This window comes from Castor canadensis, chromosome 14 (assembly GCF_047511655.1).
Source record: "Castor canadensis chromosome 14, mCasCan1.hap1v2, whole genome shotgun sequence".
Lineage (NCBI taxonomy): Eukaryota > Metazoa > Chordata > Mammalia > Rodentia > Castoridae > Castor > Castor canadensis.
In genome coordinates, this window is record NC_133399.1 from 88,611,947 (window position 1) to 88,900,304 (window position 288,358).

General features: G+C 37.1%; 3 protein-coding genes, 1 long non-coding RNA gene and 2 other non-coding genes across 11 annotated transcripts in view; 3 read left to right on the plus strand and 3 right to left on the minus strand.

Moving 5' to 3' along the window:
* The first annotated feature begins 392 nt into the window (after positions 1 to 392).
* Positions 393 to 2,670, plus strand: Hmgb2 (high mobility group box 2). The gene is made up of 5 exons (XM_020186903.2): positions 393 to 531; positions 923 to 1,081; positions 1,193 to 1,338; positions 1,422 to 1,596; positions 2,127 to 2,670. The coding sequence occupies exons 2-5, from the start codon at positions 932 to 934 to the stop codon at positions 2,286 to 2,288; spliced, it is 633 nt and encodes a 210-aa protein (XP_020042492.1). The 5' UTR covers positions 393 to 531; positions 923 to 931; the 3' UTR covers positions 2,289 to 2,670.
* A 7,647-nt stretch (positions 2,671 to 10,317) lies between these two features.
* Positions 10,318 to 137,661, minus strand: Galnt7 (polypeptide N-acetylgalactosaminyltransferase 7). 5 transcript variants are annotated; one of them, XM_074054978.1, is made up of 12 exons: positions 137,444 to 137,661; positions 69,405 to 69,865; positions 35,807 to 35,973; positions 31,220 to 31,350; positions 30,931 to 31,010; positions 28,651 to 28,833; positions 25,168 to 25,285; positions 23,532 to 23,654; positions 20,390 to 20,608; positions 16,676 to 16,774; positions 15,829 to 15,957; positions 10,318 to 10,819 (listed from the first exon to the last, which is right to left on the minus strand). In XM_074054978.1, the coding sequence occupies exons 2-12, from the start codon at positions 69,839 to 69,841 to the stop codon at positions 10,682 to 10,684; spliced, it is 1,824 nt and encodes a 607-aa protein (XP_073911079.1). In that variant the 5' UTR covers positions 69,842 to 69,865; positions 137,444 to 137,661; the 3' UTR covers positions 10,318 to 10,681. The 5 variants fall into 5 exon arrangements, with proteins under 5 accessions (XP_073911079.1, XP_020042493.1, XP_020042494.1 ...); XM_020186904.2 differs by lacking the exons at positions 28,651 to 28,833; positions 137,444 to 137,661 and adding exons at positions 28,338 to 28,520; positions 136,967 to 137,160; XM_020186905.2 differs by lacking the exon at positions 137,444 to 137,661 and adding an exon at positions 136,967 to 137,160.
* Positions 137,662 to 187,943: 50,282 nt separating this feature from the next.
* LOC141416913 (uncharacterized) lies at positions 187,944 to 262,982 on the plus strand. Its single transcript, XR_012441536.1, has 7 exons — positions 187,944 to 193,002; positions 196,697 to 196,755; positions 228,795 to 228,907; positions 250,177 to 250,231; positions 251,080 to 251,149; positions 252,965 to 253,011; positions 261,508 to 262,982. It is a non-coding gene; the product is annotated as an uncharacterized lncRNA (long non-coding RNA).
* On the plus strand, positions 197,402 to 197,565 carry LOC141416959 (U1 spliceosomal RNA). Its single transcript, XR_012441607.1, has one exon. It is a non-coding gene; the product is annotated as a U1 spliceosomal RNA (small nuclear RNA).
* The window catches only part of Galntl6 (polypeptide N-acetylgalactosaminyltransferase like 6), a 1,137,834-nt gene continuing 1,083,464 nt past the window's right edge, over positions 233,989 to 288,358 (minus strand). For both annotated transcript variants that reach the window (XM_074054979.1, XM_074054980.1), the window contains 3 exons: positions 264,815 to 264,931; positions 255,099 to 255,248; positions 233,989 to 239,051 (listed from right to left, as the gene is read on the minus strand). In XM_074054979.1, the coding sequence (XP_073911080.1) occupies positions 238,884 to 239,051; positions 255,099 to 255,248; positions 264,815 to 264,931 (435 nt within the window). In that variant the 3' untranslated portion in view covers positions 233,989 to 238,883. The remainder of the gene's footprint in view (positions 239,052 to 255,098; positions 255,249 to 264,814; positions 264,932 to 288,358) is intronic.
* Trnaa-agc (transfer RNA alanine (anticodon AGC)) lies at positions 257,753 to 257,825 on the minus strand. The gene has a single exon. It is a non-coding gene; the product is annotated as a tRNA-Ala (tRNA).

A 288,358-nucleotide genomic window follows, 5' to 3' on the forward strand; every position in this document is an offset into this window, starting at 1 on the left:
AACCGAGCCGCCACCACCAGCCTGTAGAAAACAAACCCCAGTATGCTCACTTCCTATTTTTAAATCCGGCGGGGCATTTTCTTCTGGGCCAACCGCTCCCCCCGTTTACTGCCTTAGCCAATGAGCGTGAGGCCCGCCATTTTTCAAACCCTTTTCCTGCCGCCAATCAGGATCGAGCAGTACATTCCTTTCCTGACCGGTTCTAACGGGTCTGGGAGTTAACGACCTGGGAGACCCACCGAACATGCTAGGCTGAGGCTGGGGGGACGGGCCTAGCAAGATATCCACCAATGGGAATTCGTTATGGAGAGGGGGCGGGGACTCTGCGGGTTTGAATAATCGTCAGAGCCAATCAGAGAGGTGGAGGTGTGGCCTGTGGCCGGACTCTTCAAGTTGCCGTGGCGCGGAGAACTCTGCAAAACAAGAGACTGAGGATTGCGTTAGCGATAAACCAGTTCACGCCGGATCCCTGGGAAGCAGCGTCTCCGTCGTTTCCGACCGGTTTGCGGTACTTTAAGAAGCTCGCAGCAGGTAGGAATTCTCTCGGGTTCTTAAGCCTGTTTTTCCCGTTTCCCTGAGCGCTTTTTCTCAGGACGGGGCTCCGGGGCTCTTGGGGCTCCAGCTGGCGAGCGGGGTTTGTGGTGCGGGCCGGTGAGGGCCTGGGCTGTGGAAGCAGGGCGGGCGGGCGGGCGGGGGGCCCTCGGCCCCGGTTCCCGCAGGTTTTTGAAGGCAGCTCGCGACGTGGAAGGCGGGGGTCCTTCTGACAGACGGGGCTGGGGCTTCGAGGGCCCGGCGGCGGCGGCGGGCCGGGCTCGGGGCAGTGGGGTCCCGCGTCAGGAGCGCGGGCCCGGCAGGCGGGAGGAGGGGCGTGGGTTTGGCGGGAACCGCGGGCGCCGCGTCCACCCACCGCCCTGTCCCCCAGGCCGCCGCCATGGGCAAAGGAGACCCCAACAAGCCGCGGGGCAAGATGTCGTCGTACGCCTTCTTCGTGCAGACGTGCCGCGAGGAGCACAAGAAGAAGCACCCCGACTCCTCCGTCAACTTCGCCGAGTTCTCCAAGAAGTGCTCGGAGAGATGGAAGGTGAGGGGGGCCGGGACCCCGAGTTCCGGGGCGTCGGGGTCCCCACGGAGCACACGTGCGCCCCGCCGCTGCTCACAACGTCTGTTTTTGCTCCTGGTTTTGCGCCCGTAGACCATGTCTGCAAAGGAAAAGTCCAAGTTCGAAGATATGGCAAAAAATGACAAAGCCCGCTACGACAGGGAGATGAAAAACTATGTTCCTCCCAAGGGCGATAAGAAGGGGAAGAAGAAAGACCCCAACGCTCCGAAAAGGCCTCCGTGAGTGCATCGTAGAGTTGAGCGAGCTGCCGCCTGGATTCTTTCTCCCCCTTTGGTTGGTTAACTCTGTTGCTTCCTTTCAGATCTGCCTTCTTCCTGTTTTGCTCTGAACATCGCCCAAAGATCAAAAGTGAACATCCAGGCCTCTCCATTGGGGATACGGCAAAGAAGTTGGGGGAAATGTGGTCTGAACAGTCAGCCAAAGATAAACAACCATATGAGCAGAAAGCAGCTAAACTAAAAGAGAAATACGAAAAGGTATATTCTTGCCAGCTTCCCTTTCTTAAAGACACGTAGGTACTTTCTAAAGACATGTAGATCCAGATAGCAAGTGTATGTAAATAGTTGGAATGCTATGTAACTTTGTATTAATGGATGTGAGTTGTATACAACCTAATTGAGACTTTTGAACAAAACCAGTGTTTGTAGTTCTGGCAAATATATATGATGTGTATGTTTACACACTCTTGTAATTAGGTGAATCTTTTTTAAGAATTACGGCCCAGATACACTATGCCTATGTGTCTAAAATGTGAAAGTAGAGGGAATGTGTGCGAGGTAAAAGGATTTGCTAGTGAAAGTACTCATTGATCTAATGAAACTCCCATCTTTAGCTTTCTAAAACCTGTAGAAGGAATAAATGCTTTCAAACCTGAGGTATATTCTGAATACCTTTTTAGACATCTACCAGCATTATTGGTCAGTAATCTTAGGTTTATAACTAAGTGGTTTCTTACAGTTGAGTAATGACACCGGATGCTGATTTAATTATTTTGACAATATTTCAGGATATTGCTGCATACCGTGCCAAGGGCAAAAGTGAAGCAGGAAAGAAGGGCCCTGGCAGGCCAACAGGCTCAAAGAAGAAGAATGAACCAGAAGATGAGGAAGAGGAGGAAGAAGAGGAAGAGGATGAGGATGAGGAGGAAGAAGATGAAGATGAAGAATAAATGGCTGTCATATAATGTGTGTGGAATGTGCGTGTGTGCTCAGGCAATTGTTTTGCTAAGAATGTGAATCCAAGTGCAGCTCAACATTAGCTTCAATATAAAAACTGTACAGATTTTTGTATAGCTGGTAAAATTCTTTGTAGAGAAAATACTTTTTTTAAATGCAGGTTGTAGCTTTTTGGGGGGCTACTACATACATACAGTTAGATTTTAAAGCTTTTGATGTTAAATGTTCCTAAATATTTAATGGTTTCTTTAATTTCTTGTATGGTAGTACAGCAGACTTCATAAGAATTAGTACTAGTTAATTTTTTTTTTTTTAGGATGTTGCATTTTGTTTTTATTTTTTAAAAAAAAATTTGTAATAAAATTATGTATATTACTTGCATTGTGTTTGTCTTTATGCTAAATTAACATTCCCATAAAACACTTGATTGGGACAAAGTCAGCTTTTTGTTATTACTGCCTCATAAGTTTTTGTTAATCTACACAATGATTTTTGTCCATTTTTAGTTGTACATCTGATTTTTTTTAAGACATTTTTTGGGAGAAAAATGGAAAAAACAGGAACTTCAACTTAAAAGTCACTAGAAGCAAGGTTAAATTTCTGTTCATAAGCAGAACTGGGCCAGATTAAGGTAAAATACTAGTGTAGTTTTTGGTCTTGTGTTTTAGAATTCTGGGTAGCTATTCTAATGAGATGGATGAAACATCCCATGACTAACTTCAGTTTCACTAGGATTTGTGTTTATAGGAAAAGGCATTTTAAGAATGCTCATTTGAGGAAGCAGTCATTTGTAAATTAAGTTTGCTAATGAAGTTGACCATCTATAGACTAAATGCTTACAGAATGTATTTGTTGACAATTTTATAATTAAATGGCAATCTTGGTTACTTAAGTTTTAAAATGGAAGACAAGATTCAGATTGTTTAGAAAACCCAGGGGAACCTGGGTTTTCTTGTAATTTGTAATAAAACACCCTGTGAGAATTTCATTTCTGTTAAATTAGTGAGCTAGTAGTACAATTAATTGCCAGAGCAAACAGGCTTCAAACATTTGACTGTACTAGTTATATCCTAATGGTTATATATTCAAATTTGGGGCTTTCATAAGATTGAAAAGTGTTAGGTAGTTTAATATGCTAAAAACATTAAGGGTAATTTAGGTACATACCTAGGAGAATCTCACTTCCCTGGCTCCACCAAATGTAAGCAGTAATGAACTCTGAGCTTATTTTACCCCATTTGTAATATGGGATAAAAAATACCTAATGCATCAAAGAGCGTTTAAGTTGAAGTTGCTAAAAATAGTCTGTTTCCTTAAGGATTTTTAAATCTAATTTGGACACAAGGTTCCTGTTGGGTTCCCTTGTCATCTATCTGGGAGCCTGACTTGTCTGTCCTAATAGTTTCTAAGCTAAGAATACCCATTCTTTTAATCAAGAGCTGCTTCTCAGGATTTGAGATGGGCCTTGCCTGTTTAGTAGCAAAATTTCAAATTCCTCTGGAAGACTGCAAGTTACCAATAATCAGGACTAGGTTTCTTCAGTGAGTGAATATGTTGGGAAGCACTGACATAAAGATAAAAATTAGGTTTCTATCTCAGACCAGACACTACTTGGAGGTATGTTTATGAAAACATTGAAAATAGGTTCTATCTCACAGTACAGAATAAAAAGGTATGGAATGGATGGTTTATATTGTCCCTTGATTCCCAGCAACCCTGTTGCAGATTATTACTCTGAGAACCCCAGTAATAATTTATCCCAAGAAGGACGTAAACATAGTTACATATGTAGATTTTTCACAAATGAAGCTTAACTACACACCTGTAGTTAAAAACCTCATCATTTTAAAGATTCTTAGAACAGCTGCTGTATTTTTTAAACAGTTCTTTGGCAGTATCTGCTGAAAAGATAATTTAATCAGTTCCCTAAAGACAATTACTTTTAAGACAATGTTGTTGTGGCTGGCCTTGTTTGTGATTTCAGTTGTGAAGGGCGTCTTCTGAGGAATAGCTGGTTAAAAGGGTATGCATATTCTAAAATTTGCTAGTTATAATAGCCCAAACCTGTATTTAACACTATATGCTAAAAGTGCTCTTAACTGCTTTATTAACTTAATGAAGCCTACTAAAACTGCTTTCAAGAGAAACTGTACTATAGATACCATATAGCAATGTCTCACAGTGCTTGTTTCCTCAACAGAATTGTTTTCAAATATCTTAGTCTTTGTTACATCAGAATAACATGAGTTTAAAATTTTTTACATTTAAGTCATTTGTTTTCTTGTCTTTGGTCTTTTATTAATAGTTTGTGGAGCACTGTATATTAAGAAAAGTGACACTGAAAGGTAAATGTTTTTGTCATTTTTCTTGTGAATTTATTACACTTTTTTCATGCAAGATTTCTTTTTATGCAGTTAAATCTATTAGTTCTTTAATGGCTTTGGGAGGCCTTTCCCAGTCATAAAAACAATTGTATTTTGGTTTCTTTCTTTAAGGAACATTATTTGGTCCTCACAGAATACCGTCCAAGGGACTGAGGTAAAGGCTCAAATTTCTTTCTTTTCTTTCAATGTCAGCCATTACTTTTGGTCTTTTACTCTAAAAGAGTACTGGCTTGGAAGTTCCTAAAATGTCTTATGAATCAAAGCATTCACAAGTAGCAAGAATAAAGTTAAAGAAACTGTTATACCACTGCATAAGATCAGGTCCTTTTAAAAACCAAATTAGAAATAAGTCACTTTTGGTTAGTTCATTAGATTCCTGGTGGAGATGATGGCATTTCTAGAGAAAGGATATTTATTGACATGAAATGCAAAGACCTACAGAGGCTAGAGGGAAAGTGCTGAATATAGTGAAATGAGTACTGAAGAAAGCTCTGAGGGCAGTGAGATTTTTAAAATTTTTGTATACTGTTGTACCCTAGTGACAAAACCTGTTCTATACATATTTGTAAACATAAATGTTCAGGATAAAGGGGACAGGCACTATGAACTTAGTCCTGCTGGGTAGAAATGTGGGTGTGAGAATTCCTGATCTCCCAAATTCTCAAGTAGAACCACAAAGAGATTTTAAAAAATATAAAATTGAATTTTAAGTATCAGCAATGAATTAAAATTTTAGGGTCAGCAAAAACACATTTATAGGTGAGATTGTGCCCAAGAGTCACTTCTGTATAATTTGCCAATTCTGTATAATTAGTGCTCTTATGCTGCAATAAGGGTAAATATAGACATTGTTTCTGAGATTTCAATGGACCTTCATTGTGTTGCTGGTATTATCTTGTCCAGTCTTCTTCACTAGGACACGGCAATCACTTTGGACAGTGTCCTACATCAGGTAAAAGATAATAAAACACTATCATTCACTCATTTATGTATTTGATTTTCCACATCTTTCCAAAATAGGATAAAAGCAATAAAATACAAACATACAAAGGGATAAAAAGCAAGATTGTGAGAGAAATCAAGAGTGAGGTAGCAAGGACTTTAGATCTGGGAATCAGTTTGAAAAGGACTGCTTTTTACTGGGTCATTTCAGATGAATTATGTAATCTTATTTTCCTCATCAGAACTTGTTCTGGTGGTAAGAAACAGTAGATACTCAGTAAATATTAGCTGAAAGTATACATGCTGATATGTATGTGTGTGTGACTATAGATGCCATAATGAGTTATCAGATTCAGCTTGGAAAGTATTGGTAGTCAAGGTGGATAGAAAAAAAGTAAAACAAATGTTCTTTAGGATTTTCCCAGCATCAAATAGAAATAACTTTCACAGAGTTCTGGGGATATGAAGTACAGGAGTTTTTTCCTTAACCCCAATTATGAAATTTGTGAATTTGGGCAAGTTATTTAACCTCTGTTGCTTAATTTTAGTCCCTTGGTATTTATAAAAGTGTTGAATGAAGTCTTAGGAATTGCAACTTCATTCAACACCATCCCTAAAACTTGTTTATCACTAGTTCATTTATATTCATCACTTGTACAACAATCAATTGTGTGATTATGCCACAATTCATCCACTCTGTTAATGAGCATTTAGGATTTTTTTCTCTTTTTTTACTATTGCAAATGACAGTGCTATAAAAATTCCCAACCAGGTCCCTAGATACTCAAGTAAACTCACCTCTACTAATCTGCCTCAGAACTGAATTCTAGCTGTAGCAGCAGCCCCCAAGCTCCCATTTGCCTCCTCAGCCCAGCTATATCAATACTCGAGTTCCATTTGTTGCACCATGGTTGAAAGTTCTCCCAGGTAGACAGATATGGTGAACCTTATATATTTCCCTTCTTTTAAATACAGTCTGCTTTGCCTGCTGCTCAGTTCCTGAAAACAGTTGCCCCATATGTTTTGTTGTTTTATAGTTATTTAGGACAGCAGGATAAGTCTAATACCAACTACTATGTCAATAGAACTTTTCTACTAAAAGTTTTAGTTTTGTGCTTTTAATACTTAATGTAGTTGGAGTTTACCAATATCAAAAGCTCAAGGCATTTACTTCTATCCACATGTTAAATTAGACCATTGAAAACTACATTGTATACAGGTTGTGTGAATGGCATAGGCAGAGGTAACAGTTTCTTCCCTTAGGGTACCTATTTCACTTCCTGTTTCTTTAACTTCTGAACTTCATTTCTTCACTTGTAAAATAGGGGTAATGCTATCTGATATATGAAACACATGTAAACTCACACACACACCCTTTATAGAGGTCTACAGTATAGCCTTTTTATTTTTCTGATTAAAGACAGATTTTAAGACCAGAATAATAGTTAACATTTATATTACCTTGACTGTATGCCAAGCACTTTGTGTATGTAAAGTATGTAAGTACTTTATGTATGTTAACTCACTTAATCCTAATAACAACCCTATAAAATAGGCACTGTTATTTCCCCCATTTTACAAATGAGCAAACTGTGGTACAGAGGTTGAATAACTCATCCAAGGTCACAGGGTTAATTCATAGTTTAAAAGGGATTCAAACACAAATAGTAAGAGTTTAGAATCTACATATTAGCCTACCATTTAGTTGAGCAGATTGTAACATCATTCTCTATAAAAATTAAGGAGCCCTGTGTTGCCACTTTGCTCAAATGTAGGACCCAGGCCTGATTCACCCAAAAAAGTGCCAGGTACCATCCTCAATTATTGGAATTTCAAAATCTTAAACATGAAAATTGCAAAATATTTATTGAAATACTCCTTCCTTTCATCTCCATTTTCATTTTTCAAACTTCTGTCCATTTTCTTATACCAGGTTGAATTTAATGAATATTTTCATAGTGCTCAGTTCTTTGTTTTTTAAAGTGCTTTCACACGGAATAATTTTCAAATACCTAAACATTTGGCCTTTTCTGTACCTGATTCTGGTCATTTTTTCCATCAAATTATATGTGGGTTTTTTCAATTGCATTCTGTCTATAAATGAAATATATTCAGGATCCCCTGAGAGAGACTATCTTAATACATAAGCAAGTCCCTATTTATTCCTCTCTGGTGCTGTCACTTTTCTGGTGCGGTCACTATAATAGCTAAGACATGACAACAGACAAATAAGTTGAATGGTTGCCAATTCAACAGAGTCACTTACTTGAATTTGTTAGTAGGCGTATCTTCTGAGATAGTGTGTTTTGCATCAGGAGGTCATCCTGTGGACTATTCCTAATTTCATTTTAGTAGACTTCCCTTCTCTTTCCTTCTCTTGATCTGTTGGGTTGTAAAGAATTTTAATTTAAAGATATCTTTGCTTTTAATGGGCAATTATACACTGCCAATAAACATATCTGTTGTTGAGATATTTTACAATTGCATAGGTAACTTAAAAATTGCTATACATAGGCAACCAGAAATGCTATAAGAAGAAAGCTGTTTCCTTCCTACAGACAGGTAAGCTCTGAGAATTCTAAGCACATGTAGTAAGAACTCTAACCAACACTCAAGCAATTACACAACTAATAACTACTAAAATGTGCAATTAGGCTGGCAGAGTGGCTCAAGCGGTAGAGCACCTGTCTAGCAAGCATGAGGCCCTGAGTTCAAACCCCAGTGCCACCAAATAAATAAATAAAATGTGCAATTAAATTTAGAAATGATTACAAGTACTGAAAAAAACTATGGATTAAAATACAGTATTTTATTTTTTCTCACCTAAAAAACAAGCAACCCATAATTAAGGTCTTACATAAGCTTCTCAAAATTACCTTAATAAAATCTTGAATATTTATACAATTTCTACAGAAACATACAGTGTATCAAAATCTGCATAAATCAAATTTATAAAATGTGTAGAAATGCATAGTGATATCAACTTACAAAGCAAGGATATGGGAATTATTTCCAAAGCAGCCTACAGTAAAAATAGTTATTATGGCAGCAGCTTCTGATGCTTTTCATGTTTGGTAAGATTTCGATTTTACTATATAGAATCATGTAAATAGAGTATCTTCTTTTAATGAATTGCACAAAAAACCCATTTAATTTACCCATAAAATTACATGCACAGTTCATGTGTCACCTTTCTTAGGCCTATGCATAGATAACAAGGTTATAATCTATTCAACACGGAAAATGATGTCTATTTGCAAATATACAAGTAATTACCAATTCTCCTTGTTTCTTTTCATAGTTGATTTATTTTGTAATTGTATAAGCATATAAATGTATTTCTTTTTAAATATCCCTAGAGATGAATGAAAGTTAAAATGATTGATCACAAATCAGTAGCAAAATACAAACTGACAATTCAAAGTTATAAATAAAACTGTTTAGAATGTGTAACTTTTTAACTCTCCAAATTGAAGAAATAAACTTGGAAGAAATAAATTCATAGGCTTCTCTTTTAAACAAATATAAGTTTTTCTTTTCTTTTTTAAGTTTTAATTAAAAATACTTCCCTCTGGCAGTACTTTTTGAATTCCTTTCATTGTAACGATACCATGATTACAAGATTAAAAATGCTTAATTACTTGCCATTTGCCATCTTACCACATTTTATTTTTAGCACTCAACTTAGGCATTTTAATCTTTGGGATAATTAAAAACTATTTAGAAATTAAAATTGAAATGGCCATTTGCACTGTTTTGTCTCCTATAGTAGGTACTATCTTAATAAATGTTCAAATTCAAACAAACCTTCTTTTCACTGGAAAAATACTAATAAAAATATGCTTCCTAGAAAGAAATTAATACTAGAGAACTAACATCCAATTTTACAGAAAGTAGTTTACATTTGTGAATGAACTGTGTTCTTAAGTAGTCATTTTTAACATTTTAAAAATGTACAGGGAATTTCACTTGGATGAAGATAAAAATGAAACACCAATTCATTCTTGGTTTCACAGGTTGCACAGGTTAGGATGTAATGCACAGGAAATCTCTAACAAGGACTTTGAAAGTCTAACCTCAGTCAGAATCAATCTTTGATGTATTTATACTGGTGTTTTGTTGTTTTTGTTACCTCCCTTTCAAGTTTCAAAACTAAGAATTATTTATCGTTTTCTACAGTGACAGGTATGGGGGAAAAGTAGTTCCAAAATGCAGATAAATATTTTTCTCTAACTGGAAGACCCCTTAGGAGTTAGTATGGACTGATGGCACTGAGAATGCCAGCAGGTAAGGGAGTTTATGCCACTCAGTCTTCAAACCCTGTGGAATAGCCTTGAGAAGTTGCATATTGTCATGTCTTCTTCAAGCCATACAACATTCAACTTCATAACAAATAAATTTTGTAGAAATTTTTGAGTAGAAAACTATTCCCCATACAGGTGACAGTTCATCTAATCATTACCATCTTATAAATTTCATCAAAAGCTCTTGAAAAATATACTGAAAAATGAAAGAGGCACTAAATGTGTTGAAATTCACCTTTCAAAAAAGCAGCATGACTATGACGGAAGGCCACCTTGGCTAATAACCTGTGGCAGTGCTTCAAAAAAGATGTAAAATTAAATAAAGACACAACAGGTTGATAATTACCAAGTTATATATGAAAGTCTGGTTACTCCAACCTTTTTCAAGTGTGTTAAAAAAAAAAAAATCAAACTGCCTTTCAGAACCCTGAGTGTAATCCCAAAGAAGACAATGTGCTTTTAACTCTGTTGTAACAAAACAGAGTTAAAGGCACAAATTACCAACATCATCTTAAAAGAAAAAAAAAGATGTAAACATCTACAAAGTTTAAGGTAAAAGCAGTTTTGTAAACAGTAACTGCAGATGATAATGTTATTGTAAAATCACAGTTTATCAATGTCCTTCAAACTGATCAGAGGTTCCAGGTTTGGAGCTGTACAGCATTAATAATAATTGTTGCAGCAGGTTCCAGGAGGTTTTCAGTCCTGTATAAATCTTCTTGTCAGTAGGTAGATTATTGGTTTCTTTTATTCTTTCTAAATACTGTGGATGTTATTCATTTCCCACTTTTGAGTCGTTTTACTGGAGTCACAATTGGAGATGAATACTTGATGGAGGACCTCTGAGCGATCTAAGCACTTCCCTGAAGGAATGTGAGTAAACCGGTGCAGAGTCTGGAAAACACAGTAAAGAAATATAAGCTTTAAATTTGGACTCTTTGATACTGTTGGCACTGGAAGTCATTAACTGGCTTTCATAAGGAGATAATCCTAGCTAACTAGACAAGCTTATACCAACCATATATCCAACTATGGATTTCTGTGGATTGTTGGTCTCCCAGGTCTTTTTATTGTTAAATCACAGAATACTGCTGGTACATATCAGATTCAATGTATATAAACCTAATTATCCTCCCTCACATCTCTGATTCCTATCCTGATTAATGGCAACACTAACTTTCGTTGAGTCTTCAAGAAATATTGTGCTTTCCATCATTCATTCATATTGCATCAGTTCTTGAGGGCTGATATTTGCAATATTTCTGGCTTATACTCCTTCTCATCTACATTCAAGATGCCCTGGTTTGCATCATATGTTGTAGGATTCTTCAATATAGCTCAGGGCTTCACCAAGTGTGGTTCTCAAACTATGCAAGATTATTACTCCAATTATTTTTGGAATATAGGATCTCATTTACTACCTTTTCCTCTGTATTGACATTTGTACTGATGCAACAAAAGCAATGGTGGGTTAAAATCACTACAGTCAGCATGAATCAAGCAGTGACAGCAAAATGTATTATTAGTCAGACTATTCATTGCCACATACTCCCAATTAAAAAAGTAAATATTGGTTTAATTTAAGGATGTCTATGATGAAGCAGTTAAAGCTTATTAAATCTTGACCTTCAAACATACTTTGTGAAAACACTGAGATGAAATGGTAAGTACAAACTGAGTATTTCCACAAAACAAAGTTAAAATGCAATCTTGAGGAACAGCACTTGTGCAGCTGACCTGAAGAGAGATGGAGTAGCTGCTTTTTTTCATAAAATGTCATTATTACTCAAAAGAACAGCTCATAAACTATGATTAGTCAAACCTGGGTAAAGACAGAAACTTTCTCAAAAATAAAATGAGCTTGTCACTCCAACTAAAACAAATAAAAACCTGACAGTTTCAATTTTTTAGTAAAAGTTTTAATTTTTTAGTAAAAACTGTAATTGTTGAAAACTTGTGCCCACCACCATGAAAACTTGACAGGGTCACAATATTTAGACTTTTCTGATGAAACCAGTAGTTCTCTGTGATTTTTTTTTGGGGGGGGAGGCTAGGGTTTGAACTCAGGACTTTATACTTGCTAGGCAAGGGCCCTTTGCACTTTAGTTTATTTTTCAAATGGGGTCTCATGCTTTTGCCCAGGTTGACCTTGGACTGATTCTCCTACCTCTATCTCCCTGTGGTAGCAGGGATTACAAGTGTATACCACTATGCCCAGCTTTTTTTTTTTTTTGATAGGGTCTTCCTAACTTTTTTTTGAGGGGCTGGCCTCAAACTGCAATCCTCCTATCTCTTCCTCCCATATTTGTGATATTTTTGATATTGTACAACAAAATGTGTCCACATTTGGAAGATCCACATAACACAGAACAACCATATTTTTTAAATGAGCAAAGCATGATGCTACAACAGCTCTTATGGATAAAAGGTCCAATCAACAAGTGTAAAAGAAGCTGGGTGCCAGTGGCTGATGCCTGTAATCTTAGCTACTCGGGAGGCAGAGAACAGGTGGATTGTGGTTTGAGGCCAGCCTGGGCAAAAAGCAAGACCCCATCTCAAAACTACTCAACACATACATACATACATACATACATACATACATACATACATACACACACACACACACACACACACACACACACACACACACACAAAAGGCTGGCAGAGTGGTTCAAGTGGTAAGAGTGCCTCCCTACAAGTGTGAGGCCCTGAGTTCAAACCCCATACCACCAAAAAAAAGTGTAAAAGAGACTGATCAATTTTAATGCTTAAAATATGACAAAATGTTCACCACAGATACTTTAAATGAAGCTACCATTTTGAGTTATAGTGTAAGGTCAAAGCAGAACAGTCAAAATTTTCTAAAAAGGCTATTAAATTACTCCTCTCTTTTCTAACCACATGTTTGTATGAGGCTGGATTTTCCTCATCTATATCAACTCAAGCAATAAATTGCATCAGAATGAATGCAAATAGTGTGAATCCAGTTGTCTTCTATAAACCAGACATTAAAGGGACTTCTAAAACTATAGAATAATGCTATTCTCCTATTTTTATGGGAAAAGTTATTTTTCATTAAAAATGTTACTTATATTAACATGCAATAAGGTGATTACTGTTACTTCTACATGGCTTAAAACATAAACACTTGCCAGACTCTGGTGACTCATGTCCGTAATACTAGCTACTCAAGAAGCAGAGATCAGGAGGATGGTGGTTTGAAGCCAGCCTGCGCAAACAGTCAGTGAAACCCTATCTTTTTTTTTTTTTTAATTTCTCTTATTCATATGTGCATACAATGTTTGGGTCATTTCTCCTCCCTTCCCCTGCCCTTTCCCTCCACCCGCTCCCTCCCCCTCCCTACCCCCTCGCTACCAGGCAGAAACTATTTTGCCCTTATTTCTAATTTTGTTGTAGAGAGAGTATAAGCAATAATAGGAAAGACCAAGGGTTTTTGCTAGTTGAGATAAGGATAGCAATACAGGGAGTTTACTCGCATTACTTTCCTGTACATGTGTGTTACATTCTAAATTAATTCTTCTTGAACTAGCCTTTTCTCTAGTTCCTGGTCCCCTTCTCCTATCGGCCTCTGTCACTTTAAAGTTTCTGCATTAGTTCCTTTGCCTCGAGGACATCAAATGCTATCTTGTTTGTTTGGTTTTTTTTTTGGGGGGGAAACCCTATCTTGAAAAACCCTTCATAAAAAACTGCTGGTGAAATGGTACAAGGAGTAAACCCTGAGTTCAAACTCCAGGACCACAAAAACTAAATACTTTACAAATTTCTCTGATTTAATTTGCAATTCCAGAAATATTATTAGTGATAACCTCCATAAGCAAAAGCTCTTTGAGGGAGTTTTGATAACTTTTTGTTGTTTTTTGAAACAGGGTCTTACTATGTAGCCCATGCTAGAGACTTGGTAGGTAGTCTGGCCTGGCCTTGAACTCACATCCTCTTGCCTAAGCCTCCCAAGTGCTGGGATTACAGAAGTGTACTACCATACTCAGTGAGTTTTAATCATTTTTAAGAGTGTAAAGAGAATCTAGAGATCAGAAAGTTTGTGAACTGCTGCTTGAGCTGATTTTCTTGCTTCATCAGTTCATACTTCACAATGTTTTTAGAATTATTTTGCAAGAAGTACCCATTGTTTCCTATTACCACTTTTCTCAAATGCCAGTCACTCCCTAAAACTTAGAAAATGAAGTTTAAGATTCATTCCTATAAAGTATAGTTTAGGCATAATGAAAAGCCTTTTTTCTTTTTTTTTTTTTTTTGGTGGCAACAGGGGTTGAACTCCAAGTTCAACTGCAAGACAGGAGGTCTACCACTTGAGCCACTCCACCAGCTCTTTTTGTGTTAGTTATTTTTGAGAAAGCATCTCGCTTTATTCCCTGGGCTGGACTGGACCGAGATCCTTTTATTCCCTGCATAGCTGGGAGTGAATGGTGTGCGCCATCATGTACAGCTATTAGTTGAGATGAGGTCTGTGAACTTTTTGCACAGGCTGGCCTCAAACTGCAATCCTCTGGATCTATGCCTCCAGAGTAGCTAGGATTACAGGTATCACTGTACCAGGCTCCATGAAAAGCCTTTTTATACCTCAGACCTGGTACAATCATACTTCCTCTACAAAACTTATCAGAAATAACTACTTCTATTAATCACTCATTTGCTTTTTAATGGCATTTTATGTTTATTTCTGCATTTTTCTTCTCTACCAGTATAGTACAGCGTTCTTTAGCTATTTTTTCAAACTCCCATACAGTCCATGGCATCATCAGGCCCCAGTAAATACTTAGTAACAAATATATATTCAGTGTGGTGTCTTTAAAATCTCTAAAACATGTACATTCTTTGTACCTATTACATTTTTTGTGGGGAGGTGCTGGGGATTGAATTCGTTGTCATATTGTAGCATTAAGCATTCCTCCAGCCCCTTCCATTACTTCTTGATGGTAGTTTCTGGTCAGCTGGACTTCTTTCATTCTCTTACTACTATTCTCACTGACTGCTACCATTTACTGCTATTATTCATTTTTCCTTATGAAAATAAATGTCGATTCTTCAGGGTTTGTTAATCTCCAAACTTCTTATACACGTATCAGCCATTGTCCACGTTTACCACCTGATAATTATCCACGAAAGACAGTAACAAGGAATGTTAAGCTGGGCCATGATATCATTACTGCATAGTAAACAAGTGCGTAGGGGACAGATGGGGTATGGTAATATTAGGAAGATAAAGTTGAGGGCTGCCAGGCTCCTTCTGTTTGAGAAGCTTTCACAATGTTTTATATAAATTGATTTATTTTGGTCAAATCTAGACTTTGAAAATTATACATAAATCCATTACTATGTTTGAGTTTAAACTTGTCACTGAGCTTTAAATATGCACAGTTAAATCTGACCTTTTAAAGCAAGATACTGCCTATGTTAATAGTTAGCAACATGATAAGGAAGTGGTGAAGGCCTAGGGTTCCAAGCTTTATTTGTTTGTCTCTGTCTCCACCTGCAGGGCAACATGAAATATTAACCACATTTTTCAATGGTATAAATGTATTGTTCTTTAATGAAGGACTCATTTTGATCCTAGCACAATGGTGACAATTGCCTCACAGAACACTGATTTTTTTGAGTTTCTGAAATTAGTAATGGTTCTTCACAGACATCACCATGACCTCATTACATGATAATATTACACAAGAGAACAAAATCAGCGCCTCTTTATAAAGCAATGATTCACCCGATGCTCAGGAAAACCTGTACGGATGACTAGGTGAGAGCAAAATGCAAGTTAATTTGCATGCAAGTTTTAAGACTTATTCATCTAAATTCCACATGCTAAGTGCTACTAAAACCGAAAAACCATTTAATATTGTTTCAGGAGTTAAAACACAGAATACCTTGAAGTATTGCCATTCCTTAAATTCATTTAGATTACAGTGTGTAATCATAACTTTTGATCCATCAGCCCCTTTTGTCAAACACTGGTCATATTGCATGAGCTGATTTGCTTCATTGATTCGGAAAAGCTATTAAGAAAAAAAAATAACAGGTGACTTCCCTGCCGATACACATTTTACAAAAGAAAGAAATTTAACTTCTATAATTAAACCAAATGATTTGTTATTCTGTAATTTTTCTGTGTGTTTATAGTCCCCAGGCAGGAATGTATTTTGTTTTGAAGTTAGTGAATACCCTTATTAACATTTAAATAATTATTTTCTTTAGCCTCTAATATACAGAATGGGTAATTAATACATATTTATTATGTACCAACAATGTGAAAAAGTGAAAAACTGGAAATGGATCTCATAGTGTTTTCCAATCTATATTAGGCACAAGAAAAATACCCACACAAAGAAGAAAATGTATTAGTAAAATATACACAACTGGCAGAAATACCTCAGTTTATTGGGAAAAATATGTATTACTAAATGATATTTACAAAAACTTATTAAAGAGTTAACCTTACGTAATAGTGACAAATACATATTCCTATAAGAAAATATTTTAATCTCTTATATATAGACATCAACTCTAGATTCTGGTTGCTTATGTGAAAACCAATACTACTATTATTCCCTGTTTATTTAAGTAAATGTTTTAGCACTGTGAGTTCTTTACAGAATGTTTTACTTTATCAAAACAAAATTAACAAATTAAAAACCAAACAAAACCCTGCCTGAAGCCAATAAGCCTGGCTCCTCTCAGCACTGACCAATTTGAACAGGAAAAAAGGTGACTTACCTGATTCCCTCCCATCCTGTGGCAGGGTCCTAGTTCAACAAAGCCTCCATTTGTTTTTCCCATGCTATCAATGCAGTACACAGTTTCAAAGCCTCTGATCTAAAAGTGTAAGTAAAAAGCTTAATTCTTCAAAAGTTCTAGCATCAGAGTAAAAGAGTCATGTTCAGTACTGCCAGGTCATAAGAGTGTATAGCACTAGGCTATTACTGCATTGTCAGTCTCCACTTTTGAGCACACTTCATCTTCAAAGTCATATTCTTTTGTCCTTTTTTTTGGTGTTATTGGGGTTTGAATTCAGGGCTTTGTACTTGCTAGGAAAGCACTCTACCACTTGAGTTATAGCCCCAGTCCTCGAAGTCATACAGTCTTGAAGCCAACGTTGTATGGAGTTCATTCCAACTAAAGGCATTAGCTAATATACTGCCATAAAATACCACAGAATTAAAAACAGAAAGATATGCAAGTAAATGCAATTTTAGAATCATGATAATTCATGTGAATGAGAAGCAAATAGAGGGAAGTTACTTAGCCACAGTGGTAACAGACACTAGCCCTCAATATCTAGAACAGAATCAGGTTTGTATGTATTTCTCCCAAATGGCTAGGTAGCATTTTTCAGTAGCTGCCTCCAGTGCTCTCAGGGGCGAAGGTCATGGCACATGGCCAGGCAGAGAGGCTTTTCTCTAACTATGGATAACATAGGTGAAAAGCAAACACAGGTTTCCATTTTGGAATAGAATTTTGAATCAAAATAACTATTTTTAGAAATATTGTATGTATATTCATCTCTATTATAAATCACTATAGCATTTGGATAAAATGTTTATTCATTCAGCAAATACTGACTCTGCATTATGATGATAAGAGCTTTTGAAGACACCAAGATGAGCAAGTCATGGTCCTTAGGACCTTCAGTCTGTAGGAGGACAGAGTAAAGGTGTTGATTAGGTGGGCAGAGAGTATGCCTGGAGAAGCTCTGAAGACTTCCCAGGAGACATCTTTTAAACAGACAGGAGTTTACCCTGGAATGTGTAAGGAATGCTGAGGAATGAAGTGTGGGAGGCTGGTGCCAGAATGGAAACAGGTTAAACCGAAGATGTATTCAGAAGTGAGAGTAAACAGAGGACAGAAAATTTTATTCCTTTACTTACGCATGTGTATATCCACATTTACTTTATCAAATACTAAGTGAGTACCCATGTGTGTCAGCCATGTTGTAGGCTATGATACATGAAAGAAATATGGTGAACTCATATTTCTGGGAAGCAAAGATAGCAAAAATATAATAGATAAGGAATCTATTATGTCAAAGAGTGAAAAAGTGCCATGGCAAAAAGAAAAAAGAAGAGCAAATTAAGAGGGAAAGGGGATAGGGATCTGAGGAGGGTGTTGCAAGGTACTTTTGCAGAGAAAGTGATGGGAACACTTGAAGGAGGTGCAGGAGTTGGCCATGCTTGCAGGTATCTGAAGAGAAGCATTCTGGGCCAAGGGAAATGTGAAGGCAGGGGCATGCCTAGGGTAATTCTGAGAATAAGCAAGGACAGTAGCTGGAGTGGAGTTGGGAGAGTAGGGGCAGGAGAGGTCAGAAAGAATCAGGACCAGATAATGTAGAGCTGGGAGGCCAGCAGAAAGTACTTCACCTTCACCTGAGCAAACAGACTGTCACTGCAGGTTTTCTAACAAAGGGGTAATATGACTTGACTTGCATTTCAAAAAAAGTCACTGTCACAGCCTCTTATGTTTACATGAGGCTATAGGAGGGCCAGAGTTATCTTGGTGAGAGATGATGGTAGCTTAGACCAGGTAAGGAAGGGTCAGACTCTGGAACTGAATGTGAAGGTTGAGAGACAGAAGAGTCAAAGAAGACTTTGAGCAGTGCACAAAGATGGGTTGGGGAGAGAAGACAGGGAGTACAATTTTAGGATGCATAAAGTTTGAAATGTCATTAGATATATCAGTAAGCAGCTGGAAGTATTTGTCTGGGCCCTGGGAGAAAGATTTGGGTTGAAGATGGAAATCTGAGAGTCATTTACACAAAGATGGTTTTAAAGTCACGAGACCACATATCAAGAGAATTCATTCCTCTCCAATAGGAGGTGTTATGGGAGTTTCCAAGATAACCAAAATCTGGTCTGGACTCCCACAAGCTTATATTGTAGCTGAGAGTGAAACACAATTTGCTATAAAAGGACAGATGAAATGAGTACTGAAAGTTACTGAAACAAGAAGTACAAAGAGAATAGTTTAAGGGTCCTTTCTAAGTTTCTCCTTTTATTCCTAAACTCTAAATGGTGGAGTTTCTTAAGGATGGATCCTGATGTCTCTTCTCTGTCTAGATTTTCTAATTAGATGACCTCTTATGAAAAACCTACATGCTTATAGTTCCCTAATGCACATCTCCAGAGTGGCATTTTTTCTGGTCTTCAGTACTGTGTAGTTTATGATCTATAATCAAAAGAAGTTGAGAGTTGTACTTGGGTCTCTAATAGGCACTTTATTTGTGCAGACCATCAACAGACTACTTGCTGTTTCTCAACAGCTCTCCATTTACCCTCTACTGTATTCTCCATGTCAGCCCTCACCTAATCAGCTACTCAAAGAAAAAAAAAAAAATCAAACCTAGATGTCAGTCAGGTTTATCCCTTATCCTTTACGTACCAATCCACCAGTGACCTACCTCCAGATGAATTTGTTTGGTAAATTTGTCTGCTTTTCTCCATCTTCACTGTTCCCACCTTCATCCAAGCCACCACCATTTTTCACTAGAACTGTTCTCCTCTGTTCCTATTTGGCACCCTTATTTCTACTCTAAATCCTCATGTCAGGGTGATGAAAAATGAAATACACATTATATTATTTTCTGTTTAAAATCCTCCCATAGGGCTGAGGGTGTAGCTCAAGTGGCAGAGCACCTGCCCAGCAAGTGTGAGCTACTGAGTTCAAAACCCTAGTGCTGTCAAGTAAGAATAAAAACCCTCTCACAGCTTCTCATGACTCTTAGGATAAAGAGCTTCTTCCTCACACGCCTGCCACTCTGCCTCATTTAATCTCTTTTTTGCTTATCAAACCTGCAAAGCATTTCCTGAAACCGAGCTTTTGATCTCATCATTTTCCTTGGTTCAAACACTCTTTCCTGGCTCTCTGACTGACTTTTTATCATTCACGATTTCAAATGAAATGTCACCTCCTCAGAGAAGCCTCCCCTCTTTGTTTTTGAGCCACTCCACCAGCCCTTTTTTGTGATGGGTTTTTCAAGGTAGGGTCTCATGAACTATTTCCCCAGGCTGGCTTTGAACTGGGATCCTCCTGATCTCTGCCTCCTGAGTAGCTAGGACTACAGGAGTGAGCCACTAGCACATAGCAATTTTCAGTATTCATGATTTCCAGGTTGACAGCAGGAGGATAAGTTGGAATTAGTCAAGAAAAGGAGTCAGAGTGAGGAAAGGAAGTGCTGGGAGTGTAAGAAAGAGAGCAGACAGTGTTCACGGCTGGACAGCCACAGGTAAATAGACCAAGATGGGGACAGCATGGTGGTTCAGTGGTCAGGGCAGGTGCAGTGGTTTAGTGGAAGAACAGTGGATGTTTTTGCCCAAACTTTCCTTCAAGAATTCTTTCACTCACACATTTCTATCTCTCTCACTCTCTCTCTGCCTTTTCACCAATACAGACTCCAACACAACTCGTTTTGAGATAAGAATATTGGCAGATACTTACTTCTCCCCAGTCGACATTTTTGGGGGGCAGCGGGTAGTGCGCAGTGATATCGTAAGCTATTTCTTCCATGAACCACTTGAAGCTTTTGCAGTTGTGATCTTCTCGAAATTTTTTCAGTTCAGATATATCGCCATACGGTAATGCCTTTGATTCAGGACGGCTAGCATAGAAGTAGTCTTTATATTCATCCCACCAAACCTCAACAACTCTAACATAATTCTGAAAAGGAAAATTAATATCACTCTGAGAAACAGAAATAACTCTAATAGCATAAACAGCCTATCTTAGACACAGAAAATATGACCAACATGTGACAAACTCATTTCTACAGGCCCTGGTATTTAATTAACAACAAATACAAGTGGGCTAATGACCCTACTATGTCATGAGCCAATTATAAAAATGTCATATATGTATGTTCAATCAAAAAGTGATATACACAGAATATAGAAGATCATAATTCTAAGATAATATATTCTATCCTGCTAATGGAGGAAGAAACTGATCAGAGAAGGCTTGTGAGAGTGTGCCTGGATAGTGATGTTGCTTCTCCCAGAACAACTTCTTTCTACTACTCTGTGCAGGAAAAAGTTTCACTTTAGAAACCATCATGAAAAACAATAGCTCTGCTTAACAAAACAGATTTTTTTTTGGCAGTAGTGGGGTTTGAACTTAATGTCTGGGACTTGCCAGACAAGTGCTTTACCACTTGAGCCAGATGGCCAGCCCTTCCTTACTTTAGTCATTTTTTGGATAGGAGCTTGTGTTTTTGCCTGGCACCAGCCTTGGACTGCAATCCTCCTATCTGCCCCCTCCTGCATATCTGGGATTACAGATGTGTGCCACCATTTTTGCAGGTGATTTTATTTTTTTCCACTTATAATAGAACCATTTTGCTATAACCCCCAAATTAACTGGATATTTTCTCCAGCTGGTTCACTTTAAGGAAAAGAAACAACAGAGCAATCAAATAAATTGGCACTGTGATAACTCACAAAATGTTACTTCTAAGGTTTTATAGAATGAATGCCTAATTGCACAAATATGTGATTGAATTAGCATCTACTCAATCCAGCCCCTGGATCTTCTACATCGTGTATCAGCATATTTTCCCCACAATGGATCAGATGGTGAGCATCTCTGGCTTTGTGGGCCATACAGTTTCTGCAGCAACTCAACTCTGCTTTGGTAGTGAGAAAGCAGCCATAGATAATATGCAAACAAACGAGGGAGGCTTTGCTCCAGTATAACTTCATTTACTAAAAAGGGCTGAATTTGGTTTGTGGGCCATAGTTTCTGACCTTTGTTTCACATCCAGAGTAGGAGAGTTTACTGTTCAGATTAAATTTTTTTCTAGGCTACAAGATAACTATTAAAGCATGAGCAAGTTCTCAGACCAAGCAAACCAATGAATAAACAAACACCATTAGGAATAAAGTTAACCAAGGTAAAAGATCTGCACACTGAGAACATTACATAATTGATGAAAGTAATAAAAAATGATACAAATAAATGAAAATATACCCATTGTTCATGAATGGGAAGAACTAATATTGTTAGTACTGACAGTAGGAAGGTTCCTCAAGAATATTAATTCTTGGATAGCATCTATATTACACAAAATGGTCTATAGGTTCAGTGTAATCCCTAGCAAAATACCAATGAATTTTTCACAGAAATAGAAAAGTCAATCCAAAAATTTGTATGATGCCACAAAAGAGCCCAAATAGTTAATGTAATGTTGAGGAAAGAGAACAAACAAAAGGGCATTACATTACCCAATTTTAAAATCTACTACAAAGTTCTAGCAATCACACAATATGGTACTGGCAATAAAAAGAGACACAGAGACCAAAGGAACAGAAGAGTAAGCCCAGAAATAAATGAATGCACGTACAACCCATTTTCAAGAAAGATACCAAGAACACAGAATGGGAAAAGGATAATTTCTTTAATAAATGGGGCCAGGAAAACTGGCTTATCCACATGCAAAAGAATGAAAACAGACCTTCTTCTCACACTGTATTAAAAAAAAAAATCAACTCAAAAAGGATTAAAGTCTTAAGCATAAGATCTGAAGTCATAAAACTCCCAGAAGAAAACATAAGAAAAGTTCCATGACAATGGTCTATGAAGACTTTTTTTAGGTATGACCCCCCCCCAAACACAGACAATAAAAGGAAAAATAGACAAATGAGATTATAGCAAACTAAAAAGCTTTTGCATCACAAAGAAGACAATTAAAAGAAGACACACACACACTGTGGAATGGGAGAATATAGCTATAAATCATACATCCAATAAGGAGTTAGTATCCAATATATATAAGAAACTCCAAGTAACTCGATAGTAAGGGAACAAATAACCTGATTTTAAAAGAAATATGTAAAGGACATGAACAGACATTTCTCAAAAGAAGACATACAGGTATATGAAAAAAATATTCTACATCACTAATAATCATCAGGGAAATGCACATGAAAACCAAAATGAGATATCACCTCAAATCTGTTTGAATAGTTATGATTGGAAAGACAAAAGAGAACAAGTGTTGGTAAGGATGCAGAGAAACTGGAGCCTCTGTGGATTGTTGGTGGGAATGTAAATTAGCACAGCCATTATGGAGTATGGTGGATCCTCAAGAAATTAAAAAGAGAACTACCACACGATGTAGCACCCCACTACTGGCTATATTCCTTAAGTGTATAAGGAATACACTCCCATATTCATTGCTGCATTACTCATGACAGCTAATCTATAGAAATCAACCTGTGTCCATCAACTGATGAGCTGATAAAACTGTGATGTAGGCCAGGCGTGAATGGTTTGTGCTAAGGGAGTGGATGAGTCATTCCACAATGTATACACATATCAAAATATTGTGTTGTACACCATAAGTACATGCAATTTTTACTTGACAATTAAAAATATTAAAAAAAAGAATGAGAGTAAAATGAATAATCTTAAAGGAAAATAAGATATTTCATAAATAAGTAAAAGTGAGAGCCAATATGATCCCTTAAGAGAGTTACTCCATTGAAACAGCTGATATTTATTAAGTGACAATTACAGCGAGTGGTACATAAATGTTAGTTCTCTGTCCTTCTCTAATAGCAAAAAAAATCAAAAAACAAAAACTCACCTTCAGCGTTGGAGAAGACCCAACATAAAGGGGTGGAGGATTTCCTTGCCAACCCTCCAGGCGGTAGATGTGTCCAACACGAGAACAAGGGACAAACAATAATTTGCCACCACACTGCCATATCTGTTAAGGAAAAACACATGCTGTGGAAGTTGTTTCAGATATAAATGGATTGTAACTGAAAATATGTCTTATAAATGCAAATCTTCAATCTAATAGACATATAATGCCACACAGAATTCGTAAGCTAAACAAATCCTAAAATAATTATTTTTAAATAATTTAGAATATTAGATGCATTTGTGGATATAGTTATTTAGATTTCATTTAGGTTAAATTTTTAAATTATTTTTAAAAACTCACATAATAAGGGAGGCAATGGAACAGAATAATAAGCTGCAAATAAGGGGCCTCTTCCTGTATAAAAATAACCCCTAGTAGCCCTTTCTCAATATAACCTTGCAAAGCAGTGCCAATTCTTCACTCCTAACATCATTTGTCATTTCCAATGCTAATATATTTCCTTCCTGGGTCATTATTAAAATGACCTCCTAACTGGCTTCTTCACCTTCAGCTTTTCTGAACTTAACTCTATTCTTATTTATAGCAAGAGATTATTATTATTGAAGGACAGCTTGGGGTCATGCGGTTCCCTAGCTTAGTATCTTTAATGGTTCTCTACTCCTTATCAAATTAGGTAAAGATCTCTTAGCTAAGTATTAAAGATTCTTCAATGTGGTCCTGATGCACCTGTTCACATTATCTTCTTAGATGTTTTTGTTATTCATGCTGCCTGACTCTACTTGTTTCACACTTTTGTACCTTCCCCCATTCTACTTGTTTAGTAGTCCCCCCTGACCTCCCTTTATCTATGCCTACTGATATCATACACCTTTATAGTTCTTCAAATTCTACCTCCCAGCATATTGCTATTTCTTAATCACACCAACTGGATGACATTCTGACTTATTATATTATGAACTTAAGTATAATTCTAATCTTCTCTTATCAACTATAAGTTCCTCATAGGCAAGGACTGGGTTACATCACTAAGTATATGACATTTAAGACAAGAGGGAATAAATACCTATTTAACTCAAGTTGTTACAATGCTTTCTGTTTCTTTCTCTTTGAAAATGGGGATAGGAGTGGGATGGGGCAGTTGGATCATGGAAGACTTTATTGCTCAAGGACCACTTCAGCAACAGAGAGGTGGTCTAGGAAGACAGCTCTAGTGTCAGTCACTGTGGGGACCTACTTCTGTCTGGCATTGCAATGTCCTACAGTGATATAGGATGACTATGTCAGTGGCTGGTCAACTGTGGCCCTAACATATGCAGATTCTCCAAGGCTACCATAATAGGAAGCTTCAGCACACTGAAAGCCAGGAGTATGGGAAGGAGAACTTCTGTTTCTGATGTTTGTTGGCCACAGTTTGAACTAAGCCCTGAAAACACTAAAGTTTAGAGTTTGTATTTTGCTTTTTCCCCCCCCAAAGATACATATTTTAAGCCATTCCTTAAAATGCATGGAGAAATGCATGCTATAAATTTTTTTCAAAAGAAACTAGCCTTACCTAAAAGTCACAAAAGGCATAACTACTTGAAAAACTGCATTTGTTTAAATGACATGTTACCTTATATGAGATCTCAAAGTTTTCACCACCCCAGATCTGAAGACCTGGATCGTAGAGACCCAGTTCAAAGAAGAACTCTCGTTCAATGGCAAATAGTCCACCAGCCATAGCTGGAGACCTAAGAAAAAGAAACACTGCAATAACTGTTCAAGAAAACCCCTTCTCCCACCCCTTCCCCCAAAAGCCCTGTACCAACACACAGCAGGCCTTTTGGTATACAGCCTAAATATGCATAGAAAAGACATAACTGATGGCCAAACATTAAGAAACTATAACTCCTTCCAAAACAATGTGTTCATAATCCCTTTGCCAATTTACTAAGTTTTCTGAAACCAAATTATAGTTTATTATAAATTAGAATATTGTGTCATTTTCACCACTAGAGGGCGTCTTGGTTCCTTTGTTGATTTAAATATTAAGACTTTTCCTTCACATAAAATATTTGATATATTTTAAAAATCTTTGTAAATGTCACAATGTACACTTACCCAGCACAACAATGAAAAATAAAAATAAATGAATTCTATATAGATTCAAAAAAATTCTCTTTCACTCCTAAAATACTGGAGCCATATAGTGTGGTCTGCTAACTTCTCCTGCAAGGATTTATGAATAATTCTAGGATGAGCAACACCATATACCGTGGAAGTAGTCTGTCACTTTTAAATTTTATAGCTCAGGGGCTTGCCAAATAAGGATGTAAATCACTTTAAATTGGCCACAGTTCCCTCAGAGTTTGCAAATGCAGGAATGACGCAGGACATTGCTGTTTACCCAGGAAGTAGGAATGCAAAAGGTTGACCAGTGGGCCTTCTTGAATGGAGCTTAAGTGGGGTACTTTTTAAGGGCAAAAGAAAAAAAGATTTGGTAGTTTTTTAGGGATAAGTTACTCCCACTATTGGTAAAATAGTGGAATAATTTTATTGTGCTCTGTGTGCCCCTCCAGTACTGTAAACAATCCTTTTTTTAAATTATTTTTTGGTGTACTGGAGTTTGAACTCAGGGCTTCGTGCTTAGCAAAATAGATGCTCTTTTGCTTGAGCCACACCTCCAGTCCATTTTGCTCTGGTTATTTTGGAGATGGGGGTTTCATGAACTATTTGCTCTGGCTGGCCTTAAGTAGATAGGATTACAGATGTGAGCTACCCCAGCACTTGGCTAACAATTTTCTAATGCATCATGATTTTTAAGTTTTAGGGAACTTACTATTGTTAGAGTAACATTTCATTATTCACACCCAATATTCAATCTATCACTGAGTCATATTGATTCTATCTTGAATCAGTCTCCTTTATAACTTCACTGCTACCCCCTAGACCAAGCCAACACTGCTTGGACTTGGTCTCTCCAACTTGTGTCCTTTATTCTGTCCCCATCCAAATCTAATCACACCATGGTCAGATAAGAGACATTACTATGGGGCCTATAAGAAGCCAGTCTCTCCCCACTGTCTAGGCTCAATGGCTCCTTTTCCCATAAGTTCTTCACAGCTCTGCTCTTGCCTAGAATATGTCAAGCTCCTGTCTCAGGGCCTTCACTAAATGTTCTTCCTCCATTTTCCTCATCCTCAGGTCTCAGCCTCAGTGACACTTGTCAGAGAGGCCTTTCCTGCTCCTCCAGACTGAATTACAGTCTCCTTTCCATAAACTCCATGTATTTGTAATTTTTCTTCATACTACCTATCTTAGTTTGCTATTCCAGAGGTTTTATGTTTGGGTAGTTACTCCTCCATGAGGGTCCTCCCCCCTCCCCCCAAAAAATAGTAGCTGACTTACAGTAAGTACTCAATAAATATTTGTTAAGTAGATAATGAGTTAAATAATATTTTCAATACTAAAGGAAAATCACTTCAAGAATAAGTCATTTCTCTTATGTTCTTCTTAAAATATGACGCCCAATGCACTAAACAGCAATAGTATATTTTTGGTTATACTTTCACATCCCATTTATTTAACTGTCACTTAAAATTATTTTATTATAGCTGTGCCTTTTTGATCTTTATATACATAGCCATTCATCTTAGTATATATTTGAAAATATATCTTAACATACAAACTAATAAGTTAATTCCCCTAAAATTTCCTAGCTGACTTAAAAAATTATCTTTACTAGTGGTGCATGGAATTATCAAAAACTATAAATGTAGTCAGAACCTTTTATTCTTTTCTCCTAGAATTATGTGTTAAGTTAAGCAGGTAAAGCAGCCTGTTCTTGAACTATTTTGAATGTTCAATAAAGCTTAAAGTTTCATAATTTCTTTATGTTTGCCATTCAGTATCTTGATATCATGACATTCCCAAATCACAACAGCATTTCCATGACATTGAAGCACCTTCCTAAAACACAGTTTTAACATTGTCAGCAGTGTCACAGGAAGAAAGAGGTCAAAAGCAGAGTCACTGAATCAGAACACAAACACTTTATGGAAAAGGCTACTCTAATGTTTGAGCAAGCATTTCATTTGGGGCCACTTTTTTGAAAGACAGTAAAATATTCCAATTAAAAGATCAAAAGAAGAGAGTAGAAGCAATTGTTTTATTTGAGGAACCATGAGTTGGGTCAAAAGCTGATTTGGGGATGGAGTTTTCTTTTAGTCAGACATTCTTCTGAGAATAAGACAATAAAGGATTCTCTATCACATTTTCTACAGCTGAGTATATTTATTCATCAGACTTAACTGACACAAAATTAGTATTTAAGCATTAGCATCTGAGACAAAAGGGAAAAAACCAAAAATCTCTTGCTAGTGTCTTTCATTGTTACAACCCAAGACACCAAAATGGAAATTGTCTTGTATTATAAGCAATTTGTATGTTTTGAATTTATAGGGTGACATTACCATCAAAGAATAAAATCTGTTATTTAGTCTACTAGGATGGGAAAGATTTTTCTTTTCTTTTTTTTTTTTTATTATACTTGGAACTAATAATGCTTTTTGCATTATTTTTTCCTAGTGTAAGCGTGAAATTGTCAACAGTGGAATTTGCATTTAGGATAAAAGCAATTACAAAGGAGCAAACGTGAACTTGAAGCTCTGAAACAGTTTAAGAAGCTCTTTCAGAATCTACGACAGCATCTACAGTATTAACAAGTTTTTAGCTTGGCAAGAAGTTAATAGGTTAGCAACAACTGGAGAAAAAGGAAAAATAGGTAAGTGATTTAGTGATTACCGATACGGCTCAGTTTTTGTCTTTCTCAGTCTCTTCTCTTGAGAAGTCAGAGGCACCCGTTTCCAGAGCATACTCCAATCCCATGCTCCTCGGGCATACCCATCTTCATCACCACCCCCTTGGGGTACAATTTCATATGTGTTGCCATTTATGACATCTATAAGCGGCACAGTGCAAATGGTTCTGTATTGTATTGATGATGGCAGCAAATGGAAACATGTGTATGGACCCACGTATTTACAGGAGTTCATGAGGAAGGAAAAAAGAGTACTTAGGTAAACATTCAACATGAAAATAAAGTAATAATCTTTACCGATAAGGCTCAGTTTTATGTTTTCTTTTGGCCTTTTCCTTGTGGCTTAGAGGAATACGTTTCCATAGTAAACTCCAGTCCCAGGCCCCTCTGGCAAAACCATCTTCATCCCCACCTTGCTGTGGTTCAATGGAATAATCATTCCCATCTATGTAATCTATTAGAGGCACAGTACATGTAGTTCTGAAACATTTACAGAAAATGAAAAAGCATTTAAGAACCCACAACTGACTAGTTTAGCATGCCTCCTAACTACATTGTCTCTTCTTGTAGTTGGTTTGTTTATGCATTAGGGAACTTGAATATCTAATGGGGAAAGAGAGTAAATCAGTGTCCCACAAAGGCCAAGGAGCCTGTTGAAAGAAGGGCAGGATAGAGAAGACTTTTCCCTTGGCTTATAAACAACCATCAGGGACAAAAAGCCATGCCCATGAGCTTAACAGTGTCTTCTCCTTTTCACTTTGGTCTTGCTAGCAACTTCTTCTTGGTAATTTTTGCATTATTCATAAGATTTTTCTGACTATCACTTTCCTTCCCTATTCCCCATTAAAAAACTGTATGTGTATGTGAGCATGCATGTGTCTGGGGGTGGGAGGGGCGTATGCGCTGACAGCTCTTGCCACATTCTTAGCAGTTCTCTCAAGTCTTTGCTGCTATCTCTTGCTTTGGAAGTAGTCATTTTGCAAATATGTTTCTGTGCTTTTACTTAATCTCCTTCCTTCCTTTCATTGCAAAAAAAAAAAAGGAAATGCACTATATTGTTGCATTTAAAAAAAAGTCCCTCAAAATCTGTTGAAAACTTAAGAAATGTTCAGAGAATTTGGAGCAAAAAAGAAAAAAAAAATCTCTTGCATATGGGCTTTATAAAAATGCTAGGACTGTATAACCAGTTAGGTGTACAAATTGGCATTACAAAGATAATCTATATTTGATACACTGCAAGAACCTTTGTAAATACTCCAATGTAACCCCACCCAGCACAACAATAATAAAATAAACAAAAAAATTAAGATAATCTAGAACCTTGCTTGTTTCAATGTTCATCTCATTAGAAAGGATTTAAGATGCGTTTTCTAAAATGAAGATCTCAGCTTTTCATAACTAGGCTACACTGCTTAGATGCTTAGAAACCAAGGGAAAGAGAAAAGTTTATGGGGCTTAGAGCCTTCCTGTGGAGAAAGTAGATGGGAGCTTCACTGGAACGTGAACTCATGCGGGTGGGATAGGTAGGGTTGCCACAGCAGCCTTTGGGAAGTCACTTCCTTACTGGAAGAAGGACGGCCAGCAGTTTCCTTTTCACATTTCTAAACAAACAGTGCAATGTGAAGTGACCCTCGGACCTCAGTTTGACAATTTATTAGTTATCAGATTTGAAGCAAATTACTTAATTTTTCTAAGCCTCAGTATCCTCTTCTGAGAGGTAGAGCTAATCATTTCTACCTTGCAGGGCTGCTGTGAGGATTAAGCCAGATAGCATGTGCAATTATGATGGGCCTTCCCATTCCATCTTCTAATGATAATATCTCACATTCTTTCTTTACCTCATGCCACAGGGATGTATTCCATTCCCCCAGATTCTAAAAGAGTCAGAATTCTGGACAGAATGGAACAAAGGCTTTTAGAACCAGGAGAGTGATACTCCCTTCTGGTATTTCAGACATTTCCGTAGAATAGTTGTCTGTTTCAAAGTTTTGTAGGAATCCAATGACTTGACAAAAGTAACAGCTGGTTCTTACTATCTAATGTAGAAAACTCAGTTTCATAGTTATGCAGCTGGAAAAAGGAGTATTTTAACACATTGCAAATTACAGTCTGTTAAAATACTCCAAGTTGAAAATGATTATTTTTTAAAAGTTAATTTGCTATATGTGAGAACTGAAACTCAGTAATTTTTTTCATTTTGTACATCAAAAAAAGTAATAATTTACAAGAGCATAAAAAAACAGTAAGTATAATTTTAAAGTATGTGTCTTCAAGTCTTTAAGAGCTTTTACTCCAGCTTAGAGGGAGCAAATTAATATTACTGTTAGAGAAAGCCCTTGGACTTAGACGAAGTCTCAATAACAGAATCACAAAATGATTCTCCAGGGTGACACCTATGCTTCTTACAAATGCCAGACTGTCTAGCTCCACCCAAGGACACAACTAGCTCACGGATCACACTTAAAATGTAACACTTCACTAAATGGAACTGGACTCAAATGAGACTATTAATTTTCCTTCTAGGACAAGGTATACTTTTCAACTAGGAAAGAAAAAAAAAAAGCAAGGTAATGTTACCTGTCCTTAGATATGGGAGCTACAAGTGGTGCATACCAGTTAACTGCCACCTCACAGTGGGCATCAAGGTATATCAAAACCTTAAAAAAAAGAGGCAGGGTGAAAGAATACTCACACATGGCACATCGTATATCACACACAATTTAAAATTCTGACATACAAGTTTATCTGTTCAAGCCAGCATTCTCATTTCATTTTTTTAAAACGACAAAGGATAGCTAAAAGTATATATGATCTTTCAGCTACCAAATCAAAAATGTTGACATTGTACAGAGCAAATGCTTCCTACCTGTCCAAGTTTAGCTTTCTGAGCACCAATACTTCGTGCTTGAATTAAGCCTTCTCTTCTCTCATTTCGAAATACCTTCACTAGGCCATTCCACAGTTTAATGTAGTCATCCAGTTGTTCTTTTAAGTGTTCTATGCATCAAAAAAAAATCCAATCAACATTATAAATTAGACCTTTGTATGTAAACTTTTTTCCCCTAAGGAAATAAGGTTAAGAAACAAATGTGTTGAGCAGTCAATAATTTTACATAGGCCATATCAAATGTTTTAATCTACAGACATGAGGCTCAGGAGTAGCTCAGTGGTAGAACGTATATTTAGCATTTGTGAGGATCTAGGTTCAATTCCCAGCCAAAAAATAAAATGATGAAAAGTATTACTTATGTTAAATTTTAAGCTTAATATTTCTATACAGAGGACTGGTTAACATGAGAATTATCAAACATCCTATAAACATCAAGTAAATGGTATTATGCCAATTGACAGTTGAAGCTTTAAGACAGGTTTAAACTTTCTTAAGTTTATATGTTAATGTCATATCTAAAAGCTTTCAGGCACATATTTGTTTGCAGTTGTCAGAAGCAATGGTTCAGGATTTCTGAAGATACACTGTCTACTAATAACACTGTGTAACTTCACTGGAATCTGTACAGGTTGTTTACTATTTTGTTTTTGGGGCATCTTTCTCCAGTCACAACTGGTATTAAAGTTGTATCCTTGCTGGGATACAAAACTTGCCACCAAGTTGGCAAAGGACAATCAAAGATCCCAGTTTCTTAGCATCATAAGTGTGTGTGTAATTATATTAGATTACAATTATCCTAATTATATACATATATATGTTTGTAATTTAGTAGGTGAAATTTCATGTTATAAAAACCAGACACATTTGGTAAAGTTTCCATCTTGGCTTCCCATTGTAAGAGAACAGCTTTTGTTTATCAGTATGAGCCCATGAAACTGGCTCACCACAACCAGAACAAGCTTCTGGATTCTTTAAAAATGCTTCTTGAGGACACAAAAATTGCCTTAAAACTGCTTTAAAAAATTGGCCCATTAGCACAAAAATCACACACACAAAAAAATGTTGTGTTGGAGATGGCTGGTGGCACATCAGACCATCCACTCAATATTTTAGGAAGCTTATTATTAGCAAGACACCTACACACATGGGTATTTAGAATTGAAAAATTTTTTCCTTCTATTTTGGCACCCAGTTTTAATGAGTATTATAAATAAAATTCTCATGCTTAGTTATATTTCCCTCCCCCCCAAAAAAAAATCTGGGTAATTTTCAAGGTTTTTTGTTTGCTTGTTTTTTAAGAATAGTCCTAAGGATTTTTTTTTTAAGCCTTTCTGAATTCCCTAAGGTGTTTTTTTGGGGATCATCCTAAATACATTTTTATGGGCAGAAATGAGTTGGTGGCCTGCTCTTCAAATTCAGATTTCAAGTTGAGATGGCCCAAAAAAGGAAACAGTGAGTCCAATGACATCTGGCTTCTTTGGTCTCACACAGAGGTAGACTGGATCAGGGATCAAGATATTCACTGCCACTCCCAGGGGTAATTTTGCCATCCCCTAACCCACTGATGTCAGGCAGGGCATGTGGCTGGCTGTGGCCAACAAGAGGTAGGAGGAAATGCCATGGTCACCTGTGGTCGGAAGCATTGCAAAGCCACTTGTATTTCACTATGTGTATTCTTTTCCTCACCACATAGGCAGTGAAGAGCTGAGGCTGCTCTGCAAATACAGGTTCTGTAGAGAGGAAAATGGAGCACAGAGACAGGGCTGACCTGCAGGAACTGTTATATGACCAACAGAGAAAACCTTTCACTGTTGTAAGCCACTAAAGAGGTCAGCGTGGTGCCTTACCTGAGCACCATGTGGCCTCAGTTGGCTCATGTGCATGGGAAGAGCATCTTTACTTACAGGCTCCAAATCTTGGTTAGAGAGGACATTGTAATTTCTAAAAACCTAAATGTTATTAGCTCCTCTGTGAGGTTTTATATTAGCATTTTGTCTCTAAAAGAAAAATTATAACTTCAAATTTTCAAGCCAGATTAACCAAATACTATATAATTTTCCTGAAGTTAGGAACAACAGATTTTTCAGTTGTTTTGAAACTGGGAAAACTAATTAAAGATCTCTGTACTTGTGTTCAAGGGGAACCCGCAGGTCTCTGCACACTCTGAGGTGAGCAGACCCTGCATGATTGCCTTTAAAATGTAGACTAAGAGACTGATTAGTAGAAATTTGTAACAACAGCAGCACTGGTCACAAGATCAAAATAAAATGGACAAAATCTTATGCCTAAGATTCCGTTCTCCTTTTCTTGGACCAAGAAGTTATTTTAGGATGGTAAAAACTTTTTAGTGTGTCTTTGGTTTGTTTCAGAATATGCTAAAATTTACTTAGTAATACAGGAGTTCTTAAAATCAGTACAAAGACAGGAGATTTTTCAAAGTTGCTTTGTAGACCTAGACTTTTTTCTAAGACTAAAATATTATTGGTAGTATCAACATATTAAAAAATTTCAAATATCTGTCTTGGAACAAGAATAATATTTTTGATGAAGACATTCCTGTCATAGAAAATTATACCCAAGATAAGATGTTTAAGCTAAATGTATTCAATACAACTAAAAATTTTAAAGTTACACATTCTCTAGTGCAATGAAAATGATTAGCTGGAAAAAAGTGATCAGCCGTATAAAGATGGGGGAAAAGGAAGTAAGTCGTATTTCTATTTTACTAATAGAAACATGTGCATACAGATCAAGACTCTAGTCATGTGCTTGCAGAATCAGCAAGCTCATCCAGACTCAAAGAATTCTAATTAAGTTTGGAGGAAGGAAGCTTTTCTAGAGCTATTTTAAAAGGTGTTTTCAATCTACCACTATTCTATCTTTAATTCTTTTTTTTTTTTTTTGTGGTACTGAGGTTTGAACTCAGGGCCTCAAGCTTGCTAGGCAGGTGTTCTACCCTTGAGCCATGCCATCAGCTCTTTTTCCTCAGGTTATTTTATTTTATTTTATTTGGTGGTGTAGGGGTTTGAACTCAGGACTTCATGCTTGCCAGGCAGGTACTCTAATGCTGGTCACACCTTTAATCCATTTTGCTCTGGTTATTTTGCAGATGGAGTTTCAGGAACTCTTTGCCTGGGTTGGCCTTGAACTGTGATCTTCCTGACCTCAGCTCCCAAGTAGTTAGGATTACAGGTAGGTGCCACTAGCATCTGACTGCTCTGTTGTTTCTGAGATAGGGTCTTCCTTTATGTCTGGGCCATCTTGCTCTGCAATCCTATTTATGCTTCCTCCTGCAGCTGGGATGACAAGTGCATGCCATGTTGACCAGTCACTGGTTGTGATTGGCTCTCGCTAGTTTTTTGCCAGCTTTAGTCATTTTTGCGTTAATTATTTTCCAGACAAGGTTTCTTTTTGCATGGGCAGGCCTCAGATTATCACCCGCCTATCTATGCTTCCTGCATAGCAGTGATTACAGATGTGAACCACCATGCCTGGCCTCTGTCTTCAATTCTAACATTATATTCTATAGTCTCACTACTTTATACAAAAATGTTTCTTCAAAACTTATTTGTCAAAGTGCATATCCTGTTATTATTGAGTAGTCTGGGTTCTTTGGTGAGTTTTCAAAAGCTTCAATTCTGTTTGTGACAAGCAAAGAGGAAGGAATAAATAAATATCTAGACCTGGGTTGCAAAAGCAAAATTCCATTTTTATTTACATGCTGACTTAGGATCTGAGCTACAGCACTATTTATATTTTCATGTATTCTTATATATGTCACTAAGAACATATATTCAACTTACAATGGTTGATTTAGAGAAATTATTTAAAGTTAACTTTTATTATGGAAAATCACTGCTCAATCACTGTTCTGCCAAGTTGAACTGAGATCACCCAATGTGTTTGTTCCTAAATACTATAATAGCTGCCTTCTTAAAACGAGTAAAAAATATAACCATTTTATTCAGCATTCAAAATCAAATGTAAAGCAAAATAAGATGTAAAAGGTACTTTCTATTATAAATAAAAGTAATCCATGTATTCTGGCCAAATTCAATATTTGCATCATCATTCAAATGCAAAATATAGGCTATGAAATAGTTACATAGACTTCAGTTTGAAATCTATGGATGGAGCTTCAGGTGACATTGCAATATACGTTCAGTTGCATTTTTCCACCTTTATGTAAATATTAATTCCATGGTTAAGTGTTTACAAAATCCAAGCTCTTGAAGAATTGGTATAATATAAAATAGGAGTTGAAGACACAGACTTATGAGCCTCTGGATTTGGGTCTGGCAGTAAGTTACTACCTCTGTGACTGGTGGCAAGTCACTTGACTCTCTGAGCTGCCTGTGTGAAACAGAGATAATAACATTTATTCTAACGATTATCCTTTGGATTAAAAGAAATTATTTACACAGAAGGCTTGGAATACCATCAACTTGTTGATAATAGATCTTATCAGTAGATACCAGCAATTTTTAAAAATTGTTTGAAATAATATTTTTATAATTACTCACAATTAACGTGTACACAAAATGTCAATTCTAGAGCCATTACCTTTATTGCTGAAATCATCAATTAACACAATTTCTGCTAAATATTTCCTTGGAGTCCTTTTGATTACACTGTGGACTGTTCTCATGAGGGTTGACCATCCTTCATTATGGAAGACAATGACAACACTTGAAGTGAGTAGGTTTTCATCATAATGCCAATACTTGCATCTGCAAAAAAGGAAATTTCATTGCACTTACTTAGAGGTAATCTACAATGCTTGGCTCCAAAATTACTGTAATGCATTTCCTGATTGGATTGTAAGTATTATTTCTTAACTAAGGCAATGGAATGAAATATAGCCTTTTATATTTTAGCAGAAACACAAGATAGGAGAGAGAGGCTGTCATGACATAAGGTACTCCATAACCAGTACATCCATAGTGTGGTAAAAAGAACTAATTTATGAATTTATGCTGAGGGGGGCTTATGTTATTTATTTTTTTTTTTTAAATAATGTGGATATCCTTTTTTCCTTTTTGAAGCCTGAGCTTTTGGTACAAGAGATTTATTTCACTGTCCTGTTCTAATGACTGAAATATTTAGAACAAAAATTGAACAGGCTGACCTATAACATGCAGGAGGCGCTGAAAAATGTACTGTTGAATGAAAACACAAAGTTCAAGTATTGTTTAGAGTTACCAGATTGGCTAAGGCAGGATTTTAGCTACTCTGCACAAAACTACTTGAAATACCTGTAGCAGGAGTACTTGTTGAAAGACTTTCCCTAACTGGAGGAAACCCCAAAACAGGGCCTGCCCTGATGAGGCCTCAGCTTGGTGAGCACGATTCTGAAAGAGGGCCTTCCAAAGTTACAAGGAGCTTAATATTCTTTCAGACTAACAAGTTCAAAAATACAGTCGTGGAGAGAAGCAAATCTGGTAAGAAGATGTGTAAGTGTTTCTGGAGAACAACACAGGCATAGCAAGACATTTCTATTTTTAAATAGGTAGGGATAATTCCCCAAACATGCTGCAACTCAGATGCAGCACCAGGCATTAGTTTTCTTCCCCTGACTCTAAACAGCTGGGCTTAAAGCAGCAGAACTGGCTTTGATATAGCAATTTTTATTTATAACAGACATCGGAATTGGTGGAAGTATTGAAGGGGGAAGGAAAGAGGGAGATCAATGTGGGGAATCCTTACTTAGATATACTGTAAGCACATACGTAACTATCACAATGTATCCTCCTGTAAACTATTATATGCTAATAAAATTTTTAACAAATACGGAAGGAGCTTTGGGACTTACTGATTTCTAAGGCAGGAGATGGCACTTGAATTAAAAGGCGAGATACACATGAAGGCCCTGCACTCTCACAGATGACCAAGGGGCAAGAGAGCTAAAGTACAGCATGCTGTTCGCTGTCCATCTCTTGTCACCTATTATAATTTGAAATAATAACTCTAAAAGTGCAAACCAGATTGTGCACCAATAATTTTGGATATATGTTTCCCTTACTTTTCTTAATATTCTGTCTTAAAAATTACAAAACTAATGCACAGATTGTTATGAAAATTCAAGCAATATATAAATTTATAAAGCAAAGGTGAGCTGGATGCTGGTGGCTCATACTTATAATCCTAATTAGAAGGCAGAAATCAGGAGGACTGTGGCTGGAGGCCAGCCCAGGCAAATAGTTCAAGAGACCCTATCTCAAAAATACACAAAAAAGTGCTGGCGGAATGGCTGAAGTGGTAGAGCACCTCCTAGCAAGGATGAGACTCTGAGTTCAAACCCCAGTATTGCACCCCCCCAAAAAGAGCAAAGTGAAAATCCCCTTTCTCTCTCCAGCTGCAGAAAATCCTCTTTCTCCTCTCCAGCAGAGGAAACTGCTGCCAATATATTTACATATATACAACATGTATTCAAATGAGCAAGTATGGCTTTTTCTATGTGAGTCTGTATACTTTTTAATTCTTTTAAACTATTGTGTAATATTCCAGGATACAGCTATCCCATAATCTATTTAATAATTTCCAATGATCACCCTTACACATATATCTCTGTGCCCTTGTATAGGAATCTCTCCTACAAAATGCTGGAGACTATAAACTCATTAAGAACTCATCTAGTTTGCTCAGCACCATGTTACCCACATCTAACACACAATAGCTAGTCCATACCCCAATAGCAATGCCCATACCCCAACCCATAATCCTTCTATTCAGAGGTGCCTTGAGAACAAGTAAGTCCATACAGTTTCATACTCTACAGAAAAGGGAAGTAAAAGCTCTTCCAGTTAGGAAAGGTGGAAGAATATGGAAAGAACAAGAGGACAAAATATATAACATAAGCAGATGAAGGAAGTGACTTGTGCCCAGCCTCTACTTCTAAGCTTTAGGAGATCACCCAGTGTGCAGTGGCTGCAGTGCAGATAAGTAATCATGTTTAAGTGTACTCTAAGTTCTAAAAAGCAGGAAGGCAACTGTATAATAAGGTACAGAGAGAGAACATTCTCATAACTTTGATTATTGGACTTGTTATAATTATTCTATTTTATGACAAGCTATTGCTACTAATATCTTACTGTATCTTACCAGAGCCAGACCAGGGAAGCAGAGATGGGAGGTAAGCAGGCAAGTAGCACCCATAACACTTCAAGGAAGAATGATCCTTTTGTCACCTGGATGCTAGAGAGGAAAGGAAGAGAAGAAAGGAGCCCACCAGAAGCACAGAAACACTCTAAAGAAGGAGTGTGAACTTCAAACTTATTACGCACTTGGTCCAAATGAGAGCATTAGGGCAAAACAGATTGGGTTACCATTAATTACAAGCTTTCACTTGCCACCATGAGCCTGAATGAAAGCTTAGCTCTTTGTTAGCTTTTCTGATTTGCTATTGAGAGAAGAAGCTATTGCATAGCACACAGGGTAGTGCCTGTAATACACAAAGCCTTTGTTATCACTGCTTGGTAATGAAAGAAGGTTTATGGTACTGAGATTAAGCCTATTTTTGTACCATCTCTCACTTTACTGGTGTAGAATTTGTAATTAGGTCTCCCCTTGTCTGCGGTTTTCCTTTCTGAGGTTCCATTTACCAGCAGTCAGACATGGTCCAAAAATATAGTACTGTACAATAAGATACAAACAGGGCGAGAGAATACACTTCCAACAATTATTCTATTATGTTATTATAATTATCCTATTTTTATCATTAGTTATTGATGCTAATCTCTTCCTGTGCCTGATTTATAAACTAAACTTTATCATAGGAGTATATGCCTAGTGAAAAGTGTACGTATGTATTTTGTATTATCTATGATTTCAAGTATCCACTGGGGGGAGGAGTTTGGAACATATCCTCTGTGGAAAAAGGGAGGCTACTGCAAGTTTTAATCAAAAGGAAAGGTAACTGAAACAAGAATGCCATGTTTAAATGAATAAGTCTTGTTACACATTTCTGACTAATTTCTGCTCTCCTGCATTTCATTTTCCTAAGCGAGCTCTTAACTCTTCTAACATCAAGGACAATAGTGGTTCAGCTATACTGTAGAACTCTTCTGATCCAATTATTCCCATTCAGATTAGAGACTTGCAATGATTAAAGCTACAGAGTTATTCTTAGCATGGTTTTACAAAGTATTTTCATGGTAGCTCTGTGGGCCAAGTTCTTGGTATCAAAGGAAAAGATGAGAAAGAATTTTCACAGTTATTCTTCTGTAACTAACAAGAGTACATTTCAAAACCAAAAATGAAATACCTAAGAATAATTTACTTGCATTTTCTCTGTATCAGCTATGTTTTTCGTATCTGTAGTTTGATACAGAGACTTATTGTATTTAGATTTTATTAATAAATACTATTTAATAAGAATATTACAAAGTTAACATTTTTAGGCTGTAAATCCCTGTAATCCATGTATAGTACCACTATCTACAGTAATGTGTGCACTTGTGTGTACAAGTTACTTATCTTGACCCCTATAAGGACTAACTTACTTCTACATTGTTCACTGACAGTCTTAATAAAAAGAGTACTTTTGGATTATCTTCCCTTAATTCTGCAAACAGTCTAAATCTAAAAGGGAAAATTATTTAGGCATAGAAAACAAATCTTGCCAGGTGCCAATGGCTCCTGCCTGTAATCCTAGCTACTCAGCAGGCAGAGATCAGGAGTTGTGGTTTGAAGCCAGCCTGAGCAAACAGTTCGAGAGACCCTGTCTGGAAAAAACCCATCATAAAAAAATAGGGCTGGTAGAGTGGTTGAAGGAATAGGCCCTGAGTTCACACCCCAGCACCGCAAAAAAAAAAAAGAAAAAGAAAACAAATCTTTATTTTTGGGAAATGCAGATTTTTTTTTTTTAACTAGCTGCTTGTATTTTTAAATAAACTGAGAAACTTTCTTGTCTTTAACTAAAACCTCTTTTGTGCATTTACATGATAAAAGGAAGTGAAAACAATTTATCTGAAACAATGCCAATGGTTAAATAAAGTTATTATGGTAGCTGTAAAATTTAACTCAGCATCCAGAAATTATATATGCTTTCAACAAAAGGAGAATTATCATTATTAAACCCAAGTGCTCCAACTCAACAGACTCAAATGTTCAGGTTCTGTTCACTTTGGTTGGAATGATTCAAAGTTAGTTCCTCCAGACCATGCTATGGCAGATGTCATTCCTTACCGTGCATTATGCATGGCAAAATAATCTAAGGATCAAAAAGTAACAAATCACAATTTATCACCACTCTCTGCATTTGCTCCATTTTATCAATGTATTTCTCAGAAATGATTGTTAGAATAGTTCAGATTGTGGACTAGCTGACATAGGGGGAATATTACAATACTACCTGAGTTTGGATATAATTCCTTTGTAAGCATAATATACAACTGCATTGACACTGCAGCTCTTGCAACTGTATCATATTTTAGCTCACAAATCCTTAGAACTTTTTTCTCAAATTACTGTGAAGCTCAATATTTCCAGGTCTGTATTTTTATAATTGAATTCAGTATAAAATACCATGTTTGTAAGAACTTTTGTAAATGCCACAATGTACCCTTACCCAGCACAACAATAATAATAAAAAAAAAACCTATAGCGTTAAAGAAAAAAATACCATGTTTATGCTTACCACATCCTATATTGTTGGTTTAGATGCCTGGTCTAGTAGGCATCTGTCATTGTTGTATATAATCATCCTGCCCAGTTTTCTATGTTGGAAGTTGGATTAATATGATTTCTGTCTCTTCATCTACTGTTAACAGGATCAAATACTGTACTTTAAAGCTACATGTTAGCTGTGAGAGGATGATATCTGTTTCACCTGATTGCACTACCATTCAAACTACATTTCCGTATCTTGCCCACAGGGGCTCTGAAGACTTTACTAAAATGCCCTGCTAAAATCAAGATGCAGTAGGTATCAAAAGTCTACTGATCCATTAGGGTAAGCTCATGTTTTCCTTCAGATACAGGTATGAGTTTGGTCTGACTTCTTTCCATAGACCCATGCTGGCACCTAGTGATGGCTCCTTTTTAAGTATGCCTAAGTGATCTTCCCTAGACTCTTACTGTGTATCAATGTCAAGTCTCCAGAATCAAACTTTCCCTCTCTTTCCTTTGGAAAATATAAGACAATATTTTCCCATCTCCTGTTTCCTCAAATCTCTTCTCTTCTCTCCAACATCAGTAATCCCTAGTTTACTGACATGACTTCTACTCGAACTCATCCAGCAAGTCCCTCAATATATGGTGCTGTAAGATGCTGCTAAGGCCTCAATAAATCTAATGTACCCTTAACATGTTAAGATGTCAGTTATTGGACTGGGGGCAGTAGAGTGCCTGCCTTGTAAACTGAGGCCCTGTGTTCAAACTCCAGTACTACCACCAAAAAAAAAAAAAAAAAAAAACAAATCTCAGTTACAAAACTTTCAATATAGAGATAACTTTACATGTCTTTTTCTCATATGTTAAAAACCATATACTATGCCCTAACTGTTTGCCTGTTCTTTGCTTTTTTATTCTTTTACTCCAAACAGAATAATTTTTTTTGGAGGGGGGGAGTATGTTGGTTCACAAGCCTGGAATATCACCACTCTTCTGAAAGCTGCCCAATTACACAGCACTGCTGAGGGCCCCTTCTCTAAGACTCTTCTTAAATAGCACTTCCTGAGTAGAAGAGACATATTCTACCATTCCTGGGCTAACAGAATGAACTAGCAGGGAGTGCTTGTCCCAGTTGGGCCAATCAGAGTCCCTCTGCCTGGATTCTGAGCTTCTGAGACTTTAGTTTGTTTCTGCTTAGGCCTGTGTATGGTGAGACAGGGGCTGGACAGAGAGAGAAGCTTTACATGGACAGGTAAAGTCAGTGAAGTGGAGATGAGAGTCCATGAACTCTAAGGGAAGGCTTGTGACTTTGCTTCTTAACTTTTCACCTGCTGCATTGAAGTCTTCCATAGCCATTTCCTGACCTTGGGTTCTATGAGATGCTCCTACACCCTTTCAATTACTACATTTCTCCACCAACTTCTTTTAGATTAAGCTACTTAAATAGATTTGTTTCTAGGCAAATAATCCACATCTAATATGCTACTTGAAATTTTTGTAAATTTCCACTCACTATGTATTCTATGAATTAAACTTAAGAGAGTTTCACTAACATTTAATCAATCAACCAATCTATTTTCTCTTAAAATTGGAGACTACTAGAGATCTCCTCTTTTGTCATTGTTGAAGTTATAGAAATATGAACTAGAGATGGCCTCTGTAGATATTATTTGGTAGGTCCTAAAAATATTTTTTATAGATTGAATAACACTGGTTAAAGTTTAAGAGAATTACATATGCTAACCAAATAGGAAACTGACATATAAAATTTAATTTGCCTAGCAAACACAAGACCCTGGGTTCAAGCCCCATTACCAGAAAAAAAAATTAATTTGAAATGAGGAAAAATAAAAACACTCAAGTTTTCATATACTAGTCATCGCTGGAAACTCTGCCTCCCAACACTGGTTACATTCACAAGGTTTCTTGGCCAGCATAAAATCTGTTTTAATGGTTGGTGCCATCCGGATATGAAAGCTCCAGGCATCCTTCATAATAGAGTTTGCTGATCGAACTAAATTTAGATTAGCTGACTCAGGCTCCCTCTCTGATAAAGTTAGAAAATCAAAAAAATTTTTGTACCTGTATTGTTTTACTTTTTCAATTATTCCCTTCTTAATAATTTATTCTTTGACTAGGCACAATGAAATTGAGGCTACAGTTTGCTTTTTATTTAATCATTTCCCCAAACTCTACTTCCATTCTTTGAAGAACTTGTGTTCTTTTCCTTGACTATTAGAAACTCTAAGATAACCTAATTACTTTTCACTAATGTTCTATCAGTTAATCCTCTCTTGAAGTTCAAAATCAAGTCTGTAATAACAGAATTCATTCTTCTGTATTATCTGCAAGATGAAAACGTCAGCAAAGCTAATCATCAGAAGTTCTGCTCTTAGCCAAAATAGTCCCTTCATGTATTATGTCAATTCTCACTAAATATTTATTGATTTGATTTCAAAATATTTTGTGCGACTACTCCTTTCTCAATGCTGCCAGCTCATCATGGCCATAATTTCTATCAGGTCTACCTCTCCCAATCAGCTTCATCTAAATAAAACACAGGTGTGTGTCATGTGTGCAAGGTTTTAAAGCAAGTGCCCCCAGTTCCATCCAGGCTGCATTTAAGAGTTTCCTAAGACCAATCTCATGTTCTGGGAAAGAGAGTTGAGATGCATAGGTTTATTTCATGTTCAAACAATTAATAGATTGGAGGAGAGGGGGCCCTGTCAGCACAGCAGCTGGACTAGAACCAAAAATGCTCCAGCTTACCATAGCTCAATACTAAGAGAGAGAATTACAAAAAGATCTAATAAAGCCATTGCCTCTATAGCTTATGTAACAAAGAGCAGCACCATCATCTGCCTAGACTACTTGTGACCTCCTTTAATCAACTAAAGACTTGTATTTATATTTATTTCCAATTTCTCTAGCTTTCTCTGAGGTACCCAGTTTTCAGTCACCTCCAATGTGAGATAGCTGCTCTGCTGTTAGACATGATGTCACCTTCCCATTCTCTCAGTTCTCCATCCAGAATCTGGCTGCCAATGATCCTCAAAAACAGTCACAGTATGGTTAGAATTCACAGCTCCAAAACAGCCAAAGTAATTGGAGCTAAATGTTACAGCATCTTTGGGCCACTCAGCTTGTGGTCTCTGCAGCAACCTTACATAATATACACAAACTCTGGGGCAGAGATCTTTGAGCTTTGGAGAATATCTCTATCTTAGCCAATCTGCTGATGCTCCACGGTTATTGTCCCAGGAGCCCAACCAGGAAAGAAGGGTATTGTCCTCCACTTTGAAGCACTGTGACAGAAGACAGAGGCGAAAACTCATAGTTGATTGGTGGGTGTCAAGGGTGGTTACACAGGGTTGATTATAAATGTCCTTTTGTGAGGACATCTGTGGTACTAGGGACTCATGCTGAGCAATCAGTGAGCACTGGCTGCATATGCCACAAGGGACAGACCAGTACAGTAAGCAGAGGGGAAAGTGAGTACCAGTAAAGGAATCTGAGAGCACTCATTCACAAACAAACATATGTTCAGTATCCCCAGTGGACTCCCAGAACTAGTTGTGAAGAATTTGAAGGAACTAAAATTCTTGCAGAGTGTATGTCTGAGCTAACAAATGGTGTTTTTGCTATTAAGTATGGTGATCTCATTTGACCCCAGACAGAAGAAATGCAGTTCTAATAGCACTTAACAGTTTCCAAAGTTCCTTCAAATATATTATCTCATCAAAGTTTCCAGTAATTCTATGAGGTAGGGAGGAGGTATTATCATTTGTTTTTCCATAGGGAAACTGAGACTCTGTTAGGCTACATTACTTACCCAAAGTCAAAAACTACTAACAGAGATGAGATGTAAAATAAATTCTTTGACTTCTTAAGGTTCTTTCTTCACCACATATTTACCAAGAATTACTTAGAAATACACGCCAAAAGGCAAACAGGAAAATGAATTCCTTATTTTCACCCATATCCAAGAAATGCATGGCCACTAACAAAAATGATGACACATAGCATAGAAGAGTTCTTTTTGAATTTAAGGATTGAGGATACTTAATATATTAAGGAAAACTAAGAAGGCTGAGCTATAATTTTGGGTAGCTGTCCTCAAAGTTTCTTTTTGAAAAGGAAAACATACTCAGACAGATGTGACCAGTTAATGATCTGAAATCTCAAACCACAATTTAGGAAAAAAATCTGGCAGTGAATCTAAGGACAGGACATATGTTCTTGTATATTTCTTCAAAACTCCCTGAGAAAGAAAAAAAGAACGTTTCTCAGTGTGAGCCATATGTTCATAGCTATATCGGACTTCCATTTCATGAGTTCACATACCATATTCTAATTTTATAGCAGTGCCAGCTTATCAAACACCAATATATTTGAGCTAAAACAACAACCACTAACAGAAGTAAGGATCAACACTGGCACCATGCATGGATGCAAAAACACTAACAGCATGAACAAATCAAGGTTTGCATCTTTGATTTCAGTTAATTAATTTATGCTTCACTTATGCGATGGAGGACTTAAGGAAGCGTATAAAGACACAAAGAATGAAACATTATAAAAATTAAAAATAAAAGGGGGAAATGGATAAAGAAAGAATGGGGGAGTGGAACCAGGAGTCAAGAATGAAGTTTCAAAAGTGCATATCAAAGGGTAAAGGCCTCCTGTGTGCACGATTCTGGGGAATCGTACACAAATAATACACTGTGAGTAGCACCACTCTGAGTTCTGATACATGGTGGCCTTGGGTACGTACTCTAGATATTTCTTATGAGTGAACCACAGTTTGGCTTGAATTTTCTAGCAGGAAAACCTGGTTACATTTTTGTTTAACAAACCAGTTGTTCAGAAAAAGTACAATATTCTTATTGTGAAGTTCAGATGAATCTTTTTTAACATAGGGTCTCCTTATAGTAAATACAGTAATGAGTTTCACTGAGCCATTTTTCGTGAAGGCTTCAATAGAGACCCATGGCATCACACCAAAATGCAAGTCATTAAAAACAGTTGTGCAGAGAACAAGCTGGGAATTTAAGTTAACACAGATTTGAGAATCACACTTTGCAAACATTCCTTAAAATGTTTATTGAGTCATCTTCTATTCCACATTTCATCACTCAGTGAGTGATTACATGCCTTCTCAATATACTCTAATTACAATAAGGAAATCACATCAACCATATGGAGGAGGAGTACTTCCAAAAGAAAATTTCAACACTGTTAATAAATGAAGAGGAGGTAGAAGCTTACAGAAGTAGCGTGCTAACTTTTGGTTGGAGTTAAAGGATAATTTCCCAATAGAAAACTGTTAAGACTCTGCAGAAGTTATCAAGACAGGCTGTAAATTGTCAAGACTTACTTATGTAAATATTAAACATCAATTAATACTAATGTCCCTATAGTCAAATAAGAAGATGCAGTACACACTATTTTTTGAAGACTTTCTCAACTGCAAAATTCTGATACAAATGTGGAAAAGAGTACATGATATATAACAATTAGCATTTTTTAATTCAGTCAATTTCTGGGGATAATAATATATCAACTATGTTTAATTATTCATCTTGCTAAGGGTATTAGAAACAGAAGACCAGGTAGTTCATTTAACATATAATATAATTGATACACATGAGATATTTAATAAGTATCATGGAGAAAATTTAGTAAGATTATTTCAAGAAGAAATCATTAAAGTAGTTTACTTCTTGTCCAGCATTAGTTATCTTACTCTTCTCTTACATTTTTGCTTCCTTTTAATTTTCTAGGAAATCAAATCATTCTGAGGCTAGTAAACACCAAAACTGAGTTACCAAGAAGTTTATTCCATCCATAGTTATAAGACAGAACTGAGACAGTATGTTAAGTCTCACCCTGAAAAAGGTAGATACCCAGAAAACTCAAACCAAAATTTTAGAAAACATTCTAGTTTACTGAAAATCTGGTATGAATCCAAGGACTTAACACATGTGAACACTACAAGTGAGCTACTGTCAATGTTCATCTTGGAATAGTATGCCATCAGTTTGTTGCATTTTATCTTCACAGTCCTTTAATTTCTAATAGGTCTATAGATAACGCTTACATACAGGGAGAGACTACTACCAGAGAAGGAAAAAAAGGAATAAAGGAAAAGGCAAAATAAATCTATTGTGTGTAGGTGGAAGCAACATAGAAGTAGGATATGATGGACAATAGGGGAGAGGCTCCAGAGTTGAAAAAATACTACCAAGTAAAAGAAAAGTTTATTAATCCTTTGAACTAGAGAGTCTACTAGGAATTTGTCATGTTGAAATAATTAACCATGGGCACAAAGGTTGAGCCACACACTTTTTATTACCGCATTCTCTACAATAGGGAGAAACTGGAAATAGTTATAAATGTCATAGAAAAAGGACTGGCAAAATAAATTGTGGTCATTCGTGCAGCAGAATACCCACATACAGCTAGTTATGGGAAAAACATTTAAAGGCATATAAAAAAGTGTAAAAAAATTTAAATGTTATTTTGTAAAATAATATGTACCATCTAACTTCATCTTTAAAAAAATACTACCTGGGTGGTAGGATTACAGGTGATTTTTATTGAATGAGATTGCTTCTTAGGACTTCAAGTGGTGGCTCATAACCAGCAAGCCCCTAGGAAAAAGATGTATCCTGATATTCTTTTCATTTTTATTACCATATATTTATTGTACAGAGGGGACTCATTGTGACCATTCCAAATAGCCTTACATTGTACATTAACTAGATCACCCCCACCATTTTCCTCCCTTGACCTCCTCCCTACCCTACTTAGAGCAATTACAAGAGGTTTCACTGTTCTATTTCATATAATGTGTATGAGGTCCATCAACCATATTCCCTTACCTTCCTGATACACCTTTTCTTGTAAAAATTATTAAGGCTTTTCCCAATATGAGAGTTCCACTTTGCAAATAGAATTAGACCAAATTAACTTTGTATACCTATTCTCTTCTTTATGTAATAGTAGGATATCTGAAAGATTTACAAATTCTGTTTGTGGTAACTCTGAACATCATTTCCACCAGCTTTTTCCTTCATGATACTAGCTGATTGTTCCCTCTAACTCCACCTAATTATATGACCCTCCAATAGTTGTACTGATAGAGCAGGAGCCTATAAGGAACAGAGCTGCCAAGAAGACAGAAGGCTGCAGCAGCTTAGAAGAGAGATAAATGTGCTTAAGAGGGAAAGGGAAACACAAACAAAGACATAAGAGCTCTGTTAGAAGAAATCTTTTCCAAGGGCCAGTGCCAACTTTTGCTGGCTTATAAACTCAAATAGGAAAATCAGTTCTGAGTACCAGGGTAATGTTCCAAGTATTACCGAGTAAATATATTTAATTACCACCATTGTAGAAATAAAGCACTTCATGTGGTTAAAAAAAAAAAAAACTATACCTTTTGGAAAAGCCTCAGAAATCCTGGATATCCTGAAGTCACTGAGATGGACTCAATTATGTATCTCAAGAGTAAAAAAAAGCTTGATTTTTGCAATTCCTTTAAATAGCTGCAAGTAGATACCCTTCGTGGTATTCTAAGAAAACTGTATTTATTTAAATGTATTTAACTAACATGCTCTGCTGTCTAAGTGCTCCTCTGACATGTCATGCCACCACTTGACAGCTTGCTTGTGGCAGTGTTTGCTGCCCCTTCCCCATTAGCATCCAGCACAGACCTCCCTGATGATCACTTACACTAAAGTCTTCAAGAAAGAAAGGAAGCTGTTTCTGAGGCTTCCTCAATTACTTAACACATTTTAATTCAGGACACCAGTTCTTCCCCTAAAATACTAGTCCTCAAAACACTGTCACATTAAAAAATAAAAAAAGGTTTTTATCCCACCCCCCATCCTCCAAACTCAAGACCTCACGGAAGTACCTCATCTGATTGATATCTAATGTATTACTTCCTGAAATTTAATTCCTATCTGTTAAACCTTTATTCTGGAACATGAATGACCCTGGAACTCATAAGTGCTGTTGTCCCAGTATAAAGAAAAACAAAGTTTACCCTGTATTTACCTCCAAATGATTTCCACCTTATCCATGAAATTATCTGCATTACAAAAGCACAGAACTTTTGTAAACAACTTCCCCAAAATCAGCAGGGAGGGGGAGTGGTGAGGTATCTCTAGCCTAGTTTCACTGGATCCCCACAGTATATGATGTACCCAGTATTGTCTCTGTAATTTTTTTTATTTTTGTTTTTGCAGTGATAGGGATGTCTACAACTTTTGATAATTAAAAGCTACTCTTCCTGCATTCCTCCAACTAGACCTCATGGCATGGTCTAGTGGCCTTTTTTTGGACATTTCTTTGAGACTAAAATTGAAGTAAGAAACAGATGGAATGGTTTTTGTTTATGTACTTCTTGAAAAGAATTTAAATTACTCCTCTTTAAGAGGAAGGGAGATAAAATCTGAAATTTATAACTGGCCAGATAAAAGTTAAGGCCAGTTACCAGAAAACTAAACAGATTCAATACAGCACCTACCTGGTTAGGAAGGGTGGTACACTTGGGGCCTAAGACATGGTGTTATCACATTTACATGGTGATCAGTGCCTTTAAATTTCAGATTAGGTCTGCTTGACTATTTCTGGACTAAATCTAATAATTATTCCAAACAGTGCAAAAAAACCTCCTGTGCTCCCCTGCTCTTCTCCCTGACTACAGCAGTCTATGCGGAACACATCTTGGCATAACTCCAACTTCCTTCCCAAGCCCATTTTAGCAGTAAGACATCTGTAAAAGGTGTAAAAGGTGGGGAATAAAGGACGGAAAGAAGGGTGGGATGGAGAAAAGAAAGATAAATTATGGGGGTACATATAAAAATAACTAGGCCCATTTATTTCTATTCCTTGGGTGAAAAAAACTTTAGTATTGTCTACTTTTTGTTCTTGACATTTCTAAAAGCTATCATCAGATTTTACTTTCGGCATAAATTAACAGGTAAAAATTATTTGTTCAATTAGTGCATCTTTATTATTAATGGCCTCTGTTCCACAAATGTGGATTGAAACTGGAGCCACCTCATGGGCCTGCACAAGATGAGGCTGTTTTTGTTTCTTCTCTCTTACAGAAAATGTGAGTCCCTTTTGTAGACTATTTTTTTCATGCTCTTTGTTGATGATTTTGTTGTTTAAAATGGTGCAAGTGTAATGTCAAAGTGCTATGTAGCATTTCTAAGCACAAGGAGGCTGTGCTGTGCCTTACGGAGAAAATCCATGTTACGTAAGCATTGTTCAAGTATGCATTATAGTGCTATTGGCTCGGAATTCCACATTAAATGATCAACAGTATACATAAAATAAGGTGCTTTAAACCACAAAACAAGGTTATATATTGATCAGTTGATGAAAATGTGACCAAAGGCTTATAGGACCCTTACCCTATATATTCCCTAGGAATAATAGTTCAGTATTATTCATACAGTGTTCTGTTACTTTATAGACCCTGTCAAGAACAGTGAAGGCTGACTATATATTAAAATGCAGATGCACAGAAATTACAGCTCACCAATGAAGATAGTTTTAACAAAATCAGTTACAAAGTTTTTCACTCTTGGACTGTTCTCTATATAAAGGGTAAGGTTGCTAGGCGGATGGATTTCCATTCTTTAGGCAAATGCTTCTGCCTACCAGAAAAAAACTGCAAGATGTGATAGAGAAAGAATCATATTCTCTTAATTAAAAATGAATGTATGGCTTGAAAAAAATAATGCCAGGGAACAGGAATCAATAGAATCATAAAAAATGTCAGAGTAAGTCAAGAATGTTCTGTAAAATATTCAAGAATGCCATGTATAAAAATGTGCTCTGAAATTGGCAGGAAGCTGCCAAAAGAATGGTAAAGGAGGGAGGTTCGCCACTTAGCAACAGTAGTAACCAAGAGAAATGAGCCTATTTTATGACAACCCTATCCTTGAAAGGACAATGTGCTCTTTGCTTAGATGACAGTATGGGCTACAAACATGCTTAGTAGAATCAAAAGAATTACAGGGTTACACTGCATAACAGATTTATTATGTTTTCAGAAATGACAAAGGTGTTCATTATTATCAAGTATTTATTTAAATACTGAATCCTATATTATGATATATTTTTCTTCTCTTGATGCAAATTAGAGACTCAATCTCCCACTGCAAAAAAGCAAGTATTTCTTATGTTGATATGAAGGACTTTGTGTCTTTCACTTTCTTTAGGATTCCTCCTCATCTTCCACAGAAGGATGGCAGGTAAAAGATGATGATGTGGGTAATACACTGTAAAGAAAAGGCTGAATACCACATACCTATCATGACAAGAGACCTTATGTAGCAGCAAGAGCTTCTTAAGTTTTTCTGTCCAATGTAGGGACGAAGATGGCCTCCAACTATGGTGACCTCTAACCAGGAGGGCTCCTGTAACCTATGGTATGAGATGCCTTCTATGGTCTTCATCACATTTGTCACAATAACTTTAAGAGCCAAGTCTTATTATCCACATTTGCCAAAAGAAAAAGCCAACAGTCTCTAAATGCTAGTTGTCATGCTTGCAATCCTCTTCAACTCTGTATGGACCTCCTCAAGGTATGCCTCCTTTGGACTCATGAACTCAGTATCCTCAGGTGGCACACAACACCCCCTTCTCTCTCCTCCAGCTCAGGTTTTGAGGCAGTACTCTGCTGCTGAGGGATTTCTGCTCCTGTGAAGCAGTGAACCTGTTTTACCTATTCTAGAGCAAGACCACTGACGAGGAGAATTGCCACTCTGTGCTGAGGACCTGGTTTCCTATTGTAGAACTCACTGGCTAGAGAGCTGCCTACAAGCTCTGACTTGCCATCCTAGAGTTTTATATCCATTGTAATGAAAAGTTCTTTCATAGAATCTCCCTTGCTATGAGGTATTAGTTTCAGGGAGCAGGATGGAGGTGACAGTCATGGCGCTTCTTGAGCCACACCCTCACCTTTTAATTATTTTTTGAAAATGGTCTCACGTTTATGCCTGGGTTGGCTTGAACTGTGATCCTCCTATTTACACTTTCTGTGTAGCTGGGATGACAGGTACATGCATCCGTTCCCAGCTTTTATTGGTTGAGAGGGGATCTCACAAACTTTTTGCCTTGGCTAGCCTCAAGCTGTGATCCTCCTCATCTCTGCCTACCAAGTAGCTAGAATTATAGGCATGAGCCACTGCACCTGGTCCAACTTAGATTTAACAGAAGCTGTTGTACATATAGTTGGGATTGTATATGCCTACATTTAAAGAAAGTCACTTTGGGATTGATAGTACACCTTTTGTTTTGTTTTGTTTTCTGTGGTGCTGGGGTCAAACCCTGGACCTGGGGATGAGCTATATCCCCCAGCCCAGACAGCATAATTCTGGTGAAAGATCCTACAAGACTTGGATTTACTCTGAGCAGCTACTTCAACCTTGATGGTCAGTTACTGTTTGGATTGGGGATTCTCTGTCCTCAGATGAAGGAAGAGTACCAAAGGATCTCTCTCACCACCTTCAGCTGTGAAATTCTGTGAGTCTATGATGTAGTTAATGTATCATGGGCAAGGTTCTTGAAGTGCCCAAGCCATTCCTTTTGAAAGTGACCATGTGACACCAAAAAGTGCAATCTTATACACAAGGCTCCTATCCATTCCAGTCAGCATTATCTGGGCTGTTTGAGGAGTGGGATGAGGGCAAAGATCTGGACTCATAAGAATAAGATGGAAAATGCAAAAAAAATTGTAAGAATAGGGATGTCAAAGGACTTCAAGACAATCCCATGTTACTTGAGAAAATGGGGAGAAAGTGAGAGATGAAGAGACACAAGTATTTACACTACCATCACTACTATGAATAGCTAGCATATATCTGCTGCTTATAATGTGTAAGGTAGTTTGCTAACTATGTCACAGCCTAACACCATGTAGATACTCATCAGCTGGTAAGGCTGAAACCTAAGAAAGCATAGGGAGGCCAAGTATGGTAGTACACGCTTGTGTTCTCAGCTATATAGGAGGCAGAAGTAAGAGGATCATGGTCTGAAGTAGGCCCTGGGCAAAAAGTGCAAGACCTATTTGAAAGTAAACCAAAGTAAAAAGGGATGGGGTGTGTTTCAAATGGTAGAACACTTACCTAGTAAACACAAGATCCTGAGTTTAATCCATCGTATTGCAAAAACAAACTAATGAAATAACCCCACAACAACAACAAAAATGCATAGGGAATGATAAGCTTTTAAGAACATAGAATAAGCTGTTATGCTCTCAAAATCATTAATGTTTTTAGATGCACTAGACAAGAGCATGAAAAATACCCAAAATGCCCCTAAAAAGGGAGAAAGGGGACATTCATTTCTTGGTCTACAGAGCAAATGGGTTTTCTTCTACCTGAGTAGCTGGCATATACAAAGGTTAACAGGAGATATTCTCGTAACAGAATTATATCGTGGAAATGCTAGTAGGGTTGAGCTTGGCAATATAAAATGGCTGGTTGTCTTCATAGCTAATCCAACCTGGTCCCCTGCCTAATTCTGTGGAAACCAAAGCAGGGTGAGCCTGGTATACTGGCTGCCAGACTGGTGCTCCCTCTGCCAGGTTTAGTGGCTGGACACCAAGTGTAAATTTTGCCAAACAAGTGCAAATTACCCAAGTGCTGGAACCAACACAGTGCTTGCTTCTGCACAAATACTGCACAGCTGAGTTAATAGATGCTGCATCTATTACTACTTTCCAAAAAGAGCTGTCACACCTGGCGGTGGCCCAGATCCATCAGAACTTTGAGGATACAGGAAGAGGCAATACCAAAACAGAAAGCAATTCCGCTAAACTCAAGTGATTATACCCACATACCAGCTGCTTGCTGGCTGATTCTATTCAGCTTTGAATCTGGAGAAACATGGGAGAAAACCTAGGGGAGAATGTGAACACAAGAAAAAACATTAATTATAATACAGGAGAAATCTTGGAAGACATCTAGGCCCATAGTTTCCAGACTAGTTTGAGGAGCAGGGGTTGCAGGAAGGTGCCAAGAATAAAAGTACAGGGCTACTTACGAAGACATTTACAGAAAGGATTTGGAGGATTCTTTGGTATAAGTTAAAAACACAGCTTCCTCTTTTTTGCAAATATGGAATTTGAGATTCTGTGAAGAGTAGAAGAGCATAATACTTAACGTTATCCCATCTGATCCCATTGTGCACTCAAACAGAAACACAAGACTCACTATCACAATATGAGTACACCCACACATTTAACTTTATGATGGACACTGACAGGGAACATAAGACGTACTTCATCATCCTCAGGGATAACTTCATCATGTAACATTTTGTCAGGTATTCTTCTGGTTCCATTACATTTCCGCTTAAAGTTTCATAAGCAATAGAACAGAAATAATAAGTTCCTTCTTAACTACTCAGGCATTATATGGTAGATATTTTTCTTTTGAAAATGAGATGGTTGGGGTGGAAAAATCAAATTATGCCAAGCTGCTATATTTTCCTATTGAAATTTTGGTCCTAAGATTAACTTTTAATCCTAAGAACTTTGTGTATATAAACACTGTCTAGGATAAAATGTCTCCCTTTCCTCCAGTAATTTATTAAAGGGGAAGGCCTTGCATGGAAGAGTTTTGCATTGTCCCAAACCAATGCGTTAGCAGTTTAAAACTTGGGTCATCAGAATAATGTCTGACAAATGTTTTCATCATGTAAATACCGTCAACCTTATCTCATGATGTGTTTACATTATGTTTTGATATTTATCAAGTTTACCTTTAGACTTTAAGTAATTTGTATTCCCTATGAATTCCTGAAATTCTAAAAGCAATTACAACAAAACACTGACTACTGTAATAAAGTATCCTACTAATAAACTGTTTGAACTTTGAATCCTTGTGTTTGAATTCTGTTTGTTCCACAAATTTCTTTAATTTTCATTATTAAGACAATGGTAACCTAACTCTAACTTGGCAACTGGCCACATTATACCATTTGAAACCACTGCTGTCCTAAGAACATTAAAGCTGGCCATTTTTTCCTATTACTTTATTCATTGATCCTGTGTGGAAAAAGGACTTCATAGTATCAGATCATCTCCCTTTTGCAGATGTCTAGCAGTTTTGCAATATAAAATCAGGTTCTTTTGTATCAGTTAGTTAAAATAGGGATCAATGCTTTTAGATTAAGTAAGCATCTCAATTATCTAAATCATTGCTAAACATGGAATCTGGTGAAATTATCAGTGAATCATATCTAACTTAACTTTATAAAATTACATTGTATTTGTCAGTTATAAAACTGGAAGACTGAAGATGAGAATTTTGTTCCTGAAGTGTTTCGTTATTTTTATTTACTTCTTATTGAAAAATCTGAAGTGGTGTTTCTCAAACACTATGTATGGCCTTGCAATTCCCAAGACCTTTTTAGGAACTGGGTAAGGTCAAAATTACTTTCGTGATACTAGAACTTAGACCTTGCTAACTTTTTCACTGAGGTGATATATTTACTCTAATTTTACAAAAGCAAAGGTAGGAAGAATTGCTGGTGCTTTAGCACAATGGAACTCATGTTTCTAGTATTCTTCATTGCCACACAATTAAAGACAAACAACACTTAAATTGCATGTTCTTGATGAAGCAGTTTGTCTTCTTTCATGAAGATTTATTAATTTTATTGAACCTTGCCCTTTAGTATACCTTTTTAATATTCTGTGAGGCAAAATGGGAAGTATGCATAAAGGACTCCTGTTACATAGTAAAATACAGTATGATGTTTGTCTCAAGGAAAAGCACCTAAGAGACTGAGATGCTATTTTCACTTGAAAGAGCAAATGAGCAAACTGTAGTTATCTTGGATATCTGGTGTTTTCTTGAACATGAATGAAGAGAGCCTTGTCACTTCAAGAAAAACAACTGACATCATTTGTTGCCTAAGGAAAACTTGAGCTTTCAGGCAAAACCAGAATTTTGTAAGTATACAGCTTCCCAGAGGTTAAAGACTTTCTGATAACTTTCTAGTGATACTAACAAATGTGCTATTGCTATTAAATAATGAAATATTTGGAAGACTCTGCTACACAGGAAAAAATATTCTACAGAAAGCCAGATACCCCATGTTCTCATTTATATGTGGACACTAAAAAATGATTCCCATAAGTAGACAGTATAATAGTGGTTAGCAGAGCCTGAGACATATTGGGGGAAGGGGAAATGGAGAGAAGGGGATACAGAAATGCAGTTAGACAAAAGGTATAACTTTCAACATTAGTATAGTAGGATAACTATGGCTGACAACAATCAAATGTATATTCCCATATAGTAAAGAGGATTCTGAATGTTCCTAACACAAATCAATAATAAATATTTGAAGCAATGGCTATGCCACTTATCCAGATCTAACATTTCATACTACAAACATGTACTGAAGTACCTGTCTATCCCATAAATATTTAGGATTATATGCCAATCAAAAATTAAAATAAAAAAGGTTTGGATAAACAGGTACCCAAAACTAAAAATGTCATCAGTTACCACAACTGAAAGATGGAATTAGATAAAAGAAAGGATTTGATTTTTGAGTCTTTATAATAGAAAAAAAAGTGGCTCCTTCCACTTTACCCCTAGTATCTGTTATCAAGAAAAAAAGGAAAGAGAAAAAGAGATATTCACATATCCATGAATGATTACTGTGTTATCAAGGTCTTCTGCCATAATGTAGCCTTCATGAAACGATTTGTTTATTTATTTATTTATTTTCAGCAGTACTGGGGTTTTGAACTCAGGGCTTCACACTTGCAATGCAGGCACTCTAAGCCTCCAGCCCTTTTTGCTCTGGTCAGTTTGGAGATAAAGTCCTGCTTTTTTTCGCCCAAGCAGGCCTGGACCTAGATCCTCCTATTTTAAGCTTCCCACCATCACAGGGATGACAGGCAGTTACCACCATGCCCAGCTTTTTGCCACTGAGGTGAGGTCTCAGGAACTTTTCTCCTGACCTCAGCCTCCCAAGTCACTAGAATTACAGGTGAGCCACTGGCACCCAGCTGATCCTCTCACTTTTAGTAACAAAATTCATTTTACCTAGGACCCAGCCTTCCTATTTATTTGCTTCATCTGTATTTTCCCCCTTAATGTTATATATCTCACCTCTGTTCTTTCCATTGTGTCAGTCTCACCTCCACCCCACACAACATACCTTGAAATAGGGATCGTAATCAGGTCGACTCTACCCTCCAGAGCTTATGTGACAGTGTCTGGAGATTTGTTTGTCACAAAGGGATGTGGGAGGGGTGAGAGCTGTGTGTGCTCCTGGCTTCAGTGGGTAGATGCCAGCGATGCTGCTAGACCTCCTACAATGTACACAACAGCCCTACAATAAAGAATTACTGGGCTCAGATGTCAACAGTATTGGGTTTGCGAAAACCCCATCTCTGAGGCAGGAAGAAACTCTGCATTAATGAGATACAAAACCTTTGCCTTTTATCTTTTTCCTAACTTCCTGTTCTTCTCTTTAAAGAGTCATTGTTCAGTAGGACACTGTCATGTACCCTCTTGGCTGTTAGTTTAGTATCACTAGCCAGGCAATGTAGTGTTTAAGGCAGAATTTGAACCCTAGTACCTCCATCTTCTAGTTATGCAACCTTCAAGTTATATACTCTGAGACTCACTTCCATCGTTTAAAAACAGTGAAAATAAAAACATACCGATTCAGTCTGGTAATAAGGATTAGTATCAAAAAAAGCTAGAGCCCTGCCAGACATATAGTAGATGACCGGTAAATGGACAATAATGCTGTTGATTCTCCTGTCATTTAGCAAGGGCCCGCTGTCTTCATTAGCTGCTGCAATGGAGCAACAAGGGAAAGAAACACAGTCCTGTCAACCTCACTGCAAGTGGAAGTAGAAGATGCAGCTCATACCACATTTAAAGCAACTGAGAAACAGTCCCAAAAAACAAATAAAATATAAACAAATACCTGGAAGCTAGGACCTACCTTTCTGTGGTGTCTTCTCACCAGACCATGTCTACCACATGACTGTAGAAATAAGCACCACAAAGACACAAGATACAAAGTCCAGGAGCACCTGACCTGAATCTAGGCTGTTTCATGGTCTGATTAGAAAACAGATTCTTTTCTGTATTTGATTTAAGTAAGAACTCCCAAGCCTGGCCCAGTTACGTGCACCTATTAACACTGGCTACTTGGGAGACTGAGGCAAGAGGTTTACATGACTGAAGGCAGCCTGGGCAACATAGAGAGACCCCCCCATCTCAAAAATAAAGAAAATAAGTAAGAACATGCAGTGCTGCCTTCCCAACTAGTTGTGGTTTACAGATTTCCCCTGCCCCATCTTCCTTCAATACTCCTAACTCCCTCTCCTTCAGAGAAAGGAAAAACACAAAATCAGCATTAAAAATCTTCCTCCAGCTCTGGTGTGGATCTAAGCCGGCCAGCCTGTAGCTCAGAGTGGTTGGGCTCTGGAGGGAGCTCCTGCTTCACAAAAAGATTTTGCAGTACTTCCTATTGTCATTTTACTGAAAACTTTACAACTCTTTCCTTTAAAGTGACAGTTGCACATCTCCAGGGTCTTCAGTATGTGTAGTTTAGATTCTCAAATCTTTCTCCAGGGCTCTGTATCCTAGTTTTTGATTTGCTCACTGGGACTTTCTATTCTGGAGAATGCACAGATATTTTTCCTTTGATTAAAATGGCAGTGCTCATTCTAAAATAAGTTACTAGGTTATTAAAAATGTGATTTTTTTCCCCCACCCATTAGCTACATTTTGAAGAATAAAATCTCCCCCAGGATTCAGTGAAGAGGAAAGCAAAGCTATGGCACATTTCCAATGATACACTAAAATGCTTTACTGAATGTAAATTAAAGTATGTTATTGATATACTTTTAACTTATGTAATTAGCTTGATTTTGGTGCTAAGCTCTTTTTTACTTTTAAGCACATTCACTTTATAGTGCAAGAATGATGAAACAGTAATTCTACCGATGATGTACCAAGTGCATCTTTTAGATATTCAGCTTATAATAAGCAAAGATAATTAAGTTATCGGTGCATTCAAAATATTGTGCACACTCCTTGCCGAAAAAAAATGGAGCTGATGACCCTGCATTCCAGCTCTCCAATGATTTACTTTCCCATCGGAAGAACTGTCACAAGTTAATCCTACGGACTCAGTAGATGTCAGCTTGAAATTCAGTGTGAAAGCAAGGAAATGTTCCCCCAATTGGCCCTGACTAGATTCAACTATTTTTAAAAATTGCCTACTCTCCAACATTGGTCTTTTTTCCAGATATATGAGAAGTAAAGACCAATACATGCATATGTGAAAGGTGTGAGGATGTTATCTTGTGGTTTGACAGCCTACCGTGGCAATATGAATCCTGGCTCTAAACCGGTCCAAGCTTCTCCCAAGTGTGTGAGTCAATAACAGTCTTTGTTCATTGAGAGCTGTTTATTTTTCAGAATAGTTGTTGTGCTTTTAGAATAAATGGAAAGGTAGATAGCATATCCTCCTTTTCCCTGAATACTTGTTTATGCTTATTATTATTTTAAACATGGAAATGATCTCCCCCATCCCATTATTTTGGTGGTGGTACTAGGATTTGAACTCAGGGCCTCACACTTGATAGGCAGGAACTCTACTACTTGAGCCACACCTCCATTCCTTTTTTGCTTTTGTTATATTTCAGGCAGGGTCTCGTTTTTTTGGCCTGGAGCTGGCCTTACACTGCCACCCCCCTACTTATGCCTCCCTTGCAGCTTGGATTATAGGTATATACCACCACGTCCAGTTTGTTAGTTGAGGGGGGAGTCTTGCTAACTTTTTTCCCTGGGCTGGCCTCGAACCACAATCCTCCCAATTTCTGCCTCCCAAGTAGCTGGGATTATAAGTATAAGCCACCACACCCAGCTCCTTCTTTTTATATTATGGTCATGTAGGCATATCATGGCCCAATACTCAGTGGTTTGCCTTTAGCTGATTTTTGGGTGAATCACAAGTGCCTCTGCTAGTCATGTGAACAATCCTGACAAGTTTTGCAGTTTGCAAAAATCATACAATAAAAAGAAAAAGGATAAGAAAAGAAGACTTAAGGGAAAACAGGTAAATTCAGATGACTCAAAACTTAGGACTTAAGAGAATAAGAGAGAAAGGACCAGAACCCTTAAAACTAAGGGTACTTTGGGACAAGAGCCCTAAGGAAAACAAAAACCAATCAAAACAGTTAAAATCCTTGCAGACATCTGTACTGTGTATCCTAGTCCATCCTTTGTTGCCTTAAAACCCAGGGGTTTATATTGTCCTTTCTATAGAAATTTGCAGACACTGACTTCTAGTATACAGCAGTTTAACAAAAATTAAAAGCACAAACGCAGGCCAGATTTTCTTATCAATCTATTACCTTTTTGGATGCACTTGTAGCTTCCCCAGACAGCTTAACACAGCAGCAAGTACAGTTTGAAGCCATAAAGTCAGCGCTGACACTGTTTTCCTTAAGGTCTTCATAAATACACTGTTATGGCTGTCTCTTTAACTATGAGAAGCCTTGCCCCTAATCACTTTCAAACATTAACATGAGGGAGAAAATTGAGGAACCCTTAGGAATTCCACAATGAATTGATACTATTTCCCTATTTATGAAACACACATGAGCCAACATGCATTAAAGAATCACACACTAGAGACAAAAAAACAAGCAAACAAACAAAAAGAACCCAACTTTAGTAAGTAGGTTGGGTCTAATTGTTCTAGCTGTATCTCACAGATTGAACTGCTAAATTCTGACAGGGGCCTGTGCTCTGTCACCCATTCTGTGCTTGGCCTGTCCGGAGCTATTGGCAGAGGCTCTCTTTTGTGAGGAATTGATGATCTTTTAGCAGAAGACAACAGTTAAACACTTTAAAAGGATAAACAGTCTCGAAAACTGAGATGTTCTAGATGGAAAAGTTACCAAAAAACCCTTAATGTCCATGTCAGTGTTCCTAATAGGTAGAGAAATTCTGTCACTGGGGTGGGGTGGTATGAGATACCTAGTGAAGCCATCATGAATCTTTCTAAGGGAACTTATCCTAAAGTCCTGGCTATGGGGAGAGGCTATGAAAAACTTTTTAGTAGGCACCTTGATTTGCAACACTGGTGACAGAAAGATGGGTGGGGAAATGACACTACGTCCCTGTAACAAAGCAACTTGGATAACAAAAGGGAGTAGGACCTCACTAACCAAATGAGGTCTAGGCAGGTCAGCTATCCCATAATGGTGTCAAAGGAAGAGCTTCAGAACCTGGTAGCATTAAAAATTGCTACCACTCTTCCAATGACGATTTAGAGCAACAAATTACCACAAATTCCAGTCTTTGCAGCCTCATGCTATGAACATAGCTATTTCTAAACTACGGAGGGGAAATAGAGGTGACATAAGTTAATCTCCATAGTAATTTCAGTTTGTCTAAATATACCTCATGTTGTTAGCCAGGACCTTTAACAAAAATCAACTCTGCTGTCACCACTGAGAAAATCCCAAAGTGCAACGTGTACATGCCTTTGTCTTTGTATGTTTATAAGAGAAAGAAGAAAAGAAACTGGGCATCAGAACATAAGCTCACAAAAAGTTCCCAAGAGTAGAAATGTTCAGGCCAGTTAGAAAGTACCTTTTGGAACTAAAGAAGTAACATGGCCATCATGGATCATCTGAAACCATTTTCAAATGTATTATTACATGTTAGATTTAAGGTTCCCAAACTATAATATACAAATTAGACATATTTTGAGAATCTCTTAGAAAAAAGGAATATGGGTTAAAAAATTGTTCTCAGTGTAGTCTAGATGCTTATAAAGACCCATCATATGTTACGATAATAGAAATTGGGGCAAAGTGCTGAAATATATATGTAAATATGCAATCCATATGTGTGTGTGTGTGTGTGTGTGTGTGTGTGTGTGTGTATGACATATATTATTCTACTTATTTGTTTTAATTTCTCATACATCACTCTCAGGTTTTAGCTTGCCCTAATTGAAACTGTTAGGTCATGATACATACAAACAGAAATAAATAAAATAATCACCGTTTTAAAAATAGCAATCATTTCATAAATCATAATACAAATCATAATACTATGTCCTAAATAACCCAGAAATTATCAAAGAGCTCTAGTATGGATAGAGAATGAGAAAAGCTCACAACTACAATTTACTTTAAATAAAATTAGGACATAAAAATCAATATTTGGCTAGGAATTGTGGCATGCCTATAGTCTCAGCTATTTGGGAGGCAGAGGCAGGAAGATCAAGAGTTTGAGGGCTGCCTGAGCAAACTTAGCAAGACCCTCCCTCCAAAAACAAAATACAAACAAAAGGGCTGAGGTGTGGCAAGTGGCTGAATACTTGCCTAGCAAGTGAGGCCTTGGGTTCAATTATCAGTACTTAAAAAAAAAAAAAATCAGTATTTATTTTAGGATCAGATAAGAAGAGAATTGTCCTATGTAAAGTGCAAGTATAAATGTAAATGTTTAAAAATCACCTCTATTTCCTATAGATAAGCTTAAGAAAGTAACAGTTAATCATATTAATATTTGCATAGCTCTTAGAATTTTCAAGGCACTTTCCCTTTGCAAATGCAACTAAGATAGCTTTCTATAAAACCAACTTGCAAAAGGGGTATAAGTAGGAGGCAAGGTTAAGTACTAGAAGTAGATGAATTTGTTCAACAAGTCACAATATTTAATACATTTGTTTGAAACAACAGTTTGGATTATATACGTTTGACTGTCTTCGTGGGCAGAAGAAGGATAAGAATAATTCCCATTTGCTTGCATTAGCAGTTCAAAGTGAAGGAATTAAATTGGAAACCTTAATAGAAGAATATTTAGCATATTCACAAACAGAACAGGTTCCTCACTCTGGCTCTATGTGAATTCACCTAAAGCCAGGGAATGAACTGGTTTAGGTGAACGAGCTTTGGGCAGAGTGGCTTGTTCTATCCCAACAGCTCTATTTCTATAAATGGAACCATTCTTTGTGTTACTGGGCTTCAAAGTCTTGAATTTATCTTTGATTCCTCCATCCATTCCATCACCTGCCAAGGCCTACTGAGTCTCTTTCATTCTCTTGCATTGAGTCTCCTTTTTCTGGTACTGTAAACCTCCATGGAAGTTTCTACTCTAATACTATTAACTCTCTTACAGGTCTCCACCCTCTGATCCAATCCAGATACCTCTACCAGTCTGATAGTATAAAGTTTTCTTTATCAACCTTCAGAAGATCTGACTACCAAATTCAGTACAGATTTTGTGAATGGAATTGTGGCTTTTTGATGTCCTACCTAGGATACTGCCAGCTTTGTTTCTTTGTCCATACTTTCTTATTCAAGTAAGTCACACCACTTTTTCATGTCTTCTGCTCTTGTACCCTCTTCCTAGGTACACTGTACTCTAGGAGTCTTCCTTAGTATCACCTCCAGAAGTCCTTCTCTGACTCCCCTGATGTGACCTCTCACTTTTCTGAACCACAATCATTTTACTCACACCTTTCCTATGGCTCTTCTATTCTGCCTTACATTACAACACCCTTTCCTTTCTCTCTGGGGGTAAATGGTGAGCCTCTGGAGGCAAGGGCTTTATTATTCTTGTTATTTCCCCTGATAGACTAGCAAAGTGCCTTGTACACACGAGACATACTCAGTTAATACCCATTCAACTGTAAAAAAAAAAATACAAATTTTTATGAAAAATAAGTACAAAGTCAGATAAAGTCATTCTTTGCTCAAGTCTTTTTAAAAGGAGTAAATCTTTTAACCCTTTTAACAAGCAATCAACAACTAGTAAACTACTCAGGCAGTAAATGTTATTCAAAACAAACACATACATGAATCATGCTGGCAGCTGGGCAATTCTCTCCTGCTTCTAGGGTACACAACATTCATTCAAAAAGACTCTGGAACAGCCACAAGAATGAACAAGTAAACCACAGCATCAGATGTCACAGCTGGACCAACAGTCTAAGTTTGGTTGCCCAGCTTTGCAGGTGGCTCATTTATGTAACTGACAGAGGCAGGAGACCTGTATTCTAAAGCTGTAAAAAGCCAGCAACATGGTGTCCATCTCTGATGGCCCCACAGCACACTCTCTGTAAGGGATGAAGGAGGGTGTATGTTTTCAGGAAAAGCAGAAAAGTGCTAATATGCCTATTAGTTATATGCAGAATTTGTGGTTTGTACATTTTTCTTATGTTAGAGAAAATTCTTAAAATTGTTCCATTCTAACTTATGGATAGCTCTACTTCAAAATTATTTGTTTTACTCTCATTGAATTTTAATTGATCAAAGAGGAACAAAAAAAAGTCTCATTTAAAAAAAAAGTAATATTAACTCAAAATGGATCAAGGATCTTAATATCAGACCTCAAACTCTAAAGTTGATACAGGAAAGAGAGGAAATACTCTGGAGTTAGTAGGTATAGGTAAGAACATTCTCAACGAAACCCCAGCAGCACAGAAACTAAGAGATAGCATAGATAAATGGGACCTCATAAAACTAAAAAGCTTCTGTTCAACAAAAGAAATGGTCTCTAAACTGAAGAGAACACCCACAGAGTGGGAGAAAATATTTGCAACCTCCACATCAGACAAAGGACTGATAACCAGAATATATAGGGAACTTAAAAAACTAAATTCTCCCAAAACTAATGAACCAATAAAGAAATAGCAAGTGAACTAAACAGAACTTTCTCAAAAGAAGAAATTCAAATGGCCAAAAAACACATGAAAAAATGCTCACCATCTCTAGCAATAAAGGAAATGCAAATTAAAACCACACTAAGATTCCACCTCACCCCTGTTAGAATAGCCATCATTAGAAACACCACCAACAATAGGTGTTGGCGAGGATGCGGGGAAAAAGGAACCCTCTTACACTGTTGGTGGGAATGTAAACTAGTACAACCACTCTGGATTGTACTACCATTTGATCCAGCAATACCACTCTTGGGGATATACTCAAAAGACTGTGACACAGGTGACTCCAGAGGCACCTGCACACCCACGTTTATTGCAGCACTATTCACAATAGCCAAGTTATGGAAGCAGTCAAGATGCCCCACCACTGACGAATGGATTAAGAAAATGTGGTATCTAAACACAGTGGAATTTTATGCAGCCATGAAGAAGAACGAAATGTTATCATTCGCTGGTAAATGGATGGAATTGGAGAACATCATTCTGAGTGAGGTTAGCCTGGCCCAAAAGACCAAAAATCGTATGTTCTCCCTCATATGTGGACATTAGATCAAGGGCAAACACAACAATGGGAATGAACTTTGAGCACATGATAAAAGCGAGAGCACACAAGGGAGGGGTGAGGATAGATAAGACACCTAAAAAATTAGCTAGCATTTGTTGCCCTTAACACAGAGAAACTAAAACAGATACCTTAAAAGCAACTGAGGCCAATAGGAAAAGGGGACCAGGAACTAGAGAAAAGGTTAGATCAAAAAGAATTAACCTAGAAGGTAACACACATGCACAGGAAATTAATGTGAGTCAACTCCCTGTATAGCTATCCTTATCTCAACCAGCAAAAACCCTTGTTCCTTCCTATTATTGCTTATACTCTCTACAACAAAATTAGAAATAAGGGCAAAACAGTTTCTTCTGGGTATTGAGGGGGTGGGGGGGAGAGGGAGGGGGCAGCGTGGGTGGTAAGGGAGGGGGTGGGGGCAGGGGGGAGAAATAACCCAAGCCTTGTATGCACATATGAATAATAAAATAAAATAAATAAATAAATAAAAGTATGTGAAAAAATCCAGCTTAAAAAATAATTTAAGCTGGGCATGGTGGTACATACCTATAATCCTACACTTGAGAGGTTGAGGCAGGAAGATCGTGAGTTCGAAGCCTGCCTGGCTTGCATAACAAGTTCAAGACAAGACTGAGCTACATAGTAAGACCCTGTCTCAAAACAAACAAATAAATAAAACGAAAATAATTTTGATTCAGTCAAAATGCTTCTGGGTTATTATATGTGAGTAAGTTTAAGTTTTTTAAAAATAGAGAATATCATTTGTATAGAACCTCAAAGAAAGGACAACAGGACAATTTGCTAAAATAGTCCTGGGTCCTTTTATTTGCTTGGAGATACAATTCTTGACACAATTCTTAACAGGAGTGATAAAAAGAAACAAATAACATGATATTTTTAGGTTCTGGTCCAGTTGTGCAAGAGAAAATGACAAGGAAGGAAGGGAAGGAAGAAGGTAGAAAGGGAGGAAGGGGGAAGGAAATAAAGAGGAGGGTGGGAAGGAATGAGAAAAGAAAGAGTAGAAAAAGGAAGTAAGAAAGGAAAGGAGGGATGGAGGGAGGGAAGAAAAGAAAGGAAGGGAAAGGAGATGGGAAAAGAGAGGAGGAGAGAAAAGAAACTTGAGGAGAGCTAAGAGTACTCGAGAGATGGGAGGTTTGGATGGCAATTGGTGTGTCTAAAATTTTCAAAGGCGAGATAAAGACTTTGTTGTCACAGAAACTACAAGTAGAAACAAGATGATGTAGATAAGGCAAAGGGTGACATTTATGTCTCTCAAAAAGCAATAAAGAATATCAAAGTTAAACACAAACCAAAACATTCAAATGTTGATAAGAAAGTACTGAGAACTTAAAGTACCATAGCTGTGAAAAGAACCATTAACACTGAAGCTTCTAACCTACAGGTCTATAATAAAGAACTTTTGCTTTTTGCTATTTAATTCCAATTCCAATCCTGAGAGACTGGTATTGTTAGACCCATTTTAAGGATTAGGTAACTGAATTTAGAAAAGATAAGTAATGGATCAAGGATCGCACATATGAAAATGGAGCTGGGGTTGAACACTAGTAGGCTCCATTCATTCATTCATTTTCTCAGGAGAAAATTTACCAGATTGGTGTTACTGAACTACTGTGTATTTGATACTGGGTATAATTATTGAAGAAAATAGACATAGTCCTTGATCTCAGTTTATAGCATAATGAGAAAGTCAGCTAACAGACTAAATCAGCATCTAATTAGAAAATTTAAGAAATACTGTAAGTGAAATGGCCAAGGAGAATTAACAGAATAAAAACAGGCATTACAAATTAGATGCCAAGGTTAGAGAGGTCCAACTGAGATGTAAATGGGAAAGATTCAGCTGCAAGAAAGGAAAAAACATCTACAGAAGAGGGAAGAGACTGTGCAAAGACAGGCCACTATTTCTGGGGCACTATGGACAAGGAACACAGAAGCAAGGGAAGGTTCACAAGGCAGACCTTGCCTTGCAGGGTCACAACACAAGGCAATGTGAAGGCACAAAATAACTTCATTTGGGTTTCCAAAAGACCACACTGGTTTCTGTGTTAATAATAGGCAGTAAGAGGCAAGAACAGAAATGGAGAGGCCAGTTAGGAGGCTTTTGCAGGATTCCAGGAGAAGCAATGGTCTCATTGACACAGTGGGGACAGTGGATCTGAAAGAAGTGGTCTTCAGAAGTGATCGGAGCAGTGTTAGGTGATAGAAACCAGAGGCCCTGATGATAGACTACATGTGAGGGGCAATGGAGACGGAGGCCCAGAGGATGACTCTCACGCCAGGACACAGCTCTAAGTCCTATACACCATGTGGTTTCCTTAGTATGTATCTTGTATCGAAAGTTAGCTAATTTATGCTGGTATTTTAAGTGATATATTTTTAAATAAACAGTGCATGTGCTAAAATCTTTAATTGCACACTGCTAAGCTCACTTGCTTGTAGCGCCTGCTCTGAGGTACACTAGCTAGACAGAGACACACCCTAAAGTGTGATGTGGTAGAAAAATAAGGGGCTATCACAACAAACTGCCAAGAGGCGAATCACCATTTGCCCCACTCCTGAGTTTATTCAAGAAGGCACGACTCTGAGCCTCAGACTTTATGTACACAGTTAAGAACTCTTCTCATAGCTCAGATGTGAGAATTTCATGACTTCTAATAACCTCTGCTATGTAGAAAGAGAGTAAGTGGTAGACTTTTCCTCTCCTCCTTCTAACAAAATGATGAGAATGCCTCCAGTTCTCCAAGTACCTCCCAACACAGTATGACAGAGTGCACGACTGAATGCTGTGCTTAGATAACCGAGACGCACATGGGAATTCCACATTCTGTTCCAGGTCCTAAAGAGCGCTCACACGGCAGACTTAACTCTGTAACACCCATCCTCACCTCCTGACTAGAAGGGTTGCCAGATAAAATATAGGACAGTAAGCAAAATCTAAATTTCAGATAAGAAAAAAAAATTATGTCCCATGCAATATTGGGGAATACTTCTAAATTTTTTCATTGTTTATCTGAAACTCGAACTCAAATTTAACTGAGTGTCTTATAAGTTTTTTTTTTTTTTTTTTGCTAAGTTTGACAACCCTGTAACGATTCAAGTCTGTATTAGGAATAAATTGCTTACAGATTCTTCCCTCATTGCCCTGTGAGATATGAATTCTTTTCTGTGTAAGACATATGACTCTCATCATGCTGCTCTTCTTCTACTCCTACTTTCTTTGCATGTTTCATTCATCACTTCTCACTCTAACGAGTAACTGTACGAATGCCCAACATCGAGTGAGCAGCATTATATTAGGCACAGAATTTTACTGGTCATAAATTATGCTTGTGCGTGCCACTGTGTGTTTGTTGGTGGGTACGGTGTGTGTGCACCTGCTTTAACCTTTTAAAATGAAGATTGTGTTAACAATACATCATCAGGAATACAATTTGAGTTTTCCAGTAGTGAATAAAATGTGCATCCACATTAATGAAAGCTACTAAGATCTCATAGTAGTAGAACCAATTCCTGAAGAGATTGGAAGAGAAAAGCTTGACTTCACTCAATAATCACTCTCTATGAAAAGTTAAGGCCACAAATCATTTACAATCACAACACGTGAAAAGAATTTGAAAGTTTAGGCCACAATCTTTTTTTCTGTCTGAGCACTCCTTTCGCATATACTCAAGTGTATGAATTTTTGGTTTCAGTACAAAGGAAAAAAAATAAGTAAAGGAAACACAAATCTAGTTAATTACATCAGCACTCAGAGCAGAAAGTATTACTATGTGCAATTGTTCTACAACAAGATGAGGTGCTTCCTTACTCCAGAATGAAAATCAACCCCTTGAGGAAGTTCTGCTATTAAAAAAAATTGCTAGTTGAACTAAAAAATGTATTTAAGAGTACAGTTCATTTTCATCCTGTTGTAAGCTCATTTTTTCACCATGTAGTAGAAATGAAGAACCCATAGACTGGTACCAGTCTGGGGAGTACATTTTGAGTAGCACTGAAGTAGAAGACCCCAGAATTTTATACATTGTACCTTCAATACAATGGCAAAAATGAAGAGACCTCTTCCTTCGGGCCATTTTGCTGACCACAGGCCTCTTGTTTCATTGAAATAAAGGCATAAGTATTTTCTCCATTCTTAACAATCTAACCAAATCTAGGTATCTATCAAAACAACAGTTGCCCAATTTTAGAAAGAAGAGGATATGTGCTTACTCTTCTTGCCGTAAGTCATTGACGCTGCGGTCCAGTGAGATCATGTCACTTGCCACCATGTTAAATCCAAACTCTTTAATGCTGGCTTGAACTGCTTGTTTGAATTCTGGTCCCAAAACCAATGGCTTGGCTTTCTCTCCAGGGCCACCAACCACTCCGTGAGGCTCAGGTTCTTTGGGTTCAAAGTTACCAAGGATTCCTGGGCGTAGCACAGGATCACGGTAGGTGAATGTCTGAGGCTTAAATGTGAGATACTGCCTCTGCATTATGTCTCTTTGGGCATTTCCTCCAGCACGGTGCTCCTGTTCATTTTTGGCCTTGTTTTTTCTTCTAATAGACTCTAAGTCCACTTCTACTCCTTCAACATGAGGCCATGGTACCACAGGTTTGAATCTGTCATCCCCAGGAGCTAATCCATTGCCACCTCGGTTAGGCATGGGATTATTGACATCTCTGTCTTCCTATACAAAAGGGAGGGGGATATACAATGAATACATGAAGGCAAACTACCAACAGTAGAATTTATGACACATATTTTCATGTTTAAAAAACACGAATGACAGGCAACAAAAAAACAGTGTAAAATACAAGCAGATCATCACTTATCAGAACTTCCCACTAGATGTTATCTTTCAGGGTGGAAAGGAAATAACAAGAAATAAGCTATTTCCTCACCTTATTACTCCAAAATAAAGGAGTGGACACATTTTACTTATCTCTTTATTACCTTCACTCTCTATCAAAGACCTCTTGATAATACATATGATTAAAGGTTGGACCAATGTGTTTCTACAATTTTTGATTAAAGCAGAACCTCAATAGGTCTTATTGTATGGTAATAGTTACCTGGTATATGATAAATATAACCCATTGTCAGTAGTCCAGCCTTATAGTGGAAGTGATTAGATGGATGCCCCACCAGTCACTCAGTGGTTTTGTGCCCCAAATGGCAGAGGGACAAGGTGTAGTTGTGCACTCAATAGGACAAATTCAGTGTTTTCTACTCAGTGAGAGTTTAGCTGAATTCAAAAATAAATAAATAAACGGACCTCTAATCACTGTAAGTCCGCCTGGACTTTTAAATCACATGCTATAGCTAGCCCCATTCCAGAGGCCACATAGGTAAAAACAGATTCTCCACGTGAAGATATTCAGTGAGGGATGTTCTCCTTTCTGTTCGGACCCTCTTCATTACGTATGCAGACCTTTCAGTAAGAAATCCTGAGTGCTGTTGCTTCTGAAGAACAGTATGCTAAGCCAGCACCATGCTTTTCACAAAGCAGTGTTTCTTAACATTAAGAGTGTCCCACTCCTGGACAATGATTTAATTAGTCTGGGCACCTTGATTTTTAGAAACACTCCTGCTTATAATGTGCATCTAAGTCTGAGCACCACTAGCTTAAAAAGAGAGCTATTAACTATAATTAGACATGGGTGGTATAGAGCGCACACAGCTGGGCTAGCAAGATGCAAGGCAAACTGAGAAGAGCTGTGAAATAGGCTAACTGGACTGACACTTCACTCCACATTAAGATTATATGATTCTGTAACAGGTTAATAATAGAATTAACACAATCTGATCAACATTTTTGTACTGTGTTAGAACTACCTGGAAAAATAAAGTTTAAAATTTTATACAGAAGTAAAACTCTAGATATGGTATGATGTGTTGTTGTTACCAACTGGTAGTTTAGATATAAAAATCTCTATAAAGTTACTTCAGATGTGAATTTAGTAGATAAGAGATAGCTAAGGATTGATTTTAGAATTAAAAAAGGAATTTTTTAAAGTATCATTTTATTTAGGTAATATATAAGCACATGATACAAAGGCAATGCAATGGAAAGCAGGTTTTTCTGCCTTCCCTTCTGTAAAGGCAATCATAGCTATCAATTTCTTAATCAATTTTTCTAGAGATGTTATACACATATACAAATAGACATGTATATATAACAAGAAAGTTATTTTAACATGGGACATAGTCACTCATTAAAAATAGAACTCATAACATGTTATGACGATAACAAAGATAAATCCAAAGAACAAATACATAAATGTCAAGAATACTGATTGACAAACATTAAAATTGGTCAAGATGCACAGGACAATAATCAATTACATTCTCCAAAACACAATTTTCATTTCAAAAAACATGGAGAAGAATCTTTTACATTACTGTTTTCTGTAATTTACAGGACTGCTGAGTAGCCCAAGGAGAATGAAAGTGTATGATAACCTAGAAAGCTAGGTCAGATAATATAAATTTGGGCTATTTCAAAGTTTTTCACAAAAACTATTATGTTATAGTTTTCCTTATAACATAATGCTAAATATAAAGTGTGACACAGTCTGATTACATAAATGTGATACCTTTCTTTAATACAGGAAGAATATAATCAAACAAATGAATATGAAAAACATATTCAGATATATGAAGAAAATAAGGCTTCTGGATCAGGCTTCTGATTGTCCCACACCTAGCAGCAGAGATTTAGTGTGAACCTAATATGTTAGCCTCTACCTAAGGGTCAGAGGTAAATAGGCAGAAGGCCATCTTGCTAGAAATTTTATCAAGAAGGACTCAGGATTCTCTTGGGAACTAAGTAATCCTAAGAAAAATGTACAGTAAGCACAACTCTAACAGAGAGGGAATTAATGAAGCTGAGGAGTGAGTCTGATGATTCAAAGTGTCTGTTTCCTGGTTCTTTCCAAACTTAAACTTATTTATGGTAGTGTTGTAAGTTATCTAAAATAGAGAAACCATTATAAAATGCTGTAAGCTACTGGACCCAAGTTGTTAATAATGAACCAAGTATAACACAAAAAAGAAGGTATTTTCTCATTTCAATTTTTCACATTAAGAATAGTTTGAACAGGTCATCAGATGTCAGTATCCATTAAATTACCTAATGTTTCATAGGAGGAATTATGTGTATTAAAGAATATGGAATATAATAGTACATGAAATTAAGCTGCCCAAATTGTGAAATACATGTTAAAGTTTAGAAAATTTGCAAATTTAAATATTTCTCAAATTCACACCCACTTCAACAGGAGACATTTTAATAGATTCAAGCTTATCTTCCTTTAAAAGTTGTTTTGAGAGTAGGGGATAAAGACAATGATGGCGAGGGTAAATTCAACTATGATATATTGTAAGAACTTTTGTAAATGTCACAATGCACCCCAGTATGCCAATAATATAATAAAAGGAAAGCTGTTTTGATCTCTTCTTTGACCTAATGGTCCTTTCCCCAGCCTGAAACTGTTAGTGTTCTTTAAGGTTTTGTTCCATCTTCATTCTGGGTTACCTCATTTTCTTCTAAGCTTGGTGACCAGTTTTATACTGATGATTCCTACATCCATTTCCCCAACCCACATCATAGTTCTGATCTCCCAAACATTTCCATTTATCTCTCGCTGTCTAAATTTAACATATCCAAACTGAACCTTTCATTCACCTCACACTACAAAAACTGCTTTGTTTTATTGTCCTCCCTCAGAAATTGGAGCATCACCCACTCAACTTACAAAGCGAAAACCTGCATTTCATTCCCAACTTCTTGCTCTATTTTACCTATCCTAATGACACCCAATTAATCATGAATTCCTGTCAATTCTGTCACCTGTGTAGCTCCTGAATTTGACCACTTCCATTATCCTTATTGCCAATGCCTTAATTTGAGCTACCCTCACCTCTAAACAGGATTACTACAATAGCAGCAATAGTGATGACTGTGCTAAATGCTTCACATATATCAACTTATTTAATCCAATGACTTAGGTACTATAACTTTCATACAAATAGAAAATATGACAGAGAAGTTACACAAGATCAAAATCTGTGGTAGAGTCAAAACCTCAATGCAGACAGGTTGGTTCAAGAGTCTGTGCACTTAGCCACTGTACCACTTTTGTGCTTCTCATCCTGACACACTATTGTCTCCATTCTTTTTCCTATACAGCAGCCATAGGAATTTCCTAAAATTCAAATATGAACATGCTAACTTTCCCTGCTTATAACATTCTACTAGTGGACCACTGCCCCAGCAGAGTTTATCTTTTTTAGTAGGGTTAAGACTTTCTATGCTCTAACTTGCATTTGTGTAATGTCCCATCACTACCCAAGAGAGTAGGGGTCAGCTAACTTTTTCCAAAAAGGGTCAAGTAGTAAAGATTTTTGGCTTTGCAGATCACAAAGTCTCTGTTGCAATTATTCAAGCTGCCATTGTAGTGTGAAAGCAGCCACAGACAATATAAAAATGAATGAGTATGTCTGTGCTCAAACAAAACTTTATATACAGAGACAGATGGTAGGCTGGATTTGGGTCCCCAACCCCTGTACCATACTGTAAGTTCTGTGAAACAGTTTGAGCTATCATACGCATCACTTCATTCCCAATGCTTATCCTGACATTCCTCAATAAATATTTACTAGATAAATGAATGACTCCTAAACTGTTTTGCTAGTAAAAGAGACTCCTCTGAGAAGAAAAGGAAAGAAACAGAATGGAGGAAATGAAATGGAACAGCCAGGCTTGGATCAGATAGATATATAAGGTATTGACATTATAAGCTTAATGTCAATACCTTGTAAATTCACCAAGGACAAAACTACGTTTTCTACATGATACTGTACTCAATAGTGATATATAACAGTAACAGAAAAATTGAATTTGCTCACTTTTTTCAAAGCCTGAATGTCATTAAATCTGAAGGCAGAACCAAATACATGAATTGTCTGTCTAACCTCAAATCAATTAAGAATAATCATGTCAAATCTTAACGTTATATGATTCAAAGCAGTGTAATACTTAACTCCCCTGAAAAGGAAAGCTATACACTCTACCTTCCTGAGAGTGAATGAGAATCAATAGATGCCTCTGTGACTCACTGGTTCTATGATACTTTCATAAGCAACAGCTGATTTATTGTACAGCCAAAATCAATGAATCACTGCTCACTAGAAATGGAAAAGAGAATCCATAGATAATTTCCCAAGACTGTTATGTTCATAAAGGTGGAAATGGACTAAAAAGATAATCACTTATAGTCAGATGAAATAGAAATAGGGTCAGACTAGTTAATACCTTACAACTTAAAAAGTCTCCCCCCCCAACACATTCACACACACACACACACACACACACACACACACACACACACACCCTGTACCTTCTTGATAGAACTAATATGAATCCAAAAGAATTTTTTAAATGGTTTTTAGAGCAAATGACAGTATTGTAGCTTGTGTGGGTTTAAAATCATAGATAGAACCTACACTTACAAGGGTGAGTTTATGTACTCCCATGAATCCTTGATAAATTACAACTTTTGTAGAAATGGCCACTGCTGAACAATATAAACATTATTTGGTTATCATTCTTCATGAATCAAAGAATGTAAAAAGTACAGAGACAAATTTTATTTTGTGATTAAAAACTCTCTTGACAAAATACAACTTTAATTAGAAAACAATCACAACAGCACCCTTCCTCTGGCTGTACTTACTTACCTAGGTACAGGAGAAATGGGCAAAGAGCAGGAAGGCTGTCAAACAAGCATCAGAAGTTCAGAGGAAACAGGGAATGTCAGTAAGCAGGAGCTCCTCAGATTCTTATCAACATGTGTCAGAATGTGGGAATACTGGGTGCTCAGGTCTCAGCACCTTTGTTTGTCTCTCCTTAGCTACAGCTGGGTTTTAAACTAACCCACTGACATTTTATGCTGACCAAAGACCTTCAAGTCTTGCTCTTTTCAGAGCACTGAGAGTTGATTCCACTGGGAGTTGCAGTCCCGCTGGGCATGGGGATGGGAGTGGGGTGAGCAACAGAGGTCAAATAATCTATCTATGTTTAATCAGGGCTTAAAATGGATAAACTGAAGATTAAACAGAGACCTTTCCAGTCTTTGAAGATCTACGATGTTACTTCTTATAGGTAAGGACCCTATTTCCATATGTATTTTAAGACTCTTAAACTAGGAAGAGATTTAAGGCTTCTTTCCAGTAGCCAACGCCTCTGTTAGCAACTAGTATAGAACTGAAAAAATGGAGAAAGTGTGTGTTTATGTAAGTAAACTTATGTAACTACAAAAAATCTATATGAGCTCTGGGCATGGCTTAGTAAGATAAAGTATGACATTCTGAAAAGAAGAATTATCTATTGACAGAAAGTGACTCACTTAGGAGGAGTTCCTGTTGTGCCTGTGCTTGTTTGTTTGTTTGTTTAAAGTACCAGGCCAAGATGTAAACCATGAGTTAACAGACTGAAGAAAAAACCATGGTAGACATCATAGTAACTGCTCCACTCAAAGAAATCAAGGCCAGCAACTCTAACATTTTAGGTTAGACTTTGGCATGGTAACCAGACTGAGTACTATACTATAAACCACTAGGACCCTAACTCAACCCCTGGAGCTTCAAGTGGTAATAAATATTACTTTTATTGTACCAGAGAACCCAATCCTAATGGGCTAGTACGGACTTCTTTAAAATGTTTCAGAGAAAAGAGGTTATATTAGGAAAAACAACAAAAAAGAAAAACTTTGGAAATATAAAAATATTCCAATTTTTAAGTTTGATCTTTTGGAACTGTAGATTATTCCAGTGATTAGATATCATTTAAAAGTCATTTTGGAAGTGATGTTAGCAAGTATGGGTAATAAATACATTACATTTACTCAGAAGCATATAATAAAATTCTGAACAAAATTTAGTCCATCCAAATGAAATTTAGTTCATCCAATTTAGTGATTGAATTGATTAAAATTATGATAAATTTGCTTTTTAAAAACCATGCTAATACATTACATTGTTCAAATGTCAGATTATAGATTTCTTAGTAATAAATACTTTCAATTTTCAACATACAAATTAAAATTATATCTAGGAAGGGAAAATTTCATATAAAATTCTTCTTTATATTAACTGTAATTTCTAATGTTCTACTATATAAATGTGAAATTCCCAATAAACAGACAGTAATACAAACCAGCAACCTAAATTCAGGGGTCAGTTCCCAGAACCTCCCCTTCCTCCCACAGTTCTATGACTATTTCTATTATTTTCTTCCTGCATTGTCTTCATATCTGTTCACATGTTTCTCCCCAGTCAGGAGTGGGCTCTTTGAGAACACTGTGTATTATTTATCTGCATGCCCCAATCACCTAGTCAGACAGTAGGTACTCAGCAGACGTTTGATCATGGACTGAAAAATTGGAGCTCTAGCTGTGGATCTTCTATTATTGCCTTATTAGGGTATAAATTGACACTGATCTGTCAAAGTCAGTTTATCTTACACTTGGCTTAATTTAAGCTAGTATTTCGGGCAACAAAACAAGACCACTGAAAATATTACTTCTCTACACATTTAAAATGTGGAAGTCCTTTTTGTAAGTTTCTTCTCTTCTTCAGATTTGGATGTCATGTCTGCAAGTGATATTTGGTATTTCGTGGAAAATGAGTACTTTTATTTAAACATGAGAAAGTAAATCTGCTGATGTTAGTCTTAGTTCTCTAGGCAATTTATCTTGCAAATGCCTTCCTGTTAAATTTGGTGCTTGTTGTAAACAGTAATAGAATAGATTCTAAATCAGATCACAAAATACCAGGTAAATACTCAAGGGGGACTTAATTAAAAGAAGAAATAGGCAATTAAAGGACCAAAATATAGGTTAATTTTTACAATAGGAAAATAACAAACAACAAATTGATTATCCTTTCACAAGGAACTTTTATTCATAAAACTGTTTAATTGGCCCAGATCAAAGTTATTATCATAGACAACTAAGAAACACATGAAATTTAAAAATAGTTATGAAATCTAAATTATTTTTATCTCCCAGAGACCTTATGAAAATTCATGACTTAGCTCATGAACTGAATCATGAACACAAGTATAAGTTTAAAAATCTTTCTTATTGCTCAGAAATTATTACAGTCATATTGCAACAACAACAAAAAAGCAATCATGACCACAATACTCAAGAACTCTGTGAAACAATTTAAAAATCAAACCTATAGATCTGTGTCTTAGAAAAGGGAACAAAGATACAGACTAAAGGCATAGTAAGCTGCTTCCATGAAATTATAGCAGCGAATTATCCAATTCCAGGAAAAGAACTGGGTATCCAAGTATGGGAGGTATTCAAACACCATAGACATGACCAGAAAACAACCTTTCCATGTCATACTTCAGTAAAATACCGAGAGCACAGAACAAGGAAAGAATATCGAAAGCTTCAATAGTGAAGTGCCAAGTTATGTACAAAGCCAGTTCATCATAGTAACAGATAATCTGAGTCACTAAGAAAGTTGCGAAGAGCAACAAAGACAGGGAAAGTGAAAGGTGACAGGATGATGAACAAGTGGAAGTAGCTGACAGACAACTCTGAATAGTAACATGATCAGAAGACTTGAACAAACATTATGTTGGGTTGACTGGGAAAGTTAAGCTCTGAACTTTCTGAAAATTCCACCATTAAAATTTGCTTTTTGTAAAGACAGGGTTAGATTCTCACCTCTTGTTCATATGCTGATGACAAATGGGCATTTCCTGCCTCAACATTCCTTTTATTGCCATATTTAATGGCACCTTTTTAAGTTTCAAGATCTTCTACTCCAGCAGTTTAGAATAACCCCCTTTCTCCAGTCACTACAATCTGAACATGAAAACTTTGTTCATTACCTCTTCCTAAAATATGTATGATTTACAAGTTTGCCATCTTCCTCTTGTAGAAGGCCCCTTAAAAAAGTATCTTTTACTTAAAAAATCTTTCTGATTCTGAATATTTAATATTAAATCTTTAGCTGGTTTAAACTAAGTTTTAAGAATCAAACATGAATACTAAACAAATGATCAATAAATCATTTTTGTAGCACATTTCAAAAGATGATATAAAGTTGTATTTGTCAACATCCATGCTGTCATTTCAGTGCTAAAAGCATATATTGTCAGAGCTGGGCTATAAATACAAGACACACCAATAGCATTTAAAAGCCCCATCTCCCACACGTAGTAAAAGGCAGATTATAATACTTCTTAGAAATCATAAAAGGCTATAGTAGGTAGATTTTAGTTTTCATGTTTGGGAGCTAAGAAATTTCTGAGTTTTAAAAAGAGTTCCTAAGCAAATTTTCCATTTTATACATAACATAAAATAAGATATATGAAATATTTTAATAAAGCTGTAAATATTTTACAATAAATCTTACCAAATTGTTCCTACAAAATGAACTGTCTAAAAATAAGAAAGGTATTAGCAAAGAATGAGGAGGGGAAAAAAATGAAAGCATAGCATTGAGAGTGTGATGTAAAATCTGTGAAGACTTTTAAACACATGAATAATTTATATATGAATACATATTATGTATGCACTTGGGGAGAGGAAATACACATTTAAAAACCAAATGGTTTAGAAGGATAAAAAATAAGAAATTAACCCCGCTGAATAAACTCTTTGAAAGAACAATCACAGCATTTCATCAGGTAGAGAAAAGAGTAAACACTTAAAGTTGAACTGATTGAAAATGAGGTCACATCTGCTCCTCTTCTGCCAACTCATATGTTTCAGAACTTTGAGCTTGTGCTAATCAGCTCTGTTTTCTTACCTGCTAAGAATCTGTCTTTACTCCCTTTTCCACATCATCTTTAAATTATTTTAAGCGTATTCCCAACACCAATGCTTGGGGACCACACAGTTAAAACTTGAATTTTTTTTTTAATTAGGGGAAGTGCTTATTTAGTCCTTTCCTTTGATTCCTGTTTCTAGTATAACAATGCATTTTATAATTTAGTATCAACCAAGGGCAAGCAGATAGTTTAATTCTTAATCCTCCTTTACATTTGGCAAGTCCAGTGAAACCACGTAAGATTTCCAATCTTCCTGAAAGTCTTATAGGAAATTATGTCACCAATAGAATCATCAATAATTCTTATGACATTAAGGAAAACATTTTACCGAATAAGAGCAGAATGAAGTAAATTTGACATTTGTGTTAGGAGGAGAATGTTTAATACCCTCTTGAAAGTCAAAAGAACAATGTCCTATTATCCCTCTAGGGTAGAAATTCAAGAATGCATACAGCACTCCCACATGAATTGTTACTATATTCTGCAGCTGGAAATGCATAAAACAGTTCTGCCCTGAAGCCTGGATTTCATAACAGCTCATAAAAAGTATCAGTAATGTGGGATTTTACAACAAACACACATTTTGATTGGTACAAAATAATCTTCTCCTGCAAATCTTAAAAAAAAAAAACCCAGAAATACTTCAAATTTTTCAGGACAGATATTTGTCTTTAAAGCACAGACCAACATTTTAATACCACTTCATGACTGGAAATCCATCTTTGAAGGGTGTGACAAAGTAACATAATTATGTAAGATAGAAAAATATCTGAATGTAGGTCAAGGTTATTTATACAACTAACTTCTTGACATTTTATTTCTCAACTATCAAAAAGTCTGTCTCAAAAGGGGATCCTTTTCCAGTGATACTCTAATTTTATCATGTGTGTTAGTTTGCATTCAGACTAGTATTTATATATATCATTGAAAGATAAAAGAAATGTCCTTTTAGTTATCCAAATTATTTATTACAGGTCTACTGTATGGAGTCACAGTCTGGGGAAAGAGGAGGCCTGAAAAGGCTGCAAGTCGCTTGACCCATGTTTGAAAACAGTAGGGGCTCAGGAGCACACAGATGGTCAGGAGAACTGGTAGGTAAGGAGGCAGGGATGGAAGGTGGCAAAAGGTTGCTTCTAGGCTGAGACAAAAGCATAAGCACATGGAGTGGTCTGGGAACTACAAATGGGTTGGTACAACAAGTGAGGACATCTGGGGAGGTGGCAAGAGATGAGATTCAAACTGGTAGTTCCTCAGAAGACCTCTTAAGAACTGCCAAAAGGTTCAGATTTCATCCTCTTAGATACTGAGCCCATGACAGATCAAAGCTGAATTTTGTAATGAGTACTCTGATGGATCAAATGAGAAGAGCGATGGTGATTTCAGAGAGAAAAGAAAAATTTTAGAAATACTAGAGAAGAAAATATGGATGAGAATTTCAAAAAAAAGTAGTCAACAGAGCTAAAAAAAAAATAGCAGACATAGTGTTAAACTAATGAGAATTACAAAGCCTGCAGGTACACGCAAGGAAAGTAAGCAGCTTATCTGAGTCCTGCAGCATAGTTCACTCACCAGTTCTGTGACAGACAGCACTGGTAGAGGCTCCAGAAGCATGGAGCTCGAGAAGCCTTAGGACTCCTCACAATTATTTCCTACCCAGTTACAGATGGAACTATCATATTGTTTTCTATCATCTAGAATACTAGAGAAATTTTTGTGATACTCTTGTTCTTCATTAGCTATTCCTTTGAAATAAAGTGTTTAGCTGGTGGATTGATAAATATGTATTGAGCATCTGCTATATACTAGGGTACAGGGATGCAAAGATAAAAACAAATACATTCCTGCTTTTGTGGAACATTCTGTCCAGTGGGGGAGACAGATAAAAAATGAAAACATGGTGCTATGATATCCTTCAAGGAGAACTGATATAATTTAGGAAGTTTGCAAAGGCTTTCTTGAGAAAAAGTCCATCAGCAAGCAGAAAGCTGAAGGATGAGAAGCTAACTGGGCAAAGAGAGGAGGGAAGAGAATCCCAAGTTGAGTACATGTTGAGCATAGTGTGTGCAGCAGGAGGGACTATGGCAGGCAAATAGGATGAACACAAAGAGTGAGGGACCAGGGAGGCTGAAGATAGGAAGTAGCCAGACCAAACAGGGTATGGTGTCCACAGTAACAAGTTTGGTCTTAGATTCTGAGAGCAAAAAAAGCATGCTAATAGTTTTAGTGCACCATAGAAAGATAAGAGCATTCTGAAAGAACTCTCTAGCTGATGAATACAACAACAAACTGGAAGGAAGCCAGTGTGTATGAGGATGCATCAGAGTGGTAGTAGTCAAAATGTGCATTTTGGTTGTGTAGAAAGAAAAGTGGTCAGATTCATAGGTTCATTAGGAAGCAAAATGGACAAGTTTGATGATAGGTCGTGAAAAGAGAGGAAGTAGTCAAGGATGATTTTAAGATTTCTAACTTGCACAAACAGATGCTTTTTGTTGCAAGAGGAAACACTGAAAAAGACAAGCATTGAAGATAATGCATTCTTTTAGGATATGCTGAGTTTGAACTGCTTCCAAAAAATTCAAAAGAAAGAAATGGAATCTACAGCTTAGAGAAGAGGTCTGGATTGGAGAATATAATTCTGGTGAACATCTTTATGTGGATAAAAACTGACATAAGGACATGAATAAAACAAATCATGGAGAGATTATAAAGTGAGAAAAGGAGGGGGCATTGGGCCCCATCTTAAGGAGGAGTCCCTTAAAAGATGTACCAAGGAAATAGAGGACAAATGCAAAGAAGACAGGATGTTCAAGACAGAGAAAATAGTCAACAGTGTTAAATGCTGCTTAGAAGCCAAGTGAGATGAGTAATGCATTTGGTAATGTGCAGTTGAATGACAACTTTAGTGAGGGCTGTTTCAGTGGTTAATGGTGTCAAGAGTCCAAGTGGACTGGGTGGAGGTAGAGTTGGAAGGTATGGAAATGGTGCAAGCAAGAGTAAACAACATGTGTGAAAAGTCTGCTCCTCAAGGGAAGAATAGAGATGCAGTGACTGTGGGAGAAAATATGCGGTAGAATGGGAAGTTTTGGTTTGGTTTGGTTTTAGTGGAAAAAACTTGAGCATTTTTAAAAGTGAAGGAAATGATAAGACATTAAGTGCACATGAGAAAAGGGTAATCAAGAATAGAAGTTTCTTGAAAATGTGGAAGAGATGGGAGACACAGCAAAGATGGGAACTGGCTTGGTGAGGATGTCAGTCTCTGCCATGATAGGAAAGATGAAATAGGTGTAAACATCTGCATTTTTTTTCTTCTTTGGGATTCAAGCCCTCTGAATCTACTTGAATTATTCTATAAGCCTCCCTCACTTAATCTATCCTACATTCTGTACTCAAACTGTCTGTCCACTTGCACATCAGTTAGTTTTACACCATCAGGGGGACATTTTAAAACATGATCCAGTCCTTGCCTCCAGGGATTGGCCCATGTTATAAACTGGCTCACAGCACTATCCTGGTTTATTTCCAATTCCATTTTTACAAATTCAGACCCTACCATCTGCCATAGAGCCAGTAATATTTTCCCTCTCATGAATTTCTACTTAACACTTTAACAATTCCCTAATTTCTATATGTTAGTTTTTCTTTCCCCAACCATACTAAAAACTCTAGTTGAGAAGACTTATAGTCTTTTCCTCCTTTTGCACAGAATAAATTTCTAGTACATATATTCTCCTACCTAACTTTTCTGCCATTTCTTTTTTCCTTATCCCTCCTCCCACATATATATATATATATATATAAAGTAATAATATCTATTCATTGTTTCCTGGCCTCCATATTTCTAAAGGAGGGATTGAGTTTGTGCTTTTAGACAGACTGGGAAGTAGGGGGAAAGTAGTGCAAAGTTTGCTTTAAAAAAATAAAATACCCATATACAGTTAAGTATGTTACATGCTCCAATCCTCACAACTATCCAATGAGGTCAGTGAGATAGCTCTTCTAGTTTTATTCTCAGATTTTACAGTTGTGAAGTTTTATACATTATACAGACTTAATATCGTTCTAATCACACACAGTAAGTGATGGGGCTAGGATTTGAACTCTGGTCTGTGTGCATACTAAATCCTGAGCATCTATTAACAATGTTAAGTTATTCCAAAAAAAACTAATGACAACTTCTACTTTCTAGGAAATGAGAAATCTATAAAAACAATTAATTTTGGAGCCTTTAAAATGTCCAATTAATATAACTTTTAATGTATCTTTGTTCTGTTTTTTAACCATCTTACAAAGTCTGACTTTAGCAATGACTTACACTAAAGAAGGCCAAATCTGACACTCTGCACAACAAGATCTGCCTTGTCAAAGGCTTTTTTGCTCTTCTGATGTGTTAGGTTATAATTTCTCTGACAGCATATGAAATAAGGGGGGAAAGCATTTTGAATAATTTTATACAAAGAATCAAATCAGTCTCTCTCAACAGCAAGGGCTGAAGTGGTTTTTATCTTATGTGAAGCTGACTGTTCTGACATACTGCTTGTGAATTTTGAGCAGTTCAAACTACCAATAAAGAATACCCTTGCCTTTTTAATGATCAAAAGTATTGCTGTGGCTACTTGCCAGATGCAGTTGGCTCATGCCTGTAGTCCTACCTACTTAGGAGGCAGAAATCAGGAGGATCGTGGTTCAAAGCCCACCCAGGCAAATAGTTCATGAAACCCTATCTCAAAATACCAATACCAAAAAGAGCTAGTGGAATGGCTTAAGTGGTAAAGTGCCTGCCTGGCAAGTATGAGGCTCTGAGTTCAAAACCCAGTACTATGAAAAAAAAAAAGTATTGCTCAAGCTGTGGTTATGGAATAAAACCAAATTATTTATGATCAAGCCAATGCCTGTGGCTTCACTGATATGTACTCTAACCAAAAACTTATCAAATACTTGGTTTTACAAAGACGGATAGTATCATTACATCATCACAAAGGAACTTACTGTGTTTCTCGGGACATGCTAAATGTACACAACACCAGGGTTTCCTTTATTTTTCCTCCTGTATGTAAAATGTATAATCAGAAAAGGAGGGGCTCACAGAGTGCTTATCTACAAAAACAACCAACAGTATGTTGTTTAAGACACATAAGGATACTCACTGTGAATGTAAGGGAACTGCAACTAGACCTGAACCATTTAGGAGTAGCATATGAAGACACTATTTCTACAGAAAGTAACTCAGGATGTTCTGAATTTAATCTCTGCTATGTCATGTAGTGAACAGGTTAGTTATATTATATTAAAACATTAAAAATATGCTTCAGTTAAGTTTAAATTAATTTTTCATTTCTATTTCCATTTCTTAATCTTGCTAACCACCACCTTTTAGATTTAGAAAGCGAGAGCACACAAGGGAGGGGTGAGGATAGGTAAGACACCTAAAAAACTAGCTAGTATTTTTGCCCTTAACGCAGAAAAACTAAAGCAGATACCTTAAAAGCAACTGAGGCCAATAGGAAAAGGGGACCGGGAACTAGAGAAAAGGTGAGATCAAAAAGAATTAACCTAGAAGGTAACAAACACGCACAGGAAATCAATGTGTGTCAACGCCCTGTATAGCTATCCTTACCTCAACCAGCAAAAACCCTTGTTCCTTCCTATTATTGCTTATACTCTTCTACAACAAAATTAGAAATAAGGGCAAAATAGTTTCTGCTGGGTATCGAGGGGGTGGGGGGGACAGGGAGGGGGCAGAGTGGGTGGTAAGGGAGGGGGTGGGGGCGGGGGCAGGGGGGAGAAATGACCCAAGCCTTGTATGCACATGTGAATAATAAAAGAAAAAAAAAAAAGCACATATTACATACAAAAAAAAGAAAGCAATAATCCAATTTTATCATAACAATGTTCATAATACTTACACTTCATTTTAGAATATCTTACAATTAGAGCGGTCATTTCAATAAATTTTTTGGCACTTTAGGAGAAGGAAACAGCAATTTCTGAGTGATAGGAAGCAACTTTACCAATTAACTGAGAGAAGCCAGTTAATCACAAATGCATAAATTCAGCTGTCTGACACATTCCAACCAACCTGGCTTGTCTCACGTAAGATGCCAAAGTGGTACAACAGAAATCTGATAACCTCTGGCAACCAAAGGTGAAATTCTGGAAAATAACACATAATGACTGGGATGGCCAAGTTTAAGCAAATATCTCAGATTTATTTTTCCATAATCGTCTGATAACTTTTAGTCATCCAGGTGTTCTATTAAAAAGATTTGTTTCCTTTACCTGGTACAGTGAAGGCAAGTAGCACATTTATCCTGATGTCTATGAATGAACGGAAAAGCAAACATTCTGTTACTGTAGCACAGGCTGAAGACAGCCTGCCAATGTGTCAGTCAAAGCACTGCCAAAGTTAGAACAGAATCTTCAATGGCTTAACAGGAAAAAACAGAAGAGACAAAAAAAGTGGTAAATCAACTTGCCAGTGAAATCGTCTTATACAATACTGATTTCCATCATCATGACTGCTACAGAGACAATGATAGAAGAAGAGGCAGAAGAACCCTCGCGATATAACAAGCAGTATTTTAAGTGCACCACACCTATTTCTTTGACCATGCGGTAACCCTTTGAACCTAGGTACAATTATTCTCCGATTTCACAGATGGGAAATGTGAGGCAAAGTTTGAGTAACTTGTTGAAAACAACACACTGAGGAGGTTGTAAAGGTAGGATGTGAGCAAACATATCTGGCTCCAGAGTTTAACTGTTTTGTTCCATGGAAGAAGATATCCACAATTTTTTCTAGTTTTTCAAACTAGACTTTCTAGAGAATGGTTTTGTGGGTGTGGGGGGGCTTTCTGGGTTTTTTTTTTGTTCTGTTTTTTGTTTTTAATTTAGGGTCTTGTATTTGCTAGGTAAGGGCTATACCACTTGAGCCAGGCCTCCAAGCCCCTCTAGGACCCTTAAGATTTTTAAATGCCAAAACATTACAATTACTGCTTATCTTAACAGGTCATTTTAGTAAAAATTTCCTTTACATTCAAATTAATACAATGCTATTAATTAGAAATAGTAATAAAATAGTTCAGAAAGGCTATTTTTAAAAAAGAGAATCAATTAATATTTCAAAAGTAGGAATAACACAGTATGATGTCCACTTAGCTGAGGTGAATAATTTCAAGATGTAGAACAGTGCAGTACACTTAAGGAAATACACTCATCTCATGTGTTTATTTCTGAAATAAATTATTTTCAGTTAGTCATACAATACCATTAAACTGAGCTGGTATGCTTGCTTATTCTGATTTCACAGAAACAGAATGGTTTTCAAAAATCTACTGTTTGTTTGCCACTGACACATATAAAGTAAATAAAATAAGGGTTTTCACAGTGACACCAAGGAAGAGTTGCCACCATTTCAACTCCCTCGAGGCATCTTCAACATTGGTCCCTGCAGGTCTCACTAAGATTATAGTTTTAACAAATTTTCTGCATCCACTTTAGGCTATGTTTGTTGCTAAGCTTCTACAAATTTTTAAAAGGCAGTGATAGCCTCAAGAATCATAAAATCTCTTTATAAGCATATACTGGTGATTTTTAACTTTTTAGGATCACAAATATCTTGGATCATCTCCTAGAGAGGGGGAAGGGAAAAAAAAAAGCGCAAACAGTATTATGTTGGTAGAGTTCTTTGAAGAGCCATCTGACTCTATGTACCAAAATTCTCAAAGCCTTCATTCCTCCTGGCTACAATATTTGAGACCTGGGAATATATTCTAGAGTGATAATTCTAATTACAGGAAAGACATTAGGCATAAATGTGCACTGCAGCATATAACCACAAATATACCAGAAACTGACAGAATGTCAATAATGATAGTCAAGAAAATTATGTTACACTTAGCACAACTGAACAGTATATAACTATAAATAGTTTAAGGAAAGTAATTTTGTGGAAAATCTTTACATGAGTTTTTAAAGAGTGTGATACATACATATGCTATTCATAATACTTATACTATATGACCTCAAATATGCCAACAACAACAAATGTCAAGGACAAAGGATAATTTCAAGTTTTTTTCTGGTGGTGAGATTTCAGGTGATTATTTTCTTATATCTTTGTTTTCCTTATTTCATATACTGAGCACATCTGTATAAATTTTAAATTGTTATACTTCCTATTAAATTTGTTTTTAAAAAATTTATTCGGAAGAAGAACTGACCTGTCAGAAAACAGCTTACATAATAACAGGAGAGATAATTTTTCTACCAGGAATTTCCCTATAACAGTAAGCTATCAATCTGTTGATTGCCAAAAAGATCACTTTACATAATTTAAGGATCAAGCAGAAAACACTATTAGGAGCAGTTGAGAGAGGGCTCAGAGAAACAATATGTAGGAGCATAAAAGGATTTGGCTGGAAGTTCACACACAGGGCATAGCTATGAATATGTTTTATTGAAGAACACAGTGACACATAGGTAGCACCTTAAGTTAAAAAAAAACAGCTTAAGCAAAAATTTTAAAAAGGTATAAAAAAAGAGGATATAGTGAAATAAGTTATTAATTATTTGAACATAAATTACCAATCACTTAAAAGCAAAGAGAATTGAATTATGTTGTATGATATCTTCTAACATGAGGCATTCATGAAATGGAAAACTAAGTCCTACACAGCACAGCACATACTTTTTTAAAAAAAGAAAATAAATTCTTCACATTACACTTTGATCTTTACTCATTTCTCCTACTTACATCTGCTCTTGGATCAGTCTTCCTCAACATACTTCTTTAAAGGGAGTTAAATTTTAAATTTTTTAAATAAAATTTAGAAATTAAGGAAATTAATATACTTATCTTGATTTCTTTCCAATGTGGTAAGTAGATGGAAAATTAGAAAAGAGGGAAGAAAATAGTGGTTGGACTTTAGCATTATTCTTTAGGTTATTTTTTCTTACATTGGCTTTTAACTATACACTAAAGCATTTTTTGACATACATGTAATTTTAAAGCATTTTATTTCTAGTCAAAAAATATTGTAAAGCAAAGAAATTACATTGCTGGGTACTGAACTACAATGAACTCAGAGATGATTTATTTAAAAAAACTACAGAACAGACATTGAAAGTATTACAAGATTCCAATAAAAATGAAGACCAGATAAATCCCTAAAGCAAGAAGATATCAAATAGCACATTTATACATACAGCCTGACTAATGCAAATGAAAACAGCAGGCATTTGTTTTCTGAGAGTACATAATGCCACACATAAGGGAGGAGGTACACCAGCAGGAGGTATGTGGTACCCAGGGACACCAGGCTTCAGCCTTCACAGCCACTGGTCCAGTGAACAGGTGGAAGGGTTTTCTCTACACGGGGGAACACAGCATGCAGCAGTGCTTCTGCATCCAAGTTCATACAGAGGACAGACTGTTAGGACAGATGGGGAGCAGGCTAAGAGACCAAATGAGACTTTCCTCATCAGAAAAACCATGGGATGAAGGATGAATGATGTCAAAGACGGTGTTTTAAAACAGAAAAGGAGCTGAACCTGAGCAGGTCCTAAGCATGGGATACCATGAAGACTTTCTTTTACACTGACCTCTTTGATAACCTTCTCAGGCATGGTTATGAAAGAAAAGCAGAGTAAAATTTTGAGGACTAGATTAGAGACCCTAAACAACAATATTCTAAAACAGAAAAAAAAAAAAAAAAACCTGCATGTAAACTTTGGCCCAATCAAAATAACATATAGCAAAGAGTTAAAAGCTGATAAACTGGGTAAAAGGGAGGTTTTAGACAATACCACTTTAAAAAAAAAAAAGAGCTGTAGCTTTAGGATTATAATAAACTATAGCAAATTTATTAGAGATACAATTGACACTGTGATGATCAATCTAGAAGCCTTTTTAAAATTTTTCTATTAATTTATTTAATTTATTTTTGTGGCACTGGGGTTTAAACTCAGGGCCTCACACTAGCTAGGCAGGCGCTCTTACTGCTGGAGTCACTCTGCCAACCCTTTCAAGAAGCCCTTTAAAGACTTCCTTTCAGGCTTATTCCTCCTTTGCTAAGAATACTGACAGAAGAGGGTTACAATTGTCAGCTAATTTCAGATATTGCCTCTACTAAGAAACTGCCTCTCCCAGGGCCCAACCTCCCTCCCTCCAGGGGCAGTCTGTACCCAAGGGGTCAATGCAGAGGTTAAAAGGCCCAGTTCTCCTGCCCCAAATTGGAGTGACTTTGAGAGAGAATCCTAGCTCCAGAGCTTTCTGTGTGGCTTGCTAAATTGCTTCACAGCTCAACTCTTCCAGCCTACTTCCTTCCCAAGAATCCCTCGAGGACTCTAAGAGAATCACATACCTACACTCCATCTCACAGTCTGATTCCTAGGGACCCAACCTGCGGCAGAAGATTAAACCTGTATTTTCCCTGAGAGCTATATCAGTAAACAAAGAATACAAATATTTAAGTCAATTTCTTCACCTACAAAATTGAAATTAATATGTGAGCACAGCAAAGTTACTGAAAGGATCAAATGAGATAACATAGTTTAAAAATCTGAGTGCCTAACATTAAATATGCAATAAATGTTATTAAATAAATCCTAAAATGATTCAAAACAAGACTACTATTTAGAATCCTCTAAATAACTGTAAGGAACATGTTGTTGATAATGGAATTCTGAAAGTATAAAAACTTGTTCATGGCAGTGCTTTCCTAGAGTATATAGGTACATACAATAGTGTGTAGATATACTTGCTCCCTATACTGCCTCCCTGAAAATTCTTGATTTTTTTTTCACAGTTAACTATTTTCCCATTTTCTTATAGTTTTTTCCCTGTGCCAGTTACTCAACAATTGTACTACAAGAAAAGTATAAAAATGTTTTAGGAGATAAGAAGGGACAGAGCCATATAACCCAAGGCAAAACATCCCCACACATTCCAGCAATTCTGAGAATGACAAGAGCAGGATATCATGGATTTGTTCTTTTAAATACACAAACAAACAAGCTCGTCCTACTCTCCCATCATGATTCTGATTCAAAAGTTCTGGGATAAGAAGGCACAAATATTTCTATTTTTAAAAACTCCCCAAGTACAAAAAACAAAACTTCAAAGAAATCTTAAACTTCATTCAGAATTTTATACTTATAGTAACAATGTTAATATTGTAGTTTTAAACTCTATATGAAGCATAACAAGTACATTAATAAGAAGAAAAATGTTATTATGCAATATAAATATGATTAAAAATGGTTACATTTAAATTAGAAACACCAACATGAATTCATATAAAAAGAAATAAACATATTTGTTCTGTACACTGAAAGGGCCTATGAGCAATTGATACAAGTAAAATAGGCATATGCCTAACACTTAGATCTTGATTTCTAAGAACCATCTCCCATCAAATAGAACTGAAACTCCCTGAAGACATTTTAAGCCTGGGGCAGAAAATTATAAGGCAAGAAAATGTGGTTGTGTCAGAAAAAAAAAAAAAAAGTCGCACTAAAAAACTGGGAAAAAGACACCTCCAAAAAGGAGAACTATAGGCCAATCTCCTTAATGAACATTGATGCAAAAATCCTCAACAAAATAATGGCAAACCGAATTCAGCAACACATCAAAAAGATTATTCACCACGACTAAGTAGGCTTCATCCCAGGGATGCAGGGGTAGTTCAACATACGAAAATCAATAAATGTAATAAACCACATTAACAGAAGCAAAGACAAAAACCACTTGATCATCTCAATAGATGCAGAAAAAGCCTTTGATAAGATCCAACATCATTTCATGATAAAAGCTCTAAGAAAACTAGGAATAGAAGGAAATTTCCTCAACATTATAAAAGCTATATATGACAAACCTACAGCCAGCATTATACTTAACAGAGAAAAACTGAAACCATTCCCTCTAAAATCAGGAACCAGACTAGGATGCCCACTATCTCCACTCCTATTCAACATAGTACTGGAATTCCTAGCCAGAGCAATTAGGCAAGAAGAAGGAATAAAAGGAATACAAATAGGTAAAGAAACTGTCAAAATATCCCTATTTGCAGACGACATGATCCTATACCTTAAAGACCCAAAAAACTCTACTCAGAAGCTTCTAGACATCATCAATAGCTATAGCAAGGTAGCAGGATATAAAATCAACATAGAAAAATCATTAGCATTTCTATACACTAACAATGAGCAAACGGAAAAAGAATGTATGAAAACAATTCCATTTACAATAGCCTCAAACAAAATCAAATACCTAGGTGTAAACCTAACAAAAGATGTGAAAGACCTCTACAAGGAAAACTATACACTTCTGAAGAAAGAGATTGAGGAAGACTATAGAAAGTGGAGAGATCTCCCATGCTCATGGATTGGTAGAATCAACATAGTAAAAATGTCGATACTCCCCAAAGTAATCTACATGTTTAATGCAATTCCCATCAAAATTCCAATGACATTCATTAAAGAGATTGAAAAATCTACTGTTAAATTTATATGGAAACACAAGAGACCACGAATAGCCAAGGCAATACTCAGTCAAAAGAACAATGCAGGAGGTATCACAATACCTGACTTCAAACTATATTATAAAGCAATAACAATAAAAACAGCATGGTACTGGCACAAAAACAGACATGAAGACCAGTGGAACAGAATAGAGGACCCAGATATGAAGCCACACAACTATAACCAACTTATCTTTGACAAAGGAGCTAAAAATATACGATAGAGAAATAGCAGCCTCTTCAACAAAAACTGCTGGGAAAACTGGTTAGCAGTCTGCAAAAAACTGAAACTAGATCCATGTATATCACCCTATACCAAGATTAACTCAAAATGGATCAAGGATCTTAATATCAGACCCCAAACTCTTAAGTTGATACAGGAAAGAGTAGGAAATTCTCTGGAGTTAGTAGGTATAAGTAAGAACTTTCTCAATGAAACCCCAGCAGCACAGCAACTAAGAGATAGCATAGATAAATGGGACCTCATAAAACTAAAAAGCTTCTGTTCATCAAAAGAAATGGTCTCTAAACTGAAGAGAACACCCACAGAGTGGGAGAAAATATTTGCCAACTATACATCAGACAAAGGACTGATAACCAGAATATACAGGGAACTTAAGAAACTAAATTCTCCCAAAACTAATGAACCAATAAAGAAATGGGCACGTGAACTAAACAGAACTTTCTCAAAAGAAGAAATTCAAATGGCCAGAAAACACATGAAAAAATGCTCACCATCTCTAGCAATAAAGGAAATGCAAATTAAAACCACGCTAAGATTCCACCTCACCCCTGTTAGAATAGCCATCATCAGCAACACCACCAACAACAGGTGTTGGCGAGGATGCGGGAAAAAGGAACCCTCTTACACTGTTGGTGGGAATGTAGACTAGTACAACCACTCTGGAAAAAAATTTGGAGGCTACTTAAAAAACTAGACATCGATCTACCATTTGATCCAGTAATACCACTCTTGGGGATATACTCAAAAGACGGTTACTCCAGAGGCACCTGCACACACGTGTTTATTGCGGCACTATTCACAATAGCCAAGTTATGGAAACAGCCAAGATGCCCCACCACTGACGAATGGATTAAGAAAATGTGGTATCTATACACAATGGAATTCTATGCAGCCATGAAGAAGAACGAAATGTTATCATTCGCTGGTAAATGGATGGAATTGGAGAACATCATTCTGAGTGAGGTTAGCCTGGCCCAAAAGACCAAAAATCGTATGTTCTCCCTCATATGTGGACATTAGATCAAGGGTAAACACAACAAGGGGATTGGACCATGAGCACATGATAAAAGCGAGAGCACACAAGGCAGGGGTGAGGATAGGTAAGACACCTAAAAAATTAGTTAGCATTTGTTGCCCTCAACGCAGAGAAACTAAAGCAGATACCTTAAAAGTAACTGAGGCCAATAGGAAAAGGGGAACAGGTACTAGAGAAAAGGTTAGTTCAAGAAGAATTAACCTAGAAGGTAACACCCACGCACAGGAAATCAATGTGAGTCAATGCCCTGTATAGCTATCCTTATCTCAACCAGCAAAAACCCTTGTTCCTTCCTATTATTGCTTATACTCTCTCTACAACAAAATTAGAAATAAGGGCAAAATAGTTTCTGCTGGGTATTGGGGGGGGAGAGGGAGGAGGCGGACTGGGTGGTAAGGGAGGGGGTGGGGGCAGGGGGGAGAAATGAACCAAGCCTTGTATGCACATATGAATAATAAAAGAAAAAGGAAAAAAAAAAAGAAAGTTGAGTAGCTAATAAAGTTTTGGCAGGATCAAATGCAGGAAAAAAAATTTAAAAAATTGAAAAAAAAAATTAAAAACTGGGAAAATTTTGATTTGGTGAGATCTACTCCTAACACAGTTATTAAAGGGGAAGAAGCACTTACCTTTTAGATGTAAGTGTGGTTCATCCACCATTGATGAGGGAACATTCACCTTTGCAGACAAATGCCAGCTAACCTATTGGGACAATAAAGTCTGATGGAAGCTAAAGGAAAAAAATTTTTTAAAGCTTAAGAAAAAAAAATAACATTAAAAATTTTTCAGTTGGTGGAGTGGCTCAAATGGTAGGGCACCTGCCTCACAAGTGCAAGGCTCTGAGTTCAAACCCAATGTACCACCAAAAAAAAAAAAAAAAGTCTTTCAAGGCCAGGAGTTGTGGCTTAAGCCTGTAATCATAGCTACTCAGGAGGCTGTGATCAGGATCACAGTTGCAGCCCAGCCTTGGCAAAAAGTTCACAAGACCCCATCTCAACGAATGCTGGGCACAGTGGTATTGCTTGTCATCCCAGCTACATGGAAGCATAAATAAGAGGACTGCAATCCAAGTTGATCAGGATACAACACAAGACCTGGTGGAGTTGCTCAAGTGGTAGAACATGTACCTAGCAAGCATGAGTTCAACTCCCAGTATTGTCCCCCTAAATTTTTTTTCAAATGACTATAGTGATCACTTGGCTTGTCAATTTTGGGATAAAGGAGGTTTCATTTATGGGAAAAAGTGATTAGGTTTAATCTAAAAGGGAAATAAAGGAATTCCTAAAGAAAACATACACAATAAAATATATTACCCAATTATTTTAAATTCAATAATAACATTTTAATTACTGAATAGTTTCTTTACAATTATAGAATTGTTTTATATGAAAGGTATTATGGTCAGCTTCTCTTAGATCAAGTGAAATACAAACATAACTCAAGCTTTACTAATTAAAAAAACTCTTTTACTACTTGATTCACCAAGTTTAATATGTGTTAGAATAAGGTAGGATATGATACTGAAAAAGGGGGTGGGTAAGCTTAAAGCATTTAAAACATAAAGAATAGAACCCTGTGTGACTTGACCTTTTGATGATATAGTAAGTATGAAAAGTTATAATTCTCAAACTTGCTCATTAGGCAGCTTCTGAAAGGCTCATCGTTTATTAAAACAAAATGACTGCTTATCTTTAGGAAGCTCCACCTAAGTAGAGTGGTTCTTGGGTTTGATTTAGAGAAGTGCTGAGGCTAGATTGAGACTTTAAGAATGATTCTCAATGTGGAAAAATAAATTATACTACTATTGCCAAACAGATTCAAAGCCAGAAACTAGTAGATTTTCAGTAATAATAAAGATTACTAAGACTTCAGCAGCCACTTTATTTAAAACACTGGCCAAATGGCTCAAGTGGTAGAGCACCTGCCTAGCAAGTGTGTGGCCCTGAGCTCAAACCCCAGTACCACCAAAAAAAGGTGTGGGGCTAGTAAAATATTGATGGAGGTCAGTGACAGCAGGGGACTGATCTTGGCTCTCAAGTAAGAGTCATATTTTCCAGCCTAGTCTTCTATTAGTTACCTTAAAATTTTCAGGTAAGTAGCATTAACTCATTGGTAAAATAGGAATAATAGTAAATGTTCAAGCTCTTTGACAGAAGTGTCAAAGAGGATCAAATGAGGTAATGTGTGGGACAGCACCCTCCTATCTAAATTAAGAAGGTACAGATATAGTTTCAAATGTTAAGAAAGTGTTTGGATTGTATAAGTCATCACTGTTTCAAACTTGTAATTTCAAAAACCAGCTGATTTTAAACGAATATCAAACATTATTTAGTAACGTTGACACCTTCGGTGAAACAAGCACTCCATTCCTGCAGAGTGGGTAGAAAGGCTGGAGAAGAGCATGACTCTGGGAACTGTGCTGGCTCCACAGTGGAGAAGGTACAGGAAGTTTTCATCCTCTAAATCTAACTCAGACTTATTTTGTATGCTCTTTCACTTTTCTATTAATTCACTTTTATTGTACTGTATAGAAGTATTTGGGAAATAAAATATTCGGGAAATAAAAAGCCAAGCAAAACCCAAATGTGACCCTTTAACTGCAGGTAGTTTGAGAAGCACTACTATAGAGAGTAAAGTTATGAGAACAAAGTTTCTGGCTTCTTTTCGTGAGCACAATAAACTTGAGTATATCTCTCACTAGATCAGTCTCTCTGAACAGCAGGAATTAAAAGTAGGTGGAGTTGAAAATGTGAATTACATACCACTGAGGTAACTAATTAATTTAAATCTCTGTCTACATAATGGAGTCTGCATATGACAGCAGAACTTACCAATATTTGAGTGCACTGGACTTTACAACTAGTGATATCTACTTTTTTCTTTTCAAAGAAAAATAGTTAACTGAGTAATGATTTATAGTTACCTTATTGAAATATTAAAGTTCTCAAAAAATCAAATGTAAGTTATCTTAAAGAATTTTCTAAGTTGAGGGGCTGCGGTTATATGTAACTCAGTGGTAAAGCTTGTGCTTAACATGCTAGAGACCCTGGGTTCCATCCCTAGTACAAAAAGAAAGAAAAAATAATCTTCTGAATCTAGAAACTACAATTTCAGAATATAGTTTTATTCTATTAGTGGTTAACTTCAATTAGTCTCTTAAAAAGAACCCTCTAATTTCACTTCATTTATTAATTAACTTCTTACCAAAGGACTATGCCAATGTGATTAATAGCTCTACTCTATGTGAAAACTTTACCTCAGTGCTGGTTGTCTCTTTATTTTATTCATGTTGGCTTTATTTCTCAGCTAGAGAATAACTCCATAAAGGAAGAGGCTATTCCTGTCTTTTTACTGCTATATCTGAAGTACCTAGAAGATCTCCTGGAAGACAGAATATTGATGAAAATAAATAAAATATGAAACAACTATAAAATAACCAAGCATTGGTAGCTGGTGGCTGACTGAAGAGAGAAACCATGACTCACTTACCATTGCATACTGAGCATCTAGCCCAGTAGAGATGGTCTACTGGGATCAAAAAATGCTTGCTGAATAAAAAGAGTGAGTGAATGAATGACTGTCAGCATGGGGCAACTGCCAATTCTTTTTTAAATACAAATGCTTATCACTCTCTATTTAAGATATGTTAATGTTTATTCTAAAATTAAGTAGAAATTTTATTTTACTATTGCTATTTGTATAAGACACTATGAATTCCTTTATAGTCAACATAATGTGAACAGGAAATATAAGTGGAGGTGAAATTTGCCCAGTTGTTCCTTTCAGAGTACATGGTTAGAACTTCTTTCAAACAATCCTCCTCAAAACACACACACACCCTTCTCAGTGGCTACTGCTGGATGATGTTACTATAGCAAAGCAAACAAAATAAGAGAGAATTTAGTTAAGGGTAATACTATTTTGTTCTTCACAATAAATGATAATATTTTATAAACAACTGTCAGCGCTTTAGCATTTTCTTCTCTTAAGAAAGAGTATCTTATAATATACATAATAAAAAAAACTTTCAAATGTACTTTAACAGTTTTTTAGCTTTCCAGAAAACCTTCTCACATTTATTTAATTAGAATAGTAATTAGAATAAAACCACTTTACCCAACCATCAAAGTCCAATCATCTCTTCCAAGCTTAGGGGAGTTGAATAAAATTCATTTTTTTAAATATCAAAAACTATATTTCATTCCCACATGAAATAGCCTCTAACATACAGAAAACGTCTATGCAAAGATTTGAGGCTAAACCAGAGTCTTTATATTATCATTTAAACTTTTTAAGAAATTCTGCTAAGCCTAATGAATTGCATAAGATATTGGAATTTAATCTGTCTTTCTGCACTGTCTCCAGAAGCCAGGAGGAAATTGAATGAAGTGATTCCATTAGAAAAATTAAAGTTACTATGAAATTCAATCAGAGAACTCTCTGGAGTCTGATGGCTTTATGATGGCATTTTATAAACAATTGTCAGCACCCTAGCATTTGCTTCCTTTAAGAGAGAGTATTTTATAGTATACATCATCTACTATAAGATAAGTTACAAGTGTATCAAGCCACTCTTTAATGACTAGCAGAGTGAAGGCAGGCCTGAAAAATATCTTGGCCTCACCAAATCTGCACAGAAGTTAGATGTATATCAAATTTCATCCTTGTGGCATGTCTTAAAAGGACAAATGTAAATAAGAAGATTTGAGAAAACTTGTAAATGGAAAAGCCACCTCCTATAACTTAGGCAAAGAAGTATACTCTTGTATCTTGGGCTAAACAAACATTAAGTCCAATTTAAATAAGAAGGCTCCTCAAGGTAAATATTTTGGTAAAAAGTTATTTTAAAATACAAACTAAAATATGCTTTTTGTTTCAACCTTATACTCCAGGAGATGTTAAAAAATCTATGAGATATTAACAGGGTAAATTAATGACTATTACTATGTGAAATAAAAATTATATTTTTTCACTAAAGTAAGTAGAATGCAAAACTTCGTATTATAAATTTTCCCCCATGACAGCAATAGGATATTACTACCATGGTATCCTCACTGACAAACTTGTGCCCACTATAAGCAAGGGTCACATATGTAAGAAGGGTATAATGACTCCAGGATTTGATCTATGATCATGGAGCTAACAAAACTAATTCATGTGAGGATGGAGTCTGCATATTTATATGCATTTTTTTCTTAATGTCATTATTCTGTGGTTAAATGAACTAACTAGGAAATGGTTCCATGAGTCTGATAAGACTCTATATCCTGAACTTTTCAGGTATTTGGTCATAAATGGGCAGCTCTGAGCCTTAGTCCAGTTGTCTTAGGACTTGAGAGTGTTAAAAGGAGAAAAGGAGGGACAGGAGGGATTTAATAAGAACCTTATGGGTAGCTGCATTTGCTCCTTCAGCTTTCTGTGTGTGCCCACCACGTTTCTAGTATTCCTGGCTCTGGAGTTATAAGTGATAAAAGTCACAGTACCTGGCTTCTAGGGGCTTAGGTTCTGGCAGGAGAGAAAGAACTCAGTTACTGTGATAGGGTTACAAAAGGGAACGGGTCCACATGCCCAAACCACAACTTGGCTACATAAACTGGCATTTGGCCATCACCAAGGCAGTTAGTGTATTCCTGAAGTACAACCATGGGCTACAGGCCAGGATATGCTGCCTCTGCTATTTCAGAGGTATTGAATTTTGGAAAACATTATCCAATTACTGGGGCTGGAAGGAGTATAATTAAAAAAATAAGTCCATACAACTGTTAAGTTTGGTAGCAAAAGAAAGACAAGGTGACAGTAACTGCTTAATTTTATCAAAGCAATCTACAAATTCTCTGCTGCCAAATGCCAGTAATTTGACTCTATCAACCATGAGAACCTAGATTTAAGCTAGTTGCAATAGCTCTATTGGGAGTGTCCAGTGTGTACATGCAACAAACACTTCACTTTTCCTTAGGGCTCTTCTGGGTCTGTCGGTCTCTTTTTTTTGTATAAAGATTTCTTAAGATCTAGTGTTTTCTTAGAGCTTTTAGCCCCTTAGATTTGATTTAATCACCCTGAGAGCTTACTCTTTCTTTTGGAACACATTTTAGTGTCCCAGGAGGCAGGCTAGTTAGAGATAAGAGACTGGAAGCTACTATGACCTTACATAGTGATCAGGGCCACAGCACAAGTTAATGACTTCTCAAAATAAAGCTTTGAAAGATACAAGAATCTAAACGCTGAAATACTTATGACACTGCAGACTCTTAAAAGTTTTTAAAAGAGCTTTGCCTTTATTCTTTCTTTTGAACTGAATTTGTTTAAAGGAAACAACATGAACTTCTATTAAAACACTGAGATTAAGGTATACAATCTAATGATAATACTTCTAGTTATGACTTGTGATAGGTAGGTAGATAGGTAGACGGGTAGATAGACAGACAGGTAGATAGACAGACAGGTAGACAAACATTGGGTCTTGTGTTATATCCAGAAGCATCCTGACACTTTTTTTTTCTTTTTTGCAAAAGCAGAGATTGTTGAAAGCTTACCACATTTGTCTGGAGTAATAGAACAGCCCCTATATTAATTTATAAAATGAAATATGCATTAAAATGCAAGGGTCTATATTTCAGACCTATATAGTGGAAGAAACCATTTAAGATTATCTAACAGCCCTCAATCTAAAATAAAATATACTACAAAAATTACAAGGAATCCTTATGAGTAATAATAAGAAAGGATGTTCATGGATTCACTCAAGGAGAAAAACAAGTCTTTTAAAACTAAAGTTGATAAAAACATAATGGCAAGCATTATTACAAAGAGACTTGATGTGCTATATGCATGTCAGTGCTGGTGTTTAGCTGAACAGTTGTGTTTTTTGTAATTTAATCTTTAATACTTTAACACTGAATTTTTTTATAGATTTTTTTTTTGGTTGGCAGACTTTCAAACATCCTAAGAAGTAATCACCATATAGTTATCAAATTATAGTTTCCAGGATATGTGCAAACAAGCTACTTTGATTGCAAAGTATAATACATAATAAAGATATCAATCCACAACTCTTACAATGTATGATTATTTCATATTCATCCATCACAGCTTGATGGTCTTAAAGATTATTATCTCATTGCCTGACCAGTTCTACAAACATCAGCATAGAAATAACTCCTTGTTCTTGCCAGTTTCCAGCCTACTTAACTCTTTTGACCGGCAATTGCTTAGGCCTAACAACCACCCAAACAAAGTAGCTTCTAACAAACTCTGGAGTTTATAGGGAACCACCCATTGCTGGGGTAACCTGAATAGCACAGTTAAGGATCAGATTCATCAGTGTTAATTCTGTAATAAAAACACTGTCTTTTAAGAGAAGGGAAAAAACCACTAGCTAGGAGAATATAAAAACAGACATGTTTTTTCTTGTTTAGATTAAGGATCTTGAATGCTAAAAAATACATCAGAGCATTCCAAATAAGGGTTTTTCTATTTATCACCTGGTCAACTTCAAACTACTGATGAAATATATACATTTTTCTTAGGTATTTAACACAATGAAAGTGAGTCGACCTATTCTCCCTTGTACATTACATATAAAATGATGTCCATGTACCCAAAGTGATTTTTTTTCTGAAGTAAGCAGGTATATTAAAAGTGAAAAAAGAGAACTGTCATTCCAAGTTTTAATATTTTCCATTAAAAACATTTTAAAAATTTGTGCTCGGCTCTAAGAATTCTATTTTTCAAAAATTGATCATTCTCTAATGCCTTGTAGTAGACAGAAGGAAATACACTAGGAACTTTGAAACAATGAAGTCATGTTGATAAATCCTCTGGATGTATGCCAAAATATTTAAATTTTATTAGCAGATCACGACACCTTAATAGGCTATTATATTCTAGCAAGAGAAAGTCATCACATCTGAAGAAAAAGAAGTTAGTGAAGTAAGTCAGAAGACAGTGGCAGACCAGCACTGGAAAGAGAAGTGTGACCTGGATTAGTCCCTTGATCGCTGGATCTCAACGTGAATTTTCCATTTGCAAAGAGAAAGCCTACTTTGAACAGAAAGCTGTACATTATTCTAAGTGTGGTAGAAATCTGTTCAAACGTTTTGGTTCTTTAAAATGATTTCTTTAAAGGCCAGTAGTTATTTGTGGGGTAATATGGATACCATTATTTTATTTAACTGAGACTTAAATGAATTTTAGTAAACATGGATATAGATTAAATAACTATGAAAATATTTAAGTGTTAAATTCACTTTGCTTGAATAAAACTGAATAATCTTGTAAATTTAGTCATTTCATACAAAACTAGTACTAAAAAGAAAATATTTTTCTCCACCTTTTCAATTTATCCAAAGTTAATCCTCAAATTACCTTTTGGATGACCTTTCCGAGATTTGTTAGCATTCTATGTGATGCCCTTGTCAGCTCTACGTGAAAGAAAAAGAAAGCTATTGTGACTCACCTTATAAAGAATTCCCTTAAAATTACAGAGTAGTCAACCATACTGCCTGCTGATATCTAGCAGTTTACCATTATTTTTAAGACATCAAATTTTAACCTGGTTTTAAGTCCAGAGTTGACACTTTAAAAATTGATAGGCTGAAGAACTTTACTATTAGGTCATGATGTCGAGGAATATATTAAAATAATTACAATAGCCCCTAATTGCTATTTTGATATGAATTTTTAAAAACAGTTTCAAAGAAACACCAGACAGGTCTAAAAGGTACCAAGATCAAGAGAGTGGAAGTACATATAAAATCCACACATCCATGATCATCATAATGAAACTTTTGTTAACAAGACTATCTAGGCAATGAGTATGTATGCTTGCATACACATGCTAGAATGGTATTTTGCATTTAATTTTCTAACAATCTAAACATTAACCTGAAAGCCCTTTTGTTGCCATCCCATATTACTGAAAAATAGTAATAGTACAATAGTAGTCTGCTTTGTTATCCTGTGTATTAGAAATGACAAGTATATAAAGCAAAAGGGTTTGTCAGTGGAAGACTCAAGTCTGGATCATTAGTCTCTGCCGTTACTCTCCGTGTCATAATGGAATTAAAGCTGAGCATGCTAGATATGGTTAGTCACAGGAAAAATGAAGAAACTGGACTATACTAGCATTTTTTTTCTTTTAATTAAAGATGCTTATCCGATCCTACATGGGGAACAGGAAAAGTTTCTCCCTTTTTGCCCCATTTCTTCCTACTTTTATGTTGTTATATTAAATTTCTTTTCTAATAAACTTTGCTATCATTTTCACTACAAAAAAAAAAGGTGTTTATCAGAATCACCTATGTACCTTTTCCTAACGACACATACCCAGTCTCATCTGTAGAAATTTTATCTCAATAAATTTAGAATATTGCCTCAAAAAAATTTAGCAGAAATTCAATAGGTCACAGTAAAACAGATAATACAGAATTCAGAAAAAAAGTGATTTCACATGTGACTATTGGGCATTTGAAATGTGGCTATTCCAAATTGAGATGTGTAAAATACAGACCAGAAAAAAAAAAGAAAAGAATGTAAAGTAGCTTAATTTTTAAAAATATTGACTATATGGTGACATATTGTTTTGAATACAATGGGTTACATAAATGTTAAAATTAATTTACCTGTGTTTTTAGAAACTGCTTAATGTGGCTACTAGAAAAAGTTTAAATTTTATATATAACTGACATTTATTTTTCTGTTGAAATGACACTGCAATAAAATTTCAAATCATCTGTAGAAACTAATATTTAACATTTTAGTTTTGTTAAAGAATCAAAAAAATAAAAGGATCGGACTAATATAGCAAATACAAAAGGAAAAAGAAGCAAACATGATTTTCTGTTCTCCCTGGCTTAAGAATTTGTGCAAAGGTGACTATTTTTCATGTAGCTGAAAGTATGTTTATGAAACAGTCAATGAAGTGAGTTTTTGACCACTGAAATTCTATCTGCCTAAAGTACTGGCTGTAAGCCCACCGAGACTCCAAAACACAGGTTTCTTGGCATTCTTTCTGCCAAGAAACAAGTACTCATCCTTCTGGCTCGAGCCAATCATATATAGCTGCAGTGTTTCTACATAAGCATAACTGAATAAGTATTTCTTGAATTGCCAGATGCCTGGCTCTGCCTGAGCCCAGAGGCAAAAGGTCAGGAACTTTCTGTGTTGACCCTGGCAGAGAAGGCCCAAGGATAAGATGGAAAATGGGGTGGGAAAAAGGGAGACTGACAAAATGGCCTTAGGGTTATCTACATATTCCTGAGGGAGGCAGTGATGGAAGCTGGATCAGACTGCCAGAGACAGACAGATTGGACTGGGTGACTGAGAAGTACTGAGAGGTGCCAGGTAGCAGGAATATACCTGTAATATTGAGAGTGAAATCTGACGAAGTGACTAGTTTACTTTTGCCTCCAAAAAACTACACACAAATGTCAGTAAAGGTATATGTTCACAGATCAGGGAGGACTAGAGTTATTGGCCGGTACTGCATTTTTCAACCCTAGACCTGGAAGCAAGTGAGAACAAAACCTGGGTGGAATAGGAAACTAGTATAACACAAACCTTTTACTTTTACTCCTACTGCCTCGCTGGAAAAATTACAAAGAAGAACTGGACCCAAAAAGCTTCATTCAAGCGTATGTAAGAATGCAGTATTTTTTAAAAGATGGAACTTCAAAACATTGTATTACAGTGAATGTCTTAGCTTGGGCTGCCAGAACAAAATACCACAGGCTAGATGCTTAAACACAAATTTGTTTTTCTCAAAATTTTGAGATTGGTAGTTAGTTCATTCTCATGATTGGGTTCTAGTACGGTCTCCCTTCCTTACTTGTAGATGGCTGCCTTCTCAGAATACACACATGGCCTTTCCTGGGTGTGTACACAAGGAGTGAGGAGGGTCAGCTCTCTGGGCTCTCGTCTTATAAAGCCACTGATCTCATCATAAGGTCCATCTCTTCAACCCTAATTACCTCCCAAAGGCCTGCTCGCCAAACACCATCCCGCTGGGAGCCAGGGCTTCAGCATATGTACCAGAGGAGGACACAACTCAGACCATACCGGTAGACGTGGAGCTTTAGGGAGAAATAATACGATGCTGAAATTTGGAGATTTTTTTTTTATAACCACAGCATAACTTAAACTATCCAGACAGATATAATCTGGTAAGTGAATGCTATGTTTTCAATTCAAAAGAATTCATGGGGTTACCATGAATTACCAAGCAAGGAGGAAGCCCTGAGTTCAGTACCCAGCACCAGAAAAAAATTGTGATGAAGGCACTTAGCTTACTGGTACTCTAAAAATCAGTGGCAGGGATGAGACTAAAACTTTAAGTCTTTTCTCCCTGGGAAACTAGAATTGCTAGAATGTCATGCTTTCCTCATGCACTTTCATAATCAATTTTTTTTTTTGGCTGTTTTTACCCCAGGGGTAGACGGTTCAACAAGCAGCTTAACCAGCTTTCACAAATACCAAGAATTCAGATGTCTGTTGCAACATGAAACTTTGCTTATCTTGAGTCTCTTTTTGGGTATGATACTGTATATTAATCTTAAGAAATTCCGTCTATAGATATTTGCAATCATTGGGAAATTGATCATTTATATATAAGTATACAGATGTTTTTAAGCCTTTGTGGTGTTTTATAAATTATATTGGGGCAACTGGCTAACAATATGAACAAGAGACAGAACTATTCTACCCACCAGAATAAATTTTAGAAATGAATAAAGATTTAAATGTAAGAAAGAAAGAAATAGGACTAAAGAACACATGATCTTAAACTGGAGAAGTATTGTCTAAACATGGTACCAAAGACAGAAACCAAAAGGAATCATTTGTAGGTTTGATTATATAAAAATTTAAAAAACTGTGTATCTCCAAAGTTTCAGTTTAAGATAGCAGGCTAGCTACATGTACCTTCTATCTTTTGAGAATTCACTTAAATAAAAGCCCCTACTTCTTCAAATGCTCAAACATCAGCATTAGGCAAAAAGAAATATGAAAAACCAAGCAATTTTACTACCAAAAGAACACAATCTCTCAAGAGTTAACCTCAAAGAAAGGAAGATACATCAACAGCCTGACAAAGAATTCAAATACAGACATGCACCACACAAGGACATTTCAGTCAACTGTGGACTTGTATGTAACAACAGTGATACCACAGGATTAAGTGGAGATGAAAAATTCCTATCACCTAAAGAAGAGGTAAGACAAGAGGGAACTACAGAAAAGAAAAAGACCTACCTCTAAGAACTTTCATACAGGAAAGTTTAGCAGAAGCTTTTGCAGACCTGACCTGAATAAACTCTTTAAAATTTTTAGTTTGAAAAGTGGACCTCAGTACTGAAAGATTTTCATTAGTAAAGAGGAATGTTCAAGGATGCAAGCAAACCAAACAGACTTACCTCTGAAAAGAATAACACCTGTTTGAGAAGAACCTCAGGCAGGTTCATCAGGAACATTCTGGAAGGAGGTACTGCTATCACAAAAGGTGACAGCTCCATGCATGTTACTTCCCGTGAAGACCTTCCAGTAGGACAAGATATGGAGGCGGAAGACAGTGACTGTGATGACACTAACCCCGGGTAGCCTAAGCTCACGTGTGTGTTCAAGTTTTAGTTTTTAAGAAAAAAGTTTTATCCTTATCTCAACTAGCAAAAACCCTTGTTCCTTCCTATTATTCCTTATACTCTCCCTTCAACAAAATTAGAGATAAGGGCAAATCAGTTTCTGCCCGGTAGTAAGGGGGGGGGGGTAAGGGAGGGGAGGGGGGGAAGGGGGGAGAAATGACCCAAACACTGTATGCACATATGAATAAAAAAAAAAAGAAAAAAGTTTTAAAATTAAAATTTAAGGATAGAAAATGCTGATAGAATAAGGAAAGAAAGAAATATTTTGTACAGCTGTATGTTTGTATTTTAAACTAAGTCTTATTATAAAATGAGTATAAATTTTTAAAAATTAGTTTATAAAGTAAAATATTATAGTAATATAATATTATAGTAAATCTTCCCAAATCTTGAAAAAGATATACATATCCAGGTACACCAAGGCCAAAGGCCTCATGTCAGATTCAATCCAAACAATACTACACTAGGACATACTATGATCAAACTATCAAAAGCCAAAGATAAAGAGGATCCTGAAAGTAGCGAGACAAAAGAAACAAATAATATACAGGAGTTCCAGTAAGTCCAGCAGTGGATTTGTCAGCAGAAACCTTTCAGACCAGGGAGGGAGGAATGATATTTTCAAAGTACTTAAGACAAAAACTGTCAAGCAAGAATACTGTGCCTACAAAGCTGTTCTTCAGAAATTAAAGAGATAGCCTTTCCCAGGTAGACAAAAGCCGAGAAAGTTCATTACCACCAGATCTGTCTTAAAAGAAATGTTAATGAGAGTTTTTCAAGCTGAAACAGATGTAAACATATAAAACTCACTGGTAAAAGTATACACACAGTAAGTCCAGAAAATATTCATATTATAATGGTAGTATGTGATTAATTATATCTTTAGTATGAGAGCTAAAAGCAAAACTTAAAAATAATAGCTACAATAATTTTAAAGGAAGTCACAACAGAATAATATTTAAAGTGTAATAACAAAAGCATATGATGTAGGGAAGGAAGGTTATATGGATTAAGTGTTGAGTTTTTTAATGTGAAATTAAATTATCAGCTTAAAATAACCTGCTATAACTGTAAGATATATTATATAAATTCATGGTAACTACTAAAAAAATTACATAAAATTTAAGAAGTAAAGAATCAAAGCACACCACCAGAGAAAATCACCAGCATACCACTGGAGAAGACCACCCGAGAGGAAGAAATGAACATAGGATTTATAAATCAATCTTAAGATTAACAAAATGGGGGCTGGGGCATGGCTCAAGTGGTAGAGCACCTGCCTAGCAAGTGCAAGCCGCTGAGTTCAAACCCCAGCACCACCAAAAAAAAAAAAGATTAACAAAATGGCAGTAGTAAGTCCTTATTTACCAAGAATTACCATGGAATATAAGTGGATTAAAACCTCAGTTGAAAGACCCTAGAGAGGTTGAATGGATAATAAGACAAAACCCAAATACATAGTTGTCTATCAGAGACACATAAACTGAAAGCAAAGGGGTAGAGAAAAATATTCCATGCACATGGAAACCAAAAGAGAATAATGGTATCTATAGTCACATCAGATAAAATAAACTCTAGGTAAAAAACTGTAAAATGAGACCAACAAGGTCATCATATAGTGACAAAGCAGTCAATTCATCAAGAGAATATAGTAATCATAAATGTATGTACTCAATATCAGAGCACCTAAATACATAAAGCAAAGTATTAATAGGTTTGACGGGAGAAACAGACTTAAACATAAAATTGGGACAATGACAGAAAGTACCTCATAGAGCTGCCATGAAATAAAAACCACACAATATTCTTCAATGAAATGGTTCCTTTTATTAGGAAACATCAGGCAATCACAAATGCTATAAATGGTCTAACAAGGGTCCAAGTAAGGGTCAAACTGTATGGCCATAAAATACTGTACATAGTCAGGAAAAAAAAAGTCAATTTGAGCTGGAATGAATAGATAAGGCTCCCTGAAGGAAGCAGGATTTGAACTAGATGAGAAGAGGCAGAGAAGACTTTGAAAGATAATTTAAGAAAAGGCAACAGCATGATAAAAATTAGGCAAAGATCTACTTCTCCTCCTTTCAGTGGTTTCTCAGCTCTATGACCAATGCACACCTCCTCTAGAAACCAACTCCACAGAGTCTCTTCTCTCCAGAGTGCTGCACTTGTAGGAAGAAGTTAGTGAGTGACAGCTTCTGCCTTCTGCACTGTCTGTTACAGAGCTGGACCTACAGGAATACACACATATTCCCTGCCTGAGCAGACTTCTTTAGGACCATGTCATATGCCAGACACTGGGGATAAACCACAGAAAGCACTTTTAAATACTGCTGGTTTGTCAGTTTTCAAAAATACAGAAACATTACTTGTTACCAAAATAAAAATATATTGTACGATATCAAGATTTCTATGAAACAGCAAAAATAATCATCAGAACAAAGAAAAAATGAGTAATATTATGAACTTTCTAGACCACCATAGCCACCATAAGAAAAGCCAGACTTCCTAATAAGCAGTTCATAAAGATAGGATCTGTGGTATTTTCTTTTGGAAAGACCTAGACATCCATTTACAATGTCTATCTCTATTCTCAAACTTCAAAATCTACTAAAAGACATGGAGGTCTAAAAATTCTCTGCCTTTTTATTAAGGAAACACCACAATACGGCATCCTACTGAGAGCTAATCAAAGATGTTTGCGGGGTTCTATACAATCTGGTTGAAGTATTTCTAATGCACTCACAACTAATTAACACAGAAGGTTGTAGGACACAGTCAGCAAGTACTAGAAAACAGATGCTTTTTCTCAGCTGTCCTCTCTGACATCACCTGTTGGTTGGTCATCTGCTGTAAATGGGAGGTGGCATTTTTCATTAACATTAATACAGTGCTAAATTGAATCTTGGCCTGAAAATGACTTACTGGTTTGGCTCAGTCTAGAAATAGTATGTAACCTAGTTCTCTTTTCTCAAAATAGGTTATACTCTAGTCATACAAATAGCTGCAAACCCTCACAAAGCACTTGAAATTTTCCTTTATTTTTATCTTCCCAAGGCAGCAAGGTGCAACAAGAGCAAGCAAGTACTTTGAAATTTATTTTATTTGGGATTATAATCTTATTTGGCTCTTTAACTTCCTATCTGTGTGACTTTGGCCAAGTTTGCAATTAGTCAGTTAAATTGATAATCCCACATTATACTGAAAAGAATATGAGATGGCTTATTGAAAAATATATAGTAAAAATACAAATTTTAAAATGTTGGGCTGAAAAGAAGAAAAAAGAAAAAAGAAGAGAGGGCGAGCGGGAGGAAAAGATAACTGGAAAAACTGCAAAATTCATTATAGATCCATACAATTGCTAAAAGTAGGTAAAGTTTTTTGGCTCTGAACTTCACAAATGTTAAAATAAAGTAAAAAAACAATAATTTACAAAAACATTAGGTAACATTTAAACTGAGTAAGTTTGTATGTGATAAGATAGCATAAAAATCTTGAAGGTTAATGGAAAGAATTAGATGCCTCTATGAAAACACCTAATATAATCTATAGCACACTGCAGCTATTCCACGAATGTTCTTTCTTTCCTTTCTCTTAAGTTTTTCTGTGATAAGTCTATTTCAAGCTGAGGTTCAAACTGGCATTTCAGAAATGCTACTCTAATCCTTTTTCATTCAGAGCATTAATTTGATCTTACTGAAATAAAAAGCAACACATAACACAATCTACAATACAGAATATCAAGGTTTTAGAATCTTTGTATTAAAAAAAGAGAAATAACTGTAACCTGAAAAATATATTTGCTGCAACACTGTTTATGAGAACATATTCACCTCCCATTCCTTAGTATATCTTAAAGACAAATAATTGCTATCAGTAAGCTGTGGAGAATGTGTGCTATTCAAATAACCAAAATAACATGGTCTTATACATAGTCTGCTAAAATAATATGTAGGAGGTTGTCAATTCTCAGATATTTTTAGATTAGGCTTTCTTAGAATAAAATGAGGTATTTGGTTTTTCCTACTTTTGAAGAGTAGAATCCTATAGGTTTAGAATGCAGTATTTGATGATGATGATAGGACATGAATGTAAACGGGGGACTTTCTGGGGGGGAATCAGCAGGAGGGGGAAAAGGGGATGGAAAGGATACTGAGGGTGAAGAAAATGAAAGTATGCTACATAAATACATATATAATGAAACTCACCATTTAAAAAACAGGGAAGAAAAAGGCAGGAGGAAGAAATATAATAGAGAGGTTGAATTTGTTCAAAGTACACTATATGCATATATGGAATTATCACAATGAAATCCCCTCATATTAATGTATCTTATTTCAAAAATAAAAAAATTAAAAGCAGTATCTGAGAACAAAGTGGTCTTAGAATATGGCATATATCTGTATATGACATATACAGATAACTGAAAATAGTTCTAAACAGATTAATATGAGTAGTTTTCTTTCTGCTTTAAAAAAATCAAAAGGAAAAGTGGTTCTGTGTAGTTTAAAAAAAACTGACATTTTCATTCCCTTGGCAATAAAATTGTCATGTGCAAAAGGTGACTGACTTCAATGGAATGCAATTAGATTAATTCCAAAGGGCTGCTAAAGAAGCTAGATATATAACTAGTTAGCTAAATGGCTTCTTCCATGCAGAAACAGAATTTTAATAATTTCTCTAACTTTATAAAAATCTCTTATTCATCTAAAATGGTTAGGGAATGGGTTCTTTGGGTTATGAACATTTGCAGTGACTTAGACTTCCCTATTCTCCACACAGAGCGCCAATTTTCTAAGAATGAGAAGCCACTACTTTGTTAAAACTACTCTAAATAAAATTAACTTTTGTTGGTTCAGAAGGAACATGGTGGATCTTTAAGTGCCTTCGGGTCACTGTTAGGATAACACATTATCCTAACAGATAATGAACTACAGATCTGTGGTTCTCAGTAACCTAACCCTTCTAGCAAGTGGTATACTACAGATTCTGATTTGTTCCATCCTACCTACAGTCCTATTACCAACATCACCCCCCAACTCAAAATAGAATAAAATCAGACTTATTAATTCTCAAGAAAAAAAATTTGTTATGGTGAGGGCTAAACAAGTTAATGCGCAAACAATAATGAAGCAAGTTTCAACCTTTTCTTTGTTGGGCAGAGATAGTGCCTACATAGTGGATGATCATATGAAGACTCTGCCTGCCAAACCTGGGTCCCATTAGGAAGGGATGAAGAATATTCAGGCATCTGGACGGGGCCATCGTAGTAGGCAGAAGATTACACTGAAGACAACCATAACAATGACAATGAATATGGTGGGAATTATGACCACCACTACCACCACCACCATCGTATCAGCATGTTCTCTCTGCTCCAGGTACCATCCTAACAACTTTGTACATAGTAACAATCCAGTAAAAAGGTACTATGAATGTGCCTAGTGTTCAGACGCAAAAGTTAAAGCAGAGCTGGGATTTGAGTTTAGATTAGTCTGGCTTAGCTTCAGCACTACAACATGCTACTTACATCTACAGATAATCTTATTGCCCAGTCCTCTAAATATTGAGTCTTCTCTGAATTATCCTATGCTTTAAATGTAATTGTGTTCCCTGTGCCTGAAGCATACAATATCTAGCACATAATGCTCAATAAAGAATTATTCTATATTACATATACAAAAATTTGACTAGGAAATACTTCTTCACATATATTCTTTGCCCTCATTATAACATCTTTCCTCAAACTGTGCTCCAGAGAATACTAATTCCTTTGCTGCTTTTTATTTCTGCATATGATTCTACCCTCTAAAACATTTGCAAGGACAGTTCACAAGCATGATTTAGATTCCAGCTCAAATATCACCTTTTCCAGAGGCCTTTTATGACCACCCGAGCTAAGACAGCTTTCACAGCTGGTCACAGTGGGACATATCTGAAATCCTAGCACTTGGGAAGCTGAGACAGGAGGATCACCAAGTTCTAGGACAGCCTGGACTATACAGTGAGATCCTGTCTCAAATAAATGAATAAATAAACAGCCTTCACTTCTCACCCACCGTATACACACTGATAGATTATGCTCGAAATATTTATCATTATCTCAAATCATCATTCCAATCTTTTTACTACTATCTCTACCCACTTCAGCCTTCCATGAGGTAACCTGTGACAGCATCTATGATACATAGTAAGTTCTGATACATCATTTGCTATTTCAATAAATAAACTGTTCACAGATATCATGCTAATAAAGATGTTGTTTTCATATAAGTTTGAGAGACTCTGGGTTAGAAACAGTTAAATATCATAAAGACTTTTCAGACTTGTGAATCTTTTAAGAGTCAGTATTAACAAGCAGCCTTTGCCAAACTTACCTGGTATTACAAATTATGTGGCCATGAGAGGTTTTGGGGGTTTTTTGCTGGTTTGTTTGGTTTTTTTGTCTTTTTTTTTTTTTTTTTTTGTATTTTTAATGGATATACTCACAGGAGGACACTGTGACTTTGGCAAGGACCATGCAGAAACATATTAACTACATCAGAGGAAGGACATTGCTTTAAGAAGTGCCCTTCTCCCCAATCTTTTCTTGAGTAGAGAAACAGGTTCAAACAAAGAAGTCCAGGTAAGAAGCAACTTGTATCACCCTCACAGACTGCTATGAAGATCAAACATGGTATAAAGCATGGTTCCTGGGGTCCCCTGCCTCTCACTACAGCTCTATTGAGGGTGGCACAGTCTCCATTTTACAGATATGGAGGTGAGGCTCTAAATAATGAAGTAATACACCCAATTCACCTGGGCACTAAGAGGGTAGATCAGGACTCAAATTCAGAACTGCCTGGCTCCAAAGCCTATCTTCTTCCCACTACTGGACATGCCATGTCTCTATTCTTCCATTTGTCTTCAACCACAGCGTGGCATCACGGACCTGGGCTTTAGTAAGACTCCAAGTGGGGTATACCTAGTCAAGCTGGAGCTGATATAGAGGATAGCACAGATTTCTCTCCCCTGCATGTGCCATCATTGTGGTTTGAACAATCCCCAAACTATAAAATTTGGTGAGTGTTTTTGTTAATATTCAACAACATTTGGTACTACAGGAATCTAAGCATCTCCTATACTGACAGATTATTTATCTTGAGGATCTAGCATTCATAAAGAAGAAAAAATGTTTCTACATTACACTCAGGTTTTGAAGGCACCAGGAAGTAGAGGTGGTTTTAATGTCACCTTTGTTTCTTTGCACATTGCCCCTAACAGCCTAGAGGAAATTATACAGTCAAATTTACTCTAGAGAAGAGGAGAACCAACTCAAGCATTTAAAGGCATTTTGGATGAAAAGGCATAAGATTCAGAGAACTGTTCAAATAAGGACTGCATATCAAAGCTAGCCTGGAACCAGACAGTCATTGTGGCCTCCCTCACCCCCCCACTTCAATCTTCAGAAGATTGTACGAACAGTTGTCATAAATCATTATCTTTTAGAAGTAACTAAATTTAGTAAAATGGGAAGTAGTCAAAAATACTTAGAGAAGAGAATAAAGAAGTAAAAACCATAAAAGTATAAGAGTTATTATAGATATTTAAGGATACATCAAACACAACACTCAATATTAATTCCAAATCATAAAGACAGACTTTGCATTTTGTCTTGAAATTAAAGGAAATGAATGGCCTTCTAAGTACTTTATGTGTCTGTGAAGTCAAATCTCATAAACAAACTGGATTATTATTAAAGCAGCACTGAAAATTAACATCTGTCACTTACCCACTCATTCCAGGTAGAAACTTAGCTAACAAAATCTAAACTAGAAGTTCTTAGGTTTGCAAAATGTTTCATCATCAATAGCAACAAAAAGTAGAAGGGTCATTTTTCAAAATAAGTCTGAACCTTCCTATGGCAAAAACAGATTAAGTTTCCCTACTATAAGAAAAATCCTACTAAAACACTCATATGAACCCCCAACACAAGTGCAAACATTCAAAACTGGTATCAGTTTCATTTTATTATCAGTGAACACCATTTCTCCCTTATTTATGAACATAAAACACACCTCAATCTACATTCAAAGCAACAGAATATTTCTGCAACTGTGGAATTGTTGGCAAAAAGTTCCCAATAGCTTTCCAAACATTTTTTTAAAAGCTGCAATATGGTGTATATTAGCCCTCAGGCAGTAAGACAGACTTTACAAGTTGATAAGTAAATTGCCTATTTAAATTACCCCTTTAAGCAACCCAAGGCATGTACAAAACATGCCTCTGTGTAAACGCTGTTTATTAATATGTTATATATTAAATCTGACAATAAGAACCCCAATTAGTTTACATCATTAATCTCCTTAATGTTCTATCATCCCTCCTTTTAACTCTCTGTACCCTAAGCAAATACAGTAAAATAAATAATGGTCGTGAAGCAATTAGTTGGGCCATTAAAGAAGTATTTAATTGGTTCCTAGACTATCAAAAGAACCTTATATCCATTGACAAATAGGGAAGGTGAAAACTAAAGTCTAATTGCTTTCACTATGTATAACTACATAACATATGAACAAAATTTATTAGAAACTCACAGCAAATAAAGCAATAAATTACTATACTGTCAATGACGGAGTACATTTAGCCTCCTTTTTTAAAGTTATTAGCCTAGTTTTTGGTATAATCATATATTTTATAAGCCACTCAGATACCACTCTGGTAAATGAAAGATTTATTTCAAATTCATTAGGTTCATATTCTTTAGAAAGGTAATTAACATGATTTCTTTCCTTAACCTGAAACAAAGTTTTGGGACTTTAGTTAAAGCAAATATCCTACTCATTAGCTGTACTAACTAAAGGCCAACGATTTAGGAGATTAGTAATTCCTTTTTTCTCTTTTGCTACCTTCTGGTTTATCATTCATTCACATAGAAATTTCTACAAATTTATAATATGTCATAAAGATTCCTTATTGTCAAAAATATCAACAAAAGTCAGACATGGTAACAAAAATATTTTACTCTTTTACAAAAATATGCTTCATTTTCCTTGACTGCTATACCTGAAAAATAAAATAAAACTAGAGTTGGGAGGGAATATATAAAGGGGCTAGGCAGCAACTTCATGTATATTTTTTGCTCAAAAATCTCTTTTTCTGGCTTACACATTAAGTTTTCATAACAGTAAATTCCTTTACATTACAATATAAGACTATTTCCATATGGAGTATATGTTACTATAGAACAATATGTGTATAAATTACAGAAAACCATTTAACCTAGTTTAGGTAAAATGGTATTTGCCATAAGGATTTAGGCAAATGTCACAGACCCTAATCTGCAGATAAGTCTCATGAGAACTAAAAGGTCCTCAGGCAGAGGTAGTTTATTTGTTCATCTATCATCTTCCATATCATCTTTCATCTCTGCTTCTGAGCAATTTTTTGTGGTGCTGGGGCTCGAACCCAGGGCCTTGGGCATGCTAGCAAGCACTCTGCCCCTGAGTTATATCCCCAGCCATCATCTCTGCTTCGGGAAAGATAGTTTCCTTCATGTCTTTTTCTGGAGACTGGCTTCCTTGGCAAGATTTATAGGCTTTCCTTCTCCATAATTCTGCCTTGTATGCAACTTTGATGCTTCAGCAATTGACCCTGGTGCCACATCTACAAGATCAGCTGTGTACATCTCTGGTGGACAATGCCACATGACTCAAAAAATCCAAGAATAAAGTATGTAATTGATTTAGTTTAGATACTCCAATTGCGATCAACATCTAGGGGATAGTGTTATCCCTTCCAAGGTACAGACAGGGACAGAGAATTCAGAACAGATATAGCTTAAAATGAAAGAGGCTCCTGTGTTACAGGGACAGTTGACTTCACATGTTAGACAGAGGGTAACATTAATCACTAGACAAAGAGGAATACTTTGAGAGAAAGGTTCTACAGGTGCATTGTTATTCTTTCCTACAATGTAATTCTATAGCTTTTCAAGGCAATGATGATAATCCAAGAACTGAGCATGTAAAGGTGACAATGTATGTCCCTTTGGGTAGTATGGCAGCTGAGAATCTTTCGTTGTTTGATGATCCCAACACCTCTCAAGACAGTCTTTCAGACATAAGGAGGACCCACATACACAAACTAGAAATTGTTCTGCAAGGTGCAATTAATATAAAAACAGAGAAGGCTGGGGCATGGCTCCAGCTGTAGAGAGCACTTGCATGAGGCCCTGAGTTTACCACCAAAAAACCCCAAAGCCGATATACCCAAAAGACTGTGACACAGGTTACTCCAGAGGCACCTGCACACCCATGTTTATTGCGGCACTATTCACAATAGCCAAGTTATGGAAACAGCCAAGATGCCCCACCACTGATGAATGGATTAAGAAAATGTGGTATCTATACACAATGGAATTTTATGCAGCCATGAAGAAGAACGAAATGTTATCATTAGCTGGTAAATGGATGGAATTGGAGAACATCATTCTGAGTGAGGTTAGCCTGGCCCAAAAGACCAAAAATCGTATGTTCTCCCTCATATGTGGACATTAGATCAAGGGCAAACACAACAAGGGGATTGAACTTTGAGCACATGATAAAAGCGAGAGCACACAAGGGAGGGGTGAGGATAAGTAAGACAACTAAAAAATTAGCTAGCATTTGTTGCCCTTAACGCAGAAAAACTAAAGCAGATACCTTAAAAGCAACTGAGGTCAATAGGAAAAGGGGACCAGGAACTAGAGAAAAGGTTAGATCAAAAAGAATTAACCTAGAAGGTAACACACACACACAGGAAATTAATGTGAGTCAACTCCCTGTATAGCTATCCTTATCTCAAACAGCAAAAGCCCTTGTTCCTTCCTATTATTGCTTATACTCTCTCTACAACAAAATTAGAAATAAGGGCAAAATAGTTTCTGCTGGGTATTGAGGGAGGGGAGAGGGAGGGGGCGGAGTGGGTGGTAAGGGAGGGGGTGGGGGCAGGGGGGAGAAATGACCCAAGCCTTGTATGCACATATGAATAATAAAAAAAAAAAAACCTCAAAGCCAAGCCAAAAAACAAGGATGAGACAGCTCTAATTTGCAGATAAAAAAAAAAAAAAAAAACCAGACTCTGCTTATTTATGAAAGTGAACAGCTCAACAAGAATTTGACTAAAGTGTAGAAAATCATAAGGGACAGGGGGAGGGTACATATCAAATTCAAAATTCTGAAATGAGGAGAACCTCTTAAAGCCAAAACAAGGAAGTTTTTAGGATAGATGAAGAACACTATCTTATACAGCAACTAGTAAATATATGGTGCATATCATCTTAATAATTATTTCTCCTTTCCCATTATTTTCCCATTAAATTTAGTTTCTACTTTTTCATCCCCCTCACCCCAAACACATACCTACATATGCTTCTCCTTCAGCCTGGAAAAACTCTACTTTGAAAGATGAGCTCAAACACTGTTTCTCTTCCAAGGACCTACCTTTTCCACTTCTCAGTGGAAAATTCTATTTTAATATTTAACATATAATGCATAGTGTCTTCACATTCTTCTGTACTACAAACTAAATTGTGACGTCCCAATTTAGGAGTCATCTTTGACTCCTCAAGGCCTAAATACAACACAGGACACTTAAACTTTTTTTTTTTTTGAAAACCCACTAGTTTTTCAATGAGTCCAAGAAGATAGAAAGCAAATTCAATAAAGACTCATGGATATTTATGAATAATAGTTCTATGATTTCTAAAGGAAGGAAAGTTGGTTCCAGAGCACATCCTTAACCTACAAAGATAAAAGGATGGAAGACACACTTTCTCACATGAAAGTGGCTTTGTTATGGGGTAGAAGAGGGAATGCAAGACCCTCTCTCCAATAAATGGCACTTGGAAACACAGTCTGTTCTTGTCTATATCAAGAAGTCTATCTTGTTCCTATCATTCCAATCTAGGTCCACCTCTCTAATTTTTCTAACAGTACAGTTTAGCACAATATCTTCCAGCATGAACTGTCCAAAGGACAACTTTTACTCAGTATTGTACTAGTCAATAAACTATCGTCTCTCAGCTCTAAACCCACAATTCTATATTCTGCTTTGTGAAACTGGTTCTGGAACTTCTCAAGCATTTCTCCTTTGTCAACTATCTCCTTGTTAGTCCTCACCAACAAGGGGCTCTAGAGAGACAATGGCAGAAAAACTGGCAGAAGAGACTGATTCTTTTCCTTGTGCTAAAGGCAATTCACAGCAGTTGGAGTGGTCGCCAGCATTTACTTAATTCCACTTTTGCCTGCCCAGGCAGCCTCATTATTTTCTAGAGATACAACAGGGAGCCAGCCCGATGCCTCCTCAGCCCATCCCCAGAGATCTGAACCCTATTTACTAAACCACCTGAGAGTTACTAAATTTTGATAATCCCTCCTCTTCCCTTTATTCCCCCAGCTCTAGGGTGATAGTTCTTGGAATCACTAACTGTTTCCTCAATATTTCCATTTTGTTTTTTTCAGTGCTCCAATATCTTGCCTGTTGTAAAGCGTGCTCTTAATGTTGCTGTGCAAAACCACAGACTTGCTTACATCTCCAATGACCTATAACCCTTTCTGTGATCCAATGATAATAGTTAAAGCATCTGAACAGGAGTAGAGACTATTCTAGTTGTCAGAAAAGCAGACAAGAGATTACTGAATCTATTAACAACCAAATAAAAATGGGTAGAATATTAACAAACTGTCATAATTCAATGTGATACAAATTTATGGAACACCTATGATGAACAAGTATTGCTCCGTGGTAGGACTGCCTAAGAAAAACTTAAAACCTGGTCCTGTTCGCGTGAGTTTAGAAGGTAAGTCTGAAAAGAGACTTGAAATCAAGAGCTAATAAACTGATATAAAAAAAGATAAACTACACTAGATACCAAGACCACACTAGGCAAGAAGCTAAGTGGAACTAAAAGTTGAGCAACAAGTAACTTCTGAACCTTCTTTGTATAACAACTTATTTTTAAATGCTATATTACTCTGTGGCAACAACTACTATTCCAATATCCTTTACCACCTTCTACTTCACTAATTACCTAGCCTCTAACTTCCAATTTTTAGCTATGCACATGGCCACCAGGATAAAGATACACTTCCAAATTCTCAGAGTGATTGCATCTTGTCCACAATGAGATGTGGCTGAAAGTGACAGTGCAGGCAAAGAAGCAAACTCCCCTTTCAACTTCTTTCCTTTCCACTGCTGGACTGTGAACAAGCAAGCTAGCAAAATCTTACACCATGTAGACAAGAGCAACTGTAGGAGTGACAGATTAACAAGAGAAGGGACATGGATTCTTAATGACATCATACAGGACTATGAAGAGTTGCCATTACCAGTTCAAATATTATATAAGAAAAAAAATACAACAGATAACTTTTTGAGTTTCTATTATAGTAGCCAAACCTATATTCTAGTTAAAATAAACCTCAAATACCTGGTTACTATTCCTTAACATTCACTGAAGAGTATATAGAGCTAAATAATAATTGAATATATGGTCTGCCCTTCATCTATTTCCACAGGGAAGGTTAGAATAGTGGTAGAAATAATGTCTCCCAGCCAGTAACAATCAAAGACTTCCAGCGGCATTTGTGTACAGTGAATAGGGAGAAAAATGTTCAAGACAGATGGTGTTAATTTTTGTACACAGAAGTTCCTTGGAACAAAGAAAGGATATCCATGATTACTGCAGGGAGTTTCCAAAAGAAAAGGTGGTGCTTTCAGAGCAAATTTTATTAGACTAATATTTTAAGACCCTTTACTCGATCTTGTCTATATAGGAAAACTGATCCATGTAATATACATTGATATGGCTTTGGTTCTGCATTGGTTTGGGAGACCTATTTTGACATTTCTGTGGTTTGAAATTAACTTTCCAGTAACAGAAACATAATTTATATGCTGGATATCTTACCTATTTTTATGTGAACAGCAATCTAGTATGAGTCATAATCAAAACTACATGACTTGCAACCAAAGTCAAGGAACCACTTATATTGGGGTTATCTACAGTTGATCTTAGCCAAAAGGCCAAGAAGCACTGTAGGGGTTCCGTATACAGAAGAAATTTCTAAATATAAATATTTAGCAGGTTGGTCAGCCTGCTGTGGCAATGTGGCAAAATGGAGATGACTGGTAAGCAAAGATTGTGCTAAGAAACCTATTTTAACTAATCAGTAGGATTTTCTGTAATTGTGAAATGCACTCTGTATGTGGGAATTTACAACTTAACTGAAATAATTTTTGATGAATAATAGAGCAAGATTGGAGAGATACATCCAAATAGAAAGCAATATATGGAGCATAACTGCTGATACCAGTGTGAGCTAATTACATGAGTTTCCGAAGTTTGAGGATTAAAGATGAACTACATTGATCCCTAGCACCACAGACAAACAAACAAAACTGTAGCTCAGTGAGAGAGCTCTTGCCCAGCATACAGGAGGCACTGGGTCTGATCTCAGCAGAACTCTCTCCCACTCAAAACAAAAACAAAAGTGAGCAGCAGTTCTCACTTTGGAGTTCTGACCAAGGTGATAATGAGTATTTATTAACTGAACAAATGGACTAGAAACACTTGAACCTCTCTTCTCTGACAGAGGACCAAGGGAATAATATAAAATAGGGACTGTCTGACTGATTCTGACTCTGGTATTAACAAATGGTTCTTCCAGGATAGTAACAAAAACCAGAAGTTCTTTTAAAAGTATATTGCCTAGGGCAGTTTGTGAAAGATGAGCTAAAGCTCCAAAGTTTCTATCCTGTAGGACTCTAGGGCTTCTAGCATACCAATATATACTATGGATCTTTGATGGGGTGATACACTATGCAACCTTTCTCAACCTTATTGACCAAGAACACTCTTCTAAAGCAATGCCTCCTAGACTGGATATGTGGCTGAAGTGGTAGAGAAACTGCTTTGCAAGTGTAAAGCCCTGAGTTCAAATCCCAGTCCTAATAAAAAAGAAAAAAAATGTTTTCTTCTAAAGCAATGCCTCCTAATACATTTTGGTTTACAGAACAGAGCTCAGGAAGTGCTAACTGGTGGTACTGAATCTTTCCTGAGTAGATGGGTCTAGGTTTGAACTTTCATTCCATTATCTATAAGACCAAGTGATCTTGGGCACAGAAAACATTTTACCTCCTTAAGCCACAAATTTCCTCATATATGAAACTGAGAATGTAAACAGGCCTAGAAGAGGGCATAGTAAGAGCTCAAAGTTAAATTATTAGTACTTGATGCTCACTAATTTTCAATATTCAGAGTAGAATTTGGCTTCCCACAAGCATGGTTGTACAGAAAAACATAAAGCATGTGAATATATATGTATTTAACATAAAATTCAAAGACATACAAAGAAGAGCCCAATCACTGCACAGTGAAATAAGTGTAGGGCACCGGTGTCTCATGTCTATAATCCTAGCTACTCAGGGGGCAGAGATCAAGAGGATTATGGTTCAAAGCCAGCCCAGGAAAATAATTTCTGAGATGCTATCTCGAAAATACCTTTCACAAAAAAGTGCTAGTGGAGTTGCTCAAGGTGTAGGACCTGAGTTCAAACCCAGTAACACCAAAAAAATAAATAAATAAATAAAACAGAAAAGAAATAAGTATAGCCCAACTAACTGACTAAAGGGCATCATTTTCATTTTTAAATATTCATAATATGGAGAAAATGGCTGAGAAAATCCTAAAAGATAAATTACTCTTCACAACACAAACAATAGGAATAAGACCACTAAATACAATTAAGAGAAAAAGTATTCACTCAGTCTCACAATTAACCTCATTACAACGAGGTAGATTTCACTAGGCAGAAGCTTAAATGCTTCAGTCTGTAGGAGCCACAACTTAAAACCAAGTTGTTGACTATGCTGGGTTGAAGAACAAGGAAGAGAAAGTGAAATAAGGAAATTCCAGTTTTATTCTCCCTCATATCATTTCTGTTTTTTATTTGATTTCTGGTTTAGCTAGAAAGCACTCAAAAGTTTTAGCAAGTCTTATAAACCATCTTATAAAACTCAGACTTATTCCTAAACTTTCTTTTTTAAAGAGCAAGTGAAAAATAATTTTGCAAGTGTGGCTCCATGACAATTTAGGATATATGATTCCTACTACACAGGTATTTCTTCTTTTCTTTTATTGATGTCCTCTTCTCTTAGACCATCTCAATGCTAAAATGATCAGCTATTTTAAAAGAGTTTACAAATGAGTATATATCCTGAAAATAATTTAAATATTTCTACTGTGAAGCAAAAAAGGTAATCCCAAAGTAACTATATAGTGTAGCCTATGTTTACATCCACTTAAGTCTGTGCAGGGAATACAAAAATTAGTTAATAATAATTATCTTTCGGGAGGAAGAATTATAAGTGATTTTCAGTTTCTTGCTTGGTTTCACTTTTTTAATGCTAAAGTAAACAAAATTTTTTCAGTAAGAATAATTTATGCTGTGAAAAAACAAAACATCACTTTTTTGGGGGCAGTCTTGGGATTTGACCTTATGGCCTCACACTTGCTAGGCAGGCACTCTGCCACCTGAGCCATTCCACCAGCCCTATTTTGTGATGGTTATTTTCAAGCTAAGGTGTTCGCAAACTATTTGCCTGGCTGACTTCCAACCTTGATCCTTCTGATCTCTGCCTCCTGAGTAGCTACAATTACAGGTGTGAGACACCGGCAAAATAAATAAAATAAATGAAAAATAAATCTTTTTGTATGTGCGTGTGATGATGACAGCACACTGGCTCCAACCAGACTGGAGGCTCACCTGTTCCTCCCCAGGGCAAATCCAGGCTGACACTGCACACCACCAGCCCTATTGTGAAAAAATATATCTTAATTATAGTGTTTTCCTCCTTCCCCATTTTAGAGCACTGGCTCATCAAAGGCTGTAACTTTTAAGGCAAAGTCTAAGAGAAAAGAGAATACTCAGTTCCTTTTCACTTATAATTCAAAATAATGAATTCATAATAAATCTGTATAACTTAAGTGGTTTCTCCTGTTTGTTTTGGTTTTGATTTTGATTTCTGGAGACAGGGTCTCATCACATATTCCAGACTGGTCTTGAACACTTGATCCTCCTATCTCAGCCTCCCTAGGTCTGGGTTTACAGGCATGTACCACCACACCAAGCTCAGTATTTTCTTTCTTTCAAGCATTCTCGAAACTAAGTACAAATTACTAAACTTATTCGAGAAAGAAGAACGGGAAAATAGCATGTGTAAAACTGCAAGTTACATCCTGCCTAGAAGCTCTGATAAATTTACATAAGGGAAGAACAAGAACATTGCTCAGTTAGATTTTATGTCTTCTTTACAGATAAGGGAAAGAAAGTTCAAGAAGGTAAGTCACTAGGCCAAGTTCATAAAGCTATTAGCAGTGATTGCACCAGGACTGTAACCCATGTCAGAGTCCATGTGCATGTCAGCTATATAAATGATGTCACCTTTTATTTTTTATTCCACCAGCTGCCAGCTTGCCCTTGGGGAGCTACACATTACATACTATGGGAAATTAAACACAAATATAATTTTTCCAGGATACTTAGTATTCATGGGGATTAATATTCATAGTTTTATTGACCCAGTTGTCTTTAAAAAAGAAAAAACAGGTATGAAATTTAGATCTTCTCATCCTTTGTCTTCTCCAATCCCAATACAAATGATTGGCCCAAGCCTCAACTTTGTACTTTATAGTAAAGCTCCTTCTGCTTGTGGGTGGCACACACTCCTCTACTTCCTACATCTGAGAGCTCATTCTCCCTCCCCAAGCCCAAATGCTGGTATTGCCATAATCCAGAAAAATATAACTTCCTCAGAAACCTTTTGTATTAATTACAGACATGTTTGGGGTTTTTAAAATCTCAGAGACACCAACGAGAAAATCACCAGAATGTCACATTATCTCCAAACGATGAAATCACTGAATCTCTTGAACCTCAACAGAGCTTGTATCTCTTAATTGAGTAGCATACAGTTCACTTAAAAGAAACTGATACAGTTCACATAACACTTAACAGCAGGACCAAGAGATGGGTAGGCAATAAGGTTTTTGAAAGGAAATAAAAAACTCTCCCTGCATAGATTTAACCTCCCTTACTTTCTGGTAGCTTGTCTATAGCACAAAATCTAAATTTAGTAATCCTGAGCTATAAGTCCCTTTGGCTGAATATCTAATACACTTTAATTCATCCGATTGCCTGGGACAGGAATTCTTTACACAGCCTGAAAGAGTACTGAGCCCTGCTACATGCAATCACAGAACAGTAATGAGCTCAACCAGCCTCAGTCCTCTCAAAATGGGCACGGCCCCGTAATTTCACTGACAACACAGACTGAAACGCAGCAAATTAAGCAAGGTGGTTTCTGTGTTTGTTTTGATTTTTACTTTTTTTAGGTGTCCATCACCTATTACCCATATGTTTTTAAATGTAGACATGTGACATCCCAAATAAAGACAACTATAAATATCAGTACTGGCTCATGGATTTTGGAAAGAAAATAAATAAATCAAAGAAAAAGTGAAAGGCACTAGAAATGTGTAAGGAACCTGACTTAATTAGGTGCTGTATGTTTTCTGATCTTTTCTTACCACTTATTATGTAAAACTGTGACAACAGACCAATGCTCATAGTCGGTCAACTTTCAGACTAGTACTTCAAAGTACCAAGAACACTATTCTCAATCAGTTTTTTAACATTATAAGGAAGATGTTCTGCCGGGAGCTGGTGGCTCACACCTGTAATCCTAGCTACTCAAGAGGCAGAGATCAAGAGGATCACGGTTTGAAGTCAGCCTGGGCAACTAGTTCATGAGACCCTGTCTTGAAAAAACCCATCGCAAAAAAAGGCTGGTAGAGTGGCTAAAGGTGTAGGCCCTGAGTTCAAGCCCCAGTACTGCAAAAAAAATAAAAATAAAAAGGAAGATGTTCTACTCAGTAATTTAAATTTGATTTGGTTCCCATGACTGCACATATATGGTAGTTTTGAACTAAGCCTCTGGCAACCCAGGAAAATCTGCAGTCCTCTGGCAGAAGGAGTCATGTGCAAGAAAACCAAATCCCTAATTTTTCTCTGGTTCCTAGTCATTCACTAGAATTCCTAGCTGTCATCATTCATCCTCTCAAGATCTGTGGTATACCACAGTATGAAGCACCCTCTGGAAACATTTTTTGCTTTGTTTTTTCTTTTTTAAGTGAGGTGTGTAAGAGGAGAAGTGAGAAGCGAGTGCTCACTCGCTTGCTCTGTGCTCACACAGAGCAAAAACTTTTTAAAAGCTTATTATCTCTAATTTTAGAAATGAAATTTCATTCTCTCATTAGCAATGGCTCATGACAAAGAGTTATAAGGTTCAGTTATCTTTAATTAAAAACAACCAAGTTTGAAAAAAAAAAAAAAAAAGGTTGGGTATATTCAGAAAAAGCAACTACTCTGTATCTGTTTGAGAACTGTAACTGACATGCTGGACTCACCACTCAGAGGCGACATGCTGTGTGCCCACATGGCAGTTTTGGATTTCTATCCATCTTGTGGGGTAATAAAATGTACAATGACACTTCGACCTTGAAAGAATCATTCTCACATTTAGCACCCACTGGGACCCAAAGAAATTGACCAACCAAGCACTCAACAAATGCTAGGCCTCATAAACAAGAGAAATAAATCCTCTGTCCCAAGGGAAGGAAAAAAACAAAACAAAACAGTTAAATACATGGCATTTATTTTCATGAACAGTAGAAGGAATGGTAGGAAGGTATTTCAATTTATTACAAAACAAAACTACTATGCTGATTCAAAATGTATTACCATTGCTAATACCTTAAATTTTCTATACTTTAAAAGCATTTATTCCTTAAAAAACCACCTATTCCTTAATCTATTTCACTTATAACAACTTCCTTTTTTTTCTGTATTTTATCAGCCCTTCTAAGCCATAAAGACATGCTTGCTTTTAAGCACAACTAGTTGTTATATAAACTGAAGAAGCTGGTGCAAATCAGAATGTTCCAAGCCGATCACTTGACTTTTAGAATGTGATTATTGCCAATGTTATAACAAAGATTTTAACATTTACTTTTTGCTTAGTGTTACCAGTTAATTGAACAGAGGTCAAGGATAATAACTGTCTCTTATAAAACATGATTGTACCATGGTGAAACTATTCATTAGACTTTCTGGCCAGGATTTTCTTTAATTTAGTCATAGGTATAGGCAGCTTAAGCAAGAGTGGCTGACATTATTCCTGTGGTAGAAAATAAAAAGAAGCCATGTTCATTAAAACCTGTTCTGATTTTCAAACAGGACACTGGGAAAAGTAATCTGAGAATAATGACATAGTATTATGTGTACTTTGACCAGTACTTAGAATGATACCAGCAATTCTTCTCTCAAGGTAAGAAAACAGCAGGGCTTAGAGAAGGCATGGTAGTTTAGGCTCTACTATGTTTACAGGTTAATACCACGCTTCAATATTTTACTGTGCTTTCATGTACTCTATAGCTTATTTTAAGGTAGAAATGTTATATGTGTCATGGTTTGGTCTAAAGAGAAGCTAAAAGTAGATGAGTAAGAGTTATCTTAATTTACATAGAAAATGTATTTCTTTAAAATACATCATTTGGAAATCATCTTTTAGCACATTTTTAGAATACAGAATTCCACAAAATTATTTGCTAAATGTATTTTATTCTTCACCACCATGATCTCTGTGAACCGTAAACAGATTTATTTTAATTTTAAGGCCATCACAATGGAAAAATCCTCCTCCTACCTTCTTTAACAGAGAGTGGACTTAGAAATTCCTCTGAGGCCGCCACACAGGGAGAACAGTTTATGAAACTGCATGTCTGTATTTCCTTTTCTAGCAATCCTCTGCTTAAATGCTAAATACAATTGTATATTTCGACACATTAAAATTTGCAATCTTGCAGTGATTTTTTAGTTTAAGAAACTAAATACCTACCAAAGTAGAAAACTGAATATATAAAATAAGATTTCAGTCATTTCTATTCCATTACTCTAAAAAGCACTTTGTAATCAGTTATTCTGTACCATAATTGAGAACATATTTGCCAAAAGTCTAATGGATACTTTATTCATTTTAAATTTTCCTGGCAAGAATTAGCAGACTTTTGAAGAGAGTTTTAAATGCTTTCTTTCAAAAGAAAAAATATAAAACCTTACAAACAGATTGTAAAAGAAACAAACATGAAGACTTACATGACATACTTTGCTGTATTAAAGATTAAAAGATTAATTCTGTAGGATTAGTTTAATTATAAAGACTTTAAATAGTGTAACAAATTACATGGCAAAATGCCAGGAAAAAAATTTGCCAGTGTAGGTTAAGTCATTGTAAATAAGCACAATTAAAACCTATTTGTGGGCTGGGTGCAGTGGCACATGCCTATAGAATTCCAGCTACATGATAGGTGGAGATGGAATGACCACAGTTTGAGTCCTGGCCAAAAAAACCACGCTGGGCATGGCAGTACACACCTATAATCCCAGCTATGCAGGAAGTGGAGATAGGAGGATTACCTAAAAAAAAAAAAAAAGAAAAAAGAAAAAAAAGCTAAAGCAAAAAGGGCTATGGACATGACAAGCACAAGGCTGAGTTCAAATCCCTAGTACTGCAGTGGGAGGTGGGAAGGGGAAGAAACTTTACCTAATAAGACAGATGTTTTAGAAAATGCCTAAGACCATTTTTGAAATGGCTGTACAAAGTGCACCTTTCAAAGACATATAGACAGCTATTGACCAGGAACTCCAGTACAGTACAATGTACTGCAAGATAAGTTTTGCTAGGCAAATAACTTCCCTCACAAATACATGTTTTTCATAGAGTCAAAGTCTCTTAACTGACTTGACCTTGCTAGATTGTTTCCTCACTAAACAACTGACTGTGAACTGTAAATCTGAACAGAATTAGAATCCCCTCTCCTCGTTCCTCCCTGCCATGATCTCTACCTGAATGTTTTTACTCGAACACCTTCGATATTTTCTGGCCAAATGACACCTGAGTGATTTACTTCTGTGCACTGATAGTCTGGTTTTATGCCAGGTGTGTAAGGCTGTGCTATTTTTGCAACACTAGATGTCAATAAAAATATATATGAAATATTTACCTCAAATTCAACAGGATAAAAAATGGACAGTGCCACAGTAAATGCTGACAAGGAAAGAACTTCTACAGCACTCCAAGCATCATTCAGGAATTTATTTTTGTAATGTGTAACTGTACTTTGCACATTTTTTTTCTCTTGAGCCTTTCTATGGAATAGATCAAAAATTAAATTCCACACAAGTATAAAGATATTGTATTGATGCTATCACAACATCATCTTTGTACAAGTGTTAATTCTTAAAATTCTGAAAAACTGTTCAAAAGTATCTCTTATACTACATTAAGAATCTGAGACTACTGCTATACTTTAATAACTAGAGTCTATGGGTTAGTTTTAAATCAAGGATTCCAGCTGGAAAAGGAAGTAGGCATTTGTGGTTTTAACAGCTAATTGCAAACCTTGCTTACATTTAAACAGAGTATCTTATCATAGGGTTTTGTTTTTTTGGATGTTTTTATGAAATTGTAAGTCAAAGGAGAAAATAAACAGTGTAATAAACAGAAATGCTGCACACCCACCTTCTCATACAAATGCCCAAAAAAGAAACAGTTGGGGCAGTTTCTCAGTTAATGCCTATTTAATGAAAACCAAGTCCTTACATAAGGTACACACATTACCAGTGAGTACACAGTTTTCATAGTAACTCAATATGTACACACTAAGGGCATATTATTAAATAATTTCATAACTACAAATGTTCAAATTACATTTAAGCCAGATAATCATTAAGCATGTAAACTTGCTATTGGAGAGAATATCATACCTCTTGGTGCCCATATACATTCTTAATCCCTGGGAACCAAAAAAATCAAAGATAAAAACAATGATTAGGTCATCTATTCTCACATACATAAAATGATTGGTTCCCAATAGTATGTGATTTCATTTTAATTCAGTTTAAAAAATTCTTGGTAATAACGAATTCCAATTGCTTTGCTTAGAAGCCTATTAGCAGACTAGCTGGTATTGATATAATAGTGCAGTTAATTGTACCTTTTAGATTTGGGGCCAGGCTGCTCTGCAGCAATCCCATAAACCTAATTAGATAATGCAAAGTTAATTTTTTCCTCAAGTTTCAGTGTACCAGTTCTTGTATTCAGTGAGCTGAATCAGGTCTCCCTGTTGGCATGTTTAACTACTTCTCAGGAGCAATGCTTGAAAATGCTAGAAAGACTGGGGAGCTCAGAAGGGAATTTATAATGGAGTAGAAATGAGAACATTTCTCATTCTGAAATATTTTAGATTCTTAGCAAATGAAGTAACTGAAAGTTAGATCTTCCTTCTCTTAAATGACAAGCCTGGGGTACTTGCCATTTAAGCTGTCTCTGTTGCATTTGGGGTTACAGGACTGAATTAAAAATAAATGGTAAATCTCATTTTTAAAAATTAAGATCACTGAAATGCTGACCATACAGTTTTGGTATTCTGCTCTTTCTCTGAATACATATCAGCCAAAGTAATGTAATGAAAACTAAGACTTGTCTAATGTTCTCAGGATAAAATGCCTTTTCCAACTTCAAATATTAAACTGTGTTTTTAGTTGTGGCTTCACAAATCACTGGAGCTCCGACTAAAAGAGTAGAAAAAGCCTAATATGAATTATAATAATAATTATTTCACACATGTACTATGTTACCACAACTACATGAGTACAGGTGAACTATGCACCTGTCTATACACACACACAGCAGTGGGTCAAAGGAGATGGAGAGGCAATTATGGTAGCACAGATATAACCAAAATGAATAAGCCCCTCCTTGATTGTTATAGTGTTCTAATAAGTTGGTGAAGATGACTTGAACTCTTTCTCATCTGAGCCAGTTCCCCTGAGCCATAATATTTAGTAAATGTCCCTCTCTAGGCCAAAGTACTACTGGTTAGTTTAGCAGGAGATAATGCTTTCACAGCCACTGGTACATCACTTCTTAATGAGCTTTATCTCAATACTGTAGCATTTGAATGTGTTGATGGCCCTGCCCTCACACTATTTTTTCCAATTTTTCTATAGGGCAATATTCAACATCCTTCCTTTCACATTTCATCAAGCATGAGTCCACCCACCAGCTACACTGGGCAGTTCACAGTCTCTCTCTCTCCATGTATTCAGTTTCTGGGTCCCTCTCCTAGTAGAGGCCTCTTCATATCCTCCAGAGACAATTATTCTCTCCCCACTGAAATCTAACCTGCACCATTTCCAGATCTTTCTTTGGGCTCAGCTCTGACCATTCATAGCATTCAGTCTTTATGGCTCAAACTGTTTCTTTCTAGGATCTTCTCCATTTCTTCCTTCCCCAACGTACCAGTCATGTCCCCAAATTGGCCCTGATCTTTCATCCTTTTATGCCTGCTATTCCTATGTTCTCATGTTTCCAAGTCCTTTTCTAAGACAAGTTCTAAGGGCACCCACCCCCCTGCTTCTCTGGCATCCCACAGGTCCAAATGGATTTAGCTAATACAATTCCTGTCTCACTGCATTATTTGATCTGTACATCTGACCCACAAACCTATGATGACAAAAAGGTTATAACTTATTTTGTTTGTCTTGGACCATGTAAGTGAGATGACCATGTAATTTACCATGAAGCCCAGGACACTTGAAAGTGAAAGGCTAATAATGGCTAAGGGCCAGTGAATGTAAACTAAAACAAATAATCACCCTAATAACCAACCTCATGATCTACAGTTCCCATTATCTGAGTTCTGACTACATTTTTTAGTTCATCTAGTACCATACTCCTTCAAACTAACCACACTCCAGCCACACTAGCCTCCTTTCTATTTCTCAAACACTCTAGCCTCATCCAAACTCAGAGATTTTGTATTTCCTCCTCCTTTGACCTGCAATGCGCTTCCCTCAGATTTACATGATGGGCTTATGCTCATTCCTCAGACTTCTGCTCAGTCATTAACTTCCCTGACCTTCCCTGCCCTTTCATATTATCCTCTATTGTTGTCATAATATTTGTCTAACATTATCCTATTTCTACACATCCTCCTTTCAGTGTTCTCTATATGAAATTGTCTATGCTGTTAAAATCTGTAGAGCAGGGTCAGAGAGCACAGTTCTGAAACTAGAACACTTGAGATTGAATCTTGGCTCTTCTGCTTACTAAGTGAATGCCCCTAAACAAAGAGTTCACCTCTCTGCACCTCAGCAGCTTCATCTATAAAGGGGAGATTAAATCAAACTTACATCGGGGAGTTGTTGTTACAATTAACCATGATACATGCAGATTATCTGCCTGTCCAAAGTAAGGATTCAATATACGTAAGCTATTACTATAGTCACTTACTCCTCTAGCGTATCTCCAATACCTAGAGCAATGGAGAATACTTAGCAAATACTCAATAAATATTTGAAGTGTGAATGATTGCATATGAATTGATAAGTAACTTAACATCACTATTTGCTCAACATCACTTTAAAAGTCTCTAAAAAGGCTAAATTAATAAAATCCCAACCCAGTTCCTTAGCCTACCATTCAATTCCCTGCAAAATATGACCCAAGCTTACTTTTCCAATCTTATCCCTCCACTTCTTTCTGGTTTCACCATATACCTTTAGTCTAGAGAATGTTCTTTCTTGCATTTCTACCTGGCCTAGTCCCAGGGACATTACAGGTCTAGCAAATGCTATGCTCTTACGCAGTGCCTCACAGGAAGAAAGCTCTCAACACCTCATTTTGAGCAAATAGAAAGCTGGTGGTTGGAAGGTATGAAAAGGCCTACCATATACATGCATGCTATGTATCTATCTATATTATACACACACACACACACACACACACACACACACACACACAAAACAAAGAAAACTGCTATGGAGGCTGTGATTATTATGTCGAAAGTTGAGCAACATCCTTCCATGTCAAAACTTTCTGCCTCTTCCACTATATACTATCTCCAATGCCTACAGCAATGCATGGCACTTAATAAACACTCTAAAAAATACATGAAATATTTGTTAAGTGAATGAGTGTCATGTTTATAATATCAATATATTTCCCAATTATAAAAAATTTAATCGACATTAACATATATTCTAGCTTTTCACTTTTCCCCCTTTTATCTTATATAAAACATTTAAAGAAACTTTCATAGCCTTTGTCAATTATATTCTAGAAATGTTAAAATTTTAATTTAGCTACTTTTCTCTTGTCAGGAATAAGACTCAGAATTCAAAATACAAACAAAGTCAACTGTCTCCTTTGAAAGTGAATAATCATACTCATTTTCCTGTACTCAGTAACTACTCAAATCTTGCAAACCAACTCTTTTTTTATAACTATGAAGTTAGAATTTGCAAATATCCCATTTACAAGTGGTTCATGTTCAAAATTTTGCTTTTCATTTATGATGCATTCCTTTCTCTTTCTCCAATTTATTATAACTAGCCTAATGCAGCTTATATAGAAATACAAATTATATCTATCATAATCTCCCTTTCTACACAGGCAACCTAAGACACAAAATAGTGATCCAAATCCAACTGCTGTCCCAAAAGTTTTCATTCCCTCTTTACTAGTAATTATGCACTCCCCAAATGCAATTATAAGCCTTCTCCACCTATTAGTTAGGCTGTTAATGAAATATATCCTTATGATGGCTCTTACATACTTATATTACTACTGGATTTAGGAACAGCTCCCCTCTCCTCCAATAAAATGGCCCTTGAGAGCAAGGACTATTATTTTAGATATTCTTAGTATTCTCAGAGAAGCCTTAGCTGAAGGGAGATGAGGAAACAGCATAAACTATGTCTCCCTCATATGTCTAGACACTTAAAATGTTTGGTGAATTCCTAAGAATTGCTGTATTTGTTGGTTTTGTGGAAGTGTTTCCCATCCAGTGGTCTAAGCCTTTTTACAGTCTAACAAAAAACTGTTTGCCTTCCACAAATTCAACACCATAGAGAAACAGGGCAGATTCTCTATGATCCCAAGGAACATGAAGCTCTCCTCCAAAGGGCTGTCATGGTCTGAAGCCCTGCCTGATTTACAGGAACCTCTAGGAAACAGGAAACACTTGATTCTCAATCCAGAAAAAAAGTACATGGATGCAAACATTTGCATTAACTTCAAGCGGTCTATAAATCCAGATTCTTAAGACTTACCCATGTGGGATTTTTTAAAATTATTATTCTGAGGGGGGTAGTGGGTGAAAGGTTGAGAATAGCAAAACAAAAAACATCCAGAGGCACACAGCCCAGAAAACAGAGAACAGTGACCACTTAAGGCCATATACTTTTGCTCAGTGATAGCTCCATCCCTAACAGTATAAATGGAATTTACATTTGAAATAAAGTCTCCTGGTAAAGGGCAGAATTTTTCAGGTTACAACCGGTTCATCACTGAGATAAAATGACTTTGGTAAACTGGAACTTCACTGAGAAAGGTTAGTCAATTCAGCCACTAATCCTCACTTAAGCTATATCCCTTTCAAGTCTGTCAGCTTGTTTATCACATAAGTCCTCTTGGCCTAGGAGTACTTCCTGCATTAGTCCTACCATATATGCCCCAAACCTAGGTGGCATTAATGTTATGGCCAAAGTAGCACTTGCATATATACAGCGAAGTATCCATTTACACACCAATACTGAACCTTTTAGAAGAAACAGTAAAGCTAAAGATCTGTCAAGGTTTCCATTCCAAACCTTTATTTCCAGAGCTTATGATTCAACTTTAAACACTCAGGTCTAAATCCTGGGGGAAATGCTGTTAGTCTGAGACATACTATCATTTATTTAATTAAGGGAGCTTTCTACACTTTGCAAGTCTAAACAGATGGTCTTAATAAATGGTGAGCTTAAAATATCCAGAGGACAAGCCTTAAAAAAAAAAAAAAAAAAACTTTCCCATAACCATAAAATGATAATGTATAAATTTTGTTTTCCTAACTTTTCATCATGTAACGTATCATTTATTACCCTATACCTCGCAACATCTTCATTCCACATCCAATCACCAATTCCTGATGCTTTTGCATCTTTAATAGCTCTATAATCAACTGCCTTTCTTCTTCTCCACAACTACCCAGCCAACCCAAGTAAAGCAATGTGTCAGCCGAACTGTTATAATATCCAAGAGGATTTCTACTATCTGCTTTACAGACCAATGCATACTTCCTGCAGGCAGATACAGTGTTCTTTTCAAATATAAATATGATCATGTCTCTCCCCTGCTTAAATCCTTCAACAAATTCATCTTGTTGCTCTTAAGATTTCAGCATGGTCTGCAAGCCCCATCCCTATCTTTGTAGCATCATCCCACCTTTCTTCTCACCTTCGATGGTCCAACTACATTGGTCTTTTTCCAGTCTCTCACTTCACCCATGGTGCCTCCTGCCTCAGGACCTTTGTACATATTGCTCCTTTCAGGATGTCTCCTCCCAGTCCCAGATCAATAGCCACTGTTCTTCAAATCTTAGATTGCAACTCAAAACTGTCATTTCTTCAGGTAACACATTTATGATCAAGTTTCTCCATTTTCTTGTCCCGATACTTTTTACTTATGTTTTTGTGGAGGCGTGATTAATGTCTATTTAACTAGACTTCAAGATCTGTGAGGTTAAGGGCAAGGAGTATTTCCTTAATTAGTAGCATCATATCTGATGCACAGCAGGCACTCAAAAATGTTTGAATAATCTAATGCAAACAGAATATGATTCTAACAGCAAGGTTATTTGTCACATCATTCACCTCAGAGAAAAGGGCAAGAGGCTCAGAGAAAGAAGGGAGGTAAGAAACAGGTTTCTCTTGTCTTCATTTCACAGGTACACAGATCTGAAGCAAAGAAACAGACCAGATAAATTTATGCTAATAAAATATATGTGAAAAAAGAAATAGTCCAGGTAAGAAAGGACCAGATTCCAACTGACTTTCGTATCTGCAATTCTGATAGTACAAGACAAAAAGTGACACAGACTGGATGTAGTCACCAGTACAAGCTTGCTGGAGTAGAGGCAGAACCTGTATTATTTGGTAAACTGAATCATTCTAGCTTCTCTTGGGTCATTTAAAAGGATCCAAAAATGTCCATGTGTGGATCAGCAGGGTTCTCACAAGGCATGATGTGTCTGCAATCACAATCAAAGTGAAAGCACTACAGTGGGAGGAGGAACTCGGCTCAGCATCTCAGCACTTGGTCAGAACCTTCCCTATCAGCTGCCCGTCCAGCGCTGGATCTCAGCCCTCAGGTTAGCTTTTATTAAAGGGAGCAAGAGTCCCTTATTTACACTCTTATGATTTATACACTCTCCTTAAATTGCTTAGATTACTGTTTGCCTGGAAAGTTAATAAAAGGGTTTTGCTCTCCTGCCTAAGCATTCTCTTTAATGTTAATTATGTTGGTAAATCTTAAAAATCTAGTGTCTGTCTTTGGCAACTGATAGAAATTACACTAGATCTACTGACAAACTTTATCCAATAAACCGGACCAAAAATCAAGCTATCAACACCTGATACAATCATTAAATGGGCATTATGGCTTCTTATATATTAACACTAATAAAATACCTCGAGTCAAAAATGATGTTCTTCCACCTCTTTGAAACACTCACATGAACTATAGGGCATTCTAAATATGGTAAATTTTGTCAGTTTTTCCACAATTTCTCTCCCAGAGATTAGGGACTAACATTTCTAGTACTATGTAAAAGGCCATTTGATGACTTCAAATATTTTCAGACAAGTGCAACCCTCATTTATCCTGTCAATAAATCATTTGGAGAGCAAAATCATAAGAAAGTCACCATCAGTCCATGAGAGCCACAAATCCACTGAGAAGGAAAATGTGCTAATTTTCATTATTCATTTAGATGATGACTTCCGTGGGAATTCACCCCAGACAGATACACAGGGATTCTGCTGCAGTAAAAGAGTTTTCGAATGCTATAATTTACAGATTAAGGGGTGGCATGGGCAAGAACTGATAAGGGAACTTCTTCCTGGAATTCTAACTTTTGAAAGGACGCCACAAGCCTCTTCACTCGACTTCCTGGTACTAACTTTCCAGAAGGAAAGCTAACAGAGCTTCACACAGATGCGATGCTGATTTGCAAAAGGCACTTTTCCTAGAGACTCCTCAGCCTCTCTGGGGCCTTGAACCCCTCACACCTTCTACTCCCATGGGCAGCTGTCCTGGGCGGGGACAGGGAGTATTCCAGGCTCAGGGATGAGGACCATGGGGGGCTACAGAGGGTTACGGTGGGGTGGGGAAAAGGGTCAAGCTGGGGACAACAGCGGCTCACTCAACCAGTACGCCAAGGTGGCCGCGCGGCCCGCTGCGCGCGCCCGGCTCCCGGTAACTAATGTTCCGAGGCGCCTGCTAAACCCTCAAAGCCGGGGAGTGCCAACGCTGACACTCGCGGCTTGGGCGCCAGACAAATGCGTCCCAGCGGAGCCGTGGGAAGCTTCGCGCCCGGGAGCCCGTCTACGTCGGCCCGAACGAGCCGGCAGCCAGCGCAGGGCGCGGCACAAGTTAGTTGAGAGGCCAGCGAAGCCCGGCCGCGGCCGGGGACAGGAACGCGCTCCGGGTCCTCGGGACGGCAGCAGAGCGGAGCGCTGCCGGCGCAGAGGAGCTGCCCGGAGGCGTTGGAGGGGCGCAAGCCGGGCGAGGACGCGCCTTCCCCACCCCACCCCACCCCGTCCAGGGAAACCAGAGGAACGGCCGGCGCGGGGCGAGGCCTCAGCCACGCATCGCCCCCCGACTCCCGGCCACCGGAGTTGAGAGGGAGGTGGCGCTCTCCGTACGAGCCGGAGGCGGGGCGCCATCGTCCTCCCACTCCCTGGCGGGCGGGCAGGCCGGGGGCGTCCCCCTGCGGCAAGCACCCCCGGACGGGCGGTGACCGGAGAAAAGAAAGGAGAGACCGCGGGGCCTGGTCCACCGGACCGCGGTGGTGGCGACTGCATCTCGCCTCCTTCAGGCCTGCGCGCGCGCCACAGGCCGCAGCCTGGACCAACCCCGCGTCCTCGAGCCACCACCGCGGTGGTCGCCGCACCTAAGAGTAGGACGCAGAGCTTTCCACCCCCGGTCCCCAGCTCTCCGGTTCCGCCCCACGGTCCCGGCGTCAGAGCGTCCTCCCGAGCCGCCGCAGCAGCGCGGGTGTCGGCGGCGGAGCCCGGGGCGGGGAGGCGCCGGAGGAAGGGGCGGCCAGGGGGCGGGCCGGCAGCGGCCGTAGGGGATCCGGTGCGCGGGGCTCGGCGCCCCCGATCGGCCGGCGCAGCGCCAGCACCACCTGCGGAGCTGCCGCGCCAACGCCGCGCCGCGACCCCGCCGCCCCCCGCTCCCGCCACACACGCGCGCGCAAACAAAACAAGTTGCAGGTCGCCGCCGCGGGAGGGGGCCGGGCGGGTCACTCACCCTCATCCTGCTCAGCGGGCTTGGGTCGTCCGGCCTGGAGGACAGGGAAGACCAGAGGACCACCAGCCCCAGGAAGCTTCCCACCACCAGCAAACTGCGTAAGATGAACCCAATCTTCAGCCTCATCTTCCTCCGGCGGCAAGAGACTCACAGCCCGGCGCAGCCGCCGCCACTGCTCTCCCCTCCCTCCTTCCCCCTCCTCCCGCTCGCCTCCTCCTCCTCCTCTTTCCCCCACCCCTGCCGCTACGCCCGCCGCCTGCCCTCTCCGGCTTCAGATCCGGAACTCCCCTCGGCTACACCTTCCCTCCGCCCCCTCCCCGCGGCCCGCGCTCCCCTCCCGCGGCCTCCGCAGATCTTCGACCGGCCCGCGTGCCTCGCGCGCCCGGCTTCCTTTCCCTCTCTACCTGCCCCCCTCCAGATCCGCAGTCCGCTTGGCTCAGCCACCGCGTGCACCCACCCCTTGGAGTCCCTAGTTACCTTGTAACTAACTTAAGCGTGCCCCAGGTCCGGTCCCTACCCTTGCCCTGTATACAGCTCAGCAACCTAAAGCTTCCAGATTCCCAAACTTTTATGGTAATTAGGGATCGCAACCGTGTCCCTAAGGCCTGTGTTCTCCAGGATGCTGTACCCGCTGCCCCTCCAGGGGACCTGGAGCTGACTGGCTGCAGTCCCTCACACCCACTGCCCGAGCCCCCCGCCTAAGGAGGGCAGGAAGCAAACCAGGAAGTCAGGGCTACTGCTGCCGCTGCAGTAGCTCCACGTGGCTGATTTATAGCTGGGAGGATTTTTTTTTTTTAATTAATCTTGCTTTTTCACACGGGTCCTTAAGAAGGTGGATTTGTAACCCAAAAAGCCCGGGTGCGATGTGCAAATATCACCGGGCTGGAGGAGCTCACTTGCAAAGGCAGTCTTACCCTTTCTTTTGAACTAATTAGAAGAAAGCCAAGACGTCTTAGGCTAACAAGAATACCATCCTTGTTCATGAACTGACAAGTTTCTACTCGGAGGAACGAGGATTTCGGGTTTTATAAAACTACCACTCATTGCTTCCATCAGACCTGATTTTTGCCACTTGATGGAGATTCCTTTGTTGACTGCGAGACCGTAACTTAGACAACAAAGGATATTGTCAGGTGTTTAGCCACATTCCTCTCCTCTGTATCTCTTAACAAAAATATCACTGTATCAGAGTTCATGCCCTTACGTTAGCAGTGTGACATCCTCTACATTGCTTAATTATGTTAAACAATTTAAATTTTTGACCCACGTTTTGGGATGGTGAAAGTTGATGCTTTTTCCTAAGTAGTACTTAATACTTGCGAGTGTTTTACTTTAAAACAAGTAAAACTTGCTTATTTAAGTCTACCTGAGTGATTAAACCTTACATTTGTGCTCTCATTTTCACAGAAGAGACAGTTTTTCATTAAGAAAATAGGAAGCTTAATTTTTACTGTTTGAGCATTGCTGGGTGATATACAAATGGAAAGTGGTACTTGTCACCAGAAGTGACAGGAGTAGCCCTAAGATACAATATTCTAAGAAGACCCTGCAGCCACCACCCCCCTTCAGTTTTGCAGAGAACTTGAAATATGTATGAAAAGTCACAAAGTTAAAAATTGATGGATGGTTATGTAAAAGACCATGTTTCTCTGGGTTCTAAAAAGGTTTAGGAAAAACTAAACTTATACCTTAAAATACGGGTCTGTTTGCAACAGTTGCTGGGAGGTGGCCTTTGTAGAGTTGACAGAACTCTTAGAAAATGAGAAGCTCAGGTCAAGAAAAGTCATACTGAGCCTCTCTGAGCCTAGGGCTCCTATCTGACAAATAGTGATCATATTTCATCATCAAAAGGAATAATTGAGGCTAAGTATGTATACAAATAGGAATATGTCTGTGCACAGATGTAATTCTTAGGCCTGCTGCAGCTATTACTAGATGACAGGAAGTGTTAGGTTGCCATACTTCTGACTTTTCTAACCTCAGGTAATGCTCACTGAGGAAGAGAGTAAAGACTGAAACCTAATAGGAAGGACATATGGATGATCAAGAGAAACATTGTCCTCCTCTAGGTCACATATGGTGTGAATGGTGACATGGTGCCCTCAGAGGCCAGCTAGGGACTCAGAAGCAAGGTAACTGGGAGGAAGGAAAATTCTTTGGCCACCTAGTGTGTGTAAGATGCTTCACATATGTTATTCAACCTTTACACCACCTGAGATTGGTATTACTATTCTTAAGCTAGGATTCAGAGCAGGTTTTCTAACTTCAAATTTCTTGTCACTACACTACAGACATCATCTTTGCAAAATAGTGATAATAATTACCTCATAATGTTATAGATATTATTTATTATATAAGTGTTCTCAGATAGGATGCAAAAGGTCAAGGCCTAAAGATTTGTATGATATTTAAAATTCTCCCCATGTCAACTCTGGTAAGAGGAGCCCACCATCAGGAATTGTGCCCATCCTTGGGTGGCACTCACTGTGCTTCCTCCTCCAAGCTGTAGTCAAGCTGAACATCTAAGTTTCTAAATGTAACTTACTTACCTTCAGGCCTTTGTACAGGGAGTTCTTTTACCTGAAATATCTTTTGACACCTTAACAATAAGCTTAGGTGTCAGTTACAGAAAGCTTTTTCTAGACTTTCCCTGGTTTTTCCACACCAATATTGTGGAATGGGTACCGTGCTCGATGCTTCCACTGCACACCCGCTCCACCACCACCACCCCGCCACACTTCTTCCCTAATTATTACCACTGTATTATAATTGCTCGATTTCTTTTCCATTCTCAGATAAAAACTTAATAAGAGCCTGGCAACTTGTCTATCTAGTTTATTATTGTACCCCCTGACTGATAGTAGAAAGGGTTTAATAAACATTTGTGATGGAATGCTGAGTGAATAACTGGATTGAAAATACAAAGGGAAAGTGACAGTTACAACAAGGGTCAGGGCTACTTCAGCTGTTATTTTGCCTTAGTTGGTAGTTTTTCTTCCAAGGGCATAACTTCAGAGATTTTATTTAATTAAAGCAATGATTATTTTGAACATGGTTGTCATCACCAACTGTTAAGTTGTTTCTTACTCAGTATCTGACTAAGGCTACTCAGAACTAAGAAGAAAGTGATAGTTTAAATTTAAAATCAGATTTTCTTTATCAATATATTTTTAAAGGTGTATTAATATATTTTTAAAGGTGTATTGTTATATTTTTAAAGGTGTATTGAAATGAAGACACGAAGCTGTTGCAATTACTATTTGCAACCAGATTTCAATTTTAACCTTGTCTAGTTGCCAAGAACTCTGTTAAATCAGTTAAACTGGAATTGGAGACTTATAATTGCTATAAATTAACCTATTACCTATTCTGTAAACCATTTAATCACCTCTTTCCAAAGAAGAACACCAGTGATGGTTATTTTGTTTTGTTTGACACAGAGTTTCACTGTGTAGCCCAGGCTAGCCTCAGACTGACAATCCTGCCTCAGCCTCCCAAGTGCTGCGATTATAGGTATGCACCACCATACTTGACTGTGGTAGTATTTTTAAATCAAAATATATTTTATTGTTTAGAAATAAATTACTATTTAGATATCATAGTAGAGTTCATAAAGACTGTTAATTTTGTATGTTGCTCATTTATTTATTGTGTGTGTGTGTTTGCGGTACTGGGGTTTGAACTCAGGGCCTCACTTAGGCAAGCATTCCTCCAACCCTAGTTTTCTCTTACTGCGTAACATAACACCAAACATTAGCACTTTAAAGCAACAAGCCTTTGTCATTTCACTGTTTCCAAGGATCAGGAATCTAGGAATTCCTTGGCTGGGTATTTCTGCTTCGGGGTCTCTTGTGAGTTTCTTGCAAGGCTGTCATTGGGGTGCAATCATCTGGTCTGGAGCATCAGCTTCCAAGTTCATTGACATAGCCAACACAACGCCTTTGCTTCCCCAGTGGCAGTTGGTGGGAGGCTTCAGTTTCTTTAACACACGGGCCTCTCCATGGAGATGCCTATGACATGGCAGGCTGGCTGCTTTCTGTGTGAAAGATCTAAGACTCACAGATTAATACAATGGAGGAGGAGGAGGGCAGGCAGGGACGACAGCTGAGGACATTGGGAACCATTTTGGAGGCTCATGAACAGAACGAGTAACCAAACATCAGGGTCAGAATACTTGTTTTTCATTTTTTGTGAAAATTCACTTACCGTCTTGACACACTGAAATTTTTCAAAAGAAAAATCCAGATCTTAAATCATTGCTTATTTCTAATTATCTTGCAAAAAAATAACTCAATATACATGAAGATGTTGTACCAAGTGATCTTTAATATCCCTTCCAATTCTGAAATTCTGAAATTAACTTGTGATGTTAATATATGGTTGAGATTTAAATGTGTATTTTCATGTGGACTACTGTGAAGTCAAACTCTGCCTTTGTACTTTATTTTTTTCTGACATAGATTACTATTTCTATCATAAGCTTAATGGATGATTCCTGAGTTGTACTCATCTGGAATAAAAGACTTGTCAAGGGCTTGCATTTGATGAGGTTAATGGTCTCCCACAGCGTTTTGAAGGCAAAAATGCTTATTTAAAGCTCTCTTAGATTTCACACTGTGGAACACTACCATTTCATAATCGGTACTGTTTTGGGACTTCCATAATTCAAAGTGCTTTTCTGATTTAACCATTTATTTAAAAGGTGATTGAAACAGATTTTATCTCTTCCCACTCTTTGAAATCTCTCCAACTGCTCTTAGAATTAAGTCCAAATTCCTCAATTTATTACAGAGACTTTGTGAGCTTGTCTCTGCTTATCTCCATAGCCTCATGGCAACTTAGTTACCTCTTCCTTTCCATCTTAAGCCATAGTCACGTGATTTCTCTTCACTTCTAGAGCAGGCCACATTCTCTCTCAACAGGTCATGCTCTCTCTACTTTTAGACCTTTAAACATGTTGCTCCCTTTCCTAGGACGCTCTTGGTAGTTTCAATACCAATTCCCTCCCACCAAACTCTTGATAATCCTTCAGGTTTCTATTTATACATCAATTCTTTTAAAAATTTCTTATTCTCTTCACTTCCTCCCATCCTCACCTCCTTGCTAGGTTTTGTCTCTGCGTCCTACTCTCAGAACACCCTGTAAGGTCTCTATCAGCATGTAGAGCTCTACTTTGTGTTTGTTGAGCTATCTATCTATCCTTCCATTAGACCAAGTGTGTTAAGGGCAAGGATCACGTTCTCATTTGGCACTGTATCCCTCAGATGTTGACAGTGCCTGCACAGAAGAGAAAGATGTTCAATATTTGAGAGAGTAAATGGGTGAGAATATATTTCATATACTGGTTTAAGCTGAACACATCCTTAAATAATGGCAAATTTAGATCTTAAATGCAATTCTATCTGTAATGTTTTTGCAGAATTATTTTCTAGGAAGGCATTTTTGCTCTTATTTTGTTGGTTGGGAAAGAAGGGTACACTGTTCTTTCTATATCTTATCTGATAATTAGCCAGTTGCTTTTTCAAACTATCTGCTCCCTGAAAGGAATATGAGATCCTGGTACCTACCAAACAAACTGGACTATCTTTTATTAAGAGATTATTATCCCTTAGGGCGTAACTTCAATGAAACAAATGGATTGGAAAGAAACTATGTCAATAAAAGGGCCTGAGAACCCACCTATGTATATATAAAATAAGATTTGGCTAGATTCTGATTTTTAATTTCTTTCACAAGCTCACTGAAGAAAGACTTTTAAGTTCTCAGCAGATTGGTTAAATGACCAGAAAGTCTTCAAAACTGAAATTGATAAAGGTATTAGTGTAAATCCTATTACAGTTTGTGCATATAAACCTCTGCATCAGCGAATGGACAGGTAGTTTCAAACAGCTGTCAGCTATCACATCGCTCCAGAGATCTTGCTTATCTGCTGAGGGTGCAGTCTTCCAGCAGAAGATTTCCAAACTCTTTGTGTCCCACATGGAACAACATATGGGTGTAGTGAGGGAGATAGTGGACTTTTTTATTAAGGATTAAGGAGAGGAGTTACAAAAGCTGTAATTGGGCCAGGTGGGATCTGGAAACAGAGAGAGAGTCTCTTTTATGTGCTTTTTAAGACCAATGCTAACCGACGGGAAGGAAGAACCTGGTGATTCCTAACTGCCAATAATCATTGAATGGGAAGGGGCATAGGTGGTCCCTGAGCTAAGGTGGGGTAGTTTGGGTTGTCCCTGCACCAGGTGTGACTAATCTACACACATCTGCAATTGAAAAGAAGACTCAAAAAAAGAGAAAAAAGTTTAACCTGAAATATAATCTTAAATCATATATATTTTAAGAGTCCCAAATTTATCCTAAATCTAGCCTGCCTCATATCCAGCTGTCCCAGAACTCACCGTATTTACTGTTAGAATTGGACAAACTAGCCTCTGTTTTGTTAATATCAATAATCTCATAGAGTGAAACACTTGTGCAATGGGTGGAATGGAAAGAAGCTATGTCAGTAAAAGGCCCAGAGAACTAAGGCTGCCATATGTAAAATGAGAGATTTGGCTCAATCACACTGAGCATAGCTGGATAAGCGGGATGTCTGGAGGGGTGTGAACGTGAACGTGTTTCAATCTGGAGAAAGCAGCCAAGGAGAAAGGGACAGTCCTATGCTTGTCCAAAGCAAAATCTACAGCCTACTAGGCAACCTGATAGGAACAACAAAGAAGGACCATCTTCCTCTTCTGAATGTCTGTGATTAGTTTAAACAAGATTGGGTTATTTTTAATAACAAACTATTCCTACAAGCCTTTTAGACATTGCCGCGGAGTTAAACAGAGCCGAATGCAAATAAATCTAGGGACAGACTGAGGAGAGATTATGCAGAGAGATTACTCAAAATAATCCAGAAATTGGAGGCTAGTCAGGAACTAGTAATCTGTCTCTTCCAACCATTTGCTTTCAATCTATGCTATCCTGTATGTCACTGATGTCCAGAAATTTCCTCTATTTTTTTTAATAGCTGAACACTGAATGAGTACATTTTCTATTTTATTTCAACACATGGTTCTATATTAAATGTCTATTAGGAGAGCCACACCAGGGAATTGTGAACCAACAGTGCTGGTCTTCAGAGGAGTTCAGAATACTACCATTTAGATAAATGTACCAAAGGTACATATTGTAGAGTCTTTGAGGACATTGTCTTTTTGGATGGCTTCTGTTTTCTCAAACCATATAATATGATTTTTAAAACAAATTGAGTACTTTCCTGGGATCTATATTGTATGTAGATATTTCTATTTACTCAACATGTTTTTTGAGCAGGTATCATATGCTAGTCCATTGTTGTAGATGCTGGAGATATAGTAATAAATAAAAAGGAAAAATCCCTGTCCTCCTGGAGTCAGACAATAAGCCAAATATGTAAGTTATTATGTATCAGTACTAAATACACCACTACATCACTTATGTATGTTCCAAGCACTGTTCTCAGTGTTTACAAAGATTAACTTATTTAGATAGTATATTAAAAGATAAATGCTATGGAGAGAAATAAAGCAGGGAAATGTAATATGGAATGGTAGATGGAGGTGACGGGAGGTTTCCATTTTAAAAGTGAAACGATCTCATTAAGAAGGTAACATTTGAACAAGCCCTGAAGGGAATGAGGGAGCAGGACAAATGAGAGGAGATGGCTCCAAGCACCAGGAGCAACAAATGGAAAGGCCTTAAGGCAAGAATGTGTCTTCTTTTCTGAGGAGCAACAAGGACTTAAGGAGAGTTATACTGAGAAATTGAGGGGAGAGCATTGGATCATGGTACTGACTGTGGCTATTATGTGAGATGAGAAGCCACTGGGAGGTGTAGAGCAGAGGGGTGGCATGATCTAACTTGCATCTGAATAGACTCGCAGCCTCTGACATCTGAATTTGGTTTGGAAAAAAACAAAGATAAGACCAAAGACTGGTTAGGAGGCTAGTTTAATAACCCAGGTAAAAGACTATGGTAACATAGTGACCGTAATTAGGTCAGAATATGGTTAGATTTGATTATTCTTCAACAATTATGGTTCCAAATAATTTAGTGTATTGTTTTGCTTCTAGACCCTCTGTAAGTAGTTAAATTAATAACCTGTAAAGCAGCTCTTTAAATGCTCTGGCAACACACATTGCCTAAAGAAACCATGTAAGCAATTACTCAACACTTTATTTAACATCTTTTGTTTAGATTTTCACATAATACAGCATATTTTCAAGAGGAACAACCTATATTTGGAAATTAAATCTCCCATGCAATAATAGCAGCTTAAATGCCAGGATCAAGTAAGCTGATGAAAACAACTGAAAATGCCAGATAAAATCTGTTTTTAGTCTTTTAAAATTCATCCATAAGGTAACAAGAAACAAAGACCACTAAGATCAAAGACTGCTGCAGCTGGCTTTGACCTTAGGGCATTGGCCCACCTGGAGGTACCTGAGTCTCATCTGTATTCTGAATTTATGGATTCGGCAACAAATTAAGATCCCTAAAGGGCTTCATTCCTAAAGTGAGAGAGAAACAAAAACCCATTCCCCTTATTCCTTGAAGAGAAACTGTTCTCTACATATACCCACACCATCATCTAAGGAGCTGTAATCATAAATTGGCCTTCATGCTGGTTTGCATCCAGAGCTCATTCTATCTGGGTGGTTTGAAAAACTTTAAAACCAATAATTTAGTTAAAAGTGATTCCAGACCACTAATATCATAGGGCATCTGAAAAAGCAAACACAAATCTATTTTTAAAGAACCCCTTTCACCTCAAACTTTGAAAAATGTTCCGTTCGTGTGGTCTTTAAAAAAATGTGTTGCTCACAGTTGAAAATCACTGAACACCTGAGGCCCCGTGAGGTGGAACCAGTAGAAACAAATGACAAAATATAATGCATAAAAAATTAGCAGTTGTAACTATGGGACACAACATAAAATAAGTATGTTTAATACATTTCAAGAAGTGAAAAGAGAGCTCTGAAAATTGAGTAAAATTGAGAAAAGATCCAATTTCCAGAAGTAAAAAAAAATAATTAAAAATTTAAACACAATGGATAGGTTACTCATATTGGAATTATTATTGTTAAAATTTTCTCATCCCTTGACTTGAAGAGTCCTGGTCCTTTTTCTGTCTTACAGGGTCTCTCAGCATCTTTCACTAGTTCTTTAATGTCTCTAAAAGGAAGTCATCATTTAGAATTTAGTCTTAGTTTTTTCTTTTCCTCAGGTTTTCCTCTTTTTCTGGATTAACCTGTTCACAGGTTTCAACTATGTTAATAATTCCCACACCTGAAATTTTTTTTAAATTTTATTATTCATATGTGCATACAAGGCTTGGGTCATTTCTCCCCCCTGCCCCCACCCCCTCCCTTACCACCCACTCCGCCCCCTCCCTCCCTCTCCCCCCCACCCCTCAATACCCAGCAGAAACTATTTTGCCCTTATTTCTAATTTTGTTGTAGAGAGCGTATAAGCAATAATAGGAAGGAACAAGGGTTTTTGCTGGTTGAGATAAGGATAGCTATACAGGGCATTGACTCACATTGATTTCCTGTGCGTGGGTGTTACCTTCTAGGTTAATTCTTTTTGATCTCACCTTTTCTCTAGTTCCTGGTCCCCTTTTCCTATTGGCCTCAGTTGCTTTTAAGGTATCTGTTTTAGTTTCTCTGCGTTAAGGGCAACAAATGCTAGCTAGTTTTTTAGGTGTCTTCCCTATCCTCACCCCTCCCTTGTGTGCTCTCGCTTTTATCATGCCACACCTGAAATTTTAATAGAGATTATTTTCTGAACACTAGACCTGTGGGCTATTTCCCACTTGAATGTCCCTTTAGTATTTCAAAGCCAACATTTCCAGAATGAAATTCATGTATTTTTCCATGAAATCTTCTACTCTTCCTAGGCTCTTGATTTAGCTTTTGACACATAAGCAAGAAATTTCTAAGGCATCTTCCATAGTTTCTTTGATTTTTTTCCCTTCTAGATTTAGGTGTTATCAAGATTGGACCACTCTGTCATTGATACTTCCTTTTGTTCCTGCTGTAACTCAGGGACTCTTGTACAAGTTTTCTTCATCATAGTCCCACATTCTGACCTCTTGTTTTTTAAAACCATGATTTCTAGTAAGTACTATGAAAATTATTTTTCTAAAATATAAATTCAATCATGTCACTCCTGGAGCAAAAATCTTCAGTGGGTCACCCTTACAGGTAGTAATTTGTTGCATCCTGGAAAGTATAAGTTCCTTAAATAAAGCACTAATGCATAATGTCAGTACCCTCCTAGTTGCAGTACACCATGAAGATTAAGGGTTTTCATATGGTTTTTGATACAGAATGCTAGAAAACTACATAGATGGTGGAGAAAGAAAGCATCCTCTAAGATCATATTAGGTAAATCCTGAAAAATATTTGTCTGCGGTGTTGTGCACAGCAGCCTACATCAAGCATATTTACTCAACCAGGTGGCCACCACATAGACAACCTCATCTGAGATTAAGTAAACGTGGGGGTGCGGGGAGGGGAGGATCCATAGAACTACTACAAAACAAAGGAAGGGAATCTTAGACGTTTTTATGTCTTTGTGGAAGAACCTAAATGAATGAGTGTGGGACAAGTGCTATGACAAACAACCCCAAAAATTTCAAGGACTCAATATCGTAAAAATTTTATCATAGCACAGCCCCATTCACTCTGGGTTTGTTGAGGACTTGGAGGGAATTGTATTGATGAGCTTTGTGTCACCTTAACAAAACACCTGACACGGGCAACATAGGACATAAAGAGAGATTTTTCTTGGCTCACAGTTCTGGACACTCAAGATTAGGTAGCCACCTCAGTTTAAGCCTGAGGATGGGCAGCACATTTTGGCAGGAGCATGAGTTAGAGCAAGTACTCACATCTCAAGCCATACTGAAAAAGTTTCACAACCCCCTCTGAGGGGTTCTCCTACTTGGGGATCTCCTACCCTATAGGCCTCACCTCTAAAAGTCCATAGTGCCTTCCAGTACCACCCACCCTGGAGACCAAGACGATGCTGATGGCCCTCTGGCGGCAGAGCTCTGCTTTTACTAGCACTACCATCCCCTGGGGAAACAGCCTTCTCCCGGATTCTTTGCATCCAGCTGGCATTTGAAAAGCACGCAGGCTCACCAGCAAGTGCTGAAGGCCTTGAACAGTTCTTCTGCTCCAGTCTTGTTGGCCTCATGTCCATTGGAAGTAAATAGTTAAAAAGTATATTTGGTCCTTCAAACTTTATCTTAAAAAATATTTAGTAACCTGGGAAAAATAGACACAACAGAATACTAAGTGGAAGGAAAAGTATAGTACAAAACTAAATGTACTCTGTTTATAGCTGTTAAATCTATATTTTCACTTCATAATGACTATAAAGCAAATATTCCATTCACATTTTGATCTATATTTGAGTGGTAGTATTACTGGAAATCTTCTTGATATTTTTCTGTCATCTACATAATCGGTAATGAAATTTACTTTTTAAAATTAAACGATATCCAAAAATTTTTTAAGAAAGATGATGGAATGTTTTGTTTTGTTTTGTTTTTTTGTGGTACTGGGGTTTGAACTCAAGGCTTTATGGTTTGTAGGCACACACTCGAGCCACTCTGCAGCCCTTATGCAGTGTTTTTAAAAGACTTGCATATTCCCGGAAATCATCTACGAAAGAACATTATACACAGTAAATGCCTAATAAATATGCACTGATTGAATCAATGTACTAGTGAATAGAATAATTAACTGTAAAAAGCCTAAGAATAAAATGTTATGGAACTATTATTTCCCTAATGATACTATCCCAAGTGTCATGACTGATGAACCAAGTTACCCCACTTTCGTTATGATTATCATAATTTCAGTTTTACAATACTTAAATCACACTATAGGTGTGACACCAATGCTAGTGAGTTAACCATGCTAGTGTTTTCCAAACTTCATTCATCTTCATACTATTAAAACCATTTTCAGTTATATTTGTAGCTACAGTATACTATAGCTTTAAACATTTTTATCGATATTACTTGACTTTCTATTAACTTAAAGTTAGTTTTGTGCCAAACAATGATACCATTAAAATTAGAGGGGTATGACATTATTTTTTCTACATATAATAAATACTTAAATATCAAAATTTTAAATTGTTGTGTTCTTTGGAATCATCTTTTTGCCCCAGGTTTACCACATGTTGGAATAACTGTCATAATTTGTTATTTTTACCTATTTAGGGCCTATTAATGGCATTGGGCACCATTAACAATGAGTATCGTGCTTAGCTGGCATCTAGAATTTGTTTTCTACTCCTTTCTTTGTTTTGCTTGCTGGGGATCTAACCCAGGGCCTCGTGGGTATGTGCTAGGCAAGTACTGTACCACTGAACTACACTCCCAGGCTCCTAGCATCTGGTTTTATGATTTATGACTTAGCTTCATGATTTATGTTAAAGTTACCAAAAAAATGAATGCTTTAGTAGGTGGTTATAGGGTGGCTGTTTTTTTTTTTTGGCATGACATTTTTTGTCTTTTTTTTTTAAATCAACACTTTATGTCTCCCCAATGACCCATTTATAGTACAAGTCCACTGATAAAATACAGGATGTTTCTATGGCTAAATTTAATAGGTTAGAATCCAAAATTCTTTGGTTTGTGCATAGCTCAGATGAGTCAATTGGAGAAGAAACTGCTCTTTCTTGAGATCATAATCCTATTCCCACAGAAGATAGGTTACCAAAGTAAAGGAAAAAAAGGAGGCTAATCATTAATTTTATGCTCTAGGTGAATATTGCCTTGTGGAATGACAAAAACAAGGTGAGGTTTGGGTTTTGAAATAAAGCAGAGGAGAGAAGAGTGACTTGTCTGGGGCGATTTAGGGGTTGTCTAAAATTATGGGTGTGGTTTCTAGCTTATTTCTGGCCTCATGGTTATTATGATTAAGTCTCTTATTTTAAGGAAGGGAATGGGAGTTGTTCAGGACAGGATGAAGTCAGCAATATAATAACTGAGATACATATACAAGTACTTCTTAAACCAAATTATTAAGTTATATTAAGTAGGTTAAGGTGGGACATCTGTAAGATTCTTCTTTTCCTATGTTTTTAAAACAAATAAAAATCTTCAGGGTAAACCTCATTCACAAGGTCTGTGGAGGATCTCATAAAACAACAGCTGTCCCGTAAACATTAACATTCATTTTGGGGCACAGACTTTCTCAATAAGTCCTTTCCTGAATACTGATGACCATGAACACATTGACTGAGCTATTTATTATTACAAATGAGGTGTGACTGAGAAGTCATTCCATCATGTGATATAATCTTTGGGTGTATTTTAACTATTACACCAAAGATAGTAATAATTAGACAGGAGGAAACCTTTAAAGGAATACCAAGCTTCTATATTATCCTGTGAGGAGCTGTAAATGTTTTTTCCCTTTTGTCATAGCTACAAAGGAATATTTGAAAACTTATAAACCTTTAAAGGAATACCAAGCTTCTATATTATCCTGTGAGGAGCTGTAAATGTTTTTTCCCTTTTGTCATAGCTACAAAGGAATATTTGAAAACTTATAAGATAAAGGGAAAGAGCAAGAAAACAGAAACGACACACTCTGGAGGATCGAGGACATGAAGCAAATGTCCTATCTAGCCCCGTTTCACATGTTTGAAATGTGGGACCTCTGACCCCTACCATACAGGGTTTCATTGATCAAATGTCCCAGGATACCATTCTCCTTCTTTAACACTATTGTAACATATGCTTTAAACAGTTTCTTTCTGTATAGATTGCCTTACAATGCCTCATCTGTTTTGAAGTTGGGCATAAATTATAAATAATAGATGGTGAATCTGGCCTCAGTTTTGATGACCTCATTAGACTTTAAATGAAAATCATAAAGAGCCACCAATGTACATTTCAGTTGTTTGGCACCAAAATATCATGCTTAGAGTTGCTAAGTAAGTAATCCCAGTATAGGTTGCTATGGAGGTACCTAGTGATATCTAATCTCTTAGGGTGAATCAAAGAAAGACCACCTCTGGAAAAAGTGGTGTTATAAAGACACTGGTAGTCAGATATCAGTGGCTCAACCTGTAATCTTAGCTACTGAAGGCCTTTTGCTTGTTGCTCTACCACTTGAGCCATGTCACCAGCCTTGTTTGCTTTATGTATTTTAAGAGCAGGGTTTCATATTTGTGTTCAGACTGACCTGGACCACACTATTCCTATTTATGATTCCTGCCTAGCTGCAATGATAGCCATGCTCCACCACACCCAGCTTTTATTAATTGAGATGGGAGTCTCTTGAACTTTTTGCCTGGGCTAGCCTTGAACCATTTGACTACTTATACCTGCTTAAGTTTTCCCCCATTCTGCAAAAATGAGAGAAATCTATATCTTGTATTTTTTTCTAGTAAGACAATTTTAAATAAAATGTTTGAAATCTAACACACTCCTGCTTTCTTCTAAAATTTTCCAAAGAGAAAAAAATGTCTAATGAAGTTTTTTTTTAAAAAGTGATGAACCATTTTCTGTCTGGGGAGTTAGTCTGTTGGTAATCAGAAAAGGAATAGGTAGCAAATTGCATTCCAAAATAAAACTGTTTTAATCAGAAGGAGAGGAGACATTTTCAGTGTGATTAGACAGTTTTCTTTCAGCAAAAGTTAAAGAAGAGCAACCAGTGGCTAGACTTCAGGAAACTTCATAAGAATGTCCAATTATTTAAAAAGACTTCATTCATAGAATTAAAAGCATTTGAATAGTTTTCTTTTAAATGCTATACCTGTTTTCAAACCTCACCATGAAAAGCTTTCTGATTTTATTTGAAACATGCAAAGGTATTATAACTGTAACCATTCATATATGGTTTATTGATATATTTATTCAACATATATTCAGTAACTAGTTAGGCCAAACTGAGGATGCAAAATCCTGCACTTAAGGTATTTTGTAATCTGCATGAAATGATCAATAGTTAGAGAAAGTATTTCTTGCCAGGCGTGATGGTACACACCTGTGGAATCCCAGCACTGGGGGGAGGGGGGGTACACAGTGAGTTCCAGGCTAGCCTGGGTTACATAGTAAGACCTTGTCTCAAAAACAAACAAATGAAAAAAAATCCGTATTTATTTTGCTTGGCCATTCTTTCATCTTTTGTTGGTATTTTCAAATATCACTTTTTAACAATTAGAATTGTGTGAAAACACTTTCTCTGGGTGTCTTTCACATAGTTTTATGCTATAATGGCTCACATCATGAATTTACCAAGAAAGGTCATTGCCATGATTCACCTTGGTGAGTTACTGTTTTTTTGTTTTTGTTTTTTTAATTAAGGAAGAAAGGGAAGGAAGAAGGGAGGAAGGAAGGAAGGAAAGAAGGAAGGACTTAACAATATAACTGTCTCTAAAGTTTTTTATAGAAGATGTAGAATAAGAAAAGAAAAAATAAGTAAAATTTTTAGGGAGCCCCACTTTGGGAGTACAGAAGGGAGGAAAACGGAGATAAAGGTAGATTAGAAAACAAATCAGAATTTATTTTTAACCAAAGTTGGAAAAGCAGGAAGTTAATAATCAATCATTGCAATCTAAATAAAATCATTGGTTACATAATCCAAAAATTAAGAAATCTAAATCAGACATATTATCAAGAGAAAATAATTTATTGCAACTCCTAAATAAGTCAGATAACTGCAAAGAAATATATGATGTTTGGTTTTGTTTCTTTTTAAATTTTGTATTTTATTATTGTTGTATTGGGGGTACACTGTGACATTTATAAAAGTGCTTACAATATATCTTAATCAAATTCATCCCCTCCATCATTCTTAGAATAGTTTCAACAGGTCTCATTTTTCCATTTTCATACATAAGTGCATATTTCCACCATATTCACGCTCTCCACCCTTTCCCTGTATCCTCCCCTGTCCTGTAAGTACTCACTAATATAAGCAAATCAACCAAGGAGGAAATGGCAGATCTAATCAGTTGATTTTGAGGTTTTACATTTTCTTTTACTCTTCCAATTTTGAAATCTCAGCATAAGAAATCAGAATTTTTCATTGCACTTCTCTGTGCTTCAAATACTTTTAAATGACAGTTTATGAACTCATGGCATTATGTATGTAAATTTGTAAGTATTAATTGTATTAGTTATTTTCTTTTTGTACTGTAGTATTTTTGAAAGTTACATCCAAAAGAATGGAATAGGGAATAAATACATAAATTGAAGAAACTGTTACATTCAGTTTGTGCTTCCAACATATAAGTGTTATGATGCATAGCCTTAAAAAATACAGAAATTTCATAATAACCATAACAAATGGATAATTTATGTAGATTTTATGGCAGTATGTAATGCAAATATGGGTAAACCTTCTTCAACCAATTCGGTTCTGAAATATCTAACCACTATAATCTCAGCTACAGAACATCAAACTGTAAGTATGTGGTAATATTTTCTAGTCATCTAAAGATTCAATTTGTCAGATTATCTTGTTGATTTTTATCAAATTCTACCTTATAGTGCACTCGCTAAATTGGAAGAATAACATACTTAACTATACCTGCTTCCTATAAACCTTCTCAGAATACAAAGGAGATAAAGGACCAGCTTTTGTTCTCAACAATTCAATTTCATTGTATGATGCAGAAGTTACAAAGCTTTCATCAACAATTACTACTTTCATTGTCATCCTCATGGAGGAGTTCTGAAAGATTGTTTGAAATGCATTCAAGTAACAGGAGAGTGCACAGTGCAGCCTTCTGTACTAAACAAAGAATACAAGAAAAATATTCACTTCCATCCAGTGTGTGAGCAACAGAGCATCAATACAAACAAAATAGGCACAAGCCAGAAAGCCAAGGAAGGAGGATCAAAATCAGGTTCTTTTAGAGGTGAACAGTATAAAGGAAATACACTGTTATTTGCAACAGAATTTTTATGAAAGAAAGACAGCCTTAATAAACTATTAGCCAAGTAATTATTTACTGACTGAGGTCCAATCAGTGGCTTAATTTATAAGGACTTCCTCAGTACCATACAAGCATAAGTTCACAAAAATATTCTGCCACTATCACCCTTTAGGCCAGTGAAAATCACCCACAATTCATAAATTCCTAAACCCCAAATTATTGAAAAATCAGAGTGCCTTATAATTTTCCCATAAAAATATGTAAGAGGTAGATCATAAATGAAGGTTCATTAGAGAAATTGCAGATTGTTTAATAATCACTTCTTACAGTTAATTAATGTCATGTTAGCAGTTGAATAAATTCCAACCCTAGGTGAAAAGCTCACATCATTTTGAACTTATTCGTACTGCTCAAAGACCCAAGTAACTATTTTATATCAAATCCCTCTATTATAAAAGTATAAAATGATTTACTTCTTTGACATTAGAAAAGTGAAATGTCTAATTAGAGAATGTATTTCAGATTTATGATATCTGACAGATAATCTAAGAACCTCCTAAATTTAATGCACTATTATAAATTGCACAGTGGATCATCTTAGCATAATTGTCAAAGTAAGATTTTGAGCACCTGAAAGTAATATTACTTTGAGAGAGAAGAATGTAATTAGTAAATGGCACTAACACTCCTGTGGTAATCCATATGGTGGTTTCCAGGTCCCAGACTGTCTCTTTCTCAACACGTGGTAGGATTATACTTTCCCTATTTACTTGGAATTAGGTGTAGCAAGCAATTTCTCTGACGAGGGAGGTGTCTCCCTTACCACATCCATCTTTCCCTCTAGCTTTGTGATTGACAACATTTAAGATGGCAGCTGCTCAGCCAGCTGGATGCCTGAGCGGTTATCAAAGACAGAGTCCTGCTTCTAACTTGCTACAGAAATAAAGCATAAAAAGTCACAAGTAAAATTTGTGCTGTAAGCCACTGGGATTTTGGTGTTTGTCACTGTCGCAATGTAGCCTATCCTGTCACAATACCATGGACAAAAGTATACAAGAATCAATCCTTGAATATCACCATCTACAGTGGAATAGACAGGTTCTCTGTCTCATTTAGTTGCTACTGCCTTTGGTGGTGGTATCAAATAACTTGAATACTAAAAAGATATAGCTGGTGAAGTAGAGGACAGATGTTATACATTATAACACACAATAGCTGGAGGAATGCCAGCATGTAAGGCAGTCTATGTGCATTCTTCATTTATTTTTATTAACTGAATAGGAAAAATGTTACTTTGCTGTTTAAAGCAATGTATTTCTATTTGATTCGAGCTCTGGAATTTGTCCTCCAGATCAAAAATGAGCCTATGCAGCAACTTGGGAGTTCTTTTATTCCCTCCTTTTTTCTTTTTTTAAATCAAATGATAGTTGTATTATAATTCTTATTTTATGAAAGAAGGGATCTTGCTCTTGTTCAAACTATATCCCTAGTATTTAGAACAGTGCACATAATAAGTAGACAAAAATAAACATTTTTTGAATGAATGCATCTGCACTTTTGCTAAAGGTATTCATTAACTGCAAGGTCAACATGAATTAACAGCCTATGTGGTTCCCTCAAAACCCAGGTGCCATTGCTCCAAAAATTGAAATACCAGATCTAGGAAAAACGAAGTATATAATTCATTGTACTCAACTTGACCTTTTTGAGTATAATATTTCACTAAATAGGATCATATAAAGAACATTCAGTCACAAGTAAATTCTGCTGGAGTATTTTTAAACAATTTTTGCACCATGGTAACCCCAGAAAATGATAGCAGATCTAAGATATAAATGGGTAAAAAAAAAAAAGACCTTGCTGGGCCACTCTTTGGGATGAGGAACTAAAACACTATCAAGAAAAACAAATTTCTCTTACAGAATCCTTTATTCCCAATAGAAATTGATGTTTAAATGCTGATAATGAAGGAATATTTATATGACAAGGGGGAGAGGCTTTTTTCCCCTTAATCCTAAAAAGCAACAGTCCTCTGGAGAGAACTGAATATGGTGCACACAGACAATAGAGGCCTGACACCCACTGAAAATTATGTTACTTTGGCATGCATGTAACACACTGGGAAGCTCTATCATATCCCAAGAAAAACAATTAGCATTGAAGGAGGGAACTTGAAGTCATAGTTTTAATAACTATCCTAGCCACAATAAACCCAGCACTCCAATGTAAAGAATTTTGCATGTATTAACTCTTTTAATCTATTTAATGACTCTATGGGATGGGTGTAAATTCTGCTTTTTCATTAAGGAAACAGAGACTTGATGACATTTAAGATTATATCCAGGTCTGTTTAAGTGCTGGGCTTTGAGTCTAGATTTGACACCCAAAACCATGCTCTTTTTCTTTTTTTTCTGCAAAACTACAAGATAGTAAGGATTTATAGGTGCATAACTGTTTTCATATGTAAAAGGACTGTTATGTGGCAGAAAGATTAGAACTGTCTGATTTTCCAAGAGGATAATCTAATACCTATGAGTGAATTATGAAGGAAGAAACTATTTCAGGAAAAGGAAGAAATACCTATCTTATGTTATGAAGGTCACATTCACTACCACACATAGGTTTTCGCAAATGATTAATTCTTAAGGAGTTTTTACATTCCTTCCTTTCTTCCTTTCCTTTCTTTCTTTCCTTCCTTCTTTCTTTCTTTCTCTCTCTTTCCTTCCATCCCTTTCTTCCTTCCTTTCTTTCCCTTCCTTCCTCTCTTTCTTTTCCTTCCTTTCTCTCTTTCCCTTTCTCTCTTTCTTTCTTTCTTTCTATTTAGTGATAGGGTCTTCTGTGTAGCTAAGGCTGGCCTTGCACTCCCAATCCTCCTGCCTCAGCCTCCCAAGTGCTGGAGTTACAGGCCTCAGTCACCATGCCCAGTTTTCTTAGGGAGGTTTAGAGGAGATTCTTCTGGGATGATCTTTTACTTTAATCCCAACTTCAAGTATGATATTATAATAAATAAAAAAGCATGAGAAAATTCTGTTAGAGATAATATTTTTCTAACATGAACTTTATCAGGAGGGATTTGTATTTATGCTAATTACATGTGGATAAAGGGCTCAGTAATTCTCCAAAGAGTTTATGATGGCCTTTCTTCAAAAACTGTCCTAGAATTCTGGAGTTTCTAAAACTTGGTCAGAAATACATTCATTGTGAAAAATCAAAATACAGTAAAGCAAAGAGATTCCATTACTTCGCTCAATTTTCCCAAAGAAGTGAATGGACATTCATTAACAAGAAATCTTAGAATCCATAGATTGCCCTACTTCAAGTAGTTTTTACTGTGGTTTTATTGCTGTGTGTATAAGAGAAAGACTATTTTCAGATTTCCTGTGTTTTGCTGCCTTGTTAGGGAAGGAAATGCCCCTTTCATTATCCTACAACCTCTTTCATAGATAACACTTTCATTTTCTGCCTTAGAATACCGACTACTCTTATAATGATTCTCTAGGAATATTTTTGTCCTTGGCAGAGCAAGAGAGGATTAAAATACAGGGTTGGCCACTGAACAGTAGAGAGAACCTGCAGACCTAAGTGACATCACTGCTATCATACCCCACCGTAGTTTTTCTGCCTTTACCCCTTCTTTCTTCTCCTCTTTGCTTCCTTTAGGCTTAACAGTCATATACCAGTGAACCTGCAGTCCTGTGAGGACTGACGTTAGGCCCACATCTGTTATCCCCTTGATTCTTCAATCCTCAAACTGAAGATAACAGACAAAACTGAACTATTAGAGAGAAAGCAATTCCAGATAGAAATTTGACCTGACCTTTCAATCACTTGAAAGTGATCATCCTTTCGTTGGCTAAAGGAAGATTCCATTATAAGGAAGAATGATTGAAGTCAGAGGAAAAGTCTAGTGGATTTGGATTGCTGATAATTCTGTCATTAACAACATTATTTGTTAAGTGAAAGTGAGCATACAGATATCAATGAAATTTGCTGAAAGACATCTATCCAGATAGTATTAAGTTTTATTTCCTGTGCCATCCTTCCTACTGTTTTGTACAAGCCATGTCCCAATGTATGATTGGTGAATATTTGTTGAATAAAAAAAGAAGGTAAAATTTTTTTCTCTCTCAAAATAATTTTTATGATTTGAATACATATGCTATCACTAAATAGTACAGTCACTATCTTTTACTTGGTATTATTACCTCTGTTATCCTAAGTCTAGAGATGAAATGCTACTGCCACTGAAGTCTGCACATGGATTGACAAGTGCTTCTAAGAAGCACAGACATAGTTCAGAACATTATCCTGGAAGATAAAGAAGAACACCATGTAAATAGAGTTGAAAATCTCTTTGTATTGAGCTGACAATTCTGTCTTCAGATTAACAATCTCCCAGACACTTGAAGTTATTCAAATTCAAGATAATCTCTGATGAATTAATACAATTGTCATGAAGAGGGCCAAAGAGTAAGGTTACATATATCCTCATTGAGAGAGCAATGTCATTTTTTATTAGTTTTCAGACTCCTTCAGTTAGATTTCTGCTAGTTTTTTTCCCCCCCAATAATATTGAAATTTAACTTCTTGTTCACCTTTCTTACTACTTGTTTTTTGTCTAGCATGATATTTATGCCTTCAGGTGCACATGAATTATTTATGCACCCATATGATTTTCTTGCTACATCTCTATGCTGTGTTTTAAGCAAAAAGTTATGAAGGAATATTAAATAAAATGAGAGCAAAACCAAAAGAAATGCAATATAGCTATGTGTGTGTACTGATAATGCCAACCGTCAGGTATTACTGAGAAAAAAAAAAACAAATATGAGATATTCTATAACTGCATTCACCAGTTGCTCATTTTATATGCCCTAAGGCAAGATTGCTTCCTAAAAGACACCATTCTATGCTAAATCTTTCTCACTCTAATATTCCCTTTCCCCACTGCCCCAAATACAGGTAATTTTACCAAGTCATAATGTATTTTGTTAGCAGTATGGGGAAAGGGACTAAATGAATGTTGGATCATCTATTATGCCAGTGGATAAATTACAAAGTGCCATTTCTCCAAATCAAACGCATTTGCAAATCAAACCCTGCAGTGGCTGCAAAAAGCAGACATTGCTAGTCTCCTATTTTACATTCATCTTAAGTCATAAATCTTTAGAATGCCTTTTAAGTCTACAGATACAGTTATATCTCTTTCCATGCTGTTCACAGAGAGCAAAAGGATTTGCCACACTTGCACTATTCTATCCTAACAATTCATACCTTTAACAGGTCTTTTCTCAAAGATCCATTGCTCCCTTAATATTCTCCAAAGCCATAAAATTCAGGCTTTTTCTGCAAGAGAGAGAGACAGTATCAGGCTGAAATCCACAACTTTGCATTTCATCTTCAGAATCTCCTCTCTGTAGGGAGTAAGCCCCTTTCTTGGCTTTCAAGTCAGAAAAAAATGGAAATGGTGGTTTAGACTTGATCTTATGTTGTCTTTTTATCACTCAACACCTGTTTCTTTCTTCTATTCTCAGTCTGCCATAAAATTCTTGTGTTAAAAATTATACCTCATCTATCACAAAGTTAGAAATCAGAAAAAAGTAGCTGTCAAGGCCATTTGAAGACATCTGTTGACTTTCAACTGCCTTCTGAGAAGTTACAAAGTAAAACAGTTTACTGGCTTGTAGCATTAAGGAAATGAAACCATAGTGCAGTAGTCAGTTACAACAAACAATAAGTGATTTTTCCCCTCTTATTTAAAACCTGTTCAAGTCTATCTAGTGGAATATTTTTAGCTTCTTTTTCTTTGGTAATGAAAGAAAACATGCTTTCATGTAAAATGACCTTGAAAACAATTATGCAGTAATATGGTTAGAGCAATGTTTTCAAGTCTGAAAATCAAGAATGACCTTGCTGTGTAATCTTTGACAGCACTCTTATTCCCGTGGTGTTCTGTGAGTTGGTTTTTCTGTCTGTAAAATACACATTGCCATCTATCTACTATACTAGGAACAGAAAAAAAAATCTTTGAGAACTCTCTTAGCATACTGTCATCTTGCATGAAAATTTTAAAGGACTTTTTAAAGGTTCATAAGTTCCTTTAATTTCACATAACATCTGTGTTGTGGCTCCATTTTTTTTTTTTTTTTTTACTATTTTAGTGTATTTACTATTTTAGTTACTGACACTATTCTGTATTATATTTTGACACCAACATAAAAAACTTTAAATCCTGAATAGCCACCAAAAGTCTTTATGTTTTCTTTAACGTAATGCCTTTGTAAACTCTCTGGTTTTCTAGATTGTTCACATTGGAAGACGTATTTCCTAAACTCTTCTCAAGTGATGATAAAATGGACTAGTTGATAAATCTTTCTGTGTACAGATTTTCAGAACCCCTATTGATTCATTGTGCTTTCGTGTTAAAGAAAGAATTGAAACATCAGCTATAAAACAAGGTAACTTCAGCTCTAGGGCTGACGAGCCAGCCAGCCGCTGGGTAGTTTTGATATCAAAAGGATTTAAAACCTTCCGTTTGTGGAGGATGAATTATACACCACACTGGGGCATCGACATGAAATTGATGGAATTTTGCAGGTCCTACATTCCAGCTAAAACAAAACTTAGTTATTCTCACAGAAGTGTTGTCACAAGCTCCAGGATCTGTGTTTTCCTCTGACCCAGTGAGCAGAGTGAGGATTTTTTTTTTGGTCCCTCTAGAGGTAGACAAGAGAAGGAACCTGAGAGTATGGATATCTTACAGCCACATTCTGGTACGTGATGTGAGCATATTACTCCAAGGCTACCAACCAGCAATACTTTGGCTTTGCCGACTGAAGCTCTGCAGATCTCAACAGAGATCAAAATATTTGTGTAAATTCTCTACATAAGTTCAGTCTAAACCCCGTTAGATAAAGACCAATATTATTTTTTATACAGGAATACGAATGGTAGTCATCAAAGACTTTCTTCCAGGCTGTCTACTTGGTACTAAAGGGAGGATGAAAAGAGCAGAGGTGGACTGGGGAGTGGCTTTCCATCTCCACGACTTCTCAGTCATTTCCAAGTTGTGAAGTTGAGTTGAAAGCAGCTTTGGCCATGTAAGTAACGTAGGGGAACAGACTATTTACCAGGGGTAAAGGATGCAGTAGCAACCAAGGAAAATAAGCCCTCTTCCCTAACAATATTGGCTATGTGAAAAGTGTTGCTTTCTTCTTTTCTCAAGGTTCTTATGAAATTGCTCTGGGATTGACTGCATTCATTTTTGTTGTTGTTTTTGTTTTAGTTTTAAATTTTTTTACTTTCAGAATTCAGACACCATATCATTTATACAAGACTAAGAGATTTGGGGTATTCTCACTGTGTTGTAGGAGTCTTTAAAAATGCTCTATAATGAATGGAATGTATATATGCAGTTGACAGAAGCAACAGTCTCATTTTACATTTGTGTTAAGTCTTTTAATACTAACAGTAAATGCAAAACAGGTGCTGAAAAGAGCCTAAAGCAATTACAGCATGGATGACACATCAGTACCTGTTATAATGACTTAACAATTAAGGGTTAGCTGAAAATCTTGTTAAACTCAGGAGGCAGCTCACTATCATCATTGGATCACCATTGAGTAGAAGTGCAACAATTAAGCTCGCTTGCCTCGCCATGTTGTTACTCAGAGCTGAAAACGCCCTTTGAATTAAGGTTTCCTCATTTCCTTGCCTGGCCTGCTCATTTTACTGAATGACATGATTATGTGACTCTGCAAAGTTTTGATTTGTCTCCTGCTAAAAGGTTTATTTTTATGTATTTTCCATTAAATATCATCCTCAGAGTAAGCCTCCACATTCTGTAAACTAAACTTAAGTCACATATATCTTTATGTCATAAGGTTATGAAGAATATATCTACTATAATATATTTCATTATCAATACTGAAATAGAATTTTGGGAGAAGTTAAAGTACACTCAAAGTCAGCTGAAAATCCTTTCAAACATTCAAAATGTTAACCTACTTTTTACTAATAACAATTTATAGATGAGTAAAGTTTGATTTCTTCTTCCAAAGTCTAAAATTCTACTTAGCTTCACTTCTTTTATTCTCTTCCTTTTTTTTTTTTTAATTTGACTTGGATAAGCTTTCAGTTCCACGTGTACTATTCCTGCTTTCACTTAAAGGCTATAATTAAGTCTTTTGTTTGTTCCAACTTCAATTCTTGCCTGGCATTGGATAAGAGCTAAGCTATTGCTTCTCCAGGTTCTTCCCACAATAAAACTGGAGGTAACAGTAGAATGTTTACTAGCTTTTCTAATGTGAATTATACTATACATGACAAAACAAATTCACTTTAATATAAAATGGGATGTAGAATTTTATTTCATCAGCCACCTGTCAAGCTAACCCACTTATAAATTCTAAAATAATTTTCAACCTTTGCATTAATGTTTCTTTTCAAACACATCAAATATCGAATGGCAGGCTCTTTCTTGAGTTTATGTATGCTTTCGCTTTTTAAAAGCAATTAATATATTATGTTAAAAATATTGCTTTATTGCTTCTACTCTGATTCTTTAAGGCCAGAGTTATACTCAGTTCAGCATGTTCTACAGCTAGGTGCTGGGGAAAATACCATTCTTTCTGCTTACTTTTAGGCAATCTTCTTTATTATGAAGGAATAAATTAGGCACTGGAAAAAAAAATAAAACTGACCAAATGCGTGAGGCATAGCACAGATTAGATACATAGTAAATAATCTAAAAAATCACTTAACAGCCTGAAAAGCAACAAACACCTTAATATTCTTAGATAAATCTTACTTATTATCAACTCTTCTGCAATTAAGAACTGAGACCCTAAAGATTTTAAGATTATAATTAGATCATGGAGGAAAGATAAATGTCATTTCCAGACTCCTTGTTCTGTTGCACTGACCAAATGAGGAAAGGGTAACAGCTTTTGTCTTCTATAGGACAGTCAGTGTTTTTGGAATCGCACAGACTTTGTACTGTTCTTTCTACAATTGAAAGTCTCTCTGCAGTGAGACCTTCCCCTTGTTATTTAAACAACTTACTCACTGATGCCTCTACTTTGACCAGCGCTTCCAACAAACACACTACACCTAATCCAACTTCTTTGCTTATGCTCTGCCCTTTTCCTATATAATGCTGTTTGTAATTCTGCTTTCCACTGTCTGTTGTTCCATCCATTAGGACTCAGCTCTGGTTTTATCTACTTTTTTAAGGTTTCTCTTCATACCTGCTATTAATTAATTTCTCTCTTTTTTTGAACTCTGTAGCTTATATCTATACTATTTTATGTCTTTATGTTATTTATATATGGTATATTTCAAAATCCATATCTACAAACACAAACAAAGGTTTTGTACATCTTATTTAAATGAATTGAGAGGTCAAAAATTGTCAGTTGGCTCCTTTTATTCCTTCATCTATCACCCCAGTTCTGGTGGTTTAAATTGGAGACTAAACAAAATGAATCAGTCAGAGTACAATCAGGAAAAAAGAGTTCAAGCCAGGCAATGAATAAAAAGGATTTAACATGGAGAACTGATTACAAAGGTATTAGAAGTGAAAGGGCAAACAGCAAACTGTAAAGCCAGAACTTAGCAAAAGGAGGAAGTTGCCAGTACCTCTAGGGCAGAGGGCCAAAAAGAGTTGGTTTTACCAGGGTTACTCAGTGGGACCCAAGGTTTCTAAGGTGAAGGTTACCCCAGAAACCCGTGATAATGAAGACACCACCACTGTAAGAGATACTGAGCAAAGCAAGGACAAAAGGAGAAGCATACCCTGGCTTCTTCCTACCACCTACACTCCATACTCCTGCCAATGACTCTTACTGGCCAAACTAACCAGAAGCCAACTGGCAAAGAAGCCTGGACAATTTGTTTTGCAGAAACCAACCCTCTGTAATACACAGCAAAGTGGGGGAAATGGAGGAAAGAGATCTAAGAACACATAGGGAAGTGATTAATACACAGAGAGGGCAGTACTGAACAAATTTAAAGCTATTCTACGTGTGGTGAAACTACAAACAGTTCAAATAATTTAGAAGTAACTTATTTCCAATATTTTTATCAGGATTACTATTTCTGAATGACCACAATTTAATAATTCAGACTTCTTAAATAAAAATATATGTTTTTAAAAAATTTTCTTATAAATTATAAGATTCTAAGTCTGTCCTTGACCTTTTCAAAAAGATTGCAACTATTCTGGCTTCTAACAGTCAGTTCTAAAGAAATAATATGTAAAATATATTTCCTCACTTAATTTAACCCTCTAAATTCTACCCATTTACCCACTTGTGTCTATTCAATGAATTTTCCATCTAATGTATCTAGAATTAATTTCAAACTTTAGTTTTTAGCTCAGACTTTCTTATTTAAAAGTAGTAAAACCCAACTCAAACTAGCTTAAGCAAAACAGGAAATGCATTGGCTTAATCTAATGGGGAAATCTAAGTCTAAATCTTATATTTCAGACATAGCTGGATTAAATATTAATATTGATTAAATATTCTTCCTTCATTCTCACACTCCCTCTTGCCCTCTCATTCTGGTCTGCCTACCACTGTTTAATTTCCTTCTCAGACAGGCTAACTTCATATATGATACCTATAGAATTCCAGACAGATCTCTGATTGGTTTTCGTGGATCACATGCCCACCAGGAGAAGCATTCACTAAGTCAGCATCTATGATAGATTCTGACTGGATAGAAGTAGGTAAGGAAAGTACAATTTAGGATAGGATTGGAAGTGTTATCTTCCTCACCCAAATCACATTACAGCTTGTGAAAGAGGTTGCTTCTAAAGAAGGGGAAATTGAGAGTATAAAAATATATGTATTCACTACATTCTTACCTCCTCTTACTATTAATTTCTTTAAATTATATATAATCTTATGGATCATACAAATTGTAAACCATCTACTTCATAACTCTTGTCTCTCAGAACCAATCAATCAATAGCTATCATTTGGTTTTATTTTCTAACTACCACCTTAATTTAGATGGAGTTATCTCAACCTTGGTACCACTGACATTGTGGGATTAATGATTCTTTGTCGTGGGCTATTCTCCTGTGCGCTACAGGATGTTTAGCTGCATCCCTGGTCTCTACCCAATGGATCCCAGAAGCACTTTCCCCTGTGTGACAGCCAAAAATGACTCCAGAATTTGCAAATGTCTACTGAGGGTAGCATATTCTCTGGTTGAGAACCTATAACTTAGACATTTATAATTTTATATTGTTTTCCTGAGTTTTGTTTCCTTTACTATTCCTGTCCTTTTACTTTTTTCCCATATAGCACTGAAGAAATAGTATCATTAAAGCACTACTTTCATTATCAAAATCCTTTGATAAAATTCCTGCTGATTTTCCTCTACTCTCTCCTAGATAAAAGACAGATTATTTAATCTGGTATTTATAATTAAACTCATAAAATTACTACTCAGCTAAACATAAGGGAATGTTTTCCATTCTAAATGAGCTCCCTGGCACTGCTTGTATTTCCCAAGTCATTGGTCTTATTGCTTTGTAGTTCAGCTTGTGAAACTTTCAAACTCCTATGCATCCTCTGAGGCCCAACTCTGGTGGCACCTTTTCTATCCCTTCAGAGTCTTCCCTTACTTTCCTCCTTTATCCCCACTATGCCTTCACCCTCATCTCCTTTCACTTTTTACCATGCTCTTTTGTCACATTTTGGCTCATTCATTAACCATTTGACTACATAGTATACATCTCACATTGTTATCATTAAAATTTTTTGTTATTCTTACTGGACTGTAACTTCTTTGAGGATAGTGACACTACCCTGGTGGGACCATTAATGTGCCTTCGGGCAAGTTACAAATTTTCATGCTTTTGTTTTCCCATCTGTTTAAAGGAGAAGTTATGCCCTTCCTGCTTATCTCACTTTTTTTAGAATAAGATAATTAAGGTGAATGTATATCATATTGCTGCTGCAAAGGACTACACAGTTCTTACTTGAGTCCTTACACAAGTTTCAATATGACTTGCTATCAATAATCAAGATATACTTAAGAATAGATAGGGAAGTGAGAACAGAATCTGTATTCTGGAGGAGAATTATTTGTGGATGTGGCTGATGAAGGGACCAACCCAGTACTTTGTGCTTTCCTTTAGATATTGTCACTGACATTATAACAGTTCTAAGATAACAGGAATAAATGGAGGAAGCCATGGGAATGTAAAATAGTATGACCACTTTGGAAAACATTCTGGTAGTTCCTCAAATAGTTAAGCACAGAGTAACCATATGACCCAGCAGTTCCACTCCCATGCATCTACCCAAGAGAAAGGAAACAAATGTACGTACAAAAACTTGTATATCAATACTTTTGGCAACACTGCTTCTCTTAGTCAAAAATTGCAAACAACCTAAATGTTCATCAACTGATGAGTGGATTTAAAAAAGGTGGCAATTTCATATAAAACAATACTATCCTGCCATAAAAAAGTAATAAAGCAATTGGGCAATCTGATGACAATATCAGCATTTAGAAGTTAAGGCAGGAGAATTATAAATTCAAGCCCAGACTGTGCTACATACAAGACCCTGTCTCAACAAAGCAACCAAAACAAAAAGCAATAAAGCAGTATTACAAACAAAAACATAAATAAATCCTAAAACCATCATGGTAAGTGAAAGAAGATAGTCACAAAACAATCTCATATCATTGCATTGATATGAAATGTCCTGAATGGGTCAATACCTAGAGATGAAAAATTAATTAGTGTTTGCTTATAGATGGTAGTGAGCAGAAGATGAGGGCCAAAGGGGTGATATACAAAGGGTTCAGAGTTTCTTTGTGAGTTGATGAAAATATCCACAGTCATGTGATGATGGTTGCATGTATTTGTGAGTATACTAAAAACACTGAATTGTATGCATTAGATAAATGAATTGTACTATATATGAGTTATATGCCAATAAAATTTGTTTTTTGTTTTGTTTTGTTTGAGATAACATCTCACTATATAGCCCAGGCAGGTCTTGAACTCCCAATCCTGCCTTAGCTTAAGTGCTGGGTTTATATGCATGTGCCACTACATCAGGTTTTTACTATTTTTAAAGACCAAAAATCCAAACCAAACCAACCAAAGAAAGAAAAAAAAAAAAAAAAAAAGGAGTCCGCAATTTACCAATGTCTGTTCAAATTTCTTGAATAAAACAATCAAGATAATCAAAGTGTTAAGCCCAGGGATTTATCATACACCTCTTTGGTGTTAGTCTTGTTTGCTTCAATTCATTCTTATTTCTCTGGCAGAAATTGTGTTCTGCATTCTCTGCTTCTGTATTCTTATCTGATGCTGACCTTGGTGACTCATAGATCCACAGAATTCTATTAACTTGCCAATACTAATTTTCAGTTTTTAACTTAGCTATGTCAGATTGTCAAAACAGGAGTTTTTATTGTAAAGACTTGTACTTATGGTGGGAGAGAAAGTAGAAAATCCTGGCTTCTCAACTATAGGGAACACTTGAATGGCACCAATTCTTGTATGCACTCTTTTAAGTCATCATCAGTTAGATAAAACAGAGCTCATGCAGACCATGGCTTTTCGCTGTTGGCAAAAATACACTGCTTTCTTTTCTCTTTCAGACACATGCTAAAATCTCCAATGAATTGTTGAAAAATATTCATTTCTCTGTGTACTACATAGATTGTTCTCTATTGATTCAATTTCACCTCTGGTCTATTTACTCTTTTAAGAATAACAAAAATTTGTGACACTACCAACCAGGTGAAAGTTTTAACCTACATGAGACAACCAGAAAGTTTGGCCTTACAATCTCTATTCCCAATGTCCCTCTAGAGTCTCTGGGGGTTTTGGCTGACACAATAGCCTATGGATATTAGAACATCCACTGATCTTAATGTTGGAGAGAATAGGATAGAATAGACTCCTCGACTTTTCCCTTTCTTCCCTTGAACCTTCTTCCTCTTCCACAGGAAAATATTGGATGACATGAAATATATAACACTTATCAAAAAACCAGTGATGGTATCTACTATATAACATTAACTATGTTGGATGCTTTATTGAATCTCCAGAACTGCATGAATATTGTTATTGTGCCTATTTTATAGATAGGTAAACCAAGTCTTGGAGGGGTAAAATAACTTGTCCCAGGTGATTTGACTCTTTAATAGTGAATCAAGAATTTTAATCTAAGATAGCAAACAAAAATGTCATTTTTTTTCATTTACAAAATCAGAGAGCAGGAGGGTGGAACAGGTCGTGCCTGAGGGGGTTGGTATCAGTAGGAGGGGTAGAGGAGGAGGGGGAAAAGGGGTGGGAGGGTGAATATAGTGCAAATACTGTGTATACATGTATGTAAATGGAAAAATGATACATGTTGAAACTGTTCCAGGAGTGGAGTAGGAGGAGTGGATAAAGGAGAATGATGGAGGGGGTGAATTCAAGTATGATATATTTGATATATTGTGAGAACATTTGTAAATGCCACAATGTACACCCACCCAGCACAACAGTAAAAAATAAATAAATATAAAAAGAATTTTAATCTAGGTGGTCTCACCAATGCTTTAAACTACTACCATGATTCAAATTCTAAGTAGCTTGAACTTTCTTTAGCTATCTGAAGGAAATGATTACAAGATGCAGGCTTTCACAGTGGCAATGTCTATGTTAGACATCTTCTCTTGGCCCTCCTGACTTTATATTTCTTCTTTCTGCTTTGGGCACTAAGAGTATAACCTTGTCTTATATTAAGGATTGTCCTTAGTCCCAAGGACAGGTTTAGAAGGTGATTGGAGAGAGGAGGGGATTGGAGGTCAGCTCCTTCTGCATGTCTCTGCCTGCTGGCTTCATCAAGCCACACAGGTATCAAGCTACTGCCCTATGTGGCCCTACCCATGCAGCCATCTCTGTCTGAGATCTAGTGATCCCTCCCTCCCTTCACCACTTGCACCTAAGGGTGGTAACACCTGCTGTACCAGCCCCAGGGATTGTACTAATCCCTTGTGGTTTCTCTACACCCTGCCTAGTCCTTTGTAAACAAACCCTTGATTCAACTTGCCTTCACTTTTCCTGTTGTGAGCATGCCATTTATTTCCTGCTGTGATCCTAACTGATACAGTCCCTTTGGGTGTTCTCCTGCTCCTGACCTGGTTCTACTTCTGTCCACACCCATGCTTGACCTGGCTGTTGAAAAACTTCCATAGGAAGTGAATGTTTACATCTTTGGTTCTTTTCTGAATCCCCCAATCTCCAGTAGGAGTCTGCCCAGTCTGGTGCACCTAGGGAGAGTGTAAACCACAGGGTCCTCCAGCTCTAGTTCTGTCTTCTCACCTGGGAGGGCAGTGGGTCTTCTGGTGCATTATTAGCTAATTACAGCTTTCAAGAACACACAGTAATTATTTTCCCAGAGACAACTTGGATTAATCCAAAGACAAATATTCTCTTATTAGCAGGGCTCTGTCCCACACCTGCAAAAGCAGTGTTTTTCATTAACGTGCCTAAAATCATCAGAATCAGATTCTTTTCTGTTCTGCTTGGGAGCCTGGCAGCGTAAACCAAAGAACATAGTAGCTTTAGTGGCTCTCCAGAGAATGTTATCAGCTGTGACTAAATTATTTTGATTCAGATTTGGGGTATGCCCATTCATCCATCTTCATTAACAAGTAAACTGGGATTAGCAGTCTTGCTCTTTTAGAATTGTCTTTATACTTAACCCCACCACAACCACCACTACCATATCTTGAACATAAGAATAACTATTGAGGCTAAGGAAAAACTTTAATGAAGCATCTACTCGAATTTTTGAAAGGTCACTAACTCTTGGAAGAAATTAGAAGTATTGGCCAGACCAGAAAGGGATTTTCCAGGTGGAGGGAAGAATGTGTGCAAAGGTACCAAGGCAGGAGAAGGCATGAACAAATTAGGGCACTAACTATGGGGTTGCATGACTCTTATGGTTTATCTGGTACAAATATCCTTAGATGGCAAGGGTGAGAGGTCAGGTATAGTGTCAGTAAGGCCATGTGGGTTGTGGATAGCTAGTATCTATTCTGGTTGGTTAAGGCCCATGTGTAGGGTGACTAACACTCCTAGTTTGCCAGGACTATTTCAGTTTTGCCACTATAAGTCCCATTTCCCAGGAATCCCCTTAGTTCCAGACAAACCAGGACAGTGGGTCACCCTATGCTGCTATAGCAGTTGTTAAATATTTTGGGCATCCCTTCTGCATTAATACATAAGGGCATACATGGGCAATATATTATGTACATATGTATGTGTGCACTCTGAGTACTTGTTTTACAAGATTATATCTTTAATAGTACTTTTGCTCTTTTGGTTTTGAGTAGGATTTCTAGCTGGTTATTGCATTCTTATGCATTGTCTAAGATAACCTCCTCTCACCTTGACAGTCTAAAGTACTTTTCTACACATGTAGTCTCTGAGGCATCTTGAACTTTCCTTGCCTGCTATCAGAGGAATCCCCCTCAAGGACCTTTGAAGAACACTCTTCAGGCTTTTCAGCTTAGGGGAAATTCCTTTTTAGCCTCAGAAGATGGCTGGCTGTGTGAAAAGAAGCATTGCTATGACTGGAATGTTTGAAGACTATTCCAGAAACTGTGGCTTCTTTTTAGTTTTAATTTTAGTCCCTGAATTACGTGTTCAATATAGACCAATTTGCAAGAATAGCAGATATGCCAGCTGATTTCTGTGGCAGACAGAAGTGTTCTATCTGTTGCTCTCAGAGAAAAACAGCTGTGCTTTGACTCCGCTCCCCAGGCACCTGTCCTGTACTACCACCCTGCTGGAGCATTTTCCTGCTTGGTTGCCACACCTGAAAGTCCAGAATGTCACTGGCTGGACCAAGCCAGCTGATTTTTATGCATACTACATAAAAATCTGTCATCACTAGTTTCCACACACATCTGAAACTTACAGACATTTGAAATAATCTACAAAAATACAAATATCTATATTGAATTAGAAGTCTGTAATATTTCTGCTTAATGGTAAAAAATATATAGATGGTTTCTGAATTATTATGGACCTACTATGGTTTCTCAACTTTACAATGGTACATATGCAATATACATTCAGTAAAAATTGTATTTCTTATCTTGAATTTTGAAATTTTCTTAGGCTAGCAATACGTGATAGGATACTTTCTTCTAGTCAGTCATGTAACTGTGTTGCTGAGCTAAGATGTTCTGTAGGTTAGGTGCATTTAATACATTGTGGTATGTTTGGGGAGTCGTAACCCCTCTGGAAATCAAGGAGCCTCTCTATTCCATGTTTGGAAAATGTTTTGCTTTGTTACAAGCCAAAGCATTCATCAATGAGGTGCAGTGATGATCTTCCAGCCTGCAGATCATCATCATCACCACCTTCACCATTATTATTTTCACTTCTGGGAAATTAGTTTTGAAAATACAGTAAGATGTGCAACTGCTCAACCCAAGTTCATGTCCTAAGAAGTGAATTTCATCTTCCTATCTTATCCTTAGGGTCACATCTTCACCTTGCCAAATCCTTACCAATAGAAAAGGCTATAGAAAGCTCCCTCTGCTCTGGCTGTTAGGTATTAATTAGTTAATTTACCAAATATTTATTCAGCCCCACCTATGTGGCAGACATTGGCAATAGCATTTCCACTCTGCTGTCTTGCTGGCAACTGTAGCCCATCTTGGAAGGAATATTTTGAGGAAGCTACAAGTCAACCCACATTATATATTTTTAAGTTCTATCCCCACTTTTCAGTATTTTGATGAAGGAACTCTCACAGTATCTGCAATTATTTAAAAAAAAAAAAAAAGCAACTTTTTCTCTTGGAGCTTTAGTGTTTGAGTTTGAAAGGAATTTGGCGATCTCACGGTCATACTCTCTCCAGGTTGTCTTTTTTCTCTTCATTCCCATGGTGGTAATTGACTCTCTGCCTTTCCTTATCACTCCTGAAAGGGAGGACTGAGTCATATTAATTATAATATTCTAACATTTAGTGAGTATCAAATATGCATGAGTACTCAAAAGGTGATTGATAAATGATTGCATGAAGGTATACTTACAGAGGGTTAAGTCTGAGGTCCAAACCTAGTGAGTGGCAGTTACTGTGTGATTTTTGTGCATACCTCAGTAATATATAATTGGGACCATATAAGCCAGTAATGGGAAGGCTTAAAATCAGCTCATTTGAGGCTTGGTGGGAATCATGAGTCAGACAGACAGGCAGGTCCAGCCAGACCAGCCAAGCCACTGTGAATTATTGTCTCCTTTATCATGAAAGCTCCTGACAAATCAAGCATTTACAGGTGGAGTTGAATAAAATGAAAAATAAATATATGCCTTTTCTAATCTGGGAAAGTAGCAAGAAGAGTTTTGAAGAAAAGCAATATTCTACAATTTCTCATCAGAAGATTAGAGAAAGGAATCTTACTAATCTGGTGAAAATTTTAATGATGTGATGCCATTTTATAGAAAAATTACATATATATATATACATACAACAACTTCTGAAAAATTATATATGCAGAATTCTTTTTTTTTTAATGCACTGGAGATTAAACTCAGGGCACACCCTCCTTTTTTATTTTTGTTTTTGAGATAGAATCTCCTGCTAACTTTGCCTGGATTGGCATTGAACCCTGATCTTCCTACTACCTTTACCTCCCAAGTATATATGACTCCTTTTTTTGTTTTTTTGTACTGGGGTTGGAACTCAAAGCCTTGCACTTGCTAGGCAGGTGCTCTACCACTTGAGCCAAGTCCCCAGCCCCAGAATTCTAATAGAGGTTCTCTTGGAGGGGGGTGTGAACTTATAATTATTTTTTAATTAGTAAGAACAGTAAAAATGCCAGAAAAACTATAGATTTATCTATTTTTCTCTTGGTTGAGAACCTCTAAAAATAATTAAAATTTCATAACTATTTTTTAGCAAACACTGTGGCATTTACTGTAAGCATAAATGCAGTACTCTATATGCAGAGTTTTGTAAAAAAGAAAATTGATGTCCAAAAAAAGTAAAAATGTTGTGCTATGAAAATGTAGGGAAGAAGTGGGGATGGGATTAGTAATGGCTTCAAGCAAAAGGTAACACTGAAACAAAGGCTAGAAGTATGAAGAGAATTTCCATAAGAAGCAAAAGTGGAAATTTTCTCCTTCCAGGTCAACAGAACAACTGAGTACCAGGAAAATGTGAGAGCACACAGTTCTTTGGGGGGCAGGAAAATAGATTTGTGTGAATGCAGTACATTCTCTTGAGTGAGGAAAAGGAGTGTTCCCTGTAGAGAGCTTTGGAGGTCAATGCTAAACAGTCTGGCTGCAGGGATTGGAAGCCCTAGGAAGCAGTACAGTTTTATGTGTTCTGTGAACATTAAAAGAAAAATACCCACAAAACAAAACTGCATACTGTTTTGTAACAATTTCCTCACTTATTAACATTTTAGACATCTTGCCATACCAATAAACATATACATATATTATTGTGAATTGCAACATGTATCTTATTATATGAAAGTATCATAATTAGCTAAATCCTTTTGATGAGAATTTAAATTAGTTCAAATACTTAGATTTGTAAGCAGCATTACCATAATCATTTTAAGTAGACCTTTATCTTCTTATCTAGTTATTTCCTTTGGACCCCTTTTGAAAGTGTATGTACTAAGTTCTTGCCTGAGATTTCCAGTTTTTCTCTTATGTTTTGGTAAATTCCTTTCTCTACTACAAGATTTTATTGACATTCACTTTTATTGGTGACTATACTGAATGTTATCATTTTTATATGTAATCTTTAACTGACTGTGTTAGTGCTCTGTTACTGTAATAAATACCTGATACAATCAGTTTATAAAGAGAAAAGATTTGTGTTGGTTCACAGCTTTGTAGGTTCCGGTCCATGGTGGATTGACATGGACCGGACTGACATATACCCATTTGCTTATGGAGAGGCAGCACATCGTGATAGAAGGAGGTCAGGAAGCTGCAGAGGGGAGGAGACCAGGGTTCTACAATCCCCAACAGGGAGTGCTGTATCTCCCTCTCCCCCACTCCTTGTGACCTGAAGACCTCTCATTAAGCCTTACCTCTTAAAGGTTGCACAACCTCCTAACAGCACCATTCTGGGGAACAAGCCTTTAATATATGGGAGATATTCTAGATCCAAATATAGCACCCATGTTAACTTTATCTTAGAATACAAATGAGATGGGGAATCTAACTTAATTTAAAAAATGTTTTTCCAGCTTTCTTGCTGAGTATTGAAAAGTTTGTTCTTTCTTTATTGTTTTGGAATACTTTATATATACATATATATGATTTAATTTTGGGTTACAGCATTTGTTCCACCCATTTATTCTGGATATAGTACCACAATAGTTTGTAGCTTTACAATAGATTTAATACATAATAGGGAAACCTCCCCTTATTCTAGCTAGTTTTAGGTTGTTTCCTATATATGCTTTAGGAATTCTCCTCTGTAAGTCTCAGCTTTTAGTAAATGTCTTCACACCAACAACCGTATGTTAGTGATACTCTCAAGAATGATGTGATTGGGAAAGTCTGCTGTTAAAGAAGATGGTTCCAGAACAAAGGAGCCATATATAGAAGAGAATGGTTACAACTGGCATGTTTAGAGAAACTGAAGCAGGTGTTATGTTGACTAGGAAGGAAAGTCACATAATAACACTTTATTACCTTCTCACAGAGGACAACTACAGAGGAGTAATTTGGAAGCATTAGTGTCAGAGAAAAAGATATTTCTCTATGTGATTGCAAAATACACTGATTGATCTAAATTACTTCACATAATGGTTCTCAGATTTATCTGAGTTTATTGTAGGTTCACTTTTGAGAATTAAATGTGCTTGAGTAGCTTTTACTAATATATAGGTTCACCCTAATTACTTAGTTTCTGTAACTAACTTTTGAGTAATCAGCACATTAGAAGTACTGTTTGATCCTCATTTTTCTACTTTAGAAATCTTGCTGTCTCATTAAGTCATTAGGAGTGGCCTTACAAATATGACTCAGGAGGACTTTCATTTTTATATAAATGTATATTTAGGACTTTTAACTTAATGATACTTGATGAGAGCATTATATTTAAAAAAGTTTCTCCAGTCTCCAAAATCTTATTTTTCATATATTTTTTTAAAGTTGCAAGAGATTTTAATGATAAACAGGACCACAGCTCAGACAGGCTGTGATCTGCATTGTTACCCAGGTCTTCTGGCTCTAAGTTTAATGATTATTTTCCTCAAATTCCTCTTTGATGTAATGAATCATTCTTGCATGCTTGTATAAACACCGCTTTGGCACAGAGTTATGGATTTTATATGCTATTATCTTATTTATGATTTTTAGTTATATTTATAAGTAATGAAGACTACCTTTTTATTTGCATTTTATTTTCAGCTTTGGAATAGAAATTAGTTGCTGAATTTTTTATATCTTTTATGCTCTGGATTGGCTTATGTGGCACAGTAATGATATATATATTTTTTTATTTTTCTTTTATTATTCATATGTGCATACAAGGCTTGGTTCATTTCTCCCCCCTGCCCCCACCCCCTCTCTTACCACCCACTCCGCCCCCTCCCTCTACCCCCCCAATACCCAGCAGAAACTATTTTGCCCTTATTTCTAATTTTGTTGTAGAGAGAGTATAAGCAATAATAGGAAAGAACAAGGGTTTTTGCTAGTTGAGATAAGGATAGCTATACAGGGCATTGACTCACATTGATTTCCTGTGCATGGGTGTTACCTTCTAGGTTAATTCTTTTTGATCTAACCTTTTCTCTAGTACCTGTTTCCCTTTTCCTATTGGCCTCAGTTGCTTTAAGGTATCTGCTTTAGTTTCTCTGCATTAAGGGCAACAAATGCTAGCTAGTTTTTTAGGTGTCTTACCTATCCTCACCCCTCCCTTGTGTGCTCTCGCTTTTATCATGTGCTCATAGTCCAATCCCCTTGTTGTGTTTGCCCTTGATCTAATGTCCACATATGAGGGAGAACATACGATTTTTGGTCTTTTGAGCCAGGCTAACCTCACTCAGAATGATGTTCTCCAATTCCATCCATTTACCAGCGAATGATAACATTTCGTTCTTCTTCATGGCTGCATAAAATTCCATTGTGTATAGATACCACATTTTCTTAATCCATTCGTCAGTGCTGGGGCATCTTGGCTGTTTTCATAACTTGGCTATGGTGAATAGTGCCGCAATAAACATGGATGTGCAGGTGCCTCTGGAGTAACAGTCTTTTGGGTATATCCCCAAGAGTGGTATTGCTGGATCAAATGGTAGATCGATGTCCAGCTTTTTAAGTAGCCTCCAAATTTTTTTCCAGAGTGGTTGTACTAGTCTACATTCCCACCAACAGTGTAAGAGGGTTCCTTTTTCCCGCATCCTCGCCAACACCTGTTGTTGGTGGTGTTGCTGATGATGGCTATTCTAACAGGGGTGAGGTGGAATCTTAGCGTGGTTTTAATTTGCATTTCCTTTATTGCTAGAGATGGTGAGCATTTTTTCATGTGTTTTCTGGCCATTTGAATTTCTTCTTTTGAAAAAGTTCTGTTTAGTTCACGTGCCCATTTCTTTATTGGTTCATTAGTTTTGGGAGAATTTAGTTTCTTAAGTTCCCTGTATATTCTGGTTGTCAGTCCTTTGTCTGATGTGTAGCTGGCAAATATTTTCTCCCACTCTGTGGGTGTTCTTCTTCAGTTTAGAGACCATTTCTTTTGATGAACAGAAGCTTTTTAGTTTTATGAGGTCCCATTTATCTATGCTATCTCTTAGTTGCTGTGCTGCTGGGGTTTCATTGAGAAAGTTCTTACCTATACCTACTAACTCCAGAGTATTTCCTACTCTTGTATCAACTTAAGAGTTTGGGGTCTGATATTAAGATCCTTGATCCATTTTGAGTTAATCTTGGTATAGGGTAATATACACGGATCTAGTTTCAGTTTTTTGCAGACTGCTAACCAGTTTTCCCAGCAGGTTTTGTTGAAGAGGCTGCTATTTCTCCATCATATATTTTTAGCTCCTTTGTCAAAGACAAGTTGGTTATAGTTGTGTGGCTTCATATCTGGGTCATCTATTCTGTTCCACTGGTCTTCATGTCTGTTTTTGTGCCAGTACCATGCTGTTTTTATTGTTATTGCTTTGTAATATAGTTTGAAGTCAGGTATTGTGATACCTCCTGCATTGTTCTTTTGACTGAGTATTGCCTTGGCTATTCGTGGTCTCTTGTGTTTCCATATAAATTTCACAGTAGATTTTTCAATCTCTTTAATGAATGTCATTGGAATTTTGATGGGAATTGCATTAAACATGTAGATTACTTTGGGGAGTATCGACATTTTTACTATGTTGATTCTACCAATCCATGAGCATGGGAGATCTCTCCACTTTCTATAGTCTTCCTCAATCTCTTTCTTCAGAAGTGTATAGTTTTCCTTGTAGAGGTCTTTCACATCTTTTGTTAGGTTTACACCTAGGTATTTGATTTTTTTTGAGGCTATTGTAAATGGAATTGTTTTCATACATTCTTTTTCCGTTTGCTCATTGTTAGTGTATAGAAATGCTAATGATTTTTCTATGTTGATTTTATATCCTGCTACCTTGCTATAGCTATTGATGATGTCTAGAAGCTTCTGAGTAGAGTTTTTTGGGTCTTTAAGGTATAGGATCATGTCGTCTGCAAGTAGGGATATTTTGACAGTTTCTTTACCTATTTGTATTCCTTTTATTCCTTCTTCTTGCCTAATTGCTCTGGCTAGGAATTCCAGTACTATGTTGAATAGGAGTGGAGATAGTGGGCATCCTAGTCTGGTTCCTGATTTTAGAGGGAATGGTTTTAATTTTTCTCCATTAAGTATAATGCTGGCTGTAGGTTTGTCATATATAGCTTTTATAATGTTGAGGCACTTTCCTTCTATTCCTAGTTTTCTTAGAGCTTTTATCATGAAATGATGTTGGATCTTATCAAAGGCTTTTTCTGCATCTATTGAGATGATCAAGTGGTTTTTGTCTTTGCTTCTGTTAATGTGGTTTATTACGTTTATTGATTTTCGTATATTGAACCACCCTTGCAACCCTGGGATGAAGCCTACTTGGTCGTGGTGAATAATCTTTTTGATGTGTTGCTGAATTCGGTTTGCCATTATTTTGTTGAGGATTTTTGCATCAATGTTCATTAAGGAGATTGGCCTATAGTTCTCCTTTTTGGAGGTGTCTTTGCCTGGTTTTGGGATAAGTGTAATACTGCCTTCATAAAATGTGTTTGGCAGTTTTCCTTCCCTTTCTATTTCATGGAACAGTTTAAGGAGGGTTGGTATCAGTTCTTCTTTAAAGGTCTGATAGAATTCAGCAGAGAATCCATCAGGTCCTGGACTTTTCTTTTTGGGGAGACTCTTGATTGCTGCTTCAATTTCATTTTGTGTTATAGGTCTATTCAGGTGATTAATTTCCTCTTGGTTCAGTTTTGGATGATCATATGTATCTAGAAATCTATCCATTTCTTTTAGATTTTCAAATTTATTTGAATATAGGTTCTCAAAGTAGTCTCTGATGATTTCCTGGACTTCCATGGTGTTTGTTGTTATCTCCCCTTTTGCATTCCTAATTCTACTAATTTGGGTTTTTTCTCTCCTCATTTTAGTCAGGTTTGCCAGGTTTGTTTCATTAATTCTTTGTATGGTTTTTTTGGTTTCTATTTTGTTGATTTCAGCTCTTATTTTTATTATTTCTCTCCTTCTATTTGTTTTGGGATTTGCTTGTTCTTGTTTTTCTAGGAGTTTGACATGTATCATTAGGTCATTGATTTGGGATCTTTCAATCTTTTTAATATATGCACTCATGGCTATAAACTTTCCTCTCAAGACTGCCTTAGCTGTGTCCCATAGGTTCCGGTAGGTTGTGTTTTCATTTTCATTGACTTCCAGGAACTTTTTAATTTCCTCTTTTATTGCATTGATGATCCATTCTTCATTAAGTAATGAGTTATTTAGTTTCCAGCTGTTTGCATGGTTTTTGTCTTTACTTTTGTTGTTGAGTTCTACTTTTACTGCATTGTGGTCAGATAGTATGCACGGTATTATTTCTATTTTCTTATATTTGCTGAGGCTTGCTTTATGCCCTAGGACATGATCTATTTTGGAGAAGGTTCCATGGGCTGCTGAGAAGAATGTATATTGTGTAGAGGTTGGATGAAATGTTCTGTAGACATCAACTAGGTCCACTTGATCTATTGCATATTTTAGATCTTGGATTTCTTTATTGAGTTTTTGTTTGGATGACCTATCTATTGATGATAATGGAGTGTTAAAGTCTCCCACAACCACTGTGTTGGCGTTTATATATGCTTTTAGGTCTTTCAGGGTATGTTTGATGAAATTGGGTGCGTTGACATTGGGTGCGTACAGACTGATGATTATTATTTCCTTTTGGTCTATTTCCCTTTTTATTAGTATGGAATGTCCTTCTTTATCTCGTTTGATCAGTGTAGGTTTGAGGTCTACTTTGTCAGAGGTAAGTATTGCTACTCCTGCTTGTTTTCAGGGGCCATTGGCTTGGTAAATCTTCTTCCAGCCTTTCATCCTAAGCATATGCTTATTTCTGTCAGTGAGATGAGTCTCCTGTAAGCAACAAATTGTTGGATCTTCTTTTTTAATCCATTTTGTCAAACGGTGTCTTTTGATGGGTGAATTAAGTCCATTAACATTAAGTGTTAGTACTGATAGGTATGTGGTGATTCCTGCCATTTAGTTGTCTTAGTTGTTTGAAGGTTTGATTGTGTGTACCTAACTTGATGTTACTCTCTACTGTCTTGCTTTTTCTTTTCCTGTGGTTTGGTGCTGCCTGCCTTTTCATGGTTAAGTTGGGTGTCACTTTCTGTGTGCAGGATCCCTTGCAGAATCTTTTGTAATGGTGGCTTTGTGGTCACATATTGTTTTAGTTTCTGCTTATCATGGAAGACTTTTATTGCTCCATCTATTTTGAATGATAGCTTTGCTAGGTAGAGTATCCTGGGGTTGAAGTTATTTTCATTCAGTGCCTGGAAGATCTCACCCCACGCTCTTCTTGCTTTTAATGTTTCTGTTGAGAAGTCTGCTGTGATTTTGATGGGTTTACCTTTGTATGTTACTTGTTTTTTCTCTCTTGCAGCCTTCAATATTCTTTCCTTAGTTTCTGAACTTGTTGTTTTAATGATGATATGTCGTGGAGTAGTTCTATTTTGATCTGGTCTGTTTGGTGTCCTGGAGGCCTCTTGCATTTGTATGGGATATCTTTCTCTAGATTTGGGAAATTTTCCGTTATTATTTTGTTGAATATATTACGCATTCCCTTCGCTTGCACCTCTTCTCCTTCTTCGATGCCCATGATTCTCAAGTTTGGTCTTTTGATGGAGTCAGCGAGTTCTTGCATTTTCTTTTCACAGGTCTTGAGTTGTTTAATTAATAGTTCTTCGGTTTTTCCTTTAATTACCATTTCATCTTCAAGTTCTGAGATTCTGTCTTCTGTTTGTTCTATTCTGCTGGATTGGCCTTCCGTTTTGTTTTGCAGTTCTGTTTCGTTCTTTTTTCTGAGGTTTTCCATATCCTGGCAGTTTTCTTCTTTATTGTTGTCTATTTTTGTCCTGAGTTCATTTATCCATTTATTCATTGTGTTCTCTCTTTCACTTTGGTGTTTATACAGTGCTTCTCTGGTTTCCTTTATTTCTTCTTTTGCTTTTTCAAATTCTCTATTTTTATTGTCTTGGAATTTCTTGAGTGTCTCCTGTACATTTTGGTTGACCCTATCCAGTATCATCTCTATAAAATTCTCATTGAGTACTTGTAGTATGTCTTCTTTTAAATTATTCTTGTGGGCTTCATTGGGTCCTTTGGCATAGTTTATCTTCATTTTGTTGGAGTCTGGATCTGAGTTTCTGTTCTCTTCATTCCCCTCTGGTTCCTGTACTAATTTTTTGCTGTGGGGAAACTGGTTTCCCTGTTTTTTCTGTCTTCCCGTCATTGTCCTTGGTGTTGTTACTGTCCCTGTACTGTGTGCAATTAAGTATTTTCTAGCTTGTAATAATAACAATGGTAATATTTAGAATGGAAGGGTGAGCTGAGATGGAAAGCAAGAAGTTAAAGAAAAGGGGAAAACAAATATACAGACAAGAGGGAGAAAGCAGAACAAGGTATCAGACAAGAGAGTTTCAAAGGTATAAACAGGGAGTGTTAGTGTACTAATCGACAGTAAGCTGAACAGACATTAGAGAGACAGAGAGAGGATTGAAAATCAAAGATAAAAAAATAAAAAATAAGAAAATGAAAGTAATATCTATATATAAAAATGAATTAAAATAAAATGGAAAATAGAAAATTAAAAAAAAAACAAAAAACAAAAAACTTCCAAGTTTATATGCAATGCAGTTTCAGTCTTAATAATTTGGGTGTCCGTCTCAATCTTCAGTCCTGGAGTTGGTGCCTCTGATGTTGTTCTGTAGTTGTCTCATCAAAGGGGATGCATAAAGTAGAACAAAACTACACACTCACACACACACACACACACACACACACACACACACATACACACACACACAAAAAGCCCCACCAAGTGTCCCCAGTTCAAATGCAATACAGTTTCAGTAAGTTTTTTGGCTTGCAGGTGTAATTCTGTTGTTCTCTCATCAAAAATAGGGAGAAAAAGAAAAAAAAGAGTCTGGAGACAGTTCTGAGAGTGGTATCTGCAACTGTGGCTTGCCTGCCTGCTGCTCTCAGCCTGTAGCTGGTGGCGTTATTTATGCAAATCTCTGGGGTGAGCTAGCACTCACCTGGTCCCACAGGCTTTGTTTGCTCAGAGTTCTCCTGTGCGGGGCCTCTGCCACAGGCTTTCCCCTTTCCAAGCACTGGGAAAGGTGACACTGCCCCGCGTTGTCAGGCCTGCGTGTTTATTTACAGTTCATGTGGGAGGTGGGTCTTCCCCCCTCTCCTCTGAAGTTTTCCTCCCACTGCCACTTTCAGAAGCTTTCCTGCTCCTGCTTACTGGGCGGTGCTGCTGCTCCTGCTGGCCACCATGTTTGTTTACAGTTCACGTGGGAAGTGGGTCTTCCCTCCTCTCACAAGCTTTCCTGCTTCTGGTTGCTGGGTGCGCGCCCCGCTCCCGCCAGAGGCTCCCTGGCCCGCCCCGGCCCGCCCGGCTTGTTTATTTACAGTCCCGGGAAGGATTCCCTTCCCCCAATCTTCAGCGCTCAGGGCGCCCCACCCTCCTTCCAGCGTGTCTTAACTGTTCTTATTGCTTAGTACTCAGTTTCTCTTTTTTTTTTCCCCTGGTGGAGGTCAGTCTGTCCAGGGGGCTACACTGCTCTGGCCCAGGCTTGTCTGTGGGGCTACCGTGGTACCGTGAAGCTCACCTGGTCCACGTCTTCCCAAGCCATATGGGCGCTGGCCACTGGCGGCCCTGGGGGCCCTCCTCGTTTCTCCGTTTAACGTGAAGTGGAGATTCTCTGCACCGGCTGGAGATGTGGAGGGGTCAAAGTTTTGCCTTTTCTCAGTGATTATGCCTGCAAAGTGTGTCTCCAGCATCTCTCCAAGATTTCATTATAGGAGGGTCGCTTTCTGCTTCCTACCTCTAGCTGCCATCTTGGAATTCTCAAATGATTTGCTTTTATTTGGCAGACTTGCCTTAAGACATTCTGGTCTTGATGTATTTTTAAGGAGTGTCATTTATCTCTAAAAATTATTTTATGCTTATTGATACATTAAAATTTTTATCTGCTTTTATTAGAGCAATAATATTCTCTTTTTTTCTTGTCTCTACCTAAGGTATGCTCCATTCTAATTTCTAGTGCTGTTACTTTTGTGCATTTCTGTGTCTTTTTTTTTTTTTTTCAAAAGTCTGTTTACTTTTACTGGTCTTTCCAAAGTATTAGCTTTTATTTATACTGTGAGAAAGGGTGAGAACTTACATAAATCAGAAGAAATTAATTACCTTATTTTTGTCTGCTTAGTCTGTTTATTTCTAAGAAAGATTATCAAATTGTCAGATTATAATTGTAAACTTTCCCATTTCTTACTGCTTTTCTATCAGCTTTTGCTTATAGGTTTCTTAGCTTTGTTCAGAGGTGCACAAAAATTCATTACAGTTATATATTTTATTAATATAAAGGATATGCCTGTTTTTTAAGCCAGATGATATTTTACTTTGAACTCTGTTTTGTATAATATTAATATTACAACATCTTCTTTTTACCAAAATTTTTTTGTTACATCTTTTTATATCACTTTATTTTGTGTAATTTTGCTTGCTTTAAGATTTGCCCAACCTAGGGCTATCTAAATGTCTATGGCTCATTATAATTTTACTTTTACAGTAAAAGAAGTTACGTATGGCAGAGATCAAAATGTCTACCTGCTTGTTATTTTGAATTTTATGCAATGCTCAAATTATATCTAAGTATTATGAACTGAATTACATCCTTCCTAAAGTAACATGTTGAGGCCCTAAAACCCAAGGTGATAGTCCTAGAGGTGAATTCTTTGGCAGGGCGTTAGGTTTAGATGAGGTCATGAAGATGGGATCCCCATGATAGGATGGTCAACCACCAGACAGGCACTTTTAGGGACAATCTTATATAAGTGGGAGGTGGGGGAGGAGTACTGTCCCTTTAAAAGATCGTTAACTCACCTTCAAACTTGTTTTATGTTTTTGGCAGTACAGGAGTTTGAACTCAGGGCCTCATGCTTGCTAGGCAGGCATTCTACTGCACATGAGCCACATCCCCAATTAGTTTTTTGCTTTAGCTGTTTTTGAGGAGAGTCTCCTGGGCCATCCTCAGACCATAGCTCTCCTTCCTAAGGCTTCCTGCCTAGCTGAGATAACAGGTGCTACCACATCTGGCTTATTGATTGAGATAGGGTCTCACTCCCACCCCTGTCTCAAATCTCTATTTTCTCTCTCTGCCTCCTGGGTAGCTGGGATTACAGGTGTGAGCCACCACACCTGGCCCTCACATTTTCCCTTCCTTCCCCCTCTTATTTAAGCTAAGACTCTTCATGGAAACTTACAAGGAACCAGCCAAAATTGCTGAGTCACTCTGACTTATTCTGTTTCAGTGAGCCAGAGTACATAAATTTTGTTCATTATAATACTAAGTTCTATAATATTAAGGCACATTATAACATTATATCTTTGTATGCAAATAACATAATAAAACCCACTACAACAGTAAAAACAAAAAAGCAGGGATGGGGACAGGGGATTAGAAAGACTACTAGAGGCGGTGAATTTGATCAAAATACAATATATGCAAAGTCAGGAAACCCTTTTGTACAATTAATATACACTAATAAAAAATACGAAAGAAAAAAACCTAAACTAAATTCTCCACCCGAAAGTGATGGGGTCTACCAGTTGTACAAAGCATGTGGGTATGACCTTGAACTGAGGTCATGCTGACTGCTCAGAATAATGCGCGTCTTCATGTGTGATGTGAGCCTTTCCTACACGAAGAGTGTCAGTTTCCCAATAACACTTTGGAGAACTGCCTCTCGTGCTCTCCCTCCTTGCTTCAACGAATGAGCCTCTCACCACTCTCATCTCGATCGTGCTTACTACTTTGCACTCACGACAGCCAGACCCACCGTGTGGGTTACACAGTCAGGGTCCTGCGAGAAGAGGGATGAGGCCCGGCTTCGTCTTCGCTACGTGTGTAGCAGCGCAGAGGCAGCTGTCTGCAAGGCAGAGCTTTCCCGGGCCGCGAGCAGCAGGCGGCCGGGTCCCAGGCTCCCGGCCTGTGGACCGGTGTGACAGCTGCCAGAGCGCCTGTGTGCCCACACGGAGACCTGCTCGGCCTGCAGCGGAAATCTTTATCCACCCAAGCAACGTGGATTCTGAGGCTAGTACTGTTTATCCAATGACTGCAGAGTGGAGGGACAGACAAGGGTGGGGGGGGGTGCTTGTTCTCAGCTAATTTGCATGAGTAACCTGCCTCGTGATTCTAGGAGCTCTGTGGGTTTTAAAATTTTGTCAGGAGTGTTCCAGAATTCCTCCATGGACATTTTTCAATTCACGCATGAAGTTTGTAAAGTCTTCAGTCTGAGAAATTCCTAATAATCTTGTTTGATTTACTAACTCATTAATATACTACTCAACTAGGTTCATTCTGCTATTCGGTCCATTGATTTTTTTTTTTTTTAATTTTATCAATTACATTTTAAAATGTTCACCAATGCAATCAATTCTTAGATCTCTCTGCAGATAATAGTTATGTTTATGTAATAGATATTTCATAGGTTCGCAACCTTGCTTGTCTCTCTTAGGTGTTGCAATTCATAAAAACCCCAAAAAACAAAATAACTTGTACTGTATGTGGCTGTAAAGTAAAATTCTGGCTAAGTTTGTTGGTGCTGTCTTTTTCTTCCATTGGAAGCAGCTAATGTACCGAGAGCTTTAGCAGCTATCTTGCAGACATCAGTGGGGTGGGGTGTGACACAGGAAGTGAAGACAGTGGTGAACCTGGTTGGTCAATGCCGCTGCCTAGTCAGCAAGGGCTCCTTGAAGACTCGCCCACCCCCCTGTGCTCCTCCCACCACTTTTCTTGTTAGAAAAATGATTGCTTTTCCCTCACTGCTTCTTGTTTGCTATTACTCAGAACTTGAGCTTGCATCAGAATCAACTGAAGTTCTAGTTAAAACACCAATTTCTGGGCCTTATCCCCAGTGTTTCTGTAGATGGAGAGAGGCAGGCCCTGGGGAAATTTACCTGTCCCTGTTCCCAAGTGGTGCTGGTGCTGTTTGGCCTGGGGTAAGACACTTTGACAACCACTTTTTTAAAATGTCATATATGTTACTTAATGGACCAGTTTACCATACTGATTGAGACTCGTAAGTTTGGTTCATGTTTAACAAATTTTATCTTTCAAAACCCAAGATTTTGGTAATTGGTTATCAAAGCTGAAGGGAAACCAAACAAATGTTAATTTTAAGTGAAAAATACCTCCCTCTGTGCTTCCTACCTATCTAAAATTATCCTGAATCTTTCACTCCTGAATAATCCTATACCCTATACCCAGTGTTTCTTTCTGGAACACAGTGTTTTCATAAAGTTCAAATTTGAGTAAAGAAAAACAAAAACACACTGTGTGTCTGTGAATGTCGAAACCAAGTTTAATATTTTTGCATATATAAATCTGTGATTTTTGACAAAAAGTATAATTTCAATATCTCAACATTATATCAGAAATCTGTTTTTATAAGAATTAAAATAAAATTGCTGTGTATCAGGTGCATTTCTACAGCATCGACTCAGGTAATTCAATCATCTACTGATGCCAATCCACTCATGGTTTTCCTTAAGTAGCCACTGGTACCTAAAGAATTCAAACAGATGAGGGTTGCTAAATTTACATTGTTTCCGCTAGTCCCATATCTTGTTTCTCCTTTCTCCTTCAGAATTTATTTTCAGGGCAGACAAATGATTACATGCTGTCTTTCAAGATTAAGCGTTCATATCTGCTTTTACTGTTTTTAGAAAATGACTCAATGCATGAATGCATTTATAATAATTACTGATATGCATGTATCAGGATCATTAGGACATAAAATACAACAACAGGAAGTATTACTACCTATGTAGTAACTTTATTTTAACCTTGAGACTTCTATCTTACCTTATAAATAAGACAGCCCTCCTTTCTCTGGAGTCTCCTTAACTTAAATACTTGAATATGCTCTGAGGTTGTCTTATTCCCACAACCTGTCATTGGATGCTAATCTTAAACACTGCCTATTTTAAACTCTAAGTGCTTTAATTTAAATTTGCAAGTAATTATTACCCCTTGAATTTGAAGTGCACATTTCTATAAGTGCAAAGATCACACTCAAGTGAATCAGCTTATGTACAAATATAAACAACCTTAGAGTAAAGGAAGTCTAAATTAACCAATCTTGTATTAGCTCTAATTTGAACATACCATACATATATTTTAAGATGCAACATTCCTACTATAATATAACAACTAAAAATACTACCTGTGTGCTTGAGGGTAAGTTATGACCGTCATGGGAGCCGTAATTTTGAACTTGATATTTGTAGGCATAAATCTTAACTCTATTTCTGCCTAGATCTTTAACTTAGTCACAAAAAAAATGTCTTAGAGGTTTCTTTGCATTATTCTAATGATCACATTTGGCCTGAGTTACTGAAGTTACCACCTAACTTTTTTCAAATATAGCCATGTGTAAAGATGTCCCCTAACCAACTAGATATCACTTGGACGGCAGTATCAATATACAGAGACAGACATATTGAATGGTCTTTGATGCACTTGAGCTTTCTAAGTGAAAGAACTGAATAAGCCAGATGTAGTGGTGCACATCTGGAATCCCAGCACTCAGGAGGCTGAGGCAGGGGGATCTTGAGTGCAAGACCAGCCTGGCCTACATAATGAGACCTGTTTCAAAACAAAACCAAAATAAACATAAAATAAATAAACCCAAAACAATACTAAAAAAAAAAAGAACCTGGAGAATGAAGAGGAATAATGTCTAGGAAGTCTTTATATGTTATTTATATTATAAAGACAGGATTATCTCAGGGACAGCTCTGAGCATAATCTACAGTGGCTTTCTGTTATGTTGTGATCATTTAGAGCACCTAGCTGTGGCCTTTACAACCCTCTGACTGGTTTGATAAATGATGTATTTAATTTGACTTCTACATACTATAAAGAGTTCCCTCAGCTTTCTACCATGCCTACCCACTTCTATTCCTTTGAGTTCCATGCTTTGTTTTTCTGCAGCCCTCTCTGTCACTAAGTATAAGACAGAGATACCTACATGACTCCAACAGAGCATCTTGTCCTCTGAACTGAAAACCTGTCAGAGTGAATCACCCCCCACCCCTGTACACCCAATTGATGCTAATACAAATTTTAAAATGAAGTTGCATATATATATATATATATATATATATATATATATATAAAACTTTTGAAGAAGAAAAGCTAATTTATGAATAATTCTGTAACAAGTCTTCAGCAATTTCAGAACATTACAGACCATTAATAAGTTTAAAAAGTATGCATTATTCTCAGAAATTAAATTCAAGCATCAAGTTTTGAGATATTATTATGGATTGAATTGAGGTCTCTCCCCTCAAGTTTATATGTTGAAACCATAACCCCACTGTATTTGGGGATAAGGTGTTTGAAGAGGTAATTAACGGGACGTGGAATGTAACTCAGTGGTAAAGCACATGCTTCTTCTCATAGGCAAGGCCCTGGGTTTGAGCCTCAGCATTGCAATAATAATAATAATAATGAGTAAAAGTAAAAATAAAAATAAATTTAAAAAGAAGCAGTTACGGTTAAATGAGTTAATAAGGATGGGTTCCTAATCTTATCAGACTGGTGTCCTTATAAGAAGAGGAAGCGACATCAGAAATCTCTCTTTCTGAATGTGCACAGAGGAAAGGCCATGTGAGGATACAGAATTCAGATACTTGAAAGCCAGGAAGAAAATCCTCATCAGAAACAACCCTGCTGGCACTTTGATCTTAAGCTTTTGAGTCTCTAAAACTGTGAGAAAATAAATTTTTGTTTGAGCCACGCAGTCTGTGATATTCTGTTATGACAGCCCAAGCAGACTAATATAGAAGCTTATCCAGTTAAACTCCCTATCACCTACAGCCCTTTCCTCGTTACACACTCCCTTCTACAGAGTGAGCTTCCACCATTGATCTAGCTGAGTAGGTAGCAAGTGAGCCATGTAAACCTTCCCCCTGAGCACAACTATTTATCCCTGTTGTTCATGCTCAACCCAAGTTTGCCCAAAAGGTCTACTCTCATGAGAATTTGAAAGAGAATCTTGGATTTTCTAGTTAATTTCACTGATATACCTTAACAGACAGAATTATTGAAACCTGGGCTATGGTAACTTTGTGCATACTGACTTAGAGAAAGCAGGTATTTTGAGAAGTGAGAAAAAATAAAGTAGATATGCAGATGAGTAGAGAAATGAAGAGATGAAAATCCAAGAGGGTGGTCTAAGCCAGAAAAAGTGATGTTGGCTATGGGTTGTCTAGTTCTGACTTTTAGTCTCTTGAGGTGCCCTGCTTAAGTTCCATACTTGATTTTCATGAAATACCTTTGATTATTTATAAAAGTTCCTCTTTACTTCAGCTATCTTTAGGCAACTTCTGTTTCTTGAAACCTAAGGATTCCTTAATAAGATGAATGGAAACATGAATAATCAAGGCTTAAAACATGAATTAAGTAGAAATCCTGTAATAAACAAAAAGTTACTTCATGAATTTGCTAATTCTTCTCCCTTGCTATAGAAATAATGAGAATTTTAGTTTTAACCCATGGTCTATTTAGTTCAGTTATTTTGATTTCTTGTTCATGTTCTACATTGTAAGGTTTGTTTTTTGTTTTGTTTTTTTTTTTAGAGAGACCCTGCTGTATGTGTAATATATATATTGTGAGGGTAGGGAGAAGATAGTCCATTAGTTCATTTTTAGAAATGATTAGGTACTTTGGAGAAGTTCTGGATAAAACTGTGGACAAACAAATTAGAATAAGATGTTATTGCTATTGTAAGTATTTCAAGTTAACAGGTAAAGATAGACACAAGGTACCCAGGTGTGACCATGCAGACTGATCATTATACAACTCCGTGGGGCACATTCAAGATTACTATGAACACTGTCCCCTGGAACATTCATAATACACAGCATTCATAATCGAATGTGGAGCTCAGAAACAGATAAGCATGAAGACTTGTGAGTAGTTATAAAATGTAAAAACGTCATGGGGCATGATTAAGTCTACTCAAGAAGGGAAGAACAAATAGAATTTGATGAAGAGTGAGACATTTAATATATACTTGTGAATTTTCCAAGCAGAATAGACAGAGGATATGGACATTCTCAGAATGGGGCATAACAAAAATAAAGTCTGGTGGAATAAAAAAAGCATGAAGGGAATAATGGTGTAAGGAACTCCAAAAATTTACTCATTCATAAAAGCCACCACTAAGTGCTAGAGGCTCACACCTATAATCCTAGCTTTATCAGGAGGCAGAGATAGGAGGATCTCATTTCGAAGCCAGCCCCAGGCAAAAAGTTGACGAGACCCTATCCTAAAATACGCAACACAAAACAGGGCTGGCAGAGTGGCATAAGTGGTAAAGTGCCTCCTAGCAAGTATGAAGCCCTGAGTTCAAACTCCAGTGCTGCCAAAAAAAAAAAAAAAATCCACCAAGAACACTGGCAAAGTCAACTTTTTCAAAACTCCAGAAATTCAAATATAGGCTTATAATGACCTGAGGAATGTTTATCAATAAAAGTGGCAGAATCTCAGAAAAACAGCAAATCTTGTATCATTTTAATTTACCCTAATCTCTGAGCTCTCCACACTCTGCCATAACCTTGAAAAAAATGAAAACTTTAGCAACATTGCTGCCATGGAAACCAGCAGTGTATCATCAACTGGAAGAAGCAGAACAGATTTGGAGCCACCAAGTCCCATCCTCAGAGAACTGTCACTACTTGGCTTCTCTGTCACTTGCTGAAAAGCTCTGTTCCTCAGGGCTTGTCTTTTTTTGACCTGACTCAGAGCTCTCTCTATGTGAAGACTACTACTTGAAATGTAAATATAGCCCATAGGCAGGATAAAAAGCAGTTGACCGAAACTGTCCCTCTGGAAGATGTTGGACTTACTAGACTTTAAACCCCATCCCTTATAAATGTGCTCAAAGAATATCTCTCATTTCAAACTAGAGTTGTATTAAAGAAAATTGATAAAACAATGAGTTACCAAATTCTTGTATTGCAGGATATGTCTGTTCTTTCCTATGCTAATACATGTTGTGATTATCCAAGAGTGGTATATCATAGAGCATTTCCCAGACTTCTTTGACTATAGAAATAAAATGTCAGGAAATACTTTACAGCTTATAAGAACAGAAATGATTCTTCACACAGGAAATATAGGCCTAGACTATAATCTCCTATAATAGTGTAATTCCTAAAATAGAGATGCTGTCTTACCTAATTTGCATGTCAGCTGGTAAAATGTGATATATATCCTACATACTCTGTACTTGTTTACTGAAAGAACATATATAAGTGGAAAAGTTAGAGGGAAAGAAGTAAGTTAGAAGAATCCTAACAGAAACAAAACAGAATGAAGACCCCCAAATGCCCAACTGGGAATAACCCATATTGGTTATCCCCACCTATATTTTATGTCATATCCTTCCTACTCTGAGATCAGTTTAATCTTATCCCAATCCAGGCTTCACAGAAACACTTTGAATTTCATCTTCACTCTTTCTTAAGTAAAATTTGGAGATTGGTTCCAGAATCCAGTTGAACTGAAAGTTCCCATTTAATTCTCAGCTAGGATCTGATAGACAGACATCCCAACTAACTTATTGGTACTTTACCAATCCCAAATCTGGAATGTAACTCCTGAGATACTTGCTTCTCTCTGTCTCCCTTGTATAGTAAATCAGATTAGAAGGAACTAGTTTATGATTGGGCCCCTGAGGTACCTGCAGAGATACCTGCCAGATTGAATAGGTGTGTCAAAAAAGGTGTCCTGGGTTATCCGGCTCAAGACCACGTCTCTTCCAAACACCCTGTACTTTCAAGTAGTGACTCATCTCCACTCTCCACTGCTTTCCCTTTTTCCACTCTACTGTGCAACCGCATAGCAAAATAGGGGAGGGAACACTATTTTAGAATATTTGGTTAGAATAGGATCAGAATCAGTAATGGAAGACAAAGGCACCCCCACCATAGTCCTAGAGACAATGCAATGTTATGTATGGAAGGTCCTACCTGAGTATTATCATTGACAAGGGGAGAGTGCTGAGGGTTAAAGGAAGACAAGGAAGAGAAGTTAAGAAACTAACACTCAGAAGAAAATATAAAGGCATTGAAACAGCAGCAGTTGTGATGCAAATTAATCTTATGTAAATGTAGAAGCTAGTTCTTTAGAGCTCTCTGATAAGTGTGCATTTAAGCAACAATAGTCAATTTTCCAGGAACCTCTTTATGGCATATTTTGATGTAGACTTTTTGAATAAAGCAATCAGAAATGTTTGTTATGACAATGGACAATAAGATTGCAACTTGAAGAAAACTAGCAATTGAGAGGGAGCAGCTTGACCAAATATGAAGAAGGTAAGAATTCTGACTACTTGCTTTCACTGCCAGAGTGGGGATCTGAAACATTTCTAAGAGCATTATCAGGGGAGATGTTCTTGACATTTAATTCCCATTCCCAACATGTGCCTGTATCTTGGTGTACTTGGGAGAAATTCTGAAGATTCAGATAGTCTTTGGAGTAAGGTCACTATAGAAGATTGATGGTGGTGGTAAGGGGGAGGTTTCCCTGGATGATAGACAAGGCAAACAATACCTTCTCCTATCAGCCAGTGATGGTTGGTGGCTGTTATTTGCACTTCTGAGAAACAGATAAACTCCAGGGGTATGCCCAGTGAACAAACCATCACTCACAGCTGCAGGAAAGCAGCCAAAAACTGTTGAGGACACTGTCATAACATAGTGAAGAGACATTCTCCCTTCTAGAGAGAGATTCCTTATTATGCTAGAATGTAAGCAATGTCATTGGTGGAGGGGAGGCTTTTATCTTGATTACTGTAATGGTTAATCTTGGTTGTCAAGTTGAACGGATTGAGAGATGCCTAGAAAATTAGTACCTGTTGTACCTGTGAGGGTGTTTCCGGAGAAGATTGCCATGTGGTCAGCAAACTGAGGGGGACCCCCATTCAATAGCCAGATGGAAAAAAAATGCAGAAAGGGGAGATTGTACATATGTGCAAGCTTCACTCTTCTTAACAGGTGAGGTTTTGCTGCTGCTGAAGCCCAGGCACATCAGAATCCAGATTCTTCAGCCTTTGAATGTGGACTCACACCAAAGACTCCAGAGAGCTTCCAGGCCTTGTGCTTCAGTCTGGGGCTATCTCATGGGTTCTTCTTGTTCTGAGGATTCCAGTTCCTTGGACCAGCCATCAACATGGTTTCTCCAGTTCTCCTGCCTGAAGAAACCATTGTGGAACCATCCAGTCTCTTGTGTAAGGCAATCTAACAAATCTCTTATAATTATACATCTTATTGGTTCTGTTTTTCCAGAGAACCCTGACTAATACAAAGGTACCCTGGAGTGTCTCTGATAAGACACATCTCTTTCTCTAAAGGATTATACTATTTCTAGTTTCCAAAGATGTTCTTCAAATGTATCCTTTATGCAAAGGCCTGAGCTTTACAGAAATGTAAGATATCTAGGAAGATATCTGACACTGTGCTATGATTAGTACAAATTACAATGCCTTATTTGAATGTCATGCTCCTTTTCTGACTATATAACCAGGCTCTTGGCTCACTTTTTTGAGTAAGTTGGGAAAGACTCTCCCGTGCTCATCCCTGACATACAACATTAGGTCCAGTAAAAGGCTTCTCCCAAATGGTCTTTTCTTTCTACTTGTGATTATCATGTGTACAGTGGGCTCAACTGGTAACACAGAGGAGATAGTGACAGTAGCAGCAGCAGTGGCAAAGGCCACAGTTGTGGCAGCAGTAGTGGCAGCAACAGTAGTGATGAGAAGGTGGTCGAAGAGTTCCAGAAAGCAACCCAGGTAGTGATGACAAAGGCTGGTGGAAGTATAGAGAAGGCTAAGAAGAGCTAAAGATAGACTGTGGGTTGAGGTCACTGGAGGAGTTCCAGGGAGCTACCAAGACCTGATGTGATGGCCAAGGCCCAAGAGCTATGACACTACTTGCTGAAATCTTAGGACTTGAGAGACAGGCAGGTGGATTGAAAGTTTCATTCTAGATTGAGCTACATAGTGTGACACTGTTTCTTCAAAAACCAAGGGCTACCTTAAAAGCAACTGAGGCCAATAGGAGAGGGGACCAGGAACTACAGAAAAGGTTAGATTAAGAAGAATTAACCTAGAAGGTAACACACATGCACAGGAAATTAATGTGAGTCAACTCTCTGTATAGCTATCCTTATCTCAACCAGCAAAAACCCTTGTTCCTTCCTATTATTGCTTATACTCTCTCTTCAACAAAATTAGAGATAAGGGCAAAATAGTTTCTGCTGGGTATTGAGGGAGTGGGGAGGAGAGGGAGGGGGTGGAGTGGGTGGTAAGGGAGGGGGTGGGGGCAGGGGGGAGAAATGACCCAAGCATTGTATGCTCATCTCATATGAATAATAACAACAACAACAAAAAAACCCAAGGGCTAGGGATGTAGCTCAGTGGTAGACTACTTGTCTAGCAAGTACAAAGCCATGGATTTATCTCCACCACCACACACACACACACACACACACACACACACACACACACACACACACAAAACTTCAAATTCTTACTATCCAGAGACATTTGATGCATACATACACAAAGATATTAATAAGGTCACTAATGTATTGTTTCAAATTTTATTTTTTACTGAACTATATGTCATTGACTTTTTCATGCTAATTCATGTACGGCTACTGTATAGCTTGCTTTTAATGTCTAAATTTAATTTGTCATTCATACAGTATACTGTTTAATAGTAGCACCAACCATGGAAAAGAAAGTTGGTCCAAACAATTGCTTCTAAAGATGTTAATGCTTTTCTTTTCTTTCTTTTTTTTTTTGGCAGTACTGGAGTTTGAACTCAAGGCCTTGTACTTGCTAAATAGGCACTGTCCACTTTAGTCATGCCCCCAGCCTAAGGCTAATGCTTTCTAACTGTTAGGTTCTTCTTCAAGATTGTCTTCAAACTAAAGCTCTTCAAAAAGAGAGATCAACATAGAAAAGAGATCCTTTTCTACAGGGTTTAAAAACAAACCAAACAGGCACCTAAATGTCATGAGGACTTTCCCTTTATATTTTATCTGTGCTTTTCATGATGGGACATGGCTGCCTACAGCTCTTATTTCTAATATATCCTCCTAATATGGAACTTGTCCCTATCTTGCTGTTGCTTCTTTTATTTTTTTTTGGTGGGACTAGTGTTTGAACTCAGGGCTTCACACTTGCAAAACAAGCACTCTATTGCTTGAGCCACACCTCCAGTCCATTTTACTCTGGTTATTTTTGGAGATGAGATCTTGCAAACTATTTGCCTGGGCTGGCCTCAAATGGAAATCTTCCCAGTCTCAGTCTCCCAAGTGACTGGGCATCAGCCACCAGTGCCCAGTCCTATCTTGCTTTTTAGTACTCTTATGTCATTGGTTATCTAAACTTCCTTGCTTTATGGCACAACTGTGTGTCTTTTCCATTGTTTTTGATTGCCAATATGCTTGTCAATATGCTTGTTTCTTTAAATTATTAACATTGACCATTTATGCATATTGAAAACCAAAAGTTTTCTCAGACAATCCATAAAGTTTCAAAGAACAAAGCAGTCAGATTATAAACACAGGAACTTTTCTTCTTTTAATTTCACTCATTTGTGAGGTTTCAAATAAATTTATTTGTTTATTCCCTATTGGGTCACCTTCCCTCAAAGTTAGGTATCCAAGAAAGCAGACTGTGAGATGGAGTTTAGGGATCAGGATGTTGTTATAGAAAGCTTTTAGTATCACATATAAGAAAGAGAGGAAAAACACCACCAACAGCATGTGTTGGTGAGGATGTGGGGAAAAAAGAACCCTAGTCCACTGCTGGTGGGAATGCAAGCTGGTGCAACCACTCTGGAAAAAAATTTGGAGACTTCTTAAAAATCTAAACATAGACCTGCCATATGATCCAGCAATCCCATTCCTAGGGATATACCCAAAGGAATGCAACACAGGTTATGCCAGAGGCACCTGCACACACATGTTTATTGCAGCACTATTCACAATAGCCAAGTTATGGAAACAACCAAGATGCCCCACTACTGATGAATGGATCAAGAAAATGTGGTACTTGTACACAATAGAATTTTACTCAGTCATGAAGAAGAATGAAAGCTTATCATTTGCAGGTAGATGGGTGGAACTGGAGAACATCATTCTGAGCGAGATTAGCCAGGCTCAGAAGACCAAAAATTGTATGTTTTCCCTCATATGCTGACTTTAGATCTAAGGCAAATACAGAAATGTGGTTGGACTTGGATCACATGACAATGGGAGAGCACATACAGGATATAGAGGAATATGTAGAAAACCCAAAACATGAAAGCGTTTGATGTCTCCACTCCAGAGGAACTAATAGAGAAACCTTAAAGCAACAAAGGTTAACATAAGAAGGGGATCAGGAACCAGTGTAAAGATCAGTTAGAGATGAATCAATATGGGTTGTAACCCATGTGTTCACGAAAGCAATGTTAGGAATCTCTCTGTATAGCTATCCTTAAACCAACTAGCAAAAACGCTTTGTCTTCCTTAGTATGCTTATGTCTTTTCTTCAACAAAATTAGTGATAAGGACAGAACAGGAAGTGAGGGGGTGAGGGAGGATAGGATGGGGGAGGGGGATAGGGTGGGGGAGGGGAGCAGGGTGGAGAAATGGCCCAAACAATGTATGCACATGTGAATAAATGAATAATTAAAAAAAAAAAAGGGAGGAGAATAAACAGAAGAGTATGGAGAGTGAAGACGAACTGTGATGCAGACCAAAGTATAACCCCAACCAACTCCACAGGGCACTCTGGAACTAGAATAGTCCTTCAGAGTTGTCCTGAATTGTGTCAAAGTGGCTGGAATTTTATACCCATCATGGAACAATCATTGGATGTGGGCTGCCCTGGGAAGGAGTGTGACCTTGGGCAAAATTCTCTTTTCCAGCTGACATAATCCCTGAAGGAGCTGCCAACAGAAGACTCACCATACTGCTAGCTGTTGAGGTAAAGCGGAATCTGGACACACACCTCCCTTTCTCTGCCTTGTTCTAGACACAATTCCATGGAGTTCTCCCTTTAAAGATCTTTTTTTTTTTTTTGTCTTTTCTTCTGGCTAAACTTTAATCTATTTTTAATTCATAAGCCTACTACCATCCTTTATCCACTTTTTGTATACCTAAAATGTCTGTAGGAAATGTCTTTAATCTTGCTTGGTTTCTTTTCTTCCCTTATCACTCTTGACTCATTGACAGATTGTCTTTTGGATGCTGTCTTTTGATATTCTACTCCAGTATTTTACCTTCTTTTTTTTTTTTCTGGCATGTACTTGATGAAATACTAGCAGTCGGGAATATTTGCTTTGCTCTTTAAAATCTTTGGCTTTGTGTTTTCTGTTGAGAGTTTTCTTTGTATCAAATTTTAATAGTTTCCCTGTTTTCTGACACATTGAAAGGACAGATCTTCACCGCCCCCCAATCATGTCTCTTATATTTTCAATTTCAGTTCTGATAGGAATCTTCTTGTTTACCATTGCTGAAACTTCCATTTCAGGAAGCTTAATCAATAAACAAAATAGAAATCCCTAGTTGAATATATTTTGGGGTTCAGACAACTCTGAACTTGTAAGTGGAGCTATAAGGAGATTATTTGCATACTTACCTGTCAGGGTAGATATCATGATCATGAAGGTGGTTTTCCCAGGGCAAGGCTTATTCATTGCACTTTGAATGTGCTGACCCCTGCAATTTCCCCAAATGTGGGAAACTCAACTGCATCATTTGTAGTAGTGAGGGTCTGCATTCATGCTGTCCTTTGAAAAAAATTTAAAAAAACGTTTATTTTCATGAAGTGTTGTAAAGGCTTATCCAATCACTTGGAGGAAGGAAAGGGAATGGAGGGGATAGCATGGTTTGAGTCTTTGATACAGGAATCTACCCATGGATGAGTGGGTTTGGGGGTGGGCAGGGTACTGGAATTTGATCTCAAGGCTTCACACTTGAGGCATACCCTAGCCTTATTTTTCAGATAGGGTCTTATGCTTTTTGTCCTGACAGTCTTCCTACCAATGCCTCCCTTGTAGCTGGGATTATTAGTGGTGATATGAACCACCACTCCTGTTGTGCTTTGGGATACAGTTTCACTACTTTTTTTCTCTAGAAGGTGGCCTGGAACCATGATCCTCCTAGCTCTGCCTCCCAACTGGCTGGGATTACAGGAGTGAGCCATTGCACCTGGTCAAATAGATGAGTCTTAATAGAGAAAGGGGCTCAAAGAGAAGCTGAGATAGCTGTAATTAAAGAAGACTACTGCAACTAATATGAGATAAAATATAGCACGATGATTAAGAAACAACATTTTAAGAAGAGTTGTTTCTAATCTCTATCTTCTTTCATTTGATACAATGAAGTTAGGGAACAGAAACTTTTCTCATTGTGACAAACCTTTCGACTCCAGTATCTGAGGGAGTCAGATACTAAGTAGCAGACAAGTGGACCTACTCTAGTGTCAAGGTGAAAAATGTGACCTTGGGTAAGGGCATGGCCTCTCTCCTCTTTTTCAGCTTACTCCAGCTCATGGAATACTGCAGAAAATACAGCGTTTAAGTAGCAGCATGAAGTTTCACTTGAAGATTTACCAGGCATTGGGAGGCAGTAACTTTGACATGAGAACCTGGTGGCAAACTGGCCTAAAGGACTCTTATTAACTGGAAAGTTTTAGAGGTTCACTGTGTGCTAACTAGGTACCCCATTCCTCCATCTTGCCAAGTGGCCCTCAGACATTTAGTAACATCTCCTATCCTCACAAATGCTTAGTATGAGTGGGACCCTCATTTATATCTGTTTAGTTTGATGTTATCAAGGAAGTAAGGGTCTTATTGCCCTTGTGTATCAATGCAGCACAGAAAAGAGCACATGAGTGCAGGAGCCAGAAACCAGGATTGGTTTTGCCAGAATAAGCCCCTGAGGAACCACTGAAGTACTGGGGAGGGTTGTAATATCCTAGGCATTGTTAGGGGCCCGGTATGATTGTACTTAAATTTTAAGGAACTGGAGACCTCAGATGTGGTCTGGGTTACACAAAAATCCCTCTGCTTCTTGGCATTCTGCTGGTAATCCTTTAAATTGTGTCCTCTTGCAATTTATATGTAGAAGCCCTCACCCCCGTATCTCGGAATGTGACCTTATTAGAAAATCAGATAGTTGCTGATGAAATTGGTTACATTAGTATGAGGTCATCTTGGACTACAGTGATCCCTTAATTCAATATAACTGGTGTCCTCAACAAAAAGGGGAAATTTGTGTTTAGAGACACACAGGGAAAACATCATGTGAAGAGACACAGGGAGAAGACATCCGTCTACAGTAAAGGAGAGAGGTCCTTCCCTCATAGCACCCAGAAGGAATCAATCCTCACTCCTTAATTGAGACAATTTGTATTGTTTAAGCCACAGCATTTGTACTACAAACCTAGCAAACTAACACTACTACTAAGATGAACCTTGATGTTAGTCACATTACACTTTATCTTTTCATAGTCAATCTACAATTTAAAAAAAATTAGTATAAAAACTGTATTTTGAACTCTGTCATCTTTCACCACCTAGCTACATATATGTACTTTTCTTTTCCCTAGTAGAAGTTTTCTTTCTCCATAATTGTATAATAGGGTTCCTATTTCTAAGCTTTCTCTGAGCTTCTCCTTCTCTCTCCCACCTTGCCTCCTCAGGTTCCACTTTTTCACCTTATCCCTTTTTCTAATTTCCAGCTGCAACTTACACCCTTTGGCATTCTTTCTAGACCTCATCTACTGCAGACCCAGTATTCTCATTTTCTCTGTTTTCATTTACTTTACTTCTCTGAGTGTTCTCACCTCATACCATTCTCCTTCTAGTGGTTGTAAAGCTATTTCTTTTGAAGCAAATTGCCTTTGGTGACTCTTCTTTGCAAAAAATCATTCTTGTTTCTTTTCACCTTATCACAACCTTCACATCTATTAAAAAATATTCATAATCTTCTACACCTTTTCTAGACATCTCTTCTGTCCTCGGGACTCTTTTTGTTTTCATTCTCACCCTTGAAGGTAACATTGTTGGGATAAGTTTCCTCCCTACCCCTTCCTTCTCATCTTTCTTATTGGTAATTCTTCAGCATTTTGCATGGTGATGTCTTTTTTGTGATGAAATTTTCATGCACTCTCTTCCCCAATGAACCTAGTGAAAACAAATAGACAAAATCCAGTAAAACTACATGTCTTTTGGGGGCATTCTCATAGTTGTTTTAACTTTTCAATTTTCATCAACTAATATTGGTTTAATGTTAGCCCAGACTGTCACAAAAATCATACTGATAAGCCATAAATGCCACATAGTAAAAGCAAAATACCGAGAGTTCATTCTTTCTTAAGTATGGTGCAATAACATTAAAAATTATTACTAAGCTTATCATCTCTTAATATTCACATCATGAGAACCTCATCATGGTCTTTTGTTGTTGTTTTCTTCAAGAATATTGAAATAATGGTAGGAAGAATAGTTTTAAATTTTTTAATATTTTGAGCCTAGATTTTTTAATGCCCTTAAACTTTTATGAAAGCACTGCAGACATCACAGTAAAAACCAAAAGCCTTGAGAAGCTATTAATAATTTACTGTCTCGAGTTCATATGGGAATGTTAATCCCACTTACTAAAGAAGAGTTCATTATGACTCATTATGATTAAGACCTTGTAACTGTGAAAATGTAGAAGTGTGAAAATACGCTATTATGGACATATTGAGTGTAAAATCCAAATGTACCAACTGAGTAGATTATGAATATTGGTCTCTGAGGAACATCCCATGAAGGTCTTACTTTAAAAGTTAAATGCAGATCTATACATTTCAAAAGGTGGAATATTAGCCAGATGTGCTTCTGAGACTATCTTGTGGTCACATAATAGCCGCTTTAACTATCTTAGAGTTGAACTAGTTAAACCAAAAATGCAATCTCTCAAGCACTCAAGAGTGTTTATGATCTGGGGGTTTAGCTCAGTGGGAGAGTGCTTCCCTAGCATGTATGAGTTCTTAGGTTAGATCCCTAGCACCACATACACAAAAAAATTTGAAAGAGTATATTTTTAAAGAAATGATTGTATAATTTCAGAAGATTTTGATGTAGAAAGAGTTAGAAGATCAAAAGTGATAGTTTGGAGAGATGAGAGCCAAAACCTTGAGGTTGCTTGGCCCTATTGCTCTCTTGGAGGTAGGGGGAGGTTGCTCGTTTTCTCATATCCTAGGTGCATTTGCAATAGAGACAGTGTTGGTGCCCTCCTTGCTCTTCACTGCTATTTCTAGATAACTTCCACAGTCTTATTGAAAATGTGCTTCCCTGAGGCAAGTGCCTTTTGTCTTCTATTCTTTTCCATTGTTGTTTCTACTTTGCTCCTCCCCACTCACTTATTAATGAGCTTCATGCTGGTCTAGTAATGATTCTTTCACTCCACTTACTGCCATCATATATAAATGCACGAACTGCACCATGCCCTGGCCCCCATTTTCTTGACTTCCTTTCTCCTTCACTTTCTCAACTGTTCACTGCATGAGTTACATCCTGGAGCTGAAAACAACTGAAACTTTTCTACTTCTCAATCACAACTCTCTGATCACACCCTGCTCGCTGATTACAGCTTTCTACTCTCTCTAGATTGCTTAATCAATTACCTGTACTATGATCATGTTTCAAGCTCATATGGCCATTGACTCTGTCAATAGCTCTGCTCATTAACCTATTTTCTTTTAACTTCTGTTGGCAAATGGTATTTTCAGAAGATCTTGGTCCTTGTGTTCCAAATGGAAGAATCCAGGCTGAACACGTGGATGGGGTGAATTGGAATGGCTTTAGTGAGGGAAGGGGAGTCACCCATTCTGCCAGGTGAGGGAAGAGGAAAAGAAGGGCCAGGGTCTCCTGGTAGGTCGTTTTATACCACCTTGAACTTGGAGGTGGGGAGACATTACATCATTACCTGCCTCCTCTCACCTATGGGGTAGGGGAAGAGCCCTTGAGCCAAGAGCGGGAGCAGTCCCAGACTGTCCCTAACCTAGCCTGCCTCAAACTCTGCCTGAGGGACAAGATTCCAAAAATTCTTTTTGGGAGTTCCTGAAGGGGAGTGGTTTATCTTCAATAGCTGCTTCAAGCTGACAAGGCACTGTAGACCCTGCCTATTAGGAATATTGCCCCTTTCCTTTCACTGTCCCTGGGGACTTGAACAGTGATGTTTGTTGTCTGTATCTTTGTCCAGTCTAATCAAGATTGCTCATGGGCAGCTCGTCTACCTCTAGAAGTTAACAGCCCTGTTATGTCATGGTTTGGGTTTTAAAGGCTTTTGTCCTGGAAAAGAGAAATCTGGTTTAGAAGGCATGACCTGAACATCAATAACGATAGGAGCATCAGAAGGGGCCCTGCCAGTTATGGCAGGAAGGATAAAGTAATTTTAAAAGTGACAGAGAGTCTTATGGTTACTTTGCTTACAAGTATTTATATCTGTAGCTATGTATCAGATGGCCCTCTTTTTTGGACTGTCATTTTAGTGGGCAGCTAAGGACTAATTACATTAGGGACCAGGTGAAGTACTATTAGAGAATAAGCATCAATGTGTCAGTTCTGTACAGAAAGGAGACTCACAGCGTCCCTAGGCAGAAGTTAGACACCATTGAAAGCTACATTGCCTTTGCTTAAACAGAAGGCCTTGGCCAAAGACATGAATTTGCCTTCTGCCAGAAGCCTAGAAGGCTTAAATATTAGAGCACATCATAAGAGCTTCTTTTTAAAATCTTCCACCTTTGGTTACATTTAAAGGTCTGGCATAGTTGACTTCATCTGAATCTGGAGTAGCTCCCTAATTTGTGCAGTCCTTTTGAACTGTCTTGCATGGCTGAACACCACTTGTTTCTTTAAGAAGATCAGGGATTCTGATGGCTTGGGGGTCGTGTCCTCTTAACTGTTTCTCTGAACAGTAGTCTCTGAAGGTTCTGCGAATTTGGCAGTTATGTCCTTTGGAGTGGGAGTGGCTTCTCCTAGAAAGTCCAGAAAATCAGATTGTGTCCCGTGGAGGAGGGGAAGTAACATGTCAAAGAGATCAGAAGTCAGTGCCAATGTGACATTTTGGGCTAAATTAAGCAACAAAGATATTTATTTAAAAAGGGCTCATAAAAACCACTTGATCATCTCAATAAATGCAGAAAAAGCCTTTGATAAGATCCAACACAATTTCATGATAAAAGCTCTAAGAAAACTAGGAATAGAAGGAAAGTACCTCAACATCATAAAAGCTGTATATGACAAACCTACAGCCAGAATTACACTTAATGGAGAAAAACTGAAACCATTCCCTCTAAAATCAGGAAATAGACAAGGATGCCCACTATCTCCACTCCTATTCAACATAGTACTGGATTTCCTATCTAGAGCAATTTGACAAGAAGAAGGAATAAAAAGAATACAAATAGGTAAAGAAACTGTCAAAATATCCCTATTTGCAGACAACATGATCCTATACCTTAAAGACCCAAAAAACTATTTAGAAGCTCCTAGACACCATCAATAGCTACAGCAAGGTAGCAGGATATAAAATCAACATAGAAAAATTGTTAGCATTTCTATACACTAATAATGAACAAACTGAAAAAGAATATATGAAAACAATTCTATTTACAATAGCCTCAAAAAAAATCAAATACCTAGGTGTAAACCTAACAAAGGATGTGAATGACCTCTACAAGGAAAACTATAAACTTCTGAAGAAAGAGATTGAGGAAGACTATAGAAAGTGGAGAGATCTCCCATGCTCATGGATTGGTAGAATCAGCATAGTAAAAATGTCTATACTCCCAAAAGTAATCTACATGTTTAATGCAATTCCCATCAAAATTCCCATGACATTCATTAAAGACATTGAAAAATCTACCGTTAAGTTTATATGGAAACACAAAAGGCCACGAATAGCCAAGGCAATACTCAGTCAAAAGAACAATGCTGGAGGTATCATGATACCTGACTTCAAACTATATTACAAAGCAATAACAATAAAAACAGCATGGTACTGGCACAAAAACAGACATGAAGACCAGTGGAACAGAATAGAGGACCCAGATATGAAGCCACACAACTATAACCAACTTATCTTTGACAAAGACGCTAAAAATATACAATATAGAAAAGACAGCCTCTTCAACAAAAACTGCTGGGAAAACTGGTTAGCAGTCTGCAAAAAACTGAAACTAGATCCATTTTATCATCACCCTATACCAATATTAACTCAAAATGGATCAAGGATCTTAATATCAGACCATAAACTCTAAAGGCGATTCAGGAAAGAGTAGGAAATACTCTGGAATTAGTAGGTATAGGTGAGAACTTTCTCAATGGAACCCCAGTAGCACAGCAACTAAGAGATAGCATAGATAAATGGAACTTCATAAAACCAAAAAGCTTCTGCTCAACAAAAGAAATGGTCTCTAAACTGAAGAGAACACCCACAGAGTGGAAGAAAATATTTGCCAGCTATACATCAGACAAAGGACTGATAACCAGAATATATAGGGAACTTAAAAAACTAAATTCTCCCAAAACTAATGAACCAATAAAGAAATGGGCAACTGAACTAAACAGAACTTTCTCAAAAGAAGAAATTCAAATGGCCAGAAAACACATGAAAAAATGCTCACCATCTCTAGCAATAAAGGAAATGCAAATTAAAACCACACTAAGATTCCACCTCACCCCTGTTAGAATAGCCATCATTAGCAACACCACCAACAACAGGTGTTGGCGAGAATGCGGGGAAAAAGGAACCCTCTTACACTGTTGGTGAAAATGTAAACTAGTACAACCACTCTGGAAAAAAATTTGGAGGCTACTTAAAAAGCTAAACATTGGTTTACCATTTGATCCAGCAATACCACTCCAGAGGCACCTGCACACCCATGTTTATTGCAGCACTATTCACAATAGCCAAGTTATGGAAACAGCCAAGATGCCCCACCACTGACGAATGGATTAAGAAAATGTGGTATCTATGCACAATGGAATTTTATGCAGCCATGAAGAAGAATGAAATGTTATCATTTGCTGGTAAATGGATGGAATTGGAGAACATCATTCTGAGTGAGGTTAGCCTGGCCCAAAAGACCAAAAATCATATATTCTCCCTCATATGTGGACATTAGATCAAGGGCAAACACAACAAGGGGATTGAACTTTGATCACAAGATAAAAGCGAGAGCACACAAGGGAGATATGAGGATAGGTAAGAAACCTAAAAAATTAGTTAGCATTTGTTGCCCTCAACACAGAGAAACTAAAGCAGATACCTTAAAAGCAATTGAGGCCAATAGGAGAAGGGGAACAGGTACTAGAGAAAAGGTTAGATCAAAAAGAATTAACCTAGAAGGTAACACCCACACACAGGAAATCAATGTGAGTCAATGCCCTGTATAGCTATCCTTATCTCAACCAGCAAAAACCCTTGTTCCTTCCTATTATTGCTTATACTCTCTCTACAACAAAATTAGAAATAAGGGCAAAATAGTTTCTGCTGGGTATTGAGGGGGTTGGGGGGAGAGGAAGGGGGCGGAGTGGGTGGTAAGGGAGGGGGTGAGGGCAGGGGAGAGAAATGAACTAAGCCTTGTATGCACATATGAATAATAAAAGAAAAATAAAAAAAAAAAAAGAAGAATTAACCTAGAAGGTAACACACACGCACAGGAAATCAATGCGAGTCAACTCCCTGTATAGCTATCCTTATCTCAACTAGTAAAAACCCTTGGTTCTTCCTATTATTGCTTATACTCTCTCTTCAACAAAATTAGAGATAAGGGCAAAATAGGGGTGGGGGAGAGAGGCAGGGGGCGGAGTTGTTGGTAAGGAAGGGGGTGGGGGCATGGGAGAGAAATGACCCAAGGGTTGTATGCACATATGAATAATTAAAAAAAAAGGGTTCTTAGGCAGAACTTAGTTAATCTAGTTGTTTGTCCCATAGGGGAGGTACCAACACTTTTAAATTGTGTAAAGTGTCAGCAGGTAACAGTTATAAAGCTTTTACAAGGAAAAATACAGAAAGACCATAATACTTAAGAATATCTGTCTTGATTTGTAACAAGCACTTGTTAATGTCATGTGTATGTGCTTGTCTGTAAATGCTCCTGAAGGATCAGAACTGTAATGACAAAACTTAAAAGTAACTATGGTTAATTACAGTTTTTCAATGGTTAGGGGAAGGCAGTGTCAGTAATTTTAAATAGCTGCTGTTTTGATGCTCAATTGTATATCATATCTATAAAATAATGTTTGTCTAGAGAATGTCAGATAAACCAGTGTTTATATAATGACAGATGTCAGGTAAACCAACGATTAGCTGACAAACAGATGTCAGGCCTAAATGGCAGAACTTTTCACATTTGTAATAAAGAGCAGAAATGTTAAAGGCCTTATTAGATAGAATGTAGTTTAGATAAAAGAAGTATAATTTTTTTATACATATATAAACTTATAAGCTTTAAGACCTTAATTTGCATCTTCAAAAAACCTAAATTTCGATAACACTCTTTTGGAATAAAACTCTTAGTAATCTTATACCTTAAAAGATTTAGGAAGAAAATTGAGTCAAACCATCTTTTTAATAGTTGCAACCTACAAGAACACATGGGTCAATAAACATAATTATAAAAGAGTTAAATGTAAATTACACTCATGATAGAATGAAACAGATTATTGTTCATAAATTTTTGTTAGGCCTGAGCGAGATTAGAAATTTAGATAACTTTTGAGACCATTGTACACATTAACTTTATAAAAGTAGCTTAAGAACCACTCTAAAGATATTTATACACACACACACACACACACACACACACACACACAGATGTTTAAATCTAGGCATGCCAAAGAATAAGTGTGCATAATGAACTCAAAATTTAGTTGCCACAAGTATATAGGTGTCAGACTAAGGTGTACACAGAAAGCACACAATGACATACAAAATAACCACATTAATTTAGAGGGCACTCATTAAAAATAACCTTTTTTTTTTTGGTCATTATTGTTAGTAGATTAGTCAGCTAGATTCCTAAGTAGTTTACATTGGATTTTTCAATACAAACACTCTAGCCTTTGTCCAATCCTTAACACAATAATGCATTAAAAACAACATGTATAGAAACTATATTAATCTAGAGAATTTTAACCACAAGTTAGTTGTAATTTTCCTAGAGGACGGTAAGATGGCATCACCATCCCTAGGGAGTGGCAAGATGATGTTGAACACACTGGGGCTCTGTCATGGCGGCAGCATTTCTTGTGACCACATGGTCTCTCTAAAGCATCTCTCAAACGGAACCCAAAGACATGTTACATTCAACACATAGGCTCAAAATAGCATTCTGTTATAGGAATACAAGACATCTCCCCCTGAGAGACAGGTGTCCATATGAGTTAGTCATCCTTATGAAAAGACCAAATAGTTAAAGCAAGCCAAAGTGGGATTGAAAATGCTTTGTTAGCCTCCTAGGATGTGACATCATTTAATAGTTTTGGAGAATTAGTCATAGGCTGTAGAATGTTTTCTCTTTGAATATAATGTCCTTTTAATTTTAAAGGCTTATTTAAATTTAGGATTACTAGGGCTAGGGCAAATGGCAGTAAACCACTAAACTTTGAGGGGCTTTTTGTCCAGTTTACTCCAGGTGTTTATAATTAGATCCTGGATTTCGTCATAAAGAGGCTTTGTTATTACCTAGAAAACTAAGAATCCACATCCTGCAGAACCTAGCCATTTACAGATCTACAGTTTGGAAAGGACCTTAAACAAGTTTAGAATCTGACATACTATGCTGAGCTATGGAGAACAAAGTTTCATTAATTTTAAAATAAAAATAATTAATTGTTAAGAATAAAACCTCTAATTCAATTGCCAACACACAAATCCCATTCTTTTTAACCTTTGGTTGTAAGTAAGCCTAATTTTATCAGCAGAGAACAGTTAAAGTTAGAATATTCTTAAACGTTTATTGTATATCTCATTTTAGTATTATAATTATAATAGACAGCATTAATTAGTGCATTATATCCTCCTTATCTCAAGTATATTTAGAACTCATATTTTAGTGTAAAAAGGTGACATTTTATTAATGGAATAAATTTCCTCTTTAAATTTTGCCCTCAGAGTAAATGAATTTTAACTAAGTGACAATGTTTTTTATTATAGACATGCTTTATGGGTGACCAATTCAAATTCTTAATTAAATGGTACTGTTTTTAATTTTAGAAAGCATACTTAAGAGAATTTAAATGCATTTAACATTTAAAGACAGTAACATTTAGCTTCACAGCTACTCAGATGTAACCTATATGTTAATTTAGATTTTACTTTTGAATGGAATTTAGAATCTTTGGCTAAGATAGGCAGACATCTACTCAGATGTAACCTATATGTTAATTTAGATTTTACTTTTGAATGGAATTTAGAATCTTTGGCTAAGATAGGCAGATTGTCCTTGTTAGCCCTGGGACAAGGAAATGTGACCTTAGGGTGAGCTTTACTGCAACCTCTGTAAGCCATGGGTGCAAAGAGAGCATGGGCATAGTTGGGATGGTGAGTTTGGGACAAAGGGGCATGGCAGGTAGATGGGAAAGGGAGTGGGTCAGAGGAGGAAGACAGAGAAGGTTGCAGATAGGAAGAAGACAGTTTGGGTAGGCGTAGGACCTTGGTCACAGAAGTGGTGCCCTTTTTTTAAAAAAGAAAAAAATTTTTTTTGGTCCCTGGAGCAGGGGCTGTGGACCCAGGTCTTGGGGGCATGTAGCCCCCCTCCTATCGTAACCATTGCCATGGGGCTGGGGAGAGCACATGTGATCCTGGTAGCTGCTGGGCCATCACTGGCCTTGTCCCTCGTGCCCCGAGCCTCCCTGGCCTTCCCACTGGCGGTGGAGCTTCCATGCCTTTGCACTCCCACTTTCAGCCAGCTCAGGCACTGGAAGCCTTCCATCTAAAAGCTGCTGGGCAGAGGCTGCCAGCCTGTGCAGAGGACTAGAGTGCACACCTGCGCATGCAGCTGCTGTAGCCCCTTTTGCATGCTGTAGTTAGGCTGTAACTATTGCAGCATACACGCCACCACTGCTGCCGTCTCTGTGGTCATGGTTGCTCTGCATTACCACTGTCAGTGCTGTGTGGCTGGCTATATGGAGCTTCTGGCCCATGAGACACGGCCGGGGCCTGTGCTGCCTATAAGTCTGAGGGGAGGGGCAAGAGGACTGCACTGAGTGTTGGTCCACAGGGTGGGACCCTGGAGGTCCTGGGCCAGTGGTGGTCCGTGTGGTGGGACTGGAGGTCCTGTTGGACCGTAGTGCCAGGTATCCTGGAGGTCCCATGCCAGCAGCTGTGGAAGTTCCGGAGGTCCCTCAGCTATAGCCTGCTAGGGTCCTCTGGAGGTGGCTGGGAAACCATGTGCATCTGTCTGGAGGTGTGGGCCAGAAAGCCACATGTATCCACAGGAGCCCATCTTCTTGTGCTGGTTGTGGTCGGGATGTGGCAATTGGGATGGGGCAGTAAGGTTCCGTTCCTTTACTGCTTGAGTGCATGCCCTGGGGGTGGAGGCGAAGTGCAAGGGGCACCCAAGTTCCCCAACCCAGGTAGCAGTGTATTTGCTCCCTATTCGTGTGTTCCCCCTCCTCGGTTCTACTGAGCAGCCATGCTGTGGCTTGTGTTTTTCCAGGACAGGCATCAGTCAGCCCCTCAGGAGGCAGTTTTGTTCCCTTTTTAAAAAAACTCCCTGTGGCTGACTGGGCTGAGAGAGGTGTGCCTCCTCTCTTAAGACCACCAGTTAGGGGAGAGGGAAAAGAATAGAAGAAGAGAAAGAAGGGGGCTGGGGCAGAAAGATCCAGCCTGAATGGTGGGGGCGTTTCTAATTGTCCCTACCATATGTGGATTTAGAGAGCTTGGAGTACAATCTCCCACAGTGCAATGAAGGAAAGGACAGGAGAGGGGATTAAGGGTTAGGGAACGGGCAGCTAGCTTTAATGTGGTCTATCCCCCAGGGTAGGACCAGGGAACGCAGATACAAACCCTGTGCCTTGGGGTGATGGGGGCGGGGAGAGCTCGTGAGGCCTGTGGGGAATGTTGCATCCTACTAATCAGGGTGCAGACTGTCTGCACTGGGGCTCTGAGTGAGTCCTAAGCATTAGGTGGATGTCCCAAATGCTCTTGGCAAACTGATTTCAGAAGATCTTGGTCCTTGCATTCCAAGTGGAAGAATCCAAGCAGAACACGTGGATGGGGTGAGTTAGAATGGCTTTAGTGAGGGAAGGGGAGTCACCTGTTCTGCCAGGTGAGGGAAGAGAAAAAGAAGGTCCGGTGTTTCTAGGTAGGTCGTTTTTATACCACCTTGAACTTGGAGCTGGGGAGACATTACATCATTACCTGCCTCCTCTCACCTATGGGGTAGGGGAGAAGCCCTTGAGCCAAGAGGGGGAGCAGTCCCAGACTATCCCTAACCTAGCCTACCTCACTTCCATATCTAACTTAGATTCTGTGATCCATGATTTCAACATATCTTTAAGACTCCAAAGTACCTCAGACTTCTAGCTGTGTCTACTTTCTATCTTTTGTCTATTTTCATCAGAGAAAACTTTAACTCTGATGTCCATTTTCTCAGGTAATTGGAGAACTGTTGAAGAAAACTTACAATAGGACAGATGTTAACCACCACAAATTCATAATCAGATAACATTAGTTGGCCTTTCAACTTTTTCTGGAATTCCCTAAGGCTTCTCTGATTAACTTGTATCCATTCTTTACAATGACTACTTAAAACTAATACTCTCTCCAGGTTTCCAATATACCTCCCCTGCCACTTTTTTCATGCTCTTTGGTAATTTTGGCCTTTCTCTACAAGAAAAGTACAAGTCACCAGAGGGAATGCTCTCAACTTCTTGTTCTTTTTCTCTCCTCTCAAAAGCCAGTACTTTTACCTGTTATCAGGATCCCATCCTCTGCTGCTTCCAGTAAGTTATGTTTTCAATAATTTATGCTCTTTTTTTTGGTAGCTTCATCTTTTCCTTTTTTAATGAATCCCTCCATTCAGCACTGAGGCATGTTCAAGTCTCATCCATTAAATATTTTCACAGATCTAGCCCAGTTCCATTTTTCCTTCTAATACCTTACCTTTTCTGTCAACTTCTTGGAAGATTTGTTCTCTATGCTTACTCTGTTTATTCACCCCTCCTTTACCAACACACTCTGAACTAGTTTCTGTTCTTTTGTAGAGCTTATTCTTTTTTTATGGTTAAAAAAAATTACCTCTAGGTCACTAACCCAGTCAGTTTAACATCTTTATTCCATATCTCTCACCTGTGAAATAAGTATGTAATTTACCAACAAGCATACATACCTCACTATCTCCAAAGTACCTCAGATCCAGCCTACTTTTCCTTCTTTCCTTCCTCCCTCCCTCCCTTCCTTCTTTTCTTTCTTCCTTCCTTCCTTCTTCTCCCCCTCCTTCTTTCTCTCTTTCTTTCCAGTGTGTGGGCCTTTCATCCTCAGTGTTTTTCTTTAGATAGTATTTCACTAACTTCCCCAAGCTGACATCAAACTTGAAATCCTCCTGCCTCTGTCTCCTAAGTAGCTGGGATGCTTGGCTCAGATCCAACCTGTCTAAACTAAACACATCATCTCTCTTTTCACTACCACCCCACTAAACCTATTGTTACTAGAATTTTTCCTTTCCTGGTGAATGACAAATGCTTCCCATCATTTATACAAAAAAGCTCAAAACTAAGAACTCATGCTTGCCATCTCCATCTTTTTTATTGGCTGTAATCCAATTTATAAGAAAGCCCTATAAATTCCATTCATTCTCTTCCATCTCTATTACCACTAACCTAAGTCTAAACTACCATTATTTCCCTCTTGATCTATTACTATACTCCCTAACCATTTCCCTACATCTACTTCTGCTCTCCTCTAATCTCTTCTCCAAGTGATCTTTTAAAACACAAATCTGTTATGATTACTTTACTGCCATGTTACCTTCAACAGATCTCCATTGTTTTAAGGAAAAAAGATCAACATCTTTTGCATGGTCTTTAAGGCCCTATGGAGTATATGGTAAGTTCTGGTCTCATCTCTGCCACTTGACTTCTTCTACTCTGTTCCCTTCAGCTCCTTATACACACTGTGGTCTTCCATCCCTGGGCCTTTGCACACATACTTCCTATTCCTTCGATATTTTCCCCCATTTCTTAGTTTAGCCACCTTTACTAATAGTTCATTTTTATAGGAAATTCTCAGAATAATCTTTTATAAATCTAAAGGCCTTCATTCTTTGCTAGGAAAACTATTTTCTTCTTATGGAAAACAGAGGGAATTAAAAAATTAGTTCCATCATCTCTGCTCTTAAGCAAGTTATACTAGAATCTGATTCTCTTCCTCACCAAAGGAAATGGAATTTCTCCAGAAAGTCTTACTCAAAAGCTTTTTTTTTTTTTTTTTTTTTTGCTTAGATTATACTTGCTTGTCTTTTTATATAAATTTATCCTTAACATCCTGGATGAAGTAAGAGAATAAAGACTGATCATCACCAAAGGCTGTTAGTTTCAGTCCTTTGGGAAGGCAATCCAAACACCTTTCTCTCTGTGCACTAGCCCACCAGTGGTGTAAAAGTGTGGGCATTTGCAGTGATATCTAGAATCTTAAGGTGTCAGAAGAAAATCCCACCTTTGTACAAAAAATTGGAAGCAGTAAGATTAAAATCATTTTTATTTGAGATGGTATGAAGGGACAATTAAGTCTTTTGGCTGCTTTTTTAATGTCTGATGCTTTCATTAGATTATGTACATTTTTAAAAAAAACTGAAATAAGGCTTATCACAGTGAGAGTCATGACAAATTGGCAGGTCTTAAAATACCTCCATTCATCCCTTGGAGCATGACTAAAGTGTTATTTCCTTAAGGGAAAAAAAATCTTTTCTGGGTCTGTGGACTAGATCAAGTCCTCCATTGTCTGCTCTCATAGCACTCGTTGTTTTCAAATAGTAGTAGTTTCCCCATTTTTAGTTAGAAAATTATGAGATTATTTAATGAATATTTGACTTCTCCATGAGAATATAACATAGATGACAGCAGGGACAATATTTGTCATGTCACTTTTGTACCACTAGAGAACTGCACAGTAATGGGTTTATACAGGGTACTTGAAAAATACTGATTTAATGAATGAATAAATGAGTGAGTCAATGAAAGAGTAGAAGTCTTTTGTTCATTATCTGTCTAGTTAGTAGTCTTAGAAATTCAGACTCATAGTCTGAAAATTCTTGATAATAGCTTAAATATTTTTACTCAACTTTTGAAGAAATCCAGGAAAACATCCAAAAAGAGAAAAATGGCATGAAAATAGAGATAATTTCTTTGACCCCGGGCTATAAAATATAATTATGAAAAAGTGCTTTTTCTCTTCGACTCCCTGTTTGTGATATGTGTTAGAGGTGCTTACGATGAGAGTATTGGACTCTTGTGTGTGTGTGTGTTTCATGCAGTCTTTTTCAGAGTCCATATGTATATGATATGGCCTGGGCTCAGTGACAGTGGTCACTGTTTGTAAAACCTGCAGTTCTCTGTCTGTTTTTCCTGTTTTTGTGTCACATATTCACCAGGACTCACTTTCTCCCTGGTGCTGGTTTTGCTTCACAGTAGGGAATGGTTATTGCCATATGGACTGATTTTGCGCTCTCAAGGTTCCTTCTGTAGATCTTGTTCTGTTTCCACTCTCTGCATGACAAATGCCGACTCAGCTGGCCACCTCTGAAAAAATGGACTACTTTAAGCATGACAGCAGGACCTTCTGAACAAGCTGCATTCCAGGCCAGTACTGAAGATCTTGCCCTCCCATCTGCTTTAGGGAAGAAAAGTGCAAATTTAAACCTGACCTTTAATTCCTCAGTGGCATTTTTGGGAGTAAACAAAATGACTCGGTGTTTTTGCAGCATATTAACTCTCTCAGTAATACCATTCGGTGCACTCTAACAGACAGTTTATTTCGTGGGTTTTACATCATGTAGTCCAGCCTTTATCTCTACCCCATTTATCCTGCACCTACATTGTGAAGAATCCATCTTGGCTAGTTTTAAATTGTCCCTTAATATCTGTTTCTTCCTATGTTCCTGGCTCCTTTCTCTCTCTTTTTTAAAAACAATTTTCATCCTTTGAATTTGACACATCTGTTTTTGTTATTCTTGCACTAATAACTTAGTTTCTTCTTTGAGAGCTCTTTTTCTGTTGTCATGCTGCTTTCACTTTGCTGGATAATTAATTTCCTTGCTGATCTACTTGTCTACTTGTGTATATACTTTACCTACAGCATTCCTACTTTGTTCCACCCAAGCCCTTTAACCAAGAGGACCCAGAAAGACACTAAGCCAAATTAGTTTTATTTTTCTTCCAAGAAATTTTTGCAACAAAATAGAACTATTTTGTTGGTTAATAGTTTAGGATGAACAATTGAATAAATTTGAGCTATTCACTGTGAAATGAAAGACAATGAGCTGTCATGGTTTTATATTTAGAATGGATAAGATCAATATTATAGATTAGAATTTGTATGTGGTAGTCACTTTTCATTGTTGTGACAAAACACCTGCAAAAATAAATTAAGAGAGAAAAGACTTATTTTGGCTCACAGTTTCAGAGATTTCAGTCCATGGTCACTTGGCTCCATGTTTCTGGGCCTGTGGTAAGGTAGAGCATCATGGCAGAGAGGGTGTGGTGGAGTAGAGCTGCTCACCTCAGGGTGCCCAGGAAGCAGAGACAGAGAGGAAAGATCTGGGGACAAGACATACCCTCCAATGACACCCACCCCGCCAGTATCCTACTCCATCCAAGCAGGCCTCTTCACAGTCCATTCAGCATGAATTCATCAAAGGTTTATCTCATTGATATCATGGTCCAGTCTTTAAATAAGAGCCCAATAGCTAGCAACCATGAGCCTTCAGGATACATTTTTATTTTATCATTATTTTTCTTTATTCATATATTCATATGTGCATACATTGTTTGGATCATTTCTCCTTCATGCCCCCACCCCCTCCCCCTTCCCCCCACTCCCCTCACTTTCAGGTAGAACTTGTTCTGTCCTTTTCTCCAATTTTGTTGAAGAGAAGACATAAACAATAACAAGAAAGACAAAGCATTTTTGTTAGTTGAGATAAGGATAGCTATACAGAGAGATTCCTAGCATTGCTTCCATGCACAAATGTCTTACAACCGGAATTGATTCATCTCTACCTGACCTTTTCACTACTTCCTGGCCACCTTCCCATATTGACCTCTGTCGCTTTAAGGTTTCTGTAATAGCTCCTCTGCAGTGGGGACATCAAACAGTTTCAAGTTTTGGGTTTCCTACCTATCCCCATTCCTCCTGTATGTGCTCTCTCCACTTAGCGTGCGACCCAAGTCTTTGCCCTAGATCTAAAGTCCGCATATGAGGGAGAACATACAATTTTTGGTCTTCTGAGCCTGGCTAACCTTGCTCAGAATGATGTTCTCCAGTTCCATCCATTTAGGAGGATACATTTTTAGATTCAAACCACAACACTGTATATTCAAACATTTGAGTGAAAATGTTTATTTTTAAAGAAGATTTTGCATGATATTTAAGTTGACATAGCACTTAAATTACTAGTACTAGTTGACATAGTACTTAAATTACTATGAGGGTCTGAAAACTTGTTTGATTATCTAAGTGTTGAAAGTCTTGAGGTGACCTCACTAAAAATCACTTGTTGATGCCCCTAACCTAGGTATAATCTTGTTCCTCTTATTTCTCCTTATTTTATCATTTAATATATTCTTTCCACCTTCTTACTCAGATTATTATTTCCATCACCATGACAATGTCTCAAAGCAGAGATTATTTTACAACTTCTTGTATCAAGGAGAACACACATTTGATCAGTAACTGTTTTGCAACTTTGTGATACATTAATTGTTCTCAAGATTATCTTGAAATACACTATGTGTTGTCATCTTGGTTTTATAAGTAATCAGCCTTCAGTTGCCCATTATTCCAGCCACGTGATTAATTGGTTTAATGAACTATTTGCCTATGTGGAAACCAGGATGTCATTTTTCTTCTTCTGCTATAGAATTTTTAGTTCATCATATAAAATTAGTCAAGTACTCATTAAAAATGCCCACCACATAGCTTTTTTTATTTTGCTGTGAAATACCACTTACAAGTGCATAATTTACATATTTTTACAAAATTATAGATTTTGATTAGACCCTCTCCTTTCAAGTCAAGGACAGCTTAATTGTGAAAACAGAGTGGAAACTATCCGGAAGTCCATGATGCTGTAAATGTAATTAACATTCAATTTAATGCTAACCTTCAAATATCCTTTAGATTGGGTAACCATAAGCATTTTGAGGCATTTCATTTGTTTTTTAATGAGGTTAGAGTTATAGAAAGGCTATAAAATTTTTACTCATTAATCGATTCAGAAACTGCACATTTTAAATCACTCTAGAGGATTAATTAAATATTCAGTTACTTTAAAATGGAATTGTTGAAGGAGAAATTGTGATTAAGTAATACTTTTGCTATAAGAGACACTCTAAAACTTCAGTCTATAATACAGCCTGTAGGAGGAAGTGTAACAAGCAGTCTCTCACCTTCAGGTTTCTGAGATTCTCCAGATGTCTCCTGTGCTCATTTTTTCCCTTTGTAATTACATCAGTGTTTGGGAAAAGGTGATCTGCTGGAGAAAATCTAGTGCTGTAAGCAGCATGAAGATATTGTCAGAGTGTGGAGTCTTTCCAAGGAGACTTTGGCTTGACTGTTTAAGATGTTGTCCTATGACCTCTGTTGATGGCTTTCTTTCTCAATGTCATAGTTTGGATCTGCTAAATCTATACAATTGGATGAAGGTCCTGATAATCCTTTAGGATAGACAAGAGAATTTTTCTACAAAAAATATTCTGAGCAGAAACTATTTGTACAGAAATGATGAGAACTGAACATCAGCAAGATGGCAAAATAGAACTTTCTAGCACTTGTGCCCTCACAGAAACACCAATTTTAATAACTATTTACCAATAAAAATGCTTTCACAAGAACTAAGGAAGTTGGGTGAGCAATTATAGCACTTATAGAAAAGACACATGGAAGAGGTTAGGAAGAGTGGTGTTACATTATCAGAGTCAGCTAATCCCAGGCATCACAGTGTGAAGAGAGATTCCCTCTATGTGGGGGACAGAGAGGGAAATGAACACTGGACTTTATCTTGGACCCTAATACTGGACTTGCTCCAGTAAAATGCAGCACTGAACAGGTCTTCATAGCCCCAGACTCCAGGACAGTACCTATACAATGCGTCAAGCCCAGGCCCCAGGCCCCAGGCTCCAGGCCTGCTCACTGGAGTCAGTCTCTAAGTCTACTCTGATGTCAAGTTTGCCCCAGCAGACTTAGGCTTTGGTGTACCCCAGTACCAGGTCATTCTCCACAGACTCAATCTCTGGGGTGTCTCTACTAGTCCCAGCTTCTGGACAGGCCCCAAGTTTCAGGGTCAACCCTGCACAAGGATGGCCCTAGTTGTTAGGCCAGTACCCATAGACCCAGTGTTTAGGTTATCTTCAGTGGCTACAAGATCTAGGATTTCTATTGTCAGACTAGCCTGGAACCTGGGTTCATAGGGGTTGTCCTGGATTCTGGGTCTGATCACCTCCAAATAGCCAATAGCATCCACTAGGATGGGCCTGTAATATGAGTGGCACTGGGAAGGCCTGGAATCTGAGACCAGAGGTACTAACTTGGCACTGGGGTAAGACTGAAGCTGGGACTTTGTGGACCTACCTGACTCTGGGATAATCTGGAACCTGGTATGGGACTGGAGCTTGGGGCTATAGAGGACAGCCCTAGAAGTCCTAGGACCCAGTCTGTTACAGGAATTTTGGCCCTAGACCCAAACTACTGAGTTTCATAGGTCAGATCAAGCCATTTGCTCCAATGCACCAAATAAAGAGACAAATAATGGTGGAGATCTGAGAAAGGAGACTTAATTGATGTGGCACCAGCACACCATGGGAAGAGGAAAGGAATGCATTTCAGCTCATCTTCCCCATACAGATTTAAATAGAGAAGGAAGAACTGAGTGCAGGAGGAGAGGTTTGCCATAATTATTAAAAAGACAGTTCCCAGTGGTAGCCACAGGTTGGTTCAGTAGCTCATTATCTCAAGATTGGTCAGACAGAGCTTTGTTGCAATAAGGGCCATTGCTACCTGGCAGGTGGTCTATCCTGCAGAGATTCTGATGTCCTTTCTTTAGTACCAGTTTCTATTATGAAGATTTCACTGAATGAGTTTTATCTTTCCTAGAACCCTTGGTAATTATAGGAGAGAACTCAGAGTGAAGGAGACAGATACATAGTAGAGGATGGGATGTTAAACTTTTATGCTGCTTTCAGATAATTCATGGGACAAGTAGGGAGTCAGTGCTTTTCAGCTTTTGAAAACCTGTTATAAGCCCAACCCTTGCAGATCTAGCCTCCATGTCAGCACTTGCACACCCAGATCTCAAACTGGCTTGCATGAAGTCAGGCTCCAGGCCAAACACGGTGAACCCAGCCTCCATACCAGCTTTTATTGCACCAGGCACCAGACCACTTTTCATTAGATCCAGAACCCATGCCTGTCCCAGCATCATGCCAGTTCCAGGTTCTAGGCTTGTTCCTATGGGCTCAGGTCTGGTCCAGACTCATTCCAGTAGATCTCAATGCCAGCCTACTAACTGTAGAATAAGGCTCCAAGACCACTCTTAAAGATAAAACTTCCAGGCAAGTCCCCATAATTCCAGAACCCTAGCCCATCCTCATGGACTCAAGTTTCAGACCTGCTTCAGCACCAGACCAGACCAGCTCCAGAAATTCTGTAGCTGAAAACTACAGTGAATGAAAGGAAAAATGTAGTAGAGAGCACAAATAGCAGAATTAGTCAAGCAGAAGGTAGAATTTGTGAACTCTAAAACAGGTTACTTAAAAATAAGAGGGGGGAAAAAAAGAAAGGAAGAATGACTAGGAGATTCATGGGAGAGCATCAAAAGAGCAAATATTTGAGTTACAAGAGCTTGAGAAAGAGAAGACAGTCAAAAGTCTCAAAAACATGTTTAAATAAATAATAAATGAAAATATTTTCAAATCTGGTGAAAAGATATAGTATCCAAGTATAAGAAGTCAAAGTTTTCAGTCAGAATCAACCCAAAAAGTGACTACACCAAGACATTTTAATCAAACTGTTAAAACCCCCAAACCTTTTGAAAGCAACAAGAGAAAATAAGCAATTAACATATAAGGGAGTTTGAGTAAGGCAGCAGTGGACTTCTCAGTAAAAACTTTATAAGCTAGGAAAGAGTAGGATGACATATTCAATATGCTGAAGGAAAGACTGCCAAGCAAGAATACTATCACCAGGGAAATCATCCTTCCAAAATGAAAGACTTTCCCAAAGAATAGCTGAGGGAGTTAATCACCAGTGGACCTCTCTTGCAAGAAGTGCTAGAGGGAATTCTTCAAGCTGAAAGAAAAAGATGCTAACTAGTAACATAAAAACATAAAAACACATAAAATTTGTTGTTAAAAGTAAAAGCACAATGAAATTCAGAATATTCTAAATCTGTAACGATGGGGTACAATGCAAATCACTTATTTTTAGTATGAATTTTAAAAGACAAACTTAAAATAATAACAATAGTAATTTGTTAAGCGATATACAATATAAGAATATGTAAATTGTGAAATCAAAATGTAAGATCTTCATATGTGATCAAAATTATGTTGGTGTTTTCTCTTACATGTGGAAAATAGATTCAAATACAAATACAAGTATTATCATGTAACATATATGTCTCTATAGCTCTAAATCTATCTATCTATCTATCTATCTATCTATCTATCATCTATCTAACATGTTTCCAATAGTGGGACTGTTAGAGGAGACTAGGGGTGAAGGGAAAGAAGAAGAGGATGTGTAGGAACAAAACACAACAAAACACACTGAAAACTGCTGAATAATATGGGATGGGAAAAAGGGTAAGGAAGAATAATAGAAGGGTTTAGACTGATTAAGGTATAATACATTTGTAGGTAAAATACTAAGGCAAAACCCCACTGAATGATGAATAGACACTTAAACAATGAAGGACAGGAATGTAAAACAAGTCATATTAAGGGGAGAGCACTAATAGGAGGGAGAGGGCAAATGAAGAAGGTAAAGAAAGGTGAATATGGTTGATGGGTTGATGTATTTCCTACACATCTGTGAATATGGAACATTGAAATCTGTTGAAGTCACTTTAAGAAGGGGGGAGGGGAAGAGGGAGAACAATGGAGGGGATGAACCAAACCAGGATACATTATATGTGTATACAGAAATGTCACAACAAAACTCCCTGTACAACTATTATAAACTAATACAAATGTTTTAACACACACACACACACACACACACACACACACACACACAAAACAAAGTTATGCTATTCTGGGCATAGTGGCATATGATTATAATTTCAGTACTAAGGAAGTGGAGACAGGACCATCACAACCAGGTCAGCCTGGACTAAATAGACAGTCTCAAACAAAAGAAAACAAAAAAAGTTTTTATGAACTTAAAATAGCCTGTTATGTTTTATGTAAGCCTCGTTATAACAGAAATGCTTGGACTTTCCCCCTCTTATTTGATAGAATAGACCTGTTTTATTTCCCTTGGTAATTCATTAAAGAATGACTGTGTGGGCTGGGGTGTGGCTCAAGTGGTAGGGCGTCTGCTTAGCAAGTGCAAGGTCCTGAATTCAAACCCAAGTACCACAAAAAAAAAAAAAAAAAAAAGGAATGACTATGTATATGTATCCATGAATTGTGTTTAAAATGTATAACTTCACTGATGGCAGGATAAATATTTATCTATCAATGTATTGACTACTCATTTATTCAATTCTTAGACGAAAGAACATCTATGTTTCATTGCATTTCCTTACCCAAACACTTTTGCTTTCACCTAAAAATGTACTTTGGCAACAATAGTGAGGTATTTCTTTTATGTCAGACTCTGAATTAAGTACTTATTTCATTTCATCTTTATTTTTTCTAAATCCCATTTTACAACTGAGAAAACATGTGACTTCATTGGAGTCTCTAAAACTATCTTAATGAGGAGGTAATGTTTTGAACTCGACTTAGTGCTCTGAATCCAAGACTTGCATGAGCCAGATGTGGAGTGAAGTGCAATTATATCCCCACTCAGCTTGGGCCTAGCAAAGTGATGAGGGTAAATGTTTCCAAAGCTCATTTTCCAATGAGCATCACCATCTTCTATCTATATTAAGTCTAGAAAGGAAAGTGACATGATGTAAGGATTTACCTATGTTATGAGCAATGGCTCACGGTTTTGCTGATGATTGGATTCCTATAAATCATGCATTATCAGAGATGTTATATGTAATATTCTATACAACATCTCATATTTATTCGTCTTCACATTCCGCATATGATGCAAAATCAACTGGCTTTTCTGAAAGACATATTGAAGATTTACTTACTGTGATAAGTGGGTTATAACATCTTGCAAGGGGCTACATTTAGGCTGATGTCAACTGTATTTTCGTGGGTTAGTTTATGGTGTGTTTTTTCAGACTTCATATATTTTAGAATCAAGGAATATAATGAATTATAGCTAACGACCAATTAAAAATTTTTGCTTCTATTCCTGTGACTGTGGCTGCTACTGGTTAGAGTTTTAAGTACTCAAGGGATGCAAATGTCTGCTAGGAAACAAAATAATAGTTCCACTACATCGGAAACTGAGACTACCACCTGGGCACTTTGGTCCCCTCATGCTGTTAGAATAGAGGACTTTGGTGTTGATTGTAGTGAGTGATTTTGAGTACTAAGGTAAAGTGGGAGGGTTTAGCTCAGTGTAGAACATTTGCCTAGCATGCATGAGGCCATGGATTTGAACTCCAACACTGAAAAAGCAATAAATAAAAAATTAAAAAAAAATAAATAGAAATGTTGAAAGTGTGCTGCTGCTGTGTCACATGGGTATCTTTTGGAGTACTCTCTCCTTCTATTATAGCAAGAGGTAATACTGCAGAGCTACTATAATTCCACATAGGCAGGACTCCCACCCCCAAAGACTCATATCCCTCAGAAAGAAAGATTTTGGTGACTTTACTAAGAAAAAACTCTGAGCAGCAAATAGGTTATTGAGGAGGAAATAAAATGTTAGTCATTGCCTAGTGATCATGTATTTTCTTTCTTCCTGTATTTCCTTCTTTGCTGTGAAATGTATGTATAACATCTTCTCCCATCTGAATTCTCACTCTCTGAACACAAAACCTGATATATTTGGATTAGACAGGTACTTACATGTTTATCAATTTCATTTTTCCTTCTCTTACCTTTCCAACACTGTGGGGACAGAGTTATTTTTGTTACAATTTGGTCCATTGGTTGCTGGATATTGAGATATGATTGTGAAAGAAATTAAAGGGGTTTAACCTCACTCAGAGAGTGTGGATGTGAGTTTGTGCAAGAACTCATGTCATCTTTTTGGAGAAGACCCATGTAATTTTGACTATATAAATATGGTTGCATTTTGTTACATAGCAACTTTTTAAGGAAAATTAATTAGGAGAAGGTTGTACAACCAGGAGTCCTAGGCCAGAGGCCCAAGCCCAGGGCACTCACCCAACACACCAAATAAACAGACTAGTGGTGGTGAAAGACACAGAAAGGCGATTTATATGTGGCATGGGCATACTGCAGGAAAAGGCAAAGTAATCACTTTAGTCCATCTTCTGAGTATCGACGTGAGTTTTAGGTTTTGGTAGAGGAGAGCTGGGATAGGAGAGAAGGATATGCATAATTATTAAACAGTCCTGGTCATGGATGTGATCTAGTGGTCAGAGGTGTGATCTGGTTGATCATCATCTCAGATTTGGTTAGGCAGGGCCTGGTCATGATAAGAAAGTCACTGGTGACTGGGGGATAGTTTCAACTCTGGTCACAAGCTACTATCAATCAATCCTGTCCTTCCTGGATTCTAAGATGGCTGTAAGGTGACTGAAGAGTGTGAATGGCTCAGAACAAAAACATGTAAAATGGAGGAAAGGACTTTCTATGCTGCTTCCAGTTAATTTCCACAAGTAGGGAGTCAATGCTTTTTTTTTTTTTTTAACCAAAAGTAGTTTCTAGGTGTCTGTTGTAGATATAAGCAAAGGAGTGAAGTGAAAGAGACAGCTGTCATTTTTATGGCTCTCCAGTCTGAAGGAAATCACCCACTATGTGAATTTCCATGGGAGGCTGAGTTCTGCCTTCTGCTAAAGAAGATGAAGAGGACCGGGTACATTCCCTCTGCCTTCTCTGGCAGATATAGTACAGATATGTAGCCTATGCTTAGTCAATTAGTTGCTCTCCTATAGGGAATTAGAGTCTTATGTGAGGAAACAAGAGGCAGAGATCTTTTAGAATTCACCTCTCAACGTCGAGAAACAGTGGGTAAAGGCAGTATCCATGTCCAGTGGTGGCCAAGTCTTGCAGTGTATGGTCCTGCAGCAATTTCATGCAGACATCCTACCAATACAGCTTCTGTGGCATAACCTTGTCCATGGCATGGTGTGATTCACCTCCCTTAATCCCCATCCATTTTCTTACTTGATTCTACTGTGAGCGCTCTGAACTTTGTAATAGCCTTCCAATACATTCCTTTTCTGCTTAACTTTTTCCAGTATAATTCTCTCAACTGAGAACACTGACTGCAAAGGGTATATATTATTGCCCCATTTTCAGCTGAGAATTTGGCTCATTTAAAGGTTATGTGAATGGGCTAATACTCACCCAATAAATATCAGAGCTGAATTTTGTACCCAGGTCTGTTTGATGCCAAACTTATATTCTTAGCCACTACTCTGTTAAGCACTATTAGTGAAAAAAAGAAAAGAAAAAAATAGAGAATATTACAAAGATAGCTTCCTGTGGTTTTTAGAGAATTATTTCTTAGTTTAAGGACATAAAGAATTCATGTAGTAGATTGTCAGTGACAGTTGAGCCTACTGCTGGGAGAAACCAAGTCATGCTGATGAACAACAGATGGCTGTGCCATCACTTTCAACACATAACCATTGCGGAAGTTTGTTGCCTTTAATAGATCTGTTATTTTTCGGAAAAGTCTAGGCAGCCAGGGTTGTATTTCCAACCACTTCTCTGCTTGCCAGTGACCTGGCCCTTCCTTGTAGCTCCTATCATTTCCCCAGCTTTTCTAAAACTAGTTTCCTGTGTTGATTCCCACCATAGACTTCTCTTTCTCATAGAGGAACTTTAGACCATTATTCTCTTCAAAAAATATAACCTTGCTTTTTATAAAGAGAGGCTTTCCCAATCCAAAGGTCTGGAAAAAACTGTTTATTTGGGTCTTGGTGAAGTGTGACCTTTCAAAAGCCTGAGAAGATGTCTCATAATTACCCCTGGGGAGATGATTCTCTATCTGGCAGCTCTTCTCATCACAGATATTTAGTTCACATTTCTCTGTCCTTAATTTCACCCCAATTTATTTCATCTATTCAATTCAGTAGTGACTGACTGTTGTTTACTCTGTGGACACTTTCTGATGACAATCATATCTCTTCTCGGTTGTTACTCAGCAGAGCTGGGCATTTTAGGATCTTTTAATCATTTCTTTTCATATGTCAGTTTCTTTGCCCTCTGAATTAGATTTGTGCTGTTCTCTTAACTTTCTTCAGTTATAGCCCAATTGGAAATAGGATTAGCATATAGATTTTTCCTGTTCTGGGAAGGATTTTACACTTGACTGCAAGTTTTTTTTTTTTTGATCCAACTTTGAATCTACCAAACTTAATTATTCCTTGGACCAATATTCTTCAAAATTCCTTTTACACAAAGTTTGCATCTGAGAATGGGAAGTTAACTGCAAGGCTTTGAGACAACGTTCTAGGGAGCTTATACTTGATGCTGCTATTACCCATAGGCTGTAAATCTCAAGTGGTAAAGTAGAACCATAGTTTTTCAGTTATCTTATTGTACTTCACTTTAGGCAATGTTACTTATCTTAAAATTGATTGTAAAATGCTTTAAATGTATCTGCAGTGGCTTATTGTTCATTGAATAAACATCACTCTTTTGAAACAGGTATCTCTCTTACCAGGATAGTTTCTGTGATCCCAAAACTCCAGTCTCCTCCAGGATCTGATGCTAATTTTTGTAGCTGTCATGCTACCCAGCACTATTCTTTGTTTTGCTTTAGCACAGCCACACAGGAGTATTCATCAAGCATTGCACAGTTTAACTGCCTATAAAGATTGGGCTGAGACTATTTACCTACTGGATTGGTTAAAATTGGCAATTGGGATAATAGTCCTCCCTTTCCACTGACCAGTACAAGTGGCACATTTCTTGCAAGGTTGAAAAATATCAGTGATAGCTATTAAATATGTCTTTCAAAGAGAAATTTGAAGTCCAGTGAATGAAAAATGGAAGACTGCTGAGTGTTGGTAGAGAATTGCCTTCTGGTTAGTTAACATTTGATAGCTGAGAGTTTGATCATGGGGTAGTGGTGCAGCTCAGCAGTAGAGCACTTGCCCAGCATGTGAAAGACCCTGAGTTCAATCCCTAGCACCACAAAAAAGAAAAAGAAGAAACCTTTGAATTTGTCTTTTTAAAAAAGCATGCCTGAGGAGACAAGACTTTATTCTTCACTGGTTTGCTATTTATCATCACTTTGGAAAAGAATGAATGGTCTGTGTACTATTTTCTAAGGCATTTCCTTGAGAGGGAAAGTGCTAGCCTCACCTCTACCCTTCTTCTCTACCATAAGAGTTGGGAGAAGCTGGTGAATACATTCAGCAGGAGCTCCCTATGGCATGAGTTCTCACTCTTGTTCCGTTGTGAAAATGATGGATGGTGTGATAGTTTAGACATGGTTTGTTCCTCAGAAGTTCGTGTTCTGGAAGCTTGTTCATCAATGTGGTGGTACCGAAAGGTGGAAGAACCTTTAAGAGCTGGGACCTAATGGGAGGTGATTGGGTCATGACTGTCCCTGTGAAGGGATTAATGCTGGTCTTATGGGTAGGTTAGGTATCACATGAATGGATTAGAGCTCAAAAAGCAGATTGTTATTAGAGTTAGTTTAGCTCCTCCCTGCTGTCTTGCTTCTTCTTTTTCATGTGACCCCTCTCTTTGTCCATCTCTTTCATTTGCTTCGATTATGTGATGCCATTTGTTACGTTGTAACAAAGTAGAAATTCTATACAAACCCAAGCAAATGTAGCTGCCTGATTTTGAACTTTCAGCTTTCAAAAATATGACCTAAATAAAGATCTTTCCTTTATAAAGTCACTAGTCTTAGGTATTTTGTTACAACAATGCAATACAGCCTAAGATACATGACCTTTACATGCCCAATGTTTTCCTGTAGTCACAACTAGATTTATTCTCAATTCTAACTGTAACTATAACCTCTTCTCATGCTATTGAGAAAGTGTATCAAATACAAGTGTGTGAAAATTACATTATTTTAGGAAAGATTTCAAATTCCTTTGAACCAATAAAAATGTGGAAACTTTGGAGTTTTACATGGTATTAATAAATTGTGAAATACCTAGTCACTAATCAAGAAAGTAGACCCAACAAGGAGTTGAGAACTATGACTTTCCCACAACTCCTTGTTAGGATCGAGGGGTTCAAGGGGAGCAAGGGAGAAATAGCGCTCTTTCATCCCGGCTGGGCCAGGAGGGAGTATTAGGAAAAGGAGTAAGAGAAAGTGTTTTCTACTCTTAAAGATGTGTATTTCTGGTTTTCTTCTTGTAGCAAAGGTACCTAGATACTTGTATTTTATAAAGGTTAGACTTTGAAAGTAAGCAATATATCCTTTTTATCTTATTTTCTGAATAATCTTCAGTTATCTTTTATAAGCAATAGTAAAAAGAATAAGACTACCATTAACAATGGCTTTTCTTTAAACATTACATCAGGCTGTAGTTTTGTATTCCAGTAAGAGGATTTTCAGCCCATTGGCAAGGTTTATAGAGTATTTGACTAGCTTTTTGTGAACTTGTATGATTAATATCTACTGCTTAGACACTCAATAAATGTTTGAGTAATTGATCAATAGCTTATGGAATAGATTGCCAGCCATTTCATTTTTTTAATGATGTGCAGACAGTGTTGTTTTCTTCAGTCTGTTACTGACACTGATTAATCTTATCACAACCCTGCAAATGAGGGAAATACTTTCCATTCTCCAGTTTTAGTTATAGTTTAACATAGATACCCATTTGACTTTATTATTATTTTAAAATCACAGAATTTTTCACCTGTAAGGGGTATTTATATATAGTACAAGTTAGCAATGAATATCAAATTATAGCCATTAGGTCATTCACCTATAATTATATAGCTAATTAGAAATAAAAATTAACTTGTATAAAATTAGAGTTGGTGACATTGGGATTGGAAATAAAAACAAAAACTATACATTTGGTAAATGTATAGTAAGCTCATTCCTCTTGTAGTGATTCACAATAAGCACAGTTGGTCAAATGCAACATGCCTTAAATAGTTTAAGAATATTAATTCACATCAGGTCAAAACAGTCACTGTTAGGAAAGTAATTACAAAAACCATTGCTTTTGCTTATTTTCCATTTATGTGATTCAGCAGCATAAGCAAAATGAAGGAAAGTTTATAGGTCAAGAACAGTCAGTAAGCCTTCTTCGGTTACATCTGAAGCATTTTATGATTGTGTTATAACCCAATGTTTGCTTTAGACTTGCCTCCCTTCTCAGTTTCATGCATTTCTTTTTGCTTAATTAGTTTTAGAAATCAATGTCATATGCTGGAAGGCTTTCAAATCACAGATTTGTTCTTACAAGTGGATAAATGTGGAAATACTGGATAAACATACTTATATAGTTTTTACCATTTCTTCCTTTCCCTGAGCTTCTGGTACCCCAGGGCTCTCTTGGAAAGGATTATACTCATTCTATTAACAGTGAAGAGTCCTAAAACTATTGCACAATAGGGGCCCTTTTGCCTTGGCTTTCATGAGGTCTAAGCCATTAAGATAAGTATCTCTAGTTGGGGGTATAGCACAAGTGGTAGAGCACCTGCTTAGAAGCATGAAGCCCTGAGTTCAAACCCTAGTACCACCGAAAGAAAAGGTAAATATCTCTTCCAAGTGACTCAATATAACATATCTACATTTGCCATTTCCATCAATTGAGTAGAAACTCCAAATATTTGTATTCTTCCAGCTTATCTTGAATTCTGTCCCTTTTCTCAGATTCCTTCCTCTAACTACTGATAATTGGTAGTGAATATTAGTACTGTAAGTAATAGATTGGTATAAAATTCATTATGACTGGGAGAGAAGAGTATAGTCTGTTTATGACTTATGCTTTCTCTACATGGGAGAGGCAAAACAGCTAAGAGTTGTCAGAGCTTCAATGTAGGCAAGGATTTGTGTTCTATTTGGACATTTTTCCCCCCTGCCCACTTCTCAATAGGATATATGCTTTATTTGTTACCCAAATTTTTTTCTTGAAGCAACAATTATAAAGCAATATACCACATCAATCAAAGTACCCAATTAAGATATATTTCTTGTGCTTTAAAATATGGAATTCTACTTACATTACTTTTCTCCCTTTCCCACTATCTCTTTTTCTTATTTTTCTCTGTTGTTCTCTTTCTCTGCTTTCCATTTTCAAGGCTGAGTCATAGGAAATATTGAGAATAGCTCAGGAAAGTAGGCATTATTCCTACCATCCATCCATCCAACAACAAAATTTTAAGTACCTAATATACACATATTTTAGATGAGCTGATTTCAATCTCTACAGGTCTATTGCTATAATAGCAGTTAAGTGCCTTACATTTGTTTTTGTTTATTTGTTTTGTTTGTTTGGTTGGTTTGGTTATAAGCAAGAAGATTCATTGTCACCCAATTTTTTTTTGCTAGGTCTGCAATAAAGCTTGTCATTTCACAGCAGCATTTTCTCATTTGTTTGAGGATGCAGTAAAATTGAACAAACACAGCTTATCTATATTCTGAACATGGGGCACATTTATCAGGTAAGTCTATCAGGCATTATTACCATATTTTGATAGAAGAATCACCCGTGGTGCAATGCAAACCCAAGGAAATAAATTAGCAATAAAAACCTAATGTCTTCTTCACTGTTTTGTTTTATTACTAAATTCCCGTATAGCAGCCTTGTTCCAAAATCCTCACTCATCAAGTGAAACATAATTTTATTGGCAATATACATAAAACAAATTACAAAATAGCAATTTTAATATTGTGGAAGGTATTTAATAATTCAATTGTTTTATAAGTTCTACTTTCATTTATCTTTGCTTTTTAATTTAGTTATATAATTGCATAATCAAAACAGTGGAAGACACTATTTCTGTTTTAAAGTACCTTCTTTATCAGTTTTTAATTTATATGTTCTAAATTAAGCTGATTATTATGAAGTTATTTTGATACTCTTGAAATGAATAAAGGGACATTTTCAAGCAGTGACTAACTTAGATACTGTAATATAGTCACAATAGCATATGAGCAATTCTATTTTCCATAAAGCTTCATGCTCAAATTTAGATATAGCAAAATAGAACCACGTTCATGATTTCAAAGAACTTCCCAGTAAGAATTCAAGTATTCAAACCCAAATGCACTTTGTGTATCCCTAAATATTGGCTATATGGATTCTATTTTAATAACTCATCTTGTCCGTGAATCTTTTGCTCAGGGTCTTTAAGGAGAATGTGACCATATGTCCTGGTTTTCCCAGTCTTGGTTTTCATTTGTTTTTCCTCCACCACTAATTACACCATTTCACTCTCAAAAATCAAATGGTTTACATAATAAATTATATGGCCATTCTATCTGAGAATCACTTTGCTAGGCTGTAAACTGTTAACAGGGTTCCAAGAAACACTAACAGCTTTCATTTGCATATTTGTTTGCAAGTTATGAAGCAATTCCATATTCACTATCACATTTCATGATTATCTCAATCCTGGGAGAAAGGTTTAGAGGGATTAAGTATTGGCCCAACTTCAAATGGGAAAGAAGGAGTATAGCAGTTGGCTTTTCTTCTTCTTGTCACTGTTTTGTTTTGGCAGTACTGGAGATTGACCTCATGGCTCCAACTTGCCTTGCTAGACAAATGCTTTACCACTTGAGCCACATCCCCATTCCTTTTGCTTTTTAGTTTATTTTTCAGATAGGGGCTCCCACTTTTGCCCAGGCAGACTCTGTCCTGGATTCTCCTACCTCCAGCCTCCCAGGTAGCTGGGATTACAGGCATGCACCATCATGCTCTACTGACAGATTATTTATTTATTTTTGGACAGCTGACTCCTAGCTTTTTATACCTTTTGGTTTAATACAAAAACTTCAGTCTTGTTGGCACTCAACAAACATTTATTGAATTAAAATTAGAGAGACTGTTGAGTCCTCAAAAAAAAAAAAAGCCAATTGCTGACATTAGCTCAAACAGTTCATCCCACATGGGAGAAGAGACATACAAAGCCTGATGTGAGTGAGAAGGAGGATTGAGGATTTTACTGATAGTCTGCCTTTTGTAAGTCTCCAAAGGAATTTCACCCCTCTGATGTTCTAACTTTCTCATGAAAGTTTACTCAGGGTTGATGGAAATAAGGGAGAATTTGAAAAGAAATGAAAGGAGAACCATGAATTAGTGAAGAGTCTTTCACCTCAGTCAGTGGCTGAGCTCCGGAAGCAGAGTTCGAGGTGCAGTGTCAAGCTCAGGTGGAGATAGCCATCAGAATCTTTAGAAGCTGCCACCAAAGCCAGGGTTTCTTCCCCGCTCCACCCCACAGCTTTTCTCCCTAGCCGTTTTAAGCCCTCAACTCCGCAGGCACTTTGCTGGCAGTCTGAGAATGTAGAAACAATGTCATTAGCTTTCTTCTGGTTAAGTCCTTCCTGTCGTTCACAATAGAAGAAACTCAACTCTGTCCTTTCTCAAACAGAGGCAGTTATTATCCAGATGAACTGCCCCAGAGATTGTTTTATTTTAAACATTTCAGCAAGTGACTCTGCATAGTTATTCAATACTTGTTTGAGCTTCCATTCTTTATAAATCCTGTCTCCCTACTGAAAGTGGTTTTGGAGAATGTGTGTGTGTCTGACCCTCCCCATTTGCTATTGGGTAGACATTAATGAGAAGTGGCTCCTTGCTTCAAGTGCAGCATTGCTTTTGAGATTATTTCTTTGACATTTCAGTCACTCTGACAATTCACTGCTGCTTCCTCTAGGACATTAAAACAAAACAAAACAAAACAAAACTGTCATAAGAAAAATGAAGCCTAGCTATTTCTTTTTCTCTCTTATCCACCCCACCCAGACACTTCCCCACCTATTTTCATCCCTTCTTTATTAGGATGGGGATGTTAGATGTTGAAGACTCCTGTTTTGTTTGGGTCTTACTATCTTCAACAAGAATTGAAAGTCCTGATCACAGAAATTTATCCTTTTGGTTTGAGATGCTGTGTTTAGATTTTGACTCTAAAAGGTGTTTTTGCATCTGCTGAATTTTCTTTTATCCACAAAAGCTGAATATATGTAGCATGGATTATTAGCACATAAGCACATTATAAATTACATAACAATTTGGAAATCCAAATAGCAAACCATATATGTGCTTCTCATGTATTCTCTTTTCTTGCATCCTTGGGATATGCAATAGAGAACAATAGAAAAATGTTTGAGAAATGGTGATATGGTGTATGTACTCTGAGCCATTTGAGGCTAAAGATTAAATAGGTTGAAAATAAAAAAAGAAAAACATATTTTAAGTTAATATTTTATTTTTGAAGATAAGGATGAGGTAGAAATAACCTTCAAAAAAGATTTTAGTATTTATTTTCAACAAAAAGTTTACAAGTCCAAGACAGCCATAGTTCTAACATGGCAGAAATGCTAAGCTCTTTTTCCCCTCTACAACTATTTTAAATTAATTCACTGAACTTAGTTGAACCTAGTGAGATATCTTACACTTAAAAGAGTTATAATTCAACTTGATGCAGTTTTAAAGATAGAGGAAACATAGTTCAGCATATCTATACCATGTATTTGAAGTGAGGGTGGCAATGTATTTATCACCAGAAATTTATGTTTCTTTTCTCAAGATAGAACTTGAGAATAAGCACAGTCTGGAGTAGAAGGGCTGATATACTGGAAAATAATGCAAAATAATTATTTAACCAAGCTATGTCTTCTTTGATTTTCAGTAGCATTCTACAGTAATGTGAAGTAACTGACAGTTCAGAGGAAGGGACAATAATAATTAAATTATTAATCTGATGCTTATGCCAGGCACTTATAAGGTAGGGGTCTTGACCTATCTTGACACATTTAAATGACCTCACAATACTTCCTATTCTTCATCTTCCAGCTCTGTGATCCTGATTTTAAGAGTTTTATGACAAGAACTTTCTTCTGGCTATAAATATTTGTTGGGTTGTGTTATGTTCACTTAGATTTTCAGTGGGTTGGGATTTTATACCTTCCAATAAATGACATCTACAGACAATCAATGCTTGTTTAGACACATTCAACATTAACAAAATCATCTTTAAAAATATATTTTGAAGATGGTGAAACAATTTGACCAAGCCAATGGTTTTAAAAATGGGGGCTCCAGATCAACAGCATCAGCATCACCTGGAAACTTCCTCAAAATATAAATTCTTGGGTCCAATTCCAGACTGAAAGAATCAGAAACTCAGAGGAGAATGACCTAGCAGTACTTAAAGGCTAAAATTTAATAACTACTGACTCAATAAGAGTTAGAGGAGTCTTGAAGTGTTGGATTACAACTAGCTACATGGACAGCAGAATCTATATTTATGAGCAAGAAAATCATGTCAGAGAATTAACATGTATTTATTGGTGGTAAGAAATTAAAGGCTGGATCACAGTATTTTTTTTTTTGTCTTTGATTATAGAATTATCGGTATCTAGTAGACTTACTGAGAAATTTTGATTTGGTAGATTTGGGGTAAAACCTAGTGCTATCATCTGAATGTTTGACATCTTAGTTCCTAAGGTGATTGTGTTAGGATATGGGACTTTTGGGTCATGAGGCAGAGCCCTCATAATTGGAATTTGTGCCCTTATAAAAGAAATCCAAGAGAGTTCTCTTGCCAGTGGGGACACAAGAAGATGCTGTCTATAAATCAGAAATTGTACCCAAATGTCAGATACTGAATCTACCTGCTCCTTGATCTTGTGCTTTCCAGCTTTTAGAACTATGAGAAATGAATTTCTATTGTCTATAAGCTGCCTAGTTTATAGTATGTTGCTTAGCAGTGTGAATAGATGAAAGTGTCTGGTAACCTATATGCTTAACAACAACCCCCAGAAGAGAAAAAAAACAGCTATAGAGAGAACTCACATTGGTACATAGAGTCTGGAATGTGCAAGAGATACACCTGACAGAACTTTTAAGAAATAAGAATATTGAAAGAAGGTCAATTTGGAGCCTTACTGCAAAGTAAATGCAAATGCTTTGCTTAGTGGCTGTTTTTCCCCTGTGAGGACTGAATTCATTAGTCATCACAAAGTACAAAGTATTTGCTTTAGGGTTTATTATCATCTACAGCTATACAAATAGCTTTAGTAGATCATTCCTTTTGCTAAAAGCACCCTGGAAATCTCATTAAGAGAGATTAATCCAGATTCAGATTGGTGTTCTTATTTAAATAAGCTTGTGGGAAAACCAACAAAAACAAAAAGGCACAGAGAAGAACAAACAATAAAGGGGTTAAAAATAAAAGTCCTAGAGGAGTAAGTGACTGAAAATCTACATATTTGGTTTCATTGTGCATAAATGAGGTATGAAGTGAGGTATGAAGTATAATGAAGAATGAAAAGAGCAGAGAACTAAATATTAGAAGGCCTGAACTCTTCTAATTTGTTGCATGATCTTGACCTTGCAAGGCCTTTGACTGTCTTTCAGTTTCTTCAAAAAAATAGTTATATTGCCTACTACAGAAGTAGCTATCAGGCAAAATGTGATGATAAATATAAAATTGCTTTGAAAAACAAAAGTATAATGAAATAGAATATACATCTTACCATAATATCATAATATTTAGAATTAATATTAGTTCATGTTGGGGATCTATTATTTATACCTTGAAAAAGCATAAAATGACTTAGTGCATTCTTAAAAATATGAGAAAAAAACTTAAATTAAAATTGCTTAACTCAGCACAAAATTTAAGTGGATGCATGAACTCTTGATAACAAAAATTCCATTAGGCAACTTGCAAAGAACCATGTGAGTACAATAGATAGTCATCAATAAAATGTTTAGGTATGGTCCTGTTTGAAGGGAAGGGATGAGTCTAGTTGATTTCTTACAGGCCATTGATAAACAAAAGACATTTAAATTTTCTATAGAGAAATTATAAAATAAACAAGCAGGTGAATTATAAATAGGGCAGTAATATGATTTGTTATGCAAATTAGGATACTTTTAAAAGCAAAAGGGGGGCATTATGAATAATTATACAGGACAACAGGTATTAACTAAGACTATTCCTAGTAAACCAGGAATAATTACTTAGTTATGAACATCCTCCTCCCCTCCACCCAAGGTGAGTGATGTCAGAAGAAAATCAGTACCAATAAGATTCTGAAATGTAACCAGCCTTTCTGTCCTAGGTCATTCTTTCACTCTGTTGTACTGAGTAGATGTGAGAGTGGAGGACTGTGGAAATCCCAGGAAGATGTCATGCAATGAGCTGAAGGGAGCAACGATAGGCGGGAGGATGTAAGCAATGTCCTGCCAGGTTTCTCTGAACTGAAGTATTGAACACGTGCCTGAACTGTTGTTGCTGAGAGGCTACCATACCAGACACACCAGTCTGGAATGTCAAGTATAGAGACTTGACTGTGAATAAAAGCTTCAGGCCAATGTCAAGTCTACCAAATAGAGTTGCAAGTGGCTCCCATTTCTGCGAGTAAAGGCTATGGACATAAATCAAAGAGCAATCTTCCAGTGCCAGCAGTGTGGGAAGGACTGGCCACTTGTCATGCTTCAATGTCCTTAGCCACAGTTTTAACACGGAGAGTAATTACAGTTAGTGGTGTCGCCTGAGAGTGATGATGGCAAGGGTAGAACTTGTCAATGAGGTGAATGAGGAGGACTGCACACACCATCTCTGGAGACATAATGTCTCTCTTGCATTTGTACTTGCTCCCAAGATCACAAGAATCACCTTGAAAATATTTTCCCTTTGAGGTATTTCTTCTCCTGATTTATATAAAATGTCTTATTTCCAGCATATCTCCAGCACCTGTTTATGTAAAGTATTATATTCTTGTCAGGGTAAGCAGCTTAAAGAGATTTTATTAAGCAGCTTCTTAAATCAATATTTATAATGTATTATTAGGATGGTTCTAAATTCTAAAAAAAATATAGCTTAACTGTCCTCTCCAGAGGGCCAGAGGAACTATCTGCTCTGGAAAAGATTCTGTAATGCTTAAGACAGGGAGTCAAAAGCAGATCTGGCAAAGCCTTGCCATCAGCTGTTTTCTGAGTTTGTAAGTGTGTGAGGTCCTGGGCCAGGAATGTCACACCATGGCAGGTATGGTCTTCTGTGACTGCTTCATAGTTGAAGTGTCATTGGCTCTTTCGATGGGTCTGCCATAAACTTTATGGTCTTGGTCCTTCCAAGAAAAATTTCCTTTTGCTGTTTTCTTACAGAGCTAGTTGTAAAAAGATTAAAATGGGGCTGGGATGTAGCTCAGTAGTAGAGTACTTGCCTGGCATTCTCAAGGACCTGGGTTCAATCCCTAGCACCACAAAATAAATAAATAAAATAGAAGTTTTTATGTGAAAATAAGAAGAATAAAATATTTACTTTCTTATATTTTGATAGCTATCTTCTTTTAAAACACATAATTGCCACTAAAGGAAATAGTGTCAAGTGTTGTCATTGATTTCATGTTTGACAGAAAGTGTGAAAAGAATGGTCTTGACACTTTTTCTTCATTGACTCTTAGTCCATCTGCATTATGTGTTATTCATTTATTGTATTAAGTTCTGTGTTATCTATTCACAAAATAATCCTTGAACTTGCATTATTCACTGCAGCTTCTGATGTAATGAATACATTTAAGAACAGTCATATGGGATCATATTAATATTCTAAACTAAATAACAGTAGACATAGAAGCCAGTACCTTATTATTGCCATGGTATTCATTTAGCCTTGGGTAAAGTATAAATTCCACAATTAGTTCATAATTTTTTTTACAGCATAATAGCTTTTTCTCTGTAAATACATAAAAGGAATTTTAAAAATTATATTCTAACTCCTGGTGGAACTATTTCTTTTTTATGGAAAAGAAGCAATTTCTGTGGCCAAATTAATCTTATGACATTTTCCCTCTCATTCTGATAAGAGTTGGTGAGTACTCTACTGTCCAATTTATAAAACATTTTATTTCCAGGAACAAGACTGTTCAGTCCCTTTTGCTGATTAAAAATTCAAACATATGTAGTTTTATACTTTTCAGAATGGTAGGAGTGGTATTTCAAGCAAGTAGACTCTTGACCTCAATGGTACTGGAAATACCTCTTTAAAAGTGCTTATTGGCAGTGCTGTGCCCTTCTGCTTAGGGGCATATTCCCTGGGTTTCATTTTTTTCTATTTGTGTGCTCCCATGTGCATATATTTAATGATTGTTTGACAGTTTGAAATTTTAATTTTGGATTTAATGTCTCAAGCTTTCATTTTTAAAAAATTTTAATTTCTTACATTATACTATTTTACTCTAACAGTAGAAGACCAATCTTGGTCGATCACAGTGTATCACACTAAAATGATGCAATATTCAGACTTTCTCAAAGGATAGAGCTAGCTAACTAAGCATGATTATAGCATCCTAAGAGATCACTACAAGACTGGGCTTTTTGGAGTGCAGAATCCAGGGTTGTCTCTTTGGTAGTTGTAGATAGCAGTCACCTGTTCAATGACAGAATGTGAACTTTTATAGGCTTATCTAATTCAGCAGTCAGATTGCTCTCTGGACACTTCAGATAAATCTTTACCCAGTCTTTAGAAATGTTCAACACACAGGTTAATTTCTCTCTATTGATTTTCTCCACTATGCATCTTGAATGCCTCAAGATCTCTTGACCTATACAAAATATCTCTGTGACAGTTGGTTTAAAAAGAATAGCTCTTCAAAAGAATGCTTGGAAAAATCAGTAGAAATAATGAAATAAGTCTTCCTCCACTATTAGCAGGGCAGTTTTGACCTTTCGATTAGGTATCAAGGGTAGAACAAAATCATGAACATTTACAAGAAGAGGTCTTATATATTAAGGTTTCTGAACAATTCTCTGGGTGTCCTCAGAGAAGTATATTATTTTTAATTTGGTGGCTGAAAATTTCAAGTTAAATTGAAGTAAATAATCAGAACCACCATGGGCAACCAAGTGAGACAACACAGAACAGGAGACAAAACAGGACTAGGACCAACCAGCTCTGCCAAGAGTTGAGTCTCTCTGGGCTTTTGCTATTTGCCTTACAAAAAAAGGATTGCATCTTCTCAGTCCTAAAATTCAGTGGTCTATATCCAAGAGGATATATAAATTTTTATTAACAAGGAAGCCAAGTTAAAAGAAAAACAATAAAAGCAAAGTGGAAGCATTTTTGTACCTGGAAAAAGTTGAGAAATGTGTGATGACATGATGATTTTCCCTTTAGAGATCATCTTGATACGTATACATTCTTCCCGTAACCCATCGCTATTGAAAAATCTTTTAAGGATAAGATATCTCATTTAACTTAATTTTTGAATTGTTCCTTTCTTTACCCCTGAAATAGTGTTCCATTAACAGAAAATAATGTCAGAATCATTTTATTAATGGTAGTTCCTTTCATGGGCTTCCAAATAAAACAACATCATTGATATTGACAATATAAAAACAAACAAACAAAAATCCCTAAACAGATAATTAAATAAAACCAGTTCTAAGTTCCTGGCACTGATTAAATAGAATTGAAGTGAACCAAGCCATTTTCACATATCACTTGGAGTGTAGGTTTATTTGGGTTTGAGAATCTCCTAAACAAATTACATCAACCTCACTCCACTACCTTCCTTAATAAAAATCATGGCTGGACAAACATCAGACTTGTAAAATTCTAAAAATAATAGAAAAGTAAAAATAGATTTCCTAAGGAAATCTCTCTCCTAAATCTTTTTATGGTATGTTGCTGCTTCTGTGAAATCTTTCTTTGGAGTAACTGGGTAGCATAGTTTCCTTTGTTTTTGTTAACTAGATTCATACAAGGGCAGTGAATTAGAACTTAAGTTGATATAGAGCATGAGCTTTTATGAACAAGAAGTAACTTCTGCTCTAAAAGGAAAATGACAATGTAAATGAAAGAATGAGAACTGGAAGTCCATTTGTTATGTGATTTAAGTATTAGATATCGCACTCTTGTTTCAAAAGAAAACAGAATAGTATGAGCACTCTAAAATCATCTGCAGCACTTTTAAGGGTTAAACCTGCTTAACCCATTCTTAGTCAGAGAATGGCACCAAAGAGTACAGCTCACCCTTAAGTGTGGCTAGTTCTAAACCTGTGGTATCCTCAGGTTGTCAGAGCAGTCATGCACTCTATTTCCTTCCCCCCTCCCACCAGGTTAATAGGATCCATTCATAGCTACTCACTACTGCAGGATTTGACCTGAGAAATGCTAGGATTTATTAACTCAGCAGTTGTTTTGAAAAGTCCCTAAATAATCTTTGCCCTTGGCCAGCAAGGGAACCACTAGTCTTGAGTTCTCAGAAGCAGCTGGTGAGGTTCTCAGCCAAGTTGTTCAGATGCAGGAAGTTCTTCAGGACAACCTACTTTCGACATGGCATTTACAAATCTTTAAACCAGGTTCCTGGATCTAGGAAATGTTATTCCTGACTCCTTTGACCCAGATGCTGGCTAAAATATAGCTCATAATTTGTAGGTAATCACTCTTTCTTCCTTCTCTTTTTCTAGGAGCTGGTATGGTGGTTAATTTTTTCTAAAACAGTCATGTTGATGTGTTCAAAAATCCACTGCTGAGTCTCAGACAGAGGGTCACATCTGGCCATGAAAATCTTCTTCTCTGCGGGGTTGCAATCCATGCAGCTATTGCTCACAGGATGAAATAATATTCTGTCCTGGAGGGATCAGAAAGAAAAGACTGACATAATCAATGGGGAATAAGATTAGAGACCAAAGCATCCAGAAATAAAATATTTGTTTACATTTGAGTATGTATCACAGAATAAACAGACCAGCTCCCAAACCAAACAAAAGTAGATTGATTTGTCAATGTGGAACACTGGATCTATGGACACTATAGAAGACCTTCAAGAAGGTTTAATCAAAGACAAAATATTCACTTACTTATTCATTCATTATTTTGGCAATCCTGAGGTTTGAACTCAGAGCTTTGCACTTGTGAGGCAGATACTCTACCACTAGGGTCATACTTCTAGCATGCAGATAAGGTCTTACTTTTTACCCAGGCCAGGCTGAACTTTCATACTCATACCTTATGCTTCCCACCTACAGGTGGGAATGACAGGTGCACCCAGCTATTGGTTGAGATGGTGTCTCAAGAACTATTTGCCCTGGGGTGGCCTTGAACTGTGATCCTCCCAATCTCAATCTCCCAAATAGGTAGGTAGTGTTATGGGCATGAATGATCAGTGCCTGGCTGATTCTTTCATTTTTAAAAAAGCAATCCATTCTTTTCCTGCTCTTTGGTTAGTGTTTACCACAAGTTTGGATTTTGAAGATAAATACATGGGGGTGCTTGTCAAGCAGCTAATAATCCAGCTACTTGAGGGGAAACATGAAACATTTACACAGAAACTATAATTTAGTACATAATGAGCATTAACCACACAGACACAGACAGACACACAAACACACACACAACTAGAAGAGTCAAATTTTCCCTACCCTTCCATTGAATCTCTAATGGAAAAGACAAATACAAAAGAAATAAGAACCAAAGTGCTCAGCTGTCCTCTTCAGAAGACAAGTATGGGGACTGGGACAAGGCATACACAGACAATAGCTGAAAAGTTCAAAGTTCAAATTTGTTAGTTCCAAAGCTTTAGTCTTCTCAACCACCCCTTTACTGATGTTACAGGTGTTGCAGCAATGTGGTTCTTGTGGTGGTTTTCTTTTAAAAAAAAGAAGGCAACATTCACTTAAAAAACAAAAATCACAGGAGACAGTTAACAGCTGTTTGAGCAAGGGCACAAAGTTTAAATCTTGAGCAAGCTCATTATCTGAACAGGATGTAGTAACACACACCCCTTTTTATTGTGCATGTAGGAAAAGAAGACAAGGCTAGAAGAAAAGTGCTTTCCTTAACTAGTATCAAAATTTTTTCTGTTACAGTGTGTTATTTTTAATAAAGTGCCAGAAATATGAGAAAATGTCCCTAAATCACTGTTTTAAGATCAAGTAATGTTTTATTACTTAGTTTAGGAAGTGTTTAGAAGTACTGGTTATTTTTCTTTAAGTGAGGAACACAAAACTTAACAATGCTTTTAGATTTAAGAGTTTCTCAGCCTCCCTTTGTAAACATTTCTGGGTTGTTCTTGGATTTTAAGACTCCATCAAACCAATATTTAATGTCCTTTTAGGATCCGGATGTTTGTATAGTTCAGCACTGCATGAAGGAAAGGAGAAAGGCAACATGCCAGCAATTTAGTCTGCATATTTCTATTTTGAGTGCAAACAAAGAGCTATGCTTAATACAAAGGTTCACTGTTCTCGTCTGATCTCTGGCTCCTTCTTTCTTTCTTTTTCTCTCTTTCTCTTTCTCCTTCTCTCCCTCCCTCTCTTTTTTTTCTCCTGTGTCTTTGAGACCAGATCTAGCTAAGTAGCCAGGCTGGCCTAGAATTTGTAATCCTTCTGCTACAGACTACCATGTAATGGGATTACAGGTGAAGGCCACCACATCTTGCCCTTCTGTTCTCTTTAAAGGCACATTTTTTGAGTTTGTTGTGAATTTTGCTTTCCTTACACTAAGAGGGCTCCTGAGGTCTCCTTATCATCTTCTTTATATCCACCCAGGTCTGATCCCAGGCAAAAGCTCTGAGAAACTCTCTTCTACTCTGGTATAGAGATGACAGATTCTAGGAGGAGGGAGTCTATGCTTGCAATCCCTCCACACAGTATTCCTTCTTGGGGTCCTGGGTGTTGGAATTACAGATTTCTCTCTCAGCTATGCTGGCTCCTTGAACAGCAGTCCCCTTCTCTGTCTGTCCCTTCTTAGAGCATCTCTCACAATTCCCCACCCTCAACTTTCACCAGTTTAACTATATGGACCTAATATATTAGATCAATTTTCAATCAGCATTCTTTCTTTCTCTCAATCTCTCTCTCTTTTTTGTTTTGTGGTGTTAGGGATTGTACCCAGGGCCTCATGCATGTTAGACAAGTTCTACCACTGAGACAACACCCCCTACCCCACTTTTTTTTGATAGGACTGTGGTTTGAACTCAGGACTTCACCCTTGCCAAGCAGGCACTCTACTGCTTGAACCACACCTCCACTTCATTTTGCTCTGGTTATTTTGGAGATGGGGTCTTGCAAACTGTTTGCCTGGGCTGGCCTTAAACCTCCATCCTCCTGATTTCAGTTTCCTAAGTAGCTAGGAGTACAGCACAGGTGTGAGCCACCAGTACCTGGCTCCAAAGACTATTTTTAAGTTGTAATATTCATGAAAATTCTGCGTGAGCTGCTAAATTCTAATTCACTTTGTTCTATGTACCTCTTTCCCCTCTTCACTATCTGCATTTCTTCCTATTGTTACCTTCATCAGTAGCTCAGATGGGACCTCCATATGCTCACAGTTTATCCTCAAAACAGGTTTCGATGAAAGATAAAACATGAGAAAAGAAGGAGTAGAAAATGTTTCTTTCTTCTTTTCCGTCACCAGCTGTGTACCTCAGCGTGTTTGCAAAAGCCAAACCAGATTTTCTGAACATTATTTTCTGAGCCATAAGGTGATCATATTTTTCCAAATCCCATGTAGGAACACATGTTCTGACAATCACAGGTATACTCATGGGTACAACCAGGCAGGATATGCAAATTTAGCACTACCCTGAACTATCCAGAATACATTTTCTGTACTTATACTTCATGTTCTCATAAAAGTTGAAAAATTGAATTCCCTATATCTATCTAGGTCTGAGAAGTTTCTCACCAGTAAAATGAAGGGCTGGATTAGCTAAATCTCGAGGGCCTCTCCCAGCTATAAAATTGAATGAATTTCTTGACATGGCTATTAAGAAAATGTAAGGTTTTTTTTTTTTTTTTTTGTGGACTAGACTCCTGAGTATTTGGCAAGTTGATGTACCCTAACAATACTCCATAAATGATAATAGAAGAAGTTCTTTCTTTATTTTTAGCTAGATTGTCTTGGTCAGTCATGTACGAAGGCATAATATAGGACTTGCTCTTCACAATGTCATATAATACATTTTGCTTTACCCTCCCATCTTCTGCGGATGCCTACTTTCTTGTTTTTTGTTCATTTTATTTTGCCTAAGAAAATTAGAAATCATTGAATAAGAAATGCATAAATTCAGATTCAGGAATACTAAATTGACTCTCATAATCAATGCCCAGTGCCAGCTAATCAATATACACTGAAAATCATGGGTGGAGCTTTTCAGGTAGCTCATTGGAAGGGATACTGCTTTGAAGTTGATTGTGGACTTGATTGGCATTTGTGTAGCACCTTTTGGCATTCACATGCCTGCATTGAATTTTATTAAGTTCCGTACTAAGGTAGAGTCTGACTTTAAAAGAAAGAGCGAATTGCAGAAAACCTAGCATATTGTGCGTAGGGTCATACAAGAACTAAACACCAAAGATGCAAAGATAATTAAATAGGTGTGTGAGTATATAATGTATAGAAAGAGGATTCTGAGAATGAAAGAACCACACATTGCGGGGAGCTACGGGATGGTGGGTGAAGGGCTTGGGATTTGGGGCCAAAATGGATTTGGATAGATTTCAGTCATACCATTTACTTGTTATGTGACTTTGGACAAGTTTTTTTAAATTCTGTGAACCTCAGCTTACTTATTTGTAAAATGCAGGTAAAATATACTTCACATGTTTGTTGTGAGGATAACATGTAAAAAAGCAATGTTCTGCATATAAATAAGAAACTAAATAATAATGATTCCACTTTCCCCATTCCTTAATTTATTTTTAGCCAGAAAGCATCCCCAGTTCTAAAATATCAGAGTGTACTAACCATCTGGTCTGAGACCAGCTATTTGGTATCAAATTGTATTTTCTGAAATTCTGGAAAAATAGAGTTTGAAAAGAATTATCTTCTGACTCAACCAATTCCACATTGAATAATTGTACTACTCATTTTAAGCAAAAGTATTTATGGAACAAAGGTACTTTAAGGCTATGAAATTAGCTCTTCTGTGTAACTATGGTTAGATCCATGAGTTTAGGTTGATATATGATTATCCTTTGAGGTCTCTGAAGAAAAGACTAATTAGGTAGGTTTTTCTGCGTGTTTTTTTTCTTTTTAATTGAAATACAACATTATTTAGGCCAGTTGAGTTGAACAAGTATTTATAAGGTTCTTTTGTTTTTTGGTCTATATTAAGAAAGAGGCATAGAAAGATAATCTAAGTTCTATCCTCAGATCCCAAACCAATAAGTAAAAAAAAAAAGTTAGATGTAAAAAAGTGTCAATGACAACAAAAATCCAGCAATTTCTTTTTCATCATTGTCTAGATTTCGGGGAATTTTAGAGTTTTTCTTTTAATATTTCTTTTCAGAAAAACAATGCTCTTATTTTAGAGATAAAACAAGATATTTAGTTAAGCTTTGGGATTTTATATTTTTATTTTTAAAATTCCTATGATTTTCAGGCCTAATTTTTGAACTGTATCTCTTTGGTCTTGATTTTGTTTTTGGACAAATAGCAAAGCTAAGCTTTTCATTTAATTGCAATAAAATACTGCCCTAAAGAAGAAAGGAAAAAAAAAGCGTCAATGAGATTGTAGAAGGGGATGAATAGGATAGGATGCCTTAGATTATTTCAGACACAGGGAAGAAGTCATGAAAAGAAAGATGTGAAATAACATATACCTTTCTACATTTAATTTATTCCACAAAAAATTTATCAAGCACCTCCTATTTGTCAGGCACTGGCAAATTAGATCAATGGATTTAATGACACAAAAATCTCTGCCTTCCTGGCTCACATTCTAAATGTAAGAAAAAAGGTAGGACAGTGGAGCACAGTTAATAAACAAGATAATAGTTAAAATATGCAGCCTGTTCAAAGGTGATATAAAAAAAATGAGGAAGTCAGGGGGACCTGAAGTGACAGAGATGGGGCCAGTGTAGAAATTTAAAGAGTAATTAGGACAAGCCTCATTGAGAAAGTGACATTTGGACCATCTTGAAGCAGGAAAAGGAATTAGCCATGCAGATACCTGGGTAAAACGCGTCCCAGATAGAGGGAACAGTCCGTGTAAGCACCCTAAGCAGTTATGCACGCTGGTGGGTCAAAACAGTGAAGGACATGATGCAGAGCTTATGGAGGGCTAGATCATGTTCTGGGACCATTTGCTATGGGTGGAACACAGCGAACAGCCAGTGGAGCATTCTGGAGGATGCTATCCAAGGGGAAGGTGAGGACCACATCAAAAAGAGACTCAGGCAGCCTGCTAAGACTTGATTTCAATGCAAATGTTGGGGAGTGGTCATTGGAAGATTTGACAGAATAAAGTCACAGATCTATATTTAGCGTGACAGTGAGGATGATGAAGGAGAGATAGAAAGAGAATGGACTACAGCAGGAGAGAACAGTTGGAGTCTATTGCAAGAATCCAGATTTCAGCAAAACATGCAAAACAAAAGCAATGAGCATGAGTTGGGTTGTGACAAGGAAAGTGATCTGAGAGTTATTTGAGAAATTAAATACACAGGATTTATGGGATATGGGGATGGAGATAAAAGGAAGAGGTGATGAATAGTTGAAAAGCAGTATTGAATCAGGAAATATGAAAGAGGAACATGAAGGTAGAAACGATATTGATTTTTTTTTCAGGTGAAAAGAGTTAGAAATGTTAAATGGGACATCCAGATTTGGGTACTTAGCAAGCAGTTGGAAAGGCTAGATTGAAGTGGGAAGAATTAAGTTATTCTCTCCTAGAAGTTAACATGTAATTAGAAAAATGAATTATAAAAAACATACTTTGAAAGAGGATGCTTTTTTAAGAGAGAATTTCTTCATGTCAAATGCTTCTGATGTCTAATATGGGTTATGAGGAAATGAAGGCTTATAATTATGAGACTAGATTTTAATCCTAGTTTTATCCCTGATAATAATCTTTGATGGTCACTTAGTTTGTCAGTGATTACAGGTATTTTCTTTTTTCCTTTATTGTACTGGGTGGGGGTACATTGTGGCATTTATAAAGGTTCTTACAACATATCAACCATATCATACTCAAATTCACTCCCTCCACTGCTCCTTTTATTTTTCCCTTCCCTGATTCATGGAATAGTTACAGCAGGTATCATTATTGCAATTACATGCATGTATTCACATTCTTTTGCATTGATTACAGGTATTTTCTACCTGTAAAATAAATGGAGTGGGAAAGGGGGGAGGATAAGATAAGAAACAAAAAGTTCTGTTTCCCCCTGTCTTAGACTTGTGGAGAAGGACAGGACTGATATATGACTATCCATTGAGCTATCTGGAGGAGAGACAAATCAGGATTCTTCTTATTTTTTTACCACTGGCTTCTGAAAGATGCAAATAACACCTTGATAAGAGTAAAGGGGAAAAGTAATCTTACTAGCTCCAATTTCTTTTTCTTTGACAGGTAGAATTCCTCACAGGTGAAAATTGGTTTTTGTGCATCAGCATTTAATTTAACCAATCAAAAATAATGCCACCCAATGCCCCTTAGGGTGTTAGCTGAGATAGTACTGACTACAACACACCTTCAGCTCCTCTTCTGCTCCTCTAACCAGCTTTTCTGAGCTATGCAGTGATTTGCATGACATATCCTCAGTTCTCCTCAGAACAGCTGAATTATTTAAAACTCTTCCAATGTGTTAGATCCTGCTCTTCAAATCACTCAAAGATTTCTTGCTCTCTTAGCTAAATTCTTAGCATGACCTACAAGGTCTTATCTAGTCTTGCTGCCTAGCAAGATGTCTGGCCTTCGTACTCCTGCATTTCAATTGGCTTCTCTTTGTTCTCTTAAGAAAATCAAGATCCTGCTTACCTCAGGGCCTTTGTACAAGTCAATCCATATGGTTATAATCTTTCTCTTTACCATTTCCTTCACGTGTCTAATTCCAAATCATTTTTTAGGTCTTCTTTTAAAGAATCAGTCAGAGAAGACTTCCCTATACTTCTGACCTGATTAGTGTCCATTGTTCTATTTTCTTATATTATCCTGTGCACCTAATTTATTTAAATACTTATCTGCTCAAAGCTCCACAAGTAGAGAAAGCCATCTGTCTCAGACCTTGTTTGCATCTGTCCATGTCTCTTATGTCCCCTCAGTAAGCTCACTAAGAGTCATGTGAACATAATAGTACTATTTATTGTGTATCTATGTGTCAGACAGTGCTAAATGCTCACCCAGATTTTCTCTTTTTCTTTCATAAACCACTTAAGCAACCTGAAGAGACAGTAAATGTGGGCAAATATAGGGAGCTAGATTCACTTATCTATTCAACAAATAGTAATTAATTCCCTATGATGTGCCAAAGTGAAGGTGCTAGAAATACTGTATGAAAGAAAACACAGAAAAATCACTGCTGTTGTGAAATTTGCATTCTAATATTTAGCTATAAATAGTTTAAATAGTTCAGAAATGGTCTGAGCCCATCTTTTTTGGGCTTTGTGTAAATCTATCTGGAGAGTTAAAATCGAAACAGAAGATAGCTTGTTGAATACTTGGAATAGTAACTGTTATTATGAACTGTTATTATGAACTGTTATTATGTGCCATGCTTAAGTGCATTTAAATTTTATTTAATCATTGTAATAATGTAACAACTTTCTAAGGCAAAGAAATTTCCCAAGGTCTCAAAGCCCAAGACTCAAATGTCATATACCCAGAGCCTATGTTCTTACACTCTAAGTTGTGTTTCATTTCTCTTCTTGGCTGAGGCAATTAGCAGTGTTACTCCATCCTCTTGCCTATTCAGTAGGAAGAATTGTCCTTACCAGGAAATACTAATTTGAATTTTTCATAGCTCTAATCACCAAGATTCTTCTTGTTTGGCCGTCTAAATCTTGGCACGCGTTCAATAAAGCCTTACATAAGAGCCTGAGGATAGTCTATTGTAGAGTCTTTCTACTTGTGCACTCACAAGAAAGTAGCAGTTAAGCATGTTAGAGAAAATGGCAACCAGTTTGAATATTGCTAAGTTGAAATGGCAGAAGTTAGAAGGTTGCTACAGCTAAGTGACTTTAGCTGGATGAGATACAGATGAGAAGGTGTTGCCAGTAGAAAGATACTTCATTCTACTTACTTGCCTTGGCTCAGAATGACTGTCCTCTCAAAGCTTCTCTCAAGTGACTAAGATGTACTTTTTTCAGCTTTGAGGGAAAAACTTAGGTAGAGGAATTCTAAAACTTTTTTCACAATGGTAGCACCAGTCAAATGAATATCTACCTTTCAAGTGACTAATTCTCTTTATGTATTTTATGCCAAATTGATTTTTAAAAATTAATAGTCATACCTCTTCATGTTGCCAGTTCCTGCTGATATAGAATACATAGTACATGTTACATTTTTCTTGAAAAGGTATTTTTATTGCTGGGTGAACAAATGGTCCTCCTGGGAGAGTCTTGCTCTTTTTTGGTGAGGTGGCTAAACTGTCAAATTTAATTGAAGTCTTCTTAGGGTATAATGACTTAGTTATTAGAGTACAATGACATAAGCCTTCTAAGAGGATGCTGTAGAAATTGTACATTTGCTTTTCATCAAAATGTTTAAAAAAATCCATCTTTTTTTTTTTTTTATAGGTAAGCTGGAGAATGGTGGCCCAAGAGATATTATCAGGTGAATTTTAATCTGGTTGAGTAACTTCCTCCAAATGCTGGTCATGAATGGATCTATGTCACCTCTATTATATAATAGAGAGCTCAATTATTGACTTTGATTTTTTTGGGGGGAGGGCGGGTACTCAGTGTTTTGCTCTTGGTAAACAGGCATTTACTGCTTAAAGCCAAGCCTCCAAATGAGTGGGGAAAGCAAACAAACAAAAAAAGCTAGTTCAATTGCTAATTAATTGGGTCAAAGAGTCAAATCCAGGTTGGGGTATATCTTGTGAGACAGACATATTTTTTAGTTTGTTATTTTATTTGTTTGGATGCTGGTGGTCGATCCCAGGGCCTTATGCATGCTAAGTGCTTACTCTACCATTGAGCTACACTCCCCAGCCCTGTGAGATAGAATTTAACAGAAATAAATGGATAGCTACGTAAATACAAAAGATGAATTTTGCAGGTCTAAAATGAGAGATGTGTCTGTAGGAAACAAGAAAAAACGATTATGGCTGTTTTTGTTTTTTTAATACTGAAAACTCATTAACAAGTCAAGTGTGTGAAGTTAAAGCAGAAAATCAATCAACTCAGGCTAAATTAACAGCAATATTGCTCATGACAAAAGATGCTTAGAAGCTCATAACAAAGAATGCTGGAAACTCATTCCACTTTCGTTGGGTAAAGCACACCTGGAGTATTGTGCTCTGTCTGGGCAATATCCCACGTTCTAGGACTGTCTGGAGTACATTAGGAGTGAGTGTCCAGGAGACTTAGGCAGATCCAAACCAAGTCATACGAAAGTGGTAGCTGGAAATTGGGCCATTTAGTCAGAAGTAAAGATTAAAGACCAGATGAGCATTTCTAAATATTTGGGATTTGTCTTGAGCAAAATGGACTAAATTTAATCTGTGGAGTATCAAAGACCCATGAAGAGCTTCCTAATGATTGGGACTGTCCAGAACTAAATAGGCTGACTTTGAATAGTGTAACTACCCAACTATGATCACAAGTCCAGGATTTTGTGAACACTTTATAAATCAGAAAATCAGATCCGAAGTTGAATTACATGTCTTTTTAGTTAAACTCATCGCATACACTTCTCTCATTTGGTGTCTTAAATCAATAACCTAACCAGAATGATTTAAAATAACAACTTCGTGGCCTTCCTTCTGGAATCTTTGTGGACCAGCACAGTTTTATGAGCTGAGAAGACAAGGCCTTGGCATATATCATAAATTACAAATAAATAGTCAAATGTAGGACTTGCCAAGAATTCTACCCACTCCTTTTGTAAATTAATGGATCTATTGTATTGTGATTAATTCAATGTGGCAGGTACCTTCTTATCTACACTTCATGTTTGCTGCTAATTTAAAGTTTTTTCTTAAGGAAGTTAAACTATAAGAACATTCTAGAGAGCAGGTAGGAAGGGTAATTTTAAACCTTTCAACTTTGGTCCTTGGCTAGGTTATTTATGTGGTTTGAAGACTAAGATGTACATCACTTTCATCCAGGGCAGCTTGAGGTTCATGATAGAGGAGTTCATGTCTTGCAGTCCAACCCATTGGATCTTTAAGTTAATGAACGCTTACTTAGGAATTTTGTATATTAGATACTAGGAAGGTCACATAGAAATGTGAAAAAAGGTTCTCGACCTTGGGTAGTTAAGGGGAAACAAGTAACGAGTCATGCTTGATCAATGTTTCAAGTACAAAGGGAACAAAATGTTTAGGAGTATACACAGAAGGCCAATTGGAGCAGGGGGGTGGAATAGTTAAAGAAGGTGGGTGAAACTTGAGCTAGAAAAGTTGTTCTCCATCTAGGTGCCTATTTGAAACCTCTTGGGAGGGTTTAAAAAATATCAATGCCCAGGCCTCACCTTCTAGAGTGCTTCATTCAGTCTTTCTTTATGCCAATGGCACACTGCCTTAATGAGTATAATTTTATTATGCTTTATTACCTGATGCTTTGATAATGTTAATACTTGGGTTTTTTCCCTTCTTCTTCAAGATTTTCTGGGCTACCTTTGGTATTTTCATTCCATATCAGTTTTAGAATATGTTTATTAATTTCCACAACAAACCTGCTGGAATTTGACTAGCTTGCATTAAAAGTATAGACCAGTTTGAAAATGGACATCTCTACAATATTAAATCTTATAATCTTTGAACGTGGTGAATCCTGATCTATTTTTTAAAATTCTTCTTATGTAGGCTTCTCCTCCTTCTTCTGTGCTGGGGACTGAAATAAGGGTCTTACACATGCTAGGTAAGTACTCTATCCCTGAGCTAGAACCCCAGCCTTGTTTTTGCAGCTTTATGGAAAAAGATCTTGTGCATGTTTTGTGACATCTATTCCTAATTATCTCACACTTTTCATGACCACCACATGGAATTACTGTTTGGTTTCAATTTCCATTTTTTTTGTTGCTGGTATATAGATAATTGATTTTTATCTTGGGACTATGCTAAATGTACTTAGCAGTTTTTAATGGTTTAGTTGCATAGTCTTTTGGATTTTTTAAATACTCAAACACATAATCTGTGATTAGGTCATTTATCTTCTTCCTTTCTAATTTTTATGCCTTTAAGTTTCTTTATTTTGAATGGTTACACTGGTCAGAATATTTTGTACAAGACTGAATTGAGGTGATTACAGTCAACATCTTATTTTATTCTCAATCTCTGGAGGAAAGTTTTAGCATTTCACTGATAAGAGTCTGGTGACTGTGGGTTTAAAAATATACCTCTTGTTACATCAAATTACTTTATTTCTATTAGTTTGCATTCTGCATGACTAAGACTATTTAGTAAGATGTTAAAAACTTGAATATTTGACAATAGACTCATGTACATAAGGCCTTTTGACTTACAACAAAAGGGCCACTTCAGTGCAGTGGGGAAGATATGATCTTTTAAATACATGATGATTGATCAATTGCACATGTATATACACATATATATGCATTTGTATGTGAAATGATCCTTTACATTATGCACATTAAAATATTCTAGTGGATTACATATCAAAATGTAGAAGATTAAACAATAAAGCATTAAATGATGACTTAGAAGACTATCTTCATGACCTTGATATAGCTACATTTTCCTAAACAGGACCTGAAAAACCCTGATGCAAAGAAGATCTTTTCATTAAGACACTCCATTGGAGAGGAAAAAAAGCAAGGTAAGATACTGACTGGAAAAAGATATTTCAGTACATATATCAACAAAGCAATTGTATCTAGATTTATTTTTTAAAAATCCTTAAGAATCTGTAAGAGAAACCATGTTAAGAGATGGTCAAGCTAGGCATGGTAACACCACACCTGCTAAGTGGGAGGTACAGGTAGGAGGGCAGGTCATGAGAGGCCCTATCTGAAAAGTAGCCTATAGCAAAAAGGGCTCTAGGTGTGGCTCAAGTGGTAGAGTGCCTGCCTAGTAAGCATGAGGCTCTGAGTTCAAATTGTAGTATCACAAAAAAAAAATGGTCAAAAGACTTGAATAAGACTTTCATGGAGGATATATCCAAAATGGCTAACAAATCTATGTCACTTTTCAATCATAGAATTAAAAAAAAAAGAAAAGGAAACTGCCAGTGCCAAGTGTTGGTGAGGATGTGTAGCAACTGATTCTCACGTGGTATCTACATGTTGCCATGGTTCTTCAGGGCTTACCATTTACGTGATGCTGGCCCAACTTCCAGCCAGTAGCCACTTCATTTCTCTGCCTAAGGACTTTCTCTGGCCTCAAGAACAGTTCAGTCTATCAAAGCAGCAGGCCAGAGGTGTCAGAGAATAAACTCCTAACCAAAGATTGGCTGGAGTGGTATCTGGATATCACAACTCCCTGGCTCCCTGATTTGTGGTTTACACCATTTCTAGAGATCTTCAGTAAAATTGAGCTCCAGTTTTTTTCTTATTTCCTACAGACACGTCTCTCATTTTAGACCTGTAAAATTCATCTTTTGTATTTATGTAGCTATCCATTTGTGTTATAAGACATAGGAATGAAAAGACCAGATTTATGGAAACTCCCTCTGACTTCAGGAGAGAAGATATTTGAAGGAGGGTGAATGAGATTGAAACGGCTGTAACTAGGGCAAGGGTTAGAAATGGCAAAGAGGAGAATGAGTTTTAGAGGTATTGGCTGGGAGGAGGGGGTGACAAGTCTTAGTGAACAAGAAGATGTGTGATTGAAAGAGGAAAGACAGTTTCTTGACTCAGATGTTGAATACTGGTTGAAATATTTTTTACTGAGGTTGCCTTAATAATTTGTTGTTCTTGTAACAGAGGTCCCCCTGGTGGTAAAAGACAACCAATACTGGGAGTCCTTATTCTGAGTACCTGCTATTATGGGATAGAGTTTGCAATTGAACATAGTTACAACATCATAGAATAGGGATGCCCTTCTCCTTTTGTGTTGGCAAAGAGTTACATCTAAAATAACTGAAAGTTGGTTGTTGCTAATGGATCAGAAAGTAGGACCTAACAATAGCCTTTACTCACTCAAACAAGGCAGTTTCTGGCTACCCTCTTTCTCCAAGAAACCTCCATGAGGCTAGAGAAGGTTGGCTGATATCTGTGGCACTAAATCCAGCAACCATTGGGGAAATCTCTTAGGGAATACTGATCTTATTTCTTAAGAGCATGGCAGAGGAGAAAGTAGAGACCTTAAAAGCTAGGTTTACCTGAGTTTGAATACTAGCTTTGCTACAAATATGATAGTATCTTATACATAATAGTACCTAGGTGGTTATGAGGTTTCAGGTGATATGTGTAAAGCACTAGCACCTCAACTGTTGGAGGTAATACTAAGAATTTAGGAGATTGCCTTTAAGGTTGATCATGAATAGGCTAAGAAATATGTTAATAACAAATATGCTAACAAAAGGGAGTGCACTAGAGCAAACTCAAAAGATTACACCAGAGCTAAATGGTGCGTTTAAATAGAGAAGGAAGTACCTTGGAGGGATTTCTGTCTCTGTGCTTTCTCTCTTTAGGTCTTAAGCATAGCCCTTGGAAGAAGAAGGAGGAATTTCTAAAACAGGTATGTTGAATAAGCCTGAATCATCGCCCAAGATGACATATTTCAGAAACTTTCCATTTTAAGCCTTTGGAATCTTCATGATTAAGTATAAATAACTTGCTTGCTATATAAATACATACAGAGTATAACCTTTTGCTGAGTAATGCACTGTGAGAGCCACAGTACAGTTGCATCTAGTGTTTTTCTTTCATGAATCCTTTTGGATTCTGGAAAGCTTGAAAGTGTTAAAGCACATAAGAATTACCTTTCAAAATCACCACATCCTGGTCTTTTTTTTCCTTCCCAGGAACTCTGTCTGCACATGTATTAGTTGGCTTTATCCATCTGTAAGCTTTTGTAAGCTTGCTGATGAAAACAATTGTATTTTCTTGGCTTAATTGCCGATTATTGAGTGGTCTGTCTTTCATGCTATAAATGTACAATAATGAGAAATGTTCTACTCATTAGAGACCACCAGCAAGCGAAGCAATGGCAAACCAGTTGTTTTATTGATGTGTACAGAAAGTAGCATCTTAAAGTCCAGAAAAATGACCATTGAGAAAATCTACTTTGCTCCACGACACATAGATTATGCCATATTGAATAGTAAATGAATTTGACAAGATTAATGAATTATACATTTCATAAAGAAAGCAGTGAGGTTTTTCTATTGCACTGATTTTCCTGCTTCATATTATATCTGATACCATCTTCTTATTAGTTCTTTTGATTTTAAATTGTTTTGTAGGATTTCTGATGTTTTGTGCTTTTCTGAACGTGTAGCCTAAATCTGCCAGACATTGATTGGGAAGTGGTGGTGGTATACAGAACAAACTGTACAAACAAGTCTGACATTGAGTTTTAGGTGCCTCCTTCTGAGAGGCAGAAACCTGAACTCTCATGAAGTGAAAGTCCAAGCTTCATAGCCCAAGTTCTTGCTCACCCACCCCCATATTGGTTTTCCACAGCTTTTTCCTTTTAGCTTTTTGTAATTTCAAGGGACACTGACCTGGCATTGGCCACAGGATAGTGAAACTCATTATTCAAGTGGTAGTATATTTTCTTGATAGCTAAATTATGTCAGAGTGAAAATGTAAGCAGAAGGCATCTTTTACATGACTGGGAAAGCCTCTTGCTTTGAGGTGCATGATGGAGCTTATGGAGTGCTTGGTAATTAACAGCCAAGTCTTGCCTCAAAAAGCAAAGAAGCTGAAAAATAGCTTTTACAGTATTCTAAAAAGTTATCCAAAGAAGCTTAATGAAAATGGTCTTAAAACAACAATTTAATTGCTCTCTACTTTCTTAGCTCATAAAATGTAATTTTATATTTGTTTTTAAATTATTTTCTACTATTAATTGTTAACTTTGTAATTTTTAAACTTTTAAGTTCCATATAGAAATTCTCATTTGAAATAATTGAACAAGTTTTTGGCCAAATTACATATTGGTCAGTTTCTGTGTAAGTGTTAAATGTTGCAACAATTATATTGATATGAATATATATGTACATACACACACATATGTATTATTATTGTCTTTACCCAGACAGCTTCAAAGCAAGAGCTTAAGATATATAATAAATGAATAGATGTGTTAATCTGTGTGAGTATATTGTGAATTAGGGTTCTTAAAAATAACATGATGAAACCCACCAGACACTGTTTGAAGAAGAGGGGAGGAGGGACAGGGGGCTAAGAGGAGGTACACTTGTTCAAAGTACACTGTATTCATCTGTGGAATTAACACAATGAACACTCTTGTACTATTAATATATGCTAATAAAAATAATAAAAAATATGCATGTTTTATTTGTTTTGGGGCACTTAGTCTCTCCTTTTGCATGTTGGCTTTCTGAGATTAGATCCATCCTGTATAGTGCTAGTGATTGGGATTGATGTGCACATAACAAGCAAAGCCAAAAGCATGCTCCTTCCTACACACCATATCTCTCCCTTTGCTGGTGGTCTCCAAATGTGTGAACCAAAGTGTATGTATTTATGTCTGGGTAGTGCTTTGAATCAAAACAGCATGCTTTGAGAGAACACTGAGTTAGAAAATCTAAACTCATGGCAGTTTGAGAATGACAACAATGAACTGACTCTTCTTACCTTCCGGTATCCCCAGAACTGGTTCCCCTTCATGCCATGACAGTCATAGAGAGTGACAGGGCTACTGTGTGAGATTGCATCAAAGCAGAATTTTCGGGTATGCAGTGGTTCACCAGGTCGAATATCTTCTCTCCATCCAAAGGTGAAGAACTAGTAAAGCAACAGTAGTAGAAAAGCTCCAGTGAGCTCAATATGGAAAGAAGATCCCACAGCGGGGGAGGGAATATGTCTTTTAGCAATATTAGAACCTCCTGCCTTGTGATTTACAAGAAGGAACTATGTCTTGGCATAATAGAGGCAATGAAAAAAGCACGTTTCATAAAGTGCTGTAATAGCAACAGCTACAGTTAATGTCGGACTGCTGAAAATGAAAATGAGTTTTCAGTTAGGTATCAGGAAAACCAACAGAGGGTGACATATTGGGAATGGGGAGAGAGAGAGAGGGAGAAGGAGAGAGAGAGAGAGAGAGACAGTAAGAGAGAGAGATGGAGAAGAGGGAGAGGAAAGGAGAGGGAGTAGACAGCAGAGACAAGAAGGCAGGAGATATGAGAGAGGGGAGAGGGAGAAGAAAGGGGAAAAGGAAGAGTCTTTAATAACACTCTTTATATTCTTCATATAGCTAAAAAATTACTGGATCAAATGCCACAGAGTTAGCTTAAATGAGCAGATGAACTGCCAAATGACAAGGTGTAGAGTTGATTTGGATTAATGGTAGCAACTTGAAAGTCTAGTTTAAAGAAAAGTTAACCATGATGAAGCAAAGAATAGGCAAATTAAATCTGTAGGGTTGTTAAGAGAAATCCTACATGGCAATGTAGAATGTAATAGACTGTAACTCACAGTAAGAGGTACAGTCTACACACACATAGATCTCTGATTTCCAACTGAAATGGAAGTTTGTAGAATGTTATTTACCTTAATTGCATTTAATACTCTGTTATTCTATCCAACTTTTTCCTATCCTAGTCTATCCTATTCATTCCATTCTTTTTTATTAAAATGCTATTGATGGTGCACTAAATTAAATTGACTTTTACAATGAATTAAATTAACAAAAGCACTCCTGTAGGGGAAGAACATTTTCTTGAGTTATTTGAGCAAAACTACATTTCAAGGATACAATAGGAGAAACCCTTAATTAAAGGGGAAAGTGGACTAAATGAGCCCCATGATTTCTTCCAATTGTAAAATTTCAGTCAGGTTATATAATTCATACAATAGGACTTAAGGCAGGCTTGGTCTGTGAAGCCGAGCCTCGAACTGCAAATAAAGGAAAATCCTGATGATATAAAAGCAAGCACGATGCTGAGCTGTATGTAGATAATAAAACTAGCACTGACCAAGCTCTCAGTATATTTTGGTTTTCAGTTACTACTCAGCAAAGAAAGTAGAGACACTGGGATAACTCCAGGGATAGTTAACAAAAGCAGTTAAGTGGTAGGGAGTCTGAAGAAAAATGAAAAGGAAATGGATTAAGTGGTCTGAAGAAAATCTGAAAGAAATGAGCTAAATCCAACATGTGCAACAATATTGAGTATGATGGCAAGTGAATACATTCTGTTTTCCTGGAAGACAGGACAAAAGAGAATGCTTCAAGTAGAAAGACAGGGGCTTGAGGTCAGGCATTTGAAATAGATTCATGAAGAGGAATTGTGTAGTCTCTTTTCCTAAAGGTTTTTTTTTTTTGAGTATGATTGTGGACGGAGATTGTTTTAGACTCATTTAAATCCTGCACAGGAGAATGGCTTCTCAAGAAGTTTCTATTTGGCTGACTTTTCTAATAAGAATGTGCCATTCCCATGGCTTTTGAAATACTGTGCTCTTCCCATTCTATACCTCTATGTTGTGCACATTTAAAAAAAAAACCTATCTCTTCAACATAGGTGGTGGCCAGGATTCTCTCTCCTCTGTTGGACTTACATTTCCATAGTTCAACTTCTCACCAGTAAGCTGATAATTCTCCATCTGTGTTCTGTCCAATTTGTAGGATTTCCCAACTGTGCATCCCATGGATAGCTCCAAGTCAACAGATTCTAAACTTAGTTGATTTTCTTTCCTTCTAGCCTGTTCCTGCTCCTTTATTTTGTTTTGTTTGGTGGTAATACCTTTCAACTTGTCAATTTGGGAGTCTTTAACTCCTTGTCTCTGTTACTTCTTTGTCTCTCTCTAGTCAATTACCAAGTTTTGCTACTTTTGTCTCATGAACATTTCTGGAAACAGTCTTTTTTTCTCCATCCCCACAACTATTTTTTTCAGGATCTCTTGTCGAGACTATTGCAAGACCCCTTAACTGATTTGCTTCCTATCTTCTGTTTTTGGTTCCTACACAATGATTTTTCTCAGCCTTCAGAGAAGACCATTTGAAATGCCTGTTTAACCATGTTTTCTCTCAACCTAAAATCTCACATTTTCATATAACCCTTAAGGAATAAAGTTCAAACTCTTATTACAGGAGGAGCTTTCTACAATCTGGTGTCTGCTGTTCTCCCCAGCTACATCTTTTTTCTTTTAGTTGTTTCAGCACTAAGATGTTTGTAATTCCTCTCACAAAGCAGGCTGTATTTCCCCTTCTGTGACTTTGTTCATGAGACTGTCTTGGAAGATCAACATTCAGCCTAGTAACTGCTCATTAATCTTTTTTTTTTTTTTTTTTTTGGCAGCACTGGAGTTTGAACTCAGGGCCTCATGCTTGCTAGGCAGGCACTCTACCACTTGAGCCATGCTGCCAGCCCTCATCAGTGCTTTAAGATAAAGTGAAGGTGTCCACTTATCAGAGAGGCCTTCCTCTTTGGACTGCTTCCTCCTTTTCATGCCTTCCTTCATTTCATCATGATCATATCTCTCACTGGACAACAAAATCCTTGATGGAAGGGGTCAGATCTGTTTTTTTTTTTTTTTTGGTTTTTTTTGTTTTTATTTAAAAAATTTTTTTTTATTATTCATATGTGCATACAACGCTTGGGTCATTTCTCCCCCCTGCCCCCACCCCCTCCCTTACCACCCACTCCACCCCCTCCCTCTCCCCCCCACCCCCTCAATACCAAGCAGAAACTATTTTGCCCTTATCTCTAATTTTGTTGTAGAGAGAGTATAAGCAATAATAGGAAGGAACAAGGGTTTTTGCTAGTTGAGATAAGGATAGCTATACAGGGCATTGATTTCCTGTGCGTGTGTGTTACCTTCTAGGTTAATTCTTTTTGATCTCACTTTTTCTCTAGTTCCTGGTCCCCTTCTCCTATTGGCCTCAGTTGCTTTTAAGGTATCTGCTTTAGTTTCTCTGAGTTGAGGGCAACAAATGCTAGCTAGTTTTTTAGGTGTCTTACCTATCCTCATCCCTCCCTTGTGTGCCTTCGCTTTTATCATGTGCTCAAAGTCCAATCCCATTGTTGTGTTTGCCCTTGATCTAATGTCCACATATGAGGGAGAACATACGATTTTTGGTCTTTTGGGCCAGGCTAACCTCACTCAGAATGATGTTCTCCAATTCCATCCATTTACCCGTGAATAATAACATTTCGTTCTTCTTCATGGCTGCATAAAATTCCATTGTGTATAAATACCACATTTTCTTGATCCATTCGTCAGTGCTGGGGCATCTTGGCTGTTTCCATAACTTGGCTATTGTGAATAGTGCTGCAATAAACATGGGTGTGCAGGTGCCTCTGGAGTAACCTGTGTCACAGTCTTTTGGGTATATTCCCAGGAGTTCATACCAAGTTTTTCACTCTTTTTATAAGAGGATGAAAAATGAATTTTCCATCTCTGCCAAAACTAAAAACTTGTTCCTCTCACTGGCTGAGTCTATAGCCCAGGCACTAAATGTCACTTTATGCTATGTTTGTTGGGGGGACCAACATGGGAAACCATTGGGCTTTAGAAAAAGATGACAAATGGCCTTACATGTAATATAAACCCCTAAGTTAAGATGATGCTCTTTGACCCTAAGTGGGCCGAGCATCAAAGGGGGGAATAATGTAGCAGGAAGGAGATCAGAAGAAAACAGTCTAGGCCTGAGTCCTGAGAAAGTAGCAGAGAGGTAGGGATGGCGTAGCAGAGAGATAAAACCTGAGAAATCTGAACATGAGGACGGTCATGCAGCACCATGGAGGGGAAAGTCATAGCACTAGGGTAAAGTAGCCAATAAGACTAAATATAACCATATATGGATTAGATCTTGCCTTTTGCTTCTGTGACCTGCGTTTCTAGCACTCATAAAAATTCATAAGGCACAATAGGTGCTCAATAAAATTTCTGTTGAATAAATCCAACTATACTCATTATCTTAAGAGAAAACATGCTGAAATTGTCATAGGTACTTAGAGACTGCTTCTGACTCTTTACTTGACCCTTAAATTAACTAAAAGTAGAATAAAATCCTGACACCTCAGCTTCCATTATTCATTTGTCTCCTTTGCTTTGAGTCTCCTAAGGTCACTAGGAGTGACAGGACTGATCATTTACATCTTTATCACAAGAGACCAAAATTATCCCCAAGGAAAGGAACAGCAGAGGACTGCAGGACTCTACTTCCCAAATGAGGACCTATGATGATGAGGCTGCATCCTGGAGCAGGAATAATCTTATGAAAACTTCTGGTTGCTCTCCTCAAATGATGAAGATGATAACAACTGAACTGATAAAATGATCAACCAGGTCACATTTTGCCTGGGACTGCTTAATTATGTATACCTCTCACTCCCCTCCTGTGTTCCTGTAAAAGTACTCCTAATGTTAGGATGCTCAGGGTCCTATCATGCACCTGTACCCATATCTGGATGTGTACTATCCTATCCTATGTGTCCATGCCTTGTCTAGGAGGCATGTCTCTTTTTAGCTTTACTAGGTGAATAAATCTGTTCTTTCCTTTCTTTATGTCTCTGCCTGGAATTCTTATTTCATGCTTAGAGGCAAGAATCTAAAGGGTCAAGTTGAAGAACCCCTTTCTCCTTTTTTGGGGGGAATTTTTCAAGACCCTTACCCACAACCAGTGACAAAATAACTGCCGAGATTAAAGGATTAATCTTTTTTTTTTTTTTAAACAGGGTCTCCCTATGTAGCCAGGCTGGCTTTGAACTCTCTATGTAACCCATGTAGGCCTTGAACTGTAGATCCTCCTGCTTCAGCTTCCTGAGTTCTGATACTACAGGCGTGTACCATGACGCCTGGCTTGGAACAAGCAGTCTTGATTGGTTTATCCATTTCCTTCTCTGTCTCTCTTTTTAGTTTTCATTTTCTCAGAAGGTTGAAGGTGAATGGGACTTTAATCACTACCCAGCATAGACTTTCATTACACAGTAGGGGAAAATAAGGCCTGCGGGTTAAATGGTTTGCCTCTCACACACCTCAAGTATCCAGGTTTCTGTTATAGGTAGTCTTCTCATACCTTTTATTAAATAGATCAGTGAAGTTCAAAAAAATTATTGTGTTATAACAAATCTGAATCTCAGTTGTTTTCATCTTTTGTCACAATTATATTGCAGGACATCCTAAGGTGACTTTTGTTTCTTGTTTCTAGGTTTGTTATTATAGTGTAATGATCATTCTTACATTTGTGGACTGACTGTTAGAATGTAATTTTCATACTGTTTTATGCATTGCTATTATTATTATCACCTGGTGATTACATTCCTGCATCCCAAGTGAAACATCTCCAGTTTATACCAATTGCTTTATTCTTCTGCACCTACCATTAACTAAAATTTTTCTCTCTTATGTCTTCTAAATGCTTTTATTGCTATTTCTTTTATCGTAATAGCCATGTCTAACCAATTAGGCATTGAGTCTTTCATTCATTAGGCACACTTTCCTGTGTGCAATCTTGTCAAGGCAGAAACAAGCAGACATTATGAAACGATTTTCATTGTTTGATTTGGGTAATGTTACTATGACATTCATACTTTGCCTGCTGTTCCTATTGACAAAAGCATCTAGATTTCCTTCTGCTTCCCTGTACAAAAACCACTGATTTTTTTCAAACTCAAATCACACTTTTAAAATAAATAGATGTTAATTTCTCCACTTTCTTCTTTTGAGTGATGCTTAAGTTTTTTTGATTTAGAATTATGACTCATTTCTTTGCTTTAATATTCATGTGGTATGGGTAACCTTCCTGGGTCTGTATTGTATTATGTGAATAATACATTCGATTTGGTACTGGAAATACACTTGTCTTAATCTGGCTACCTGATGAAACAATTGAAAAATATTTTTTTCTCTCTGTGGGTGGTTATATTTTATTTCATTTTTTTGTGCTTTGCAGAAATCTGAGACACAATATTCTTGTTGCAGTTTATACCTATCAGTGTGCTGTCTTGTTAGTGAGATTTTTTTTTTCCCAAAGGAAAGGAATTTGTCCTTTCCGCTGCATGCATTGATTTGCTTCATCTCTGTTTGCATATCTTTCCCCCAGGCCTTGGAAAAGGAGCATTTGTCTGCTTCCTCAGCAGGATGAAGAGGCTTGCTGCAAGGCTGCCTTCCCCAGCATGAGATCAGAGCCTGCTGCTGATCCTGCAGAGAGGGAACTGCCCAAGCTGGCCAAGGAGAGTGCTGCCTCCATTCTACCTCTCATTGCTCTTGGACTTAGAATGGGAGTTGGGGAGGATCCTTTACAGACCTTACAGTCTTATTCGGATCTGTTTTTATTTTTATTTCTTGATCCCTAAAGGAAACTGAAGGCCAGCACACAATGCTGCAGTGATATCAACAATTAAATAGATCACCCTGGAAGAAGGAATCATACATCTGCTTCCTTCACAGAAGCCAGATGAGTCATAACTAGTGTTCTGCCACAAAAAGCATTTCCTTATAAAGGTGCTTCACTGGACTCTTCTTTGCTTCCCATGTAACAATTTTGTTTATTCACTTCTATCAATTTTTTTTTCTGGACAAAAGAGAGATCGTTTCAACTGTAATAACCACAACCTTTAAATGAATGTTTTTGAATTAAAAAAATACTCATAATTTCCATGGCTTTATATTGCTTTCATCTAAGAATTTCAATCTCGGTGTAAAGTAATGAATTGTAATTCTTGAAAGTCATTAAGTAATGTATTAAATAATGCTTATTCAGTACTAGAAAATGAATCAGCTTATATTGTTTTAACCTCAGTCAATATATGGTGATATATATTTTAAATAAGATTCATTTTTCACCTCTTGTCAACTTGTAATCTCCTGGTAGCTTCATTTCTACGTTCTCAAGAGCCTGGAAATCTTCGCTAAGTGTTACATTAACTGGCATTTTTTTTTTCTGTGCACATAGATTTTCTGCTTGTCTAGTGCTGCCCTCTGGTGACCATTTCTTAAATTGCATGCCATAGATTTTTGCAGTTTAGCCTAAGGGGAAAAACATGTAGCAGTAATTTTTAAAGTGTGTGCATATAGTTTGTTTTGTTTATATCCATTTCAGCTGCCAAATAAAATTTTCAGGCAAAAGCAAATTTCACCCTTGAATGTTACTGGATAGAAATATCAAACTTGATGAGTATCTTTCAAACCAACCAGCTGGTTGGGCTGAATAAAGGTGGTTGGTAGAGATGAATTTAGCCCAAAAGACATATAACTTGCTCCTTTTTCTTTTTTAAAAAAATGTCCTCTCCAGCATTAGATGCCAGTCTCACTGATGGCCTCTCGAGCATTCTCTCTTGCTCCCAGACTGAAGTCAGAATTATTTGTTGGAGGTAACAGCCAACACTGTTCCTCTGATCCTTGGCAAAATCCCTCTGGTGCTTATAGAAAGAGAGCAAGGAAGGTGGAAGCAAGTAAGTTTTCTCTGATATTTGATTCTTATCAGTTAATCCTGGAGCCACAGAGCCTTCTTTAAGACTTATCTGATAAGAGTCTACATCCTGCAGGATACACTGGAGTGAATGATAACTAATAACGTGATGACTTTGCTGGGAATGGACAAATGAAGCCTAAGTCACAGCTGCCCCAACCTGAGAGAGATTTCTAATTTGCTATTAACATAAAGTGACTTTGTGTTGTGTGTGAGTGGGAAGAAGGGAAAATACAGTGACTCTGTGCCTATTTCATGCACAAGATGCAGTTATATCATAGGTATAAGTTCTTCCTATATAATACTGTTTGGGAAGTGGGTATTATTGTCTTTATTTAAAGATGGAGGAACTATGGCTTAGAAAGACTGAACAAATTCAGAAGGCCACATGGTTTAAACTCAAATCCAGACTAGCCTGACTAAATGGCCCATGGTCCTTCTGGAACACCATGAAGCTGTGTGGGGTAAGAGTACAAGGACCTGATGAATAGTTACAGGAGAGGCCAGTCAGTTAATTAATTGCTGACTCCTTCTGTTGCTGTTTGTCTAGCAACATGCTGCTTTGATTGTAATGCAGGGTGGAGGTGGGGCAAGAAGGGGCAGGGGCTGGGGAGAAGGAGGGGTCAGCATAATGAATCTCAGTATTCCTGAGCAACTCCTTAATGTCTCAGGCATGATAATTACCTAACAGATAATTTTTGTCAAAATTCTTTTGCCTGGATGACTAAAGCCCAGTTAGGCCTATTCCTAGTCTAATATATAAGATAGACACTTGAGGATTTGCTATAGGAGCACAGGAATGCCTACTGAGATCTGCTTGCTAATTTTTTTGGTTTTTATGACAGAGACATATGGGCAATTCTGGAAAAATGGAAGCACTGGTAGGGTATACATTCTTGACCTTGAGATACATCCTTTTGCAGAGGGAGAGAGGGCAATTAGGATGGGGAAGGGAGTTAATTGTATTTATAAGTGTCTTTCTTTAAGTATAACAATAGCCATTGACCCTTGTTAAATAGGTGGGATTAGTACATAAATGTCTGTTAGGTTATTTCCTATTAAATATTTCATAAACTAAAATTAAAACACTAAAAAGGGACAGACACAATTATACTTACTATTTCTTTCACAGGTGACATACTATAAGGAGAGACCCTTTTAAGGACTTTCAAGTTTCAGATCACTCTTCCCTTATACTGAGTTGCATCAAATGCTTTTCAATCAAAAGCAATACATAGTCTTAAAGTACCTCATGAAGTTCATCTTGGGGGTGACTATCTCAGTGATCATTTGTAAGATTAAAAACTACTACAAAAAGAGGTTCATGAACGTACTCTTTTAAATACATTCCAGAAAGCAAAGATAAGACTTGGTGAAGCCTCAAATACAATAACCATCTTTTATTAAAACCTCTCTCTTTCTCTATGTATGTATAGTTAAGTACTGGGGTTTGAACTCTGGGCTTCACTCTTGTTAGGCAGGCACTCTACCACTTGAGTCACTCCACCAGCTCTTTTTTATGTTGGGTATTTTTGAGGTAGGGTCTCTTTAACTATTTGCCTGGACTGGCTTCCAACCAAGGTCTTTCTGACTTATGCCTCCCTAGTAGCTAGGATTACAGACCCGAACTACCCCGGTACCCAGCTAAAACCACAATATTTTGTTGAAATATTTCACTAGCATTTTAAAGGCTTTTTGCGTTTTGAAAACTGTCATTCTGGGAAAAGCAATAAGATTACAGTGAACCATTGTACTAGTCTTTTCATAATAAAGCATATTTGTATCTATTATCTCAATTCATTATCACATCTGTTCTGTGAAGAAACAGAAACACATCTACAGAGCTGATTGGCAATCGAACTACAACCTCATTCCAGGTCCCGCATGCACCATCCAGGTACTTGGGCCCACTCTTTCGCCCCATGCCTTGGCCCCATACCTGTTCATGAGACCATGTCCTTTCAGAGCCATCCTTGACACAGATGTCCAGTCTCAGCTCAGTTCCTGTGGCTCCATGCTTGCTGTCCACACACAGATTTGCTGCTACATTTCTGATCTGTGAAAAGAAGAAAGAACATTGAGTATGGAGCTATTTTTATTGTTGTATTGCTAGTTCCTGACAATCCTGGTACAGATTAGAGAATATTGTCTTTTAAAGAAATATTATTTTATTAGCATATAATAGTTGTACAAGGGATACATTGTGATATTTACACATGTGCTTACAATATATTTTTAAACTATTGTCTTTTTAATACATGACAAGAATAATGTCTTGAATTGTGTATAATTTATGGAGAAAAGCAAGAAATTAAATATAGTTAAATAACACTGCCTACTTTATATATGAAAAACATGACCCAGCCAAATGGTAAAACTGCAGCTGGCTGTAGCAAAGGAATGCATTGACACTGCAACACAGGGAGTAGCATAAAGCTCATGTTCTCTGAAGAGATGGGAGATTTTCTCAGGTAGTGCTTAACTTGAAATTTGTTACATTCTTGCTTCAGGCATCTGCTACCATTATCATTCTCCTGGGAAATGAGGCAGAATCCAAGGCAGGTGATGGATGCAAAGTGTATGATGGAGAGAGAGAGTCACTCAGCATGGTTTGATTCTGGGCAGGATATGGTGACCTTATGTTCCAGGCTGGCTGTGATGGTCTCAGTCTATACATATTGTCATTGTGTAGCATCAACAGAAAGCTTGAGCTTGGAAAAGTTGCAAAGTGAAAAAATCCAATTATCATATTAGCATTGGGGTGGGTAGGAAAAGAATGGACAATAAAAGGCATCAGGGGTAAATGAGTGTGAATATGGTTGAGGTACTTTTTATACCTGTATATGGAACACTAAAACCTGTTGAAGTTATTTTAAGAAGGGGGTTGGGGGAAAAGGGAGAATAATGGAGGGGATGAACCAAATCGGGGTACAATATATGTATATATGGAAATGTCACAATGACACCCCCTGTGTAACTATCACATAGTAATAAAAGTGCTAAAAAAAGAACAGGAACAGCAACAGAAGCAGAGTTTAGACAGAGTAACAAATTTGTCATATCTTCCTGCCTGGAGATTTCATCAGTCCTCTTGTTGCTGTCATAACTGCCACCTATAGTAGAGTTGGATATTGTTTATGGTTTGTTAGTTAGGTGTGCATGCCAATTAAGCTCCATTATCCTAGTCATTTTTATGCCTTCATATAGTACTGGGTTATGATTACTCTTTAGGCATATTTAAGAATGGCAATAAAAATAGAATGGGCCCAACCAATAGTTTTCACCAAGGTTCTTTTCCTGAAATGAATAGGTAAGTAGAGTCTCTCCACAACAGAAGAATGCCCTAACTAGGTCCATTACTCTCAGAGTAGGGCCACGAAGTAGAGAGGTTTGTTGTGAAATATGCTGGTATCATGAAAGAAATAAAGAATTCTGACTTGGAAAAAATGTGGAAGGACCTATTTCATCTTTCATTTACTCTAGGAGTACAGGTTGATACCATGCCATTCAGAAGGGGATTCATGTGGTAATACTGGTTTCCTTATTCAGGGAATTTGGCAGCAGGTTTGGTTCATCTTCCACTACTGGACCACTAGTTATAGGGTCTCTATTTCTGATGTCAGAAGAATACGAAATAATGCAGACTACAAGGTGACAGATTTGGCCTATAGATCTGAGAATCCAAGGACAGCTATGGGCATTTTGGCAAAAACAAACTAACCAGCCAACCAACAAAAGTATAGGTGGATATATATAAGCACTTTTGTGTTCATTTTCCTAGAACCCATCAACTCTGGGCTTGGCCCTGAATTAGGGAAAATGCTTGCCTCCCACTCCTTGCAAACTAATTGTTCTCCTTTTCTTAGTAGCACGGGAGATCCAAAAACACAGGATGAACATGCCTGGTCCTTGGAATGTACCCAATTCACTCTCACTTTTTTGTTTTCTCTAAAACAAGTATGAGAGAGAAACTTCCCTTTGAGATCCAAACTTAAAAAGATGCAGTTGGTAGGGATATAGTTAGTGGTGGAACACTTGCCTAGCATGTGTAATGCCCTGGGTTTGACACCTAACACTGGAGAAAAAAAATAAGCTTTTAAATCAGTTTCTATTTCTAGTGAAATAGAAATGCCCAGGAGGTCAAAATGAGACTTTGCTATTGCTGTCTTTTTTTTATTTTTATTTTTTGGGGCAATGTCTTGCTTTGTTGTCCAGGCCTAGAACTTTCTGGGTAACCCAGGCTGGCCTTAAACTCTTGATCTTCCTGTTCCAGCCTTCTGAGTGCTGGAATTACAGGTGTGTACCACCATACCAGCACAATCTCTGTCTTGAGCCTGGAGCACTCTGTAAAGCTCCTTTTCATCTTTTTATCTGAGTCCAGTGTATTGGTTTTCTAAAGCTGTCTGCAGCCTGATAACCAATTGACAGAACTCTGGACAAGTCTTTCTTTTCATCAGTGGGCCATTTAACTCACAGACACATTCTTCTTAGAGAACCAAAAATCAATTTATATGGTGAAGTCCTCTTCAGGGCACTATTATTCTTTTGGCTTGAGTCTAGGAGCTCTAAACCACATTCCAGGGAATTAAAAACAACAACATAAAAGCAGCTGTTTATAGGTTACTGGCCACTTGGACACAGAGGATGGTTTTGTCCTATGTGAGTTGGCAATGGAGGGATTCTGTTCTTGGAAAAGGAGGAAGAAAAGAACACACACAAGCCAGGGACACGGAATGGCATCTCTGCCAACTCTGCCCATGGATACACACCAGGCCTATTGAAGAGCCTCATTTAGTTTTCAAATGTTATGAGCTCGAAAGGGCTTTGGCAGGGATGGAGGACACCGTTTTCTAAACTCTTGAATTTTCTAAATTCCCACTCAGATGGCATCTGTGTAGACAATGGGATAAACTGCTTTGGAAACCAAATTTCAAGTTTCAAAGGCATAATTGTCTACATCTGTGTAAATTCCAGCAAAAAGTTGTGCCAGAGAAGAAATGTTGGGAGTTCAATACAGGATGAGGTAGGCAGCTGCATGCATTATTAACATCCGGCCATTCTCTTTTGCTTCTCTCCCCCTTATCTTTTTATTACCATCTCGCCAGCATATTCTCAGTCTCACCATTTGTTCACAAGCACAATTCCATCAAAATAAATAGGCGAATAAAACTCCAATAGAACTGTTCCTCTGACTTGCTTATTCACTTGACTAAAGTTTTCAAAAATGTAGCCAAGAATATTATACATGATTCATATTTTTTTTCAATATGGGTTCTGTACTGTGGCTGAAGATGAAGCAGTTCACATACGTCCCAAATCTAGAACACGGATTTTATAAATTATAAATTTATGACAGGAGAGATTATTTTCAGGCTTTCTTTCTTTGATGTCCAGCTTCAGAGCTTGACATCATTAAAATTGTGTCAAGGACTCCTGAGGGAGGCTGAGCAGGATTAGAAAGTGAGGTAGTGCTTGACTAAGAGTGGGCAGGAGGGGTAAAATGAGGGAAAAAGGAATCTTTACGAATGATAGGATTATATAGATAAACTCCTTTGGGGCAAGAATTAGGAAGAGGTGGGGCAGAGAGAGTAAAGGCTTTTTTTTAGGTATGCAAGAGGAGTCAGGTTCAAGTTTAACATAGTTTAATTTTCCCAATCCAGAAGGCTTTTATAAAAGAGGTGTGAGAGAAGGAGTGTGGGACAAATGTTAAGGTGGTTAGCAGATATGGACTAGGTAGTTCATTTTTGTGGGGGAAAGGGAGGCAGTAGGTAATTCAGTTGACTCAACAAATGAGAGCCATAGTTTGCTAATTCCTCCTGTTAGTCTTGGGGTCTTTTAAGTGAAGTACATTACTCATTCCACAAAGATTTATTAAGAATCTGCTATATCCAGGCTCTGTTCTCAGTGCTAGGTACATAGTGAAGAGTAAACAAGAATCACTTTCCTCCATTGTGTGGTTTATTGTATAGTCAGGAAATTAGAAAGCACATGGATGGAAGAAAACATTGAATCTCCTAATATTTCTGGCTATCAATTTTAAGTATGGCATAAGGAATCAACACACTCCCCTGCATTAACTGGAGATAATCTTAGAAGGCAAATTTATATACAGTGTTAGAAAGACAGGAGACACTAGTGTAGGACGGAGAGAGAATGGAGTATAGGTTCAATTTCTGCTCAGGGGGTACAAATTAGTTTTTCTATAATCTTAGCCATGGACACTCCTTTTGAAAGCCCAGTTTATTAATTTATAAAAAGTCCACATTTGAGGAGTGCTTTTGAAGAAAAAGCATCTTAAGAAGTATGAATAGAAATTCAAAGACTAAAAAAAATGACTTCTGCTCTCTCTACGGGTTTATAATGTTACAGGAGTGACATCACTATGAAGGAATCTTCTTAGGAGACAAAATGTTAATCAAGGATTGAAGAGGAAATGATCATTTCTTTTTTTTAAATTTCTTTTATTCATATGTGCATACAATGTTTGGGTCATTTCTCTCCACTTCTCCCCGTAAATGATCATTTCTGATCAAGATATCTTAGAGCACTTAGTAGAAGTGATGATATCAGAAAGCACTGGAGGATGAGTAGAATTAAATCCAGACAGAGAAGTGTCAGAAGGACACTGTAGCCTTAGGGGTGAGAAATTAGCATAAATATGGGGGTTGAACCCAGGATCTTGTGCATACTGAGTATGCTAAGTTCATTAAATTACATTCTCAGCTTTTTTTTCTTTTTATGGTAAAAAAAATGTACATTTAGAATTAGTCAACTAGACTCAGTTCATATGATGTCAATTATGTTGACAACATCCAAAGCATCATAATCAGGAACAAATCAAACCTATGGATGCATAGCTTCTTCCCTACCTCTCATCAGGTTCTGACCAAGATGTTGATCTTGGCTACATTAGTGTCACAGCCTGTTTCATCAGGTGTTTTTTGCCCTTGATCTCCACAGCTAACATGAGTGTGTTGTTGTCTTCTGCCTGCTTCGTTGTGGACAATGGTCGGGGGAACTTGGTGGTGATGCGGTAGTCAAGCTTGTTTCCTGTGGGGGCACTCTTCCCAGGGTATTTAGGCTGCTTCCCAAGCCACAGCATCTGAACTGCTGGATAGTGAGTGATGTATGAATCTTTTTCATGCCTTCTTGACCTTCAAAGTTTCTGCTTTGACTTCAGCCTGGGAGGGACAGGAGCCTCCTTCTTTGCTTTTTGGAGCCATCTTGGTGGAAACTGAGAAGTATTTTGGTCCTACAGTACTTCAAATATTAAGAGATTACAATTGAACAAGCCTTGGTCTATCACTCCAGACCTATTCTTCAGAATGCATTGCTAGTTAATCTTCTTAATACACTCATAGTCCCTGAAGATTTCTGGTAACTCCAGTGTCACACTTGCCAATGTCCCTTGGTCAATTCCTGACTCTATAAGTTCTGGTAGGAGCTAGTTACTAAATGTCTTACTCTTTTGCTCTCCTTTTCAGTTTCACAGGTCTTGTCTATCTTCTTGTGAACTTTAAAAAACAATTACAGTAAAATATACAATGCAAAGTTTACTATTTTAACCATAATTAAATGACATCAAATCATTCAAAATGTTGTGCAACTACCACCACTATTTTCAAGAGTTTTTCATTATTCAAAACAGCAACTATTAGCCATTAAGCAATAACTACCATCCTCTAACAATGTATATTCTATTGGCTCTATGAATTTACCTATTTGTCACACTTCATATAACTGGAATCATGTCATGTGCATCCTTTTGTGCCTGGCATATTTCATGTAACATAGTGTTTTCATTGTATGACATTAATTAGAAATTCATTCCCTCTTAAGGATGAATGATATTTTATCCCGCCCCCACTCCACATTCCATATTTGCTTATCCATCCATATATTGATGGATATTGGGCTGTTTCCACCTTTTGGGTACTATGAATAAGGCTGCTTTGAATATTGGCATACAAATGTATATTCCTATCCTTATTTTGAATTCTTCTGGGAACATTCCTAGGAGTAGAATTGCTACTCTTAGAGCAAATGGTAATTCTACATCCAACTTCTTTTGAGGAACTGCCAAACTGTTTTCCACAGTGGCAAGTGGTGAAACTGATTCCACTTTCTGTATATCTTTATCAACACTTGTAGTTTTCTGCTTTTTTAATAACAGTCATCCCAGTGGGTGGAAAGTGGCTTCTCGTTGTGGTTTTGATTTGCATTTCTCTAATGACTAGTGATGGTGAACACCCTTTCATGACCATTTGTATACCTTCTTTGGAGAAATGTCTATTCAGGTTATTTGTTCATATGAATTAAATTGCTGCTGGGTTGTTTATTTTATTTTATTTTTTGAGACAGAGTTTCACTGTGTAACCATGGCTGGCATGGAACTTGCATGTAGCCCAGGCTGGCCCCAAACTCTCCATCCTTCTACATCTTCTTCTACCTTCCCATTGCTGAGATTACAGGTATGTGCCCCCATGGCTGGCTGAGTTTTTGTTGTTGAGTTTTAAGAGTTCCTTATATATTTTAGATATCAACCTATTTTCATATATTTGATTTGTAGATATTTTCTCCCACTCAGAAGGTTGCCTTTTTACTCTGTTGATAGTGTCCTTGGTAGACAAGAGTTTTAGTTTCGATAAAGTCCAATATGTTTATTTTTAATTTTGTTGCCATTTTTTGGTGTTATATCTAAGAAATCATTGCCAAATCTATGATAAAACATATATCCTCCTAAGTTTTATTCTGAGACTTCTATAGTTTTTCCTCTTATGTTTAGGACTTTGATCAATTTAGAGTTAAATTTTGTATGTGATGTAAGGTTAAGTTACAACCTCATTCTTTTGCATGTGGATTTGTTAGTTTTCTAGGGATGCTATAACAAAGTATGACTAATTCAGTGAATTGAACAGAATAAATTTTTAACCTTAGTTCTGGAAGCTAGAAATCCAAGATCAAGGTATTGGTAGGATTGGTTCTATCTGAAGGTTGTGAGGGAAAATGGATCTGATGCCTTTCTCCATGCTTCTAATGGTTTGTGGCAATCTTGGGCATTCCTTGGCTTATAGACCATCACCCTGATTTTTGCTTTCATGCTCATGTGTGTTTTTCTTGTGATGTGTTTGTATCTAAATTTCCCCTTTTAAAAAGGACTGGTAATAATAATAATAATAATAATAATAATAATAATAATATTAAATTGAGGACCATCTTATTCAGTAAGACCTCACTTGAATTAATTATAGCTTTAGCAACACTATCAATTGCTCATATATGTGAGGACTTATTTCTTGGCCATCTATTCTATTGGTCTATATGTTTGTTCTAATGCCTGTAGCACACTTTTTTTTAAAAAAATTACTAAGTTTTGAAATTAGAAAGTGTACCTTCTCCAGTTTTGTTTTTTTTTAAACATTATTTTCATTACGGGTCTTGAGATTTCATATGAAGTTTTGTAGTTTTTTTTAACAAATGCCATTGGAATTTTGATAGGGAGTGCATGAAACCTATAGCTCACTTTGGGTAGTATTGTCACTTAGCATATAAAGTCTTTCAATCCATAAAAAATGGGATGTCTCTCCACTTACTTATGTCTTTTATTTCTTTCAGCAATATATTATAGTTTTCAGTCTTTTGCTTCATTGGGTAAATTGATTCCTACTTTTTTTTTTGTTTTTAGGAAGACGTATCATGTAGTGATTAGAAGTTAGACTGTCCAGGTTTAGAGCTTGGTTCCACCATTTCCTAAGTAAGTTGCCTTAGGACACTTCATAAATTTGATGTCAGTATTAAATTGAGATTATACACAAAAGTACTTATATTAGTATCTGGCTTACATGCAGCGCTCAATAAATGTTAGCCTTTCATAGTAGTAGCCACAGTATTGGGATAAAGTAAACAATAAGCTTGGAGAGGTAGATTGGTGTCATTTTGTGAAGGGTCTTGAATATCAGATAAGGGATATAGATCTTTTTCTGTTGGCAAAGTGATTATCAGACATTTATGGTTAAGAGGAAAAAACTTGTTTTCTGGTGATTGTTGGAAAGAGATAGATTGTTACGTGAATGTAAGCAAGGGGACTAGTTCTAAATTGGTAATGAGAACCTGAGTACGGAAGTGGTAGCAATTGATATATATTTAGAGAATATATATACTCAAAGGAAGAGATGGATTCCAGAGACAGTTTCCAGATAATAACTACAGGTCTTACACATGGATAATGAAGAAAATATTCTGAGTTTGAGGTGTTTTTCCAACATCTATGTTTAGGCATCCAGAGGTCTGGAATTTGGAAGAGAGATCAGAGTAAGAAATGCATATTTAGAATTTGTCTACTGTGCCAGTTATTAATATATTGCCTCTCAAAGTCAAATTCTTCTTTGCTTTACTTTCTGCTTCTCAAGATGGACCCTTGTATATATTTCTCTTTTGACAGTGGATATAATTTTGGGCATTGCTAATAGGAGGTGTTGGAGGAATGCTGGAGGGGCAGAGCTTTCTTTCCTTTGTGTATATGCTGATTTTACATAGAACAGTCAGCAAATTGGCATGTGGGGTGCAAAAGAGTAGTCCTAACTGGAGTGGCTCCCAGGGATTGCAAGAGCTACTATGTTTTATATTCAACAAGTTTTTCACCATTGCTGGATTGCATGTCTATGGCAGCCACAGTGTATCAAATAAGGTCTGGAGCTCAACTTTGATGGGGGAAGGGCTGGAGAATTCTAAGTTTCTAAATTTTGTCCTTGCTCACATTCTCTCAAGCCTAAAGGTGGTTATTGCCTTTGGAAGTTGCTGCTTTAATACTTGCTAGAGTCTTCTTTTACCCCTTTACTAGTTAATATTTTTTTAAAATATTACATTGTCCTGTTCAAATTACTAGTGTGATTTCTGTTTCCTGACTAGATTCCACATCAGAGTAATAGTTGAAATTGTAAAAGTATATATGACTCAAAGAATATAAAAGCAAGATGAGAAGACTGAAGATGAAACTGTGGGAAATGCCTTCTTTTAGAAGTAGGCAAGGAAAAAGAAAAAGAGGGAATTCAGAAAGAAGGTAGGAAGAAAAGTTTTAAGAAGCTAGTGGAAGGGTCAACAGTATCAAATTCCATACAGTAGAGGAGGAGAGCTCGGAAGAAATTGTTGGATGTGGCAATTAGAAAGTCCCAAGTGGCCTTTCAGAGGACAATTTCTGTGGTGTGGTGAAGACAGAAGATGGATTACCAAGTGGACTGAGGAAAAATGGGAGGTGAAAATTCAAGTCAACAAAAGGAAGTTTCTCTTTTAAGAAGCTTGATAGTGATTGGAAAGATACATATGGGGAAAAGCAGAACTAAAATTAAAACAACATTTTTGGAGTGAGGAGACTTGAGGATAGAATTACATATATGCCCTGACATAATTCACTTAAGATTAGTTAAAAAAATTAAAAAGTGCTTTTAAAAATGGTATATAAATATAAAGTAAAAAAATGGTTTGATTATTTTTACAAGACTTTTCACTATTTAAGGCTTTGCCTCACAGCCATCACACCATTTTTACCCAAACAGCTCCATTCCATCTCTAATTGCTCCATGCTAGTGGCATCGATGGCTGGCAGAGATCAACTAGTGCTTTTCTTTGAAATTATGCCACAGAGATTTTCTTCCTATCTTGTGCACATGTTCCTTTTCTGAGTTTACCATAAACGTAATTGCTTTGGCATCTCTCTCTTCCTCTGGGACTTACTAGAACTACTCATTTCCAAAGGCTGGCTTACATTATGCAAGAGAAAGATGAGCCCATGGCATAAATATTACCAGAGGGCCTTCAGATGTATATGTGTTCTCTTCCAAGTAGTCTTTTTCTGAAGCTGTATCCTGCCACTTAAAGTTAAGTATTGTGAGTATTATTTGAAAAACATGTTTAGCATTAAAGTAGGAACTTTCAAGTAAGGGTCATTTGCCAAAAACAGTTTGATTTTCACAACAGATACAAAGGAAAATTTATATAAATAAATAACTTTTTGGGTGTTAAGATAAACAGGTGCTCTCTGACAAAATTAAAAGAAATCAGGACAATTTTTCAACCTACTTTGTACTGTACTGGGTGCTTTCACAGTCATCATTTTACATCCTAATCTACAATACCACCATGCTGTGTATTCCTTCATAGTTGCAACTGAGCCTCTGAGAAGGCAAGTGGTTTGTACAAGATTATATAGCAAGCAAATGGTAAGCAGGATTTTTATTTATGTCTCTGATTCCCAGGCTTGTGCTCTTTATATTACATGATGGCAATGGTCATAATTAATTTACCAAGGAAGTGCCATATGGGATGATAAATTTGTGACAAAAAATAGATGAAGAATAAAGAAGGGTATGAATCCTTCGGTTTCAAAAAGAAGTGACCTTGTCAAAAATTGGATCAGAGTCTGATGTAACAGATGTGCACCACCATGCCTGATTTGCTTTTTCAGATAGGGTCCCACTAACTTTTTTGCCCCAGTTGGTCTCAAACTGACTTTGAGACTGTTATCTCTGCCTCCCAAGTAAGTAGGATTACATATGCATGAGCCTACACCCATACCCACTCTTCTTGACTGAGAGTCTAGATTTTGAGCCTGGATTTTTAAAAATAAAATTCATTTTCTGAAAGGGCAAGTTAGAAAATGGCAGAATAGTGCTGACCTTATCCTCATCTACATAGTTTATTGGGAAAGTACCTCATTTTGTGTTCAGTAGCCAGGTGTTCCCCACTCTGCTTGGTTCTGCTTGAGTGGAAATTCATTCTTGCCCTTTCTCACTGGACTTGAAGAATAGAAAGATTTGCCAGTTAGGACTTACTTTTTGTAAAGGAGGAATCTGGAACAATTTATACAAGAATTTGAACCCTTAAAAACTGAGTTCTTTTTTAGCTTACATTTTTTCTTAAATTTTATAAAGTCAGAGAAGGAAGTATTTTATTATATTTAGTCATGAGTGCACTGTGGAACAGAGGCATGATGCAGGTAGGGTATAAACAACACTAGCTTGGCTGAATAAAGGGTCAGGTGACAATTTTTCATATGAATTATACATACATGCGCTATGTAGGGACAAAAGTGTATTGCGTGTAGGAAACATGAAAGCAGACATTAAAAAAGTTGTTAAGTAGCAATTTAGGAGATCCATAGGTTTGCCTGAGTTCTTCTTTTCCTCCCTGAAATTTATAAAACTCAGGTAAGAAAATTAAATGTAGAAAGGGAAAAAGGAAAATGAGATTTGATGAAAACATTTACAGTGAAAGTTCAAGAAAAACACCATAGAAAACTTGAGAAAAATTCATCAAAAGAATAGCTTAAAGTAAGGAAAGGCATTTTAAGGAGCTCAAAATGAATTTTTCACTATTCTGTGGAGAGCAGGAACCTATAGGCAGAGCATTTCCTACTTCACTAACAGCACTAACTGAACCTGTGTCAAGAGACTAAAATCAGAGGGTGTTGCTTTGAAGGTGAATGCAAGCCATAGCAGAAGTTGGCTTACTTGTTGTAGAGAAAGTGTAATCCCCTTTCAACCACAGATGGCTGGGAGAAACCCCAATGTAACCAGCAAGTCTGAAGTGGCTGGTTATCATGCTTCTATACTGTCACTCAGAAAATGGCATGAAGACATCTCAGACTAGGCCAAATGTGCTGCAATATCTGATCTTTTAACTGATGTTTCAACATTTAAAATTCCTGTCATTTTTCTCTTGGACTGTTATTTTATGAATATAAACACTTCTGCCAATGATTGGACTCATGTATGCCTTGCCAATAAATATGAGATTTACTCCGGTTCTAGTACTATCAGAAAAAGCCACTTCCAACATTATCCTTGAAGCCAAAGGCAATAGCCAACAGCTTGGAAGATGAAGGAATTTTTAGTGCTTGAAAAGCTACTCATACAGCACAACATCTGCATAAATGTTTCTTCCTTTGAATTCAGGTCAGTTGGCTGAAATGTGGACAGGTTTAAAATCTTGTCTAAGTTGTTAAGGTCTTCTGTAAGATTTAGGACTGTTGTTAATGAAGACCTGCGATCAAAATCATAGGGCTGATTCTGAGAAACATGTGATCCTTTGACCCTGGACAAATAATGGAATTAAATTTCTCAGTTAAGGAAAATGGAAGTTCAAGATGAAGGTGCCAGCAGGTTTGGTTTCTTCTGAGGCTTCTCCTTGGCTTGCAGATGGCCACTATCTTGCTGTATCCTCACAAGGCCTTTTCTCTGTGCACATACATCCCTTGGTGTCTCTTCTTTTTATGAAGATACCAGTGCTACTGGATTAGTACCCTACTCTTATAACCTTTTAAAATCTTTATTTCCCTAAGAACCCTGTCTTCAAATGTTGTCGATTGAGGATTAAGGTTTCAACATGTGAAATTTGGAAGACATGATCCAATCCATTACATATAGTACTTTCTCAATAATGACCTTTTAATTTTTTGGAGACAGCGTCTTCATATGTAGTCCAGGCTGTCTTGAACTCACGATCCTGAGTGCTGGATTGGCAGGCATATACCACTTATGTTTAGCAATAATTTCCTTGTAAACAAAGAAAAATGTTAACTCTTTTCCAGCTAGTTTCTCTTCTGATGAACAAGACAGGTCACAGGGACAGTCAAGTCAAATATTACCATCTTAAGTGTAGAAGTCCTACCTCTAGTTTCCCTCCTTGACTCTTTTCTGGGTGTGATGCCCCATGGTGCTTATGCCATGGGAAAGAAGTGTATGTGGGGGGGACTTTGAGGAGCCTGGGGAAGCTGTTAAGCTTCAGATGGGATCTGCTTGTGCAGAAAGGCAGTTAGCCTATGGAAACATTTGGTTAAGATATTATACATACTGAAAGAAACTAAAGAAGACATAAATAAATGGAAAGACATTTTGTGATCATGGATTGGAAGATAGGGATAACATGTTAATACTACCCAAAGTGATATATAGATTCAATATAATACTTTTCAAAATCTCAATGATGTTTTTTGCAGAAATAGAAAAATGCATTCTTATATTTCTGTGGATCCTGGACAGCCAGAGCAATCTTGGAAAAGAAGATCATCATTGGAGGACTCACACTTTTTTGATTCCAAAGCTTCCAGCAGTAATTCCAGCAGTATGGTATTCACATAAAGATAGACATATTGACAAATGGAATAGAATAAGAAGCTCAGAGATAAATACTTGCATATACTGTCAAGATATTTTGACAAGGATGCTAAGACCATTCACTGGGGAAAATAAGACAGTCTTTTCAACATATGATACTAGGAAAATTGGATATTCATATGCAAAACAATGAATTTGGGTCCTTACCTTAAACCATGTGCAAAAATAAACTCAAAATAGGTAAAAAAACCTAAATGTCAGAAGTAGAACCATACAACTTTTAGAAGACACACTACATTCCCTGGATCTGACTCTGAAACTGCAGATAACAAATAAAATAAAACAAATTGGACTTTGTCAAAATTAGAAACTTTTGTGCATCGGAGGACATTATCAGAATAAAAAGGCAACCCACGGAATGGAAGAAAATATTTGCAAATAAAGAAACAACCCAATTCAAAATGGGCAAAGACTTGGCTATACAAATGGCCATAAGCACAGGAAAAGATGTTCCACATATTAGTTATTAGAGAAATGCAAATTAAAACCTTATTGAAATACCATTTTGAACTCACTAAAACAGGTATTAAAAAAACAAAAAGGAAAATTACAAGTGTTGGAAAGGCTACAGAGGAAATAGAACCTTTGTGCACTGTGGATGGGAATGTAAAATGGTACAGCTTTCATGGAAAACAGTGTGGCAGTTCCTCCCACAGTTAAAATATAGCATCACCACATGACATAGCGGTTTCACGTCTGGGAAAGAATTGAGAGCAGGAACTCAAACAGATATTTGTATGCCAATGTACACAGCAGCCAAATGGAGGAAGCAACCCAAGTGTCTGTTGATAGATAAACGAATAGACATAATGTGGTATATGAACATATTGGAATACTATCCAGTCTTACAAGGAATGAAGTTCTGATACATACGACAACATGGATGAACCTAATATTGTGCTGACTGAAATATGACAGCTCTTAAAGGGAGTAGATTGCTGTGATTCCATTTATATGGGGCACCTAGACCAGTCAAATTGATGGAAACAAAAAGTGGAATAGAGGTTACCAGGGAATAGGGGAGGGGAGATGGGGATTATTGTTTAATACTTCAGTGGACTGAACTGTGTCTTCTCCTCCCCACAAACCATGTGTTGAAGCCTTAACCCTCAATGTAATTATATTTGAAGATATGATTTTTAGGAGGTAATTAGGACAAAATGAGGTCATAAGGGTGGGATCCTAATTCAATAAGACTGGTGGCTTTATAAGAAGAGAAAGGTAAGAGGTCTCCACCTACTGCCCCAATATACCCACAGCCTTCTCAGATACAGTGAAAAGGAGGCTGTCTCAAAGTCAGGAAGGGAGATCTTACCATAACCCGACCATGCTTGCATCCTGATATCAGATTTACGGTCTCAGAACTGTGAGAAAAACTTTTATTGCTTGAGAAGTCTAAGGAATCTGAACTGACCAGTAAAGATGGCTACAGAGTTTCAATTTGAGATGATGAAAAAGTTCTGGAGGTAGATGACATGGGTAGTCTCACAGCAATATGAATGTAATTAATGCCACCGAGCTGGCATGCCACTGGTTAAAATGGCAACGTTTATTTTATGTGTATTTTCTAAAATACGAAAAGATCATGCTTATTTGGTGATGATTGGGAGAATGGCTTTTACTTTTTGTAAGCTCATGAAAGGAAAGATGCCAAGCTATGGGGTCTGGAGGGGAGTGGCAGGTCATAGAAGACAGGAACAAGTTTTTGCTGTGAAGGAAGAAATTAGTGCTCAATATGGCCTCAGAGTAGATACAGTTTTCTCAGTATGTTTAGAAGTGATAAGAGTTCTTACCACCTCTCTATTGTACACAAAAGGAGAAGTGTTACAAAGATCTGTACAAAGATATTATGTTTTTCCATGATGCATAATTGTTTCAGAAGAGAGAACTGTTTGGAAAGACCCAAAAGGACTGGGATTAATAGAGGACGTTGAGATCACCTCTAACTTCAGCAAAAGATGGTGAGCATTTCTCTCTCTCTTTTTAACCTCTCTACTTCCGCTTTATGTGAAGTTACATACCATTCAACCCATACTATCTTAGGTTAACTGACCAAGATTAACCAATTAACTAACCAAGATTCTTCTCTCAGTCTCAAGTAGTCACAGCCAAGCTTTCCACCTGTGTCACCAGCCTTTTGTAACAAAGTTCAAATATTCTTAAAGCCAGACAATGTTTGAAAAAGCTAGGAGATGCAAAATCAGTCTGCTTTTAAATTCTGTAAGTAATTTTGTAATTCAGATGGGAAGGGAGAAGGGAGGAGGAGGGAGAGGAAAAGGAAAGAGTATCTGCTCAACTTAACTGAGGAGTATGATAGATAAAAACTTGAACTCTTTACCCCTCATTTACTCACTCAGAATGTCATGATTGAGTATGATACTACTTAAAGCCACTTTTTTGCATATTCATTTTCTTTGTTTTATTTAGCTTTCAACTTCTATCCAGAACATTTTCTGGAAAATTGGATCTTTTAAGGAAGGGAAAAACACTTTTCCTCAGGGGAGAATGCTTGCTCACTTTCACTTTGATATGGAAGGGAATTTAATATAATTTCTTTTTTAGATATGGCCAAAGCCATATCTACAACTATTATCAGAACTATCATCACTGCCACACTAACAGGGGACTTCTGTTGATGGCTTGTCATGCACTAGGCATTGAGATAAGAGGTTTACATGAATTATTACAGTTAATCTTCAAGAAATTCTACAATATAGGGACTATTCTCATTTCACTACTGAGAAAACAGAAAGATTAAAATAACTTGCCTGTTTTTAATATATCCAGTAAATATTGGAGCTAGGATGTGCCTGGGAATAAAACTGAGGGGGTGTTCTAGCCTGTGAGGAGCTGAGAACAACCATCATTTCTTATTCATCCTGGTATTTGCCACAACATTGCACATTGTGCATTACATATGGCACAATGAACTCAATTCATATTGATAGAATAAAAGAATGAGTAAGGCTAATGGATATTTTATTTGCTCATTTTTGTGCACTTATATCAGGCACTTTACCTATTGGTAAAGATGATGAACTGTGGATTTGCTCTTTGTTGCGGTGCACAGGCTGGGATTACTGAAGAACATTATGTTCTAATTCTGTCACGGCCTGCCATTCTGTGGTCTGTGGAGATGAGGTCTCATCAGAAGTCTTTATGTATAGAGAAGGGGGCTTAAAGAATTTTAGGGTTTAGGTCTGGTACAGTGTGCATATCTGTAATCTCAGTTACTTGGAAGGCAGAGACAGGAGGATTGTCATCTGATACTGGTCCAGAGAAGAATGTGAAAGCCTATGTGAAAAATAAACAAAAGCAAAAAAGGGCTGATGGTGTGACTCAAGTGGTAGAGTACTTACCGAGCAAGATCAAAGCCCTGAGTTCAAAGTCCAGTAACACTGAAAAAAAATGAAGTCTAGGATTTAGTTAGTATCCCATGAGTGAGGTGTCTGTCCTTCAAAACAATGAAAATAGTTCACTCTCATTAGAATTCGCTAGTCCTTATGCTACATGACAGAAAGCACTGTGTCTGAGGTGCTCACCATTCTTCCTTTGTGATTAGTGCCTGGTCAATTACTATTTGTTGAATAAAAAAAGATAAACAAAAATGAACACTTGATATGACAGGTTGAAGTTATATAAGGCTACCTGAGAGAGACAGGGTGGTCAGAAAAACTCCACAATGACCTACTGAAAAATTTAGCTTAGAAAAGAGAAATGGAAAGACAGAAAAAGGTAACTGTGAAGTACATGTTGGTTGTGTCATTTAAATGCTGCCCAGGGTATCAATTACTGTCAATATTCCCAGTAACAGTGTAAGACCACCCTTCAGATGGAGCTGGAAGTGGTGACAGACTTCAAGTGTTCTTTCTGGCAAGCCTAGTCCATTGGCATTTTCTTTCTTTTTGTTGTTTCTATGTCTGTCAAGTTTTTGATTCCTATGTAGTCTCTTTCACATGGAGAGAATGTGCTGATGATACGAGTTTCACATTTTTTACTGTTCTTTTTGGTAGTGATTTCTCATGCAAAGTCAATACAGACATTATTAATGAACATTTGAAGTCTGAATAGCTGTTGGAGACCAAATGTACTGAGTGTCTTCACACATGGATTTCTGATCTTTAAAGGCAGTTGTAATTTCCATTGTCGAGGAATTTTGGGCAGTTTGGTGTTGATCTCAACCTCCTGCACAGTTTAGTTGGAGAAAGTCAGCCTTGGGGTCTGATCATTGTGAGGGGTAGGAAAGAAGGAGTTTAAAAAATATGAGTCAATTTTGTTTGTCCACCTTCTACATTAGGGTGGTGTCTCTCAACCCTTTCTACATGGACCAAGCTACAGCAGAGAAGGTGAACACATATGAGAAGTCAGCAATCTCAGATTGAGATAAGATACTATTTTGAGGGTTTTTTTGTTTGTTTAAAAATGTTATGCATTCTATTCTGTAACCTATCCATTTTGTGTCAGTTATATATTATATATAAATATAATATTTATGTTATTTGTCCACTAAATTTTAAGGAAAGTTGGGAAGATAGACTGTGTTTTCCTGTGGCACCATATATACCTGGGCATGTGGCTGAGAACCCTGCAAAAAGAAGCATATGCAAATTTTAGAAGCTGGGCCTTAGATACCTGCTTATCTTTTGTAGTCATGTGACATCTGTGTCTTGGGGTTTATGTCTTTGGCTATTTAACTCTCTCTAAATAGAATTATTTCTTTATTCTAGAGAAGGAACTGATTATTTTGACTTTTTTTGTGAGTCTGGGGTTTGAATTCAGCTTCACGCTTGCAAAGCAGGTGCTCTACAGCTCGAGCCACACCTCCAGTCCTGCTTTGACCTTCCTAATGATTGCTTCCGGTTGCTATATGGTGATATAGGCTATGGCGATTACAACTTCCTGAGAACGTGGTTTCATAGCGGTTCTTTTCCATTCTTTCTCATTTTCTTTACACTAGTGTGGCTCTATATTTCTATGTAGTTTAATGATCAGTAATTGGGTCATGCGTTTCATGCATGTTTGGAGGATTAAACTGATTACAACAAGCATTTTGCAAACATGAATTATTCAATAAAATTTAGTAACCATAGAATTATTTCAAAAGCTGTCTTCTTTACTGGCAAGAAAGTCTTCCAAATAACTACTAAATAGTGCTTCAACCAAAGATAGAGAGAGAGAGAGAGAGATTGAATGAGAGAGGGGGTGCTAGAAGGTAATAAAGTGTCATCTCCTTATATATTAACATGTTATACAACAGCTGCCAGTTCTAGATAGATCTAGTAAATATCCCAAATACACACTTTGAATAAAATATATTATTGAGGCATTATCTCACTCAAACATCATGATAGTATACAATGATTTTAGCCATAGGGTATAAAGTAAAATAAAAATGCTGATGTCAGTTACTTACAACATCACCCAAAAGCATGCTTATATTTTTCTTTTCCTATAGTCATTATGTTTTCACATACCTCTAATGGCCATGCATTTAAAGTAATTTTTAATAGGAAAATTTCTATAAGTCAGTCACCAAACTTTGAAAACCACTGGCATTTTTACCATACTTGCTCATGTATTCATTTGTCAGATTCCCTGTGCTTTTCTTGAGAAATTTAAATGTCATTTAACCCCTTGTACTTCAGTAAGCTCCTCATATCCAAATCTTATTTCAGAGTTAGATATGTATATTAGGTCTATATTATTGAACAATACTTTGGGTTCTATACATCCTTATCAAATTTTTCACCAAGAAAGCTGTATTAAACTTCAATTGGTGTGCTTCTGTCTGTTATTCTTCCAACAGTTTCTACCTTATAGAAGTTGTTTTTCAATGGACTCTAGTCTTTGGTATAATAATATCTTTTTTGGGCCTCTTTTTAACATTTTTATCTCCCTCCCCTGCTGTATTCTTGTTTCATATGAAGGCCTCAAGTTATTATTATTTGAATTTTGTTATATTTATGTATCATTTTGATTTAGTTATGTCTCATGTATAGCAGAGAGTTAGATTTCTTTGCAGTATTAATCAATCTGAATTTTAATTTTGATAGATAAATCTATATGTTTGATTTCAGCTTGAACATACTGGTTTATTGTATATTGAATATTATTTGGAAAATATTTCATTATTTTGTTTGTTTTCTCTTTCTAATCTTTGGTATTTAAAATAATTTGTGCTTTTGGTTCTACTGGTCACCTTTTCAGTAATAGTCTATGTAATATCTGAAGTTTCCTCATTTTAGATAATGCATAACTCTACTCTTCTCTAAGTAATACCAAAGTTAGCTACTTTTCCCCCTTTTCTTCCACCCTCCCTCCCCAAATGACTAAATACGCATGATATTATTTTTCTCCTAGTTAACACCTAAGGGATAATCAACAAACTTTTTCTGTTTTCCACTTACTTTTCCCATTTGTCAGTTGTATTATTTTTATTATTGTCAGACCACATGCAATTTGCATATCCTTCTGTCTTTGTAGCCAGTTTTTATCAGACACTGGGCCAACCTTCTGCAAACAGTGCTCCTTTTGTATACGATGCTCATTCTGTAACAAGTTGCTCAGGAAAGTTTTGGTAAAAATAATCTCTTGGTTCTTGAATGATTATAAGTTTTTCAGTAGCCTTTAAGCTTAGATGATAGTTTGGCTGGATATAAAATCTTTGGCTCTTATTTTGTTTCCTTGAGGATCTTTATAAAACTGTTCTATTGACTTCTGGTAAAAAGTATTCCTGTTTCAAAGTTTGATTTATTCTTTTTACTTTGACACACAGTTTTTCTCTCCATTTAAATAATACAATTACTTTACTAGAGAGTGTGGCAGTGTTGGTGGTTCTTGGCTGAATTTCCCATTTATGATCTTTTTAATATGTACATAGATATAAATCTCTCTCTTTTTTTTGAGACAAGGTTTCTCTACATAGCCCAGTCTGGCCTCGAACTCACAATCTTCCTGTTTCAGCCTCCCAAGGGAAATTGCAGGCATGTGCCACCACCCCTGACTTGAGATTCAAATTTTTTTTGATGTTTCCTTAAATTCTTGTTTTAAATATTTATTGTCTTTGTTTTTAAGGGGACTTTATTCTTTGAGAATTCTATGTTGACTCTACTGTTCCAAACTTTTGCTGAATTCTGTTTTTGTTTAATTATTTTCACTTTTTTCCCTCCTAGCCTCAATTTCGCTGAGTATGCTTTTCCATGCTCTTTTGTTTCTTCTGATTTACCCTTCATTTCTGAAGTACTTTTTCTTTCTTTCTAGTTCATTCCTGAGTTTTATCAGCTCTCATCTCATAAAGTCATATTTTATATTCAGCTATTTCATTTCTAGGCTGTTCTAATTCTGATTTGAATGGTTATTTTAAGCTTTAGTTTTTTTTATTATTCTTTTAACTCATTTTGAAATCTTACATCTCAAGTTTTCATCTTCTACATTTGTAATATAGTTATAGTTTCATCATCTGTTAGAAGTATATTTGGTCTATTTTTATGTTGATCCTTATATTTCTGTATGGGGTTTTATTACAATTTTTTATTAATTATATAAATGAGATAGTTAATTGAGCTATTGAGGAAAGAGATCCTGTGTAGGGCTCTCTGTTGTTGTAAAGTATTAATAAATAACAATCTTTTTTATTTAGATACATCTCTGTCTCTCAGGGCTCAGCCTGATTCACAGAAATTTCCTGCCTCTAACTCTGTCTTGTTTAGAGTTCAAAAGATCTTTCCTTCCAGAGCAGTATTGTTGTTCTGAACTTTCTGAGGTCTATTTTAGACTCCTTCTCTGCCAGCTTTTGTCTCCTTGGAATTTCTAGTGTTTCATTTTGGTATCCAACTCACATTGGATTTTTTTCCTTTTTTGTGTGGATTAAGAGGGGAGGGGACGAGTGTCTGTCATTCTAAAAGGGAGAGTGTACTGGAGTATTTTTGATATCTTTGTGAGCAAAGGCTGGGTTGGCATGGCCTCTCACTGGTATTCTGTGGTATCTTCCCACTGGTCCTCAGCTTGGAGCCTGTGGGGAAGTTTTTCAGATTCATTGCTAATTTTCATATTTGATTGTTTTTGTTCCTGGACTGTAAAGAATCTTCTCCTTTTGGGAAATGGATATTTGCTGTTGATTTCTGAGTCCTCTCCTTTCAGAGGTGTCAGCATTCCTATTTTTCTTTTCCACTAATCTCTCATCTCTGCTGGCCCCACAAAGGATCTGCTGCTGTCTGGTGTGAAGGTCACACTAACTCATGTCTTAGAATATCTGGGGAATTCTTGTCAACAGTTTTATGTAAGATGATATCCATATTTATTTTTCTTTCGCTATCCTGACTGTTCCGTTTGGTCTTTATGATTAAACTAAATTATGCTGTTGCCCTGTTTTTAGCATCAGGAGTTTCAATCTGTTTTAAAGCAATAATAAAATGTAAAAAGTGTAGCTTTTTAAAAAAACTTTTTATTAGCATATATTAATTATACAAAATAATGGGTTTCTTATGACATCTTCATACATGTTCATAAACATTTTGATTATACTCACCCTCATTATCTCCCTTGTTCCCTTTTGCCCTTTTGCTGATTCCCTTCCTCTTCCCAAATAGTCCCCCTTATAGTTTCATGTTTTTTTTAATTTTTAAAATTTAAACTCTGTCTATGAGAGAAAACATGTGATATTTGTCTTTCTGTGTCTAGCTTAGTACACTTAACATGGTGATTTCCAGTTCCATATATTTTCCTGCAAATGGCATAATTTTATTCTTCTTCATAGCTGAAAAGCATTCCGTTGTGTATATATATATATATATATATATATATATATATATACACCACATTTTCTTTATCATTCATATGTTGATGGGCACCTCAGCTGGTTGCATAACTTGGCTATTGTAAATAGAACTGTAATAAGCATGGGTGTGCAGGTATCTCTATTTTACAACCACTTAGATTCCTTTCTATTCCTTAGATATTCAAGAATGGTGTAACTAGATGATAGGGAAGTTCTATTTTTAGTTTTTTGAGGAAACTTCATACTGATTTCCATAGTGACTGCACTAATTTACATTCCCACCAACAATGTATGAGGATTCCTTTTCCTCCCACATCCTTACCAGCACTTGTTGCTGTTTTCTTAATGAAAAGCCATTCTGACTTGGGTCCGATGGAATCTTGGTGTAGTTTTGACATTTCTCTGATGGGTAAGAATGCTGAACATTTTTTCATGGATTAATTAGCCTCTTGTACTTCTTTTGAGAACTGTTTGTTCAATTCATTTGCCCATTTATTGATTGGATAATTTATCCTTTTGGTGTCTAAGTTTTTGAGTTTTAAAAAATTTGTTCTGGATATTAATCCCTTATCAGATGAATAGTTGGCAAAGATTTTCTCCCATTCTGTAGTTGTCTCTTCATTCTGGCCATTGTTTCCTTTGCTCTGTCGAAGCTTCTAATTTGATACAATTCCACTTGTCAATCCTTCCTATTATTTTCTGAACTATTGAAGTCCTATTTAGAAAGCCATCGCCTATGTGTCTATCTTTGATGTTTTCTCCATGTTTTCCTTTACTAGTTTCAACGTTTCAAGTCTTACATTAAGATATTTCTTCCACTCTGAATTGATTTTTGTACAGAGTGAGAGACAGGGATCTAGTTTCAGTTTTTTACGTGTGGATTTCCAATTTTCCCAGCACCATTTGTTGAAGAGGCTGCCTTTTCTCCAATGTGTTTTTGGCATCTTTGTTGAGAATCAAGTGACTGTAGCTGTGTAGAGTTATTTCTGGATTTTCCATTCTATTCCATTGGTCTATGTGTTTTTGTGCTAGTACCATGTTGTTTTTGCTATTATGACCCTGTAGTATAGTTTGAAGTCAAGTATTGTGATACCTCCAGCATTGCTCTTTTTGTTCAGGATTGTTTTGACTATTCAGGGTCTTTTAGCCTTCCACATGAAGACAGGGTAGCTTTTTTATTTCTGGCATCATAACTCACAGTGCCCCATAAATTTTTGTAATTAAAATAATAATTTAAAAAATGAAAAAAAATAGAAAAGTAAATACTAAGATGAATTAATCACTACAATTAATATTTCATTTGCTTCTTTTACCTGAGCCAGAAAAGCATATATTTATGTGTATAAATACATCTCAAATACAAATAGAGATACTTTAAGGAAGAACAAAATAAACAGAAAAGATAAAAAACTTTTGATTGGCATGTTTATGTATGCCATATGGAAGAAAAGTGTTAGCTCTGAAGCCTCTGATTCCATTATGACTTGGGTTAAATTGCCACCATTGGGGTATTAACATGCCAGTTTACTCAACTGGG

What these genes read in the sequence shown, in the direction of transcription:
- Hmgb2 (XM_020186903.2), top strand. Translation starts at nt 932, where the DNA reads ATGGGCAAAGGAGACCCCAACAAGCCGCGGGGCAAGATGTCGTCGTAC. An exon ending in AGTGCTCGGAGAGATGGAAG is followed by an intron (nt 1,082 to 1,192) that starts GTGAGGGGGGCC and finishes TTGCGCCCGTAG; the next exon opens with ACCATGTCTGCAAAGGAAAA. An exon ending in TAAAAGAGAAATACGAAAAG is followed by an intron (nt 1,597 to 2,126) that starts GTATATTCTTGC and finishes ACAATATTTCAG; the next exon opens with GATATTGCTGCATACCGTGC.
- Galnt7 (XM_020186904.2), bottom strand. Translation starts at nt 137,092, where the DNA reads ATGAGGCTGAAGATTGGGTTCATCTTACGCAGTTTGCTGGTGGTGGGA. An exon ending in AGAAAGCTAAACTTGGACAG is followed by an intron (nt 31,011 to 31,219) that starts GTAGGAAGCATT and finishes CTTTTTTTTAAG; the next exon opens with GTTTTGATATACCTTGATGC. An exon ending in ACAAAAACTGAGCCGTATCG is followed by an intron (nt 25,286 to 28,337) that starts GTAATCACTAAA and finishes TCTTTTTCTTAG; the next exon opens with GTCTCCAGCTATGGCTGGTG.